General features: G+C 40.6%; 8 protein-coding genes, 1 long non-coding RNA gene and 2 pseudogenes across 18 annotated transcripts in view; 6 read left to right on the top strand and 5 right to left on the bottom strand.

Moving 5' to 3' along the window:
- The window catches only part of LOC105896594 (DAB adaptor protein 2), a 25,122-nt gene extending 13,598 nt beyond the window's left edge, over window positions 1-11,524 (bottom strand). The window contains exons 1-4 of the mRNA XM_012823366.3: window positions 10,668-11,524; window positions 3,498-4,130; window positions 3,050-3,237; window positions 2,816-2,912 (exon numbers count right to left, since the gene is read on the bottom strand). Coding sequence (XP_012678820.2) covers window positions 2,841-2,912; window positions 3,050-3,237; window positions 3,498-4,125 — 888 coding nt within the window. The 5' untranslated portion in view covers window positions 4,126-4,130; window positions 10,668-11,524 and the 3' untranslated portion in view covers window positions 2,816-2,840. The remainder of the gene's footprint in view (window positions 1-2,815; window positions 2,913-3,049; window positions 3,238-3,497; window positions 4,131-10,667) is intronic.
- A 6,913-nt stretch (window positions 11,525-18,437) lies between these two features.
- LOC105896583 (disabled homolog 2-like) lies at window positions 18,438-40,936 on the bottom strand. Its single transcript, XM_031578345.1, has 8 exons — window positions 40,778-40,936; window positions 38,396-38,592; window positions 38,060-38,193; window positions 32,530-32,628; window positions 32,292-32,423; window positions 19,409-19,492; window positions 18,665-18,691; window positions 18,438-18,470 (listed from the first exon to the last, which is right to left on the bottom strand). The coding sequence occupies exons 2-8, from the start codon at window positions 38,517-38,519 to the stop codon at window positions 18,438-18,440; spliced, it is 633 nt and encodes a 210-aa protein (XP_031434205.1). The 5' UTR covers window positions 38,520-38,592; window positions 40,778-40,936.
- Window positions 40,937-55,154: 14,218 nt separating this feature from the next.
- Window positions 55,155-78,016, top strand: c9 (complement component 9). Its single transcript, XM_012823363.3, has 11 exons — window positions 55,155-55,315; window positions 55,470-55,560; window positions 61,718-61,868; window positions 67,255-67,402; window positions 72,709-72,847; window positions 74,773-75,168; window positions 75,277-75,517; window positions 75,653-75,784; window positions 75,884-76,059; window positions 76,815-77,043; window positions 77,601-78,016. Exons 1-11 carry the CDS (start codon window positions 55,239-55,241, stop codon window positions 77,732-77,734), a joined length of 1,914 nt encoding a protein of 637 aa, XP_012678817.2. The 5' UTR covers window positions 55,155-55,238; the 3' UTR covers window positions 77,735-78,016.
- Window positions 78,017-87,146: 9,130 nt separating this feature from the next.
- LOC105896584 (LIM domain only protein 7-like) lies at window positions 87,147-115,397 on the bottom strand. Of its 3 annotated transcripts, none has more exons than XM_031561478.2 (14): window positions 115,167-115,396; window positions 103,801-104,098; window positions 103,479-103,572; window positions 102,365-102,507; window positions 99,044-99,671; window positions 97,677-97,981; window positions 97,265-97,314; window positions 96,934-97,089; window positions 95,757-95,922; window positions 91,257-91,369; window positions 91,079-91,160; window positions 90,114-90,222; window positions 89,431-89,533; window positions 87,147-87,679 (listed from the first exon to the last, which is right to left on the bottom strand). In XM_031561478.2, exons 2-14 carry the CDS (start codon window positions 104,001-104,003, stop codon window positions 87,657-87,659), a joined length of 2,175 nt encoding a protein of 724 aa, XP_031417338.1. In that variant the 5' UTR covers window positions 104,004-104,098; window positions 115,167-115,396; the 3' UTR covers window positions 87,147-87,656. The 3 variants fall into 3 exon arrangements, with proteins under 3 accessions (XP_031417338.1, XP_031417334.1, XP_031417348.1); XM_031561474.2 differs by having other exon boundaries at window positions 97,677-97,984; window positions 115,167-115,395; XM_031561488.2 differs by lacking the exon at window positions 96,934-97,089 and having other exon boundaries at window positions 97,677-97,984; window positions 115,167-115,397.
- An 8,143-nt stretch (window positions 115,398-123,540) lies between these two features.
- On the bottom strand, window positions 123,541-186,966 carry epb41l5 (erythrocyte membrane protein band 4.1 like 5). Of its 6 annotated transcripts, none has more exons than XM_031561430.2 (25): window positions 186,742-186,964; window positions 182,343-182,402; window positions 180,370-180,566; window positions 178,187-178,291; window positions 160,387-160,429; window positions 160,085-160,163; window positions 158,439-158,483; window positions 148,484-148,536; window positions 147,216-147,336; window positions 146,970-147,057; window positions 140,014-140,102; window positions 138,788-138,857; window positions 138,295-138,464; window positions 137,246-137,352; window positions 137,032-137,050; window positions 135,674-135,758; window positions 135,387-135,478; window positions 133,963-134,105; window positions 133,641-133,741; window positions 131,262-131,320; window positions 130,265-130,346; window positions 130,077-130,154; window positions 128,488-128,538; window positions 126,445-126,569; window positions 123,541-124,227 (listed from the first exon to the last, which is right to left on the bottom strand). In XM_031561430.2, the coding sequence occupies exons 3-25, from the start codon at window positions 180,547-180,549 to the stop codon at window positions 124,161-124,163; spliced, it is 2,052 nt and encodes a 683-aa protein (XP_031417290.1). In that variant the 5' UTR covers window positions 180,550-180,566; window positions 182,343-182,402; window positions 186,742-186,964; the 3' UTR covers window positions 123,541-124,160. The 6 variants fall into 6 exon arrangements, 5 of the variants coding, with proteins under 5 accessions (XP_031417290.1, XP_031417312.1, XP_031417296.1 ...); XM_031561452.2 differs by having other exon boundaries at window positions 135,674-135,713; window positions 186,742-186,962; XM_031561436.2 differs by lacking the exon at window positions 186,742-186,964 and adding an exon at window positions 186,546-186,616.
- A 64-nt stretch (window positions 186,967-187,030) lies between these two features.
- Window positions 187,031-190,843, top strand: LOC116218750. The gene is made up of 5 exons (XR_004163020.2): window positions 187,031-187,193; window positions 187,754-187,860; window positions 189,871-189,928; window positions 190,036-190,135; window positions 190,299-190,843. It is a non-coding gene; the product is annotated as an uncharacterized LOC116218750 (long non-coding RNA).
- A 1,347-nt stretch (window positions 190,844-192,190) lies between these two features.
- rfc2 (replication factor C (activator 1) 2) lies at window positions 192,191-208,204 on the top strand. Of its 2 annotated transcripts, none has more exons than XM_012823361.3 (11): window positions 192,191-192,381; window positions 195,388-195,457; window positions 199,012-199,053; window positions 199,159-199,265; window positions 199,362-199,463; window positions 204,489-204,589; window positions 204,705-204,862; window positions 207,103-207,168; window positions 207,257-207,337; window positions 207,432-207,545; window positions 207,667-208,204. In XM_012823361.3, exons 1-11 carry the CDS (start codon window positions 192,272-192,274, stop codon window positions 207,766-207,768), a joined length of 1,053 nt encoding a protein of 350 aa, XP_012678815.1. In that variant the 5' UTR covers window positions 192,191-192,271; the 3' UTR covers window positions 207,769-208,204. The 2 variants fall into 2 exon arrangements, with proteins under 2 accessions (XP_012678815.1, XP_042558899.1); XM_042702965.1 differs by lacking the exon at window positions 192,191-192,381 and adding an exon at window positions 195,033-195,076.
- Window positions 208,205-210,835: 2,631 nt separating this feature from the next.
- On the bottom strand, window positions 210,836-222,052 carry mzt2b (mitotic spindle organizing protein 2B). 2 transcript variants are annotated; one of them, XM_031561416.2, is made up of 5 exons: window positions 222,003-222,052; window positions 215,369-215,427; window positions 213,575-213,767; window positions 212,062-212,210; window positions 210,836-211,180 (listed from the first exon to the last, which is right to left on the bottom strand). In XM_031561416.2, exons 3-5 carry the CDS (start codon window positions 213,757-213,759, stop codon window positions 211,050-211,052), a joined length of 465 nt encoding a protein of 154 aa, XP_031417276.1. In that variant the 5' UTR covers window positions 213,760-213,767; window positions 215,369-215,427; window positions 222,003-222,052; the 3' UTR covers window positions 210,836-211,049. The 2 variants fall into 2 exon arrangements, with proteins under 2 accessions (XP_031417276.1, XP_031417282.1); XM_031561422.2 differs by lacking the exons at window positions 215,369-215,427; window positions 222,003-222,052 and adding an exon at window positions 214,932-214,998.
- Window positions 222,053-232,659: 10,607 nt separating this feature from the next.
- Window positions 232,660-265,247, top strand: tnfrsfa (tumor necrosis factor receptor superfamily, member a). The gene is made up of 10 exons (XM_012823364.3): window positions 232,660-232,978; window positions 251,775-251,919; window positions 253,045-253,176; window positions 254,011-254,122; window positions 254,966-255,105; window positions 258,573-258,653; window positions 259,048-259,091; window positions 259,200-259,535; window positions 260,917-260,953; window positions 263,597-265,247. The coding sequence occupies exons 1-10, from the start codon at window positions 232,943-232,945 to the stop codon at window positions 263,887-263,889; spliced, it is 1,356 nt and encodes a 451-aa protein (XP_012678818.2). The 5' UTR covers window positions 232,660-232,942; the 3' UTR covers window positions 263,890-265,247.
- A 6,262-nt stretch (window positions 265,248-271,509) lies between these two features.
- Window positions 271,510-275,198, top strand: LOC122133356 (annotated as a pseudogene).
- Window positions 275,199-279,435: 4,237 nt separating this feature from the next.
- On the top strand, window positions 279,436-281,590 carry LOC116222959 (annotated as a pseudogene).
- Window positions 281,591-288,358: the final 6,768 nt, after the last annotated feature.

The raw sequence follows: 288,358 nt of genomic DNA, 5'->3' as shown, positions 1-288,358 counted from the left end.
AAAATATAAACGTATATCACTGGGCTACAGACAGCATATGTTGTACCCTGCAACCCTAACAAAGTTTACGACTAAAATCTCCATATGTACCAAACCAAACTAATTGCTAAATGCCAGCATAACTAAACAGAACTAATGCTAAACCAAACTAAATGCTAAATGCCAGCATAGCTAAACACATGCAATACCCCCCTAATCAACAAAACTGGGCTACAGACAGCGTATGTTGTACCGTGAAGGAGTGCGGAAGATCCCGGGTACAGCACACGGCGCGTTTTGCGACTGTCACCAGCCAACTAAATACTAAATAAAATCCCCATACACCCAGCCAGGCAGCCTCTCTCTCTCTCTCTCCCTCTCCCTCTCCTTTCTTATCACATTGCTAATGCCTATAATAACCCACTCACTCTGTTCTTTTTCTTTCTCTCCTAATCTAGACTATCTTCGCTATGGGACGCTGCTGTAATCTCTCCACCCGGTCTACCTGTAGAAACCCTCGGCCAATTGCACCCACCGCCACCGGACTGCCGTAGACTTACTCTACCCTATACCCTATGCTAACATTTATATACAATATATATTATTGCCACCACCAACATGTTTCTCTGTCCCTACCCCCCTTACCCCTGTAACAGTAACCCTAGTGTATAGTGTATACCCACTAAACTGGTTTGTATCATGTATTTACCACCGGATGTCTGTATATATATTATGTACATCTACCAAATGCAGGCTGTGCACAACACCCGGCCAGCCTCAAGCAGATGGGTCCCCCCTTATGTGCCATGGTTCTGCTTAAGATTCCTTCCTGACTAACAGGGAGTTTTTTCTTGCCCCTGTTGCCATTGTGCTTGCACTAAGGGGGTTCAGGCTCTGGGCTCTGTAAAGCGCCTTGAGACAATTGTATTGTTATGGAGCTATATAAATAAAATTGAATTGAATTGAATTGATTGGTGGTTCTGCTCCCACCTACTTAAATGCTCTTGTAAGGGCAAATGTTACCCCCAGGATGCTGTGCTCGTCTAATGAGCATTGTTTAGCACTGCCGTCTGTGCAGGTATGGCAATCTAGACTATTCTCATTCGAAGTTCCACGTTGGTGGAACGAGCCGCCTAGCACTACCAGAGCAGGGGCGTCCCCCTCTACCTTAAAAAAGCTCTTGAAGACCAAACTCTTCAGAGAGCACCTCCCTTCATCATAACTTGCACTTCTACTAGTATTTAACTTGCACTTACAGTAATTACATTCCTGCACTTTTTTTCTATTTCTTATCTAAAATAGTATTTATTGTTAAACTAGGTCTATTGCTCGTAGCTTGATTGTTCTCTCCCTTGTACGTCGCTTTGGATAAAAGCGTCTGCTAAATGACTAAATGTTATGCTAGCAGTCTAACAATTAGAGCAGGGGTAGTCAATTAGAAACCCAAAAGGTCCACCCGCCAAATTTCCCTTCAGTCCAGGGTCCGACACTTTTTTGTGGTTTAAACTTGGGCATAAAATGTGTGAAGGCCAGGCAGGGGGAAACTTATGTAAGTGTTCATTAGTGAGTGTGCTCCTGTATTTGTTTTTCACCATATTCATGGTTGAAAAGGCAGACTCACAACAGTATGTTGAGGTATGCACGCTCTTGTTGTGTGGCTGACTATTACACAGCATGTTGCTTGGTATGATTGCAGATGGTTTATTTTTCTGCCCCTTACCTCAGAGTTCTGTGGGTATTTTTGTTCGAAGTGTGCATGCTTTGTTTCATAGTGACGTTTCACATTACCACTTTTGACAAGGGCAAATTGTTGCAGATTAAACACATCGGTTTTGTGCTCCCCACAGGCAGCACAAATTAATACTTGTCAGTCCACTCTGTCTTAAATTAGCGATTTTTGGAATCAACTTTTCGTTTTTTGTCGGGTTTAAAGCACGCCATGATTTTCGTTTGCTGAGAAAAAGATACTTTTCACAAATCGATCTGCCCACGTTGTTGCCATTGACACACACAACCTGCGTGACCCACAGAGCTCATTGCCAACATTGAGTGAGTGAGTTGTCATAGTGATGTTGTTATTACAGCTCCTGATTGGACCTCTGCATTGGACACGGAAGATAGAAACCACATCAAGTAGGGACAAAATATATAGCGCGAAATCACGCACCAATGAAAACTCGCTTGGATCATGATTAAATTACAATGTTGATTTTGGCTTCGGTCCAAATTTGATTGCGTCTGGGTCCGGATCCAGACCGCGGTCCGCCTATTGAGTACCCCTGAATTAGAGGAATAGTGATGCATCGAGAAACGTTTTATCATTGAATCAAAACCCTTTGTTTTTTAATTGAATCGAATCATGAGGCCAGTGAAGAATGACAGAAACAACAGTAATAACAATAGTTATAATAAACAAGTGGTCTTATTAAGCACAACATTTCACAACAGAAGCATGACATTTTTCATTTAAAACCAGATTGTGTCACTTTGTATTTGAACAATATGTCAGATACCACGTTTGACACATGACAGTATTGCCTCTGTATTATCTTTCCACTCCTGTGATAGAGTTACCCAAGTTCCCATCTTGCCAAAAGTCAGGGGTATATTACTCAGGGAGAAAATGGTAGAATATGGAGATCTTCCATACAGATGGGACAAGAAATATCAAGAAACAATCAAATCTGAGTGGTCAGGTAGGAAGCACCTGTTGATTGGAAATGGAATCACCCGACTTTATGTTTTTCAAGGTACAAGAGCAACTCCAGTAAATGAAATTTAAGCATTAGTTCAACTCTCTTTCTCTCTCTCGGTGTATGCATGCACCCATACTCACAGTTACATCATTATGCTGATGCTTCTCAGCTGAAGAGATCCCCCAGGGGGTCTTCAAAGGGATTTGGCTTCTCTGATGTCTGGGTGACAAATGTGCTCTGTAATATGTTGGATAAGTTTCAAAGGTCATAAAACATTCTGAAATTATATCTTGTAAATATTTTAAAAGGCAGTGATCCTGAAATTCATATTTTGAAAGTAATCTTTTTTTTGGCCTTTTGTCCTAGACACATACCTCAGATGATACACCAAAAGGATCAGTACCAAAGGCATGGTTAAATTGATCTAATGCTGAGGTTGAACCCGGGTTGCAGTTTGGGAGTGGACTGGGGGTGAAAGACACTTCTACAATTCCAGGAGCTGAAACAAGAGCCGTGGTGGAGGATACTGGACTGACCTGCTGAGGAGCTACTTTGAATTGTTCTGGAGACAGGGAATATCAAAGCACAAACATTACTGCACTTCACTCAGACGACAAACAGATTTTAAACTCAATTTTAACATTGTATCATAATTTGCAGTGCAACATTGGTGATGGGGCTGATACATTTAAAAAAAAGCTTTTTTGAATAATCAGAACACCTTTATGAAATATAGTTTTCTGAAAGGAAGTGTAAGGCAATCTTGGGACCACATTGACCATGTATGAACAAGTGAAAAACCCAAAACAAGTGTTTTTTTACCGTTGACGTTTGATGAGATCTGACTGATGTCAAAGTCATCATGGTCTGCCACCTCTTGAAGTACACCTACTCTGTTGGTGAAGTATTGAGCAAATGCTTCGTCTCCATTGGCACTGATCTTAGGGGTGGAAACTTCTGTAGTTTTATCAGTTGGGGTGGAAGGAGGCTTAGCCATCTGGAAATCCTTGAACATCTCTTTTCCTGTCTTTTTCTCCTTCTCGCCAAATGGATCCAGAGTCATGAAGGCATTCTTCATCACTGGAGGTTCCTCTTTAACATGTGGCGGAGGAGGTAAACGTTTTGGGGGCATATAGATTGGCTGCTGCCCTCTTATCATGACCCCTATGCCTGGCAAGGCGCCTTGTTGAAAGTGATTGGCTATGGGGGTAGACTGAGGCCAGGCACCTGCGGACCCTGTGGGAGTAGCCTGGCTCCAGGACTGGGGTCCAGTTGAAGCTCCAAACAGGGGGGGCCCATGCGTCCCCCAAGGGGTGGGCATACCACCAAAGGCAGGGGTCGACTGTGCAGAAAATGGTACACCACCCTGGAAAGGCAATATAGAGGCACCTGCCTGTGGCCACAGGGAAGGGGCAATTTGAGGAACTGTAGGTGGGAGACCAAGGGACATTGAACCTATGTCAGAAAAGAAGAACATTGAACAAGAAAGGGTGTGAGTATTTGATCAGATGCTGGCAAAATTCTGCTGTTGTATTTTCAACCTATCAATTCAAATTGGGATCTTAGTAACAGCAAAGGCTTCACTGGTTAACAAACTGATATCAGAAAATGAAATTGACATACTTTGTCTGACTCAAACATGGTTAAAACCGGAAGAATGTCTAGCCTTGAATGAATATACCCCATCAAATCCATGCTAATAGTCATGTACTTCCCAAAACATACTGCGGAGGTGAAGTAGCAACAATTTACCAACCTACCAAGAACAACCTCCTTACTACCACACTAATCGTTCCTTCCACATTAAGAAGACTGATGGGTTAGAACTGAACTTACACCATACAATTGTGACGTACCGGCTCAAGGTACGCAACATAAATGGGGAGACCACGCACAATTTCAATAATAAGTGAATTTAATAAATAATATGAGTTTTAACACAGACTAGAAATAATGGAATAGTAAAGCAATGAACATTAAATACGTGTGGTGTAAGTCAGTGTAGAGGAATAACCCAAAATGTGGTGTGGATCAGTATAGGAGCAACAAACAAAAACACAACGGAAGCACAAAAGCCGCGAGGAGGAGAGAGAGACCGCCATGTTGGAATTGTAGCCCTTATATCCTCCAGCCAATCACGCGCACCTGAGCAGAGACAAGGACAAAACCAATATTCCCATCTGCCTGTGGGCGGGGTTAGCTGGGTCGTCACACAATGGACATCCTTCATTTTGTAATTTTGTTCAACGAAAGTAGAAGCAGCCTTTGTTCTTGTGGATGAAATGCTTTCAGTATTGAACCAAAGCTATTTCTTGCTCATCATACTTTAAAACAAAACTGTTGAGTAGACAAAATTAACATTTTGTGGCATGTAATTATTATATGGCAGTGCATTCTGCATTTTGTGCCACAAAAGTAAAATTTTAGCCTAGGTGGATTCAGGCTTTTGTCCACAAAATGAAAAGCATGGCATTCATTTTAGTACATGAGTCATCCATTTTGTTTTCTGTGCACAGAAGAATGTGCTCTTTTGAATATTTTGTGGACACAATGCTAATGTATTTGTGTTTTCATTCTGGTGTTACATGGTTTCGTGAAATAAATGAATGCTCTTTGAAGCACATAACGCATTCTTTATACGAAAAAAAGGCCTTACATTCGGTGTCCCATATGCACCAAGACAAATGGTATACTTTTCAACAAGTTGTTTAAACAGAACACATTTCACTCAGAACATTTTTTACTTGGTGTTGTGTTGTCATCTGCATGTGAAATTATTTCTTGTTTATGACTGACATGATTCTGTTTACTAACTTGTCTCTTTTCTCTACCCAGTAAATCCCCAGTATGGCTGTGACAACACAGTTCCTCATTATCATAACCTATAATTACATATACACATATGGGTAACCTGCCTGGATATGTCCACTCCCCTAGTCTAGAGTAAAAGGGGTAAACAACAACAACAACATTCTCGAACATTTTCTGAAGTTTCTTCTGAAATGTTTCTTACGGGCTTCGGAAAAACAACGTAAGCAAAAGACATCCGCCAAATTCATGCACGCTTGAAAATGTGGTCATACGCAGCAGAAGTGTTCTGGGCTGTGATCCCCCGGAAGAGTTTTCTTAAATTGAAAGCGCGTTCTCGTGCTCCTGAATTTGCATACATACACGCCCTGCCAGCTCCTTATAAGGGCACGCAACCGTAGTGACGTGTGCAGTCGGAATCGACCGAATCTACACGAAAGCAACTCGTAAACAAGTCATGTCAAAGCGGAAAGCGATCACCGTCGAGTAAACGCATATCTAACTGCAACTATATATGTCTATGACTTGAACGGTGCAGAGATGGACTGTTGCAGGATGTAGATGTGTCCATTCTATTCCACTATAGCTATATCAACGTGATTGAGTTTAGTGCTTATTTATTTATTCACTTACATTTGCAGTGTTCGTGTACATTACATTTAGTCATTTAGCAGACACTTTTGTCCAAAGCGACGTACAAGGGATAGAACAGTCAAGCTACGAGCAATAGAGACCTAGTGTAACAATAAATACTACTTTACATAAGAAATAGAAAAACGAAATAGGAAATAAAAACGAAGTGCAGGAATGTAACTGCTATAAGTGCAAGTTAAGCACTAGTCGAAGTGCCAGTTAGGAAGGGAGGTGCTCTCTGAAGAGTTGGGTAGAGGATCTGTAGAGTTGATGTGAACGCAATCACCAATGATTTCTCACACATTCATTAACACGGAGAGTTTTCTTAAATGCGATTCCTCAAAAAACCACAAGATGGTCCACGGGGCCATCTTGTGGTTTTTTAAGGAATCGCATTTGAGAAAACTCAGGCCGAGTTACGACTGCTATTTCGAGTTCGGAAAGTCTTCTGAAGTTCAGAGCAAATCCCAGATGAGAAAACTTTCATGAATGCCAAATGTTGTCCTAAATCCAATTCAGAAGAAATTCCTCTTAAATTCTTCTTAACTGCGTTCGAGAATGAGGCCCAATGTCCACTGTGGGATGCTGTTGCAGTTTTTGCACCTGATCCGCTTACAGAAACCCTGAGTGGAGTGCGAGTGGAGAAAGTTTAAGCAACGATTGACGCTTTACCTGCAAGCCCTCGGATGGGATACCAAACCAGATGCGCAGAAGACTGCACTACCTCAAGCTGTGGAGGTATTCAACACATTTGTGTTTGCTAGCGAGGATGACAATGAAAAGTCAGACAAAGTCGTGGAAAAGTTTGATGAACACTGTTCGCCAAAGAAGAACGAGACGTTCAAACGGTATGTGTTTCGCTCGCACACACAAGTGCAAGCAGACAGCTTTGATGCCTTTGTAACAGACTTGAAACTGAAAGCTGGAACGTGTAACTTTGGCCAACTTAAAGATTCGATGATACGTGATCAAATTGTCTTCGGAATTAATGACCAAAAAGTGAGAGAGAGGTTGCTACGAGAAACTGATCTTACTTTAGCTGGAGCTATGAAGATATGCCATGCTAGTGAATTAGCCCAGCAACATGCAAAGACGTTTGGTGAGTGTACAAAGGAAGACAGCGCAGCAGCGGCTGTGGCTACAGTGTCAGGGCGAACACAGAAGCATAAAACATATACAAAACAAAATATAAATAAACTAAATGACACAGAGAACTTTATGTGCAAATGATGTGGCTCCCTGCATGGACCTAAACAATGTCCAGCATATAGAAAAGTCTGTAACAAATGTAAAGGAAAAAAATCACTATGCAAAGTCGCTAGGATCAAGTCGGAGTACATTAAATATCTTCTACAACAGAGAGGATTTATTGCACTTTGGGAGAACATGCCATATTCCGATAGCGAGTGCCTTCCAACACTCGCATGGGATACCACTGGGAATAGACCAGACCAGACCATAGACCAGACCCCCACTGCCCAGTCTTTACGTCGCGAATGCCAGGTCTCTAGGAAACAAGATGGACAAGCTAAATTTGGATATATCGACCCGGTCAACAATACGAGACAGCTCCGTCATCATCATCACGGAAAGCTGGCTACACTTGGGGATCCCAGACGCAGCGGTGGAGCTGGCAGGCCGCTCACTTCATTGCAGCGATAGAACAGAGGTCTCTGGTAAGAGCCGTGGAGGCGGACTGTGTGTATTTTTTCTCCAGCTAAACAGTAGCAAAGCCGATCCCTTCTTGTTGGCACTCCACACCAGGTTCAGTCATCCTCCATAACTCATCTCACCTTCGACGGCCAGGTCATACCCCTCTTCTCCACAGTCACTAATCTCAGAGTTAGGTTTGACCCTCATCTGACCTTTAATGACCATATAAAACACCTGTGCAAAACTTGCTTTTATAATCTAAAAAACCTCCAAACTCCGCCCCACTTTAACCCTGTCAGATGCAGAGAAGCTCGTCCCCGCCTTTATCTCCTCAAGACTGGACTATTGTAATTCGCTTTTCTCTGGGATCACTGGCAAGAACATCCAAAAGCTGCAATACATCCAAAACAGCGCTGCCAGGATCCTGATGAGAGTATAACACCAATATTGCACTCACTACACTGGCTCCCTGTCTCTTTTCCGGATAGACTACAAAGTCCTAATACTCACCCATACCTACCTGCAAGAACTAATTACTCCCGAAACCTCCACCTGCACCCTCAGATCTGCAAGCAGCTCGCTCCTCCGCGTCCCCAACACCAAGCTCCGCACCATGGGCGACCGGGCCTTTTGCTCGGGAGCGCCACGCTTATGGAACAGCCTCCCTGACCACCTAAGAGCAACGCAGACACTGGACAGAGGCAGAGGGACCAGAATGCATTCCAGGAAGAGTGCTCAAAGAATGCGCAAACCAGCTCGCAGATGTCTTTACGGACATTATTAATATGTCTCTAGCCAAAGTGGCCATACCAACCTGTTTTAAAACAGCAATCATCATTCCAGTGCCCAAAAAAAGCAACATCAGGACTTTATACCACTATAGACCTGTGGTGCTCACTCCCATCATCGGCAAGTGCTTTGAGAGGCTGGCGGCGAAGCGTGTTAAGGCTGCCCTCCCTCGCTCCCTGGACCAGCATCCGTATGCTTACAGGGAAAACAGGTGCACTGAGGACGCTATCGTCACAGCCCTCCATACATCGCTGACACATCTGGACAAGAAGGAGACATATGTGAGACTCCTCTTCATAGATTGCAGCTCGGCGTTTAATACCATCGTCCCTAACCGGCTGATCACCAAACTCCTTGATCTGGGCCTCAGCTACAGCTTGTGTGAGTGGATTAAGGATTTCCTAACAAACCGCCCACAGACAGTGAGACTGGGTCCTCACCAATCCTCGAGCCTGTTCCTCAGCACTGGAGCTCCACAAGGCTGTGTTGAGTCCCCTGCTCTACTCCATCTACACATATGACTGCACCCGCACCCTCCATCATAAAGATCACCTCAGCGAGATGTCACCACGCATCAAAAGGTTGATGATGAAGCTACAACGCTATGATTTCGACTTGATCTACACATAGTGTTAGCTGATAGGGGTGGAAATCTCTTGGCACCTCACGATTCGATTCTGATTCAGAGGTCAACCATTCGATTCTAAACCGATTATCGATTCTAAACCGATTATTGATTATCAATTCTTAACCGATAAAATGATTATCGATGCATCTCGATTTTTAAAACATTTGAGTTTGCTACTCAGAGTCTCAAATCTGAGTTTGCTACTCAGAGGTTGCTAATCACTTCCTACTTTGTGTTTGATAATTATGTTTTTTTATTAGAGAAAACGCTTTTCCTTGTCACAATTATGACTTTCTTTGAACCAGGGGTGCAAACTCATCAGGGATGAAAAAGGTGACAACGATGCGAACCCCCTAGGAGGGTCCAGGGCTTACTCGCCGGGGAATATATTTTATATATAGGAACATTTTGCACATTTTAAAGTTCAATGCATCAATGTGGTGCACTTTGACAACAAAATTATGAGGCTAGATCTATGAAAAACTTTGTGCTGTTGTAAACAATTGTGTGCTCTGGTAACAGTTTCATCATAAACATTCCTGTGTTGAATGTTGCACGGGCACAGGCCAACCCAAGAAACGGGTAGAAAACGGGTCAGTGCTTCAGATTACATACACATAGGGACGTGCGGTCAGGGGAGGCAGAGCCCCCTCGCCCCCTCCCCCCCGCACACATATTCTGCTTATAACACTTAAATATGTGGAATTATCAGGGTAGATCACTAACCGCCGCCGCCACGCCCCTCCCCCCACGCACATATTCCGCCTGTAGCACTTGTCAGTGTAATTTCTTCGCTGAATATGGGTCTACATCAGTATATTTCAGGCAATGCGAATTGGCTATTCAGACTATTTAGATTGACATATTTTTCTTATTTTAGATATTTTTCACGATATTCAAGAGCAATTTGGAAATGTGTTGAAATATCAAAGCGAATTTATACAAATAAAAAAAGTCAATGGTGAACTGATCAACATAGGCTCATGTCGCGGATCCCCTGCAATGCCGTCACAGACCACCAGGGGGCCGCGGACCCCGGTTGAAAACCCCTGATATAAATCACTTCATGTCGCTAAGCCTATTATACAGTAAAATACATATCATGCATACATTTGATTTAAATAAACAAATATTTTACTACATTCCTTGTACTCTCATGTTATTATTGCTGAGGTCTTCTACAATATAATCAAAACTGCCACTTTTGCATCAATGTTTTTAGCTCGGTGAAATAAACAAACACATCAAGGCGGACTACCAAAAAGAGTCTAAAATCTATTCACATATTCACAGTCCCAAGAACTGAATAACACACGTGCATTCCAAGAACTGAATAAACCAGAGGGTAATTTGCAGAATTGGATGACTTTCCATCTATCTATACTTTTCTGTATACTTACCTTAGGCATATTATTATTTGGTGGTCTTGGTGCAATAACAACACATCAAAAGAAAAGTTGGACCTTGTACTTTTTTCTTACCGAGAGAACTAGTAGAGGTGGTGGTGCTGCTAAAAATGTCGGCTGGAAACGAAGAGTCCACCTGGGGTTGGGGCGTGTCCTTCTGGTCCTCAGATGTGAACAAGTCAGTTCCGAACTGGTCACTTGCTGGAAACTAGGGTAAAACAGAAATTGTGTTTTTTTTTTTTTTTAAAGATTTATTTTTGGGCTTTTTGTGCCTTTAATCGATAGTGCAGTTAAGAGTGGGACAGGAAAATGAGAGGGAGAAGAGCTGGGGAGTGGACAGGAGAAATGACATCGGGCCGGATTCGAACCCATGTCCTCCATGGGCGTCAAGCCCGAATGTGGTCGGGGCTACTGCTTGCGCCACAGTGCCCCCCATAAATTGTGTTTTTCAAACAAAGTTCACATTATATAGTAGCAAGTAAATGTTATTGATATGGTCTCATGTACAAAGTAACTAGGTGTAGGATGAAACCTAGACCTAAGTTTACCTGCCAGACACAAAAGGCTCTTACCATTCAGAGTGCTAAGGCTGAAAGAAGGAGACCTAGTGTCCTGCTATAATCCTCCTTCACACAAGTTAATACATAGCCTACGAGGGCTGAGCTCTGCGAACTGAAACTTTATTGTGTATAAAAAGATATAAAAAGTAGAACAATTATAAGAAAAGTGCAGTGTGGATGAATTTTACAAAATAGATAACATTATAGCATTAGCAATACAGCTAGCAATATAGTTGGTTCCATGTCCGAAATGTGAAGCAATCTGTGCGATATACCTTAACGCAGAGTGGAAAGCAGAGTTATCTATAATCATACCTGATAACAAAGATGTAAAGAAAATTAAAGTAACACTATGCAACAATTTGACACTTTTTGAGGTAAGGTTTTATAGGCAACTAGTTTTGGTACCATCCTCAAATTCATTTTGATAGCATACGGTAATGTGAAGGACAGATTTCCCTGTGTCTTTCCCACTAGCCATCCGGGATATGCACTATGTAGTTTTGTGTTACGGGCTGGAATACCCTGCAAAAATGGAAGAAAACCTTTCACAGCATGACATTGCCAGATATACTGCCAAAAGACACCAGTTAGTGTGTTGGCAAGCTTCTATCAGTGTCAGCTGAGCTGTTGGTGCTGTTTGCAAGGTTTTTGCATGCCTTTTAGGTAATTAGCTTGCTAGTTTTGGAACATAACTCCTTATTGCTTTAAATAACCAAATCAAAATAGTTTCATTTCATGAGCCGATTGGAAAGCAGATGCCCCTATAGCGTCACCTGCTGTTTTGCGTCTACATTTGCAACTCGTACAAGCGGAAAAAAAAACAGTGCCATTAAATCACCTGATCCACAAATGACATGGTTGCTGTGTTCCAAAAAATGTGTTTCACTTGTAAAACAGATTATACAAACATGCAAAATGTGGTTTGTTTATTTCCATTCTTTGTTTACATTTGTGGAACCTTTTGTTTGCTAGTTGCATTTTTATTTGCAAAACACGTTTTGTTTTGTTAGACGTGTCTTGTATTTGCAAAGCACATTGGGCCTCATTCTCGAACATTTTCTGAAGTTTCTTCTGAAATGTTTCTTATGGGCTTCGGAAAAACAACGTAAGAAAAAGACATCCGACAAATTCATGAACGCTTGAAAATATGTTCCTACGCAGCAGAAGTGTTCTGAGCTGTGCTCCACCGGAAGAGTTTTCTTAAATTGAAAGCGCGTTCTCGTGCTCCTGAATTTGCATACATACACGCCCCGCCAGCTCCTTATAAGGGCACGCAACCGTAGTGACGTGTGCAGTCGGAATCGACCGAATCTACACCAAAGCAACTCGTAAACGAGTCATGTCAAAGCGGAAAGCGAGCACCGTCGAGTAAACGCAGATCTAACTTTAACGGTGCAGAGGTGGACCGTTGCAGGATGTAGATGTGTCCATTCTATTCCACTATAGCTATATCAACGTGGTTGAGTTTGGTGCTTATTTATTTATTCACTTAGGCTACATTTGCAGTGTTCGTGTACATTCACATTTACATTTAGTCATTTAGCAGACGCTTTTGTCCAAAGCGACGTACAAGGGAGAGAACAGTCAAGCTACGAGCAATAGAGACCTAGTGTAACAATAAATACTACTTAACATAAGAAATAGAAAAACGAAATAGAAAATAAAAACGAAGTGCAGGAATGTAACTGCAAGTTAAGCTCTAGTCGAAGTGCCAGTTAGGAAGGGAGGTGCTCTCTAAAGAGTTGGGTCTTCAAAAGCTTCTTAAAGGTAGAGAGGGACGCCCCTGCTCTGGTAGTGCTAGGCAGTTCGTTCCACCAACGTGGAACTACAAATGAATTCTGGATTGCCGTACTTGCACAGACGGCAGTGCCAAACGACGCTCACTAGACGAGCGCAGCATTCTAATGTAGTCCTTTTATTTATTTTATGACATCACGGTGCCTCGTAGAATCATGACTATACATGTGAAACTTAATTGTTAATGATACAAATATTCTCGTAATTATTATTATTATAATTATTTTAATCCGAGGATGTCTGTAGAGTTGATGTGAACGCAATCACCAACGATTTCTCAAAAATTCACTTCTCACACTTCTAACACGGAGAGTTTTTTAAGGAATCGCATTTGAGAAAACTCTGGCCGAGTTACGACTGCTATTTCGAGTGCGGAAAGTCTTCTGAAGTTCAGAACAAATCCCAGATGAGAAAACTTTCATGAATGCCAAATGTTTTCCTAAATCCAATTCAGAAGAAATTCCTTCTTAAATTCTTCTTAACTGCGTTCGAGAATGAGGCCCATTGTGTTTGTTTGAGAGGTGTGTTTAGTAAAGCATGGTGTGCATATTTGCAAATCGTGGAGCATTTATCAATCACATTCTGTTTTTTTTTTGCAAATAATCGGATATTTGTAAATCACATTCTGTTTGTTAGCAAATTGTTGGGTAGTTGTCAATCTTTTTGCATTGGCCCTAAATGACAGTCACACCTCTGAGTAGAGCTACAGCAGGCTTAACTTGAATTCTCCACTAAACTACTTTAAACACTGACATCTAGATAGCCAAAGATTTGCGAAAACTATAATTGCTGGAAATGGAGGATTTTGAAGATACAGTTTGTTGACAATAGACAGCGATGATTGACGCTATTCAGATGGCTATGGAGATGGGTACATCAGATGAACAGCTATGGCTATGAGCTACAAGAAACAGCTGGATTGTGTCCTAGACATGACATGTAAGTGTCTGTATCTGCATTTATGGTTTCAGACACGCATAATACTATTACTAGGCATTTTGGTATGTTTCCACAATATTGGCTTGCCTATGTAGTTGTCTGGGAGAATTTGCAAGCCTGCTAGCAAGCTTGCTAACTTTAGCTACATAGTATTTTTGCTGTGTTGTGTCCTAGTGTACATGTACTTCTTAAAACTATGTAAATACATATCTGCATGTATGGTTTCACACGCAAAATACTATTAGCATACATTTTGGTATGTTTGGTATGTTATATTTCTTCTGTTGTGTACTCTCTATGTCTGCATGTTTCTTATTTTTAGTTGCATATTGTGTTTTGTTATTTTACAATGTCTTGTTCAGTTATGCTTACTCAGTAATCTATAGGTTTTTTTGCTGGATTGCTGGGTTGTTTGTTTAACATTTGCCAATTGATTTATTTTTTCCAGAGATGTCCCTGCAGGAGATACATCTGTCCGCTCCCCACTCATCTCGTCTCATCTCATCTCATCTGAACAGAACTCATCTGAACAGAACTCATTTAATCAGAACAGATCTCATCTCATCTCTTCACACCACCTCCACACCCCTCCACACCCCACCCCACCACACCACCTCCAAGTCCCCCCACACCACCTCTATACCCCACTACACCCCTCCACACCACACCCCACCACCTACACACCCCTCCACACCCCACCCCACCACCCCCACACTTCACCTCACAACCTCCACACCCAACCACACCACACCACCTCCACAACCAACCACACTCCTCTACGCCCCTCCACACCACCTCCACACCACACCACCTCCACACCACACCACCTCTACACCCCTCCACCTCTACACCCCTCCACACCCCTCATTCATCATATGTGTTCTCACAAGAAATTACAATGTATTACACTGAAATTAATTTAGAATGGTTTACTGTAGTACAGAAGGTAAGAAAAAAGTATGAATGCTTGATATACAGTGACAGGTACTTGCTTTTGTAGAGGTTATGAAACACTTGGAGACATCTAGACACCATATGGAAACTGATGTGTAACACTTGTAACCTTTTGTCTATCTGCTTCAAATTCTTTACACACACTGTCAAGATGTTGTTGCACCAGGAAATGTAAATATTAGTTTCCTATGACATTCAAAAAACAGTTCTACACTGAAACATAAAGAAAACAATAGGCGTTTTATGTTTTTTTCTGACAAATGTTTTAGTTTTGCTGCTCTGAAATGTAAACTAAAATGACATAATTAAACTAGGGCTGGGCAACAATTACAAATTGTAATCGCGATTAATCGCATGATATCCCTGATTAATCACGATTAATCGCATTTGTATACGCAAAATCCAATAATTAATTAAAAAGTAGTGTATAGCGCACTTTTATTTGAAATGTTTTGCCATATGAACGAAAGTGCCATAACACAAACACTTTTAACATCAGCATTTTAATACAGTAGCAGTTAAATAAAATATTCAGTTTAAATCTCAACTTAAACAATGTTATCAAAGCAAATACTAAATTAAAGCTCATTGCCACTGCCAGGGCATTAATGTTATCCTGTTTGTTATGAAAAAGAAAAAAACTGGCAAAAAAATCCTGAGCCACAATCATATCATTAAAACAGGCAATTTCTGAGGTAACAGCCGAAACATTTTTACTTTCATCAGGGAGCAGCATAACCAGTCTATGTTCAGTACCAAATGTCCCTGAGTGAGAAACCAGAAAACACTTTCAGTGCAGTTTGTCAATTCCTAGAACTTGACACTGTTATTTTAAATGTACTGCCATATGAACTAAAGTGCCATAACATTTGTTGTGCAAACACTTAACGTCAGCATTTTTATATAGTAGCAGTTAAATAAAATAAATACTTTGTGTAATTCTCAACTTAAACAATGTTATCAAAACAAACACAAAACTAAAGCTTATTGCCACTGCCAAGGCATTAATGTTAGTGTGGTGAAGCACCAAAAAGTTCACTGCTGGCAGTTACTCTGCTGTACGTAGTCTGCCGAAGCCTCCCTCCACTGTCTGTTTCGTTGAATGGTTTGCAATTATCACATGTATGTATATATGTCTTTGGCAAATTTAAGCCTAACTATCGAGATTCTAAGTAACATGGAGACCAAACGTTGTTTAATTAATTGATGCGTTAACGCAATAATAACGCGTTAACGTGCCCAGCCCTAAATTAAACACTTTAACTCTTGGTGAAATGACTCAAGACTCAGTTCAGAAACAATTACCCCATTATACCACATGGGGTGCTGTAATAAGGAAATTGTCATAATTTGGCAATTCCTTGATGTATTGATATCAAACTTGGTAGTTAGACATAATTATATTGAGAAAAAAATCTCCCATTTCACCACTACAGGGGGCATTTGTTCATGAAATTTGGCAAAGATGATCTTCAAACCAAGACTCACTAAAGGTAATTGTTGGATTTTTGAAAAAGCTTTTTTTCCATGAGAGACAATCAAAATTGGAGCCAAAGCTGTCACACAAGAAATGATGCTATATCTCAGCCAATGTTTTTGGTAAATTGTTGGTAGGAAAGCATACAACCATGCCCTTGATGCCATGGCAACCATGCCCTTGATGCCATGGCAACTATGCCCTTGATGCCATGGCAACTATGCCCTGCTGGGCTCCTTGGCCCCCTCATCATTTCCTATTCGCTCTTGATCTGTGTGGTTCTTATGTCTGGTGGTATCTTGGGAGATGTCAAGGACGGGACACAATGATCATGGCAAGCAAAATGATGTGGCCAACATATTGGATTAATCAAAAACCTTCTCTTCTCCTACAGACAGACACTCCATTGGGTTTGTCTTTTGTCTTTTGTTGATGTGTGATGGGGAGAGAGAGAGATGATGGAGGGGGAGAGAGAGAGATGATGGAGGGAGAGAGAGAGATGATGGTGATGGAGGGAGAGAGAGATGATGGAGGGAGGGAGAGAGATGATGGAGGGAGGGAGAGAGATGATGGAGGGAGAGAGAGAGATGATGGAGGGAGAGAGAGATGATGGAGGGAGAGAGAGAGATGATGGAGGGAGAGAGAGATGATGGAGGGAGAGAGAGAGATGACAGAGGGAGAGAGAGAGATGACAGAGGGAGAGAGAGAGATGATGGAGGGAGAGAGAGAGATGACAGAGGGAGAGAGAGATGATGGAGGGAGAGAGAGAGATGACAGAGGGAGAGAGAGAGATGATGGAGGGAGAGAGAGATGACAGAGGGAGAGAGAGAGATGACAGAGGGAGAGAGAGATGATGGAGGGAGAGAGAGAGATGACAGAGGGAGAGAGAGATGATGGAGGGAGAGAGATGATGGAGGGAGAGAGAGATGATGTGTGATGGGGAGGGGTTTGAATAGCCCCCCTCTGCACCTGCATTGGTCAAGGCCATTGTCCCTCCCATTGATACCGTTTGATGCTACAATGACCGGGTCATAAATGTTGGATGACCATTTATTTGTTCATATGAATAGATTGATTATGAGCTGTTATGCTTGTAACACACCTAAGTCCTTAGAGAATTACCTCAAGTGACCTAAATGGTTCATGACTGTGGTTCGGTATATGTTTTTGCACACATTCAAGCACAAGTAAAAGCATGTTGCACTGTTCTCTGCAATAGCTAATTTGAAATCTCATAAATCAGCATATGGGAAATAACTGGTTAGAAGTGTTAGCAACATGTCTAAGCTTCAGTAAAATAAAGTTGAACTTGTTGAACTGAGTAAGCAGTTCTTAATATTGATTATAGTAATCATCTGCTATTGACTTGAAGTGTCATCCGCAATCAATACTGGCTAGATGTTGACTAACGAGCCAGGGATTTCTTACTCCACACTTAAATAATAGGAGGCACCATATCACCATGAAAGTCGGGTTGTCTTTCAAATCAGCCTGGAGTAGTACTGCTCTTGTCGAGAAGTACGTTCAATAGACTTTCTCTGGTTAACCTTATGTGCCTTTCCTAATCCTTTTGAGGCATGGGAACTACAGCTGAGTTCTGATTCTGAGATACCAGGATCTGCTGCATCCTGAAGATTGCAGATCAGACAATGTACTCATCCAAGATGGCTGGATATCGGAGGGAGGTTAAACAGCTGGTGCTTTGCAGTCAAAACAACTTGAAACTGAACGCGCTCAAAACTGTAGAGATGATTCTACAAGTTTCTGGGATCTACCATTTGCCAGGACCTGAAGAGGGACACCAACATCACTTCTATCCCCACCCAAGGCCAGAAGAGTGTGTGGCTGGATGTATTCGGATCTGCAGTCATGGAGTCTGCTCTGTGCTCGTCAATCACAGTTTGGTTTTCAGAAGCCACCAAACAGGAAGAGTACAGATTCCATTTGGCAATAAACACTTAAAAACATCATTGGGATCCCCTGCCCATCTTCTAGGACTTGTCCATGATGTTGATGTTGAAGTCAGTCAGTTATGCAAATTCATGACAAGGACAAAAAGGATAACAACAGAGTGCTTTGGTTTGGAAGTATGATTATATAAAATACAATAGAGTTTTACACAACCTTTAGCAGGGCATCACCACCATTCTGAAGAAACAGAACATTGTATGTAGGATGAAAATCTTCAAACTGCTCGATATCTAAATGTTCTATTGACAATAAGAATTGTTCTAAATGCTGGTAAAAATGACCGCACATGGTCATTATTGCAGTATCTGGTTAGCTAGTCTATATTGATTTTGCCAGGATATGTTAAATCGCTCAGGTTTACAAATACATACCTTCACAACAGCATCTTCTGGTTTATCCTGGAGATGAACGACAATGAAAGTCATGATTACACATTATAAACAGACAAATAAACCTATTCAACTTGTACAATATATAGAAAATACAGAAGGGAAGGCCCGATAATGCTGCTGATAATGATATTAACATTGCAAATTCCAATGTTAGGGGGCCAAGCATCGAAGCTGGGTAAGCAAGTCTACCTTTTCTTCTTCTTATTATTATTATTATTATTATGCATCGTTGGGCCAAGTAGGAAAGCATTTGTCTGTGACAGCCAGTTGCAATTGGTGGTGAAGCTGTCAAACAGGCAAGTAATGCCATATCTTAGTAAGTAAATTGTCACAACACTTGCTAGGCATGCTTACAACCATGCCCCTGACATGCTGACATTAAATTGCCATGGCACTGTATGGAATTACATAAAAAACCTTGTTTTCAGTTTTCAGCCTTTTCAGACCTTCACTAAATCCCTTCCCTAGATCGTTAGAGAAATGTTTATCGGATGAATTTTTTATTTCCCAAACACTCTGTCCATTACAACCTATCAAGTTCAGTAGCAAAGCCACCGAACAGGAAGTGAGCTTATATCTCAGCCAATTTGTGGTCAATTGACATGCTTGCTGTGAGTGCTTATAGCCATGTTCTTCACACAATGACATCAGGTCTCCAAGGCAACTATGCCCTGCTGGACTGATTGGCCCCCTCGTTGCTGCTCACTGTCTAATTGTACGCACATGCTCTGGATCCTGGGAGTCTTTAGTTTTCATATTGAAGATTAACTGGAACAGGTCCTTCAGGTCAATGACTAAAGGTTCTGCCTGAGGAGGGAAAAAAATACAAATGTAAACAACCTATTTGCATTTACTGTTCTGACATGCATAATGTAGTTAAGGCCAACCAAGTTGACCAGTAGTCATAATGTAATGTATACTGGCTGCTTAATAGATAGATAGATAGATAGATAGATAGATGGATACTTTATTAATCCCGAAGGAAATTTAGGTCATCCAGTAGCTTATACACTTAACTTAACTCACAAACATACATACACAAATCACAGTAGAATCACAGTAGAAAAACAATACACATAGGGAGAACATGTTCACAGGGAGTGGGGTGTATACAGATATTATATAGATATTACAGTGTGCAAAAATTGGTTGTGTCAGTGTTGATGTTCACGAGGAAAGTAGTGCAAAGAGTGCAGAGAGATAGTGTTCATGTGCTTGTGTGGATAGTGCAAGGATTGAGTACTTGTGCTTGTGTGTGTGAGGATAGTGCAAAGTGATATAAATAGTACAGTCTGTGCGATGGGCTAGTATAGCCAGTAAAAGAGTAAAAAGATAAAAAGATGGACAGTGGGATGGAAAAATTAAAAGCTGAGAAGAGGAGGGGAGACTGAGGTAGACTCATGCAGAGTAGTCCATCTCCCTCCCCCTCCCCTTCTGCGTGGCGTTGTAGAGTTGTATTGCCCTGGGGACAAAGGACTTTCTCAGCCTGTCCGATGAGCATGACAGTGACAGGAGTCTGCCACTGAAAATGCTCCTCTGTCCGTTAAGAGTACTGTGTAGTGGGTGGTGGTAATAGAATGGTAGCAAATGGTAAAGGTGTGATCAAAAGCAGAGCAGAGCAGAGCCAGGCAGAAGTTAGTGAAAGGTTTGCTTAAAGCTGACCATTGTTGACCCTTGTTGGGCAATCCCTTTAAAATGAATGCGGCAGACGAGATTACAATGTAAGAAGATACTAATATGGCTATGGGTTCTGGACAGTTTGTCAGACCTGTTTTAAAATTGCCCTTCCACATCCCTTAAAGTAAACTGACTGTTATGTTGTTATTTACTGTGTGATTTTGAGCCTGTGAAATAAAACTCACTTAGATTCCATACGATTCCAATTTATTTCATACATTTTATTTTTGTAAATATATTACAATGTAAAATGTCCAAACATATGTAACATATTCAATGTAATAATCTGTTTGTTTAATGGAACACATTAGCAACTTTGGAGTTTTAAATGTTATAATAATATAATAATTATCTGAAGTCTATCTGTCTAGCTTGTTTTATTTGACTGTGTAGGCTGAAGGGACCGACATTTGATAGTTAGTTTAATAAATATATTCCATAGTCAATAATTCAATATATCTGACCTAGTGGTCATTTTAGTGTTCTTTGGATTTCATGAGTTGTAAAAACTTCTCATGTGTATTCTGTTCCTGGCCTACATGAGGTGTGAGAAGCCCTCACAGCTTCCCCCCCTGACTAGAGACATATAATAATTAGCATTTAGGGATCCACCCCCCCTGGCATGCACACAGCTTAAATTCTGTGCTTTCCCAAAAGACACTCAGTGAAGGAGATTTAGGTGGAACACACAGTGAAATCTAACTCTCTTTCCTCCTCTGGTGCGCGCCACTGAAAGAATAAACCTGGATTTGGTTTTTCATCACAATCTGACTGAGTCTCCGATACATTTGGGATATAGAAATAATTCCTATCAATTGGAGGTCCTACTGAGATATTAATTCTTGGAATTTTGCTGAGATTTCAGTTCTGCTGTAAAGATCCTCTGTACCCCGTTTGATACAACACTTTGGTAAGTAAACTTACTTAATCTTGGGAACAATATGTGCCGTAGATCGTAGTAACAGTCTTGAGATTGGAATTCTCAGACGGAATTGAGTCTTTGCACTAGCAAGTTCACCGTGGGCAAGCTAAAGCTTAATTCGAGTGTGTGAGCCTTCAGCTCCATATTCACATCAGAGTGTTGAGTAATTCTCCCTTGGGAGAAACTACACTCTTGAGCCTGCTCTGTTTAGAGAGTAGCAGACATCTGATTCAGCACAGTCTGAGCTGTGGGTTGGATCATTTGTGAAAATCTAGTTTCTGCCACGCTCAGATATTGTTCCCAAGAGGATATAGGCCTAAGTGTTGTGGAAAGGGATCTACAGCATTTTAATATTTGAATTTCGAAATTGTTCTAAGTTAATTTGTAAATTATTTTACATTAAATTGTGCAGATTCAGTCTTTTTGAGATGGAAAACAAAGATTCAAGACGTATGGTCCCTTTGAGTGTTCAGATTGCAATGGCCAGTGTGGGAAATGATATAAAACATGAGAAAGTTAAAATTGAGATGATAAAAGATGGTTTTCAGCTAATTTGGGGAGTCAGGAAAGCCAGTGAATGGGTTTTAGACATTAAGTCTGAAAAGAAAAGACAGCGATATTCGCGCTATCTCATGAGCAGATGGACACAGCGTTCAGAGGGTTTCTTGGTGGAATCAGACGGCCAGCCAGCGACCCTTCCTAGACTGCGTGAAAGTATGAAACAGAATGCTGACAAACTTCAGGACATTTTTAAAAGTTTACTGGGAAAAATCCTACCTACTGATGTAAAAATCCTAGAGGTAAAGCAGATTATGCCAAGCTAAAAACTGAACTAATGGTCAGTGTGGGTAAAGCCATTTCACAGGTTGAGGAAATATCTCTCCAAATTGTTGCTGTAATGAATATTGATGTACCTCCAGTCGTTCCCTCACCATTTGTCGCTCCTGTCCATATCTATACAGACAGTCATTACACATACCATTCAACTCACATCTCAGGTCCCGTATGGAACAGCCCCCACTTCACCATGGCGGCTGAAGCCCCAATGGCCCATCAGGCAGAGATTATCACACTCACTGACACACTGCCACAACTTTGTAAGGGCTCTGTCCGTAAAGTTACAGGACAGAGTGAACAAACTAAAGAATCACTGACTAAACGTAAAGAACAAACACAACACATAGCTGCAGTACAGGACGTACCCTCTCACAATAGTTATCAGCAAAGAAGACAGGATGCACCCACACATTCAAATTGTCACAGATGTGGGAAATCAGGCCATTGGTCTAGACATTGTAGAAATAGACAGAGAAACACAGATAAACCTGTGTCCTCTCAGCAGCGGGGCATGGACTCTGACACAACCTCTGAGATTTTAAATCTTCTCAGAAGTTTGGCTAAATCTAACATCACTGATCAATAGGACCAGTTTGACTCATTGGATGCATCATATTCAGACATTTTTCCCCAATAACTGCATTCTCTGTCAAAGGTAATCAGGTGCAATATTACAAAAGGTTTATCCTACTACTAAATACATATCCTAAATAAAATGATAACTGCAGAATGTTCTTTCTCAAACAGGTCTTAGACTGGATGAATGTCTGACTTCATCAAATGATCCAGGAACGCTGAATTAATTATGAAGAACAAAAATCAAGGGCCACTGGAATCTGGATACAAAAAGGGGCTTTATGACATAATTCTGTAACTTAAACAGCTTGTTTCCTTTTCTCTAGGCATGAACATCTGTCACCGGAGCAAACAAATGAATGTGTGTGTGTGTGTGTCTGTGTGCCGGCCGGCTGTATGAATGATTTTACATGACTTTTCACTGACTTGTTTTCAGGGTAAACTGTTAATTACTTTCCATTTATTTCACAGGATGTTATGTGTTGATTATGCAAACAGAAACATTTGGCTCCCTGTCCTTAGGGAATGGATGACACCGGATGATTCCGGTGGGCTCATCTATCGCAGATTAAACCTTTTGCATAAGATTCATTCTTTTGTTAAGATCTCTTTCAGAAGCGAATCAGCTGACGGTCACCTGGACCCTACCACCGTCCCTCACAGTTGGACCGATAAAGCTCGCCACGGAATCAAAAGGGGGTGGAGTGGCCATTGGAAACCCAGACAGCGTTAATTCAATCAACATCAACTCCATCAACACCTTTCAACTCATAGAACAGCATCTCGCCAAGGTGTCGAAAGGGGGACAACAGAGGGAACAGCAGGACCTTTTGAACAAACATCGCGAACAGCCAACAACTTCAACCTTCACAGACGAGCAACACATCTGAAAGGAACGGCAACCTCCTGATATGCTAAGAGACGCATAGGCTAAATTACCCCATATGGAGCAAAGACCACAGGAGGGAAACAACGGACAATTCAAGCGTCACAGACACACACACATTAACACACACACACACAAACACACACACACGGATACTTGCTCACAGACACACACTTAACTGTATCAAACCGTCAACCCACATTTCAATAAAGTAATGACATGCCATGTACACCTCAGTAACCAGAAAGGAAATGCTTTAAGATGTTGTAACACTGTAATGTATCTCCCATAATCCGTTATCTTCTGTACAATTGTGTAATCCGAGCAATTTCATTTTTGTTTGAGTTCATCTTCATGTATAGTTCATTTTGTTCTGTGTTCCCACTGTTTGTAACTTCATGTTTCCGAATGGCTACCCTGTACTGTACATGTAATTATTTCTCTGCTTACATTTGTCGGCTCTCGCGGCTGGAGAGGGCGGTCATTTTGATTTGACGTCGGTAAGGAATTTCCCCTTAAAAACATCAGGGGGGCCCACCAAAAATTGGCAAACAGGTGTGAGGCACCCTGATGAGAAAAAGGTTTCGCCTTACCTCGCGAGAGAATGCGCACCTTTTGGGAGAAAGAGAGAGAGAGAAGAAAAACTGACTGTGTTCACCCAAAACTTAAGCAAGCGTTTACTCTGATCTTAAAAACAAAGATTTATGTCCAAGACCTTAAGTCTTGAAAAGGGGGAATGAAGGGACCGACATTTGATAGTTAGTTTAATAAATATATTCCATAGTCAATAATTCAATATATCTGACCTAGTGGTCATTTTAGTGTTCTTTGGATTTCATGAGTTGTAAAAACTTCTCATGTGTATTCTGTTCCTGGCCTACATGAGGTGTGAGAAGCCCTCACAGCTTCCCCCCCTGACTAGAGACATATAATAATTAGCATTTAGGGATCCACCCCCCCTGGCATGCACACAGCTTAAATTCTGTGCTTTCCCAAAAGACACTCAGTGAAGGAGATTTAGGTGGAACACACAGTGAAATCTAACTCTCTTTCCTCCTCTGGTGCGCGCCACTGAAAGAATAAACCTGGATTTGGTTTTTCATCACAATCTGACTGAGTCTCCGATACATTTGGGATATAGAAATAATTCCTATCAAGGCTACCTGTCATTTTAATATTAACCTAGATATTGGATATTAGGCTACATATAAATTGAGCTGTTAGGAGAAGGTGGGACTTTTAACTTAACTTAGTGAATATGTTTAGTTTGTACAGATGAAGTATTGTATTCAATATGAACTAGCATATGGATTGAAGTTGCTGGGTGAAATAGCAACCCAAATGGCTGGATTCGGAAAAAGCTGAGGTGGCATTTCTTCTGTTTTACTCAACTTAAGACTACAATATGTGAATAGAAATTATGATGAATGTCATTATTGTATATGTACATCATGGATGACATTCATTAACTGCTTACTGAGCATTCAATTCAGGTCTCAACTCAATTAGACTACCTCTTCCCAGACACTCGAGTCTTTCAAGGGGTTTAACCTTTTAGAACAAACATTTCCTTCTTTCTTTAAAAGCATACCAGGATATATGTTAACTTCGAGGGTATCCGAAAGGCACCAAATAAATGTGCAATTGTGAATAAATACTAATACTTTCCTCACTAGGGCCACCAAGATAATGTAAGTGCAATGGGTTCTATCTAGTGATGGGCAAATGAAGCTTTGGTGAAGCATTGAACCATTAGGCACATTGTTTCAAAAATCGGTTAATTACTTGAAGCTTCAGTAACAGTGACCTCTCCTGGTGATGTGCCAAGGCTGCAACTAAATTAGCCCAGCTAGACAGTGGCACGAATCTTTAAAACAATGACAATCTGGTGTGCACGCACCAAATCCCCCCCCCCCCCTCCCCCCACACACACACACTCACACACACACATGCACCCGTATACAAAGATTGTGATATAATTATTTTTTTTACAAATAAAGATTCATTATTTTTTGTATATTGTGTTAAAGAGAGAGTGCTTGGGGAAAGGATGTGCTGGACAAATATGGCACAAGTTGGGTGTGCTTGTGTAACCATGTTGGATAGGGAACAGTCAAAGATTTTGATTTAAAAACATTATTTGTTCTACACTTTTTGGACTGAGCCTGTTGATATAGTCTACTTTTCCTATAGCCTAAATATTTAACAGCCAGCGCACCTTATCATGAGCGATCAGAATAAAGTGTTCCCACATGTCAGAACGACCTCTCTTCCTAGATGCTTTCATAATGATGATAAAATCAATACGAACGTAATGACTGTCACAGAATGAGATAGGCTACTACGAACCAAACGCAATGTTGTGCGCGGAAGTTTTTTTGCTTTGAAGGTGCTACAATTCAGACTCAAAACGAGGCAACTGACTGTTTCGTGTGTGGCGCTGTGAACCACTCAGCTGGTTCATTCGGAGAAAGAAGCAGTTGCTGTTTCGCACGTAATATGTCACGTGATTTTTCCGTACCAAAGCAACCTTCGAAGCAGTGGTTTTATGGTTGGTGTAGTTTAAGGTATGAAGCACGTTCCGGCGCTTCAGTGTCAGGCTGCCATCACTAGTTCTATCCTCACATGGACAGCACCAGATAATGTAAGAATGTCTGTGTGTGTCCTCACACAGAATACAGTGAGCAGTGTTTCCCCTAGGTTTACAGCTTTGGGGGGGGGGGGGGGTTGCGGCACGGTGTGCGGCGTGGCGTGGCCACCGACACAAACGCTTAAAGGAATCATGGTGTTCATGTGTTTCTATTAATGACAGCCAGCAGTCAATATAACAACTAAACATCGGAACATGTCTTTTTATGACAATTATCCACAAAGTGTGCAGCTTTTGTCGCTGCAGTGGTGTATCTTTCTAGCCTGGATGCCAGACGAATTTAGCCACGCCCACAAATTATTTGGTCGGGAAGTTCGGTCTGGTGTCGCTCCGTTGGGGAGAAATTATCTCCTCACAAAAATCTGTGAGGAGATATAGACCAATCAAATTGTCAGGGCGGGCTTTATACGATGATGGACAGATGATCAACCCTAACGTAATCAACCACGTCACCAAAGAGCTTTTGGGGTGAATTCGTTTTCAACAAACATGGCTGCCGTTGGAGAGCTGAAATGTGGAAATTCGAGTCTGTTTTAGAAGACATTGACAGCACATTCATTTTTAAAGAGGAACAGAGAAACGCGATCAAGGCATTTGTCGATCGAAAAGATGTTTTTGCCGTCCTTCCTACGGGATCCGGTAAAAGTTTAATGTATCAGCTGGCCCCATGGTCTACGTTATGGTCATACTACGTTGCTCTGATTGGTTGTAGGCCTATCCAATTGAGCGAAGAGGCCTTTTTTTTCCTAGTTCGGTTGAAACACGCCCCATAATCACAGCCCAACGGAGCGGTCTCAGACTCATATTCTGACTAGAATTATGAGTATGACATCGTCAGGCTAGTATCTTTCTGGGCTTCTGGAAGAACATTTTTTGAAATATTTGCGGCCTAAAATTCCTGATTTCGCAGGAGCTTTTCCAAAAAGTTGCAATGAAAGTTTTTATTTTTAGGTTTTTGTTGCAATTAAATTGACGAAACAAGTGAAAGTTGCAATAAAAAGTTGTGAATTGTCCTCTTTGTAATTATAATTGAGTTATGTGTTGAAAAATAATTGATTAATAAACAAACATTAATTCATCAAGAACAAAACGATTGAGAAATGGTCCTCTTAATAACCTCACCAATATGCCAAACAAAAGATTACCAGGACTACAAAAATTTAGCAAAATAGGCTTTACTTATCTACAACGAAGTGCACATGTTGGCATTACAAAAGGACCAGTAAGACTGAATAAAATGTTATGAATGTCTCAGCCTTCATATGACGAAAAAAACAAACAGCCTGTGTCCGTCTCGTCATCTGACGTCCTGCCTGTGTTTCTGCCGTTCTCATTGCTTATCAATCTGTTTTGCTGTCCTTGTTTATTTATTTTATCCGTATAGGTGTTGATGTTCAATTTCATATATTAATTTAAAGTCGTCCAATTTCAAGTCATCCATTCTTCAACACTAGCTGCTACCTTGTCTTCAAACAGAAAGTAACGTTAAATCTCCATGGCAACAGGTCTTGAGGGTTTGGCAAATGATCGGATTTATTGCTTCCTTCATTATTCACAGCAAAATACATAATTTTCGTTACATTTCATAGATTCATTACCAGACTCTGTGTAAAAAGGGCCACGCACAACTCGCGGAAAATGATAAAAAATGGAAGCCAGATCTATTTCTGAATTTTCGGTACGTTCTGTTTCCACGTCTGTTGTAGCCATTCTCATTGGGCCTCTTTGTCGACCCTACCTAGGAAAAGATCTCTGCCGGATTCATAAACGCCTGGATATTAGTTTTTTTAAGGCTTAAAAGTGTCCGTAGCTGTGCACTGATTCTTAAGCCCAATTCTGTCTGCTGGTGGGAGCGTGCTCACCTGTGTGTGCGCGCACGTGTCTGTGTGTGTGTGTTTGTGCGCATCGCGGCGGAACTCCGCCATGCGCGATACAGAGAATTGTAAACGCGCAACCATGTAGAGACAGAAATGACATGCCGTCGTGTAAATAAGATAAATAACATGAGGCTATTTATTTTGTTTAATAAAAGAACAAGCTATAGACCTGTTCTATAGGAAAGGTAACCTTAAATTACTTCCGTTGTGATCTGGCGCTTTATAGAAAATAAAATTGAACAAAATTAACTTGACCTTTCAGAGGGGGCGGGGGGTGCCGTTGGGGAAACACTGGTGAGGCACCGTATAATAATAGTAAAAAGTAATGTACTTAATATTTAAAACTTAATATTTAATAAGAAGAGTACTGGAGGAGTGGAGCCCACTGTGCAGACGTGAGGGGGAAGTGAGTTCCAGAGTTTAGCGTGCAGCATAGGAGAAGGCCAATGGTTGAAATATAATATCAGTTCCAAATCAACCCCATCAGTCTCATAAAATATACTGAACTATCAATTTGAAACTCTAATTCGATATATATATATATAATATAATTTATAACTATAACTAGAATGTCCATATCTGCCATAATAGCTGGTAAAATATATAACTATAACTGGAATTACCATATTTACCATAATAGCTAGTAAAGGTTGAAGGTCTGGAGTTCTGAATAGTAGAGGGTGGCAGCATTCATTATTGTGCAACAGACCAGCATATATAATCAAAAGCATTTGTTTACAGGATTATCAAAAGTAAAACACAGAATATGTAATCTAACTAAATGTACCTAACTAATGAACTGAAGAAAAGTGTGTGCATAACAAACTCACTGCTAACCGAGAGTAAGCAAGTTTAGTGTGAGCAGCTACAACTGAAAGCCTGCTGGCTAACTCTACGGTGGGAGCAGGCAAAGCAAGCAAAGCAAGATGACCGCGAACTCTGCAATCTGAACAAAAGGAGCAACTGGTTACTCCGATCTACACTGCACAGCAACATCAACATCAGAGCTACAACCCCCTGAATTTGGCAACGTAATCTCACAGATTACCCATAAATTGGAAGAAAACTCAAATTTAGCGCTTCATATAGACTAGTTTCTTTTGATCTGATGTCATATGACCGTGCACACACATGCATGCGGAACTACAGAGACTGACCACAGAAACACACACATATTCTTTCTGGTGCGCACCGAACACACACTCACACTCCCCTTTAGTACATTAGTACATCTAGTTAGATTACATATTGTGTTTTAATTCTGATCATTTTGTTAATGAATGCTTATGATTGTAAATACTGGTGAATGCTGCCAACTAGGGTTGGGAATCTCTTGGCACCTCACAATTCGATTCGATTCCGATTCAGTGGTCAACGATTCGATTCTAAACCGATTATCGATTCTAAACCGATTATCGATTCTCAAATCTAAACCGATAAAACGATTATCGATGCATGTCGATTTTTAAAACATTTGAGTTTGCTACTCAGTCTCAAATCACTTCCTACTTTGTGTTTGATAATCAACAGATGAATTACCTTCTCTATTTTTTATTAGAGAAAAAGCTTTTCCTTGTCACAATTATGACTTTCAATGAACAATGCAATAATCGATGCAGCTTGCATTTCAACACAAAATGGATGTGTAAAAAAAAAAAAAAATTTTAAATTAAAAAAATTATTTATTTATTTTTATTAAAAAAATCGATTATGAACTTTTCTGAATCGAGACAGAATCGTTCTAGAGAGAATCGAGAGAAATCGAAAAAAATAATTTCCCCACCCCTACTGCCAACCTTTTCTACTCAGAACCCCAAAGATCTTCAACCTTTACTAACTATTGGTGAGGTCATTTTGGTTGTAGTTATTCATTTAATTATTAATCAGAGTTCCAAATTGATAGATAAGTATATTTCATGAGACCCATTTGAAGTAGCCCGGTGTTGCCCGCCGGGTATAAATGGACTCCGTTGCATGTTGCAGCAGAGTGTACTGTGTCTCACGCTGCTCATGCCCACGTCCCAGAACTGGAACTGGGATCAACTTAAGATTCAGTTGTCTGCTTGTTTTAAAAAAACATCTTTTTGTTTGATATTTTTGGGAAGTCATTGATGGCAATTGTTTTATGAGCAGAAATACATTTTAATAACATGTAAGATGATGCATACGAGGACGTGTGCAGGGGGCTTAGCGTTTCTAGGCTACTGCATCGATGTGCTATATTGTTCTTTATATTTTACATTGTGCAAAATGTTATGGCCAGTACGTGCAGATACTTAATGACACTGCGTGAAATAAGTTGTATCCAGGAGTTTTAGGGTGAAGTAAACCTAAAGGGCCTGTCAAACCCTGCAGTTTGGTGGATTTATAGATTTTTCAGGAACCCGCCTGACCACAATCCTTAGTTGATGGTTTGGCCTTTCAAATGCTAATAGCAGTCAATGGTCTGAAGGGGGCTTGGTACTGAAGCCTACCCCTCTTCCCCTCCCTGTCCCTTATTAGTAGTAGGGAAGTAGGGAGGCTAAATACATGTATTGGCTTTAGAACTACTTCTATTCTTACATCTGATTGACACTCTATCTTGAATCAGTACAATTGTGTAAAACACACATCAAGTGCTTTAAAACATACTGTATTTTGTTGGAAAGAAGTCAAGTTTAAGGGAATCTGAATGGCCCTATTAGCACAGACGTGTGAGTGTTCTTTTTTAGAACAAAGGAGAAACACTAATATGATATGAAACAGTTTATTGTAAAATAAATCGGAAATATATCAAATCTAAGAAAGCATACTGTTACTAGGTAATTGGGGCTGTAAAAAAATAAAATTTGAATAGCACTGACATATAGTAAGTAGCAAAAGCTGAACGTTACCTCGGGAGGAATTGAAATTGTGCTTTGTTGGAACTTTTGTTAGGTGTATTTAATTAAATTTTTTTGGGAAGAGAACTTATCTTCACAGACTTAACACTGGGTCTGTCTCAGCAATGCTTATGAATCTTTGGCTGAGCAGTCGGGAGAATGTCAGGGTATCTGTTTGTGAACTGAAGCTCAACATAAGATGGGTCATGCAGCAAACAATGACCCTAAACACAGAAGTGTGTAAGTCTACCAAAGACTGGTTAAAGAAGAAGAAATGTAATGTTTTGGAATGGCCCAGTCAAAGTCCAGACCTTAATCCTACAGAGATGTTGTGGAAAGACCTGAAGAGATCAGTTCATGCACGGAAAGCCCACCAACATCCATGAGTAGCATGAAGCAGTTTTGTAAGGAGGAATGTGTGAAAACTCCTCCAAGCCGATGTATGGGACTGATTCACAGTTACAGAAAACGTTTGGATGAGGTTATTGCTGCTCAGGGAGGTCACACCGGCTACTGAAAGTGAGGGTTTACACACTTTTTCCAACAAGGCATTTAATGTTTGATCATTTTGCTCAATAAATAAATAATAAAAGAAGAATGTTTTCTGTGTTTTTTGTTGAACTGTGTTCACTTTATCAAATGTTCAGACTTAAATGAAGATATGATCACATTTCAGATCAAATTTATGCAGATTAAGTTCACAAACTTTGTAGCACCACAAAAATTCTTGAACCGAGAGTAGTTCAGCAAACCTCTTGCTGAAAAGGCAGCAAAGCAAATGAAAGGAAGGCACTGAACAGGCATGAATGTGTAGTAATCACTATCGAAAGTATTGACAGTATGAACGTATGAAACAAACAAACAAACGCATTGTTGCAGAGCCAAAGGGATTAGAAGATATAAGATCTAAGATCAACCCATTCAAGTCCACTCCTCCCAAATCCATCAGGACTTTCCTGACTGAATTGTCCCTTAACACAAACTAATTCAACTAACCTTTCACAATATATGCCAAGTTTACAAAATTTTAAATAGAAAGAGCAAACATTTTATCTGAGAAAAAAACTGAATTTTTGTTTTGTTTTATTTTCAAGGAATCCCACGGAATCGTATTTTGCTTCAAAAATTCACCGTAAACAGTTAGCATAGAACATAGCATAGCGTTAGATTGATATACACTATTTCTTGCTTACACATCTAATTATAAAATCTCAAATTCAGCTATATGCTATTCTACCATTCCATAAAGACATATTGACAAAGCAGAAGTCATCACTGAAAAAAGCAAGTAAGTTTATGTTAATGCCTTTGGTCTCTTACCTGCTGTGCTGTCTTAATTGCAAAGAATTGGTGCTGTCCTTCGGCACCATACACATAACCAAAAGCACGGTTGTCTGTAACATCTCTGGCAATGAAGGAGATCTTATTCACTGCATGTTCATGTTCAATCACCTGTCACAAGGAATGGATCACAAAGAAGCAATATATTAGAAGGATGGCTGACGCTGACGTCCAGCCATGCTTTTCATGAATACAACTATGGAAAGGTCCCACTTACCCCAGTTTTCTCATCAATGATTTTAATTCCTGATATGGAAATGTTCACCCAGATCCTCTGTTTGTGTTTGCCCTGGGAACGAGCAGCTACCGCCATTCCCTGTGTTACAGAAATAAATTGTATCTTTTTCAATTTCTGTGCCACATGAACAAGCTCTCTTTTTCACAGTGGATACAAATATTATTCATTTTATTTGTAATGAGATACAAACCCTCCAGTTGTTCCTGGTTTCTTCCATATTATAGCCTTCTCTCCCAGTGTCCTCACATTTAAGAATATTTCCGCGAATCTCTTTTCTGCAATTTTTTCTGCGAATTTCAGAATTTTTCTGCGAATCTAATTACTAAATATTTACCCTCTAAATATATGGTATGTTATGTAAGGGATAATGTATAGTCCGGCGGTCATTATCGAAAGATAAATCTCGATGGGATGAACAGGACCCCGATATGCAGCGGGCTATACTCCCACTTATTATACGGTTACTTGCCTCCAAAATACCCCTTTTTAATGATTACTTGCTGACTTCAAGTTACAATGAGTTTCCGGTAAATGGCCGGACTACTTGTGGAATGATATGAAAGATGTGAATCAGAAGCACAAAACCTGTTGCCAATGACAGCGGTCATTCGTTTTTCGCAGCGGTGAATATAAAGAAATATCAGACCTGCAAACTACAGCTACAACTGCAGCTAAAACAAACAAAAAAAAACTCCACTATTACCCACAAACTCAACTAAGTACTGTGCAGTTGTGACCAGTTTAGTGGTAATAACTCAGATATAATTGCATATTTCCTAGGGAACCAATTTCTTAGACATCATCTCCTCTATTACCCATCAAGTTGAGTTACAATTGTAGTTATCCAAGGTTTATGTTGGTAACAGACCAAGTTTACCAGTAATTCAATCAATTATGTACTTTTTCCTATAGTTACTGTTCAAGGCTACACCCATTTGCAAAGGGTTTATTAAATTTACCAGGCTTAAACTAAAACTGTGATAGAAGAAATCTTTGTTGTTGTTGTTGTTGAATCCTGCTGCTCAGGGTCTATGGTTGGGCATGTTGTTATGCCTAGCACTTGTGGGCTACAGACAGCACATCTTGTGGGCTACAGACAGCACATCTTGTGGGCTACAGACAGCACATCTTGCTCTGTGGAGGAGGGCATTTCCAGATCCCCGGTATAAAATACAGCATGTGTTGCAGCTGTTTCCAGCCAGTTGTGCGTTGTTGTATCCTACTGAGCAGGATCTATGGTTGGCAGTTGTTATATTGGTTAGGTTAGGTTGCTGACTACGAGTACTTGCATGTGACAGTGAGAGGATTGGCCACTGTAAGTCACTAACCAATAGCACAAGGAATTTAACATATTTTCCTGTGTAGAACTAAAATACCACACCCAAGACCTTAGAGAATCACCTCAAGTGACCAAAACAGTTTGTCACTGTGCTTCATTATATGTTTTTGCATATATTCCAGCTGGAGTATAATAACAGCCAGCCCTGGACTCATGGAGGTTAAGTAATGTGGTAGGACGTTTAGAAATCGACATTCAAGACAAAATGCATTAACTTTTTCTTGGTATTGCCTGAGTCCCTTGTATTTCTGTTGCATTCCTGTCTGGTATTTGTATTTACAAATTTGACATTGAAGCACGAGGAATATTGAGGCTACATTGAAGAAGGTAAAACTTATTTCCATCAACCTTTCCCTTTTTAGTATGAGGCTACATCCTATATCCTTATTAGAGAATTTGGCACCCATACATGAAAACCCCTTTTGAGACATGTTCTCTTTAAAGGTTTTGATATTCATATAGATTCATATCTCTTCATATAGATTTTTCCCACAAATTCAATATCATCTTTTTCATTTTTGTCCAATTTGTACCACAGACCACATCTGTAGAAAAATATTCACAAATACCTCACCATCCACAAACATGTTATTTTCTTTATTTGTATTGTGTAAAGCCATAAAATACCTACAACATGCTCTGGAAAAACGTTTTTAACTTTCACATGTAAAGTGATATTTCCACATTTCTGGATCCATTACTACAAATGCAACAAGCTTTGCTCATTTGCAACAAGCTTTGCTCATTTGTGGATCACTTCCTGTTAGTTTGTAGGCCAAGTGACTTCCCTTCTATCTATTTGCAGATTGTACCACAGAAATCTGTAGCAAAGAATCCATAAGTATGAGGTGCAGCTACTACCTACACCAGCAGGTGGCGACATTCCCTCACACAAGCTGACGGAACTACCTCTGCAGCTGTACAACAGAAAACAAGGAAAAGAACAGCAGCCTGGCTTCAACCAGGAGGTGAAAGACAAACTGAAGCTTCTTCATTTAACCCAATGGTCATGCTTGGGATTATCACTGTCATCTCCTGGTGTGCTGTGCTGTGCTGTGTTTACTTATTGTACACTATAGGTAAAATCTTTCATTTCAACCATGCCATTACGCTTACATAATCTGGATGGTTATCACAGATATCACAGGCATAACTGGTGAATTAGTTACCAATAGAGGAACGCTAATCCGGCCGCTTCTTGGTTTATCTCACTGGTTATCCGGCTGGTTATCAGAAATGTCCCTGAATCGTATTGGTCAGTACTGCTGACTTCCAAACAAAATTTCAGGCCAAAGCAGATGCTTTTTTAAATCACCATTACGTTTACATATATCTGGTTCCTGAAACTCAAATGAAAGATTATCAAGCTTTCGATCTTTCGTGCTGCCACTGTTTCCTTTATTTCTGGCTGTTATCAGAGATTGATGATGACACACCATGGTAATGGGAGAAATTGTGTATATTCCGGAGCAAGCTGCACCATTAAACACAGCCATCCAAGCATATTACTGCTTATCTGTTTTATTTTTAGTTATGATGGTTCCTTAAGATAGAGATAGTTCTAAATAAAAAAAATCTTCTAATCTTGGAAAATGAATTTGTAGCATTGTCGTGCATTTTACTGTCAATTGACCACCTAATAAAAACCTACAAAAAACAAAAAAAAGAGGACCTTTCAAAAAGACCATACGACTAGAAGAAGACTATAGTCTTCTAAAAGGTCCTTTTTGCAAGACTCAATGACATTGACTTCGCAGATTTCAAAGCAAGTAACCTATCTAACATTCTTTACACTTAAACCATGCAGGATGGGTCAAATGTGGTAACACTTTAGTCTTTCAACACTTTTGACATTGAACTTGAGTGAATGGACAGATGATCAACTTGTTGCCATGATACCCATGATTTGGGTAAGTTATGTAGCCTATTGCACACAATAAATGAAGATTGTCAACTCATTTTGAATCCTGTTTCATTAATCAGAGGCCTACTGTGTGCTGTATGAGGCTGTATAATCTGGCATTTGCTGGGCAACAGTTACCAATCCTCTGTTGCTGTTGAGCAATCACACTTCGCAATTTCTTGCGGAAATGCATCTCTAGTATTGAATGCTAAATGTAGCTTCACCCCCAGCTCTGCATACTCTAACTACTGCAAAGTACTAACTACTGCATCATTTAGAAAAATGCAAAAAAAAGGTTATTTATATTGAAATACATATTTAGCATAGTCATTCTACATTTGTGTTCAGATTTTAATTGTCAACATTGTTTCCTTCATTGAAAATTGTCTTTGTCTTGTTCCCCTTTGTACACTTAACCTATTTGTGCCACATTCTGAGCTCAATACTAGTATATAAAGTAACCGAAATTTGAATCTTGACTTAAAGTAACACTATGGAGTTTCTGGAGCCGCCAGGTGGGGGGCTACTTTCTGCTGGACTATTCAGTAACTTATTTGCGTTCTTGCTTTGTCTTGTGTTGCACTTGCTTGATGTTTGACTGTGTTAGGCTCCAGAAACTCCATAGTGTTACTTTAACTTGGTCAACATTGGTGGTCTTATTGTGTTTTAAATGCTTAAGTGAGGAATAATAATAATAATAGTCATAATCGGCCCTAAACACAAGAACATTTCAAGAACATTGCACGTCTCCGGCCCTCCCTGTCCTTTGCCACCACCCAAATTCTAATCCATGCCCTCATAACCTCCAGACTCGACTACTGCAACAGCATCCTCTATGGCTCTCCCAACACAGTCCTCGATGAACTTCAATATGTTCAGAACTCTGCCGCTCGACTGCTCACCTCCACCCGCCGCTATGAACACATCACCCCGGTCTTACGCAACTGGCTCCCGGTCAAATACAGGATAGACTTCAAAATATTACTCACCACCTACAAAGCCCTACACAGACCTCCTCCCCCTCCACGCCCCAACCCATTGCCTCAGGTCCGCCGGCGCAAACACTCTGAAGACCATCAGGACTAAGCGCCGGACCTGGGGTGACAGGGCCTTCTCTGTTGCTGCACCCTCCCTCTGGAATGCCCTCCCCATCCACATCCGTCAGGCTCCCACCCTAGCATCATTCAAACAAACCCTCAAAACTCACCTCTTCAAACTCGCCTTCACCTGCTAACCCCTGCTCCCTACCCTCCACTACATGACTCATTTCGCACAGCTTTTTACTAAAATGTTCTGTTTGTTTGTTTTGTTTGATCCTCTGTCTTTCAAATTGGTGCTGTTGTATTGTTTTGTTTGTCTCCGCACATGTAAAGCGTCTTTGAGTATTTAGAAAAGCGCTATATAAAAATAAATAATTATTATTATTAGTAGTAGTGATGGCTGTGATCTAGTAGGTGGATTCCATTTTGAACGGGGTGGATAGTATTCACACAAAGCTGAGCCAGTCCTTCTCCAAATCGAATGATCTGTTTTACAGACATGCTGCTATAGGGACATATTGAAAATGAGTCACTTTGTGTCATTCTCACTTGTAATTATTCTTCGTTCGTCTCTACTAGTTATTCAAATCCTCTCTCCATTCTTCTTTGAGTTGTAAGCGCATGGTAACAACAATAGCTTAAGACAATCAAGAGCAAGATAACCATTTATAATATATTTAAAACCTCATATTGGAAAGACATTCAGCAGATTATTCAACAAGCAGCTAGTAATATGTTGTGATGTTACATTTTAAACTTTTACAGCTTTTAAGGTGTACAAAGCCAATCACAATGTAATCAGTGCTCACATAGGACCATGGTATAGGACATCACTACTACATAAAATGTATAGTAGATGTGCTATAGCTAGTCCATATGTAGTTCACACTGGGATATTGAGGTGATGATGTGACAGAAATCAATTGCCTTTTTACAGTGCGTGCAGGAGAGAGGGAGGCAGAGAGAGAATCAGGGAATCAATCCTTATCTTTTGGTTTATCTTGTTGACTAAATCATTCCAGAAATAAATAAAGAATAAAAGAAACACATGAATCCTTTAAGTGTCGGTGTGTCGCCTCCCCCCCCCCCCCCCCCCCCAAAGCTGTAAACCTAGGGGAAACACTGAAATTGGTTTTAATTGAATGAGCCCCCCACAAGAGTGAGGTTTTGAGGGAGACAGAGAGAGGCTAGTACCAGTGCTAGTGCAAGATGAAGACTCAAGCAAACCTTAAGCTTCATCATTGAGTCCTGGCTCATTTTGTCCCCTCTGGGTTCTGGTACATCATCCACACCAATCATCTTAGCTTTGTATCTCACACCATCTCCCTGGAACCTGGCCAACAAGTACTCATCTGTCTTCTCTGTAATTAAAAAATAAAAAAGCAGAGAAATAGAGGAAACACTAAAATGGTTTTGCACTAGAGATTGTACATGCCCTCCTTATTAGCCACTGGCAATCGGGACTTTTTTGTCAAAAGAAGAAATTGAGAAATTATGCTTCAATTAGAATTGTCATCCATCAATGAAGGTTGACATCTATGGAGAAAAAAACACATGCATTACCTTTCTTCTTTTCCTTCTTGAAGGCAGTCTTGCTTTCCACAGTAGCTGCTGTTGTTGTTGTTGTTGTTGTCTTAGAGTCCAAATCATCACTGGTTACAGTAGTGGCTTCCATATCTGTTGACATGCTGAAGTCAGGAGCCTTGACCGGTTTACAATGCGAGGAAGAAGGGGCTCTCAAGACAACTGGCAGCTCTTCACTGTAGGGAAACAGACAGCAGCAAGACACTCAAGAGGAGCACATTACCCAGAGATAAAGGCAGATCAATTTAGAGAGTGCATGTAAAGTACAATACAACAGTACCACAGTGAATACGACAGAAAATAGAATCTGAAAACTCATTTATAAATGGAACAGTGAGGGCAACACATCTTAGCACCTCATAGATCAGTAATACAAAAACAAATAGAAATATTGTTGTCATTGTTTCCTAGTCTATCCTGACAGATGTATTATCATGCCAGATAAGGGGGGAAACTCTCCCAACCTTCTCATCAGCCCCTGGCTAATAATGAGATCAAGGCCCTGACACATCTGGTCGGACATTCATCATCTTTTTGAACTCCTCAGATAGAAATGGACTGATGCAGACTTACCTTATATCCTTCTTTCAGCTACAGCACACAGAACATGTATGAATGAACAGAGGAGATTCTGCTGAGCAAAGTTGTAATAGGCTCAAAGGTTGAGCTATTAAATCCTGTTAGGCTGTTCTTCCTTATTTACCCACGAGGGATCTTGTGATGCTACACCTTGCAATGTAGGCCAATGGCCCTATATCCATGTTCATCCATTGACAGATATGAGCAGTCAGCGTTTGTCTGTCTGTCCACCTGTCTGTCTGTCTGTCTGTCTGTCTGTCTGTCTGTCTGTCTGTCTGTCTGTTCACCTGCTCTGTCTGTCTGTCTGTCTTTCTGTCTGTCTGTCCACCTGTCTGTCTGTCTGTCCACCTGTCTGTCTGTTCACCTGCTCTGTCTGTCTGTCTGTCTGTCTGTCTGCCCATCTGCCTGCCTGTCTGTCTGCCCATCTGCCTGCCTGTCTGTCTGTCTGTCTGTCTTTCTGTCTGTCTGTCCACCTGTCTGTCTGTCTGTCTGTCTGTTCACCTGCTCTGTACTCAGTACATTCTTACTGCTGCCCATTTCTACCAACACGTATTCTTCCTCTACTCTACTTATGATGCATCATATATAAATGTACTGAGTACTAGTCTAGTGAGCCAAAACTGCAGTATACGAGTGGGTGTCGTTTAGTTTAGTACTTTAGTTTAGCACCTCACATTCACTCCTTTTTTAGTAACAAACTTTAGGTCATTTTGTAACATTACTCATTAAAAATGCATATGTGTATTTCTCTCTGTGCAATCTCCTTGCCAATTACACCTCTCGGTGTCTAAATGTTATAATTACACTTTATTTTACTTTACAACATAACACACCAGTTCAGCCCAGGTTGCTCAGTAACTCTGAAAGACATTATGAGCTTCATAAAAACCCATCTGTCAGCAGTTCTGCAGAAAAACACATCTGCTCTTTTTGCTCTGTGTCAGCACACTAAACTGTCTGCAGTCATTTTTCTGTTTTAGTCAGTCTGAACTGAGTAACAGTTGTCCCCCTCAGGGCTATTACCACCACACCAGTTTCCTGGTCACCTGAGCACTGTTAAAGGCACAGTCCGTAATTTGAATTCAATACACTTTTTGTCAATTTCTGTTAATTTCTTCTCACAGCCTTAGCTCTGTAAATGGGAAACAAAGTGGCTTGAACCAGGCAACTCCAACAAATCCAATCAACACGTTGCCTCGGGATCACAGAAGGGAGGACTATAATTTGATTGGCTGTTGAGTTCAAATATCAACAACCTTTCACCAAACTAAACCTTTAACCCACCAAAATATGCAAAGAACAAACATGACATAAATAACATTAATGTTCTGAAGACTCAACAAGGCCTCCCATTAAGGCTAAATTAAAATTCCACGAGAGAAACATATCATTCTATATAAAAACTCAAAATATGTTAACCAAAAATGAATGTGGTCTCTTTGTAGAAATAAGATGAGGCTAGAGGAGGAACACCATCGTGGATGAAATGAATTGCTTTATCTTGAGTTATAGTGAAAGGTCATCGCATAAAATTCTAATTGGTGTCCTGCTAATCCACACGATAGTCCAACAGATATAACAGTAAATCGCTTAATCCCACTCTGAATATAACTGACTCAAATATTTCTTCTCCCCGCTTTAAATATGACAAATATCAACAAGAATAACTTTTCAGATTAGCATTTTTACAGGTATATATATATATGCATAACCCATCGACTACGTCGTCATGAACAAATCGGAGAATTTGCACAACGTAAAATGTAGCCATAACATGCTCACCTAAATGTTAAGCGTCACTCCTGGTGGGTTACTGCATGCTCTACAAAGTTGATCAGCTGACAGGGAAGTCTGTATAATGTTTCAATTGCCTTGCGTTTGAGAGAAATTGAGCGCACCCACCCCGGCAGAAAAAGTTCCCTACTCACAACAGACCCCGTGCTTCCAGTGGTTTCAAGGACGCCACCCACTACTGCCTCATGACACTACAATTAACGAAAAAAATATGGTCAGGAAACAAGTGAAGGTACGCCAATGAGTGAAAAGAGCTACACACCAGAAAGCAACACTACGGAAACTTGTCACTGTAAAACTCTAGTTCTTAGTCTATGCAGGGCAACAAGTGTTACGGAAACAGTAAAACAGCATTTCAATAATTCAAATAAGAGAGAAGAGAAGAAAAGAGACATTTTTCAAATAATTAGTAAACGAAATATGAATCCAGGTATTTACAAACACAACATAAAAACCCTCCGTAAGGAGGCTACATCATTTAATGAATAAATGAATAATGAAATGTCAACACCTACTTGAAAATGCAGTCTAAAAAGAGCAATAAATTGATTCACAAATTAAATTACAAATACATATTTTTATCTGGCATTTAAAAGGGTAATACAAATTTTAAGACACCATTCCACCGTTCATCTTGCAGAGATGACGTTTCAAAATAAAAGTCTTCCAAAAGTTCATGCATAGGACAGGTGATTTGTGCGCTACAAGTACAATATCGTTCGTAAAAGGCCAGGCATTGTCAACACATTTTTTATATTTATATTTTATGTTCAGTTCCCTTTAAACAATAGTAAAAGATTACTCATGATGGCTCTTCTGAATAACAATAATTAACTTTGAAGACACATTTGGGGACCTTTCTGTTCAAAGGTCAGACCTAGTTCTAGCAACCAGTCAGGCACCAAGATATTTTACTTCAAATTAGATTTCAACTACTAGTAGCGATGAAATGACCATAAAACTGTCATTGTGAAATTTCTCAAAAAAATTGTGGATTTAGAATATGATCTAAAATAAGTCTAGATCAACTTCAAAGGTCAGGCCTGCTCCTAGTGAATAACCAAAAGAGGTAGACATTTAATTTTAGCTTTAATATATGTATATAATACCCTAATATTGATAATACACATTCAAATACAGTTGTGCAAGTTGTCAGAAATGTGTCAAATCAGAAAAACATTGAAAAAAGCACTTGTTGGGGTCAACCTCAAAGGTCAGACCTAGTCCTGATGACCAACCAATGAATTTTGACATGTGATTATGTTTATGACATGTATAAATCCAATGCTTGGTCACCAGGACCAGACCTGACCATCGAGGCCAACCCCAAGGGCTTTATTTCACACATAATATGTTTTCATGTTTTCACACATTTCTGACAGCTTTCACAACTCAGTAGGACCTGATCTTTGGAGTTCATCCAGGCTCATTTTAGACACTGAGAAATGTCATCAAATTTCAATCAAACAGTAGAAAGTTACTGAAATCTAAGTTGATATAAAATATCTAGGTGCCTGGGTGATCTCTAGAACTACGTTCAGCCTTTGAACAGAAAGGTCCCCATATGTGTCTTCATAAGTTATTATTCAGAACAATCATGAGTAATCTTTTACTATTGTTTAAAGAAAACTGAACGTAACAACTGAATGCAAGGCAGGATAACATAATGCATACGTTATTTCACTTTTAATAAGATAGAAATCGAGCTATGAGGTTAATGTCAGGCGAATGTCTAATTTCATGTTAACTTCACCACGGTATTAGGAAGCCTGTTATATCCAATGACATCCAGGGCATGGCTTATTTGCATTGTTTTACCTCATATTACCAGCACAAGGCCCAAAGTGTCACGGAAAGGTTAAATGGAGAGGCTAAAAGGAGAAGCTACAAGACTCAGCAAATCGATTATCTAATAGTAAAAGGAAAAGCAGCTGTAAAATGTAAATGCAAATTGAAAGGGAATTCCAGATTCAAATGTACTGTACATATACTAATTGAGTGTTTTATGTTGTTTTTATAAATCACTTTTTAATTTAAACTATGTATTGATGGATTCATATTTCATTTAATAATTCCTCTTTTTATTGCCTATTAAAACAATCAATGAATGTGGTGCTCCGTGGCACCAGTGCTCATCCATAACAATCAGCCTCAACAAAAGTTGGCTCTGTTAGAACTATATACTTCATTGAGGCCCAAGTGAGATATATCAAATCTCTGGTGCTTTTTTTAACTCAGTTTGGGCATATATAAGATAAATATATTTCTTTTGGTTGATTTTGTTTTAAATTTTTCAATGTCCACCAGCAACCAGTTTACCTATAGTAAAATATTTAGCAGACGCTTCTGTTCAAAACGAGGTGGCCGCTAGGTTGTTGCCCGGGTAGTTATGGTGGTTGCTATGGCAATTGAAGTGGTTCCTATGCCGGTTACTAGGACATTCCTAGGTGGATGTTATGGTGGTTACTAGGTTGTCATTATGTTAGTGGTTACTAATACTAGCTATAAGACTCCAGTGCAGTATTTTCTGTATGGACATCATGGCAGAGGCGATGAAGAAACCCGAGGAAAAAGTCGAAGGAAGCGAGGAAGAGAAACAGAGTGAGAAACCGAGCAAATGAGCGTACAAGAGTCAGCCTCTGACTGGCGTGTACTCGTTGGTGTGAGCTAAAAGAGTCAGCCTCTGACTGGCGTGTACTCGTTGGTGTGAGCTAAAAGAGTAAGCCTCTGACTGGCGTGTACTCGTTGGTGTGAGCTAAAAGAGACAAAAAGATGCAAGTCAGATGTTGCCCTTGCGTGATTTTTGACTGTGATAGGAAAAATCATGGCTAGTTTTTCATCATAAATATACCTGCCAATGTTGTTTATGAAAGAATGTGACTAAGGCTGTAATCGTATCGGTGTCATCCCTGTCTCACAGAGATTTGTGGTTTTTCCAGATGCCCAAAGTCATTGACCTCAGTCCTGTCTCAGGCTAGCATCCAAATTAATTCATCTCACGCCAAATAAGCCGTGGGAGTTTGCTACCTTGAACTCAGCTTGTAATAAATTACACTGTCCAGTGTATATTACGCACAATATATACCTTTATCATGTCACCAACAACATTTTATTAGATTACACATACTGTACTCTTACATACACTAGTATTTTCTAAAACTAAAATTTGTCATTCTTTTTTGTTATTCATTTGGTTATGGAGTCATATTTTTGTAAAATCTTAACATTGCCTTGTCAGATGACATGCTTCTTTGGCTTTGCTGGTTCCATATCCTTAGCTTGTCAAAAAATTATACATGTACCACTGTCCATTAGGGGGTCAAAGTGTGATTTGTAATCAGTGGATTAAAAGTGAGCTACACTCCGCAGCTTTAGAGGGAGCTCAGTAGAAAATAATATCAACTCTCACATAATGGGGCTTTAATATCTTCAAAAGTATAAAGTAAAAAAATAAAAATACATAGCTGAAGTGTCCTTTACAAGACCTAAGTGACAAAGTATGAATGAAGTTTCTGCGTTAAGCGGTTTGAGCTAGAAAAAGGTATTGAGAATAATAGAAAGAAGAAGAAGAAGAAGAAAAAGAAGAAGCCGCACAACAGGGCATTGCTTTGCATGAGAGGAGTTCTAAAGAAGTGAGTCTTTAAAGGCTTTGTGATACTCTTTCAATTACCATGAATGTGACATGCTCAGATAGCACTAGATAGGTCATAGATCAGGAGGATCCCAAGGCTAAAGAATAAAAGTGTGTTTTGAGCCTGGACTTGAAAGAGGGGCTGCACCAGCAAAGGCGCTGCCACCCCTGGATTTAAGCTTAGAAACACTCCTCAGCTTTCAAGAATTGACACAGATATCGTATCGGCAGAGATCCTTTTCTACCACACATACAAAAATGCACTAAAAACAAAAATCATATATTTATATAATTATAAATAAATGTGTGTTGGTTTATCTGTCCGGCAGTCAATCAGTCTCTCTTTCTTTCAGTCTTTTTTCTTTTTAGTATGTAATGCTTGGTCTTGTCTTGTCCTGTCCAGAGGTGGATAGCAACGTGCTACATTTTCTTCCTATAAAGTGTACTTATAGGAGTAAGTATATTTACGATAAAAAAGTACTTATGCTCTGTTTCATTAGGCTACACACATCTCACTACTTTTATATATACGTATTTCTATTACCACACACACAGCTTCTAGCCTACAGCGTTGACTGCTTTTGCTACATAAACATACGTAGCTATATGTAGATGTCGCATTGGCCTCTGGTTTGTATGTAAGTGGTGCAGCTATATTGAACCAGGACACTTGACTGTGGATATCTGTGTTAGCCAGTCCCAAAACATTAGTCTCTGAGTGGTAATCGGGTAAATGGGCTGCACATCGTAGCAGTGGATCCAGACATGGGAAGACATTTTAGCCAAAAAAAGTTTAAATAGCTAATCTTAGAAAACTTAAGATCTCATCGGTTAAATTGAATGTTACAAGCCTAGTGTTTGGGGCAAAAAGCTAACGCTAGCAAGCATTTAAGTTTGTGAGTGTGTGGTTTATTCTACGACTGATTAACACATAGGCCAACCGTCCGTTGAATCTCTCCTATTTCAGATGTAACTTTAGCATCTCATCTGATCGGTCATCCCTCAAACCCTTATGACTTGTATCACTCCTAAACTCAAAGACATGGCTCCATTTCATTTAGTGAAATATTTAATGGACATTCTTTTGTAGTATCCTATAGAGAAAATAGATTTCCAGTCATGTCTATGGTTTTACAATCGTGGTTTATTAACTCTCCATGAAAAAAGAACCCCAGGAGAGCTCCCAAGGCTAGCAAATAGTGAGCTAACTTAGCTAGTTAGAAGAGATGTTACTGTAGAACAGCTTTGTGGGTACAGTGTGCTTTTAAGGTTATTAATACAAGGGTAAGTAAAGTAATGGTATAGCATACGGTGTGTTTTGCGGCGGTCATTGGAGGTCTAAGCGAGGTCTTATTAGCAACAGGTGTGTTAGACCAGGCACCTGGAAGAGTCAGTGAGTAACAGAGCATTCACACGCTTCCGTTGGAATGCGTTGATCCAACGGATGGCGGAGGAGGAGTCTGGTGTACGGGGTTGTGTTGATACCAGACACGTTATAGTGAGATTGACAGGTCAACAAACCAATCACGCCACTAGCAAGCTGTTTACCTTGTGAGTAGTAGCATGCTAACATTAGATAGGTGACTCACACACCTCGCAAATCCTATCAGACGTAGTTTTCAGTTACAATAAAGGGGGTTTTACATTGTACAGTGTCTATTTCTCGGTAACTTAAACAAAATCTAAGCAAAAAAAAGTCAAACAAACAACTTTTAGGTACAAATACGACCATCTTTTTTTTTTAGCTTCCCGCTCTTCAGACGTGAGCATAAACGCGATCTGATTGGCTAGCGCCTGTGCTGTCAGTTATGCATGAAAGGCAATTTGATTGGCTGACGCATGCATTGCCTCTCGAAAAGTTGAACATCTTTCAACTGTTGCCGCAAGCAACGCATGAAACGCAACGCAACGGAACCCAACGGAGCCACAATTCAGTTCGGCAAAGGATGACGTCACCCCATTCAAAGTGAATGGGGATGCGTCAACCTTGCCGGATCAACGCATTCCGACGCAACCGTGTGAATGGGCCGTTAAGGGCATGGCAAACCTGAAGCGGGGAGAGAGAGAGAAAGAGGAGAGAACAAGACATGGGGAACATGACAGAGAAAACATGGATCCGGATCAGATCGTGACAGGGACTGCAGAGACTATAGTAGTCTAGACTTGGAGGGGAAGAAAGAGACAAAGTGAGTGGGTAGAATAGAGTTACTGTGTACTATGAGTTACTATGTACTTAATGGATATGGCGATAAGGAACTATGTTTCCAAAGCCATCAACATTTGCGAGCAAAGGTCACACTATAACAGAAAGAAACTTTGCTTAGTAAACATCAATTTGATAAACAGGTAAAGAGTTAGATTTAGGTAAACAATTAACAGTAGGTAATTTAGCCACTTTATCAGTATCCGTATTGGCATAATATGACAGAAGGAGAGGCTGCCTGGTAAGGTGTATGGGAATTTTATTTATGTTTAGTTTGGATGAGTTGTTTAGTTGTGGTTAGCTGACATGGTGCATGCGGTTTAGTTGTGGTTGGCTGACATGGTGCATGCGGTTTAGTTATGGTTGGCTGACATGGTGCATGCGGTTTAGTTGTGGTTGGCTGACATGGTGCATGCGGTTTAGTTGTGGTTGGCTGACATGGTGCATGGGAATTTGAGTTAGGATATGAAAGGTGGCAGGATACACATCAGTGTCTAACTGACTGGCGACAGCTGCAACACGCGCTGCATGCTGTACCCAGGATTCGTAAGTGCCCTCCTTCACAGTACAATATGCGCTGTCTGTAGCCCAGTTTGATTGATATTGGGTATTTTATGTGTGTTTAGTAGTGATGAGTTATTTTTAGTTATGTTGGCTGGCTTGGTGTATTGGGATTTGTAGTTATACTAGCATAGTAAGGGTGGTATGCTATACCTAGGATCTGTAAAGGCTCCTCCTCCTTCAGGGTACAACATGCGCTGTCTGTATCTCACTTGTAGCCCACGTGTTGCTAAACTCAGCAACATGGCCAGCAGAACAAGTGAAGAATGCGGTGCCAGGTGCATTATTCATGACTATGGGATGCACTAAAGAGAAATTAGTCGCAACAACCTAGAGCTGAACACGCTTAAAACCGTGGAGATGACAGTGGACTTCAGGAGGAGCCCCCCAGCACTGCCCCCCCTCACCATACTCAACAACACTGTGTTGGCTGTAGAATCCTTCAGGTTTCTGGGATCCACAATCTCCCGGAACCTGAAGTGGGAACCCAATGTCAACACAATCATCAAGAAGGCCCAGCAGAGGATGTACTTCCTGCGCCAGCTTAGGAAGTACAACCTGCCTCAGGAGCTGCTGATCATGTTCTACACCGCAGTCATAGAGTCTGTTCTGTGCACTTCAATCACTGTCTGGTTTGGATCGGCCACCAAACTGGATAAGAACAGACTCCAACGGACAGTCAGGTCTGCTGAAAAGATCATCAGTGCCAACCTGCCCACCATCCAAGACCTGTACACCTCCAGAGTCAGGAAACGGGCAGGAAAAATCACTGCAGACCCCTCACACCCCGGACACAAACTATTCAAACTCCTCCCCTCTGGTAGATGCTACAGATCACTGTTCGCCAAAACCTCCAGACACAAAAACAGTTTCTTCCCCCTCGCCGTCTCACTACTGAACAGCTAACCCACTGTAGCATATATATTTATATATTTATCCCTGCACTTCTCGCACTCTCCACTTCTTCTTTGCACTACTGTTTCACAGCTACTGTATATAGCCATTCCGCCTTGTGTATATACTTTCTTAAACTTCTTAGACCGTTGCACTGTTGCACTGTTTGTTTTGTATTGTATTGTGTTGTAATGTATATTTTGTGTAAGCACACTGAGAGTCACTTTACCAAGTCAAATTCCTTGTTTGTGCAAACTTACTTGGCCAATAAAACCTGATTCTGACTCTGAAATGTCTCCATTTGAATATGGAAAGGTGTCTGCATCTCGGATGGAAGCAGGAAGATTATTCCACAGGAGGGGGGCTCGATAGCAGAAGGCTCTGCCTCCTATTGTGCTTTTTGATATTCTTGGAACTACAAGGAGACACACATTCTCTCACACGCACATATATTCCCTTTTCTCTTTCTCAAAAATATCATTTCACAATAAAGGATGTCAACCCAAAATACACACCTTTGTTTGCTACATGCAGCTGAACTGGAGATTTTCTTAATATGCAAACATTCTTCAGCAAAAAGGTCTCACACACAGAGACATATTGTTTAGCCTTACATACATATATTTATACACGGGAGAAGAGGTCATTCTCCTCTTAGGTGTGAAACTCCACCAAACCCGGCCGGTGGTTGATTCGACACACATAGTGAACTTTCCTATCTATTGCAGGGTGAGAAAATAAGCTGCAATGAGTGAATAATTGGATTTGTTGTAACTAATGAGCTACATGGGTTTTCCTTTGTTGTGGACATTTTGGTTAGCTAAGGTAGGCTAATTATTGATCAGAGCGCAGCGTTTTAAATTGCCTGGAGGTGAAATTGAAATGCAGTTCAAGCTGACTGAGTGTGGATCTTGGGGGCCCCAAAAGATTTGTGCCAGCGTTTACAAATAGTTTGGTAGAGCAGCAGCATATTGCTTGTGAGCCAGTATTTCCATGTCCAACTTTTTCTCTAAATGCTTGAAAAAAGACCAAGTTTACTACTCTACTATTTCCAAGATGGTATACAGTCTGACCACTGAAATCTAAATGAATAACAGGAGAAAATAGTATACTGTGTAAAGTGAACAAAATCAGAAGCAAGCAACTGGAATTTCTCCTCGCTGCACAAAGCAGGAACAATATGGCTCATGCCCTCTGATGATTCAGGCCAGACCTAGGGAGGGGCACAGGATGCAAGGAGCAGAGGCCATTGAGTCAGAGGCAAAGATATGTGCTGAAGTCACACTTTTCTGTCTCTCAGGAAGCCTTGAGCTCTTTTTTGCAACTGTGTGTAACAAAAAATGTTTCCTGTGTATCGGGACTGCAGAAATATATTGCAGCTTTCTCTATCTGTTCTAAAGTCACCTCTCGGGTAACATGGGTGATCGGCTTCAAACCAAAAATTGGGTTTGCCATCCATCCAAATCAGAATCACCTATGAAAACAGTAGATCTCTTTGCTTCTCAAAGTTCATCATCTGTTCAGCCTCCAGACTTTCATTCTCTCCATCCATGCAAATAGAACCACCCCACAAGAATGTAATAGTTAATAGTCTTTTATCAATTTCACATGTCATGACAAGCAGAAATATTAAGACAACCATGTTAAGAAAGTCATTTTTTTAACCAGCATAGATAGAGTGGTTCTCTGTTTGCACATCTACACGAAGCAGGTTAGCTCCTTCCAACTTCTACCTGAAATGATTAACACATTATTCATGGTAATGTCAATAGGTTTTCTGTATAGTAAATGTCACGGTAGTTTTGACCCCATACTGTACATTATGTAAATATTAAATATACTTAAGTTATTGCACAAATAGGTTCTACCAATACATACAAAATTGATAGGGGATAAGGTGGGGAGAGAGCAATCAAGGATTGTAGAACTGCTTAGTGGGTATACAGTATGCTCATAAGATTACTAGGTGTAAAGTAACAAATAACATTTACTCACGTTACTGTGATTGAGTAGTTTTTTTGTGTACTTTGTCATTTTTAAGTAGTTTTTGAAATTGGTCATTTTACTTTTACTTAAGTAGATTTTGACTGAAGTATTGTACTTCGCTACATTGGAAATGATATCCATTACTGAGTAAAAAAAAAAAGATAGTTCAAGGCCGGAAACTGAAAGGTGGGAATCGCGCACGACAATTCTAACTGCAGAGTGGATGATGGAGTCGATGCGAGCCGCCGGTGCCAAGTCACGAGAGATAGAGATGGAGGAAGATGATAGTGGAGACTACCAACAAGCTGCGGACAACCAACAAGCTGAAGCACCGAACTTTCCGCAAGTTGAAATTAAAGAAGATGAAGAAAACCCGGGGCCACAACTCAGCAAACAGCTATATTATGCTGTGTAACCAGACAGAACTTTCTGCTTACAGACATTCTTCAAATCTGCGCAAGCATGTGTTGGTAAGTACAGTATTTGTCCCTTTCCATTAGTAGTTCAGACAGCGTTTTTGTTGTTAAGTTAGCTTTGCTCCATTAAGCAAAATATGCGTTCCATGGCACTAGTACACTAATTTGGGCTAGCACTTGCAACCGCCCTGAGTATGCTAACGTCGACGTCGACACCCCTCGTGTCCATCCTTCTGTTAACAGCCGTCATCCGTAGACTAATAATAATTCCATTCCTGTCTTCCATTCGTTTCAGATCATAGCATTTTTATGTTCAGTCTCTCATATTGTGTAAAAAAACTGCAGATCAGTCATCAGCAATGAAATACACCACACAAACTGATTTTAGGCAAATCATTTGGCTGCCTCCCATGCCCTGAAACAGGAACGATGTAAATGCGCACACCATCGTTGTCAGACAGTTGGACAAGTCAATGTCAATGTCAATGTGTATGTCGTTATCTGGAATTTATCACGATGTTTACAGATATTGATAACGATAAGTGGTGGCTTTGCAACGTGCACGTCTTTCATGTTCATGCTCAGGGGTCTCGGTTAGCAAGAATTGAGGATTATGAATTGTGATACATGTAGAAATAGAAAATAATGCTATAATTCTGTATATATACTGTAGGTCTGTCATCTCAAGTAGCTATTTATAGCTATTTCTGTGTTATGATGCACTCTTGATGACAGCTCAATACTTATTTGTCAGAAATGTTGTTTGTCATTCTACAGGTCTAGTCTATGTCAGACCACACCTTGACCGGATGGTAGAGGCTGGAGCAAGTTGGACAACATTCATCACATGAAGATGATTTATTTTCCTCAATGAAGTCCAGAAGGTCAGAAGGTACAGGGGAGTTAGAAAGGTACCTAGCCTGTGTCTCAGTCAGTATGGATGTGCTGAACGCCTTTCAGAATATCAAAAAACTGTCCCTGAAACTCAATACTGGCCTACCTGCCTTGGCCGCCTGCGGGCGACTCTTCAGCTGTGCTGGATTGCTGTTCACTGCCAAACGAGCCCGGATGAACTCTAGTCACCCTGAAAATCAGCTGCTGCTCAAATTCAACTAGAAGTTTGTAGACTAATGCTCTAAAGGTGGACACAAGTAAAGTAACTAAAGTTTAAATATTCAGTGTGGCAGCGGCATTTTAACTTTTTATTTTAGCTGTCATGTGGTTCATGTCTTGACATGTCCTCCCAAAAGTTCCAAAATGTTGTGTTGACATGTTTAATGTTTAATGTCATTGCACTTATATTTCTAAAGATTCTCCTTAATAAAAAATAACTAGTTTTTGTATTGGATTTATGACCCCTTGTCCTTTTTTGCACTATATAGGAGCGGCCCTCATCAAGTTGTTGAAAGTAACTTAGTAACTTTTACTTAAAGTACATTTTAAATGAACTACTTTTTACTTTTACTTGAGTAGATTTTGAGATGGGTAATTGTACTTAAGTAAAATTTCATCAAAGTAATTGTACTTTTACTTGAGTACAACATTTCAGTACTTTTTACACCTCTGTATTACAAGGGTAAGAAGAGTAATGGAACAGAAAACTATGTCAATGGTGGCAATTATTTACATTGCAGGAAAATGCTAGCACAGAGTATGGGGTAGAGTAGGTGCATGACCGTGTGGTGGGGGTGGATAGGTGTAGGCCAAGGGTTTCTGCAAGTAGATCAGGTGGAGAGACTACAGCAGCATCCCACAGGGAAGGGGGAGAAAGGAGAGAAAGTGAGTGAGTAGAGTTCGGCTGCCAATACGAGGACATGTTCTTAATGGATATGGTGATGAGGGACTGAGGTGAGTGATGAGGATGTTTCCACAGCCATCAGCATTAGCAAGAAAAGGTCACGCTATAAGAGAAAATGTGGGAAGTAAACATCAATTTGATAAACAGATAAAGAGATACATTTGTGTAAATGGTAATAGGACCACTTTATCAATATCCGTATTAGCTACCTGACAGTAATTTGCTGTTGTCATGCAAAGTGGAAATGCAAAAGACAGCCTACTGTTATGCGGAATAACCCATACTTACTTAACAGACCATAATAGAAATCGCTCTTCGAGACATCCTAATGGACAGTGTACACGTGTATTTGTTGACAAGCTGAAGGATATGGAGCTGTCATGGCAAAAAGTGACCGGGTGCCAAAAAGAGCCCGGGTGATGTAATATTGGCTTTCGAACGACTCTTGAGTGACAGTTGCTATACCAACGTTAGCATTACATCACCCGGGCTCTTTTTGGGAGTCAGACTACCTCAATAACGCGATTTACCCCAGAGCATCTCGCATTATACTTCGCTACCTGAGACCAGCTTGCCTGTATTTTACCTGCAATAAACCAAGCAAAACAACCATGTGCTTGATGTTTGACTGTGTTAGGAAAGTTGTTGACTCACAAGTTTGTTATAGTGTCAAAGTAAGTAAATTTCAACCGGTTTCGCCGCTAACATCTCGTTAGCGATTAGCAATTCCTCCGTTAGCTGGGGCACATTATTTTGCTTAGTGTATAGCTAGCAAGCTAGTATGAACTCTCCCAAGTCTTTCTAAATAGGCCTATATCAACAAATAATGGTAGATCTTAAATTATTTAAGATGTTAGCAAATTAACTGGCTGGCTTGCTAAAAAGGTAGATGTTCTTCTTGTTGGTATGTAAAAATAAACGAGACACACTTGTGTACTCAACTTGAGGAATTGCCTTTTGCGTTTAAATGCAACTTCCACAACACTTTATTTACCAGGTACAAATTTGTTTAGCCACAATATATAGCAATTCAAAAAGTAGTATTGACTGCAAATGTTGATGTACAGGATACCGGCAGGTGTAGCTAAAACGGAATACTTAATAGTTTTAGGCACAATATTAAGTGACTAACAAGTAGCTGATGGCTTTCGAACGACTCTTGAGACTGACCAAAAAGTGCCCGGGTTACGTAGCTAATATAATTTTTTTTCGCTTAACCTACAGTCTGCTCTGACCACTGATTTTATAAACCACCATAATGTGTTACTGTGCAGATTAAATGTAGGCTATGCGGCTAGGCTAAACGTTGCTAGTTGGAGCTCGACTACTGTCATATGTCACTTTATTAGCATGCTCCTGTCTTCTTCTCTGTTTTCTTCAGTTGTCTGTAGCACTGTTAAAGCGCCACCAACAGGCGTGGGGGATGTACTACAGCGGATTCAATCAGATTCGCTGGGTTCATGTGCACGCGATTAAAAAGTGGATATGTGTGAAAAATGAATCCAGGTTCAGGCAAACTAGACTCCATGTGCACGGGGCCTCAGTGTGCATATGTTCAAGCCTTCAAGGAAAGGTTGTAGCACCCCATACAACTTGTTTAGGGCTAGTAGCGTTCGCACCACAACTACATGGCATTTAGTTTTACGTGACAGGATGTAATGTAACATTGAATAAACTGCAATACAGTTACGATGCAAGGTCAATACATGAGAGGAACTATTTGGCAGTTCATGAACCACGTGACCATTAAGCACATTTGACTTCTGCACAAAGCTCTGTCTATGCATCTTGGATTTGATCATCTCAATTGCCTCTCACTGGAGCATACGACTTGTCAATAACATCGTCCCTCTGCTAAACCCAACCCAATGGAGAGTTACTCAGCTGCAGTGCCATATCATATAACAACTACATGTGTAGCAGTTAGTGAATGGTTTGATGTGCTTACGCCACTTTCAGTGCCAGGGGTAAGAGCTCTGGCAAGCGCGGCTGGTAGTTTTGATATGAATTCTGCTGTACTCTAGTCAGATAGACAATGGCTGTAGAAGGGTTCATTCTGATGTTGCACGGAATTGTAATTGCATGTTTGAATGTAATTACGTGGTGATCTGATAGGGCAGTATTTTGAGGTAGAACTATAGGGTGGTCCATTTCTAAGCCATGTGTTAATACAAGGTCAATGATGTGGTTGTGGTAATGAGTTGGTGTGTTTACATGTTGGGAGAAACCGATGGAGTCTATTAATGATTGGAAGTGATGAGGATTATCATTAATTATCGATTGAATAATTGTATCATGACCATGTCCAAAAATACTAAACAATAGATGGTTTCATAAACCGGGCAAAGGGTCAAAGTTGGATTTTTGGACAACAGTCACATGAGTCAAATGAACTCACTGCAGGATGCACGCTGATTCAATACAAGATCTGCTCTTAGTCTGTAATCATTATCCAGCTCCTTCACGGTGCTCTGTTTCAGTCTTGGTGTCAAGCATCCACAAGTAAAAGAAAGTTGATTCAGTGCAGAACTTAACTGCAGTGTGTGGAAGACAAAACACACATTGAATGAAATCAGTCAGACTTTGGTCCAATCAATAATGTTTCAACATTTCCAGGCTCTGTTTCATTTTATTGGAATGTATTCCATTTTTATTATGAATACATGATTCCATGATTGTATTTTTGTTGTTTGTCATCTCCTAAAATGTACATCCTTCATTTTGATTATGATCATGTGAAAATCGATGTTTAAAGACCTTTCCATACAATTTACATAAATATGTTGCAACACTTCAATTCAGGATATATCCTCTATTTGCATTGGCATTAAACATTAACTTTGGAAATTGCTGAATTTCCCGTCAGCTCAAACTAACAACAACAAGGCATTGAGAGTTTAAATAGAGAAGGAGTGAGGAGAGAGCACAGTTCAGTTTTAGTGGTGTTCCACAGTCTTAACATGCAGAGAATTGTTGTTCCTTGTGTGCTAATACTTGCCATTCAACAAGCTGTATCTAATCATGCAGGAGAGTCTAGGTAAGTACACAGTGTATCTTCCTTACTTTCATATACATCGTGTCTAATGTTCTGCGCTTATGTTTTCAATATTGAAATATTTAACTTGATGCTGATGGGATGTTTGACATTTTTCTTTGGATCAGTTAATTAGTAAATTGCACATTTCCTGCAGGGTCAGAAGAAGTCTCTCTCCCCATCCCACGGACTGCAAGATGAGTGCCTGGTCCGACTGGGGACCCTGTGACCCCTGTTCCAAGACTATGGTGAGGGGCATACACACACACACACACACAAATATCACAAACCCAAGTATTTCACTGGAAATTTCTGCAATTCAGAGGATGGAAACACTGATACACACTCTCAGTCACAGAGACCGCACTTGTTACAGTCTCTGTCTTGGCTCAAACTCCTTACAGTCACCAACCGGCAGTGCACGATACTCTAAAACACTTTGAGGTCCGTGGTACTAAGAGTATGAATAGGCCAACCAAAAGACCACAGTATCAGAAGATCAATACATCCAGCTTTGTTCACTGAGAGATCACAGATACAAAATGTGCTAAATAAAGAACTGACTGCAATCAGCAAAAGTACTATCAAAAGAAGGCAGTCTAGTATTGATCTCAGAGAACAAGTAGCAGCCTCTAAACCGCTTCTCAGGAAGGGAACAAGGCCAGGCATTTGAGGAAGGCTAAAACGTACCAGCATTTCACAGTTCACTTATACTTGGACTGATCAGTAAAAAGGTATTTTTCTAGGGAGGCAACTGGAAGAAAAAACCCAATATATTGATGAATCCATGTGTACGTTTTATAGACATAACAGAAGTGTCAGGCTTTACAAAGAGAAGGACCCACTCACTCACTAGCGCAGCTCAGAGGGGTAATTGCTCTGTCATTTGCTTAGCTGCATTTTAAAGTTTAACATGTTTTTTTAACACTTTTTCTGGAAGAAGTCACGTGGCTTCTTAAACCCCATTCTTATATAGTCTATACCAGGGGTACTCAATTAGAAACCCAAAAGGTCCACTCGCCAAATTTCCATTCAGTCCAGGGTCCGGAACAGTGACGGTCAAAATCCAAAAACATAACTCCAAACAAAAACATTAAAACTATGCACAAAAGGTGATGTGGTCTGGCCTTATTTGTGTGAAAGGTGACACTTTTTTTGTGGTTTAAACTTGGGCATAAAAAGTGTGAAGGCCAGGCGGAGGCACTGATGTAAGTGTTCATTAGTGAGTGTGCTCCTGTATTTGTTTTTCACCATATTCATGGTTGAAAAGGCAGACTCACAACAGTATGTTGAGGTATGCACGCTCTTGTTGTGTGGCTGATCTAACTATTACACTGCATGTTGCTTGGTATGATTGCAGATGGTTTATTTTTCTGCCCCTTACCTCAGAGTCCTGCGGGTATTTTTGTTCGAAGTGTGCATGCTTTGTTTCATAGTGACGTTTCACGTTACCACTTTTGACAAGGGCAACCGTCTCGTTGCAGATTAAACACATCGGTTTGTGCTCCCCACAGGCAGCACAAATGCATACTTGTCAGTCCACTCTTTCTTAAATTCGTGATTTTTGGAATCAACTTTTCGTTTTTTGTCGGGTTTAAAGCACGCCATGATTTTCGTTTGCTAAGAAAAAGATACCGTTCACAAATCTATCTGCCCGCGTTGTTGCCACTGACACACACAACCTGCGTGACCCACAGAGCTCTCGGTCAACATTGACTGAGTGAGTTGTTATAGTGACTGTTATTACAGCTCCTGATTGGACCTCTGGATTAGACACGGAAGATAGAAACCACATCGAGTAGGAAAAAAATATATAGCGCGAAATCACGCACTAATGAAAACTTGATTGGATCATGATTCAATTAGAATGTTGATTTTGGCTTCGGTCCACATTTGATTGCGTCTGGGTCCGGATCCGTCTATTGAGTACCCCTGGTCTATACTCTTTATTTAACAATTTGAAGTCCAAAGCCTGTTAGACTCTTTTAGGTTTGATGTTTTTGTATATTTCCCCTGACTAAAAACATTGATGTGTTTGGGTCTGTGTGAGTGCCTGAATCTGAGTCATATACCACAGGGCCTTCTCTGTTTCCTTATCTTCTATTTAAGCAGTGCAATTGCATGCAGGGTTGAGTGTTGTCCATTTCTGACACTGTTAGTAGGTCAATGTGAGTTGGGCTCGTGGGGGGGGGGCTTCTACTGCATCTGAAGTCTGCTGTAGTTTAAGCACTTTGTCAGTCTTAACTGCCATCCATCTCATACATACAGTACCAGTCAAAAGTTTGGACACACCTTCTCATTTTTGGAGAAGTTTTTTTCTTTACTTTTATTATTTTCTACATGGTAGATACATTTTTTTTGTTAAGTACACTGTAAAAAAACTGCCATCGTTTTTACGGGAAAAAACTGGCAGCTGAGTTGCCAGAACAATCCTGTAAAAAATACATCCACCTGTAAACCTCTTTACAGAGTAGCATGTAAATTTAACATTTTAAACCTGTGTATTCAACATTGTATTTGAGCAATATTTACATCACTGTTATGTTATATTGGACAAGTTTGTTCAGTAAATGTAACATTTTAAACCTGTATATTCAACATTGACCTTTAGCTATATTTACATCACTGCTATGCTACACTGTAAAAAAAATCCTGTTGTTTTTACTGGAAAACACTGGCAGCTGTGGTTGCCAGAACAATCCTGTAAAAAATACATCCACCTGTAAACCTCTTTACAGAGCAGCATGTTAATGTAACATTTTAAACCTGTATATTCAATATTGAACTTTAGCTATATTTACATCACTGCTATGCTACACTGTAAAAAAATCCTGTTGTTTTTACTGGAAAAAACTGGCAGCTGTGGTTGCCAGAACAAACCTGTAAAAAATACATCCAGAACCAGTACATTTAACATTGGATTTATGCTGATGTTGCGTGACCATTATGCTATAAAACCAATTATTTCAGTAAAATATACATCCAGTTGTTGTCTATTGTACATCAAATTCCATTCGATTTCACTGAGAAATACCAAGCAAACAACATTATTTAACTGCTTAAGTCTCATTATAACACTGTTATTCAACTGATTTGTCATGTAGATTCCCCTTAAAAGTTATTTAAAATATAATGTATTTTAATGTATTAATAACAGTTTGGACCAGGGTCGCAGCAGTTGCGGTGCGGTCGCACTTGGGCCTGTGGTTCTTGGGGGCCTGTAGCCGGGGCCAATAGACATATTTATGTACCCCCTTAAACTGCGTCTGACAGAAGTTTCTGACTCCAATTTCCGCCACGCAAACACGGTTGTGTTCAGTGAAGAACTGGTATTTCATTTTGGAGTGTGTCTACATTTACATTTAGTCATTTAGCAGACGCTTTTATCCAAAGCGACTTACATATGTGCGACTTACAATGTATACACATTTTACATTTTTACACTGATGGCACATTGCACATCAGGAGCAATTAGGGGTTCAGTGTCTTGCTCAAGGACGCTTCGACAGGGAATCGAACTAGCAACCTATGCTAGCAACCTACTAGCAACTAGCTGATTATGGATTATTACTCCGTGTGCACTGCCCTGCTATTGTTTCTGAGAGTGGCAACAGCCGAGCGACCCTTTTCCAAATTGAAACTTATTAAGACCTACCTGAGGAGAAGGAGAGGCTGAATGGTCTGGCTATCCTGTCCATTGAAAAAGCAAATCACGCATCACCACCTTTCTGTTTGAAAGGCATTGTTTTGGCTTGCAGGTGTGCTGTGCCTCTGACTGTGCACAGTCAACTTGTCGGTCTTGACGTTCATATTTTGCGCCTAAACTAGCTATATCGTATCGTCACATGATCAAATAGAGACTTTTTCATTGGACAACAACATACATATTACCCAGCAATCATTGCAAATCTGAATATGACAAAAATTCCAAAGAAAATAGAAACTTATTAATTTCATTGAATCGTTTTTTAATAGTTTCTATAGTGTATGTAAGATAAGCATATCATTTTGTTATAGATTGTTACTATTTTTCCGACAAATAATACCTACCATGATGGAGAAAAGTTTACCTTTTCAAGTGCCTAGATACCATTACACTCTCTCCAAAATGTATTACCAGTTCTTTTCTGAACACATCCGTATTTGAGCTGTGTAAATTGGAGTCATGGACTTCTGTCAGATGCAGTTTAAGGGGATGACATCAATTTAGACATAAATATGTCTATTGGCCTCGGCTACGGGCCCCCAAGAACCCCGGGCCCAGGTGCGACTGCGCCTGCTGCACCCCCTATAGTTGAGGCCCTGGCCCAAACTGTTATAAATACATTATACTATAAAGAACTTTTAAGGGGAATCTACATGACAAATCAGTTGAATAACAGTGTTATAATGAGAATTAAGCAGTTAAATAATGTGGTTTGCTTGGTATTTCTCAGTGAAATTGAATGGGATTTGATGTACAATAGACAACAACTGGATGTACATTTTACTGAAATATTTGTTTTCATAGCATAATGGTCATGCAAAATCAGCATAAATCCAATGTTAAATTTACTGGTTTACAATGTAATATTATACATTATAAAGTGTAAAAGGTACATATTGTTCTGTGAAGATGGTTATGGTTTGGCCGTATTTTTTACAGAATTATTCTGGCAACCACAGCTGCCAGTTTTTTCTAGTAAAAACAACAGGATTGGTTTTACAATGTAGTATAGCAGTGATGTAAATATAGCTAAAGTTCAATGTTGAATATACAGGTTTAAAATGTTAAATTGACATGCTGCTCTGTAAAGAGGTTTACAGGTGGATGTATTTTTTACAGGATTGTTCTGGCAACTCAGCTGCCAGTTTTTTCCTGTAAAAACAACAACCTTTTTTTCCCAGTGTATGTCATTTCTACAAAGAAATAAGCATAATCTTACTTTAAAATTAACAGTTGTATTTCGTTTAGTATTTTTACACCACCATGTTGTAATTTAAACAGCATTGAATTGCTTCTTGTATTACAGTTTTTTTTGTGTAAATTACAGCCATATGTCATTTCTACAGAGAAATATGCATACTCTTACTTTAAAATTAACAGTTATATTTTGTTTAGTATTTTACCAAAAAGTGTTGTGAAATAATCAATACTCTATTGTATTTCTATTTAACGTTTTTTTATGTCATGATTTTACGGCATTTCAGTGTGAATTTTATGCACATTTTTTACAGTGTACATCATTCCATATGTGTTCTTTCGTAGTTTAAATGTCTTCAATATTAATCTACAATGTAGAAAATAATAAAAGTAAAGAAACACTTCTCCAAAAAATTAAAGGTGTGTCCAAACTTTTGACTGGTACTGTAGGTGACAGTTGTACATTGATACTACTCCAGCCCCACGGCCTGCGTAGCACAGCATATGATAGTTAGAATGGCAGGGAAGGGTTGATTCATTGAAAGCATCAATGAAGCATTGTAAAGCATCCACGTTTAGCACTAACTAGCACTTTTAGTTTGTCTCACAGTATAATCACTAGGGCTGGGCAAGTTAACGCGTTATTATCGCGTTAACTCATCAATTATTCAACATTAATGCCCTGGCAGTGGCAATGAGCTTTAAGTTTGTATTTGCTTTGATAACATTGTTTAAGTTGAGATTTACACTGAATATTTTATTTAACTGCTACTGTATTAAAATGCTGATGTTAAAAGTGTTTACACAACAAATGTTGAGGCACTTTCGTTCATATGGCAGAACATTTAAAATAAAAGTGCACTATACACTACTTTTGAATTCATTATTGGATTTTGCGTATACAAATGCGATTAATCGTGATTAATCAGGGAAATCATGCGATTAATCCCGATTAAAACTTTGAATCGTTGCCCAGCCCTAACGGTGGAAACCCATGACACCGTTACGAGCGACGCGATATTCTAATCCCATGCATTTCAACGGGAGCCAATCCATTGTGACGTAGACCACCTTTTTGGGCGACGCGACCGATAAAAGTTGGAAAATGTTGAATCCTATGCAAGTGAGGAGCGATTTTTTCCGCAGCGGCCAATCAGAATGTTTGGTGTCGTCTCTGACAGTTTGAAAATGCTATTTCCACACGCTACAACACGCCCACTCAAAGTGATGGAAGCGTATCGCGTCGCTGTCATGGGTTTGCACCGTAATAATCACCAATTACCAGAGTCAGGTTTGCCTTCACTCTCTGCAATATTACAAATATCAGACCCTTAACAAAATATGGCTGTTATATTAAGTTCCTTTGAGTTCAGAATCTGTCAGAATCTGTGGTTGAATCTGGCCCCCAACTCCAGGGGATTTGAGTGTGATTGAGTTAGATCATTACACATACAGACTCTACTCTGACTTATCTTAGCTCTCTGGTTCCTTGGTCCTTACAGCATCGGTCACGGGGTGTGGAGGAGTTTGGGCAGTTTGGTGGATCCGCATGTTCCCATGCCATTGGAGATCGGAGGCCCTGTCGGACAGATGCAGTCTGTAAACGTGAGGCAATGGTGCCCTGCTTGGCAACAGAGTTTCAGTGTGACTCAGGTAATTGCATTTACTGTGAATTCTGCTCTGCTACAAAATGATTTACAGTTTGGACATTATTTACAGTCTGCTACATTACATACTTAGAGTTGGGACATTTAAAATGAACTCAAATTCTCAGAATCTGCTCAGGTAAACATCACAGAATGTCCTTAGTGTACCTACACAGACACATTGAGCACATGCAGAGTTTGTCTCTGAAGGTGTCAGGGACTGAGTGCCTGCTGGCTACTGCTACACTAATGTAGATACACATGTCAGGCTTCCTCTCCTAAACTACTGCTACACTAATGTAGATACACCTGTCAGACTTCCTCTCCTAAACTATAGGAGGAATCATATACATGGTAGATGATGAATTGTCATCTCATTGAATAGATTTATTTTACATTTTTTTTTTAAGAATTAAAATAAATAATTTGTCATTGCAAATTAATAACAATTCATAATAGGCATGAAAACACGATTCTTTTATATTATGTATCAGCCTAAAATGCAGAGGTGTAAAAAGTACTGAAATGTTGTACTCAAGTAAAAGTACAATTACTTTGATGAAATTTTACTTAAGTACAAGTAAAATTACCCATCTAAAAATCTACTCAAGTAAAAGTAAAAAGTAGTTCATTTAAAATGTACTTTAAGTAAAAGTTACTTAGTTACTTTCAACAACTTGATGGGGGCCGCTCCTATATAGTGCAAAAAAGGACAAGGGGTCATAAATCCAATACAAAAACTAGTTATTTTTTATTAAAGGAGAATCTTTAGAAATATAAGTGCAATGACATTAAACATGTCAAACATTAAACATGTCAACACAACATTTAAGAACTTTTGGGAGGACATGTCAAGACATGACAGCTAAAATAAAAAGTTAAAATACCGCTGCCCCACTTAAACTTTGGTTACTTTACTTGTGTCCACCTTTAGAGCATTAGTCTACAAACTTCTTGTTGAGTTTGAGCAGCAGCTGATTTTCAAGATGAGTAGAGTTCATCCGGGCTAGCTTTGCATTGAACAGCAATCCAGCACAGCTGAAGAGTCGCTCGCACGCGGCCGAGGCAGGTAGGCCAGTATTGAGTTTCAGGGACAGTTTTTTGATATTCTGAAAGGCGTTCAGCAGATCCATATTGACTGAGACACAGGCTAGGTACCCTTCTAACTCCCCTGTACCTTCTGGACTTCATTGAGGAAAATAAATCATCTTCATCTGATGAATGTTGTCCAACTTGCTCCAGCCTCCAACATCCGGTCAAGGTGTTGTCTGACATAGACTAGACCTGTAGAATGACAAACAACATTTCTGACAATTAAGTATTGAGCTGCCATCAAGATTCAAGAGTGCATCATAACACAGAAATAGCTATAAATAGCTACTTGAGATGACAGACCTACAGTATACAGAATTATAGCATTATTTTCTATTTCTACATGCATCACAATTCATAATCCTCAATTCTTGCTAACCGGGACCCCTTAGCATGAACATGAAAGACGTGCACGTTGCAAAGCCACCACTTATCGTTATCAATATCTGACTAAACATCGTGATAAATTGCAGATAACGACATACACATTGACTTGTCCAACTGTCTGAAAACGATGGTGTGCGCATTCACATTGTTCTGTTTCAAGGCATGGGAGGCAGCCAAATGATTAGCCTAATATCAGTTTATGTGGTGTATTTCATTGCTGATGACTGATCTGCAGTTTTTAACACAATATGAGAGACTGAACATAATAATTCTATGACCTGAAACGAATGGAAGACAGGAATGGTATTATTAGTCTATTGGATGACCGCTGTCGACGTTAGCATACTCAGGTCGGTTGCAAGTGCTAGCCAAAATTAGGCTACTACCTACTAGTGCCATGAAACGCATATTTTGCTTAATGGAGCAAAGCTAACTAAATGACAAAAACGCTGTCTGAACTACTAATGGAAAGGGACAAATAATGTACTTACCAACACATGCTTGCGCAGATTTGAAGATGAATTTGTATAAGCAGAAAGTTCTGACTGACGGATTAGGCACAGTTTACACAGCATATAGCTGTTGCCTCTTTTACGTTGGAAGGCAAACTGCTTGCTGAGATGTGGCCACGGGTTTTCTTCATCTTCTTTAATTTCAACTGGCGGAAAGTTCGGTGCTTCAGCTTGTTGGTGGTCCGCAGCTTGTTGGTAGTCCGCACTATCATCTTCCTCCATATCTATCTCTCGTGACTCGGCACCGTACTGGTGCCTTGCATCGACTCCATCATCCACTCTATGCAGCATCCACCACTGCAGTGAGCATTGTGGTGCGCGATTCCTGCCTTGAACTATGTTTTTTTTTTACTCAGTAACGGATGTCATTTCCAATGTAGCGAAGTACAATACTTCAGTCAAAATCTACTTAAGTAAAAGTAAAATTACCGATTTAAAAAACTACTTAATAATTACAAAGTACACAAAAAAACTACTCAATTACAGTAACGTGAGTAAAAGTAATTCGTTACTTTACACCTCTGCTAAAATGTATCTTAAATCCATCATGGAACAAATTATTCCAGGTCAAGTGATGTTTCTGTCACGGAAAATTTGTCGTGTGGTCGCAAAGTTAAGCATGAAACGATTTCTAAGTGGACGTGAGAAAAGAAAGAGGAAAAGGGAGGATGAGAAGTTCAGGGAGAAATTACCTAAGGTAACACAATATTTTCAATCAAGGAATTTGTCCGTGGAAGTGGAAGACATTTCTGATAATGTTTCAAGTTCATCTGATAATGTTTCAAGTGCTGCGTAGCCAAGTTTAGCTAGTGCTAGCAGCAGCAGACAAACAGCTACTACAGCACCAACTAGCCCTGCCTGCCTTGCCTCTACAAACGGTGAGCCAAGGGTTAGGATTAGGCTCTGGGCTCTGGTACAAGTTACATTATTTTGATAAAGTAATCAAAAAGTTACACTACTATTACACTGCACTCAAAACCTCATAATTCATAACTGTTTAGTTGTTAAAGTCAACTATTCACAATAAATGTCAGTTTCACATAACATGGCTCATTAAGTGTGTCTGGAAGGGTGTGGGGTTGGGGGCTCAACATTATTCTTTGCCCAGGGCCTCCAATTTGATTAAAAAAAACACCCCTGCATACACCATATAGGAGCTAGTGTGAGCTGGCTAGCTAGTTAGCTTGTGCAAGCTACTGTTATCTAACCCATTCGATTAAGTGTATTTGTTATTTGTGTGCAATCTCGTGATTAAAAACAGGCAATCAGGTATTAACCAATCATGAATTAATAATACTTCCATGTATATGGATCATTCCTCCGTTCTGGTTAGATGACTAAATTAACCAATTATGAATTAGTATTTCTTCCGGGTATATAGATCATTTATCCCTCCACTCATCATCTGCCAAATGCTACTACCACGTGTTTATGTAGGCACTCACTCTACCAGACTAAGTAGACGGATCAGAGATTTTTCCAAACCATTTCAACAGAGACATTAATAGTAGTACATATCTGGCTGACTATCTAAGATGTTCCCGAACCATTTAAAGATTACATTTAAATATATATTCAGATATGCTATTGAAGACTCTAATGCTTGTCTGTCAGTTGGCTGGTATTTGGTCGTTATATATATAAAAAACTTCACTAGACATTATATGCATGTCTTACATTAGGCAATGTGATCAGCTCCAAATCTGGTACACTGAAGTTAGAAAAAAGGGCCTAGACGTGGATCATATTCCATCAGTTTTATCAGTTTTATTGCCCAGTAACATGAATTATAAATGACTAGATTGCTTCACGGCATGTGTGAGTATAGCCTGAAGGAGGATAGGCCCCCTCTCACACTTGCAAACAGCAGAATTGAACGTAAATTTGGAGATCTTGCTCCGTGTCAATCCTTTCTGGTTACACTGTCCACTTATTTATGAATGCTTTATGAATTAAATCCTAGCACATTCAATGGAGTTGCATTAGCGGTAAAAGGGGGAGACAGAATGCCAGTAACAAGTTATTTGACCTTATCGTGGCGTTAAATGTGACAGGAGGTTATATGAATTGATCCCATAATTGTATGCATGGAAAGAAGCTACTTCTCTCCAAGAACAACATTGCTACCTGTTTAAAGTTTCAGGCCACATGGATGAGCTATTGGGTTGGGTTGGTGCCTCATTCCAAGCATTCATTGGGGTGGCTAAAATGTCATAAGTTGAAAGTATTTTGATGCATCGGGTCCAAGACAGCATGTCATCATTGCCATCACTGTGAACTGAAGTTTAAAAGAGGGTGGATCTTTCAGAAAGACAACTCATAAGGCAACGCATAAGTTGAACTAGCAAATGATGGTTGTAGCAGAAACTGAAGCAGCTGGGTCAAAAATCTGTCGTGTGGGATGGATCAACAACTACCGGCAATGTTTGAGTCGTTGTTGACGGGGTTCATACCATTAGTAGAAAGAGGGGTTCATATACTTTTTCACACTCGCATACAAGGTTATTGTTGGATCATTTTGATAGTACCGTAATTTCCGGACTATTGAGCGCACCTGAATATAAGCCTCACCCACTGAAATTAAAAATAATTATTATTTTTAACATAAATAAGCCGCACATGTCTATAAGCCGCAGGTGCCTACCGGTACATTGAAACAAATTAACTTTACACAGGCTAAAATGAAAGTAATAGAATAGTGATGCATATAATTAGTTTTGCCAGTTACGATAAGTGCACTGTTGCTTTAAGAGAGCACAGTTGCAAGAGTCAATCAGAAGCTAGAACGTTAGATTGAAGAAAGATGCTAGTTTGAAACCAGTGAGCTAAAGAACTTGAAAAGACTGGATTTGTATTGTTGTAAACTTTTTTTTTATGGTCTAAAGTGTTTTGAGTTGAGTTCTGTCTACGCCGGTAGACTGTGGTTATTTTGACATTAGTTAAGTTATTGAGAGATACTGAGAAATCGCGTGGAGCTAAGCATCCATGCGGCTGCATCCATGCTAGCATCCTAGCTCCACAAAGCCACCGTAAACACAAAGACACCGTATACAGTCACAGGTATAATAATCCATAAATTAGCCGCGTCATTGTTTAAGCCGCGAGGTTCAAAGCGTGGGAAAAAAGTAGCGGCTTATAGTCCGGAAATTACGGTAAGTGGGAATGGGGAAAAGTACCCCATTTTTGTGACTAAATATTCCATTAGCTTTGCTTCATCAATTTTTATGAATTAGATGCCGATCTGATCGGATTTTAGATCATATTTCTCTCTGGTCTTCATTATATTACCACTTAACACATAGATATATATTGATACTAAACTTCCAGGAGATTCTGAAAAAAATCAATAAGAAGGCTTTAGGTGAATGCACATGGAATGACCCAGGTGTTTTTGCCTTGCAGGAATATGTATTAAAAGACGTTTATTATGTAATGGAGATAACGACTGCGGTGACTGGTCAGACGAAGATGTGTGTGAGAAGATTGTACGTCCTCCATGTGGAAACACAGATCTCAAGTTGTCTGAAATGGGTCGTACTGCAGGTTATGGGTAAGACTCACTTGTCATGCACACAACTGAATAGTACCACATTATTTCCATTTCTTCTCTGTATCACATCTTTTGTAGCAATGGTTCTCTCTCACTTACCTTTATTTAGATATGGGCCTCTTCCTCTTTTCGTTTCACTGAAGCGTGATGGTTATATGGCAGTTTCCCATTTCTTTACACAGTCCTTTGCGTTTTTGTTGAATACTGCAAGGTCTTTTGGGCTGCAAGGGTTAGGTAGTAGAGGGCAGACAAGGCAGTGCTCCATTGTATGGTCTGTGTTACGTGCCAGCTCACGACACGAAACAAGAAGGGGAGGCCACGCAGAATTTAGGATATTTATAGTAATAATAATATATTTATTAATGATTTACAAGTTTATATAGTTATCTAATAATTATAGCAAACGTGTGGTGAAGATCAGTGTTGTGAAGAGAAACAAAAGATGTAATGTAAAGTCAGGTAAATGGTAATATAAACAAACGACGACGATAATCCAAAACCAACGACAACGACAATCCCAAATCCAATTCACTATCCAAATCCAACGATAACCAAAATCCAACGACCAATCCAACGCTCTCCCGACTTCCATCTGAGCAGGGCTTTTGTAGCCCAGCCAATCACTCATACACCTGGATCCAATTGCCTGTTGTAACGACAGATAGAGAACAGGTAGGCAAATCTCATGGGGCGGGGCCTAGACCCGCCAGGGTCGTAACATCTGCTTGTCCACATTCACAGGTGGTTGGGCCAGTCTTGTAGCCCCATCTGACCAGAGCATCTTTGGATCGTCCCGTTCTTGTTCTAAGGCGGTTGAGTGTATGGGCTAAAACTAAACATGAACCGATATGAAACACTCTTGTCACTGACACGAGTGCGGATGTTTCATTAGTAACCATAGTAACCATATGAAACACTCTTGTCACTGACACGAGAGCGGATGTTTCATTAGTACCCATCTGGAACACTCTTGTCACTGACACGAGAGCGGATGTTTCATTAGTACCCATATGAAAACTCTTGTCACTGACACGAGAGCGGATGTTTCATTAGTAACCATAGTACCCATATGAAAACTCTTGTCACTGACACGAGAGCAGATGTTTCATTAGTAACCATAGTACCCATATGAAACACTCTTGTCACTGACACGAGAGCGGATGTTTCATTAGTAACCATAGTACCCATATGAAACACTCTTGTCACTGACACGAGAGCGGATGTTTCATTAGTACCCATAGTAACCATCTGGAACACTCTTGTCACTGACACGAGAGCAGATGTTTCATTAGTACCCATAGTAACCATATGAAACACTCTTGTCACTGACACGAGAGCGGATGTTTCATTAGTAACCATAGTACCCATATGAAACACTCTTGTCACTGACACGAGAGCGGATGTTTCATTAGTAACCATGGTACCCATATGAAATACTCGTCACTGACACGAGAGCAGATGTTTCATTAGTAACCATAGTAACCATGTGAAATACCCACTCCACTTGGACTTTGTATTTAATCATCTTCTTCATGTTCATGATCTTATTTCTAAAAGTACGAATATAATATAATATATAATAACAAATGGTAAGCCTACAATCACCAAAAGTGGCAAGTTTACCCTATAGGTAGAAGAGGTTTTCTAAAATTCAATATACTTTCAAACCTCCAGTAAACACCCATGCGTTTGTTCATTTCCTCCAATCTCTTAACAAACCCAGCCTTTACTGGAGATCCTGGGATAAAAAGAGGCCTGCATCTATTTCACATGAACCCTAGATGCTTTGACCAATCACAGCAGCACTATATTACCAACAACACAATTCAAACACCTGTGCATTAGCTAGCTCGATAGTTAGTACATTCACCTAGCTAATCAAATAAAAATCAATAGCTTTTGGTAATCAGCTTTTGCATAGATGTTCCGCAATAAAGACCGCTCATCTGGCATAAAAGACTACTTGAGATTTATTGAAGCAACGTTCATAGTCAGCATAGATATATATATATATAACTACTATGCTAGATCAAAATATATAGAATACAAATAGAATTTGACATCTGTACAAAATTCTGTACAAACTGAATGTGCATTGTACACCATCACTCAGAAGAGGAGCCTTCTCTGTCGGCACAGAGGGGAGCTGTATCACAGGGTGAAGACACTTTGTTGTGAAGCATCGTCCAATATATTAAACAGTTTGTGCAACATTCTCTCCACAAGCAGCTCCAAAGGCTCCAGGGCCGTCCCTTGCACAGAACCAGCCTTCCTAATCAGTCTCTTCATCTTCTTAGTGTCATTGGCTGCCTTCTTAATCAGTCTCTTTATCTTCTTGCTGTCATTGGCTGCCTTCTTAATCAGTCTCTTCATCTTCTTAGTGTCATTGGCTGCCTTCTTAATCAGTCTCTTCCACTTCTTGGTGTCATTGGCTGCCTTCTTAATCAGTCTCTTCATCTTCTTAGTGTCATTGGCTGCCTTCTTAATCAGTCTCTTCATCTTCTTAGTGTCATTGGCTGCCTTCTTAATCAGTCTCTTCAACTTCTTAGTGTCATTGGCTGCCTTCTTAATCAGTCTCTTCAACTTCTTAGTGTCATTGGCTGCCTTCTTAATCAGTCTCTTCATCTTCTTAGTGTCATTGGCTGCCTTCTTAATCAGTCTCTTCAACTTCTTAGTGTCATTGGCTGCCTTCTTAATCAGTCTCTTCATCTTCTTAGTGTCATTGGCTGCCTTCTTAATCAGTCTCTTCCACTTCTTAGTGTCATTGGCTGCGTTGCTGCTGTCCCCACAGATGGCTGCAAAGAAAATTGCACTTACCACCACAAACTGAAATAAAAAAATAGCATGAAAATAAAAGATATGCGGCATCTTGCTGCACACATTAAAGGACCTAAGTTTCCTCAAGAAGTAGAATCTGTTCTTCCTGAAGAGGTATAGATATACATTGTAGTGTTCAGCGAAATAATTACACTGCCAAAAATAGCTACAGGTAGGTAGGCGGTCCCCACACAATAGTTTTGCATTCCCTCTCAATAGTTTTGCTTTAGTGACCGGACACCAAATAGTACACGCTGTTACCACCAAATGTTCATGAAATTGTTAACTTACCCAAGCTTGGCATTTCACTTTTCATATTTCATATGTTCATATTTTGTCTTCTTGTTTTGTTACAAAGTTTCTATACTAGCACTAGGCAACGTTAAGATTAACAATAGCAAAATAGTGCAAAGAAGATGAGGGAGGCTTTCATTTGATTGTTACTGTAGAGTAGAATGGTCTGTTTTTTGGCTGACGATCTCTTGGTTTGATATGTTTGCTCTGCAAATATGTGATCTGGAGCCAAACACAAATAAATGTCATGCAATTCACGAATGTATTTTGTGATTCACAAATAAATTTCACTCTTCACAAATAAATGTCTGCAGAGGGCACTCTAAACACCTGGATAATCATTAGAGAAGATTAAAATTATTGGAGAAAATCGGGGACGCAGCATTTGTCAATTACGCCCCAGTGCTATGGAACATACTGCCTATAGACATCAGGGAAGCCAGCTTGCTTAACATCTTTAAAAGAAAACTAAAAACGTACCTCTTCACATTAGCCTTTAACTAGCTACCACTTTGCACTATACACATATACGTATATATATAAATACTTAAAAATAAATATATATAAATACTGTATATATATATATATATATATATATATATATATAAATACTTTTAATTTAATTTAATTTAATTTAATTTATTTTAAATACTTTGATTTACTTGTGATATTAAGGGGTTAGATTAAATATATCTCTGCAGTTTTATTTTCTATCTTATGCTATGCATTTTATGTATTCAATTTTATAATTTGAATAATTATTATTATCATATTATTTTATTTTTATTCATTTTTTTGCACTATATCTGAGTTTTTATGTTTCTTTGAAGCACTTTGAGCTGCATTCTTTTGCATGAAAGGTGCTATATAAATAAAGCTTTATTATTATTATTATTATTAGACTAACCCAGCAAAAACAGTTTCTATTTTAACCAAGCCGCTGGGTAATTAGGACCAACCTAATGCTGGGTCAACCGAGACCATCCAAACGGTTTAACATTGGTATATTAACCAAGACGCTGGATGAATTGGACCAACAATGCTGGGTTAACTGAATCTAGACAGCAACTTCTAAACCCCATAGAAAATCTGTGAGATGAGCTGAAGCCGAGTCTACAAACGTTGACCTCAGAATCTGAAGGATCTGGAGAGATACTGCATGTAGGAATGGTCTCAGATCCCGTGCCATGTGTTCACCAACCTCATCACGCATTATAGGAGAAGACTCAGAGCTGTTATCTTGGCAAAGGGAGGCTGCACAAAACATTAAATTAAGGGGTGCCAATAATTGTGGCACACATGTTTTGGGGGAAAATATTTATTTAATGTCAACTGTTTTTTTTTTCTTTCAATAATTGTACTTCAATGAAAAGGTAAGATTTTTGTGAATATTCTGAGTGAAAGACCAAGAGGATAAACAGCAAAGACATATTTTTTCATAGCCTGTTTTGCTCACATTCACTAGGGGTGCCAATAATTGTGGAGGGCACTGTAGCATAACCTCGATCAATATAAGATCATATTAAATTACAGGTAGCCTAAACAGACACATAAAACAAGTCAGACAATAGATTTTTATTTGACATCATAACAGGCCTGGTTTTAAAAAGCAAATGTTACGTTCCATCATAAGGGGGAATTCCACTGTTCCATCCATTTTTGGCGTAACTAGACCACCTGTCAATCAAACACAATGGGCATCAATCACTATTTACGTTGGCCAGAAATGGAGACTATAGAAGTAGAACTAGAGAAGCTCTTTGGGAATGTTTATCTTTGGGAATCTCACTGATTGATTTGGACTAACATGGCACTTTGAAAATTGGCTTTACGTCAGAAAAACACTGGCGTTTAACTAGTTTAAAGCAACATTATGTAACAATTTTACCTTTAAATAACAGCTTCAAAATAATTGTGGTGGTAGACTGACTTGTAATACGTGGAGAATGTCGTCTGTGCCATTGCCACAGCACGCCTGGTACGCCTGGTATTGCGCTATGTAACTTAAGGACAGGGAGGCTCTATGTGAATCTACTACTAAAAGTAGTACGAAAACAATACATTCTAGAGTAGTTTATCATCTGTGTAATTTGTTGTGTAAACTACCAATAAATGAAACTTTCCTTCTCCAGCTTTGTTTTTCTTTGTACCATGACTTGTCATATATATAACTCCCTGTAATCCATTCTTTGCAGCATCAATATTCTTGGTTCAGGCCCCAGGATGAATGCCTTCAATAATGAGTACTTTAATGGCCTGTGCTCTCGGGTCAGAGACACCAGCACGTTGGAGTACGACAGACTCCCATGGAATGTTGGAGTCCTCAACTATGAAGTAGGTCAAATGTACATGATGTCCTATACCCTTAGAAAATGGGCAAATTTTTGTTGACGTCAGTTGATACAATGCAAATCAGACATTAACGCAGACATTAATGAGTAGGTCTTTCAACATTACAACTTTGATAAGTCAAGCTCTATTTACCTGTACAGCAACTGTAATGGGCTTTTTTTTATTATGGCTGAAGCACTCACAGACTACTTGGGGGCATGTGAATGAACCTGAATTACCTGAAGAAGCCCGTTGTTGCGAAATTGCTCTGGAAGTTGGCGTGTTAGCATAGTTTGACATAGTTTGACATACTGACATGGCATCATTGAGAAAAACAGAGGAAAAACTCTCTAAACCAAGGCACTCCTTAGGTTGAAATGTATTTTTTCTAATGACATGTCATAAGGTGGACTGATGAGAATGACATGTCATAAGGTGGACTGATGAGAATGACATGTCATAAGGTGGACTGATGAGAATGACATGTCATAAGGTGGACTGATGAAAATGACGTCATAAGGTGGACTGATGAGAATGACCACGCTTAGCGGCTCATGCCAACATTTTAAGTGCCTTGTTTAAGAGAGTTTTTTCCTCTCTTTTTCTTCAATTGAATTTGTCCCTTGACACCAAAGACCTACCGATTTAGACAACTTTTGAAAGTAAGACTTTTTAACATAGAGCATGCCTATAACCACATTTCCAAACAATACTTCCTCAATGTTCTGTATTTGGCATACTCATCAAAGAGACATAGGTTAAGCTGAAGGTATAGCTGAGAAAGGCACACTTAAAGCCATAAGAAACTGGGCTATAGCTAAGAACCCAGTTCGATTTGGCATTCGTCTCAAGTATTGGAGTATTTTTTAGGTGTATGTGGTGTTGCCTCTGGTCTTAACACATCGTGGGTATGGAAGGGGGTGGGACCACTGTTGAGCCTTCTGGATGTGTTATGGGTAGAATCAACAAAACACTGACTAGGGAGGGGGCCCACTTATAACCCTAGTGCTCATGAAGTCGCCTCTTTGTTGTTGCTGTTAAGTATTGTTAAGTACCAGTAAGGTAGTTGTGGTGCACCCTGATATGATAATATATAGTTGAGGTTGTTGGATATGACTACTTGCATGTGCTATTGAGAAGCTTGGCTGCTATAGAAAGTCACCAGCCAATAGCACAAGACATTTAACATTTTTCTTATGTATAACTGAAATTAGAAATACAAATTATGGCATGCATAAATGTTATTGTAACTTGTGCTGAACATAAAAAAATGCATTTGACTTTGGAACCACTATTTGGAGCTGTTTAAATTTGTCTAAAAATATCAGAGCATGACAATCACTAAAATACCTGCCCTCTGACTTCAGAGGGTCAAGGATCAAGTTTAGGTTTGAAACCTAAAGATTTGAAGAGTGAACATAATCATCTTAAACTTGCAGTCCTTGATTTTAATTTATCACACTTTTCTTTGGAATTCTCCCAACGTTGGCTGTTCAGTGAGTGCGGTGGTCCGTCACAGTCCTGGCTCTGCCAGTAGGAAGCAAAGTAGCTCCGACCGATCCCTACGGTATTCCAGCCCATCAACAACGTTGCTTTGAGGAGCATAGATGGCAGGGGTTTCATTAATTGGCTTTTGAGCTGAAATATCAACAATCCTTTGCCAGGACTGACGACTGGACCTTTAAACCATCCCATATCCCACTCCATTCATTCTGTGCTTGCATGAGCAAAAAGACCATTTGTACTCATCCGCTCTCATTGACGTTGCAGCACCTTGCGCCACAACATGGTGGCACTATAGCTGAATTCCTCAATTGACTGAAAACAATTCTTTCCAGTCCTTGAACATTTTTACAGCGTGTCATATTGTGTTTTGAGTTTCAGCAGGAGGGGAGATGTCTGATCATTATACGTGCTTTCTCACTCAGACTAAAGTGGAAGAAGCTGCCTCAAAGGAGATCTATGAAACGACACACTCCCTGCTAAGGGAAGTAACAGAGGAGAACAAGAACTCACTAAGTATCGGCCTGTCCTTCAAATTCAACCCCACAGAGAAATCAACTGGGGAAAAACCTGCGGAATCACCTGGTGAATCAACTGGGGAATCAACTGGGGAATCACCTGGTGAATCAACTGGGGAATCAACTGGGGAATCACCTGGTGAATCAACTGGGGAATCAACTGGGGAATCAACTGGGGAATCAACTGGTGAATCAACTGGTGAATCACCTGTGAAATCACCTGGGAAGATTGAATTTGGAATCAATTATGCAAAGGAGAAGAATGACATGATTAAAGAGATAACGGGGTACACCACAACAACAGTAGGTCTAGCCATTGTGCTACTTTTGAATGCTTCCATTTTACTTTGACTTTTTTGGCTTGCTCCCTAACCTCTTTGACTATTCTTTCCATCCCTTTTCTGTTCACAGAACAAGAGCTTCATGCGGGTGAAGGGAACAGTGCAGTTGAGTACTTACAGGTTGAGGTCAAACCATCTGATGCTGTCAAAGAGCTTTCTAGAAGATATTGAGACCTTGCCTGTGCAGTATGAAAAGGGACAGTACTTTCGTTTCCTTGAAGACTATGGCACTCACTACACGGCAAATGGAAAATCTGGGGGAGAATATGAACTGATTTATGTTCTTAACATGGAGAGTATAAAGGAAAAGAGTGAGTTTCATGTTTGACCATCCAGAATATCATTCATAGTCAAAACCCAAATACGTGTGAATTGTTTAGCAACATAATTAGGATTATGTCAAACCTGGCACTACAGCCTAAAGTGAGGTGTATTGATGGTTACAGAGATAACAGAACGAATGCTCCAGGAATGCCTTAAGCTTGGTGTGACAGCAGACCTTGGTTTGACAGCAGAGGTTGGTGTGTCAGGTGGCGTAGACAAAAACGACTGCAAAAAAATCAACACTTTAAGCAACAGTGAGTATACAAAAAAACACTGACAAAATATGTGAAGCACTTTATACTACCTTACACATATACATACACAAAATCCTCATCTGTGTAAATCCCCCCCAGATCAGACTGAAGGGAAAGCTCTAATTGATTCCATCATGACATCAGTGAGGGGGGGTACTGTGGACAAAGCTGCAGCCATGAAAACTAAGATAAAGACGGAAGGGGTTCTGGACACCGAAACTTATGAAGCATGGGCTAAGACCATAATTAATGCTCCAGTACTCATCCACAGTGAGGTAAGCATACCTCTACCTCACACTTCATTCCTGATGCACAGTAATATAAGCCACACATAAATACATACCCCATTGTCTTGTTGTCTGTCTTTGAAAGTGCTATATGTAAGACTTTTAGTTAGAAAGGTCGAAACTAAATGTGAAGAAATAACAGTCTTGACATAATGTAAAAAATGCTTGTGTGCTCTGTGCCTAAAGGTAGGTAGTATGCTAACCAGCTAAGGTTGATCTGGCCTCTCTTGTAATACCATTGTGTACCTCAAGGCACTGTGTCAAGGCACTGTGTGAGTCAGCAAATAAGTCTTGGCTATCTTGTAGCTAGTAGCAGGCCCATGGGTTAACATTAATGGTCAGCATACAGGGGTCTATTTGCCTCAGCTACGTTAATGCAACAAATAAATATTACTCGATGTTGATGCAGACACATGGTTGCCAAGATATCTTTCAGTCATATAAATGTCCTCTGCCATCTTGGCCAAACTTTTTTGTTGCTTCTGTGACAGAGATGAGGTAGGGATGGGCAAACGTAGTTAGACACTACCCCCCAATTTGCTTGGAGTATGAAACGATTTAGCTCGCTAGCTGACAGCTACGCAGAACTGCAAATAGCACCTTTAATAGACTTCCTACAACTTTGTCTTATCAAACAATATTAGTAGTTCAGAAAGCCTGTACTCAAACAAAGGTCATTATTATTATAAAATTCATTACTGAATTCCTTACAACATTCAATGAATGATCTTTCTCTCCTCCAGCCTGAACCCATCTACAATCTGATCCCACCGACAATAGCACACAGCCAGGAGAAACGCAGCAATGTGCTTCTTGCGATCGATGAATATGTTGCCGAGTACAGTGTGTGCAAGTGCAAGCCCTGTATGAATGGGGGCACTGTGGTGCAGATGGATGGGAACTGTGTTTGTCTTTGCCTGCCGCAGTACGAGGGCCTCGTCTGCGAGAAGCTCCGTTCTGCGCCGCACAGGGGTGAGAATTACACATGTCTTTTTACAATACTTATATGGAAGACAAAACAGTTGAGGCACAATCATAAAGCTCTTAAGTTTTGCTTCTAGAATTGTGGTGATACTGAATTCTTCTGAAAAGTCCAATTTGTTTGTTCAGGGGTCAAAATAGACAATTTTGATATTATTGTGGTAATTTTTTTCTTAAAGTGTTTTTTTGCCAAGACCTCAAGTCATAAATGCTCCGTCCACTCCATATCACATTCTTTGGATGCACATCTCAAGAACCTCTTATGATAAAAATGTGAACTTTGGTTAGTGCATATTTGGCCACATTTGCTCGCATTTCCTCAAGTGACAAGTGGCTATCTCAACAAACTAGCCACCAACAACCAATCAGCTTTCATCAGTCAATATTTGACAACATGATTTGAGTATTTTGATAAAGGCTCAATCATAATACTACCATTTGGCTTTGCGGGTGCTGCTTGAACTTTGATGATCGCTGCTTGCATTTGTTCAGTAATTCCAACATGTAAAGAATACTCTAGCTCACAGTATACTTCCTTCCTTTTAAAGGGCCAGTCAGTCAAGAAGGTAACTGGGCCTGCTGGGGATCCTGGTCTGGTTGCAAAGAAAGTAAACGTTCACGGACTCGCACATGCAACGGTGGTTCTTGCCGGGGAGAAACAGTCAGTACGGATTACTGCTGAATGCTCATATGCACATAGACACATCTTAATGCACGCAGACAAACACAAAAAGCATTGTTTAAATATTCATTAATTGTGATGGAGGGTAGTGCTTCCAGGATAAACCATTTTATCTTAGTGGTGAGATATGGAGTTTTACTTCTGGCCAGAGAATCACAACACACAGATTAAAAGAGTTCTTTACTATTTGAACATAGGACTGTTATGTGGTGATTAATATATGGTATGTCTGTATGGGTGTCTGTGATTCTGGAAATGAAATAAACAACAATGTTGATTGTATTGGCAATTTCATGACTTATATAAGAGTAACATATAAACATTAGTTCTAGTGAGATAGTGAGATATAACAGATGTCCACTAGATGGCAGCATTGCATTAGAAATCAACAGGCTATAATGGGATAAGTAAACTTACAATTTCATTTTTGCAATGTACTGCTGCAAAATATATACTTGGGGAGATTAACACGTCATAGTCTGTGATTTGACATGTCAAAATCCAGATTTTCTGGAAGGATACACACTTTTAACTGGTTCCAAAGTCAAATGTATTTATATATTTAGCACAAACTCAGGATAGAATCATTTTTAAGTGTTATATTTGTATTCTTCCCTGAAATCATGTTCATTCCCAATTTAGGCAAAGTGTTAATACAGTACATTCAGCAGATCTCGGCGCACAGCAAAAGGTCTCAGCAACATGATTACCACAGACTTCTACAAACTCACACTATAAGCTAATAGAACACTGCAATTATAGAGTTACAGAATTAAAACACTTATACAGCGAAATGGAGACGATCCACAAGCGTCTGTTTGGATGGTCACTTTGAGAGATACAGGGTGTAAACTCGAACCTGAACCACCGGACCTTTTGGCAGGGAGAAATGGCCGTAGTTTCCCAACTAGCGCACCATATATAAACTGCATTACAGTATTGTATGTAATTTTATAAAACAAACCTGTGTATTGACCGCACATGTGTATTAACCACAGTATATTCAATGTTATATCATCCTGTCACGTAAATTGGATGAGTCTTTCAAGCAAATATGCTACACCTCTCCTCACACATACGTATGCACACACACACACACACACACACACACACACACACACACACACACACACATAGGCCACCTCATTCCCACTCAGTGAAAACCATGTATTTATTTAGCATGTATTCAGTGTTATGGCTCTGTGTGGGAATGGACACTAAATGTTTAAGTCTTATTGTTAATAGATCCCATGGCAACCACTGAATTAACATGTTCAAGAGAAATTAAACTTTGCTTCAGGTTATGCAGCAAACGGTGTTACTTGGTTGCTATGGTTGCCTAGTTGCTATGCCAGCTAGCTAGAGGAAACCTTTAAATAACATTAAACGATTGGCAGAGTTCCATTTGCATAACATGATAACTAGTTATCTAGCTGATATTAAAGGCTCCTGAAAAGGAAAAGGTAGAAACACTGCACGATACAACATACGCTGTCTGTAACCTGTTGTATGTAAATGGCAAAACTGCCGTATGTAAATGCATACAAAATCCCCCAAATCAATAAAACTGATCGATTTGGGGGATTTTGTATGCATTTACATACAACAGTTTTTCCGTGTCCATGCAGCAACCTGTCAGTTGTTTTTCTGGCCACATGGCTGTATTTGTTATTGTTATTACTGTTATTAATGTGCAATTTACAAGATATCAGTGCAACTGACATTGGCAGCAAATGCAGAAAAACACTGAATATCAAAAAGAAGTAGACATACATAATACAATATGTGTGGTATAGCATATTACAACGTGTGGGAAAGTCAGTTTGCCGGGGTCCCCAAAACATATATTTTATGATGTTTATATATGAAAGGTATTTTATTCGTTATTTCAATGAAAAGGAGTCTGACATCTATTTCCCTTTCCTGTCAAACTATCCCAAAGTTTGCCACTGTGTATCACACCCTCCTCCTGCATTCAGAGTGCCCTCCACAGCAGCAAGTGACTGCGAAACAGAGTTCCCTCAGAGTGGGATTGGGGAGGGTTCAGTTTGGACAAGACCAAAGCTGTGTGTGGGGAGAAAACTTGCCATGAGTTAAATAGACCCTAAGTCAGCTAGCAGGAGTAACTTTGTTCAGCAAATTCGATGATAATATGAGCTTTTAGCAAATACCATTAACCAAAGAGTGTGCGAAGTAGGCCTACACTACAGTCACTGCTCCTTTTGGGTGCTTACCATTCGGGACCTGACCATCTCCAGAAGACAATAACAGGCACTTCAGAGAGAAAATGCACAGATTAGAAATGTAAATAATTAGAAATACTTGTGTATATTTGGCTGATGGGTCTCTCTTCAATTAATGGGGGTCACTGCAAACGCTAGCTCACAGCCAGTCAGTGTGAGGAAAAAATGGGTATACGCAGACTTTTTACCGGTAAAGAAGTTGAAGCTGAAGCACAAACATCCTTGTGACGCTTGTGACGGTCCAGCTAGAGCCAAATCTGAATGGCTCGCTGAATCGCACGTTTCCTGATCTAGGCAGCCCAAAACAAACTGACTGGGTAGTCTTATTTCAGAGGGTTTGGGTTGGTAGGCACTCTAGATGACCAAATAGCTTTCAGAATACGTCCCCTTTCTAACCATCTTGAGACTATTGACTTTCTTTGATTAGACTCCTGGATCACATAGACTGGTTAACAGGCACAGTTATTTAATGGGGTCCTACATGCCATGCTACATGCTACATGCTACATGCATCCTCCCATCTCTCAAACTCAAGCCTCTCCAGATTTGTTCTGAGTTCTTCAAACTACTCTGACCTATACTGCAGCTATACTTATTAAAAGTGGTAGTGGTAAAGTAATACTATAATCTCATACTTTCATATTGTTAGGCAATTTGTTATGCACAATGCTGAATCTCTTACTATTGTTATTTATCTTTTTTTAAGTTTAATCAAAGGTTTTGTAAGGTGTCTGCCAAATCCTTAAAATTAAACAGAATCAAATGTACAGTACCCTCCATAATTATTGGCACCCTTAGTGAATATAAGCAAACCAGGCTATGAAAATGTCTTTGCTGTTTATCCTCTTGGTATTTTACTCAAAATATTCACAAAAATCTTACCTTTTCATTGAAGTAAAAAAAAAAAACATGTGTGCCGCAATTATTGGCACCCCTAGAACATCTAATAATTAATATCTAACTGAAATATATTTCCAGTCATGTTTTACATTTTTAAGTTCACCTGTTTGATTAGAAACTCTTAAGTGGTCAGCCATGACTCCCTGTTTCACTGGGGTATAAATATGAGTGTCACACAGGCCAAATTCCCTTAGTCACTCATCACTATGGGAAATACCCAAGAACACAGTGACGATGTGCGACGAAAAGTTGTTAAGCTGCACAAATCAGGAAATGGATATAAGAAAATCTCTAAACAGTTGAAAATACCCATTTCCACTATCATGGCAATAATTTAAAAGTTTAAAGCGACAGGTGGACCATGAGGAGACAAAATAATCTCCAAGGATCACAGCTGGAGAATTGCAGAGGTTAGTTTAGTCTTGGGTTTAGAAAGTCTCCAAAACTACCATCAGATGCCACCTACATCAGGGTTGCCAGAAAAAGGCCTCTGCTGTCAATCAACAACAAACTAAAGCGCCTACAGTTTGTCAAATGTTACTGGGACTTTCAATGGGACCCGGTTATATGGTCAGATGAGACCAAAATAGAGCCTTTTGGCAACACACATCAAAGGTGGGTTTGGCGTAGATAGAAAGATACAGAACAGCCATACAGAAAAGCACGGTTTGAAGTATGGTTTGATGTCTTTGATGTTGTGGGGCTGTTTTGCTTCCAAAGGCCCTGGACATCTTGTTAGGATACATGGTATCATGGACTCCTTTAAATACAAGAAGATATTAAATGAAAACATAACAGCCTCTGCCATGAAGCTTAAATTTGGCCGTGGTTGGACCTTCCAGCAGGACAATGATCCAAATCTACACAAAAATGGTTCACCAACCGCAGAATAAATGTTTTGCCATGGCCATCAGTCCCCCAGAGCTGTTATCTTGACAAGGGGAGGCTGCACAACATTTTAAATGAAGGGGTGCCAATAATTGTGGCACACATATTTTTGAGAAAAATATTTGTTTCATGATAATAATTTAATGTTTCTTTCATTTATGTAACTTCAATTAAAGGTTATATTTTTGTGAATATTTAGTATGAAAGATTTTCGCATCATGTTTTGCTAATTTTTACTAAAGGGTGCCAATAATTCTGGAGGGCACTGTATGTTATGATGTTATGATGCAAAATGGAACATTGGTGAGGTCTAGGCAATGATGTCACAATGCATTAGGTAGCTCTATTGTCTGGTTGCCACTTTCAGGTAGCTTTCTGCTTCACCAGCTGACTCTTCTTCCGTGTCCTTTTTGGAGGTATTAAGATGGTTCGCAAGAAGAGAGGAGCCTTTGACCTTAACCACTGCACAATGCGGCAGCTGGTGCAGCTGTCGGGAATATCCCAGGGCAGTGCTTCAAAACTGGTGCGTTTCCGGAGGCGCCAATGGAGAAAGGCGAAGTGCATGGATGCAGCAAGGCAAGCACAGCTCAAGAGACGGCATGATCTTATGGCAGAACTACGTCAAGAGGTCCCCTCCAGATACAGAAAGGCGAGAGCTTCAACTGCCAATTCAGGAAAGAAACTATCATCCGTACAAACAAGATCTAATCAGTGCCAAAATATCACAGCTAGTCCTTTGAAGCAAATGAGCTGGCTATCGGTCTCAGATGACAGAAAGCAAACACGAAGTAGTAATGAGGAACAGAGAGGGGCGGGGATGCAGGTGAAGACCTTAACAAAGAGGACTTCAAACAAACAGACTTCCCATCCTGAGAGTGAGGTTCCAGCCATGAAACACTCTCCTGATACTGCTGAGCCACACATCTCAGACAGCCAAAAACCAAGTGAGGCATCCATGTCTCTGCTCCACAGCCCTGATGTATACAAGAATGGTGGCCAACATGTTTCCCAAGATGGCAGACTCTTCTGTAGGGTATGTGGTGCAGCAGAAAGGTACTGGGTGACATGTGAGCAGCGGAGGCATTTCAGATCAGAGGTGTGGAAGTCAGAGTGCAGGAAGAGGAGAAGAGAGAAGGATAAAAAGGGATGTAGAGGCATAGAAACCAGAAATAGCTCCCAGGGGCAGTGTGTTCTTCTGTAGTTTCACCAAACCAGACTAATCAACCTCTGAAACTGCAAAACACGATCATCAAATGTTAGTTAATAAATGACAACAATCATAGAATTCTCTGATTTGATTATTGTGCTGTAACGTATGGCTAATCTGTTAAGTGCTACAGTAATTATAATAATAATAATTGATCCCCAGAGGTGTAAAGTAACGAATTACTTTTACTCACGTTACTGTAATTGAGTAGTTTTTTTGTGTACTTTGTAATTATTAAGTAGTTTTTTAAATCGGTAATTTTACTTTTACTTAAGTAGATTTTGACTGAAGTATTGTACTTCGCTACATTGGAAATGACATCCGTTACTGAGTAAAAGAAAAACATAGTTCAAGGCAGGAATCGCGCACCACAATGCTCACTGCAGTGGTGGATGCTGCATAGAGTGGATGATGGAGTCGATGCAAGGCACCAGTACGGTGCCGAGTCACGAGAGATAGATATGGAGGAAGATGATAGTGCGGACTACCAACAAGCTGCGGACCACCAACAAGCTGAAGCACCGAACTTTCCGCCAGTTGAAATTAAAGAAGATGAAGAAAACCCGTGGCCACATCTCAGCAAGCAGTTTGCCTTCCAACGTAAAAGAGGCAACAGCTATATGCTGTGTAAACTGTGCCTAATCCGTCAGTCAGAACTTTCTGCTTATACAAATTCATCTTCAAATCTGCGCAAGCATGTGTTGGTAAGTACATTATTTGTCCCTTTCCATTAGTAGTTCAGACAGCGTTTTTGTCATTTAGTTAGCTTTGCTCCATTAAGCAAAATATGCGTTTCATGGCACTAGTAGGTAGTAGCCTAATTTTGGCTAGCACTTGCAACCGACCTGAGTATGCTAACGTCGACAGCGGTCATCCAATAGACTAATAATACCATTCCTGTCTTCCATTCGTTTCAGGTCATAGAATTATTATGTTCAGTCTCTCATATTGTGTTAAAAACTGCAGATCAGTCATCAGCAATGAAATACACCACATAAACTGATATTAGGCTAATCATTTGGCTGCCTCCCATGCCTTGAAACAGAACAATGTGAATGCGCACACCATCGTTTTCAGACAGTTGGACAAGTCAATGTGTATGTCGTTATCTGCAATTTATCACGATGTTTAGTCAGATATTGATAACGATAAGTGGTGGCTTTGCAACGTGCACGTCTTTCATGTTCATGCTAAGGGGTCCCGGTTAGCAAGAATTGAGGATTATGAATTGTGATGCATGTAGAAATAGAAAATAATGCTATAATTCTGTATACTGTAGGTCTGTCATCTCAAGTAGCTATTTATAGCTATTTCTGTGTTATGATGCACTCTTGAATCTTGATGGCAGCTCAATACTTAATTGTCAGAAATGTTGTTTGTCATTCTACAGGTCTAGTCTATGTCAGACAACACCTTGACCGGATGTTGGAGGCTGGAGCAAGTTGGACAACATTCATCAGATGAAGATGATTTATTTTCCTCAATGAAGTCCAGAAGGTACAGGGGAGTTAGAAGGGTACCTAGCCTGTGTCTCAGTCAATATGGATCTGCTGAACGCCTTTCAGAATATCAAAAAACTGTCCCTGAAACTCAATACTGGCCTACCTGCCTCGGCCGCGTGCGAGCGACTCTTCAGCTGTGCTGGATTGCTGTTCAATGCAAAGCTAGCCCGGATGAACTCTACTCATCTTGAAAATCAGCTGCTGCTCAAACTCAACAAGAAGTTTGTAGACTAATGCTCTAAAGGTGGACACAAGTAAAGTAACCAAAGTTTAAGTGGGGCAGCGGTATTTTAACTTTTTATTTTAGCTGTCATGTCTTGACATGTCCTCCCAAAAGTTCTTAAATGTTGTGTTGACATGTTTAATGTTTGACATGTTTAATGTCATTGCACTTATATTTCTAAAGATTCTCCTTTAATAAAAAATAACTAGTTTTTGTATTGGATTTATGACCCCTTGTCCTTTTTTGCACTATATAGGAGCGGCCCCCATCAAGTTGTTGAAAGTAACTAAGTAACTTTTACTTAAAGTACATTTTAAATGAACTACTTTTTACTTTTACTTGAGTAGATTTTTAGATGGGTAATTTTACTTGTACTTAAGTAAAATTTCATCAAAGTAATTGTACTTTTACTTGAGTACAACATTTCAGTACTTTTTACACCTCTGTTGATCCCACACATTACTTGAAAGGGTCCCATTTGTTTCTAAACAATAAGAAAGGCCTGTGGATTCTGTGTGCACACGGCTCTATAGTTACATGCCCTTATAAGGAGAACGTGCGTGCATTTTAGGAATCAGTGCACAGCTAAGAACACTTTGGAGGTTTAAGAACACATTTCCACATGTTCATGAATCCGGCGGGGATCTTTCTTAGAGTTGATCTTACGAAGTTCGTAAGAAAATATTTGGGTTGGTAGGAAAATGTTCCTGAATATGTTCAGAGAATAAGGCCCATTAATATTCAGCTAGCGGAACTATTCTCAAGCGGGCAAAGCCAGCAGCACCTGCTGTTAGCTGAGGTAGAGAATGAAGACGGGATTGATGAACTTCTCCTCTCATCTCAAGTCAACAATCTGCTATGGTAAGCGATTGATTTGATAATTATAAGAAACAAACAGTTGCATTTGCTAATGGGCTACAGATAGCTTTGATTAGAGGGTGGTGTAACCTCTGGGCCGCTGACCCTCAACATAGGTTCCCCCCAGGGGTGCGTTTTGAGCCCGCTGTTGTATTTACAAACGTGATTGGAGAGATCTATGCTGTGACCATGTGACTTTGACCATTACAGCATGCGCACATTACGCACATACGCATTCGTTTTTTGATCACTTGTGGACATTTTTTTTTTTATTTAAAATTATTAGTAGAGTGCAAAGTGCAAATATAAATAAGCAAACAGAGACAATGCAGACAATAACGGTGTTAAATAAATGTTTAAGTTTTTTAAGCAATTTTGTGTGTCATTTGTTATTACTAAATTGTTGTATTATATCAGAGGCACCGAAACCAACCCTCTCTCTTTCTAACAAGACAAAAATGGTCTTACCTTCATTTTTGGGCCCAGAGGCTGCTCCCTCGCTCAAACTTCTCCTCTGCTTTTTCTGAATATTTTCATCCTTTTCCGTATCCTGCCTGTAGACGCCAGTGATTATGTCGTAGAAAACCTCTAGACAAAGAGTCAGGAGTCCTGAAGTTTGAGGTGTACTCTTTATTTACAGCATACTAACAGAGGGGAGCCAGTTCATGAAGTGTCTGAAACAATAATTTAATAATTTTATATCTTCAAGTGTCCTCCTAGTTTTACTTCATCACTTGTCACAGTGGCCAGCCTATCAGTATGACAAAACCTTTAGGCATTTTGCTACCATTATGTAGACCTCCGCTTAATAACTGGTTAACCCTTCGATTTCTGGTATACTTTCCAGATAGTGGTGGCAGAGCCGTTAGGCACCATATGGTAGTGATAATACTGTAAGCTGGCAGGAGCTATTACCAGGGTTAGTATGGGAAAATGAACCCTTCATTATGAACAGAATTTTGTATTTTCATTGAACACCCCAGAATTAGTAATTTCAGAAATCCATATTTTTTGTATACTTAATTTCTGAGTTGTTTAATGTGTTTTGTTTATTTATTTTGTCTGTTTTGTTTTGTTATGGTTTGTTTATTTATTGTTCTTCTGTATTATGTAGCCTCAATCAGGGCATTGCTGCAAAAGAGCCCTGTGCTCAGTCAATTATCCCTGAATAAATAATGATGATGATGATGATGATGATATTTCAGATTCAGATTTCAAGTCACTCCATGACTGCTCCGTTGTTATACTGTGCTCTCTGTTTTACAGACGACACTTTTGTTTAACACAAGCACTTAAAACAAATAATGTTACAAATCATTTCAGTGTATACAGAAATTCTTCCTATACGATTCTTGACCAAACTTTTCAGTCTATGACATCTTTTATATTATTTTATAATCCCTCTTTTGAAGCATAGACAAATATTCTAAGAACAGACATTTCATCCCAACTAGACTGTTTGGATGGCATTCCAACACTGACAACTGCTCCATGTACCCGTCGGCTGTTAGCCAAGTTGAAAGACAGTCTGAAATGAGCAAGGAGAGAAGTGAACCCTAGCACATGGAAGGGAAAACTGGAGTCATCAAACTGAAGTCATCAAAATCATTTATTTACGCAGTAACAGGAAATACCACTGCAGATTCATATTTTATTGAAACAACACCTGCACAATACACTTCTCAAATATTTTGTACAAGCAATTTTAACACTTTCATACAAGCATTTATTAATTTATCTGATTCTCATTTAGTAAGTGGTCAACTGCATAAGTTATGAAAATACAATCAAATATCCAAACATCACATGACTGTCCTGGCACGAAATCTATTGAAAGTCTAGAATCTAGTGAATTAAACTCTAACTTAATGACACTGATAAATCCTTTGAAGGACAATCCAATGGTATTATTTTACCCTAAAGCTGATCAACAACCAAGTGCAGTATTTTACCATCACCACAGTGTTATTGTACCGCCATCTGGTCCAATAGCCATTATTAACTACAACATCAGAATTTACTAAGCAGGTGTTGCCGCCAAGGTTCAGGGTTCTTTTTTCTTTTGGCTGGTTCCTCCTCAAACTGCTTTCTGTGAAGAACATCACATGACAGTGGGAGGCCCGGCTGTGTAGGGGATCCAGAATGACCATTGTGTAAAAGAAGAATGGTTTCATCAGTTACCAGGAAACAATGATGGCATTTTTTTTTTCAGATTTGAAATATGGCACTTTGCTCCATGCAGGAAACATGAGCAGAATGTGTAAATAGTTGGTCAAATAGATTTTGTGTACTATTCACACAATTGTTTGCATTCATGATTTGAGTATGATTGCACCGCATGAGCTGTCAACCCTTTAACAGTTATATTTTTTATATTCCGAGCTATTTGCATTTGCCAGAGTAACAGCTTACTACCAAACAAGATTATTGTAAAAGGAATGTGAAAGGAATGAAAAAATTCATCTTTAAAATGTTTAGGTGTTCACAAGGTGCTCTTGGAGAAAAAAGTGGCAGCCAGTGGCACAGGACACATCATACGAATAAAGAATAAAGGGAAGAATGGATTCCAGTAAATATCAGCACATTCAGGCTGTAGACGTCAAGCAGGGAGCTGAAGCCTACAAGATGCTGGTTTCTACAGCGGGACAATGATTCAAAGCATACCTCAAAATACAATATGAAGTACTTCAAGTAACAAAAATGATATAATGCCATGTAGCCCCCACAGTTAAACATGATCGGAAATCTGTGTGTAAATCAAACAGGATGTGCAAGCAAGACACCCTAAACATACTCAGAACTTGAAGTGATCTGCCAGGAAGAGTGGGTGAAAATTCATAAATCAAGAATAGACAAAAATCATTTTCAAACTGTGATATCTACCAAAGGAGTGTCACTACATTCTGTCTAAGTAGGGTCCCAAACCTTTGCACATGCCACAATTACTGTAAATATGTTATATGCTATTTGTAAGTTTGTGATCTAAAAAGTAATACAGCGTTAACATTTTAAGAAAGCCTCATTGTTTAATGTTTATTTGCTACAGGGGTTGTATTTAATTGTTGTCAGTCATTTTCAAAGGGGTGCCCAAACTTTTGCATATAACTGTATGTCATATAAGGGTGTCTATAGTGTATACAAGCTACACAGCTGTCAGCGCCAGGCACACACGAGTAGGTTAATATATATATATATTATATATATATATAGATTATGTTTGATGACTTCAGTAGGCCTACTCTTAGTGCATAGAGTGTTATGGGTTACATTAGAAAACTGCTGCTGCCGCGCAATCACAGTGCATAGAGTGTTAGTATCCATGGGTTACATTAGAAAACTGCTGCTGCCGCCCAATCACAGTGCATAGAGTGTTAGTATCCATGGGTTACATTAGAAAACTGCTGCTGACGCCCAATCACACTTCGATTTTCTTGAGGAAATGCATCTCCAGTTACTGATGTTCTTCTTAATTCAAAATGTATATTATTATTATTATTATTATTATTATTATTATTATTATTATCAGAAGCTTCTCTGTTCATCTGCTCCAGAAAGCCTTGCTTGGCCCAAGGATCATTGGTGGCCAAAAGGCCCTGGCCACAAGCCCAGAGGAAGCCCCAAGGGGGCACGATCAAGCCCCGGAACTTACAACTGACCTTGGCATGCACTAGCTCACTCCCCCGGAATTGGAAAGACGGCTAATGAATCTGTGCCCAATCACTATGGTCTCTTTATCGTGCGGTAGACACACTGAGGGGGAACATTGTACACAACTGCTTGGATATTGATTAATGGTTAATGAGTGGGGACAATTGACTTTCAAAAATAAAGTCACCTTGTGAGAGATATTTTCAAATAATCAACAAGAGACTTACTTTTTAGCTGTATGTAGCATGAGTTACAGTAGAGCTGTCCATTTTTGATTCTGACCTCAGTCCCAGCTTCTGATCCACCAAGTTCGGACTTGCATTGGTTGCACTATGGTAGAAACAGTGTGTGAAACAGTCAGTGGGGCATTAAGAAGAGCAGGGTTGGCATCCAACCAGTGATAAAAGGCAAAACCACCTCTGTGTACGACTAGATCTGCACTGAAACAACACGGCAGAAGAACGTACGTTTAAATAGTGTCATATTGAGTGAACTCCTAAAATCACTGTATCAGGACACCCATCATTGGGAATGAACTGAAAATGTGTTTAGTTATCAAGGCACATTGTCCCTTGGTACACACTGCCTGTGTCTTTCACTTTCAGTACGGTTTGTTGTTTTGTAAACAGTAAAAACATTGATTTGCGCCATGAAAGCTATGGATAAACATACCATCTGGCACACATGGCGGTAACAGTGCATTGGTCCATACTTAATGGCACACGTGAATGTGAATCAAAGAAGAAAAGATGTGTTTCTGTACACTACACTACAAAACACTAAAACACATCTGATTCACATACGGAATTCAACTTAACTTCAGACTATGGATTATAGTCATTTCTGCATATTAGTTAGTAAAGTCCAGCTAGATTTAAATTCCACATATGAAAGCAGTTTGACCTCTTACCTTGAAACAAGTCAAATGATAACACAGCGCCAGGGACTCGATGATCATGGCTGCTCCTTTGCCTAATGGTTTGTCACAGAATGTGCAGATTTTCTTGGCACTGACTGACCTATGTCACAAAAGTGAAGAAATGACAAGAATGCTGATAAGAGGAGGATAAACATTTAAGTGGAACTTCACCTTAAAATGTCTTTTTGAGCTGTGAGCTAAATGACATGACTGAACTGAGATGACACACATTAATGCAGGTGTTAATATTATGGTAACAAAATTCCCATGTTTGGTTGAAAATGGCTCAACACGCTATCTACTGTTAAAGTCAATGGGCGGCCTATCTCCCCCAGCCCTTGCCTTCATTTGCTAATGGAGACTCATCATTCACAGGAGTTTACCACATTCCCCCTTTAAAGTCAATGCAACTTTGGGCTGCATAAACACTTCCCTACGCTCCTGGAGCACTGGGAGTGTGTCATGAGTTAGGAGATAGGTGTCCAATCTGGAGACTTGGTAACCCCAAGATGCTACTTTGGTCTGTGATCCTTGGGGGTTTTCTGCCTCTTACCATCCTAATCACTGCATGGGGGCCAAATAAACTTGGATCCTCTTCCAAGCAAGTTTGTACCAGTTCCAGTTGATGTGAACTTTTAAATGATTACCCTAATGGTAGATATGGCGAGTAGCTATTTTTAAAAATTATTCCCTGACTTATGAAGGTCAGCACACTTTTCCCATGACTTGTGCATTTTTACTTGTCTTTTACCCGGGGTGCCAATCATTGTGGAGGGGACTGTATGCAGATTTAAAGAAAAGAAGATAGCAAATATTTTTGGTAGTGAAGTTTTACCAAGCAGTTCAAGCAATGTAGCTGCAAACAAATTGAGACCCTTTATGCGGAGCATATAAGTGGTTCAGTACAGTTCAAAGTCAGTACATTTTGAAAGAGTGTATGATTGATAACCATGTACCTGCTCTGCTGCTGCTGCTGCTGCTGCTGCTGCAAGGAAGGGCTACATGCAGGGGCGTGGTCCTCAATATGGCTTGAAGTACCTTTTGTGGACCACAGATAGTTCAGTGAGATCATGGATCAGGAAGAGTGTAGGGTGATGGATATTGGACAGCTGCAGCATCTCTATACAGTGGTACCTGAGAGGGTGGAGTGTGGAGGCCTGGAGACAGAGCTGAAAGGGTTGCTGTCAGGTGTTAGTGATGACTTCCAAGATGATTTTGGCTTGTCAAGGTTGTTGGCTGATTCATCTCTAAAAGAAGAGGAAAATTAGCATACAAATTGGAGAATTTAGAACGTTAGCCAGCCAGTCAGGATCACTTCACCGGCTGGGTATCTCAAATACTCGCTGCCCTGATAACTCAGTTGCACACAGACCAGAGTATGAATTAGAGTCCTTGAATGTTGAAATTACTTTAAATGCCCATCCCTACTAGTAGCCATGACAAATTAGGTAAGCTTAGCTAACCTTAGCCGAAGCTCAGTGCTTACCTCTTCAGGGGAAAATTAGCCAACTTGGCTTAAAATCCTCCTGGGCTCTAAACCGTCTTCAGCTTTCAATTGCTTTTTAAATGGATGCCAAGCGTTTTAAGGTCGGGTAGAATCTAAAGTTATCTCAGTAATCAGATCCAGTTTGTTTGCTTGCTGCTGCAGCACACCGTGTTCGCCTGCCAACTTTGTTTCATATTTGGCTATCTGGGTGTTGAAGTGGCATTGGGAGATGGGCAGTGGTTGGGATGACACTGAGTACATTCGCAAATCCAGAAACATTCTGTAATTCCTTTCCACATTCGAAATGACCGTGCTAACACAACATTAACCCATCCAATTCACCTTGCAACATTTCGTTCCAACAAACCTGTTGCACGTTCTCCAAATCGATGTTTGCAGCTCACTCTTTTTCCATAAAAACAAGCAAGTTGTGCCATGGTGGCATGCAAGTACGTTTTTAAGAGTTTAAAGCGACCAAAAGACGGTTCTGCCTGTTCACAATTCACAGGAACTGTGAGATATATTTCCCACCACACCTGCGGCCGTACGTTAACTAATTAGGAATACACAAACCTACAGAATCACAATACTCAAATAAATCAAATACAATAAGACCGTGGCATACCTGATTTAAAAGGAAAGAAAGAAAACTCAAATCAGGCATGCAGCAAGCTGGGCGCGTCACAGCTCCTGCCACACAAACTAGGTAAACCACATTTAGAACTAACGGAAAGATAATATTCACCATGCATACCAGAATGAGGCTGATTACTTAGCCTGAGCTAAAGGCTAGCCTGCAACAACATGCTCCACTTCATAATCAAATTTCAGTTACAAATTGAATAGAATTAAACTTGGCATCAGTTGAACTTTGTAGTGATTTATGGTTGTTATGGACGTTTTTCTTTAATTAATAAAATCAGTGCACGAGACAATGTACCTATATCAATTGTTTCACTCTAAGTATTTATACCTGGTCTTTCACTGAGTCTGTGTTATGTGAAGTCATTCACTAGTCATTTAGCATGCTGGAGTTACCTTTTGGTCTTGCCTGCGACTTTTTGGGCACTCTTGGTGCTTGAGCTGCTTGAGACGTTTTTCTTGACTTGTTTTGTGTTTAGAATTCCCTGGAATTATCTGCCCTGTTTTTTCCCCCTGCGATATCTTCCTTTTTGGCTGGATCTTCTGAGTTATTTTTCACAATATCTGCACGTGGGTCCAACATTGCTCAGAGCACTATGAATTAGCAATCCAGTGGCCTGGGTTCCGCCCCCGACTCTGGCCCGACAGAAATAGGATGGTTCAATTGTTCCAGAGAGGACAATGTGTTAGTTAAATGTCTTTGAAATAAAATGTACTATTATTATTATTACTGTCTTTCTCTTTCTCCAAGTATCAGCTAATTCTTTGTCCCTGAACAGGCATTTTTTTTTTTTTGCTATTTTTCTGTCTTCTGGAAATTAAGTCCTTCATAAATGTTGCATCTGCCGTTTTTGACCAGGAAACAACAAATTACCTATTTGTCCCAGTTTCATTTGTGGATTTTTTTAAATTAAAATAAAATCACCATTCTTTCTTCAAAACAAAATATGATAACTAAAAAATACACAGACCCAAAAGACATGGATTAATTAATTAAAGTTAAATTTAAACTTATTTTGTATGTATGTAGTTATTTATGATTGATATAGCATGTGGATTTGATGGCTACTGTCAAGGCTTTGGAGATGCTTCCAGGTGGACTTATTTTTCACACGCTTAATCCACAGTATAGTTTCTGTTGCACAGGTTCTCACTAATAGTGGAAGTGCAGCAACTGTCAACTTATAAACTATATAAAAAAAGAGTGGATGCATCTAAAGGCTAACATGGATTTCCAAATAGTCAATAAAAAGCAACTTTAGTTCAAACCAGAAGAGATACTAGAGCAAAAAACAATGGGCCTCATTCTCGAACAGTTTCTTCTGAAATGTTTCTTACCAGCTTCGGAAAAACAACGTAAGAAAAAGACATCCGCCAAATTCATGAACGCTTGAAAATGTGTTCCTACGCAGCAGAAGTGTTCTGAGCTGTGCTCCACCGGAAGAGTTTTCTTAAGTTGAAAGCGCGTTCTCGTGCTCCTGAATTTGCATACATACACGCCCCGTCAGCTCCTTATAAGGGCATCGTAGTGACGTGTGCTGTCGGAATCTACCAAGTCCACACGAAAGCAACTCGTAAGCGAGTCATGTCAAAGCGGAAAGCGAACACAAGTAAACGCAGATCTAACTTAACCGGTGCAGAGGTGGAGGTACTGATGTAGATGTGTCCATTCTATTCCACTATGGCTATTTTAACGCGATTGAGTTTAGTGCTTATTTATTTATTCACTTACATTTGCAGTGTTCGTGTACATTCACGTTTACATTTAGTCATTTAGCAGACGCTTTTGTCCAAAGCGACCTAGGTACAAGGGAGAGAACAGTCAAGCTACGAGCAATAGAGACCTAGTGTAACAATAAATACTACTTTACATAAGAAATAGAAAAACGAAATAGAAAATAAAAAAGAAGTGCAGGAATGTAACTGCTGTAAGTGCAAGTTAAGCACTAGTCGAAGTGCCAGTTAGGAAGGGAGATGCTCTCTGAAGAGTTGGGTCTTCAAAAGCTTCTTAAAGGTAGAGAGGGACGCCCCTGCTCTGGTAGCGCGGCCATCTTGTGGTTTTTTAGGGAATCGCATTTGAGAAAACTCTGGCCGATTTACGACTGCTATTTCGTGTTCGGAAAGTCTTCTGAAGTTCAGAACAAATCCCAGATGAGAAAACTTTCATGAATGCCAAATGTTTTCCTAAATCCAGTTCAGAAGAAATTCCTTCTTAAATTCTTCTCAACTGCGTTCGAGAATGAGGCCCAATGTTGTTTGCCAAAGTCTGTATCCTAAACCAGCTTCTTTTCCCCACACAATTGCTGTTTTTTTTATGAATTATGTCCTTTTTATAGGCTACCCAAAAAACTGAAGGGAGGGCAGAAGAAGTAAAGGGCAAAGAAATAAGAGGATGCTTGGCATGTTAAATAGTGGCAGGCAACCCCTAGGCTAACAGAAATGGTCTAACCCTACTGCTCAAGTAACGGGAGTGTGCTCTCCCTCTTTGAGTCGTGTAGTTTTGATGGAAAAGAGACAACGCCTCAACTGGACTGGGTCTGCGGTGCTTTATTTCTCTCATTATTAGCTGGCCAGCCAACTAAGCTCCTTTTTACAGTTTGTGATCGAGTCTGTGTGTCGTTTTCGCTCCATTAGATGGGGCCCTTTCAACACCCTTTCTCAGTCCCAGCCATGCAGACAAGCTGTCTTGGAGAACAAACTAGCCAAGCTTAATTCTAACATTCATTTTGGTAAATTGGCTGCCTACACAAATCAAATAAGTTTATGTATTTTGATGTTAGAATGTCAACACCTCGACTGAGCTGCTCACGTTTTTAAGAGCAAGTGTAAGTGAACATAGGTTACGGGTATGTGTGAAATCAATTGTGAAAAACTGTAAAGTATTTTTCACAGGACACATAACACATTTGTTTCTTCATTAAAGAATATTATTGAGTTGTAGAGCCCCATTTGATAAAGAGGACCTATTACATTTCTCAGTTTTTTCCATTTTCATTAGTGTGTTATATAGCTTGTTGTGCATGGTCTGCAAAGTTACAAAGCACAAAGTGCACACCAAGGGAGTAACTCTCTCCTACAGAAACCATTTTTCTCAGCTGTCTAAAACGCTTCATTGGAATTCCAGCCGCTTTCCTTTGTCACAAGATGATGCAATCCCGTAACACAAGCCTTATTGCCCGCCTAGCTGACCAATCAGAGCACACTGAGCTCATCAGAGGGAGGCGCATAAAGACACAGGAGCTCTAAACAGAGCTTTTCAGACAGAGGGTGAATAGAGATGTACAGTATGAGACGAATAATGTGTTTTTTGAAGCATGTAAATCTATTCCAGTAGACCCCAAAAGTAACATTATGACCACTGAAAATGAGCCCAATAGGTCCTTTTTAAGAAGCCCATGGGGAGGTGCCAAAAGGCTTGTTTTTATTTCTTGCTCATGTCCAATTGTTAAAATATATTCTATTCTAATAATGCATTATTAAAATACAGAAATACAGAACAAACCAACCTCCTAATAGCGTCCTTGCTGGCACTGCTGGCTTGTTGCCACGTCCAACTGTTGTCTGCTGGCAAGTTGGCCTTCCTCTTCATGTCCTGCAGGATTTGCTGGCTTTGGGATGAAACCGTTTTTGGATCCTCATTCCAAGAGTTCTTGCCATGGTCACTGTTCACCACTGGAATTGAAAAGAGTGAAAGGGGACTCAGCTGATGGGTGCCAGCATCAATGCAACAGAGAAGAAATCTTTCCAGAAAGGACCAATCATGACATGGGAACATAAAGACACGGAAATAAGGTAAGGATATATGAAAAGAAGGTATTTGGACAGTTGATTGAGTGGCATTTTAGGTGATAAACAAATGGGATGCGATCAGACACATAGAACACTTGGACACCTGGGGCCATATTACAGAAACATCCTATTTGATATGGCTAGTGACCGTGGAGATTTCACTTATGTCCTGATTTAAGACAATACTTATTTAAATAGGACAGGTCCTGTATTCAAAAATCATATCTAAACAGGAAAATGGTATTACAGAAGCAGTTGCGGTTCCACGTCAAATCCTTCAATAGTAATTACCGGCTACTGAGGACACTAAAACTATGATTTCATCAGGTTTGAAATTAAAAGCTTTTATAGTGGCTCTTATAGTTTTTGTTGTTGCTAGCTGGCTAGCTCAGTTTAGAAAGTGTACAGTGCAACAATTGTTGCTAGGTAAGACACTATCAAACAATTAGTGAGCTCAATTGAGTAGTTCAGGATGTCCTAACATGAAATAAGATGTTGGAAGACAAGCTAGGCAGCCGAAAACGAGACAAGATTTGCCTCAGAAATATGGATTGGTGGGGGGAAAAGTATGTTTATCTTAAGGACCTATCATAGAATGCTTTCTATAATAAGACCCCTGAAGAATTAAAGATGAGGCAACATTTTAAAATGGCAATCATTTCAAATAAGAAATTCTTTGATTCATTTCAGATTAATTAAGAAATGCACAACCAAATGATTTGCAGCTCATGTGAAACCAAAAATGGTTTCTCCCTACAGACAATCAAACTTTTGATAAGAACATTTTGAGAAAATGTATTTTAATCGGTTCAAGTATATAGAAAGTTTTGATTGGAGTTCAAGCTGCTAGAAAGGACTGATTGCTTCTGATGGTAGGGATGGCCAGTGGCCCACCTCTCTCTGGCTCTCTATATCTCATGGCGTTAACAATGTTTCTCCTTTCAGTCTCCAGCTCTGCAGCAGCAAGTGTTCTCCGCACCTCAGCACTCCTCTTTCGTTTCATTTCCTCCCCAAGAAACCATTCAGTCATTCCCCTATTTTTAACCTGATCTAAGTATAGGCACAAACAGAAGGCACATTACAGCAGCACACACAGTACAAACTTGAAAGTCTGACAAATAAATGATCGGACTATAAAATATTCTGCATCGTTATGAGATCATTATTTCATTTGCATACGAGAACGCAATCAAAATGGAAGACAGACAATACATCTCAAACCAACCTTTGGGTCTTTCAACTTCATTGAGCGCAGACATGGATCGGGACTTTGCCCTGAAAATCAAAGGATAACTTTAGATTAAAATTTTGATTCCTTGATTCCCTCATGCTTAGCTTGGTCGGCTATAAGAGTCCACCTCACAAGGGATGGATCACCAGAGTGACAACCAGAGACAGAAATGTTAAGATATGTTATATAAGTAAACTCTGTAGACATAATGCATGGACTTTTTAAACAGAACAAGCCACATCATTATGGCTAGTGTGGGTAAACCTGGTTACTGTATATCAATATTCACTCTTAGATCTAGACACAAACCAGTACTAAGAATACATAGATAGAAAGCTTTAAGACGATATTGTAATGACATATTAGATGTTTGATAGCTCATGAATAAATAATACAGCAGTCTAACCACTGTTGCTGAGGTTGAAGCCTTTCTTTCACGTCTTGATGTGTTTCCTCCTCATCTTGGTCCTTGATCAGCCAACCTTTCTCCTTCTCTTCCACATGCTTTGTCTGCATAGAGCTCTCCTCTTCCTCTTCCTCTCCCATTCTCATCAAATCATCTTTACCCCCCCTGCTCCACTTCTCCTTTAGACTCTCCTTCTGCTCTGTCCTCTCTCCTCCCCTGTCTCCTGTTTGATGCTGATTATTCTCTTCTTCTGTCATCCTCTTCTCCTTCTCCTCCTGTTGTTTCCCCTCCAGAGTTTTGTCCTCCTGCTGACCACATAAAAAAACATGTTTGCAGTTAACTCTACGGGCACTTTCCAGCTTGACCGCACACATCAGGAGTTTTCTTACTGCTTGTGCCCCACCATTTTGTGTCTACTGTTGCCTGTCTGACGCAATCACATCTATAGACACCTATTGTGTGATTGCAAAGATAATGATAACTTTTTCAATATTTCTTTTCTTGTGTAGTTTGTTGAAGTCAATACTGAAAAAAATTCTATTATAAATATTATTAGAGGTCGATTCTCCAATCCAACTAAACACAGTTTGCCTTCTGTGGCATCGTGAGCATCGTTTCACTCATTTTCCTTTCTAAATTAGGGAGAGTGTTAAAGTGTTAGAGAAATGTTAACAAACTAAAAGTAATGCATGATGCAAAATACTCAAAATGTGAAAAACTATATTGACTACAAGTGCCCTATGTCGCAATGTTAAAGAAAAGTGAAACAGATGTAATGGCTTCTTCCTTGGCCCATGCTACATCCCTTCACCAAGTTAAATCAGTCTGTTCATTTCTGTGTAATCCTTCTGACAGACCAAAAAACGGCAGTGGAAACTTAACCTCCTTGGTGGAGGGAAATATTGGATTATATTAAACAACACACATCAGCATACATGTAGGCAGACCCGCTAGAAGAGCATCAGATTACTCTACTCTAGAAATGATTACAACACACCTGGGTGTGTGTGTGTGTAAGCAGTGCTCCAGCTTTGTGTGCAGTTTTAGTCTTTGTACAGAGAATAAAGATGAATAAAGATTTTATGCACCTTTTCTTTGTATGAAAAAACGAGCACACATGCATAAGCACCACACTCCACCCTTCTTCCTCAATTACACCCATTCCAATATGCTAATGATTATAAATAGCCTTTAGCTACACCCTTCAGATTGACAAAAGTAAGCCACAAATCACAAACATGATAAACATTTTAAAAGTTCTCTAACTAAACTCTATTGGAAAACCATCATGCTCTTTCACGACTGCATATGAGGTTATTCGAGTTTAAGACGTTTAAGAATTCCACAGAGCAGAAAAGACTACTTACAGTAAATGTCCTTGGTAAGGAAGTGAGTCCTGTAGACTGAGATCCATAGGGGCGGGGAGTGACCACCGAGGTCAGCCGCCGTGCACTCTCTGTTCTCTGAAACTTGGTGGGAAGAGAGGTTAATGTCGCAGTCGTCTTCAAATTGGCTAAGTTGGGATCATCTGCTGCCCTCCTAAAAAGGTAACTGGACTGTTCTGGCAAGGTGTTGCTACTAGAACTGTTGTTCCGCCCCGGCTCCTCCAGACCACTTTGGACTGCCACATTTGGGGGGTTGCTGAGAATAGGTGTAATGCTTGTATTGGGTCTGTTACTGCTGAGACTGTAGTGGTCTTGTTCTTTGGGACTGGTGCCACTGGGTACGGTTGGAATACAGGTCTGTGTCTGTGGGTTCCTGTCGCTTTGAGAGGACAGTGAGGAGAAGGTAGCTGGGTCTGAAGCCAGTGTGCAAGAGCTGGAGAAATCCTTTGTTATGGTTGGCTCAGAGTGGGAACCTGGTGTGTCCTGGGTAGAAGCATCATGGACTGTGTTTTTGTAGACTGGCACAGTCCTGCCCCTTGCCACTGGCTTTATATCATCATATGAGAAGGCTCGGAAACCTTTGTTGAAAGGGCCCTTCAGTTTCTTCTCTCTGTAACAAAACAGTGGACCAATCAATCAATCAATCAATCAATCAATTCAATCTTATATAGCGCTTCTCTAAATACCCGAAGTCGCTTTACAGAGTCCAGAGTCCAGTAGTCATTCATACACAGTCATACCGGTGGTGGTAAGCTACATCAGTAGCCACAGCTGCCCTGGGGGCAGACTGACAGAAGCGTGGCTGCCAATCAGCGCCTACGGCCCCTCCGACCACCACCAACATTCATTCATATTCACACGATGCAATGCATGTCTTTATGATGGTGGCGGAAACCGGAGTACCCGGAGTAAACCCACGCAGGCACGAGGAGAACATGCAAACTCCACACAGAAAGGACCTGGAACTACCTGGAACGACCGGATTCGAACCCCTATGAGGCGACAGTGCTAACCACTGAGCCACCGACGAAATCACAGTGCCATGATTAAAGATGTGACTGTGTTATGGGCTCATGCTGAGGAAAAATAAGGACAGGTTTACTGAGAGGCATTCATTACTTCCAGTCGGGGGCCTTCAATGAGGGCCAGTAGGCAAATAAGCCCAATCGCCACTCACCTCATCCTGAGAACTCCACTGCATAAACGTGTCTCCTTCATGGAACTCAGCGGAACAAAGCAAAGGCCACACAACAAAAGGTTTTAACTTGTTGTTGCTGACTTTAAGATTGTAATGACACAAGACACAAATGACAAAATGGCCAGAAAATGTTTCCAGTGGTATGATGTATTTAAGAAACTTTTTGAGTGTGTTATTGATTGGCCCTTTGTTGTAACATGCTCTGACCTCCCATAACTTTCTAGAAGACAAGACATCTTGTTCCATCCAAAACAGCAAGAAACCTCGGGGTCATTATTGATGACCAACTGACCTTCACGGCCCACATCGCCTCTGTCTCCAGGTCGTGCCGCTTTGCGCTATACAACATCCGCAAAATCAGGCCGTACCTAACCCAGTATGCCACCCAGCTGCTGGTGCAAACCTTGGTGAGTTCCCGCCTTGACTACTGCAACGCCCTCCTAACGGGCCTGCCGGCTTGCGTAGTGAAACCACTACAGATGATCCAGAACGCGGCGGCGCGTCTGGTGTTCAACTAACCGAAAAGGGCACACGTCACCCCGCTACTCATTGACCTCCACTGGCTGCCGGTAGCTGCTCGCATTAAGTTTAAGTCACTTATGCTTGCCTACAGAGTGCTTGCTGGTTCTGCTCCCACCTACCTAAATGCTCTTGTAAGGGCAAATGTTACACCCAGGATGCTGCGCTCGTCTAGTGAGCGTCGTTTGGCACTGCCGTCTCTGCAAAAGCACGGCAATCCAGACTATTCTCATTTGTAGTTCCACGTTGGTGGAACGAACTGCCTAGTACTACCAGAGCAGGGGCGTCCCTCTCTACCTTCAAGAAGCTTTTGAAGACCCAACTCTTCAGAGAGCACCTCCCTTCCTAATTGGCACCTGACTAGCGCTTAACCTGCACTTCTTTTTCCTTTCTAGGTCGTTTTTTTCTAATTCTCATTTAAAGTAGTATTTATTGTTACACCATGTTAATTGCTCTTAGCTTGACTGTTCTCTCCCTTGTACGTTGCTTTGGACAAAAGCGTCTGCTAAATGACTAAATGTAAATGTAAATGTCTCATATATGCTGAAGGCCTAATGCTCTGACCTCCGATAACTTTCTAGAAGACAAGACCTCATAATGCCAATGTGCAAGAGACATCAATTGAAAGTCGAAAAATCCCCTAGTTAATGTGACAGACTACTGAAAATAAATATATGACAAACAATTCAAAATATATCATATCTGCCGTTACCATCATAACAATTGTTTCATGTCCATTTCGCATAAACTGGCTTACATTGTGTGTTGGCCTTTTGTTAATCCAGAAGTGGACACCCTTTCCAGGTCTAGACAAACGTATTCCTCTTTAGTGCATCCTATAGTTAGGAATAGTGCATCAAGATCTGTCCTAAAATACTTCCCATATACCATGCCAGGCATCCTCTCCCTCCATCTCTTTTTCTCGGTCCCTTTGTCATGTTATGTTGATGAAGTGGTCAGATTACTTGATGTTCTCTTTGGGTGCCTAAGGTGACCAGGGTTTGTATTCAGCTTTCTTCCTTTACCCTAACCCGGGTTCATGACCCCGAGAGACTATCCCACCCCCAACCCCTTCCTTTACCTGACGTGGGTTCATATCCAGTTACTAACCCTAACCCTTACCCTAGCCCGGGTTCATATTCCCGTATTCCCCTCTGCTTTTTTCTACTCTGCTTTTGATAAATATTACATACATATTGCGTGCATATGTATGTAATACATGGTAAAAACAAAGGCCACTATTCAATCACTATTAAGCAATAGAACTATATTCACTATCACCTCATTATTTGATTCATTGCATACATACATTTATATAGCTATGCTCATTGAGTCATGTAAGATCAGTCAAATCAATTAGCTTCTGCAGCCACTGAAGCTTAAAAAACTAAAACTACAAATTAAATGATCTCAATGCCGGACAACTTGGTTACAGCTAATAGTAACGCTTCACAATAACTAAATGTACATGACACAAGCATGAAAAGTACAGTTATAATGCAATTACAATATTACATATCCCATATCAAAATGTTTGTTAATTGCATTTACTACAGACACTTCTGGAACAACTTCTGCAACCACACCTCTCCTCCTGCTTCTCTTGTTGTGTTGTGGATGTCTTGGTTCCTTTCCCACTGGTGACCAGGTCAATCTTCTCTCTTTCCTCTTTCTTCCTCACAATGTCAGAATTCACACTCTTCCGTCGATTCTTCCACTTGGTAAGATCCTGCGCATAGGTGCAAAAACTGTCAGAGCCAAAGACATATAGAACAAAAAGAATGACAACAGAGATGTGTTTGGGGGTCTATTATCTGTATCCCAATGGTGTGTTTGGCTCCATCAACTTGAGTCCCCTGTGAAAAATACTCATATATATGACTGACATAGTGTTACAAATTATTACATTTTTGCAGCAACACTCTGAAGTTGTGTCTGCTGTTCATTTGCAATGTTCTGTTGCAATTCTATAGCGCCATTAACACAGGCAGGCAGGTTGTGATACACAATCCCTTTATTTTCCATTCAAATGTGTTTATATGGCCATATATAATACAACTGTTTTAATCTTTGGCACTCTTCCTAAGATATTTTAGGGACTGTCAAAGCATCAGGTTGCTTGCAGGAACATTTGAAGAAGATGAAAATTCAGGATTTCAACATCAAATATCTTCACCATTCTGAAGTCTCCCTCAACATCTAAGAGTAATAAATTTAAGGCCCAGAGACTTATGAAACATATGAATTCTTACATTTACATTTAGTCAACGCTTTTTGGATTTAGATCCAAAGCGACGTACAAAGGAGAGAACAATCAAGCTACGAGCAATAGATACCTAGTGTAACAATAAATACTATTTCACATAAGAAATAAAAAAAGTGCAGGAATGTAACTACTGTAAGTGCGAGTTAAGTACTAGAAAGAGGAGATAGTAGTGGGGTGTTTCTGGGACGCCACTGTTGAGGCTTCTAGAGGTAATTCAACTGTTGTTGTAGTGGTTATTGCTGTTGTTAAGTATTGGTATGATGGTTGTTGCCCCCCACTTAGGCCATACTTAGGCTAGGTTGTTGAGTATGACTACTTGCATGTGTCAGTGAGAGGATTGGCTGCTGTGGAAAGTCCCCAACCAATAGCACATGGAATTTAACACTGTTTCCTGTGGATAACTTTTTTTTTTAAAAAGCTTACGATATACTTACATCTTGCCACTGATCATCAGTCTCCTGGACTCGCGCACGGATCTTCTGCAGCTCCTCGCTCCGGTCCACTTGGATGTCGGTCATAGATTTACTCCTATAGTTCCAGTGGTGCAAAGCAAAAGGGATTTACAGCTGAAAGGTTTTACCTTGAAATGATACAAGGACATATTATACTGGTTGATAATTAGTATAATCACCTTATACTACAGAACTGCTTTGCTAATTAATGTGTATTATTTCAGTCAGGTGTCTATGAACCTATAAATACATATACAATAAGACCAAATCACAAATTGAATATAGCATAATAAGGTGTGTCTACCTGATCATCACATGCTCTTCTGTAGACTCAGGGTTGGCCCAGCTTCGTCTGTTGTCTTCATTTGCCTCAGCACGTTTTTTTCGCAGAGGAGCAGGAACATACCCTGATGATTTGTTTTTGGAAGGCAGGAACTGATTGAACTGGGTGGTTATCCTTGGTTTGATGACCGAGGAACGATGATAACTTGTGTCTTTATTTTCCATAATCCTTGAGCCAGAATCAGCCTACGGCACTGCCAAAACCTGAATCAGCCTACGTCACGGCCAAAACCTGAATCAGCCTACGGCACTGCCAAAACCTGGAGAAGACAAAGCAGGAGGTAGAAGTGCGCTGGTCAACATGGTGGAGGATAGTGTTCTCTTAAAGTGACTTCATATGAGTCTTTTGGGAAACATGAAAGAATCATGAAAGTGGAAGTGGTATTTGTATTATTTATATTGTAAATATGTAAAAACAGAGGGCAATATGAAATTATTTTTTACATTTACAGTCATTTCATGAAAGTTCAGATAGACTACATTCAGAAAAACATTCACAATGACAGATCCAGAATCTTAGTCTGACAAAAAGCTGTATAAACATCAAACTTTGATACCTTGAAAAGAATTTTCTGGCAGATAATAATCTTACGAATTATTGGTGGAATAATTAGATTTCTCAAACTAGGGGTGACAAGTACTAGTATTGGGTACTCAGCTAATACCATGTGTCTGTACTCTTACTTGATACTGGAAAAGTTACTAATACCATGATATGAAAATGCAACAGAAAAAAAATCTGATTTCTGTTATGTCAATCAGCAACCTAACTACAACAACAGAGAATGATCTTAGACTAGAGAACAACTGGCTGAAGAATTAGCTTGCCTACTGGTTTACAGAAACAAAACATTACAGATCTGTCAAGACATCGTTGGGAAATCCTTCAGATAGTCTGAAAGAGAAATGTGATGATGGCTAATAATCATCCAAGAGCACTGAAGATTATGGAGGCTCTAGCTGAATGCATCGCTTTAGACGACCAGCCACTGCACTTTTAGTTGAATGGGAATGAATACATTTGTTGATACGAGTTGTATACTTCAAATAGAACTCCTTTATTTTATTCAAATTAAACCTGTTGGTGATGGTGATTACAGCAGTTCATGGCAGGCTATGTAAAGTACTTGTATGGGTACATAATAAGTATGGTACTCAGTACTTGTACATGATCAGAAAAAGGTGGTATCAGTGTGGCATCCCTACTTCAAACACAAGTCAAAGTTGAACTAAGTAGTCCAAATGAGTTGTTTGAGGTAACTGCAAGCTCCTATATGAAATGGACATGCCCAGTGGCAGGCAAAGGTTTGGACACCCCCCAGGTCAAAATGTCTGTTACTGTGAGTAGCTAAGTGAGTAGAAGATGAGCTTATCTCATGAAGTTAAACATTAAACATTTGTTTCAACATGTTAAGCAAGCTAACACACACACAGACCTATCTGGAGTTTCTGTAGAGTAGTCCCACATGGGGGAATGATGCTATGGGCCCAGCATGGGCTAACCTGTAGTGGGCCTGTTGTGGACTTTTAGGGATTGTCTTTGTGTGAACGGGAGGGGACGGGTGCCTTTTCCCCCTTGACTACTGACCCTTAAGGAAAAGTGTCTCAGCATTAAGGCATGAAAACACTGTGCAGCTCAGTGTAATAGCTGGGAGAAATATAACAGCCAAACATGCCTTAACCTCCAAGAATGTTCCGTTAAAAAAAAAAGTCAGTCCGAGAAAAGTCTTAATGTTCCTGCACTTCATGTGACTTAAGGCTGCTGGGAAACGGTTGAAAGTTTTCATTTCTGAAGATACTGGTTCTGACAAAGATACAGTTCTGTCAACACAGACACTGGATTACCCTGCTAACCCTACTGCGAATCTTTGTCAAGTCTTTTAAACGTGTAGCCAAAGTGCAATAATGTGTTAACAGGAAATACTCCTCATCCGTAATCTGGGTTTTATGAGACCAATAAAAGGGAGGGGAAAGTAATCATTATTTTTCAGAGCAAAGTCCATATGTATGTTTATGATATTCAGGGAGTTTAGGAACCATAGATCACTGGTTATATAAGACTGACTAATGAGGGTTCTGCTCAAGGTTATAATGGGCCAGAAACAACATGGAGGAGGAATATAATGTTGTTTAGTCAGTCCATGGATGGGATTAAAACACTAAGAAATGCTTATGTTGCTTTCTGGCAAGTTTTGGGAATGCCCTTTCCTGTTTAACTATGGGAATGCTGAATAATCCTGTTAACTATGGGAATGCTGAATGCAGCAAAGTGGCCCTCAGGTCCATATATACATATAGTGCAATGCTTTACTTTACACAACAATCCTGTAAAACAATCAAATTAATTAGGCTGAGGCCAAGTTTTGGCTACAGTTTAGAATTATAATAAATTATAATTAAACCAACAGTAAGCAGAAATGTGTGACATTTGTGCTGTGCTAAGTTTGGTCTCATTTTCAAATTCATTTTGAGGGTATACTGTCATATGAGGACGGAGAGGAACAGATAGATATGCACTATGTAGCTCTGTGAACATGTAACAAAAGCTTTCGTAGTACAACATTGCCATGAGACACTACGCCTTTAAAAACACCAGTTTTTTTTATCAGAGCAAATGATGCTGTTGTTTGTTTGTAAGGGTTCTGCATGCCTTTGCCTTGCTGGTTTTAGATCAAAATACTGCTACTTTGATCAAAGTCATGAATCTCATCCAGAATCAGCAACTTTCACCTCAGGGTACTCATGGAGAGGATTACGTTCCTCTTTGTCAAATTCCAAAATCCCAGTTAACACCCTACAGTTCAAATTCCAACTTGTGAATGGAGGGCAATTAAGAAATTGTTCATTTTACACAACCCTGATGACAATAATATACGGAAAACCTCTCTGTTAGCACAGCAGAGTAGGCTGCAATGGACTGCTCACTGCAACAAAGTCGGTTTAATGTTTTATTTTATTTTATTAAGGTTTCTTTAGATCTATGGCTAGGCACACCTCATAATGGAAATTGACAACAATAATAAAATGGACAATGGATAACATAGAAAGAGGAAACTAAATTGGACAGAAGATGAAAATGTGTTCTGTTTGAGGAGTATGCGTAAAGAAAAACACATATTGGAAAGCAAATTCAATCCAGCTGTAATGGGACAAAGAAAACGCAGATGTGGGAGAAAAAAATGATCTTGTGTAGAACAACGTAGCCAGATATGCCTTTACTGCTGTGTCTTAAAGGTTCCTAACTGAGGAGTGAAAAGACCCGGAAGTATCCAAGTGGGAAAGGTTCAATGCCTCCTTTTCATCGTTTACGAAAGGAAAGTACCGCCCCACAATTCCTTGCGGCAGCAGCAACAACATACCAATCAACAACCGATCAAAGTGACCCATGTCCAAGTCCTTGAAATGAAATTAAATGAATTCTACTTCACATATTTTTTTGACCTCGATGGAAAACGTCATAAGGTCAAGGAAAGTGATTAGGAAAAGACCATAGGACGGACTATCTGACCACAGCCCTAGTTCATGTGTTTCAACTGCAACATAAAGTTATCTTGTCAGCATACAGTCAGTATTTATATATAACGTTACTTCATTTATTCGGTTGTTGCTGCAAGTTCAATGAAAGCAGTTAGCATTACCTTTGTGTTCACACACAGGCTACTTCGACTACATATAATATGCCAAAAATGCAAACACAGGGTAAGGACCTAGACATTGTTACAGTTCAGTTGCAACAACAGTAGTTTAGTACATTTGTGTGAATGAAATTTCCTTTTCCATACCTTAATAAAATGGCATGATATTATCCATGTGTGTTTAGGCCAACAGTGCAACAGTTCACTCAAAAACATTTTTATTAGCAAACGTACAAGTTTGCGGCAGTATGACATTTTCTGTACTGTACTGATGACTGTACATCTGAAAAAAATGACAGTTTACAGTTCCTTGTTATGTAGCCTGTCTATCAAGCAGAAAATCACATTCATTCTCCGTGAAGCTCTGCTCTTCAAAGCACTTTGAGCTGCATTCTTTTGCATGAAAGGTGCTATATAAATAAAGTTTTATTATTATTATTTACTGTGTCCTCAGTAGTATCAATGAGGAGAACATCTTACCTAATTAAAATAAATCTGGTTTGGTTTAATGACAAAACACAAAACACCCTAGACACTGAAAATCCATTCCCTTCCCACTGGTCCTGCTCTCCAGCGCCAGCGGCAGTGTCTGTGTTGTGTTGTGTTTTGTGTGGAATAACGTGACGCCACAACTAGCCTCACTCAAGGACAACAGAGAGGGAGGGAGGGCGAGCGGGGCAACACCCCCAGTTAAAGTCCTTCTGTGTGGAAACAAACCCACACTCGACCCACGCCAAACTCCCTGCTCCCTACAAACCAATGGGAACATTTTAATAAAAACATGACCCTACAGTGGGGAAATTCAGGGAAACACTCTGCTATATAAGTTGCATAGCATTTCCTATGAAATCCTGGTAACACTACAGCCTTTGGGTTTTCCATTTCTGTCTGAAACTAAATAATGCATTTAGCTGCCAGAATTAATAAAAATGTCCATGAGAGAGGATGACCCGGATCCCCCATCTCTGAAACTTGTTCCTGCACTGCTAGATAGCGGCAAGAAGGCATGAGCGGCTGTTCCAGCCATTTAACCACATCAAGAAGTTGGGCTAAGCAATATTGTGCATATTATACACATTATTCTGCCAAACATGATGCATTTATTCAATGAAAGCATCATTTTTCATAACAGGGAAGGGTCTGGGGCTGCAGTCATTTTCATTTTCAGAATTCATAAGGAAAAGACAATCGCGATGCTAAGAGAATATGACTGCACTTACACTTTAACCTACATAATTATGCAACAATGAATGTTATTGACGTGGGTCTTTAAACATTGCTGCTGCAAGGAATTGTGGGATGGCATTATGACTTTTACTTTAGTAAAGGATGATTCAGTGTACCCTGTGCTAAAGGAGACAAGAATCGAAGCGTTGAAGCACCTCTTATCATGGCTGCCACTTAAATACTTCTGGGTCATTCCGTTCCGTTAGGAACCCACTGGGGGCAGAGCAGGCAATCCACTGGCCTTCTGGGCGGTCCACTGGGGAGTTACATACAAACTGCCCACCATTTTGCCACTTGTTTAAAAAGTTAATCACCAGTGAATGACAAGTCTTTAATTGACCAAGTCATTCTTCACCTTCAGAGCCTTCTAGTGCCAAGAACTGTATATGATTTTTCAAAATAGACTATGCAAAGGATATGATTGAGGAATTGTGTTACAAACCTGGCTAATTTAGTTGTATGTTTTATATACAGCACCAGAGAACACTTTAACCAAGTAGAAAATGAAATACCCATAAGTGGGAAAACTGAAATAGTAAACGAAACGCCCATAAGCAGCGGAACGAGGTAAGGTGAATCGGGCAAAATTGCGGCGCAACAGTGGACATAAGCTGGTACGACCAGGTGGGTGGTGACAGGCCCGTGCTGGAGGAGGGCCCCCTGGGGACAGCTGGTTATGTTAGTCCACAGCAACCATAGATCCATTGGAACCTTGAGATCTAGGATTTCATGATGGGGACTACAATGTCCAGAAACTCCCTAGACCATTAGTCTACTAGGAGCTTCGTAATTAGGCAACATAGTGAAACTCAACTTTCTGTCATACTATTCTAAACGAAAGCACAGGCAATAGGATGGGAAGAAGAAAAAACAAAACAGTGGTTATTGAGAAGCTGTTGCGTTGACTGAAGTATGTATGGCAATGACTTGAACTTGTCCCAGCAGATTACTGGATTGTCAATTTGAACAACTAACTAAACATTCACTTAATAATAGTGTATGGCAGTGAATGAACACACACTCCACACACTCCACCTGGACACACACTCCACACACACTCCACACACTCCATCTGGACACACTCCACACACTCCACTCCACACACACACACTCCACACACTCCATCTGGACACACTCCACACACTCCACACACTCCATCTGGACACACTCCACACACACTCCATCTGGACACACTCCACACACTCCACACACTCCTCACACTCCACACACTCTCAAGTCCAACACAGTTAGTCAAGCTCATTCCATTTCACCTCATCAAGATATTCATTTCACTTGTTAAATTAGGCTCATTGTTTTAGATCATTTCCTATCATCTCAAGGCCCCCCCATCAGCTCCCTGAGGCCCTCCTGTGAAGCTTTTAAAGTGTCCTTGAGCAAGACACTGAACCCCCAAGCGCTCCCGATGTGCAGGTAGAGTAGAGAGTAGCCTCTGTCACCTGTGTATGAATGGGTAGATGTCTGAGGCATTCATCTGTAAGTCGCTTTGAGTGCTGTATGAGTAGAAAAGCACTATATAAATGCAGTCCATTTACCGCCACAGCATATTAGGTTCGTCTTAGGTAGCTATGGTATTTCACATTAGTTGGATTGAAATTATATCCTTTACTTTTTACTTAAAATTCTTCTGGGAGCAAACTGCAGGCTATTATTTAGTACAGTTGATTGATCCAGAACCGCAGCAGAAGCCAATAGGTGAGTGAAAGCCTGTTTAGCTGACCACTGGATCAACGGGAGAGCGTGAACATGAAGATAGCCTGTTTATGTGAGTAACACGAGACTACTGGTGACTATATGTTTAGTTAGGCGGCACGGCGGCTCAGGTGCTTGCACTGCTGCCTCACAGCAAAAAGGTCATGGGTTCGTTTCCCGCATGGGGCGCTGGTGGCTCTGGGGGACAGATCCTCCCCAGACCTTCAGTGCTCTTTTCTGTGTGGAGTTTGCATGTTCTCCCTGTGCTCACAAGGGGTTTCATCCACTAAGAACCCCAACAGAAAAAACATGCAAAAGAACTTTGTCCGTCCCTGACCAAGACAGACGGTTCATCTCACTTGGTTGCCGGGCGCATAAAAGGTGCCCACTGCTCCTGGGGTCCTGGAGGAAGGACAGTCCGGGATGGGAAAAAGCAGAGACTAAATTCACAAACGACCTCAGGTGTGTGTGTGTGTCCTGTGTCGCTTCCATATCCACGTGTGTTGCAGTGTGTGTCGCTTGTGCGAATAAAGTCTGACAATTATATACTAATAATATGGGATATCCCAGAGACAGGGAAATAACCTGATGCGCAAAACGCAAGAGCAGCAGGGTCCAGTAGCCTACACAAATGGGGTGCAATCAATTGCTTGTCAAACTGTCAATGTCAAGTTCTATAACGGTCTGAAGGAGAACATTCAGTGTAAATGGCTGGAACTGTGGCACACTGACATTTGGGTGACTACCTCAAAGGAGAGTTTTTGATCACACCTTGTATGTTTATGTTGATGAATTTGAACACTGGACCAACCTGAATGCAATCTCTGCGTTCCGTCTCGGCCAAGAAAATAGGTATTTAGCAGAAAATGCGCTGGTGGTTGCACGGCATTGCTTCTTCTGCCTTTGTCTAATTAGACTACAGTATGTGGGTAGAAATAGATTCATTTTTTATTATTCTGTTGAACCACAATTCAAAAGCAATGTCTGATTTTCATTAGTTCATTTTCAGTAAATTTGTATTTATTATTACTTTTGTCAGTTTCAAGTTATTTCAGTGACCATTGTGGCTTTTTCGTCCTTTAACGGAAGGGTACCGACAATTTTGTCCACCTCTGTATGTGGGTAGAAATAGCAAGATCATTAGCTATTTCGTATCTACTTCATGGATGACATTCGTTGACTGAGCATTTAATTCAAGTTGGACAAATTAGATTAGACTCTCGGGTCTTTCAAGGGGTTGTAAAACCCTTGGGGGTCGGCGTGGACCCATGGAGAATATTGTGGTATTGTGGGGATTTGTTGTCAATGCTTTTAAAGCTCGAAACTAAAAAGGAAATTAGCAATTTGTAAGGAGAATAAATCTAAAATCTTGCAGCGGCTGCTAATGACACACCTATTAGCAAATGAGGGCTATTCATAAGGTAAGGGAATGGTAAAAATGGTGAAGACAACCTGAGAAAACCCCAATTTCACCAGTATAAACAAGTCTACATGTTGTTTTCATACCGACTGAGGAGCTAAAAGATACTATTGTATAGATCATTTAATGGGCGCTAGCTTTGGAAGCTACATGAACGGTTAGCAGTATGGTAACATGGCTAATGTGTGCTAACATGAGCTTATTAGCTGGCAATTAACTATATTAGTTTGGCATTAGTTATAGACGTATTAGTTTGTTGAAGGTAAACTTCATGAGCTACAAACGTCTGTTTTATAAACCACCAGTTATATTAGCTAGCTAGTTATTTCATAGAAACATCATTCCGGCATTTAAAAAGTTACCTCATCAAGTTTAGTTAGCTAGCAACCAGGTTGCAAGTACAGACAGGTAGATGCATGGACTGAAATCAATAAAATTTTCTCTCAAATCAATTAATTGACATCTGACTGTCTTAGGCTCATTATGGATGGATCCACAAGACCCTTAACCACTCCAGAGAGAAATAATGGGCAATTTTAGGTGAAATTCCATGAACTCTCACTGGTCTGCATAAAAGGGGATAATGCCCCCTCCTCCCTCTTGCAAACAGAAATGGTTGCACATTTGAAGCTCTCGCTCTGCCACAATTCACTCTGGTTTAACTGGAGACCCTGCTGTAACTGTAAGTTAACAGTTTCCCTTACCCAAGAAAAAACATTTGCAGGAAAACTTCGGGACTTTTCAACCTGGGCCTTATTTTCATATCTTTTTGGTTTCAAACATTTATTATCCAGTATTGAATTAGAACACTAAAACCAGCAACTACAAAACTGCTATACAATGGCTATGAGGCAAGCCAGCACATCAAAGTAAACCACTTGTTTTCGCCACTGACAGGCTCAGGTTTGGACCAAAACTAAACAGCTATGCTATACCCTGCCTCACAACAAGCAGGGATAACTTTTGAACTTGAATTTCCTGATTCAATAGTTATCTGGCTTGCTCCTCTCTGGCTCTTCCTTGCTGTCGCTTACTTGAAGTAAGCCAGCCGTTAAATAGGGCAAAACCATTACAGAGAGGGTGGCCAAACCCCCCAACATTATAAAGCAGCTAAAAACATTACTAGAATGAGATATATTCTTTTGAAAAACATTGATCACAGAGTAAGTATTTCATTTAACATAACATAACACATGAAACAGACATAAACAAAAAACACACACAACATTATAAAAATAAAACACCCCTCAATAGAAAATACAGAGGGTGAGCGCATGTATGTATGTATGTGTTTGTCTGGGTGCAAAGTCCTTTCAGTGTGTGATCAGGCAGTCTTTCAACAGTTCTGGAAAACAGGGAGTGTTGAGCTGGTGAAAAGGAGAGATCACCTTTTTCCACAGTATGATAAACACCTTTGTAAGATATCTTAAGTGTCTTGACGGTTTATTGCATGGAATAGCCTTCATTTATCATGTCTACACTACATGATGTCTATAATATATTTCTGATGAATTTCAGGTTATTGAATGGAAAATAAATCAATTTCAGGTTACTGAATGGAAAAATATGTGATTTCTTGTGAGCAAGGAACTCTCTCAGTGTTCTCCGCTCTTAAATCAAATGTCAAATGGGGTGGTTGAATCGTACTGCTCACTGAAAGTGTGTGTGACAAATAGACAACTGAAGTTACATTAAAAATGTTTAAATCCTAGTGTAAATAAAAGAATTGTAGAAATACACTCATCATGTTTGTCAAGTGGTTCTCTAAGCTACAGGTTGGTAAACACACCCAGACAGAAAAAATGTTTTGCCAAACCATTCCATTCAGTCCTGTGTCAAAAATGTTACCTGCCTGTTCTAATAAATAGATCAGCAGAGCACTCTCCACACCTCTCTGTGCAAGAACCATTGGGAACACAATGAAAGGACATAGAACACAAACAGACACCTTCACACAAGTGCTTATACACAGCAGGAGTAAAGGCTCAAGATGAGCACAAGGTATTCAGCTCAAGGCCTATTACAACAGAGCCTATTCGTTGTTGCTAGGGGGTTGGTGGGGAGTGGTGTAGCAACGATCAAACAATGGAGTTAGCTTTGTTTAACCTAAGCCCCATATCTGAGTATATATGGCCATCTGATCTGGCTGCTAATGCAGAATCATCCCGATATTCCACTAGCTAGTCACAGCAGCTAATATCTCATTGCCCACATGTCTGAACTAGGTAAACATAGAACCCCCACCCTCTCACCCAATGAGCTACACAACCTGTGTAGGCCCTGGTCATGTCTAGCCTACACTATCAATGCTATTTTAGAGGTTCTGTCTGCATGTGTGGCGAGACCTTGGCAGACGATACAGAGCGCCAAAGAGGACACCATGCTGCGTGTTTTCATCCTGTCATTCCGATCTACTCCCCCTCTCTACCACTGTGTCCCTCCCATGAATGTTGGTTGCCTTTCTCTTAACAACACCTCGTCATGTAAAACACTAAGAGAAACTAAGTCATCAATCATAAGAATTAAGTTTCTTGCAGCTTAAGTTGGGGTCAATGATGAGCCAACCTGAACGTAACAGTTTGTGGGATAGCCAGATTGGCCTATTATCATAGGTGATATATTTAATCATATAACAAAAGCAACAATCATCACTATCATGAATATTTTGTGTGCTTTTTGAAAATCTTTTGTAAGTACTTTGGACAAAAGCCGGTATACACATTTCACAATGCTGAAGTGATTAATAGGGCCAGGTGTGGCTGCTGGTATGTTCACCTTAATGAATGCGTGATGTCATTTTGACATAATGTCAGAGCCATTGTGGTTTGGATTCAACTCACTACCTCCCAAAGACACACCTGTGAGAACACTAAACAGGTTATTCAAGATGCCATGTCAGTTTCACCTGCTCACACAGAACACGCACATACACACACACACCCCTACATATTTGGATGAGGGAAACACCAAAGACATACCACATAAGACAAGACTAGACCTCAGACCCATTTTGTCTCCAAAAATTGAAACTTTCTGAACACAGATCAGAGCATTTCAACAATACAATACAGGCATGGATTTGAGCCATATTGGTGGTTGTTCTGTCATCTGCCCTGGTAATGTAATAGTAATCAGCAATAGTAATCAGAATGGAACAGGAACAGGAATAGCTCTGTGTACACAGCTCACGGCAAAGCTGCTGAGATTAGTGGTCTTCCAGTTCCATTTACACCAAGTGACTGTTAGCCTTATCCACAATCGGGTGCTACCAGTAGAGCAGACATGGAAGAGATAATATGAAAGTTCTTGTGAACAATAAGGTTCATTCATAGTCACCTGTGTGCACGAATCCCAGGTATTTGAAAAGAAGAGTTGGCCGTCTGTTAGTCCCTTTATTAACAAACCTTTAGGAAGTCATTCACGTTGTCCTGCCGGTAGGAGAAATCCGCCCTCTATGAAGTACAGTTTAGACACTGGATCCAAAGTTCAATCCTCCTCTGAAGGGATGGGTGGGGAGAAATGGATGAGTGTATGCATGGGTGTGTGTAGTTGACTGACACAAAACTGTGTGTAGGTAGACCTGTTCTGAGGACTGCACTGATTCAGTCCCTTCCACCTATGACAATTAATTTCTTTCTGGATAAAGGGAGTGGGGCCAGAACTATGGTGAATGACAGGAAATATGGGCCCTGCCTTAAAATGATATCCAGAATCCAGAATCTGTAGGTAGGTGTACGTGTACGTAGGGGAAAGGGGGTTTAGTTGTCACACTGTTAATTCCAAAGCTAGGGGCACAAACCTGAAATAGCCATATTGTGTGACCCCCCCCCCCCCCCCCCCCCGAGTCAACATATTGTTTACCATTAATCATGGTCAGCCCAAACTGAGGTGAGCATAATCTTCCCAATATTTCTCCCGTCCAAAGTAAAACTATAGCATACAACATTTAATGTAATCAAACTTTTTTGACTATGAGTATTTATATTTTGTACAAACTTCTATGATGAGGTGTTGGTAGTGTGTGATGTGATGCTTTAACCACAGTCTTAGGTTGTACTAGAACGTTGTCACAGCGGCCATGCAGCAAGTTGTCACGTGTGTGTGTTGACTATTCTATGACTATGCTGACTATGTAAACATTACATTGCAAAAGACTCCTCAGATGAATGAATGAATGTTTCCGCCATGTCTAAAGAACACCTCATTCTCATCTGAGGATATCGGATGAATCATCATGAGCTGCCTGTTGGGGAAAGAGATGGAATACTACAGCAGCTCCACAGCGCAGGACCAGGGGGAACCAGTTCTCTCCCTTATATGCCCTGTCGGATGTATGTGTGACACACTGTCTTTTTAATGTTTGCCATGAGGATCTCATTGAGAGCAGAGAGCAGATAAGGATCTTAAAAAGTTGCTTACATTAGTGGTTTCAGAGGGAGGTAGTGAGGTTGAGACTTCATGTCACTTCTTCCAAGATGGGTTGTTTTAATGGATTGTTCATGTGGTGTTGGGCACTGCTATCTTTTAAGCACAATGTGGTGGTCCACTCGATACCCTTCTGCGCACGGACTCTCACTTGAACTTGATGTCCCCCTTTGGAATCCCACAGGTTATACAATCACACTAAGGGCCAATGCTTGGTGCTGACCACCCACACAATCTTTGTCTCCTGAAAGATTGAATCAGATCCTAAAATCACTGTTAAGGTCACAGTGTGTCAAACTTGCCGGTGATTAGGAAGAGGGTCTCCCCTGTTGACACATGGCTACTGTTAGCAATACGGTTGCCCAGGAGTTCCAACGAACTGGTGTTTGACCTTCTGTTCGCTGTTCGAGGGCCTACAGCCGTCTCGGCTGATGAATGGAGCACCAAGCAGCACGCTGATAATGTACTGGACTATGTCAGTGGTTTCAGGTATCACCTCCACCAGCACAATCACAGCGTAGGATGCAGCGCCTGCTTGATCGTAAAGCGGCAGCTTGGTATTTTGAAATGGGAGACTATCATTAATAGTCCAATTCAGGTCCATACACCATTGTTCTGCTTCTCTCCTCCGACCACGGCTATCTAATAAATACACTTGTCTGTCGGGCTGGTAACTCCTGTGTCTCCTCCACGGCTATCTAATAAATACACTTGTCTGTCGGGCTGGTAACTCCTGTGTCTCCTCCACGGCTATCTAATAAATACACTCGTCTGTCGGGCTGGTACGTCCTGTGTCTCCTCCACGACTATCTAATAAATACACTCGTCTGTCGGGCTGGTAACTCCTGTGTCTCCTCCACGACTATCTAATAAATACACTCGTCTGTCGGGCTGGTACCTCCTGTGTCTCCGACCACGACTATCTAATAAATACACTTGTCTGGTACCTCCTGTGTCTGCTCCTTTTACTCAGGACTCTTGAGTTGTAACTCTTAGTGAAGGATGATTGTGTCGAGGCTGACGAGGATGTGAATACACCATCTTGTGAAGTCACTGAGGGACAGGAGCTGATGTTATTGAGCTGGTTGAAACGTTCCCATTTCTTTTTCCAGATGTTCCAGTCGTACTAGTTACTGAACATGCCATGGCTCCACACGCCCCATTAAACAGGATGCCTGTTGGGTGAGTCCCACGAAACAGACTATATTGGGACAAGAGCTTGTGACTACCTGTTTATGCATCTTTTGGTAAACCGGACAAGACTTAACCAGTTTTTGTTGCGGATGACCTAAAGTAAAATGTGGAGCGTGTACATTTGTTAATAAGTTTGATATTTTGAAGGGATATTAGCAAGTCCCTTTGACCAAGCGTGCTGGGAAGCCGTCAGCATTTATCACACCTGAGAAATCAGCCATTCTGATGTTTTGATCCTCCTGCATAGTTGAACACTGGGGCCTCCCACTTCTCTTTATATGGTGGTGAGAGCCAGTTTGCACTGTTATGTGAAGAGTGTGTGTGTGTGTGTGTGTGTGTGTGTGTGTGTGTGTCCCAAATATCTTCACTAAACAACAATAGATGGCTGAGTTTCTGAAGAAAGCTTTTTTTCCTGACAATTTTTAGACCACAATCAAATCAAGTGCTAAGGCTTCAGATACTCAAAGGGTGTACAAAGCCAGATTTATTGCTTCCTTGAATAGCACAACAGTTTTCAATTTCACAAACATAATTGCAAAGAGCTTTCTAATGATGATTTAGCTTTTTTAACATTATTACCTAGGATTAACTAACATTGTATGCTAATGAAATACATAGTGAGGCAACAAATGGCCCTTTTACACCAAGGTAGATATTCCATCATCACTTCACAGCTGCGGTAGTAAATGACCTTATTAACAATATATTTACATTACACTATATTTACATTAACACTACGTCTACACTATATTTACATCAACACTACGTCTACACTATATTTACATTACACTATATTTCTATTCAATTGTTATTTTAATAGTTCAAAAACAAGGGAATTCCAAATTCCAAACTTTTAATGTAATTTCAAATGTCATTTAAATTGGATGTAGTAGTTTCTATGTCTGAATATATAGAATCACTTGGATTTTAAGTGTGCAGGTACAGTTGAAAGATGATCAAACTCAGACAAATAAAAAAAAGCTTCCAGGAAATAAATTTACAAGGTTAATTCTATTTGTAGATTTGTACAATTGTGTTACATAGAGATGTAATTATTCACCTCCCAGTGTATTTGTGCACACTAATGTATTTGCATTGCGTTTGGGAACCATAGCCTTGTGACCCCTGTTTGTTCATAAACTTTCATGAAGACCACTACAATATGGTGCAATATACTTTACTTGTCAAGCCAATACATTTCTATCCAGTGTAAAATACTACAAGTACATACAGAATATATGTAAGTAATTATCAGTACATTTGTATGCTATTACATCCCCCCCCCCCTCCACACACACACACAAAGGTACTTGCATTCTGATCTAGGTGTAACTCCACTCACTCAAAAAAAATGTACAAAAACTGCCTTTACAAGGATGTTCAACACTCTACAAATGATATATGTCAATGATGTAATACTTTTTTTTTTTTTTTTAAAGATGGTGTTATTAAGTATGTCAAACACCCAAAATAATCTCACTTATATTAACATAATTAACATGACAACATCAACTGAATCAACTGCAGTATGTGTAGTAACAAAAGCATACGTATAGAACATGACATTACAATACAGCAATGGGGCAAATGTAATTTCATGACATTAACCTGAAATACTAATGATCTGACTTTTGAAATCAGAAGAATGGACCAAGAAATGAATAATGCCTGTGTATAAGTAACTACAAATCCTCTGCTAAAGACTGAGGCTACGGGTAAGCCAACCTTTCGCCTACTGAAGCCATGTCTGTAGGGTATTCTTGCTAAAGTTGACCGAGTTATTAAAAAAACAAAAAAACAAATTGATCATCCAAAAAACCCATTCCAGCTTTGAATACAAAGTTTATGCTTATACTATAAAGATACAAGGAACTCTGTGTATGAGAAGGTTTGATGGTAATTCAGTTTTGATATACATACATACATACATACATACATACATACATTTTATAATATAAGAGATATTAGAATAGAAAGATATTTGATGTATTTGCAGAGAGATTTGGGGACGGCAATAAAGACAAAGATCGATGAAGATAGAGACAGTAAATGAATGTAGGTGGATAGATAGAAAGACAAAGATCGATGAAGATAGAGAGAACACATCTAGAGTTGGGGAAGGTAAAGACCGAAAGGTAGAGAGAAAGAAATAAAGAAATATAGGTTGATAGAGAGATAGATAGAAAAACAGGGAAAGCTTGAGTGAAGACCGAGGATACACAGTGTGTAAATACAAAGACATTAAGAAAGAGATGGAGAAATTGATAAAGATAATAAGAGAGAGAAAGAGATTGATTGGCTTTTTATCTTAAATGTTTTAAGTTTACAAACTCTAAAAATACATTGCATTAGTCAGGCTGAAGATTTATTAAACGAAATGTAAATGAAGTGTGTGAGTTAAGCTGTTCAAGCTCAATTAAGTGCAAACATCAGTCTGAGGAATACGAATAATAACTAGGTATACATTGAGAGGGAGTGAGACAGAGAGGATAGTGTGTTGATACAAAGACATTGAGAAAAAGATGGGGATGATGCTAAAGATAGTAAGATCAAGAAGATAGAAAGATAAGGAAGATGATGAAGACAGAGACAGACAGATAGATAGATAGATTTATAGAGAGGGAGAGAGCGAGAGAGGGAGAGAGAGCGAGAGAGCTGCACCGAATATAGCAGTGACAGTTGACTGTTAACAATTGAGTTCTAGAATGTTAAAGTTGCCAAGAGTCCAACATTCATTTGAATGGGAAGGTTTTAATTGTTTTATCTTAAATATCTTATTAAGTTTAAAGCTTACTAAATCCAAATTTAGATTGCCTATGTCCAGGCTGTGAAGATCAGACAAGTTTGAATGAAGTCTGTATGTGAAGTGGATCAAGCTGATTTAAGTCTGTATGTGAAGTGGATCAAGCTGAATTAAGTGCAAACATTGGTTAAAATAACCAGGGATGCATTTCGAGACGCAAGTGCGATTGCTCAGCAGTAGAAGAGGATCACATAGAGGAACCGCACGGATCTGACATGGGAATAAAAGCAGCGCACATGAAATTCTGACAAAATGTTGTCAAACAAACTATACAAGAACACAATATATTGATGAAGAGAGACTTCTCTATTGTCATCGTTCCATTACTATAGTCACTCAACATCTCCTCTGTAGGGACAGGGTGTACATGGTCTGTGTCTTCAAAACACAGCTGATCTTTGTTCATCAATACATATACATTATGAAAGCAATATGCTGGTGTATTCTTGTATATTCTGTTAAACAAAGTATGTGTGCATATGTGTGGTTTAAAGATAGATGAGTGATGAACGCAGTATTATTACAGGGAAACTGTTCCGGTTAACCAGAGTTGGTCGTGAGCTTATACCTGACTTGGCTTTCTTAATGTTTCTGTTAGAGTACTATCACATCATCATTCTTGCAAACTGATGATTATCAGCAGATGCATGCTTTTGCATTTACAGGTCACAGCTTGTTCTCATCCATAACAGATAACAGCACCCCCACAGAGCAAATTAAGGTTTGTCCTTTCCTACATTTGAAAGAGGGTGGTTGAACGTTTCTGCACTTTTTTTCTTTCTTTCTTTTCTCTCTCTCCCATACGAAACTAATTAATGTATCAGGTAAAAACAACATGGGATAGAGAACACATTTTTCATTCACCCACAGTCTTCCATAACTATAAAGTAACGGGTGTCGGTGTATTCCCACCGACTGTAGCCTATTCAATGGGTGCTGCAAGAGGTGTGTAAAACATGCAAGGTCTAGTTAACCTAGATATGAACTATCCTTGCTATCTCTAGCTCTAGGAAGCCATCTTAAGAGTTCACAGCTGCTAGCGTGTGTTAATAACTCATGTATCATGTTAATATGGCGCTGCACAGGCACCCTGAGGGTTTCTACCTTACCTTACAAAGATTATAGAGTGTTTACACACTTAGGAAAAATCTGATAAAAGTTACCTTCAAGCAGAGACATAAGGCTCACTTTAAAACTGTTAAACTAACATCAGGTAGCAACATCTAGGTATGTGTTGACTGGCATTGCACAAAGCAACAGCTATCTACCTTGTTTACAGAGTTGGTTTGTTTGCGTTAAGAGGCTAGCTACTTAAACGGGCCGTTTGCTTTTTAGAAACCAAAACGACGGTGACAAATGTTTGTGATTTATTAACTGAAGTGTGCTGTAATATCCCAATGGCTAAAATGTAGCTAATGTTAGTTAACAGGTGGTCGTAGTAGTCGTTTGCTACATGACTATTTATGGACAGTTGATGAATACAAAGCCAAACGACAGTGACATACATGTTTCATTTCATTACTGACGTGGGCAGTAGTGTTTAAAAGGCTGTATACGGGCAGATATTTAGGACACAAGCTAATGCTGGTGCCAGATCAAACATCAGCTGAAATAGCATAAACATGGAGTCGGTTGTTAAAAGGTTTGGAGTAACACCCTATATCTTCCATCAGTCTCCCTAAACACTAGTTTGGTTGCTTACTCAATCACATAGCACTGATTGAGCAATCACACTAATAATCTGCAACAGTCGTTCTTCTTAGGCACTGGGTGACATCACAAAGGCTGGAACTTTCTACCAGTCATTTCAATGGGAAAAAAGAGGGATGAAAAAAACCGACACCAAATGAACAACAGGGTGTTCTGATAACACGAATACGGCATCAGGACGGAGATTTCAGCATCGGAGCGGTGTCAATATCTCTAAACGGCTAGGAGGAGGAAATGGCACCAAAAAAATCGGGTGGAATACTAATAAAACTGAAGACGAACAGTAGTGTGCCTACGTGATTGAGCAATCCCAATAATAAACTAGATTAGCATTTTCTGAAGGAAATTAAAAAAAAAGAAATAAAAAAAAAGTATAAAGTAAAAGTTTGATGATTGCTTGCAAAGTATCAAACTCGCACTGACAGTAGTTACATTCCTGTACTTTTTATTCCATTTGTTAAGTAGTATTTATTGTTACAATAGGTCTCTATTGCTCGTAGCTTGATTGTTTTCTCCTTTGTATGTCGCTTTGGATAAAAGAGTCTGCTATATGACAATGTAAATGTGCAAAGAGAGAGACAGAGGAGAAACGCTAAAAGGAAGGCGCGAGAGAGAGATATGAGGAAGACAATGAAAGAGAAAGATTGACGATAAAGAAAGATGGATAGATAAATAGATAGGGAGGGAGAGACAGAGAGGGCTGCAGAGAATGTACAAATGTAGTATACAAATCTCAAAATGACGGAGCCTGGACGAAGTCAAGTTGGAATGAAGTTTCTACATGAACTGGTTCTTGAGGAACTATTTGAATGAAGTTTCTACATGAACTGGTGCTTGAGGAACTATTTGAATGAAGTTTCTACATGAACTGGTTCTTGAGGAACTATTTGCAGAAGATGGCTTATACAGATAAGAAGGCCATGGTTCCTAACAAGCACTATCATAAAAAGCAATCTGATAATATAGTGCTTTGCAAGCATCATAAAATAGCACATCCCAACTTTTTTTGAGTTTGGTAACCTTAACAAGAATACCCAGGCCATACGCTACTGTATAGACAGTGCAGAAAACTAGAACAGCAACTGGTCCTCTCTCTGCAACAGTCAACTCTGCTTGAAGAACATCCCAGATTGTGCAAAGAGAATAGAATCTCAAAAATAAATAAGGTTGATCCAAGAAGGCCACCTTTCTAGCACTGTTTCGGGTAAATCATTTCATACAAATCTGGTTAAAAAAAAACACCTGTATGACAAGTAGGAAAACAGAAAATCACACCATTCTGGAAGAAGTTCAGTGTGGTCACTGTGTCATCATGTTTTCACTACTCAATTCTTATTGGAATCTGCTGCACATCAGAAGGGAATCTATTATCGAAACATTTGCTAGATCAACTGTTCCACAGTGTTTTTACAAGCCTAGCATGTTCCACAGTGTTTTTACAAGCCTAGCGTGTTCTTCACTTACTGCTGCCACAGATTACAGTCAAATCCAGTTTTTTTAACCAGCCTCTAGATGTGACATTTCAGTAGTTAAATCGTTTTGATAGATCCAGTTGTCACCATTATTTAAAAGCCTATAGGTCATGCAAATACTTTATTTAAAATTGAATTAGGTGGAATAATACACAGACTTATTTTGGTGCCGTTTGTTTCAGAAGACAATGTAATCAGTGTAAGAGGACAATCTTTTAAGGTCAATGAAAATGGCTGATTCTTGTGAGGTGCCTCTAACAGTACATTTCTGCCGTATGATGATTAGTATTAAATTCAAGACCAGTGCAGCATTTTGCATTTTGTATGCATGACACCTTGCAAGTTAATCAGAATTCCAGCAAATACAACTACATAAGGAAAATTAAAAAAATGACATAAAATTGATATGATTGATGATTGATATGATTGATATTTTTTTCACTCATACCTTGTCAGTTAACTAAACATTCTGGGCAACGGGATTCAGAAGATACAGGACAAATGAGATTACACATAGCATCACCAGTGTTAATGACAGTGGAAGAAGTGGTCTGAGGTAAATACTTGCACATATATAAAAGGACCAGTGAAGACAATAGTAATAATATAGTGGAATAGCCAAACGCAGACTACATGTACAAATAGTCTGTGAATGGTCTGAGACATTGTCCAAAAACAAAATGCTGTGAAAAAATAATTGTCAATTTATGAGTGATTGGTCTGATCTTAGAGGTCCGTTGTTAGTAGTCCCTTGGGCTTGTGGTCATCATCCTTGGGTTGGGGGGCTAGGATGCTGTGAAAGGACAAAATGTTTTTAGTCAGTTGGGATTAGAATTGGGACGTGCTACGCTCCCTCACCTCAACCATTGGAGGTAGAGGTCTGCACTCCAAAGGCCAAACGTGTGGCACAGGACACGTTTGGATTGCGAGTGAGTGTGGATGCGGGTGGGGAAAAAAACTAATTTGTGTGCAGGAGCAGGACAAAGAAAGGGACACTGTCAACATATATGTATAAAATCAAAAAAGTTACTAAAATGTATATTATCTCCTTAAAGTACAGAATGTTATTCTTGTTCCTGGGTTGAACTAGGAAGAACTATTTTTACTTGAGCGAGCAAAATTTTAAAACAGATAGTGTTAGTTTGGGTTACCTAGCAACAGAAATAACTTTGCTAGTATTTGAAAATACAAACTATGCATCACAAATAAAAAAAATGCAAAACAATCAAGGGCATTGATCGTTTTAATTAGCGGTGAAGGGGTAATATTTTTGGTTGTGATGCCCATTCCTACAACTTTTAAATGGCTAGCAGCGCTCGCACCACAACTACAAAGCATTTCGTTTTCGGTGACATAACGTTGTAGGTACGTTGTTGTCCAATGACAAGTCTCTATTTGATCATGTGACGATACAATACGCTATAGTTAAACCAATTCGAAGGTCACGACAACCTACTTAATTAAGCACGGCACAACTTTACTCGTAACAATGCCTTTTAAGCATAAGAGTGGAAGTACTGTAGAAAAAGGCAAGAGAGAAAAGAACAGGAGGAGAAGGTGGCAAAGCTGCCTAACTTAGATTATTTTGGCTTTTTAACTAGCCCGTCAACTAGTCGCCAGCCCACGGAGTCCGCCACGGACGACTCCCCTGCTAGCAGCAGTGCAGCAATTCAGCTGGGATCAGCATCGCTGCCCTCAGTGGTGTCAGCAACCATGCAACAGGTAACCTACATTGTGTACACACCCGTCGCTCTTTGAAATATGTAAGGTTGAATAATTAAACACTATTTATATCGATAACAAACATCTTTGTTTAGCGTTTTTTTTTAGACGCGGGTGCGGAAGTAGGGAACGCTACGATAGTAACTAGCGCTCACTAGGGGGGCCCGTCATAATATCTTGCACCTGGGCCCGTCGTGACTACGTTACGCCACTGCTTCACAATCAGTTGCAACATGCTCTTTCTGTGTTTCCTGTAAGAGTTTTTTCAGCAGCAGTTAACGTGACTCCACCTCCCAGGCTACTGTTCCATTTCCACCTTGCAGATAATGGTTGGGGAGGGAGGAAGCCTCTCTATTGAAGACCTGCTCAGACCAGCTTGCACTGTGCCCCAGTGATTGTTTTGAGCTGTACCACACAAAGCTTGTCCCTCTTCCTCTACCTCTCTATCATATTGTGCTATGTTGATGCTGATGAAGTGACTATGGTTGGCTAGTTATTACCTTGGTTAGGCTGCTGACTGAGTACATGCATTTGTCAGTGAGAGGATTGCCCACTGTGGGAAGTCCCCAACCAATAGCACAGGGAATTTAACATCTTTTCCTGTGTAACTAAAATGACTACCATCAGTGAGTGCATCAGCTCTGCTATTTATAGTCATTAGAATGACATAGTACTGTGAATGTAGCTATCAAATAGTGTAAGCCTAGAATGATCTTTTATTTAAGGTAGCTATCAAATCGTGTCAATCTAGAATGATCTTTTATTTAAGGTAGGTCAGCCATATTTGTCTGGCAGTGGTACAGTATTGTAAAATTCCATGGCAATTAGAGTCCATGACAACTTTCTCTGAATAAACAGCACACCCCCAACTTACCTACTGGTTAGTGTTATTTATTTGCCCCGTAGATAAGGCCTGTAACATTAAACTACAAACTACTGTAACTTGCTAACATATGGAGCACTTTATTATTCAGAAGACTTTCATTAGGGATAATAAAGCAGTTGAATTCTAAGTCACTGTCAGCTGTGCACTGCTGTTGAATGCATATAGGGGAAACACTGCTGCTGATGCACATCCTGCACTTGTTCCCAACAAACAGTTTTCATTCTCAATAAACCGATGCGGTCATCATCTCCTACAGGGACACACTTAACACATGAAATCTACTTGCATAAGGGATTCTATATGGAGCATCTTCCATTGTGGCAGGACCAAAGAATCATAATGTACATTGATGCACAAAACAAACTCTGAATGAAAGCTGAATGAGATAACAAACAATTTTACCTGCTGGATTGGACATGGGTATAAGACAGATTTGTTTGCGTGGTCAACGGAAACCCAGCCTCAGGCAAGACTGTTGTCTTCTCTGTACAATCGAGGCCAATCAGCCCGTTAGTGAACGTGCCAGGCTAGAAGAGCAGAGTGGAAGAAGCAAGAGGCACATGAGAGTGGTGACCAAGCAACATTTAGAAGAAAAATAGAAATGGAATGGTCATCAAAAATGAATTTTTAACACTGAATGATCTTTTCACAATCTTGCTACAAAGTATGACCTTGTGTATCATCACTGTAAATGTACAGCAAACTCAAATGTACTTGTTAACATTCAGCTAAAATAATATCGAAGTGCGATGCGTGAGATATTTGATGACTTTTTACAGTATGTTTACCCTATTAGTAGTATTTTACTTTGACAAGCAATTCCAATACGGTCAAAACTTGTAACAACTTTGGTATTTCTGTCAGGCTGTGATATTTTGAAAAGTGTTTTGATAAGCTTGCCAACATGTGGGTTTTGGCAATACGGTTGGTGTTGTGCTGTGAAAGCATTTCTTCCTTTTTAGCATGGTTCCTGCCCCGGACCATCGAAGTGCAGAGTGCATTGCCTGGGTGGCCAGCGGGATTAACAGCGTGTTCATCTGGCCTTCACATGACCATATACCATCAAAATAAATTGATATCAAAACTAGTTTCCAATTAAATCATCTCTCTCTCTGCCGTTCTGCTGGGTAGAATTTATACAGACCATTTAGGCTGGTGGGATGGCGCTTCTGGTTGAAGTGCCACAGCTTCTCCGTAGGATTTTTGATCAGTAGGATTTTTGACAGGCAACTAGTTTTGGCATCATTGTCAAATATATTTTGATGGTAGATGGTCATGTGAAGGACAGATAAACACACCTGTTAATCCCATTTGCCATCCAGGTAATGCACTAGTTCTGTGGTCCAGGATGAAACAACCTGCCAAAAAGTTGCTGAAGAGAAGGAAAGATGACCAGAACCTATAGTACAGTTAGATAGGTAGATGTCCTTGTTGTTATACAGTGCTAAACATCCCAAATGGATGCTGCATGCTCTGTGAAGGTCAGTCGATCAAAGTCTTTGCTTCTATGATGAAATCTTTTCCGAGACACAGAGTCTACATATAGGAGCACATCACAGAACTGGATATCATCTGTATGCAGTAGTTTGGTTAGATAATCTTCCCCAAATATAAATCATGCTGACTGAAAAAAGGAACACACCAAGCACCTTGAGATACCCCAGTGAAAAGGTAAAGATTTGGAAAACACTCCCTTTCATGAGCATCACCCTGTGACAGGACTCAAACCAATAAAGGGCATCACTAGAGGGTTACCAGAGTAGAGATAGGAAGATCTGGGTGGCACACGCTCAAAGGCTACCAGCACATCTAGTCAGATTACAACACATTTCAAGAGTGGTCAATCCCTTCCCTGCCATCTGCTTATTGACAGCTAGAAGTATTTCTTTATAAAGCTAGCAGCTTTTCACCCAGTGAACCTCCACTCTCTCCCCATTCTAATGCCAGCATCCATCAAACAAATCTCCATAGGTTGACTGGACCCCACTCCCTCAACCTATAAAAGGTGGCAACCAGCTAGATCTCATCATCGTCCATAACGGAGGTTTCCGTTTCAGCTTCCTATTGCTTAAGGCTTTGGTGTACACAACATTTGTAACTGGTATGTTCCTGCCCCTTTGTGTTTAAAAGGAAGCAGGTATTCCTTGAGTGATCAAGTCATTAAAAAACTAAGGATTTCTATTGAACATTTCACATGAGGTACATTTTTACCATACAAGCTGCTATTGCGCAGTATCTCTTTAGTATATTGTTTAGTATCTGTATCCCAAAACTGCTTTTTATAATATGTTTATGCACTAGTGATTTTATGACAAAAAAATACAAAAGCATACTACTGACATGTAATTGGAGCATGTAGCATCCTAAAAACACGCTTTGAGAAACATAAGCCTAAGGATCCATCTTTGATTGTTCTGTACACAGATGGATTAAATGAATACTCACAGCAGGTGTTGGGATGATCCATCGTGGAGAGATCACAGGCTTAGGCTGCACCTGGAAGAAACCCAGATTTTAGCTTCCTTTTGTAGAATCAGCCCAATCACTGCAATAAGCAATCACTACAAACTTAATTTATCCAGTAACACCAACAGCTTACAGCTCCTTCCTAACTGGCACCTTGACTAGCGCTTAACTTGCACTTCAGCAGTTACATTCCTGCACTTCTTCTTCCTTTCTAGGACGTTTTTTTCCAATTCTTATGTAAAGTAGTATTTATTGTTACACCATGTTTTTTATTGCTCTTAGCTTGACTGTTCTCTCCCTTGTACGTCGCTTTGGACAAAAGCGTCTGCTAAATGACTAAATGTAAATTAAATGTAAATGTAAATAACAAATCAACTTGTAGTTCTTGCTTCGCTATGCTAGTTACCTATGTCTTTCAGAGCATATACTCTTCAGAGCATATACTCCTCTCTAGTGACAGCACTCCGTCACACTGCCCTCCCCTTCGGGAAGCAAACCCTTGTACTTCACACACACACACAGGCATCCCTCACGCAACCTCCAACCATACTTCTCCCATCCTAGGGCGCCCCACACACTAGTGCTTCACCCGTCTCTGGGGTCCCTCACACAGGGGTCAACAACCTGGGGGTCCCTCATACGGTTTACATACTGGGCACGCCTCCGATGACCTCACGGCGAGCCATCCCACTTCTGATATGAAACACTCGGCCTAGCTTACAGCTCCTTGGCTGTTTCTCCTTCCATGATAGCCATGGAACGCAATCTGTGGTGATACGCCTCCGAGTCAATTTCAAATTTGTCAAGGATTGCCAGTTTAACCTTTATGTAATCTCTGGCATCCTATATATCCACTGCCACCTAGGCAGCACGGCCTTCCCCGACAACAAGGGAACTAGATACAAGGCCCAGTTATCCAGTGGCCACTGGTTCGCGTATGCGATCTCTTCAAAACGTGGTCAAGTAATGTTTTATGTCATCATCCTCAACACACTGCAGCCTTAGGAACCTCTTCTTCCCTTCTTAACTTATTAAAATAGGAAGTCAAGGAAAGATCCTCTTTCTGCATCACTCCGAAGTCTGTGACATCCACCACACTGCCATCTAGTGGTGGAAGGGGCAACTCTTGCCCCTTCGCTTCACTGACTTTAGCTTTCTTAACAACTGCAGGGGACAACATGTGGGTGATTCTATTATGTTTTGGGATTTTCTAGCAGCGAGTGGGAAGAATGTAGTGTGTTTTAAATATCAGCAAATTCGGGTTGAGGTTTGAATAAATAAAAAAAATCATACATATTTAGAAAAAAGAGCACGTTTAAACAACATGTTATTGTGAATATTTTAACATGTTGACAATATTCTACAGATTAAAAGTGCTGCTGAAGATCGCAGTGAGGGACAGACAAAAATCTGCATAATTTGAATTATTCTAAATTACATTTTATACTGAGGATTGAAGATATAGTAATAAAATGTATTTTCTTTCTTTTCTATAGAAATATATACGTATATATAAAAGACGCCAATTTTGTGTAATGATAGAAATATGACAGACAGCCAAAACTTACAACAGGAGTGGAGTCTGTAAAATCTATCAAGTTCTCAGTCTGGGTGGCTTCCTGCATGTCCCATTCATCCGATTTCTCCTACACAAATAAACCATTAAGGTTAGTGGAAGTATACGTCCAGTAGAAAGCCACATTTGATTTGCAGTACACTGTATGCACAGAATAGAACAGGATTTACAAGGTTTTACCTTCACGAAGAGGGCAGAGTTTACAGATTCTAAAGGCATCTGTATGTCAGATAAAATGAGACTGTCTGTCTCAAGTTCAACCCTGGAGAAATAGAATGAGAGAGTTACTGAGCCACCACTACTTTACTTCCTATTTACTTTTCACACTTGCCTTAAAGTTTCCTGCTACTTGCCTCAAGCCACATCTAATATGGCCAAACACTGAATGTACTGTATTCGTAACGACAGAAGCCCCCACCACTGTCAAACTTCTTCCATTTGTGTCTTGGAAGTCAGACAACTACAATATAGTTGTATTGTATGTAACAATTATTATGTGGAGTTATATAGTACACCAAAAGTCTCTTAAGCTTCCCTCTCTAATCACAGATCGAAATAATAGGCTTCATTTTAATTAACAGAAGAACAGACATAACCCCATTCCCCATGACTTCCGTACTGTATAAGCATGTACATAAACCCATTCATACTGTATAAGCATGTACATAAACCCATTCATACTGTATAAGCATGTACATAACCCCATTCCCCATGACTTCCGTACTGTATAAGCATGTACATAAACCCATTCATACTGTATAAGCATGTACATAACCCCATTCCCCATGACTTCCATACTGTATAAGCATGTACATAAACCCCAAGGGACACGTAGGGATCTACTCACTCCTATCCTGCTAAGAGTATTTAATTGGGTAATGAACAAGACCGAGAAAATCTTCCTAGCAAAAGCTGTTAATTCCGCAATTTCAAAAAGGGCAAGATATAGAGAAAATATATAAGAAACCCTCCATATACACTAATAAACATATGTAAGAGTCCATGCTGTAAACAGGATAAGAAACGTAATGATGTTTGGGTAGCAGAAACAAATTACCTCTGAGGTGTAACAACCAGCTTTGGGACAGGACCGTATCACTAGTTTGGCAAGCATTTATCTCCCTATTGTCAAATGTGCATTACAATCTGTCCAGAATGGACACAAATAGAAGCTCACCTGGACAAAACCTCTCTCTGGCTCGTCTTTTTTTCAGTTCCTGTATTGACACGTTCCTCCTGCAAACACAAAAAGCAATTAGGGGTGGGGAGAGTAGAGTATTTGGCAAGTATTATTGTTGTCAACTGAATCAAGTATTATTCCTGTCAACTGAATCAAGTATTATTGCGGTCAACTGAATCGATTCTTCATCACACGACACTAACAATCTCATTCATTTTTCAAATGTTAGTCATTTCAAAGGGTTGCTCTGAAGTTCTTTTGCAATACTAGACTCTTGGTATTAAAAGGCAAGTGAGTGTTTTATCCACTTCCAATGCAAGATATTTGAACTAACTAGTTACATTTTAGTGCAGTTGCTTATACTTGCAGTTATTTTTTTTTTAACTATGATTGATTCCATCCAGTGAGAAATAATACATCTTCCATTTGTGAGTGGACGCTGCACTGGCAGAGCAAAAGAAGTCGCCAAAAGGAAGAGATCTGCCAGTTACCTTCAAGGTTGCCTCAGCCTGTGCTTTCAGACAGAAACTCTTGTGGCCTGATCATTGGGGGCCTGATCATTGGGCTGCTATTTACAGAATTCCGACATTTATCAGGCCTTTTTGCTATGTCCTCCTGAAATGTAAGTATGCAAGTAAATCTATTATATTTATAATGGACATTTAACCCTTTCAGTCAGCCACGCTGAGAACATTTTGATCATTTTGGTCAAAAATTTGTGGGCACTACAAAATCCAAAATTGGGGAAAATCTAAGATGGTGGAAGTTGACGTCATTGTGTGTTTTGAACTTGCATGATTAAGGTACCTTATTTTTGAATTTGACAGTTTTAAAGCCACACGGAAACATACTTCCAAATGTAACCCACTGGTGGCACTAGACTGTAGCCATCTTAGCATACTCACTACCTGGCTAAGCACACCACTGTTTTACCTTTGCCATTGTTCATGTACTTGATCTGTTTTGTTCACTGAACATGGTTATTTGGTAGTTGGCTTTGCCGCACCCTACAAGAGTTAATGTTAGTATTGCTTCTCAGAGACATAGGGTGTTGCATGCATCACTAACCATTTCCCTCTTCTAACTTGGCACCGTAATCACACACACACACACACACACTTCACATTAATTGGCCTTAACATAGCCACACATGCGAAGGGTCTGCTCATATGCATGCGGAACTACGCTGACTAAACAAAGGAACACACGTACACATTCTTTCTGGCATGCACCCAACAGCACTCGAGCACACAAGCTCAGACACACACACACACACACCCTCTCTTTCACACACACACACACACACACACACACTGTGGCGTGTATCATGGAGCCTTCACCATGCACGCCCAGTTTTCTAAAGCCTCTCACTATTTTTCCTCCATGATGGACTAATGAAAGTATTTTCCCTATTAGTTTTAGTAATGCTACAGGATACCAAAGCCATCATACAGCCTCTCTCGTCCACTCTGCTGCAGGTTCAAACTGAGGTCGCTGCTTGTTCAAGAATGGTGGACTCTTTTAACATTGAGATCCCGTCTTTAAGACAACACATGCTCCACACTGGGTCTTCCAAACACATGTGCAGGCAGACAGTAACTGACCCTCCTGGCCGACTCTCACCCTCTGTAAGCCGATCATTGCCACGCTTTTATTCTACCCTGCAGCCTGACAGTCAGGAAGCTGCTCTTGCTTCCTCTTCTCCTTCCCCTCACTCAGGAAAGGTCAGAGGCATGTTTTTGGGGAAACCACCTATTAAAATACAGTTTCCTTGCTTTGGTAGGAAAGATGATGATGCTGATCCATTGCGATATGTGTAGAAGTGTCACGACTACCTTGCCCTGAGCCCTCTGCTAGATGAGGATATCATCGCCACCCTGCGTAATGTTCTCTATGGCACTGCCCGTGACTGGTGGGATGTGGCACGTGGAACCATTACCACATGGACTGAGTTTGAGAAACGTTTTCTTTCTGCTTTCTTATCGGAAGATTATGATGAGTTGGCTGAGAGAGTGCGGACCCGCGTACAAGGAGAGATGGACACACACACACACACACACTGCTCTTTAGCTCTTTAGCCAGATACATTTAGTTAGATTATATATTGTGTGTTTTATTTCTGATCATTACGTTAATAAATGCTTTGATTTATATACGCTGGTCTATTTAATGTTACGCAAGAATGATTGTCGTCAACCTCTTCTATTCAGACCTTCAACCTTGCTATTAATAGGGTAACTTTGGTTGGACCAACTGTACCTACAAAAGGAAACGAAAGGAAATGGAACCCAGCTCAAATATCTTTGTATTCATGCATGCAAGTTGTCACCAACCCATAAGCCCATCCATTCCATAAGACTGTGGCCATGTACTGACCTGGGTGCTCATAGTCTTACTCATGGTTGCCATGGCAACCTGAGCGGGAGCAGAGTGTGGAACTCTTTCTATGTCCGATTGCTTCAGGCATGCACTTGTGTCTGAGGGCAAAAAGAACATCATAGAATGCAACTATGTTTCTAACTACTCTGCTCATTAAACAAATGTTGGTTTTTTAAATCACTTTTCTCATAGTTAAGTGAATCATTTTGTCAAATTATTTGCAGTGAGGAATTTCACACTTCCAACATTAAAAAGTAGAGGTACACTTTATAGTTAAGGAACAGTTTGAAAGTAAAAGTGTGTATTTGATCGTGCTTACCTGTAAAGGAAAGACACTCCTCCATGACCATACTTGAACCTGCCTCCTCTGTTTGGCTGGCCGTGCCCATGGGCTCCTTGGCCTCATTAAGGTGTGTTTCCACCAGGTCAATTGACTGTAGCTTGTTGATTGTTGGCAGTGGGCTGAAGGAGGTTGGTATGAAACATTAAAGGGGGCCAAAATACTATCAACCGTCGGCCTCAGCTAAGATATTATTTATGATGTATTTCATGAGCAGAAAAAGGCTTGCACATTGCTATGGTACACAAAATATTCCAAAACACATCATTTAAAATAGTGACCAGTACTACTGAACTCTTCACAACAGTATCTGCTCAGAAGACTACATCATGTTGCAGAACACAGGAATCTCCATAAAAGGGAAGATCTAAAGGAGAAAATCTTTATCAAAATACAATCCAAAAAAAGAGTTTAATACTTGATCAAACTTTGTGGCGTATGTCGGGTAAAGGACATTTCAGCTATGTGTTTTTTAAGATATTAAAGAAAAACGAATAACATTTCTCCCATAGACTTACATTGGGCCATTGTGACATCATCATAGGGTCATTAAACTGGCTTGCACCTGTGCTTCACTGACACCAAGGTTCCAAGGTTCCCCTTTTCTCCGTCCCTCTCCATTCAACTCTTTTTTCACCTTTTTTTATGTTAGCTTTCTCTGACTCCTCTATCCTTCCTTCCATCTTATTTTCTCCATGCCGTATCTATATCTTCCACTCTATCCATCGATCATTCTAACATCTCCTTCCTCCCCTCTGTCCATTCTCTTTCTTACTTTCACTCATTCTCTCTCTCTGTAGAACCTCCATCCACTTGTTTTTTCTATCCCTCTCCAACTCCTCTCTCACTCTATCTCTCTGAAAGGAGAGAAAATGGACTGAAGCAATCTTTTCCCTCTTCACTCTTTCTTGTCACTCTGTGTTCATCCATAGCCACTCTTGTTCACCCTCCTTTCCTTTTTTTTCTTATAATTACTCTGTACATCAATTCCCACAATTTTTTAACCTTTTTATGTTAGCTTTCTCTGACATACTTTCAACCAATATGACTACCCTAGCACCCAGCATAGCAACCACTTAAATTATCATAGCAACCACCATGACTACCCTACTAACAGCATAGCGACCACCTCAATTACCCTAGCGACCACAACTATAATGACAACCACCATGGCTACCCTAGCAACACCCTAGCGACCACTACTATAACGACAACCTGGCAACAACCATCGCAACCACTATGACTACCTAGCAACGCCCTAGCAACAAGCACCCTGTCACTACAGAAAATGTTGTTCCAGTCATTCAAACAATCACTTTGCCTTAAATCTGCCAAATCTTACAGGAGGTATAGGTAGTGGAACAATAGATTGCCCATCATTGCTCTGCATTACAGTAACTCACCTCTTCTTGTCTGATTGATCATCACATGGAAGTTTGGGGAGGGTTTCAGGTGAGCCTGTCACAACTGGTATGGCCATCCAGGAAGGACCGGACTGATGGTGAACAGATGTACATAAGATAGGTTGAGACCTTATCCAGTAAAATCATGACAATGCTTTTTCACTGAACTTATATTTGATCTGTCGGCAGTGAGTGCAAATCTACAACACATACAGGTTCTTAAGGAGGTATTGAATGAGATCTACAAGACATATAGGTTCTTAAGGAGGAATTGAATGAGTTCTTACCTTTCTGTCTTTGCTTGGGCTTAAGCCATTATTGAATGGGCTAGGGACACATGGGTGAGAGTAAGAGTAGCCATTATTGAATGGGCTAGGGATACATGGATGAGAGGATAGGAAGAGTAGGCAGAAGCAACATTTCCAACACATATTATGAGAGGGGTATTTTTAACAGGAGGCAAGCTCTTATGCCACTATAACTGGTTCTGCCACAGTACTATTGAAGAATATTGGTGGTTTTAGTTCATGACATTATTTTATCTAATAACATTATATATCATATCTGTCCCTGTACATTTCCCTATCAAATCAAGAACCCTTTGTCTGTAACCATGCCAAATGGCTAGTGCTATTATACATTATACAATTTAGATCAGCCAATGGCATTCAATATTGACCCACAGTGATAACTTGTTCAGCAAACCAGCGTTTTACTTAGTTGCTACATGACAGGTGCTTTCAAGCTAGATACAAAACACAATGTGTATGTTGTGAAAGATGTGTACGATATCCAAGTTAATGTTGACTAAAATAGCCCACTGCTGCTGTCATCTCAAGCCATCACTATGCCCTTCTGCTGTTATGACGTTGCATGAAAGCCATGACTAGTCTCTCTTCTCTTTCTATTCCCCACATCCAGTGTCAAATCCAGTGGTGCAGATTTGGGAACAAAGGTACCATCTCTCAGTACTGAGATGGAGAGCCCGTCAGAGACTGGATATCTTGTTTTCAGGGGTTAACGTTTGGATTAATCATCGCTAATCCCTGTAATCCATGTTGTCATTTGTCGTACTGATTTGTTCATGTATTATTTCTGATCAATATCATTTTGGTATTACTCTGTAGATTGGAAACAGAAATGGAAACAAAAATGGAATATGCTGACAAATAATGTAATTTCAAAACTGTATTAATCCCTGATCAATTTGTTGTAAACCTAGCGTCTATTAGTGATCATGAAAACTGCAATATGCAACACTATTGTTCTAACACTAACACAACACTAGTGTGATGACTGATGACTGTATTATGGCACATGTTATGATACATTTCTGACATGGTTTTGTCAATGTTGTAACAGAGGGTTCATATTAAGTGTTACCGACTAACCACAAGTGCTCTATAAAGCACAGAGTATGTCTGTCCCCACTTCTAGACGTAGAACATGTAGGATCATAGTGGGAAACATTTATATAACATGTAGGAACATTTATATAACATGTAGGATCATAGTGGGAAACATTTATATAACATGTAGGGACATTTATATAACATGTAGGATCATAGTGGGAAACATTTATATAACATGTAGGGACATTTATATAACATGTAGGATCATAGTGGGAAACATTTATGGTACTCACTTTAGCATTTTCCTAGGAGCTGCAAGACAATGAAATACATCATTAGTGGACTACACAAGTAAATGTGCTAAACTAATATCAACAAATAACTATTTGTAAAATGATACCAGTTTTCCTGACAGATATATGTTTTGTGGTAATCTGGGCAAGCCCATCCCCAACAGAAAACAAGCTGGACCTGAGCCATGACCTTGCCCATGACCTTGCCACTCACCCAGATTCTGCATGGTCCTCCGTGAGTAGCGTCGGCTTGGTCTACGCTCAAAAGAGGCTGATCTCCGAGCTTTATTGCCCTTAGTAGTCTGGTATTCTGTCTTTCCGCTACAAAAAAGTACCAAATACAACAGTCATACAAAACTTGAAATACTATCTGACAGCATTTCAACTCTATGTGTTTCTTGTGCTTTTTTTTTTGTTCACCCCTCTTTTGTACTTCTCAGCCAAAGATTTAAATTTCATTTTGCGTTGCTTTTACCTTAACTTAAAAAGCGTTGTTTGTTATTAACACTGAAAGATGCACACAAAAAGAAAAATATCACCCAGGTCATTCAGAGATTGTTACTGTTACTAGGAAGATGTCACCTATCAATCATCAATTGAGGCAATAGTGGTTCAGGAAGTAGAGATTCAGGCTGTTGAGCAATCAGAAGGTTGCTAGTTCGATCTCGACTCCTCCTCACAAAGACATATGCTTTTTCTCCTTCAACCGACTGACAATGTGGTAGACGTTGCTTAAATCTCTACCACTGTGGAAGAACCACACATACTCTCTCCTAAGTATGACATAATATAGTATGACATAATAGTTTTGTTACTGAGTAGGCAAACGGAGTTTTTTTCTCTTCGCAACTAGAATGCCGAAGCAGTGTCAACCGGTTATCAACGTGATGTAACGTATAGAAATTCTGATCATAATTTTCATTCAGATTTGTAGGCTTAAATCATTTGTAGCCTAGGCATATATTGTATGTTGATAACTATACAAACGTGTTTAGTGATTCATGCATGTTTTAATAAAAAAATATCAGCTATGCTTTAGTCCCTGCAGAGGAAATGCTGACTGATTGTATCTGTATGCTAATGTAATAAGGACTACAATCTCTATTCACCCTTACATGTGGTTCTTCTATCATTTGTACCATTTCCTAGGACAAAACACTTGGTTAGCTACAAAAAAAATGTGTTAATGTGTGGATATCTCCGGATACCTCCAATAAATGTATCTCTTTATTACTTCCTCGTTAAAAATGGCATTCCACCCACCTGTAGCGAAATCGAGAACCCATCCGAATAAAGCCTGAGCGGGCGGACCCCTTCTGCACAGGCCCTCTCAGGCGGAAGAACGCGTGGTGTTCAACCGCACACTTCCACAGGTGCTTACAAGCCTTGGGGTGATCCATACGGAACACAAATGTATGTTCCTGTTCTTTTCCCTACACACAAAAGCAATATTTCAAATCAGCAAAACTGAAATGGAGCTTGTCTCCTTAACCTAAATAACACCAAATGATTCTTTTTTTGTATTAAGTTATAACATTAATACATAAAATTCACAGTCACAAGTATTTCTAAAGTATATAGCCTTTTTGTAAGTGTATGTGTGCTAGGCAAGTATGAGTCACCTTAGTGAGAGATTATTATTATGATTATTATTATTAGAGATTATTATGGTGCCGATGTGCTTGGCTTCTTCACTGCTACCGCAGATGGATCTTATTTTTGAATCTATTTATTATAAAATGATACCCTGCATTACCTGTTCATCATCTTCTACAACCACAAGAGTTAACTTGTTTTTCTTGAAGTCCAGCCGAGTTATCTTCGGCCTAACATCATGCGTGCACACACACACACACGCACACGCACACACGCACGCACGCACGCACACAAAGGAAAAAGAAAATAGTTGTACATACATGCAGTGAAGGTGAGACAAAATAAATAATTTATGCTGCTTACCATTTCAATTTTATTTGAAAGTGTATACAAATGGGAAAGAAAAGTTTTCCTGACTGAACTTAAAAATATTCCCAGTGGTGTTTTGTGGTTTTTAAACCAAATCATCTGTTTGGCCCCAGTCTATACATTTCCTGCTTCACCTACATCAATTCTACAGACATCCTTGGACTTAAATAATTATAATTATAAATAAATATGAGAATATTTGTATCATTAACAATTACGTTTCACATTTATAATCATGATGCTAAAATAAATAAAAGCACTACACGAACCCTGCAAATGGCAGTGAATACATAAATAAGCACTAAACTCAAATTGCGTAGATATGGCCATAGTGGAATAGAATGGACACATCTACATTCTGTAAATAAACATGTGAATATCCATAACTAAAATATATCATTATAAGGCCTAATAAGGAGCTGGCGGGGCGTTTATGTATGCAAATTCAGGTGTACGAGAACGATTTAAGAATCAATGGCATTCGGGTGAGCACAGATTAGAACACTTTGGCGGTTTAAGAACACATTTTCACGCGTTCATGAATCTGGCAGGGATCTTTCTGTTTGAGAATGAGCACCATTGTCTTTGGCGGTTCTGCATCCTTCAGCTTGTCAACAAAGGCATGTGTACCGCTGTCCATGAGGGAGGAGCTCAAAGCGTGGTTTGTGTTTATGACAGTGGTGTAAAACCTGCAATTACACTCTGCAATGGTAGGGGGAGCCCAATACCAATTCTCCCAGAATGGGGCTTTAAGACTGTAAATGTGAGGAAAGCAAGTACTCTACAGTAGATGGAATTCCAATATGCCTGTAACATGTTTGCACTGACCAGCTGGCTCCAACCTTCACCATAATATTCAACTGCTTGATACAATCAACAGTAATACCAGACTCCCTGCCCTGAATCATTAAATGACTATTCAGTGATTTAGAGCACATGATGACATGCACATGGGTACACAAAAACAGTCCACTCAGTGTACCTTTCTCATTCAGTGTGCTTTCAATACGTACTCACCAAAAAAAAAGGCCTATCTTGGCTTCACCTTCAAACACCAAAACCCCAGTGGGGGTAAGCCCTAAACTGTATTCATTGCCATCTCGAGCCTGAAATGAAAAGAATAAGCAATTGTTAGCATACAAAAGATTTTAATATTTACAAAATACGTACACTAGTGTACAAGAAAGTGAAGATTGCAAAGAAAAATACAAACTACCGCTGATGGCACTTTACAGCGCGGTAATAAGTTGGTAGAATCATCTAAAATCATCGTAACATCTCATGACCATCCACAAATTACGTAAAAATTTTAATTACGCCAAGTTGTTTCTAGTATCTTGTAGTTTATATGTAAATAGTGGTAGTATCTTTCAGTTAATTTCAGTTTATTTTAATCTTTTTTTAATATAGTAGAAATAGTGAGATTTACTGATGGGTAAAATGACTGACAATTTCATTACTCCATCTAAAATCTCATCATTACTAAGGAACAAATTATTTTTTTTTCAATGAAAATTAGATGGTATCAGGGCTGCAAAATGCTGAACTTCCTGTTTCTATTTCTCTGAAATGCCTATGTCTAGCCATTGGACTGAATGATGGTCCAAATAGACTGATGCTTCATACAAACTTCATTTTCAATACGTTTATTGTGATAACAACATGGTAAGAGCTAATGACAAAATAAAAAAACAATACATAAACAAGACAACACCCAGGGCATGCTAATTTTCAGTTCATTTTAGTTGAATCCATGTTATTAAAAGCTAAACTCTTTAACCCATAAAACAGAAATATATATAAAATGACTAAAATAGCTAAAAGAACAAAGCACTTGTATATTTGATGTTCCTCACCCGTAGCTACTAGCCATTTACTCCTTGAATACAACACTACTGCAGCTTTACCTTTACATTGGATCTATGTGAACCTTTTCACAGGCGCTTCTCCTCACTAACATCCTATTAATGTTCATATTCAGATATTAACCCAAAATACAAAATGAACCAATATTCTTGTAAATGACCCTGTTCAACAAGGGTTTCCTTCATTACATTTATTCTAAAACCTTTTTTGTATTATCTGAGTGAACATTGAGGACATATATTTGTCAAGCGCTTCTTTTCCTTGCACACACAGAGGTAAAGCACACAGAGGAAGTAGCTTAGCCAACAGAAGTGAAGTTCAAGGTTCAAGGATGTAGCAGTTAGCATCTGACTGAGAGGGTGAACAAAGAGAGCTTTGCACAATACAACAACAAAAAATCAGGCCCTACCTGACTTAGTATGCCACCCAACCTTAGTATGCCACCCAACCTGGTTATCTCTGGCCCCTTCCAGTGGTAGGGCCAATGATTTTCCGCGATAACGGAAAACGGACAGGATTCGCAGAATGAACACTTTGAAACGGAATTGCAACTTTCAGACGGAAACATCATTTTGTGCATACAAATCGCCCAAATTCCCCTGTATTTTGGGCTGCAAGGCTATATTTCTTTCAAATAAACACAACAACGATTGCAACGATGAACAAACATTAATTAAAGAACAAAACCACTGAGAAAATGTCACGTCTGCGCTGAACTCTGCTCCAGCCACGATTGACCCACACACCTCCGCTAAAGCCACATTCAGTCACATTCACTCGCTCATCTTCCCAATCGCATTTAAAACAAAAAATGTTTAGTCTTCTGTTCTGTTGATGGCTGGCAAACAACAATCTAAGAAGGGCACATATTATTCACTCATTTTAAGCCATTAATCTACCTCAGGGTGAACAAAATGAGCTGAAAACGGGAAAAAAAACGGAATTCACCAAATGTGAAACGCAAAATGCATTTTTTTTAAACGGAAAGTCACTGGCCCTACAGTGGGTCTCCCGGCATGCACAGTAAATACCTTACAGACGGTCCAGACTGTGGCGGTGTGTCTGGCTTTCGATCAACCCAAAAGGGCACATCACTTTGCTACCCATGGCTGCCTGCACTAATGCTTGCCTACAGAGTGACTGGGTCTGCACCCATCTACCTGAACTCATTCATACAGGCTTATGCTCAATCTCACCACTCATCTCTTCCAACAGCACCTCCAACAGCTTAACATGCCTCACACGTACTGTGAACTTCTTTATCTGGGGCCTCATATACAAAGCCTTGCGTAGAATTCCTACTAAAACATAGCGTACACACAAAGCTGGAAAGCTGCATATGCACAAAACAATTCAGATGCATGAAACCTTGCCCACACGGCATTCCACACACTTTTTCTCTGCACATCCCAATCAAGGAGAAATTGAGCGCACATGCACGAGTACCACACTCCACCCTCTCTCCTCCCTCAATTCCACTCATTTTAGTATGAGAATGAATAGAAATAGTTCCTAGGCATCCCGTGTTCCCATTGAGACAAAATGGCAAAAGCAAGCAGCAGATCAACCAAAAAGGACCTTTCAGCAAATGCGAGGTGGAAGTGCTCTTATCTGATGTAAAGGCAAGAAATGTCATGTGGCATTAATGACAAAGAGTAACAGCTGGAATGGGCATAGTGTGGCAATGGACAACACATAGGTGGGGTCCAAGAGCTGCACAATATAATCCTTTTATAATCCTGTCTCCTTAGGAGAAATGAATCATGAGCTGATCCAAGCCACCGGGCCTCTATATTAGTCAGTTGCATTTCACACTTATTTTGCACCTTGATCGAATGAGTATGGTTTCAATCAATCACTCCGGCTCTGGCTGCACCTTGATAGAATGAGTATACCGTAAATCCTCAAATAAAGATTGGGATTCAATTAGAGGCCGGGCTTCAGATAGTAGCCGGGGGCGTGGTCGATACGGACAAATAAAGGCCGGGCCCCGTATACAAGCCGGGGGTAAAAAAAAGGTACCAGTAGCCTATTTTACTGTAGCCTACCAGCATCAGTCCATCAGCACAAAGCAGACATCACAATTTAATTGAATGCATTTCATAAATACATGTTCTCCTCATGTTTAATGTTGTTGGCTAAATTTTAATGGCTGTTTGCAATAAAAAAAGAAATGTTTCAGCCTACAAGGCGAATTTGTTATTATACAGTTACTTGCCTAAACGATACCTCTTTTTAATGATTTTGTTGCCGTTTCGTGATTGTTCTTCAGGCTAATAGAACTTTAACGTCCCAGATGTTGCGTAGCAACCCATTACTTGCTGACTTCAAGTAACAATGACTTTCCGATACGTTAAATGACGGACTTCTTGCGGATTGATATGAAAGATGTGAATTAGAAGCACAAAACCCGTTGCCAATGACAGCGGTCATTAACTTTTCGAGGTGGTGAATATCAAGAAATTACAGACCTGCTAACGTTGGGGTGCCCCATTCAAATCAACGAAACTTTTTTTTAACATTCTGAAGAGCCGTAAGAAATAAAGGCCTGCCCCTAATACAAGCCTGCCCCAAATACAGGCCGGTGCGCTGTGCAGCCTAAGTAAATAAAAGCCCCGGCCACTATTTGAGGATTTACGGTAGTTTCAATCAATCGCTCCGACTCTGGCTGCAAATTGTGCTATAATGTTAAATTGGTCAAACACATCCTATCAGAACTGTATACACCTGTCCCATCCTGACCGGTCTGCCAGTTCCCTCTGTTGCCAAGGAGCCCACTGTGGTAAGCACTTCTAAGGGAGCGGGCAAATGCGTGTCCTCAGAGCATTCCACTCTTTAGCCAACCCCAATTCAGCACACAATTCCAAGAGGATAGCTCTTGGAAATCTGAAACGGTTGATAAGCCAGATATCATCATGGGACAAAAAAATAAGTAAATAAATCAAATTGGCCATCTGCAATATCCTCTTAGAAGGCCAAAACTGCCATTATTAGGACACTTTCTATACTCACATGTCCATTACTCACTGCATGTATCAGTACTGTACAGTCAAGCCAGAGTCTGCACACCCCTTTCACCTTCTCCATGTTCTATTACGTAACAGACATATTCTACAATAGATTTCATTTTTTGTCTGCCAAAGTGAAAACAGGTTTAGACATGTGTGCTAATTTATTAGAAATCTAAATGTAAAATATCATGTGTGCACACCCTTTGATATGACACCCAAAAGGGAGCTGAGGTGCATTTTGTTTCCACTCATACTGCTTGAGATGTTTCCACAACTAAACTGGAGTCCACCTGTGATAAATTCAATTGATTGGACATGAATGGGGATTGCCAACACCTGCCTTATTAAGGTCCCACTGTTGACAGTGCATGTCAGAGCAAACTCCAAGCCATTGGGTCAAAGGAATTATCTGCAGACCTCAGAAACAGGATTGTGTCAAGGCCTGGATCTGCAGCTTTAAAGGTCCCAAAGAGCACAGTGGCCACCATCATTCGTAAATGGAAGAAGTTTGGAACCACCAAGAATCTTCCTAGAACTGGCCGCCCAGCCAAACTTAACCAAACTTAAACTCCAGCGTATCCTTGTGGAGATGGGAGAACCTTTCAGAAGATCAACCATCCAGGCCTTTATGGTAGAGTGGCCAGATGGAAGCCCATATCACAGCCTGCTTGGAGTTTGCCAATAGGCACCTAGAGGACTCTCAAACCATGCCAATCAAGATGCTCTGGTCTGATTAAACCAAAATTGAACTTTTTTGCCTGAATACCAAGCTTCATGTCTGGAGGAAACCAGGCACCGCTCATCACCTGGCCAATACCATCCCTACAGTGAAGCATGGCGGTGGCAGCATCATGATGTGGGGATGTTTTTCAGCAGCGGGAACGGGGCGACTAGTCCTGATAGAGGGAAAGATGAATGCAGCTAAGTAAACTGAGATCCTTGAAGAAAACCTGCTCCAGAGCGCTCTGGACCTCAGACTGGGGTGAAGGTTTAACTTCCAACATGACAACGACCCGAAGCACACAGCCAAGAGCCTTGAGTGGTCCAGCCAGAGCTGTATTAGCCGCCAAAGGTGCAGCAACCAAGTATTAGGCTAAGGGTGTGTACAGATATGTAACCCCTACATAACCTATTTTTGTCAGTAAAATAAAATAGCATATTTTCATGTTTTCAGTTTTCACTTCGTCATTATTGGCTATTGTGTGTAGATGTTTGAGGCAAAAAATGAACTCAATCTATTGTAGTAGAAAGTGAAAGGGGTGTGCAGACTTTCCCGCTTGACTGTATACACTGTTTTCACAGGGCCTACAGACTCATAAACAAACTGGTAAAGTTAGAAGTTGTGCTAAATAGCCTCTAAGTGTGGCCAATTGACTAAAACCATTAGAAGTACGCCAGATATACTGTAAAGTTGGTGTGGAGGAACGCACACCCTCACGCACACACATGAGCGTTTAAGATGGCGTACACCACGTTTTTGTACATACGCAATTGTACATAAGGCTCCTAATATCTTTGCACTTTGTCATATTGAGTAGAATTAGTACTTAGTGCTTACTCCAAGGTCACCTAATTACTGAAGATTGATTGTTGTTCCTCACTTGTAAGTCGCTTTGGATAAAAGCCAAATGAATAAATGAAATGTAAATGTAAGCTCTCTAGCACCACCAATGGACCAAGTGTGGTGGTACATCTATTCACATAACTTTTGAACTTCCTGGAGGAAGTAAAAAATTGGCTTGGCATTGGATTCCATGGATCAAAGCACCCAGTCAGCAATATTTGCCATATTGAATTTTCTACCATATTGGATTTTAACAAAATGTTCATCAAAAATGTCAAATTTTCACAATTGTCAAATTTTGTCCAATCTTCACCAGATTTGCCACAGATAATCTTTTTCCCATCAGGGAAACACAAGCATCGGAATTTTAGAACATTTCAGTGCGATCAGGAGATGTGATGATACATCACCTGATTCCCAGCATTTTCAAATCAGCCAATCATGCAATTTCTGATATACAATTCCTCGACATTGGGCGCGCTCCTCCCCATAGGAGAGGTGGTGATCCTGATAAGAAATTACTAAAGAGAGGCTTTTTCGATCTTTGAGCTCAAATCTTTGTTTCTTAGTGGTATGAATAAAAATATGAACTATACCTGTTTTCTGTGAAGACTTGATTACGTGTGTTCTGTGATGTGGTTAAAATCTTAACTCTATATATAAAAACTAAACTTTTAGGAGTTTCCGTTACATACAGTATAACCCCTCCACTACCACCTGTCTCTTGTTCTCTGGCTACCATCCACAATCAGTGACTTGTTTAAACTTCGTGTCTAGTTGCTACATTAGGAGCACTGATAATAGCAGCATGATGAAACATTTACTCCAAAGTCCGTAGTTTTAAATAAATAAGGGGGAAAGAATTTGACAGACTAAATGACTATTCAATTCATTTCAGTTCTATACAAAGTTGGTTTGTTGTTCTCTTTGAGTGCCTAAAAGGTGATCAGGGTTGGTATCCCAGTTTCTTCCCTTTCCTTAATCCGGGTTGGTATCCAAATTCCAACCCTTACCCTAACCCGGTTTCGTATTCCTGATGGGGGTTACCCTTACCTGGGGAGCCCACTGCTTAGCCTACACATAACTGTGCTGTGCTCTCCCACCCAAGAGCAGACGAAGCAGATTGATCACAATATACTTGGCTTACAGACAGGGGCGAATCTAGGTTCCCACTTTTGGGGGGGCTAAGCCCCTGGTTAAAACCTATTCTTTTTCCTGTGTCCCAGCAAAACTAGGGGGGTCTGGGGGCATGCTCCCCAATGAGACATTTTTGAAAATATCCTTTTGAAATAGTGTCCTTTAGTGGGTTTTAGGAAGATAAATGAACAAATTCAGATTTAGAATATGGCGGAGATAGGTGCTAATTATACTGTAGCATGGTAGGGAATAGGGCTAGATACGCCCCTGCTTACAGACAAAGCAGTTGCAACAAGGACTAGTGTGGAGTGGCTCAGGAATTAGTACAGAAAATCACAGCACCACTGCAGAACATTAGAACAGATGTAGCCACTGCTGACTGATGGCCTTCTCACCTTAACTCTGTGCATATCCACACCATACATCTCCAGCCATTTGGCTTTGTTCAGATAGTTAATCTCAGCTTGCGCTGGCATCTGCCCCCTGTTGGACAATGTAGAAAATGCAAATGACTGGTGTTGCATAATAATAATGAATTCTGAACAGCAAAAGAGTGATGTTCTTGGTTTGCAAAAGACCATTCAGAAAATGCTTAGTACAATTCACTTCAAATGTATTTAGCAGTGTGACTTGTGTTTTACCTGCAGTCCTTCCAGTGATTGTAAATAGCCAGCTCCATGTCTTCGGTCTGCTCCGGGGCAAAACGGAATTCTGACACCAAGTCCAAAGGGTGGTCTGCTGGGTCACAGTCACCCAACTCAGCTGAGAGGTAGATGAACAAATGTGAATATACAGGGGAAATGAAATATACTGAATTGTAATAATTAGGGCTGTCAACGTTAACGCGTTAATCTATGCGATTAATGCGGCCACGATTAACGCGATCAAATATTTTAGAGGTAGATGAACAAATGTGAATATACAGGGGAAATGAAATATACTGAATTGTAATAATAGTATTAGTAATAATAATAATAATAATAATAATAATAATAATAGTTTTGTTATGATCAGGTCTAGATCTACACCCCCGCTTAGTTCTTTTCCAGTGTTTCCCACACATGGATTTTACTTGGGCGGTCCACCATAGTATATTAACAGCATCCATGATTGATTAACTAGCACAGAGCTATGGCAGCTATGACACAGACAGGGACAGTAGAAGGGCAGTGGACACCAGGCAGGCACGTACAAACAGCACAAGCAAACGGAGCAAAGCGCGAGATTAGAAATTGCTGGCTGATGTCAGAAGACAACTTCAAGTTCCACAGTGTACCGTTGTGAGTCTGGTCTATGAGAGCAGATATGGTGTTGCATTCTGAGTGTGAGCACACGGTTTACTTTATTTGAAGATGCGATTGAGGAAGCATTTGAAAGGAAGACTCTTAAGTATCCGGAACTGGTAGTGGCAAGCACACACACAAGACAAGTGGAGATAGGTGTTAGAGGCTTTACAGAGAGAGTGGTATGAAATATGTGAGTCTTCAAGCTTTTAGCCCTGCATCCCCTAGTCTTCTATGAATGGTTCAAGCTAATGTTTCAATGGCATGGCATTCTTTCAGCTACGCTTTGATTTCTTTCTCTATTAAAACACAAACTGGTGACCCTTCAGACTTTTCTTGTGCCTTAGAGGTGGATCGAGGCCCACCAATCAACACTGCACTGAATTAATGAACAAGCGGTCAGTGGGACATCTTTTTTTTTTAATTGAGGCACATAAAAATGACCCTGCTATCATGAGGGAATTGCAGCGTAGCAGTTTGGTGACAACCAGATTTAACCGGATGTTGTAAAAACAAAGTCAAATTCTTAAAAAGGATGGGTGTTCCATGGCTGAGAGTTTTCCTCAGTAACTGCTCAACATCTTGTCATCCATGTTGAGGGGCATGTGTCAACTTGTATGTCTCACCTTGCAAAGAGAAAGCAGCTAACTCCACAGCCGTGTCAAAAGGACATTCCAACCTGAAATGGAATTGAGGCAGTGGAGGTAAGTATCCACAACACACAAAACAGTCAACAATCTGAACATTGTCAACCCACCACAACAAACGATCACATAAAGATTGTTGATAATTCTGATTATGTTGATTCTCATATGACTGGTGTTGTGGGAAGTGAGATCAAGCCTCTCCCAAGAGAGGTTTGTTGGGTCCTGGGCCTACAGTTACAGATTTATAGGTTCCTAACAATACACTCATTAAAAGCCTGCTAAAACAACATAACATACAATAACATCACATCAAACAAGCTTTAAAATACATTTAGATAAAAGAAGCATGACACTTTCCTGGCGTAACTCCCTACCCATACTGGACATCTGTACACATGCATTGGTTAATATTCCCTAGGCTTCTTATTAGGGCCCGAGCACCGATGGTGCGGGGCCTCCAGAGGTCACCTGCTGTTTCCATAAAGATTATTAGTGTGATCATCTGAGCTCAGAAGAAATACGTGTATTGAACTGTCTTATGTTGAAAACATGTACATTACCAACCAAATTCACCTGCAATATTCCGATGTTGAGGACAAATTCAAATTCGTTAGTCCACTGGAAACCGCAAAAAAACTATACATTTCATGTATGAAACTTGAACATTAACAAATGGACAGATAATCATATTCTTTGCCTTGATCTTATTGCATACAACAAGTGAACACTGTCGACTCATTTTGAATGTTGTTTTATTAATCATAAATATAATCCACTACTGTTGAGCAATCACACTTCCCATTTTCTTGCAGAAATGCATCTGTAATTATTATTATTATTATTATTATTATTATTATTCTGTGGGTGTTCCCATGGGCGTACACACATCAGTGTTGAGTTGCTGATGTAGTGCCACCCTATCGGTCTCGTCTATGGTGCCCCTAGACACTTTATCAAATTAATTTCAGATTTGGTGTACACGAAGTGACAGGTGTCCTGATGTTATGTTGGGAAGGGACTTGATATGCTGAACAGTGTAGCCACATGGAAAGGGTGAATTTTGGGCTGCCTAACCATTCTGTCGGGTGAAAGGATGTTCAACCAAGGAAATGAATGAGTTGTGGCGTGGGGGTTGGTCTTGAGGTACCTACATCATGACGTAGCCCTTGAGACACATCCAAGGGTCACGACCATGTTTGCTTCCTGAGATCTGTGAATTAGCAACATTGCTAATGTGCTTAACAGAAAAACATTCACAGGCTTAGAAGGACAAACTGTCCCAATACGAAATATCGGATGAGGCAGGAAAACTCTGTCGTGGAATAGGCATCAAGTCATGATGTAGGCTGTGTCAGTTAACCCAGCTCTGCCAATGCATTTCACTATTTAAGCCTGGATGCTTGGCTATACTAGCAGTTCGCCCGTTAGCTAGATTTATTAAACCACAGAATTTCTTGCTATCATACCACCTGACAAAACCGAAAAATGTGTTTATTTAATTTTTCTTTCAATTGTTGGCTTGCTTACCTAAAAACTCACTGTGGGCTACTACTACAGAGAACCGGTGAAAAAGTAAGTTTCTGTTCTCACTTGGTTTGCTGAATACAATATAAAAGCAGGGAAATTCGAGTACCAAGGAGTCATACTACTTTCAGTAAGTTGAGGACGAATTGCACAGTAAGATTTGCAGTTGGCAGCCATTTTTATGAGCCACCCAATTGGCACTTTTGATGCACTTAAGATGTCCACCAAATTTCGTGAAAATCGGATGATATAGTGCCCAGCCTACGCTCAACGTCCGTTATACACATTAAGCTACAGTCTGGTACAAGGAAGGGGTTTGGCCTACGAACAAGCAAGCCCACCTGGCAGAAAGTAACACCAGCGGGTCGCTGACAACTTCTGGTGGAGGTGTGCCATCAATAAGCTGCTGCCAGGACAGCATAAGCCATATTTCAAGCCAAGCAGGGCCACTGGACTAGATGGGAGGGCACTGAAGAGGAGAATGACCTGGAAAGACCTGTGGAACATAGAGGCAAATAGAAGGAGTTGCCTCATCTATGCCACATACGATGTCCTTCCTTCTTCCATAACCCTAAATCTCTGGCTGGGAGAGGATGCTGCCTGTCCCCTCAGTTCAGTTCCTGCCAACCTCAAGCACATTGTTGCAACACAAGGCAGATACACCTGGCAACACAACCAAGTACTGAGGTGTCTGGCATCTGGAATCGAGGATAAAAAGAACAACCAAAGCTATGCCAAAGAATGCACAGTCAACCCTACCATTACATTTACATTTACATTTAGTCCTTTAGCAGACGGTTTTATCCAAAGCGACTTACAAGGATGTATACACATTTTTACATTTACACTGATGGCACACTGCACATCAGGAGCAATTAGGGGTTCCATGTCTTGCTCAAGGACGCTTCGACAGGGAATCGAACTAGCAACCTTTTGATTACTAAACGACTTCTCTACCTCCTGTACCACTGTCGCCCCATGTCCAAATACCTTTCAAAAGAAAATTGTTTGCGTGCCAAAAATCAGGCCTACTAAACACAACCAGGGACTGGAAGACGCTCATCTTGTCCCCCAGAAAATCACCAGCACCAGTCTGGAAGAAATCCCATTCCAGCTGGACAGGGGTGATTCTCAATGCAACCATTACTTCTGTTTCAATGACACACTGTGTTATCTATCTAATCCTAGGTTATCATGTCAATTTTGCATTTATTTTTGTGCAGGTGAAAATATTGGGCTGTTTATGGAAGCAATAAAACTGGCAAGCTTTGGGCTACTTTGGGCTACTTTGAGCATCTGCCGTTTATTGTTGTTCTGAGAAATTAAGGCCATTACATGCAAAAATATATATCAGACAAGGATGTGCACCACACTGTTTCCAGAAGAGTGCAAACTGACCATCAGGAACGAAAGAAAAGCGGGCGGCCCCACTGTGCAGAAGGATCAAAAAACATCTACAGTCTACAGAATCTAGTTTGAGAAACAGATGCTTCACAGCACTCCGGCTCACAGCTTTATCAAACGGTATCAACAAACCACCGGTCTTATCTTCAACAGTAAAGAGGCTCTGGAATGCTGGCTTTCTACACAAGCCATATCCAAGCCTAAAATGGGCAAAAGAAAACAGATGCTTGTGGTCAAAACAAAGTCTATGTACCGAGCAATCTATCAGCTGAGCCTCAAAATAGAGTAGATGAGTAGTATTTTGCAAATATATTTGTAAAAGTGAACATTTTTGTTTGGTTGTAAACAAACAAACCTACGTCATTGTACTTTATTAAATATTCGCTTCATGAATGAAGACTTTAAACCCCTTAAGTCGGCTGCATTGTCGCCAAAACAGAGCAACATTTGATTTCAATCTTTGCACCACATTACCACACCAACATGATAATAATGTTGCCATAAACCTTAAAGGCTTTTCCTTCCTATTAATACACCGACAAATAAAATGACTGTTTAAAAAGTACCTAAAATAAGTTTCAATCTCTTCGTCACAGCACCCGTGGGACAGCGTAAACACCCACCCCGTTATTAGTTGTTCTATTCACACTGTGGCACCAAATCCAAGTACAGGAGCCGGCTTACTGACAGACACCTCACAGACTGCCTCAGACTGGCTGTCTCTGCTTATGAGCCAAACTACAAGGCACTCACAGACAGTGTTCAGTCACAGCCATCACACTGACTTGTCACATGAGTGTTGTGTTGTAACTTCAGTTTATAAATAAAACCGTTCATATCCAGCCTGCTCATTGCAAAAGTGTTTTTTCTTGTTCATATTGTTCACAAAGTGTTTGATTTCATTCAATTACAATAAGGCCAAATATAAAGTTAAGTTGTAAGTACAGTCTGGAGTCCGGACAGTCTTTTTCTCTCAACGCCTCAATAGGTAGATCTTCGGGTCACCAAGGCAGAGGTCGGTGATCTTTGGCCTAAAAAGGTTGGTGACCACTGTTCTAGACCATAGTGCTGCCTTCAACAATATAGATCATCATATGAACTTGAAACTTGAAACATATTTTGCTACAGAGACTTGAACATCATGTTAGCATCAAAGGCTGTACCCTATCGCATATACACGGGTTCGTGGCTAGGATTTTCCACCATGCACGCTGGTTGATTCTGAAGATGGCAGCGCGCACGGGTGCAGCAGCTCCTTGCTCTCCAGTTTGGTGTTTTGTTTATGTGGTTTTGTACTCGTTTATGTGTTTGTTTATGTGGTTTTGTACTCGTTTATGTGTTTGTTAGTCAAGATTTGCAAAGCAAACTACGACCACAGCCGCCAGGAATTAATTCACTACGGATTGCAGCACGAGCTATCTGTAACAAGGACATTTCAGAGGAGCCACAACATACCGGAGGACAAAGCAAGAACCCCCGGGGTCTCTGTGGATTATTGTCGGGTCCATCAAGAGACACAGACGGCGGAGGGAGAGGAAGCAAAAGCGAGGATGCCGGGCAGGCCTGCTTACGTGACTTCTGAGCATTGCTCACCAACGCAGATCAATCACCCACAACATGGATGAGCTGGAGCTACAGGCCACAGGAAATCATCTCATTTGGAATTGCTGCGCGATTACCTAAATTTCCCTCGGGATTATTAAAGTATCCATCTATCTATCATCTATCTGATAATTAGAGATGCTCCGATCAGGTTTTTTGGTGCCGATCACCGATCACCGATGACTGAAATCAGTATCTGCCGATCCGATAATACCGATCACCGATCACGGTGTCGATTGAAGCTTTCTATTTATTGTGTAGCATTATTTATGAAGTTAATTATTCTTAACAACATAGGTATTGTATTTTAAGCATTTAAATTACGAGACGAGAAAGTATCATGAATTGACAACCATCTGTTTTATTGCAGGGAACGTGCAACATTCCAGTGTAGAAGCTCTCTCGCTTACTATAAAATGTGTAAATAATAATAAATATTAAAATAATAATAAAAATATATCTTTAAATGAAAATCACAACAATAGAATCACATGTGCAACATTCCACTATCTAGAGGCTCTCAAGAGAACTTGGAGCTTATACAGTAGCTTTCCTGTGGAAAAATAATAATACAAACTTAACTGCAACATAAACAGGCTATAGGCAAATATCCAATATGAGGATAGCAACGACATCACGTACACAAGACTTCACAACCTCTCCCTCACTATATTACTTTTTTGCTCAAGCAATATCCCACCTGATACAATGCCAACGTGACCGTTTCAGAGTACTTTGTGACTTTTCGAAAAGTGGAGTCTGTTTATCTGACTGATGTTTTTAAAGTATTTACCTTGTGCTAGCTCTGTGCCTTTAGCAGACCTGCCAACCTTGAAGAAAGTTTTTGAGTACCAGGGGAGTTTCAGTTTGGCAGGGGCTTTGCATACGGTCAATTCCCCACTCACCGCCATATCATCCAGTTATTCAACATTATAAATCAGCGGCGAAATAAACAATACAATCATATTTTCTTGACAAGAATTCCATAAATGAAAAGAGATCTTTACATTGTGCATCATTTAGCACTTCTAAAGAATATATATATATATATTATATATATAAATGCCTATCTCACAGTATATATATATATATATTTTAAAGCTCCAATAAAGTATCCATCTATCTACTTCCAGTGGCACTTGCTCTTGACTGCTTTGCCTCATAGCTTGGCGACTTGGCCTTTTTGAGCAGAGCATCACTGAAGCCTTCCATGTGACAGACAGTCCACCTTTCTTGTCACCAAAGCGCTTATCATGTCAGTGCTCAGGGTTGCTCTGTATTGGGTCTTGTTTTTGGTAACGAGACTGAAAATCGTCATGATTATTTTATACCTGCCAGGCTGGTCGGTTGACTGGCTGCAATAGTAGGAATTATTTACTACGTTAGCAGTCTGTAGTCAAACACCTTTGCAATGGTCACTTTGCCCCCAACAGAGCGATTCAAAGTTAGAACAGTCTCCGTGGCGTTTGAGTTAACGTTACTGCAGCTAAATTAGCCTACTCCATCAGTTTTTCACACCGTAGCCGTCTCGTAACCAGGCGAATCACATCAGATGCTAGCTACTACGGCTAACCTTTTATACAAATTTATCTGAAGGATATACCCCTTGAAATGCATCATCTCGTTAAGTTACCGAACACATGTTTTAACGTTTTATATGCTAACATTAGGGTCACATTTACTGTATGTGCTTGATTATTACTCCCCCACTTCCCATTGTACCTCAGCAATGCATTACGCCTCGGTGGATAATAAAGTAGCACTAGTATCAGTATTGCGGGTCAGGGAGGATAGTGCTACTTTATTATCCACCGAGGCGTAATGCATTGCTGAGGTACAATACAACTTACAGTAACTTACAGAACCACAGGCACAAGGTCGTAGCATCTTGTCCAATCTGAGGGATGTAGTTTAAATAAATGTACAGTATAGGTTTGTATTGATTGATTTTTTTTTTGCGTAGTTTCAGCTGGCATTTCGTACCTGCGTATTTTGACTAGGAATTGCGTGGTTGGTACACAAAATGCGTGCAGGTTGGCAGGTCTGCTTTAGGAAACTCCTGGGCTAGGTTAGCAAGGTGTGTGGAGAATGGCACTCCAAGTTTGAGGATTTAAAATGTGACAGTGACAACCGGCATATTACGCAGGGGGGGTTTCCCATTTCGCTCCACATCGCGCACCTCGCCATAACCCTGGTTTGTGTAAGTTACCGTTTGGAAACTTCCGTCTATAATAAAAATCTTTTCACGTCAGATTTGCTCATTGCTGACACTTTCAAAAACCGGTTTTGTAAAATGGTCTGATGCAAATACATTAAACAGTGATAGATTAAAGTGTGGCTTGTTAATGTCATCCCTTTCCTAACAACATCGATTTAGATAGATAGATAGATACACTTGTATTAATCCTGTTAGGGAAATTCACGTGTAATAGCAACAAGGTAATAGGAAGAATTTTGTATTATTTTTGTTTTAAGCTGGAGAGCTGCTATAACACACTCGCTGCGCCATGGCAACCATTCCATTCATTAAATAATGCCGGTCGTGTGCGTTGTTCTGGCTGGTCTAAAATATTACGTCCAACTGGCTAAGTAAGACCACGAAAAACTATCCACATGTAGTTAGAGCAGCACACTATCCCAATACAAACAACTAAGAACAGTAGAAAATTGTAAGTCACGAAAAAGGAGCCACGTCATACATTTAGTTTATGTTGTTGCTGTTATGAAGTGAAACAGTGGGGTTAATAAAGGTTCAGCCTGAGGTTGCGAGGCGACCACGAGAATCATTTCTTACCATTGGCGGCCTGAAATGCCTATCTCTAACGTTTTATTGAAACGTCTCTGATAGTAGTTCTCGCAGATTTTATGTCATCTGATCGGCCATGTTTGATCGGCCGTTTTGAGGACGCCGATCAAAACCGATAATGGGAATATCGGCCGATATTGATCGGCGCCGATCAGATCGGAGCATCCCTACTGATAATAACCGAAACCTGGCTTCACATGCTAATACCGGATGCTACCGTACGGCTAGCAGGCTGAACAATCCATCGGCAGGAAAGGAAACAAAAAAGTACACAAGGATTCAATCAGCTCTCAATCAGCTGCACACTACCGTAAGCAAACATCAACGGACTCATCCAGACGGTCATCATAGCGGGTGATTTTATTCAAGCGTGCTTATTCCAACTTAAAGCATGCCTTCGGAGCCGCACCCCTCCCCCACTTAGGACAGTCAGATCACCTTTCACTGCTCCTCATCCCGGCATACACACCGCTCAGGAGGAAGACAAAACGAGACACAAAGACCATACAAATCAGGGAGCTCTCTCTCAACTGCAGGACTGTTTTGAACAAACAATGTGGGACATATTTGAACAACAGGACTTGCAGGAATACACAGGAACTGTACTGTCCTACATCAAACATTGTACACAGTGTCACTGCAGACAAAAGGATTTGGGTGTTTCTTATCCATAAACCTTGGACGACAAGCGAGGTCAAGACTCTACTCAAAGAGCGCAACTCCGCCTTCAGGTCAGGTGACAAGGCCCTGTATAGCACTGCCAGAACCAATCTGAAGAGAGGCATCAAAGACGCCAAGGAGGCTAAGAGAAAAATCGAGGACCATCTCTCGGACAATAACCCAAGGAGGGTGTGGCAGGGAATTCAAAGCATCACTAATTACAAGAACAGCAACCCAAGCACTGTCCATGCTGATTCCTCACTGGCAGAGGAACTAAACCACTTCTTTTCCCGTTTCGAGGTTAACAGGCCCAGCACAAACGCACTCCACCAACTCCCAGCACCAACACTCTCACCCTACAAGAAAACGAGGTGAGATGTGTGCTTAAATCAGTAAACACAAGTAAAGCCGCTGGTCCTGACGGAGTATCTTAATCACAGAATTGCGTATGGTTTAATTCGGAACCTATGTAAAACTTCAGCCCACTGTAAAACTGTAACCTGATGCAACTTTAACCAAGCCCCTTGAGCTTGGACAAAAGCCACGTATCTACAGATGTTGCGTTCTCTCTCACCTCAGGCAACGCCTGGAGCAAACCGTGTCTCCCTCCACCGTCAACCGGTGAAGACCTACCTTTTGACCAAAGCATGTCACAGAAATGTCATTGAGACCCAAGGAAACTTTGTCAACGTGTGAAAAGGGGGTATAATATGTCACCTTTAACACATGACTTTGTAGCTTAGATTTTGGATTTCCGTGTGTTGCTATGGCAGGTCACATATTTACTTGTTAAAAAATTAAAATGTTACAGAATATCTATAATTATGCAAATTCTGGAAGGACAGAGAAAACTTTGTTTTAACAATAGCTAATGAATCCTGTGATTCAGAAAACAGAGAAACACAATGCAGAGGAACACTGGAAATGCTGTATTTGTAGTTTATGTATGAAGAGGAAAAACTACACATTGCATCTGGACGTCCTTTGGTACTCATCATCATCATCATCATCATCATCAAATGTGCACTGGGGTAGACAAATCCCTTTTGCTTGCCCAGAAGAGTATCTATAGGTTTGAATGGGGGCGCTCCAGTGGAACAACCGCAGGATATGCAGTAACACATGAAACATGAAAGCGTACGCCAATGGTATGAGATAAAGAAATGAAGTCATTCTTGCTTTAAAGTAGCATTTTTACTGCTGCTCCTTAATTATCAGCATCGCTGCTGAAATGTCACACAATCTATTTTCATGACAAAATGTGATGCTTACCTAACATTAGCAAGCTATCCTACATTTTAATGTTATAGGTTAAATCCACAGGGCAAATAACCAACCCAAGCCAGTAGTGAGGATAGTAAGTGCTGTATATTAGCCCCAGTCAATCCCCCTGATTAAGATCTCATTGGATCAGTCATCCGATCAAGTTAGTTGTTTAGTATAGTACATGTTGTCAGGTTTATTAGTCATGTGTTGCCATCCTAATAACTTCAACAACACCTCAGTTTTGTTTAGTTTAAATGTGTTATATGCAACACTGCTTGTTTACCACACATTGGATTCCTTTTATCAGTTAGCTGGGTAGCTAGCTGGCTGGTGAGATTAAATTATAGGTTTATTAGAGTAAAATGTCAAACTAGCTAACTAACTAGCTAGGCCTATTTAGTCATTTTACCCTAATAAACCTATAATTTAAATCAACAAAATGACTATGTTGGAACTAAAAGCTAGCTAGGCCTACTTTTTAGTTTCAACATGGTAATTTTGTTGATTTGACAACACAAATGACATTAGGTGAAACATGGGTTGAGGTATTTTTGTTGTTACATAATCCTTCTGAGCTGTGGCTCCTCAAAGACTAGCCGCACTGCTAAGCAGCTGACCACATGGTGTCTAATACTTAAAGAATTGTTAAAAGACAAAAGTACATAAACTCACCTGCCACCAAGTACATCTTGCTTCAGCTGCAGAACAAAGAGGTATCTAGTGGAGCGAAGGAAAAGCACAATAGAACACATTTTCACAAGGTTTTGCAGCATCTAATACCCAATCTCATTCACACCAAAGAAATATCATACAGAACCCAAATGCATACACCTGTGCACATAGTGGTTTAAAGAAATATTTTTTCTCGTGTATCAACCCCAAATTAAAGGTTTAGTAATTGATGCTGACAAAATCTTCTTGAGATTTGAGCTCAAAAGAGAAGTAAATACACTCGGAGACATTAGGAGGCTCGAGTGCCCCGTTATTGATTTCCTGAAATAGTGTATTGCTCAGACCGAGCCCCTTTTTGAGCTGAGTTTTGAGCGCGCAAATCGGACGTAGAATTCACCACCGCTGTTTTGCCATCATAAATGGAGAGAGGCTTACAATTATGTTGCGTAATCACACTAAACACCTAAGGGCTGAAATACGACTCCAGCCATAATCAGGTCAATAAATACACTATCTAATAACACTATCTATGACTTACTGCTGTAAGTAATTAAGTTATTAGGGTAAGCTGTTTAAAGTATAATAATATCAGCAAAGACTTATTAGTTCAAAGTTTCAATTATGGCACAACCCAAACACTACCAAGATCAGGGTGTCCTAGAAGCCAGAGACGCTGCTTCTCTCAAAAATAAAGGTCAGGTATTTAGCAGACACTTTTACCCAAAGCAACTTACAGATAACCTCCAGCGATCGGGAATCAAACCCGGGTCTACTGCTTACATAGCGGTGACGCTAACCACTGTACCACCACGCCCACTAACGTAAGCTTTGAAAAGGGGTAGGAATGGCCAAGCCAAAATCCTGACTTGAATCATATAAAAGGCCTAGTATGAAAATTATTATCAGTCAATACAGTTAAATGATGTTCAGATGTAAACTACTAACTTCTGACTTTGGGGAGCAAGTACTTAGGTAAATTAAAAATGTAAGTATTTCATTCCTGGGAAAATTATGGTCTTGGATGGAGAATTTGTCATAGCCTCAAAAAGAAGTTATTTCTTGTGTTGGTGTAGGGAGTGCTAGGGTAAGAAGTATTTCAGAATGTACTCTGGTTATTAAGGCACACATCACTATCAGTAGTGATATATTTCAGAATGTACTCTGGTTATTAAGACACACATCAATCTATCAGTAGTGATATATTTCAGAATGTACTCTGGTTATTAAGGCACACATCACTATCAGTAGTGATATATTTCAGAATGTACTCTGGTTATTAAGACACACATCAATCTATCAGTAGTGATATATTTCAGAATGTACTCTGGTTATTAAGACACACATCAATCTATCAGTAGTGATATATTTCAGAATGTACTCTGGTTATTAAGACACACATCAATCTATCAGTAGTGATATATTTCAGAATGTACTCTGGTTATTAAGACACACATCAATCTATCAGTAGTGATATATTTCAGAATGTACTCTGGTTATTAAGGCACACATCACTCTATCAGTAGTGATAGCAGCCAGTCTTTTTAGGTGCTCATGCACAAGCATTCCTTTCAAGCATTTCTATATTGAAACAAAAGCATTCATTTCTTGCTACTTTGAACAGTGTAAAAAAAAAATGGGTGGCTTACCGAGTTAATTCCTCGTGTAGGTTGTTGGGCTCCGAAGAGTAGAACTTCACTCTCATGTGCAAACAGTACGGTGGTCCAACTATTGCAAAACAGGCAAAGGCAATTGTAACTGCACAGAACTCACAGGTGTATAAACAACATTATACCCACATGTTTAGGTGTATAATACATGTAATCCAAGCTAAAGTGGAAGAGGTAACATCTTAAAACTACAACATTTAAAGTAACATCAACACAGTTTAAAATGTACTGCAAATACTTTTGTAACCACTGAGAAAAATAAAAAAAAGGGAGCAACTTACTTTTGACTTGTTTTTTAATGCCTTTTGTGACATCCAGCCAGTGCTGAAAAGAGGAGAAAAAGGCCTTTACAAAAACTGACAACATGTTTTGTTATTTCATGTATCCAAGTATCAAGGGCATACTGGATCCTAACAATTGTTCATGGAATTTAAAAGTTATTGTCATGAATAACAGTGATAATTGCCTTGAAATAAAACAATTTATTAACGAGGCTTTATTTGTCACTAGAGATGTACTAATCACTCTTTTTTGATGTCCAGTCTTTTCATAAAAGGCTGAAAGATAAGACAAGTTTCACCAAAGACACAATAAAGTAGAGAAGATAAAAGGATTAAATAGAGAATGCAGTTGGACGCAAAAGTTTGGGCACCCCTCTGTATCCGTATTTAGTTGATTTTGAAGTGAATACAACCTTAATTTCTTCAAATGTTTCTGCACTGTTACTTATTATTTAATGAAGCTAAAAATAGAAGAAACATTTTACCTTCCAAAACAGTCTGCTCTCAGCATCCCAATACATGTCTATTCTGTCTGTCTTTTCTTGCTTTGTGCAGCAGTGCAAGCAGTGAACTTGGCTTGGAACTTGAGTTTTGGCAGTACTTTCTCTGCCGTTCCTGTGCAACCAAGCTCTCTAGCTTAAGCAATATGCCAGGGATGCATAGCATTGTGGCACGCTCAGGTCACGCACAGTGAGTGCACCGACTGAATGTGCGCAGGTAGGGAGGTAGACAGGCAGGTAGGCTATCCAATGATTGCATGGGGTTTTTACGGCTCTGCGACTGTTGAGATTGAAGGTGCAACTCAAGTGAATACTTCTCCCCACAAGAATATATCACATTTATATTCAGTAAACTGGCACCAAGAGCCTTCACATATTGAGGCACCAAGTTCATTAAGCCAAACCTTTCTGTCTGCAGTCCTTCATACCTTTCACACCTAGGCATACCCCATACTGTCCCCTTCCTATGAACCCGCCCCCCCAGACAAACCCCACAATGTTGTGTATTCCATCCTCCTATATCTGAACATGATTTTTATGCTGTTAGGGATTTTGCTGTGGAGTCGCCATGAGGAGACACTGACTGCTACATGTGGTGAGAGAACAGAGCAAAGAGTTAGGAGTTGCCAGGAGGTTTGGAGTTTGAAGGAACATCGCTGCCTTTGGAGGACAGAGGGATGCAAGGGTAACACAGAAGAGACCTACACTACACCACACCACACCACACCACACCACGGACCATCTGACCTAATCATGGCTTCTTCCTCCTCTCTACCGTAACGCATTGTGTGCGATCGGTCACATGGAATACTTAGAATAAACACCCTACCCACCAGATCAGCATTCGAGTCCTCTGCTAAAATAGAGTTCTGTTATAATATAGTATAACAGTCGCCATTTCATCTGAAATTCACCATTAAAACAACAATCTTTCAGGATGTAAATTTAAAGAAATATAAAAATATTTCTAAAATAAGTTGTCTACCCAGCTTTAAGCTTTAAGGCAGCATTTGATTGTGAAGAAAGTCTTGGCGTTAAATGTTTCTTTGCTATAGGGGTTCTTTTTACTTCTTTCACTTGTAAAATCTAAATCGGTCATTTCCACAGCGGTGCCCAAAGTTTGTACTGTAGATAGATGGTGGGTTTGCTCACACACAAAAATACAAATATTTGGCTTTACAATACCTAATGATATCCCAAATGAATACAACCATGTTAATTCAAAATGGCCTACTTTTTATGACCAAAAACACAAGAAAAGCGCTTGATTTATTACCACAGACCACCTGCTGTTAATCTAGCTAAATTAAAAACATACATCCTGCATCTTTCTTATGCAGTCTTTTGGAATATTCTCTGATACATGTGCATTTACATTTAGTCATTTAGCAGACGCTTTTGTCCAAAGCGACGTACAAGGGAGAGAACAGTCAAGCTAAGAGCAATACAAAACCTTGTGTAACAATAAATATTACTTTACATAAGAAATAGAAAAACAACCTAGAAAGGAAAAAGAAGTGCAGGAATGTAACTGCTGAAGTGCAAGTTAAGCGCTAGTCAAGGAGCCAGTTAGGAATGGAGGTGCTCTCTGAAGAGTTGGGTCTTCAAAAGCTTCTTGAAGGTAGAGAGGGACGCCCCTGCTCTGGTAGTACTAGGCAGTTTGTTCCACCAACGTGGAACTACAAATGAGAATAGTCTGGTTTGCTCTGCTTGCACAGACGGCAGTGCCAAACGGCGCTCACTAGACGAGCGCAGCGTACTGGGTGTAAAATTTGCCCTTACAAGAGCATTTAGGTAGGAGGGAGCAAAACCAGCAAGCACTCTGTAGGCAACCATAAGTGACTTGAACTTAATGCGAGCAGCTACCGGCAGCCAGTGGAGCTCAATGAGTAGCGGGGTGACGTGTGCCGCATGTGATACATTTTTACATAATTCAAACTAGTATAACAAGATAACGGTCCATTTAGCCATTCCCAAACATAAGTTGACAATCTCTAACCTCAAACATGTGAAATGTGAATAACCTTTCATCCATTATTCAAAACAGGCTTGGGTTGCTCCTGAACTTCAGAGAGTTTGACTTAAGCCACCCGACTCGTCTCCCTTCTTCCCTTTTTGTCAAAGATTCTTCTTGTCTTCAAACTCATTTCTGATTTTTTGTCTCAGAACAATTGGCTAAACCCTAAGTAAGTAGTCTGGTATCAAAAGCAGTCATTCTACTGAAACTACTTTTTCACCTGTGACTGAGCAGAGGCTTTTGCCATTCTCATTGTTTCAGTCATCAGTTCTGATTTTACTAGACTAGTCAGCAGCATTTGACGGAGTGAAGCATGACATCCTCTCTATTCTGTCCGAACTGGGAATTTCAGGGAAAGCACACAGTTAGTTGGAGTCATGCCTCATTGGGCGTTCATTCAGTGTGTCTTGGCAGGGACGAGTGCCAAATCCTTATAACCTCTACACTCGTGTACCACAGGCAATGAGTGCACTGGTGGAGTAAGTAGGTAAGTAAGCCATCTGCTCATCTCATCAGAGACAAATGAAATGACTGGACAGGATCTTTACATCCCTACGGCTGCCACAGATGACAGATTATTTTCTTTTTGTTGTCAGAGCATTTCATTAATGTATCGTTATCAGGATGTACAGAGAATATTCCCACTGCATATTGCCAGTAAAAAATGTATTTATTCACTTACATTTGTAGTGATCATGTAGTGCTCATATTTATTTTACGACATCACGGTGCCTCGTAGAATCATGACTATAAATGTGAAACGTTATTGTTAATGATACAAATATTCTCGTATTTATTATTATTATTATTATTTAAATCCAAGGATGTTTGTACAGCAGATGTGATCGCAATCCAGAATAGAGCCTGTGTGTTCTCTTCAGTTGCTCGTGCATAACGCTAGTGCTGCAGTGGTATGCCATAGAAACTTTGCACAGTGTACAAACCACCTTTTTGTTTTGTGATAATTTGAAGTACTCCCATACTTTCGAAGCCTTGGGTCTTTTGAAACGTTTACACTGAACCTCTTTTCGGAATAAAGTTAGACTCTGCGGCAGCCGCCATGATTTTTTTAAACTGGAGCGTTTACTGGAGCCGACCAATGACTCAACCAAAAACGACTGACGTCATGCACGCAGCAATTACGTAGTGATATTGAAGAAGAACATTTGTTATAATGAATAGAAGCGTTTTAGAAATCGAAAAGGTAAAAAATAAAAGATGCGTCGATTTAAAATATTAATGTCGACGCATTTTCAGCAGTGACGTCATCGATGACTTCGACTAATCGCGGCAGCCCTAGTAAGGAGACTTTGTTGTGGTCACCTAATGGCTCGTGCAACATTGTGCATGACCTGGCATTTCTGCTGGCGTTTCACCCTCAAAATAGGGCCCTGTCATGGAAAAAGGTGTCCGGGTGCCAAAAGGGGTCCGGGTGATGTAATATTGGCTTCGAACGACTCTTGAGTGACAGTTGCTATACCAACGCTTGCATTACGTCATTGTTGGTATAGCAACTGTCACTCAAGAGTCGTTCGAAAGCCATTGTGACATCGCCCGAACCATAGACATAGTATACATAGACCCCTCCTCCTCTGTTGCCTCGCGAGTTACGTCGCCGCCATATTGCAGTGAGAGTCGTTTTCATCAGTTTCGTCATTTGCGTCAAGATGCCTCAATCGTTTTCAGTTTGGGGATGCACGGCCCTCCGAACACCAGAAGCAAGATCGCGTGGAATTACCTTTCACAAGTAAGACTGAACAATTGTTTCTATTCGTATTTTGCCATTATAAAATGATCTATGTTGAGAGCTAACTGACAGTTAGGTGACAACACAATCAGGCTATTAATAGCTAACGTGAAATGGGAGCAAAGCCTAACGTTACGTTTTTCTATCATTTGTCAAAAGAAGATCATATTGGCGAGAAATATAGGGTATATGTATAATCTACCGTTATTTGCTTGTCAGTAATTACAATGTATGTATAATGTAATTATATAGCATTTATGTTTGCGACGGGAAAACTGTGATAATACCTGCATTTCGGCTGAACGACTGTCCACAGGTGCATCTCAAAAGAATAGAATATCGTGGCACAGACAAAAGCCAACAATCAGAGTCCAATAGCTCTAGCTTAAAGACACACACTGACTAAACATAGAGAGCTATCAGCCATGATTCCTGGCTTTTGTGTGTCTTGAAGCTAGAGCTATTAGACTCTGATTGTTGGCTTCAGCCACGACAAGATGGTTATACATTAGCATTCATATGGCCCTACCTGGCTAGACCTCCCCTTTGTGTCAGAATAAACATATTATTGGCGTTTTCATAAGGCAATTGATCGAAGAACAGCATACAGGCAGTTACTAATTAGTCTGTGCTATCTGAATTTCAGATATTCCGATAGGCCTCCTGTCAAAACAGGGCCATGAGCACACCAAAGACCAGAGGGAGTTTGCCCTCACTCTCCACCTACATGGTCCAAAAGCATACAACTATCTGAGAGAGTCTCTCCACCTTCACCTACCACATCCACTGCAAAGGTATTTATCATGTCATTTAATTGCATTTTTTAGAATTACTGGTTCAAATACATTATATAACTACTTTTTCATTTGATAAAGGTGGATGACTTCTGTGGATGCCAAGCCTGGCCTCAACATGATGATGTTGGACATGGTCAAATATGGACGTGTGGCTCTCATGTTGGATGCCATGGCCATCAAAAAGCATATCCAGTATAATCCGAATACCCAAAGAATGTCTGGATTTGTGGATATGGGGGATGGCATTAATGTTTATGGTCAATTGCACTGTTGCTAAGATGATTTTAAGAGAATGATTGTATATATTTCAGTGTGTATACGTACAAATATATATATATATATATATATATATATATATATATATATATTTTAAATAATATTACATTGTATCAAATATTATATATATTAGTAAATTATACATTATATTGAATTATTATATTATATATTGTTATATTTATATTAGAATTAAAATATTTACATATATTGCAATGTGTATATTTCACTGCTGTAAAAATATAGAAAGCAGCAGATGTTTTGATGTATGGTTACCCTTGTCTTCTGTATCAGAAGTGTTTGTTTGTGTAATTACATTTTATTGTCAATTGCACTGTTCAAGGTTATGTTTCTCTTTGCGCATATTTGAGACCAACTATTAAAAAACGGACTGACTGCCAGTGTCTCACTATTTGATTTGTAGGCTATTTTTATACCGAAAAACCGGAGATCCACCGTTATTGCGTTTGTTTTACGGGACAGCTGGTCCCAGTCCAATATGGCGGCGACGTAACTCGTCACGGCAACGGGCTGAAGCAGTCAAGGAGGGGTCTATGTATACTATGTCTATGGCCCGGACCCCTTTTCGCAGCCGGACACCTTTTTCCATGACAGCCCATTAGTTTAATGATTCTAGAAAAAAAACTACAGAAAGAGAGTCTTGGAACGCCACAAGGTGAAATAAAGTAATTAAAAACACAGAAATATACAGCAACATCTTTTGGCCACTTGTTGGTGCTAAAAAAAACATTGAAGTTGACGACATGTATGAAGTGGCCAGTGGCGTAACGTAGTAACGACGGGCCCAGGTGCAAGATATTATGACGGGCCCCCCTAGTGAACGCTAAAAAAAAAAAAATCGTAGCGTTCCCTACTTCCACAACCGCGTCTAAAAAAAACGTTAATCAAAGGTGTTTGTTACCGATATAAATAGTGTTTAATTAATCAACCTTACATATTTCAGAAGTGATTGGTGTGTACACAATGAACTAAGTCTTGTTTGACTCTCAGCAGGAACATTTCTTACCGTAACAATTGTTAACTGTTGCATGGTTGCTGACACACCACTGAGGGCAGAAACAGCGATTCTGATCCCAGCTGAACTGCTGCACTGCTGACTCCGTGGGCTGGCGACTAGTTGACGGCAATTCAAAAGCCAAAATAATCTAATTTAGGCAGCTTTGCCGCCTTCTCCTCCTGTTCTTTTTTTCTCTTGCCCTTTTCTACTTCCACTCTTGTGCTTAAAAGGCATTGTTACGAGTAAAGTTGTGCTGTGCAGTGCTCAATGAGCTAGGTTATCAGACCTTCAGACCTAACCAGAATTGGTTTAACTATAGCGTATTGTATTGTCACATGATCAAATAGAGACTTGACATGGGACAACAACATACATATTACCCAGCAATCATCATTGCTAATCACAAAAATACCAAAGAAAATAAGAACTTATTCATTTAATTGAATAGTGTTTTGATAGTTTCTATAGTGTATGTAGGATAAGCATATGATTTTGTTATAAATTGCTACTTTTTCCCAAAAAATAATCACAACCATGACTGAGATAAGTTTGCCCTTTCAGGTGTATATATAGCATTTGACACTACTAGCATTCTTAAAATAGCGTGCATTTGAACATAAGCACACCCGAGACAATTTGACGCTTTGCAGGGATCGAGGGTGGGCCCGCTATGCAACCTTCGCTGATAGGGGGCCTGTTAGTTTACGCGTGTATATCTTTGGGCTCGGCTACGGGCCCCGACACCTCACAGGCCCAGGTGCAGCCGCACCTGCTGCACCCCCTATAGCTACGCCCCTGGAAGTGGCGATTCAACTATGATCATTTTGGAGGATGTAGTTTGTGGTAGAGGTCGACCGATATGGGTTTTTCAAAAGCCGATGCTGATATTTAGAGAACAGGTCGGCCGATATATAATGCCGATATCATGTTGGTTTTATTTTTTTTGGGGGGGGGGGGGGGGGGGGGGGGGGGGGATGCATCTGATAAAATACAACAATTTAGATCTGCACTCTGTACTCTACTTATTATTTTATATTTTAAAAAAATGTCCTATGCGTAATGTGCGCCTGCTCCAATTATCAAAGTGTAGGTAGGAACATGTCTTTACGTAGCTCAATAAACTTCAGATAACGTTAACGCTAGCTTTCGGACTGCTGTTATCGTAAGCCCACTTGTTGAATCAAAGCCCATTAGCATATGCAACCGTTTGTAACTAACGTTGGGTTTCTTATAACCATCAAATAAATCGCTTACGATAGCAGATTGTTGAGTTGAGATGAGATGAGAGGAGAGGTTCATCAATCCTGTCTTCATTCTCTGCCTCAGCTGACAGCAGGTGCTGCTGGCTTTGCCCACTTGATTAGCCAGCTAGCAGAACTATTCTCATTTGACTCTACTGCGGGCAAACTTTGCACTGGTATGCGCATGTATATGAGCGCCATCCATGAAAAAAAATATGTTTATGTTATATTACATGCTTAACAGTGGCAGACCACATGATAATTAACCTTGTGAGTGCAGGCATCAGGCAATGCCGATTAACTAAAAATGCCGGATATCGGCCCGATTTATCGGGCGACCACTAGTTTGTGGTGCAGTTAAACTGTATTGAATTAAACATAAAGTTTCATATGGGGGGGGGGGGGGGGGTCTAAATAATACATGTACAATAGTACAACCACAAACTGCAACTTTAGAAATGTAAAATCTTTTCTATAATTATATGCCTTTGTGTGCTTGGCTTTTCTGTCTCTGCATGTCTTTGATTCTTAGGTGCTGACATTTCTGTCTCTGCACGTGTGCTTAAAAGTGTACATTCTGTGTGTGTAGGCGAGAGGTGAAAAGAAGAACTGATTGTTCTTCTTTTCTACATCTGGAGCATTATGTACCTAAACGTTTTCAAAAAGCATAGTTGTTATCTCTGCCAGATAGGATGTTGGCATCAGTCACGCCAACTTCAGCCGTGTGTGATGCGTTTGACTTTGCTTCTCTCTCGTCTGCTATGTGAATGAGCCCCATATTGAATAAAAGTACTTATACACTTTAGTCCACGAGTCCCAAGTGGGAATTTTCACCTAACAGCAACCTCCAAAATGAAACAGCTCTCTAAATTAGTTTAAACAAATACTGAATATTATAACCTTCATGAAGCAAACCTTTATTGCACCACTAGTGCATTAATGTTCCTATGGCAACCGAGTGTATGATGACACACAAGTGTTACCGTCACCTGTGGTCTTTTGCCTAAAGGACAGATGTACTGAGATGAAAGGAATCAACTCAACGTAATCAAACAATCTTTCCAACATAATCTTACTCTTTGCCAAAAGTAGTAGGCCTACCACGAATTATTCTAAACAGTAACATTTCCTTCGCACACACGCAGACATTAGGGATGGTAAGATTGTGAATTATTTATATATTTAATTGGTAAAGTCCTGCATTCTTTTTTTGATCATGTAAACAATACAAACCCATTTGGCTTCCTCACCTTCTGAGCATTTGATGTCAGACTAACTGTGATGCATAGAGACTAATATTACTGATATGTCACAGGGCTTCTTTTCTCGAAAGACCATTACCATCATTTTATATAGATTTTTTTAACAAATAATCAAATAAATCTATTTGTTCACCTGACCCTTTGAGGTAAAAACACACTTCTGCGGAGATCATACGTCAAAAGCTTTGTCACAATGTATGTCATAATGTATACGGTGTGAAAATCTGTACAAAAAAAATGCATTCATACTGTGTGAAGAAGGTTCGGCTGACAAGGGCACTCCGTATTAAAGAGTGCATCACAGGTGTTTTGACCTCAAAAGGTAAAAAGGTCAGGTGGCCAAACAGATTAATTTTTTTAAATCTATATAAAATCATGGAGATGGTGTTTTCCAAAAAGAAACTGTGGCATATCAGGAATATTAGTCTGTATCAGTAAGTCTGACATATAATTCTCAAAAGGTGAGGAAGCCAAAAGGATTTGTATTGTTTAAATTATCAAAAAGATAAAGATTAAAAAAATTATTTAAAAGGCCTTGTGACATATGACCAGTGCTTTATGAATACACCACAGCTGGTTTGACATATATACGTCAATCAGTGCAAGTGTGAAATACCTTTTTTTCTATAGCTTTCTTTTTTTCAAATTTTGATATTGAATACAAAACTTTGGATAAACTCCAGATACATGGTTTCCAACATTTTTGCATCTTTTACAACGTATGCCCTGAAAAACTGACTAATAATTTGTGACCACATCATTTGTGATTTTGATTGTGATTCCTCCTGTCTTAACGGAGATGTGAGGGGGCGTGTTGAAACAGTTGTCAAATTACACAGAACGTCGTCAGGGACCTAAATTCTTCCTCGAGGTTGGAAAATGTATATCACATGGTGAAAATCAAGCTTCTTGATTGAAGCGTAAACAAACTCTTCAGCCAACGGGATCATGAAATCATAGCAATATAGATGAGAAAAGTATCTATAGCCTAAGGCCCATTTCACAGTGCCTGCCTGGTGTGTACATGGTGGCTGCAATACCTGTTGACTTTCATTTGGGAGCCCATGTTAACAGATTACAGTATGCACCCTGCCTGCGTGAGACGCACGCTGCAGCCATAAGTCATCTAGATTTGAGGCATGGGGCCTATTTGTTTACACACGAGGTAAACAGATGAGACCAGAGTGATTCTGCATCGAGTTTGCCTTTGATAATGTCCGTCTGTACACAAAGATAGGGCTGACGGTAGCAGCACATCAAAAATGTCGGTGGTGTGAATAAACATTGAGCAGTTCCAAAACGCAGCAGCCGCCACAATGGCGTAACATTTTCAGCACTCATACCATCTCACTGTTTTTTTATGCATCTCAGCCACCTATTACACATTTATTAGTCATTTATTAGACCTGCGCATCACGTTGAACCATAAGGTGTTGAATCAAATCACGTAGAATCGCACTGCATCGCAATAGGGGTGAATCATATCGTATCCATGAGTAGTTGCTTCTTATGTATCTTTACTGTATCGGATCATTGACAATACATGGAGAGGTGTATGGCATCATCAGCCTCAGTGGTGGAGATGCACATCTCTAGCAGGCATATATGACTCAGCAAGTCGACCATTACCAGACTTAAACACAAAATTAACACAACATCACAACGCCACAAGATCCTTTTTAATGCATGCGAAAAATTCCAACATAATTGGTGAATTAATAACGCTCTTGTCCTAACGTAGACACCTCTAGACCAACCCCCACGCAACAACTCATTCATTTGACTAGTTAAACATTCTGTCACTCACCAGACTAATGCAGGGGCCCAAAAATCTGATCAGGCCAATGACTTCACATATACCAAATATGAAAAGAATCCGATGGGACTTCCGGGCCAAGACACAGACAAGATGGCAGCATAGAGGAACAGCTCCCGAGTATTCGACATTTTACCACGCTCCCTAAACATTGAATTACGTTTACGAACTGAAAATATTGAGTAAGAGGGGCAAGGATGTCAGCTAGGGGTAAAAAAGAAGGAAAAGAAATAAAAAAAAACAGGGCAAACAGGGACTCAAACTGGAAATTCTTACGCGGCTAGCCCTGACAGAGAACCAACGGCTAATCTAGCTTTGATCCTCCAAGAATTAAGAGACTTTCGACAGGACAATAAATCTCAACTGGCGGAAATCAAAGGAGAAATAACAAAAACAAACAATAGACTGGAGGAGGCCGAAGACCGAATCGAAAAGGCTGAAGAAAGATTACAAAATGTCGAGGGTGTTTTGTCAGAAATGCTAAAACTTCATGCTCAAATGGAGACAAAGTTAACCGAGCAGGAGAGCCGCTCACGACGAGTAAACATCCGCTTATATGGGATTCCAGAAGGGGCCGAAAAGGATAGTGCATCAGTGACTGAGTTGGTAGAACAACTGCTGGGTGATAACCTCGACATTGCTGATACAACAACTCTACAAATCGAGAGAGCCCATCGCTCACTAGGACCTAAGCCACCGCCAAATGCACAGCCAAGATCTATCATTGTCAAATTCGCCAGCTTCCGAACCAAAGAGATGGTACTTAGCAAAGCATGGCAAAAGAAGGGCTTGATGTGGGAAGAAACACGAATTAATGTTGACAATGACTACCCGCCGCGCATTCTGCAAAGGCGAAAAGAATATGCTGAAGTAAGAAAAGCTCTCAAGGAGCGAGACATCAAGTTTCAAACGCTGTTCCCTGCCCGGCTAAAAGTGAGATACCGGGAAGGAGACAAGATCTACGACACCGTGGAAGAGGCAACGAAGGACTTGGCTAAGAGGGGATTTAACGTCGTGCCTGTCAAGCAACCTGAGACAATGATGGAGCGCCTTCAAAAACTAAGCTGGCAGAGAAGCGGACGAGCCCTACAAGTTGAAAGTTCTGGAACCCCTCACTACAAAGAGCGGTTGCAAGCCTTTCGAAGAGATGATCCACCCCATAACGTGGACAGTGGATAATAGCCTGATGCCAACAGATTATCCAACTGATTCAATCTCCCGTCCTGGAATGGTGAGTTTGATTATGTGACTGTTTAGCCCATAATAGAGCAATGTGACTTTTTATGACCTAGCGACTAAGCTATATTTCTAAGAATCGGGACAATGGACATGGAACTTTGCTACGCGGTCACCTCTGAGGGCCCTCCCACTTATCGAGAGGGAGGCTTTCCCTCAAAGCCACCTTTTATCATCTGGTGGAGGGTCACAAGTATGACCCATATCGTGGAAGACGTTTTTATGTTTTTATTTTTTCTCTACTTTGTTAAATGTTCACGGTTTGTTTGTTTACAGTTGTTCTTTACTGTAAAGGGGAAGTTTTTCACGCAAATGCAGGACATGACTATTGAAGTAAGCCTTAATGCAAAGCATAAGATTAGTCACATATAATGTTAATGGGTTAAATAACCCAGTCAAAAGAGGGAACATTTTGTCAAAACTCAAAAAAGACAAGGTCCAAATAGCCTATCTCCAAGAAACTCATCTAAATGCCACTGAACATGCCAAACTAAACAGAATGGGTATTAAATATGTATTTTCATCATCTGACAAATCAGGACATAAAAGAGGGGTAGCTATATTGCTAGCAAGAGGAGTGAATTATGAACATATGTCAGAACTCACCGATACAGAAGGCAGGTATGTGATGATAATAGGTAAACTAGAAGGGACAATTGTAAGTTTTCTAAATGTTTATGCACGTCCAGGCAGTGGATGGATGTTTTATAGGAAAATATTTGACCTGATGGCAACAAAAGCACAAGGGGTTGTAATCTGCGGTGGAGACTTTAACATACATCTAAATCCAAAACTAGATGTTTCAACTGTTAAGTCTGAGACTAAACTTATAAGTAGGAGAATGACTGCCTTAATGAAAGAATTGGGCATTGTAGATATATGGAGAGAATTAAATTATATCCCAATAGCCGAGATTATACGTATTACTCCTCACCACATGCAGTATACACTAGAATAGACTACTTTTTCACCTTCAGCAGAGACCTACACAAAATTGAGAGGTGTGACATAGGCCCAATCACTCTTTCAGACCATAGCCCTGTATTTATTTCTCTGTCCTTGAACAGAGAAGAACGATCTACACTATGGAGACTGAATTCAGATATATTGAACAACCCAGACACCAAGGAGTATTTAACAGCAGAAATTAACACATTCTTTGACCTAAATGATAATGGGGAGGTGACACCAGGTATCCTCTGGGATACACTCAAAGCAGTTATGAGGGGTAGAATCATTGCCATTACTTCTTCGCTGAAAAAACTTAGAAGACAAAAGCTACAAGACCTTGAGACCAAATTAAAGCACTTACAAAGGGTTCACAGTGTTACTTTAGATGAAAGGGATAAACAAGAAATAAAAGAGATAAGGAATGAGATAGAGGAAATGAGCACACAGGAAATACAAAAGAAATTTATATTTCTAAAACAACGTTACTATGAGGTTGGAGGTAAGGCAATGAAGCTTCTGGCATACAAACTAAAAAAGCACCAAGCAGAAAATACCATTTCTAAGATACGAAACCCAGAATCTGGGGAAATTGAACACAGACTGGGAAAAATCCAGCAAAGCTTTGAAAAGTTTTACAAAACACTCTATTCTCAGCAACATATTGATAATACTCCTCACATTGATGCATTTTTGGCCTCACTTAACTTACCCTCTATTTCTGAAGAACAAAATGAACGATTAGCATCAGAAATAACAACTGAGGAACTAAACGCAGCCATCTCTAGGTTGAAAGCGAATAAATCGGCTGGCCCAGACGGCTTTAATGCCGAATGGTACAAATCCCTGCGAGAGCAGTTAGTCCCAAGATTACTGGAAACATATAACTGGGTCCTAAAGGAAAATAAAATTCCACCCTCCTCGAAAGAAGCAATAATTTCACTAATCCCGAAGGAAGGAAAGACAAGCTTGAGTGTGGTCATTTTCGCCCTATCAGCGTACTAAATGTAGACTATAAATGATTTACATCCATACTGGCACATAGAATAGACAAGATTCTACCTAATTTAATACACACAGACCAGACTGGTTTTATAAGGCAAAGGCAAACACAAGACAATTTGGGAAGAACCCTTCACATTATTAATCACATCATACAAAATGGCACAGAGGCAATGCTTATAAGTCTGGATGCAGAAAAGGCCTTCGACTCTGTCAGGTGGTCTTTTCTTTATAAAGTATTAGCAAAGTTTGGCTTTCATAAATCGATCAGACACATTCCAAGCCCTATATGACAGTCCTTCTGCCAGGATTAAAGTCAATGGTGCTCTTTCAAAAGCATTCACCCTGGAACGTGGAACAAGACAGGGGTGTCCAGCTTCACCCCTGCTTTTTGCATTATTTATTGAACCACTCAGTCAATGGATACGACAGAATTGTAAAATTAAAGGGATAAATATACATTTTGAGGAACATAAACTAGCATTATTTGCCGATGATGTATTAGTCTACCTAACAAAGCCTACTCTGACATTCCCTAAGCTAATGACTGTTTTAGAAAAATATGGTGCTCTCTCAGGATATAAACTAAATGTTCAAAAGACACAAGTGCTTACTTTTAAATATGATCCACCTAGTTCCTTGGTAGAGAAGTACCAACTGACATGGGAGGCAGACCATATACGATACCTTGGTGTTAATCTCCCAAAAGACATTTCAAAACTGTCCACCTTGAATTATGGGCCGCTTAATAATAACATTAAATCTGACATACAGAGATGGAGCCTCATTCCATTCTTAAGCCTTAATTCCAGAGTAGAATCTATAAGAATGAATGTGCTGCCGAGATTGTTATACCTCTTCCAAAGTCTCCCAGTGGAAATACCTATGAAACAGTTTATGGAATGGGATAAAATGATATCAAGATTCCTGTGGCAAAGTAAAAAACCTAGGATTAGGTATAGAACTCTCCAGTTACACAAAGATTGTGGAGGACTAGGCCTTCCTTGTCTCCGTGACTATAACTATGCAGCCCAATTAAGACCTCTAGTGTGCTGGAGCAACCCATCATATTCTGCGAGATGGAAAGATATAGAGAGCAATATGACCCATCAGATTCCTTTAGCAGCTGTAATGGCAGACAATAGACTAATGAACAACATTATAGATAAAAACAACCCTTGGATTAATACCACTTTGAAAACATGGCAGAAGACAATAAAACTCTGTGATTTGGAACATACTCTAAACATATTAAGATGGTGTGCTTTTGACATAGATTTCTCTCCTAATAGTCTGGACTCCAGATTTAAGACTTGGATCAAAGGGGGGCTTACTACTTACTACACATTTGTAAAAAAAGGAACCCTTAAGAGCTTTGAATTGTTGCAACAAGAGCATGGACTACAACGCCAAGATTTCTATAGGTATCTCCAGGTTAGACACTACTTTCAGGAAAATATAGCCAGAGCAATAGAAGGGCAAAAGACAGGTATTTTGGAAGTGTTCAAAGGTGCAAACAATTCATCAATATGCAAGAAGGTTGTGTCTAGATTATATCATGGGTTGCGCCAAGCCAGTCCAGACAACACTCTATATATTAAGGAGAAATGGGAAAAGGAAGGTGGTCTTCCAATATCTGAAGAAGATTGGGAATGCTTGTGTAGATTACAATGGGGAACAACATGCTCAAATACTTGGCGAGAATATAGCTGGAAAAATTTGTCCAGATTTTTTATAACACCAGTACAGATTTTGTTTGAATTTTAGTTTTTTTGTTTGGCTGTATTTGTATATGTATATGCTTGTCCATTTTTTCTTTTTCTTTCTTTATTCTCTCTCAGAGAGGTATAGTGAAACTCCCCCTATGTTTGAACTGTTCTTATTGTAAAAATACAAAAATGTAAAAAAAAAAAAAATAATAATAAAAAAAAAAAAATGGGCCTGGAAAGAAAACTGATACTGATATGAGGAAAATCCCTGTAGTTATATTTCCGATTTGGTTTGCTTTCCTTTTTATTTTGTTTTTCCTATATATCAGGCACCTGTAAATCATAAGAGAAATTATGTAAAAGGAAAAGTATCCTACAATGTTTGAAACCTGTTGGCCTCAATAAAGATAAAATATAAAAAAAATAAATAAAAAAAAAAGAATCCGATGAATGTTCGGGAGCACTGCAGCATAGAGCAGTGAAAAAGCCACTCTTTCTTTTGCCAGATGGTGATGATGATGTAGACAAGTCACTTTGAGCATGAGGATATCATAACCCATAACATTCTGTTCCTATAACCTGTAAGCAGTAACGATTCCATGACCTTTTTCAATAACATTTTAACAATGAGAGCAATCACCATGACTACCTCTGAAACACCCCCACAACCTGGTGCACTCCTAGAATCTCCATGACTACCTCTGAGACACCCCCACAACCTGGTGCACTCCTAGAATCACCATGACTACCGCTGTAACACCCCCACAACCTGGTGCACTCCTGGAATCACCATGACTACCGCTGAAACACTCCTAGAATCCTTCACACCCACCGACCTCCCCATACTAACTTCCCTGATCTCCTCATCTAAATCATCAACGTGCCTACTGGACCCCATCCTCACAAAACTATTTCAACACGCACCACCCTTATTAAATGAAACACTACTTAACGTAACGCACAATTCACTCATTTCAGGATACGTTCCACAATCCTTCAAAAAGGCAGTGATCAAACCATCTCTCCAAAAACCTAACCTTGATCCTGATCATCTGGTCCCTTTCTTGTCGTTGGCCAGTTGTGCACTGTAATTGCATCCTGCCATCCTTACTATGATTGTATGACTAAACATTCCCATACACCAAGCCAGCCAACATAACTTATCACAACTAAACACATATTAAAAATATCCAATATCAATCAAACATTTTGTACTGTGAAGGAGGACCTTTACGGATCCTGGGCACAGCATGCAACGTGTGTTTGGGGTTGTTGCCAGCCAGTTGGGTACTGTTGTGTGTCCTGCCACCCTTACTATGCATATGCACAAATCTCCATACGCCAAGCCAGCCAACAACTGAACACATTCAATTCCCAATATCAACCAAGCTGGGCGACAGACTGCACATGTTGTACTGTGAACCTTTACAGATCCCCGGGTACAGCATGTGGCACGTGTTGGCAGCCGTCACCAGCCAGTTGCGCTATCCTGCCACCCTTGCCATCCTAACTCAAATTCACACGCACCATGTCAGCCAAACTACACACAACTCAAATTCCCATACACCTTGCCAGGCAGCCTCTCCCCCTGCCTCTCCTTCGAGATCGGATTTATTCCCTCATGTTCCTGATTGTTTCCCCTCCCATTCTGCCACAATAAGTAATAGTTATCAAGTAAGTCATAAAGAAGCATGATATAAACATTCATTGCTAACTATACTTGGCCATGAAACCAGATCAAATCATACAACTACCTATGATAGAAGCCTGTCTTCAATCATGTAAACGTTTGGATAACTAACAATCTCCTGCTCCCGAGTAGAAATTCAACTGAGGTTGTGATTGTAGCCCCCTACAAATTTGAGAATGACATGACCTTGCCATTGACTTCTACTTGATGGCATCTCGCTGCCATCCAACCCAAGGATCCTTGTGTAATCCTATGGAGGATCCTATCTTCCAAGACCACACATTTGATCTCAATATTTTTTCATCTATGCAGTAGGCCTACTTCCAAAATCTGAAAAGCCCTATTCAAGATGCATGAAAACTATGCATTTATGATTTAAAAACTACACTACTACAATACTCTAAAGCCCAATAGTCTCCAACTGATAGAAACTGCTGCTGCCGACATACTACAACTACAAAACATGAACATATCTTGCCTCTATATATGTAGCAAACACCACAATGTTCAGTTGTTTCACAATTCAGTTATTTCTTGGTCTTACCGCCACTTGTGCAGAGTCCATGAACCGCAGCCCAAAGTAATCCTTTTCCACGATGTCCAGATGATACATGATTTGGTCAAACAGCTCCTCACCGGTTGCTTTTTTCTATCAGGACAAAAGAGAAAAAAAAAGTTTCAAAAGAGGCAGATTATTTATGATGATGCATCTCTGGAAGGCCTCCATCGTGGCTAGGCTTGGGATTTTGGAAAGTCTGATGCTGTACATGTCCAGGCCTCATACATGTTGCAGTATGACATCATCAAGTAAAGTCTGATGCTGTACATGTCCAGGCCTCATACATGTTGCAGTATGACACCATCAAGTAAAGTCTGATGCTGTACATGTCCAGGCCTCATACATGTTGCAGTATGACATCATCAAGTCTGATGCTGTCCATGTCCAGGCCTCATACATTTACATTTACATTTAGTCATTTAGCAGACGCTTTTATCCAAAGCGACTTACAATGTATACACATTTTACATTTACACTGATGGCACACTGCACATCAGGAGCAATTAGGGGTTCAGTGTCTTGCTCAAGGACGCTTCGACAGGGAATCGAACTAGCAACCTTCTGATTACTAGACGACTTCTCTACCTACTGTACCACTGTCTCCCCAGTATAACATCAAGTAAAGTCTGATGCTGTACATGTCCAGGCCTCAGACATGTTGCAGTATGCCGTCATAATTTTCTCACTGACAACTGACTTAGGCTCTAAATGATCACTTGTGGATTGTGGATCATCATGAATAGCTCCAAAAGACCCATAAATCACTCCGAAGAGAAATAATGGTTTCGGTGAAATCAACGAGTCTCCCATACACTTCTATGGGGCATGGGCTATATCTGTTCTGCATAAAAGGGGATAAACCCCCTGTAGGAGCCGCATTTAAGATTCTTTTTATTTTCCTAATCTATTCATTTTTTGTATATTTGTGTTGCGCATGGCGGGGGGAGAAGACAGGTGATCGAGCCATACAGTCATTGACCTCAGAGCCAGTTCAGTCAACTCAGCCAGTGTCTACGGCCTACTCCACTGGGAGCCGTGGCCTAACCATAGTGTCTACGGCCTACTCCACTGGGAGCCGTGGCCAAACCATAGTGTCTACGGCCTACTCCACTGGGAGCCGTGGCCTAACCATAGTGTCTACGGCCTACTCCACTGGGAGCCGTGGCCAAACCATAGTGTCTACGGCCTACTCCACTGGGAGCCGTGGCCTAACCATAGTGTCTACGGCCTACTCCACTGGGAGCCATGGCCAAACCATAGTCCTGACTGAATGGATCTAGGTTTCATGTACACTATTTGTTGCACTTAATAGTTCAGAAAACACCACGGGAATGTGACTTTTTGGATGAATTCAAGGGAACTGGCTATGAGTGAGACAGATCTGCACCCCAGCACTCTCCAGGTGGTAACAAGAGTAGGGTTATAGGAAAACCCTGAGTTTAGCCACTACACCCCCTTCCCTCGGGATTAATAAAGTATCCATCTATCTATCTATCTATCTATCTTTGCCAACAGTGAAAACAAAGTGGTTGTACGTTTGTGGCTCTTGCACCATCTCAATCTTCTCTGGTTACCCATTTATTAACATATCGCTTTTGAAGAAATATCTGTATCTGTCTGGTGTTGAAAATACGTACATTACCAACCAAATTCGCCTGCAATATTCCAATGTTGAAACCAAATTCTAATTTGTTAAATACAAATTTCATGTTCATCTACATCCCTCTGACACAGATAGAACTCACTCCAATCGTATCTTTTGCTTTTTATTCAGTTTTAAAAGGCTTTTTCTCTACCTGTAGGTGCACCACTACTCGTCACAAATCAGCTCTCTCACAGACAGACAAAATTAATGTTATTATTCATTAATTTTCTACAATTCCAATGTAAAGTACCACAGATAAGAATAACGCCGTTTGACATGGAATAGACTTAGTGTTTACTCAAAGGTCTACTTATTTACTCAAGCTTGATCGTTCTTCCTCGTAATTAGCTTACGTAATTAGCGTAACACTTTTTCATTCTGTACTTAGTCTATATTGTTTGAAGGTCATATTTCTTTATCATTTTAATAGGCTTGTCATCAAAGGACAAACAACAAAATCAAAAGATCAAAGCCAATGACCAAACGCTCAAGTGCTCAAATTGGCAAGGGCAAGCATACTCACCGGCAGATCAACACTGACATCTGTTCCGTCCAGTAATGACACTCGGCAGGTGATAACGGACTTAGCTTCGCCTGCTGCTGGAATGTGAGTGGTGGCCCGCTGGGCTTCCCTGAATCTGCTCTTTTCAGTATGCTTGCGGATGGACCGCCGGCCCAGGGTCCGGCGGAGGAAACTCAACATTGTAACGGCACCGAGTCCTAGAAAACACAGAGCAAAGAATCATCTGTTTTGATGAAACACTCACTGATGTATGGCTTTGGCTTCAAAACAATACAGCTGAAAGCAGCCAAGTGGGGGCAAAACAGCTCAGCTGGGCATAGTTGTCATTGTCATACCAGGGACATGGCTGTAAGCACTCAGGACAAGTTTTACGACATTTTACAAAAGATTGGCTGAGATCTGGCATTACTTCCTATTCGGCAGCTTGGACACCAGGATTGTTCCGGAGTGGTCAAACGGGGCTTTCACTAGGGGAAATGTGTTTTTGCTCCAGAGTGGTCAAACGGTAGCCTGACGATGTCATACTCATAATTCTAGTCAGAATATGAGTCTGATATCGCTCCATTGGGCTGTGATTATGGGGCGTGTTTCAACCGAACCAGGAGAAAAAATGCCTCTTCGCCCAATTGGTTACCTACAACCAATCAGAACAACCTAGTATGTGACCAGGGGCAGCTGATACATTACACTTTTACCGGATCCCGTAGGAAGGAAGGCAAAAACATCTTTTCGATTGACAAATGCCTTAATCGCGTTTCTCTGTTCCTCTTTCAAAATAAATGCACTGTCAATGTCTAAATAGACTCGAATCTATATATTTCAGCTCTCCAGCGGTAGCCATGTTTGTTGAAAACGAATTCAACTCGTGTGTTGGTGACGTGGTTGGTTACGTTACTGTTGATCATCTGTCCATCATCGTATAAAGCCCGCCTTAACAATTTGATTGGTACGGCCGATATCGAGCCGCAGATAATTTCTCCTCAATGGAGTAATGCCAGACCGAACTTCCCAACCAAAAAATGTGTGGGCGGGGCTAAGTTCGGTCTGGTATCCAGGCTAGTCAAACGGGGCTTTCACTAGGGAAAATGTGTTTTTGATAAACGCAGTGCCAAAAGTTGCTAAAAGTTGGGGCATGTTAGGAAGGGGAACAGTATAGGGTCTGCCTAAGTATGAAAGGTGTGAAGGTCTGCAGACAGGAAAGGTCTGGCTGACCATTTGAATATTAATGAATGCGGTGCCTCATTGGCAAAGATTTACATGAGTTGAAAGTAAATGAAAAACACAAATATTATTTAAATACAAAGGCATTTCTGTTATTTAATCTAGCCCCACTGATTCAAACAGGGTGGTCAAAGCAATAGAAAACACGTGTAATAGGCCAATTTAATATAGATCAACAGCACATCAAACTGCAGCCTCCAAAATGAACACACAGAAACAACAGCTCTCCAAATTAGTTCAAACAAATACTGAATCCTGTAACCTTCATGAAGCTCAGATTTATAGCAGGACTGGTGCATAGCTTAAGCTCAGTGTTCTGAACAACATGGCAACCGCATGTACGAGAACGTTTTAAGTGTTAACAGCACCTGTGGTCTTTGGCCTGGAAGAAGCACATAGGCCGACTGAGATACGGGGGAATCACCTAAATGTAGGTTATGTTTTTATCAGCCAAAAGCCATATTACAGTGTCTATATATAGTTATAATAGTGCAAAAGAGACATAATTGCACCCCATTACATTTTTCATTTTTCATTTAATCCTACCTTTTATAAACAGCATGTTAAGGAGAAGCTTCAGTTACTTTAAACAAACAAGCAGCCACAAGCAGTACACCTAACAATACCACAAACAGGTGGGCTGTTTTACATTAACTGGAACATTACCTTTGCACACACACAGGTACAAATGCATATGCTTAACAAGACAACGTAAATGCTTAAGTTAGCCTAGTGAAATGAAGTAACGTTACCTTAGCTTTTTGCCTGTGTCTCATCCAATATGTTTGTATCGGGACAGTCAACCTTCTTCCCTGATGATCAACAAAATAATATCACCACAATTATTGAAATTTTGCTGTTCTCATGACATAAGAAAAATATAAGCTATTTCTTAAACACGATCCAGTAGGCAACACAACACATATTTAATAATAATTCAAGTATATGAAATAGATTTCTTGGTTTGTACGATCATTTGTTTTCATTCATAAACCGTGACCTAAATTGTAGGTTGACGTGGGGTATTCCAATTGAAACCACTTCCACTGAAGATGCTCCTGTTTCCTCACTAATAGGTCATATATTTGAACTTTGTATTTGAACTTTGTGCTGCTTTGGATTAGCCACGCTAGTAACAGACACCCAGGCAGGGCAGCAGAAATGGATTCATCTGGTCATGGTCTGGTTAAAGACCATCATGTTAAAATGTTATGCAATCGTCCCATGTTATGAAGCCATCTACAAATAAACAAAAAAGTCATTGCCGGTCAACGCACATACGAGATAATGGAGACTGGCCCAGACAGGGCACTAACCCTCAATCTGGGCCACATAGACATTACACACACTTGAAAATGAGCTCAACCTTAAACAGCTAGGGCAGTAAAATGCAACATGCACATTAATGTAGCTGAAATATTAATCCAAAACCTTAAGTACTTTATGGATCTGAATAGTTCTTAGACCATTGTAGAGATAGGAAGGTAGGCATTTCAGACATCATCCCAGTAATGGCTGTGCCAGCCCTGTGTGTACAGCCCTCAGGTGGCATGTTCTGGCAGGCTTGAAACTCTGCACTAGCATACTGTGGACATGGTCAGATATGACATGGTCTGCAATACCATAACTTCCCAAAATGGATTTCATGGCATTAATGTGAAGAATACTGGTGTTTTTCATATACTTTGTCATGTGAATCCCTCCCCCACAATAATGCATCACATTTACACCGCGCTCGTTAACATTCAACTGGTCAGCCAGACCTTTCCTGTCTGAAGACCTTCACATCTTTCATATCCCCATACTGTTCCACTTCCTAACACACCCCACCTTACACCTTAAACCAGACCCCCAGTGAAGACATATATTTTGCTGTAGGTTTGCCGTGTGGAGACACCGCCCGCTATGTGTGATGAGAGAATGGAGCAAGGAGTGATGCTGGGACATTGAGGAAACATCACAGCCTTTGAATATAAGGGACGCAAGGCCAACGCAGAGGAGACACTACACTATGGGCAATACCTCCTAATCATCCCTCCTTCTCTCTCTCCATCGTAGCGTGTTGTGTGTGCCTCAGATCTGTTGCATAGATGCCGAATAAACAGACACCCTACCCTAAATCTTCTCTTTTAAAGTAACGCTATGCAACAATGACACAACAATGGTTTTATGGGAAACTAGTTTTGGTACCATCCTCAAATTCATTTTAATAGCATATGGTCAGATAAACACTTGTGTCTTTCCCACTAGCCAATCAGGATATGCCGTAAGTAGTTCTTTGTTCCAGGCTGGAACACCCTGCTGCAAAAATGGAAGAAAAGCTTTCACAGCATGACATTGCCAGCTATACTGCCAAAAGACACCAGTTAGTGTGTTGGCAAGCTGGGCTGTTGGTGGCGTTTGCAAGGTTTTTACATACCTTTTAGGTAGTTAGCTTGCTAGTTTTGGAACAGAACTCCTTATTGCTGCGTTAAGTCTTTTTAAATGTCTCCGTCTTTTCCATCATCATACAGCATCTTTACCAGGCCTAGCTTCTGACATGGTGTCCTTCCTAATATTGCTGGAACATCTTGCTGTATGATTTCAAACTCAATCTTGTATTTTTTTTATGTGCATTTTGTGTTCACATGAGACATTTCTTGCCCAATTACACAATTTTATGTCCTGAGGATGTCACTAACTTGCATTCAGATGTGAGTTTTCCATCAATATCGAGTGAGCTGAAAGTTTTCTCTGACATTTATTTTTAAGGTATGACTTGCATGCCTGACCGAAGGCTGGACTCCTCTTCGTTTCATGTTTATGGCCACACCTAATGCAGTTTGCTCCTTTTTCTTCCTCCTCTTCAGTCTTTGTTGTCCTTCCTTGACTTGGAAAGTCCAGATTTTGTGCACCTCCACTTGATTGTTTAAAGCTTTAACCTGGCTGGTTGTTAAATGCTTTAACCTGGCTGGATGTGACTTGCTTTCCAAGTACCAACCACCTTCTGCAGCGTGAGCTCTGCCTCCCCGAGCAACTTGCCCACGAATCTTGAATTTCTAAAAAAAAAAAACTCAGACCCATGCTTTGCTTTTCAGATCCGTAACATATGCATCTATTGTATGCTGGTCCTTGTGCCCGTGTGAATAACACGGGGTGTGTGTATAGAACGTTTTTAAGTTTGGAATATTCTTAAAACTTCTGCTTTAGCACCACACTTGTATCCCTCTCTTCTTCTTGGAATTCAATCTCTCTTTTATTGCCTCTACACCAGCAACATGCAAAAATGACACTAACTTCTCCGCTATTCTGATCATTAGCAGTGCAAAAAGTTGAATCCAGCAACGTTAAGGCCTTTACACACCAGATACGACACGAAATTGCGATGGGAAAAATGAATGTGCAAAAGTTTTGCACAAACAGCATGCACACAGAGTCCAATGTGATTTCTGTATGTTTTGCATACTATTTGGTGCTGGTTTCGCGCACGACTGTCTGTAGTGTCCGGACTCCTGAGTGAATGATAGGAGTAGTCTAGTGGTCATGCAGACATAACGGCCTCATTATAGACATGGTCTCAAGAAAGACAGAGTTTACGGTATACCTACTGTTGGAACAGAGACAACAGGGACTTTTCCATAATCTCGCTCAGACTGGCCATCCTACCAGTCACTGGCCTATTGTCTACCTCTTCGAACACGATAATCGCAGTCTGAATACAAATGGTTACTGAGAATGTACAGGGCTTTTGATGTTGAAACATGCTAAATTGTTAAAACATGCTAAAACAAAGGGATGTATCTCTTGATTAGTGGCCCGCAAATACAGAACTCTTCAGTTCAAAAACCTCATTCCCTGACACTACAAGAGACGTCCTAGCAACATGTCATAACACCAAGGGGTGTTAGCCTCCTTATTAGCATCCCCACTTTCTAGTGTCCGAAGGTTTGAGTCAGGTGCAGGACACAGAAATCTATAAGCCTAATAAAATAACACAACTGCTGCAACAAGTGTTAAACAAAGTTTGCTGTAACTAGCTTGCTGTGCACACTTCGCGCCAGTGACCAACTAAACAGTTAAACTAGATGATGGTAAACCACCTTACCTTTATGGACCACTGAAAGTTATCCACGTATCACAAAGTTAAGTCCACTCTTATTTCGTTTATGGAGCACAACGTAGGCCTATTGTAGACATGACGAACTAGAAAATTAGATTGCTAGAGTTGCTAGTGTTATTTACTTTTTTAGACTTTTTCTATTACAGCAACACGTCCTTACATTGCGCTTGGCCAACCGAGACAAAACTGCGATGGTAGAAATAATAAGAAACTTTGCTTGGGCGTTTTGCAACAACACAACGTCAGCATTATCACGTCTAACATTCGATTGAAACGCATGCATGCCCTTTGTGATATGATGCAGGGTTGTGAGAAACACAAACAATCAACAGGTCCGCCATTGTTGTTGTGACGTGAGGTCCGTTATGCACAACGTGATTGGTTGATGCGTTTTATTAAGCTCGGGAAAAAATCCAACTCGTTCCAAAGAAAATATGTGCATCGACTTTTCGCTGTGTTATAATCGCAGTATGAGTGAAAGTACTCGCGACAAAAGAAAAACTGTTCGAAAAATCATACCGACCTGCGAATTAATCGAACGAAAAAACGCCCCCGGTCTGTTAAGGCCTATAGACAATTGGTTGCTGGCATCCTATTCTAGTTAATGAGTGGCACCACTATACGCTCTCCATTAAAGTTCACTTTTACAGTTAGTCTAACTTTAAGTAAATTAACTTATTCTGTAAGTGGCCAACTGATCTAACAAAATTAAATTCTTTATCAAATGTTTCTACTGGTTATACTTTAGTTGCACATTACGTGAAGGCAAGTTCAATCGCCAAATGAGAGCCAAGATCAATAAGCGACATAATGTAAGTTACTGTGAGTAAGCTGTGCAAACGCTGCATAACGTTACCTGTTGCTAGCTCGCCAACGTCGGCTAGTCAAGTTGCCCCAGAAATGTTTTACTCAATTTTGACTTTACCATTTAGATCCAATTGTTTTGTCAGTACTGAAATTATAGAATAACGTTTCAGGAAAACGTATACTAAACGAATAATAATTAATTAAATACAACTGCTGACTTGCTAAATTAGTTAGATCGAAATTACCTCGCCTGGAGATGATGCTGAAGCAACAAGTTGGAGACACCCGACGTTGTCCCACAAACAGCAGTGGATTCCTCGGTAACGTTCGTTGGATATCCTTGAAAAGTGTTCCTCACGTCAGCGATTGCATAACAGTCTTACATTACAGAGAAACACATCGAAAGCCGTTATTTGCCATTTAGTATGTTAACTGTATTTTTAACTGATTTTCGGTCATTAAGGGATGGATTTCAACAGGTTGACAAACGGAAATGACGCAAGATAAATCCTTGAGGAATGTGTTTGCATTTAAAGGGCCAGCATTTCGTCTGGTTTTTTATTTCGATTTTGCTGTTTGTTTGTTTTGTTTTACAAGAGATGTAAAGGGGGAGATTTCAATCTTCGAGTGAAAACACACCCGGGGCACGTTCAACCTGAAGACGGTGTGCAGCGTTTTGCTAAAATTGCAATACCAGGTAGGCTACATTTTCTCAAATTTGGTGGGTGTGTCAGAGGTGTTAAACCGATTTCACCAGGCTCTAGGCGGGTGACCAAATGCAAACAGACCAAATGTGGGACAATTAGTAAGTTTGTGTGGGACAACCTAAAACATTTATATAATGTCTATCTTACTGAATAAGAAACATTTGTATTGTGACTTTTGGCTCTTAAACACCTATGTAAGTTTGTTTTTTGTGTGACGTTGCAGAAGAGTTTACTGGCCCCACCAGTAGTGGAGTGGTAATCGGGAGAATTCCCGGTGGGCCGTTAACGTTTCAGGCTGATTACAGTGGGCTAACAATTTTGCGTTTGAGCCACCCGACCAGCCTGAGTTGTTTGCAACCCCTCACTCACGGTCTCCCACATCCAAAAACGCAAGCACTCCCAAACTGTTCAAAATAAATCAAGTCTATGTTTGCAGTAACTTAGGGGAGTAAATGAGCAGCCCCTCCCCAAGTGGCACAGCCCCAGTGTGCCTTGAATTGCAGTTGCTCAGCTAATGACGTAATAACAGCTTTGATGACCTCTCATCCAGGGCTGCAGGTTCCTAGAGTGGGTAGAGACAGATTATCTTGGGTATCTTCGCTGTATTTTCACATTGTGTTGGAAGTGATGGACAGCGACTGCAGCAAAAAGAGAAAGGTAAGATTTAAAAATAAATTGACTGGATGATGCAGCAAAATGATTGAAAATAACAAATATATTCCGATTCAGAGCATTGAGTAAAGACACTGCAGGTGGAATACTAAGCAGGGGCCTAGAGGCACATACATTCATCACTTTGGCTGGTGGAGAGACTCAATGGCTTCTTCACCTAAAGCATTAAAGGATGAGGTCCTTGATTCTGTAACAACTTAAAGGAATGTTCTTTATTAGTACTGAATGGTAATAATTGATAGATAAATTAATACTAGCTGGTGGTATTTGTTAGATAAAAGGTCTAGAAAAAAGTAAAATTGGTAGAATGATGAAGAAAGGGTCAAAATGCAAAGTGAGACACCTGGTCACCCTATCAGGCTATGAAAATTCTTCAAAAAGAACGCAAAGAATGGCCTTCTCAAGTGCACTTGCGTAACCCAGCCGGGTGTTCAATGCACTACCATTCCTGTTTAGATGAATGTTTTGCCAGGGCCAGCCATGCCTGTGGTATCACCATTCACTTATAGGTGGGGTCATGTTCAACTTCGGCTGACTTCAGCTGTGGTTGGATAGTCTGTTTTGCTTAGGAAGGTACAGTGGGTAGAGTGCTGTGCAGTGAGTAAACTTCGACCCCCAACACCATAAGAGACATGCTTGAGACAGACACCCACGGGTTTTAGCCTCCTTGCTAGTACGCCTGCTTCCCATGCTCGAGGTTGCAAGTTTAAATAGGACATATTATGAAACTTTCACTTTTTTAGTGCTTCTACTCGTAAATGTGGGTATCTGGCACGTCTACCCCCAGGCTAGCCATTTTGATCTATGCTTACTTGTACAGTATTCATTTGGATGTATATGGAGTGTATTTTGTGTCAGAATTTACGCTTGCATATATAGGTATACCGCAAACAGCATGAAGATTCCTGTGAAATAGTTCTCTTATCCAAAAAACATTACCTTGTGAAAAGGCTTTGTTGAATGCATTCTGTAGTGAGAACACATTCAAGCCCACAGGTTTGAGGCCAGTAGATCTTTCTCTGACTGGAAGGCACTGTGTCAGCAGAGATAACCACATAGTGGGTTTCCCACGTCCAAGGTCATCTTGCTACGCTTTTTGCAACGTAATGTAGGAAAGAAGGACTACTAGTTTTTTCTTATCAGCTCTCACACATACAGAGACAGAAACGTCAGCACCTAAGAATCAATGGCACACAAAGGCATATGATTAACACACACACACACTTGATTATAGTCAGGGTTTTAGTGCACTGTCCTACAATGAAATTACATGGACTCTTGAATCAAGCATACAAAAACAAATAACCTTGTAAAACTTAATGAAAATTAAAACTCAAAGACTCCCCTAATCATGGGTCAACTAGACTACATATTCTGATGGATATGCTATTGACCTTAACTTGAGGTGAAACAACCATAAAAGTTTGGCCACGGTAGTCTGCTCTGATTGTGAAAGACGCACCCCCATTTTTGAAACCACCCACTCAGATCTAAGAGGCTATACTCCAATCAAACTTGTGTGCTTACATGACGTAGTGTGAAAGTAGCCAATAGCCTACCATTAAGTGCCACAGCAGCGTGAAATTAGAGTTGGGGAAGGAAAACTACATACATGTGTAAAAAGGATTTTAAATGAACTGTTGCCCTATCATACTCTGCCTATTTTAGTTTTATATTCTTCTACCAACTCATTTGATGATGGCTCACGAAATTCAGAGTGGGAATGCTACTCTGACATGCTGGGAATATTCAATTATTAATATATAATTCAAAATAAAACAAACAGCTGATAGCCCTGCTAAATGCATTTTTAAATGAACAGCATATTATGGCAATTGGACAGGATCGGATCGGATCGAATCAGTCATTTATTGCAGTTTATTTCTGTGGCTTGCTGTGCTTTGCATGACTGCAACACATTCCAGTGTCATTTATTGACTTGCTCTATGCCTTAAGGTGGTTGAATTTTACCCCTAATAAATGTACTTTTTACAGGAAGCCTTGTGGAGATTTAACACTGAAACAACACACACAAATATGATCAACTGACAAGGTACTGTATGCTTGGCTTATGTAAGCATATCATCATGGTTGTTTCATAACAGTAACTTGAATTCTAAATCTAAATGAATTGAATCAATCTTCCTTTCTTCTCCCCAGTGTGTCTTCCTCACACAACAAGGCTGTAATGGTGTGTTGATGGCTTTCACACATATGGATGCTGAAGTTATGAAAGGCAAGCTCAGCTATATCCTTGTTGGTGAATATGTCTAATGTCCTAAACTTGATCCATACATTTGTTTGATGTACTGTTTCAGGTTGCAAGACCTACTATGAAAGCATTGGGATATTTTCCTCAGTAATTCTTGGGATTTTTTCAGTGGTCTAATTTCTCTTTGCCATGTGTTTTGAATATGCATAAGGCCAGAGCTGGTGTTCTACAATCAAAGGAAGAGGCTACCCTATGGAGGACAGCAACAGCAGATGTGATGTGGAATGAGGAGGACTCCATCTTGGATTGAAGGCCAATAAGGGTCGTCTGGCCTCCAGCCCATAGTACAGAATCGTCTGAAATGTGTGAGGGAGCCACAGAAAATACTGGATGCAGACCAGAAGTACCTTGTGAATTACCATGAATGTGTTAATGTGGATAGATGTGCAATGGAGACCATAGCGTGAGGAGCTGGGTCCTTCTAGAGAATTCTAGAGAAAGTGATTACTTTACACTCTCTAAAAGCCCTTTTTTATGTTATATTAAATTAGATTGTATTACACTTCGTCATGTTTTATCATATGTCATGTGTAATTGTACATGGATTTATAATGCAAATTTTTCTATGTCTAATGTCTAATAATTGCTATTTAAATGTATTTCATTAATTTCTGATAAAAGCATTTGTGTAATTCATTTCTGTTTGTCAGGCAATCAATATAACCTACCTAAGAACACAACACCAACAGCAATAATGATGATAAATCAATAATAAACGAATCATGTCTGAGGAGGGTTTTGGGGAGGGGCAAGACATAGTGCCACCAATCCAAGGTCAGCCATGAAGGTTAATGTCCAATCCAAGGTCAGCCATGAAGGTTAATGTCCACCAATCCAAGCTAAGGGGGGCCGGGGGGACTGGCTGTCTGTCCATCCTCTATAAACCATGACAAACATTGAGAACAGTGATCTGTAGGCTTTTGTTTTGTGCTTTTTTCCAGGGCATAGGGAGCACATTGTCACCGTGTAAGCCATTGAGCAGGATGGACTTTTAAACAGTTATTTTGCTACATTTCTGTGTGTTTATCTAGTTATTTTGTTGTGTATACACGGTTCTTGTGCATTATTTTATAATAAGAATGAAATACTGTAAACATTATTCTTTATATTTCAGTGAGGAAAGAAATTGCCTAGTAGTGTATTATAATAGTGAAATGGTGCAGGGATTATTCCAACGACGTGCGTAAGAGCAGTTGCGCAAAGAACTGCAAATAAAGTGAATGGAAGTCAACGGACACCGTAAACATAAGAAGAGCGGGGACCAAAGAAAAAAGTATCAGATAGCTTGACGCCTGTTGGCCACCTGGGGTGTCGAAATGGTACTGCAGAAATAGGCAGTGGGCGTAATCACACAAGCCAAAACACAAACATTCTGCTACGGAAAGGACATTTTAAAAGGAGAGTGTTGTAGTCAGAGAAGCCAATATTTCAGTTTAACATGTTTCCTTAACTGACATATCATTTTTGTTTTATTATTTAGTACAGTAAATGTATTACATGTTGATCCTTTAACTTTGCTCTTCTATTACACTTCTTGGTATATTTTCTTTTGTATTTCTTTCTATTTTTTTCACTTCTTACTTGTTTTAATTGTTCCTTAAATTCTTTATTATTCATGTATTTACACATAGGGTTTACTTGACTTGACAATTTGAAGTTCATTAGTGGGGTCTGAATGTGACCCAGCTGGGGCTGACCATGCCCTGGTACCTACAAAGACGACCCAGGGCTCATTATCTATATATTTGGAAAAGTGCCCCCCCCCCCCCCCCCCCCCCCCCCCATTTCATTCATGCACAAGCCTCACCCACACAGATGAAGTGGAGTGACACATGGAGAGAAGTTCAAACGCCTCTCTTGTAGGTACAAATTTGACCTTTTTTTTTTAGCTGAACAACACTAATAGGTTGTTTGTATTTTGAAAAGGGCATTTCAAGCTCTTTTTCTGGTTCAACATCTACGTTAAAGTGTTTACACTATGATTCAAAACAAATGAATAAAGTTTCGACTTTTATTTTGAAAACTTGACGAACGTCGGCCATATTGAAAATACGCAGCTACTTCAGGAAGCACGCAGCGAGGGGAACGGCGGGAATTATCTATCGTTAGTGAAAAACTTTCCAAATGGACGTGGAGGAAAATGATAATCTCAAACCAGAAAAGGATGCAGGCTCATCCGCAAAGAAGGACGATATCGTATCCAAGGGAGTGGTTGAAGCATACGAGTTACCATGGTAATATACAACTAACTCCAACAGTAGTTTACCAAGATCTCTCGTTCATTAATTTACATCACCCTACTGTGCAGGTGGAAGTGGTTGTGGGAGATTTTTTCCCCCTTTACCTATAACATTAATCCTCCATCCTCTACATTCTGTTAAAATATGTGTGCAAATAAAAATGCAGTTTTAATGTGATTTTGCGAGATGAACTCTATAAGGTAATGTTTACTATGCGTGAGGTAGGAAATGTTTGCGGGGCAATTGTTTAGTGACTATAATACAGTTCGTTAACCTAACAAGTTTGCATACGGCTTTCCATGTCGTTTTGTATCACAGACCCATACGAGTCCGTAATGTTTGCTTGGAGTACTAGATATTTCTTTCAATTCTACTTTCTGTTCATCTCACGAAAAACGGAAGATGGCGCACGCGGAGTGAATGAGGCTAAAATCGTTCATAGATCTCACGGTACTGATACATGTCACTGAAGTGAAACGCTCGCTTCGCTTTGAGTGGTCGTGTGGAAGTAGTGTAAGTTAGCAAGCTAGCCAGCTAGTAGGCTATCCAGTCACTTGTCAAAAGCAGTGCTCAGTCAATTCTCCCTGAATAAACAATGATGATGATGAAAAGCGAGTGAAGTGAAATTCTGTATTCCGTTCATTTCTGTTGGAGGCAGGCGATTGTGACGTAGACGAGCGAAAAAAGGTTGGGGAAAGTTTAATCATAGGATCTCTCATTCATTAATTCACATCACCCTGCAAATAATGAGCGAATTTAACTAGCAACAGCCAATCAGATTGTTTTGTGTTGTCTCTGACTGTTTGAAAATCTCAGACTATGGCCTCATTCGGTTGTTTAATTATATATATATATAAAATAATAATAATAAAAATAAATAAATAAATATACACTCACCGGCCACTTCATTAGGAACACCTTGCTAGTACCAGGTTGGACCTCCTTTTGCCTTCAGAACTGCCTTCATTATTTGTGGCATAGATTCAACAAGGCGCTGGAAACATTCCTCAGAGATTTTCCAAATGTTTCCATATTGTCATGAGAGCATCAAGCAGTTGCTGCAGATTTGTCGGCTGCACATCCATGATGCGAATCTCCCATTCCACCAAATCCCAAAGGTGTTCTATTGGATTGAGATCTGGTGACTGTGGAAGTCACCGGAGTACAGTGAACTCATTGTCATGTTCAAGAAATCAGTTTGAGATGATTTGAGCTTTGTGACATGGCACGTTATCCTGCTGGAAGTAGCCATCAGAAGATGGGTACAATCAGGGATGGATTACCGAACGAGCCTACCAGGCCCAGGGGCCCATGAGCTCAGGTGGGCCCTAAGCCAGAGCTTCTGCGTGACGTCGCTGTTATGTATCTCTTATTTGTGGTTGAAAAAGATATATTTTGTTTATTTGCTGTTGGCTTTATTTGAGTGTACCTGCGCTGTCAGGGGCATAACTATCGACAGTGCAGTCGCACTGGGGCCCTTGGGCGAAGCGGGCCCACCCACGATGCATTTCTCGGAAGTGACTTTTTGCCTTGTCATATAGCTCATCATCGCTTACATTTTACATTTACATTTACATTTAGTCATTTAGCAGACGCTTTTATCCAAAGCGACTTACAAGGATGTATACACATTTTACATTTACACTGATGGCACACTGCACATCAGGAGCAATTAGGGGTTTTTCTTGCTCAAGGACGCTTCGACAGGGAATCGAACTAGCAACCTTCTGATTACTAAACGACTTCTCTACCTCCTGTACCACTGTCGCCCGCTTACGAGCTGATGACCACTACAACAGGGACATAGCAATAACGTCTCCTGCACAGCTGCTGTCATTCAAGCTGAGTTGTCAGCCCACTAGCTGGTTAGCTTGCTAGCTATAAAGTCATAGTATATAACTATACATTAAAATCATCTCAAGACACTACAGAACAGACAAATTATCTAGGCAATATGAGTAAATCACAAGTTCTATTCAGAACAATAATCATGAGTAATCCAGTAGTATTGTTTAAGGAAAACTGAACAGAAAACATGATTATTCTAAATTTGACGACCATTACTGATTTTACTTAGCCAATCCTTTACCTACCAACTCAACCTTCAATATGCATGAATTTAGGAAAGGCCTTTTCTATTGAAATTCCATCTCCATACAAGACAAAAGGCCTTTTATTCTGAAATACCATCTCCATACAAGACACAGGGCTGAATAAACCGTTGGACGCAACAATATGCATTCAGTCTAATATGTTGGATATTTAGTATAAGATCATGTTTGAACACTATTCCCAATTTCACAACTGAATACAAGGTGAAATAAGATAATGTGTAGTACTTAATTTAACTTTTAATGAGGTAACAGTTATATATCCAGCTATGTCGTAAACGTCAAGTGAATGTCTACCAAGTGAACTTCACTGCAGTCATCAATCCATCACACACCTTCCACCAAATGAGTGGGAGATAAAGCAGTAGCAGTGGCAATCTGCAAAGTGGCGATTTGCCAAAAAACTGGAGAGACTTTAAAATGTATACCTGCTTATGTATTTGCCTACAGGAAAAAAAAATTCCAGGCAACAAAGTTGTCCTCTGTTTATTTTCAGCCTGGTATGGTGGTAACTATTAGGATCTACATGGTGTGTGCATTACTGTGAAAATGACCTGTGGATTGGCTCTCTACCTACAGTAGGCTCAAATAGTGTGGTGCTGCTGCCCATAAAGAATGCGCCTACATACTTGTATACTTACATTTTGTTGAATAATTTGAAATGATACTTTGACTTCTCACAGAGTTTTTCCTTTGACAATTACTTGTACTTCTATTTGAGTATGGAGAGTGTGTATGGTCCTCACACGACCATACACCATCCAAATTAATCTGAAGATGATGCCAAAACTAGTTGCCTATAAAACATACCTTCAAATATGGCACATTTTTGCATGGTGTTGCTTTAAGGAGGCTTTCTGACTGGGTTAATGTTTATGCTGTGTTGCAGGGTAGAGAAATATCGACCCCTTAAATTGGAGGACATTGTAGGCAACGAAGAAACTGTTAACAGACTAGAGGTAAGTAAATGTTGGAGTTATTTAAACTATTAACAGACTAGAGGTAAGTAAATGTTGGAGTTATTTAACTGGGGGCATGCACTACTTCCATAACTGCTGGATGATTCTGTATAAGGAACCCCTACAGTGATGAGCCAATATAACAACAAATAATTGAATCACTTCATTCAGACTAAGTTTAAAAAAACTGAAGCTTTTCCTTCTTAACAGCTATTTGTTTATATAGGTCCATTAACAACTGACATTGTGTCAAGGTGCTTAAGAGACCCTGAACCTCCTAGCGCAAGCACATAGGTGACAATAGCAAGGAAAAACTCCCTTTTAAAGTAACACTATGCAAAAATGTAACACTTTGAAAATTTGAATTGCGCTTTAATTGACTATTAGGTCTTGGTATAATTTTTCAGGATATACACTAGCGAAGCTATGTCAGTTATCGGACAGTGTCAAACATCGGCCATTCTGTTAAACAATCAAAATGCTAAGTTTAATAATGGATTAACAATCTATAACTTCAGTTTAATAATGGATTCACATGACAACGCGAACGTTTGCCGATAACACAGGCCGTCCGAATATTAACACCGTTACGATATGTAGTTTGGCGTTCTGGGACTGAACATCCTGCGAAAAAAGAAGAAAAGCTTTCACAGCACAACCATGTCAGTGTCTATATTGCCAAAGGACACCAGCTAGCTTTTATTAGTGCCAAATGGACAGAGGACCTATGAGCATGTCTTTGTCTTTTTAGAGCTGAATGCTGGAATTGCATCTGTGGTTACAAAGCATGATGTGTCCTTTTGGCCTATAGGCAAAGATTTCAGAATGCGTAAGGTCAAAATTCCCTTCTACTTTTAGAAAGCCTAATTCAGACAAAGTTTAAAATAACTAAAGCTTTTCCTTCTTAACATGCTGTCTGTTTAAATGTATAATAGTTGCTTGTGTGCAATCGTGTCTTTCTTTTGCACTATAAAAGCTTGTATACAGCTGCACCCTTTAGGTTGGAATTCATGTACCTGTTGGTTAAACTGACTGACCTTTCCTCAAGTTAGCAGTTGAAAACACTGTGCGCATGTTCAATGCGCTTTCAACAATGAGTTGTGAGGCACGATAATGATGACCCCACAGCCAATACAAAATAACGATGACATATGTCAAGACCGTAAGTAAATGTTGTTTACAGTATCAGCGTTGCTACACAGCCATTGTTGCCATCGCAGTTATGTTAGCCACTACTAATAGCGAGGCAATATAATGAATCAAGTCGACAACAAAAGTTACATTTAGTTTCTTGCTAATAGCCAGAGGATATATATATAGATTTATCAAAATAAACCAAACATTCGTTGCAGTACAAAAGTAAAGTTTTAGCTGATTCAGCTATCTAATGTTATACAGCTAGCTAGCGACTGTGCGCTACTTGCCTTTTACACTTGTAAATGTTAAAACCATATGGTTGAAATACAACTGTTTCTGATATTCTCTGTCAACACTCGACAAATAAATCAATACACAGGTTAATAAAAATGCGATTAACCTGTTTTTAAGTAAATATTAATATGCTTGGATAACAATTCGTTTTCAATGCCAAAATGCCACTGGCAATACACCGCCAAAGTCGCTTTTCCACTGTGATAAGGAAAAATTAATACATTCACAGCCTAACTTTCCATGTTGTCAGACACGGATGATAACATTATGAGCCTGTCAGTGGCAAAGAAGCAGTTTACTTTGACCCAGGTGCTTACCCCATATAACATTGTATACAGTGGGTACGGAAAGTATTCAGACCCCTTTACATTTTTCACTTTGTTTCATTGCAGCCATTTGCTAAAATCAAAAAAGTTATTTTTTTTCTTCACATTAATGTACACTCAGCGACCCATCTTGACAGAAAAAAACAGAAATGTAGAATTTTTTGCAAATTTATTAAAAAATAAAAACTGATATCACATGGTCATAAGTATTCAGACCCTTTGCTCAGTATTGAGTAGAAACACCCTTTTGAGCTAGTACAGCCATGAGTCTTCTTGGGAATGATGCAACAAGTTTCTCACACCTGAATTTGGGGATCCTCTGCCATTCTTCCTTGCAGATCCTCTCCAGTTCTGTCAGGTTGAATGGTGAACGTTGGTGGACAGCCATTTTCAGGTCTCTCCAGAGATGCTCAATTGGGTTTAGGTCAGGGCTCTGGCTGGGCCAGTCAAGAATGGTCACAGACTTGTTCCGAAGCCACTCCTTTGTTATTTTAGCTGTGTGCTTCGGGTCATTGTCTTGTTGGAAGGTGAACCTTCAGCCCAGTCTGAGGTCCTGAGCACTCTGGAGGAGGTTTTCTTCCAGGATATCTCTGTACATGGCCGCATTCATCTTTCCTTCAATTGCAACCAGTCGTCCTGTCCCTGCAGCTGAAAAACACCCCCATAGCCTGATGCTGCCACCACCATGTTTTACTGTTGGGATGGTATTAGGCAGGTGATGAGCAGTGCCTGGTTTTCTCCACACATACCGCTTAGAATTAACGCCAAAAAGTTCAATCTTGGTCTCATCAGACCAGATAATCTTATTTCTCATAGTTTGGGAGTCCTCCATGTGTTTTTTGGCAAACTCTATGCGGGCTTTCATTTGTCTTGCACTGAGGAGAGGCTTCCGTCGGGCCACTCTGCCATAAAGCCCCGACTGGTGGAGGGCTTCAGTGATAGTTGACTTTGTGGAACTTTCTCCCATCTCCCTACTGCATCTCTGGAGCTCAGCCACAGTGATCTTTGGGTTCTTCTTTACCTCTCTCACCAAGGCTCTTCTCCCACGATTGCTCAGTTTGGTTGGACGGCCAGGTCTAGGAAGAGTTCTGGTCATCCCATACTTCTTCCATTTAAGGAATATGGAGGCCACTCTGCTCTTAGGAACCTTGAGTGCTGCAGAAATTCTTTTGTAACCTTGGCCAGATCTGTGCCTTGCCACAATTATGTCTCTGAGCTCCTTGGGCAGTTCCTTCGACCTCATGATTCTCATTTGTTCTGACATGCACTCTGAGCTGTAAGGTCTTATATAGACAGGCGTGTGCCTTTCCTAATCAAGTCCAATCAGTTTAATTTTTTTAATCTGGACTCCAATGAAGGAGTAGAAACATCTCAAGGAGGATCAGAAGAAATGGACAGCATGTGAGTTAAATATGAGTGTCACAGCAAAGGGTCTGAATACTTATGACCATGTGATATTTCAGTTTTAATTTTTTAATACATTTGCAAACATTTCTACATTTCTGTTTTTTTCTGTCAAGATGGGTTGCTGAGTGTACATTAATGCGAAAAAAAAATGAACTTGTTCGATTTTAGCAAATGGCTGCAATGAAACAAAGAGTGAAAAATGTAAAGGGGTCTGAATACTTTCCGTACCCACTGTAGCTGTTTTGCTGTTGCCAGATGTAGTGTTCTAACTTTATACTGGATCGATTTTGATAGTTAATTGTGCTTAGTAATAGTTTGGACCCACAAAGATCTAAAAATAAGGCTGAAGGTTCCCTTGAAGTATTAACCTGACTGTTTTATTTTTTCCAGGTTTTTTCCAGACAAGGCAACGTTCCAAACATTATAATTGCTGTGAGTTCAGTTGGGTTTAGTCCATTTTATTTTTCTTAATGAAACGAATAATGTCTGTGTGTTGGTGGTGAAGGTCTCAATCTGAATGGCATGTCATTGTAACAGGGGCCTCCTGGTACTGGAAAAACAACCAGCATTTTATGCTTAGCCAGAGCACTGCTAGGTCCTGCTATGAAGGATGCTGTTCTTGAGCTGAATGCGTCAAATGATAGGTAATGGGATCTCTGGGCCTCAATTCATCATTAATAAACTGCTGGAGAAAAACTTTGTGTGAAATGTCTGATTTGTAATTGCTTAAATCTTTGTAGAGGTATTGATGTGGTGAGAAACAAGATCAAGATGTTTGCCCAGCAGAAAGTCACTCTCCCCAAAGGACGGCACAAGATTATTATCCTTGATGAAGCAGACAGGTAAGACTTGGAAAGGAATCATCAAGTAGGTGTGTTGTAATAAATGCAAAACTTGTCATGATCAGATGCTAACGGTTCAGGTCTAAGTGAGACAGACAGAGTACACATCCAGGGGTATGGTTTACAGAATCAGATGATGCAAAATTATGCGATGCTTAATTCGTGTCTGACACAACAGGAGAATAGCAATATTCGGTTAATTGAATCATTGTTTTATATCAATACTCTGGAAACCATATCAATGGTAACTAGATCAGCCGTAAATTAGGCTTAATAAACGGCCCATCAGTGAGTGAGTGAGTTTGGAGTTTAGTGAATGAACAACATTCAATTCAAACAAATTCTCATTTTCTCAAGTGACATAAGCTAAAGACAGTCGTACTAAAAACCAAACAGGTTGTCTCATTTTAAACACTACAATTATTTCCTTTGGACAAAGTTTGTGAACCCCTTGGAGATTCCTGAAAATCTGCATAAATCTAAAACCTAAAATGTGATCAAAAGCAGCTGGAGTATTTATTAACAAGTAAAATGGTGTACCTATTTATTTACTGACCAAATGAGCCAACATTAAATGACCATAGTGGAAAAAAGTATGTGCACCCCTCCTTCCAATAACTGGCGTGAACAAATGTAACATTGACTTTATTCAAACATGTCCATTAGTTGTTTTGGCCCGTTCCTCCATATTGAAGTACTTCAACTCACTGATGTTAGTGGGATTTCTTGCATGACCCCCCTGTTTCATATTCTGCCATATTGTATACCGTATTGTCTGGACTATGTCACACAGTATTAGTCACACATCAAGATATGTGTCGTTAAGAGGAAACGAAAAAGTTGCTTTTATAAGTCACATTTATTTTTTCATATATTTCAAGAATCCAAGAAAACTGTTTTTTAATTGGCTGAAACACTGTTTGTTTACAAATTAAAGGTAGGTTAGGAGATTTCTTTCAGAAGAATTTCTTGAAATTCTCTACATCCTGATGGCATTGTTGTCCTGGTCCTGGGGTACCACAAACGGACTATCAATTCATCAGTCCAGCAGTTCATTTGTTTTCCCCAAGGTTATACACAGGAGATGTTAAAGATGTTAAATTCCTTGTGCTAATGGTTGGGCACTCAGCAGGATATAGTAATAACGCACAACTGGGTGGTGACAGCACGCATTGTGCCTTCCTTCACAGTACAACATGTGCTGTCTGTAGCTCACAACCGCTAAACACAACATGACTGCCCAACCAAAGAACCTGAGGAGCAGTATACATCAACAAAGCTGCCTTTGTGAGCATTTCACGGGGGTTTTCAAGCAGGCCCCTTCTTTCATCAGTGTTTCGCTGAATTAAGCCCATGACGCCTCAAAAAGGTTTTGTAGGGTTAGGGTAAAAAACAACCATTTAGTTCAAATAAGAAGCATTGTGTTTGGTGAGAACCACAAGCTACCAGCAACAGTACCTCATCCCAACTACGAAACAAGGTGGTGATAAAATGACAACCAAGAGCGCATATTACCAATAACAGAACTATGAAGTCCACTTTGTGCCAGGAAATTCCAGCTAATTAGTGGGGTATTCATCTGCAAAGTGATGGGAGAGACTTGTGGAAATCTTTGATTGTAATCATTGGGCCTCATTCTCCAACGCAGTTAAGAACAATTTAGAGAGACATTTCTTCTTAACTCCACTTACGACGTTCCCAGGACAATTCTGGCATTCTTGAAAGTTTTCTCATCTGGGATTCGTGCTTAACTTAGACCAGAATTTAAGAACACTAAATAGCAGTCGTAAATTGGCCAGATTGTTCTTAAGGGCTGAATTTGTGAGAAATCGTTGGTGATTACGTTCACATCAATTCTACAGACATCCTCGGATTTAAATAATTATAATAATAATAATAAATACGAGAATATTTGTATCATTAACAATTACGTTTCACATGTATAGTCATGATTCTACAAGGCATCGTGATGTCCTAAAATAAATAAAAGCACTTTACGAACACTGCAAATACAAGTGAATAAATAAATAAGCACTAAACTCAATCGCGTAGATATAGCCATAGTGGCTTAGAATGGACACATCTACATTCTGCAACAGTACCTCCACCTCTGCACCGGTGAAGTTAGGTTTTAATTTACTGACCTGTGCACCACCAGTGTTTGCTTTCCGCTTTGACATGACTGTCGATTGTGTTGCTTTCAAGTTGCTTTGGCGTGGATTCTGTTGATTCTGACTGCACACGTCACTACGGTTGCGTGCCCTTATAAGGAGCTGGCGGGGCATGTATGTATGCAAATCCAGGTGTACAAGAATGCGCGTTCAATTTAAGAATCCTCATTCGGGGGAGCACAGCTGAGAACACTTCGGCTGCGTAAGAACCCATTTCCAGGAGTTAATGAATCTGCCGGAGATCTTTTCTTATGTTGGTCTTTCGAAGTTCGGAAGAAGATATTTAAGAAGACACTTAAGAAAATGTTCGAGAATGAGGCCCATTTTTATTGGAGGAAAGGCTCACACACATTTTCACACTATGGTCACTCAATGCTGGATTATTTAGTTAATAAATAAAGAACACAATTGGTTTGTGGATACATAATCCATTGGACATTCTCTATTTATTTGATTGACTTAGATGAACAGCTGATCACATTTTAGGTCATACTTATGCATATTTTCAGCTATTTCTAAGGGATTTACACACTTTCTGGCACCTCTGTACATGCGCTGGCCATTATCCCTTATTTATGTGTAATTTCTGTTGTTAATGTAACGGCACCGCACTGCTTTGAAGTTGTACCTTTTAAAAAGGTGGTTGATTTGAAACCAGGCAGTGTGTTTGTGTTGTAATATAATAGGTTGATTGAAACCAGGCAGTGTGTTTGTGTTGTAATATAATCGGCAGTGTGTTTGTGTTGTAATGTAATAGGTTGATTGAAACAAGGCAGTGTGTTTGTGTTGTAATATAATAGGTTGATTGAAACAAGGCAGTGTGTTTGTGTTGTAATATAATAGGTTGATTGAAACAAGGCAGTGTGTTTGTGTTGTAATATAATCGGCAGTGTGTTTGTGTTGTAATGTAATGGGTTGTTTTGTGTTGTAGTGTAATAGCCAGTGTGTTTGTGTTGTAATGTAATAGGCAGTGTGTTTGTGTTGTAATATAATAGGTTGATTGAAACAAGGCAGTGTGTTTGTGTTGTAATATAATCGGCAGTGTGTTTGTGTTGTAATGTAATGGGTTGTTTTGTGTTGTAGTGTAATAGCCAGTGTGTTTGTGTTGTAATGTAATCGGCAGTGTGTTTGTGTTGTAATGTAATAGGTTGTTTTGTGTTGTAATTTAATAGGCAGTGTGTTTGTGTTGTAATATAATAGGCAGTGTGTTTGTGTTGTAATATAATAGGTTGATTGAAACCAGGCAGTGTGTTTGTGTTGTAATGTAATCGGCAGTGTGTTTGTGTTGTAATATAATAGGCAGTGTGTTTGTGTTGTAATGTAATGGGGTGTTTTGTGTTGTAATATAATAGGCAGTGTTTTGTGTTGTAATGTAATGGGGTGTTTTGTGTTGTAATATAATAGGCAGTGTGTTTGTGTTGTAATATAATCGGCAGTGTGTTTGTGTTGTAATGTAATGGGGTGTTTTGTGTTGTAATATAATAGACAGTGTGTTTGTGTTGTAATGTAATCTGCAGTGTGTTTGTGTTGTAATATACAGTAATAGGTTGATTGAAACCAGGCAGTGTGTTTGTGTTGTAATGTAATAGGCAGTGTGTTTGTGTTGTAATGTAATAGGCAGTGTGTTTTGTGTTGTAATATAATGGGGTGTTTTGTGTTTGTGTTGTAATGTAATGGGGTGTTTTGTGTTGTAATGTAATCGGCAGTGTGTTTGTGTTGTAATATAATAGGCAGTGTGTTTGTGTTGTAATATAATGGGGTGTTTTGTGTTGTAATATAATGGGGTGTTTTGTGTTGTAATATAATGGGGTGTTTTGTGTTTGTGTTGTAATGTAATGGGGTGTTTTGTGTTGTAATGTAATCGGCAGTGTGTTTTGTGTGGTAATATAATGGGGTGTTTTGTGTTGTAATATAACAGGTTGTTTTGTGTTGTAATATAATGGGGTGTTTTGTGTTGTAATGTACTGGGCAGTGTGTTTGTGTTGTAATGTAATAGGCAGTGTGTTTGTGTTGTAATGTAATAGGCAGTGTGTTTGTGTTGTAATCGGCAGTGTGTTTGTGTTGTAATGTAATGGGGTGTTTGTGTTGTAATGTAATCGGCAGTGTGTTTGTGTTGTAATCGGCAGTGTGTTTGTGTTTGTAATGTAATCGGCAGTGTGTTTGTGTTGTAATATAATGGGTTGTTTTGTGTTGTAATGTAATCGGCAGTGTGTTTGTGTTGTAATATAATGGGGTGTTTGTGTTGTAATGTAATCGGCAGTGTGATTGTGTTGTAATCGGCAGTGTGTTTGTGTTTGTAATGTAATCGGCAGTGTGTTTGTGTTGTAATATAATGGGTTGTTTTGTGTTGTAATGTAATCGGCAGTGTGTTTGTGTTGTAATATAATGGGGTGTTTGTGTTGTAATGTAATCGGCAGTGTGATTGTGTTGTAATCGGCAGTGTGTTTGTGTTGTAATATAATCGGCAATGTGTTTGTGTTGTAATGTAATGGGGTGTTTTGTGTTGTAATATAATAGGCAGTGTGTTTGTGTTGTAATATACAGTAATAGGTTGATTGAAACCAGGCAGTGTGTTTGTGTTGTAATGTAATAGGCAGTGTGTTTGTGTTGTAATATAATAGGCAGTGTGTTTGTGTTGTAATGTAATAGGCGGTGTGTTTGTGTTGTAATGTAATCGGCAGTGTGTTTGTGTTGTAATGTAATGGGGTGTTTTGTGTTGTAATGTAATCGGCAGTGTGTTTGTGTTGTAATGTAATCGGCAGTGTGTTTGTGTTGTAATGTAATGGGGTGTTTTGTGTTGTAATGTAATGGGGTGTTTTGTGTTGTAATGTAATGGGGTGTTTTGTGTCGGCAGCATGACTGATGGAGCTCAGCAGGCTCTGAGACGCACTATGGAGATCTACTCCAAAACCACACGCTTCGCTCTGGCCTGCAACGCCTCGGACAAGATTATAGGTTAGCGTCTGCTCTTTGTTTGGACGTTACTTTTGTAGTGCTGAATTATGTAGTTCACTGTGCCCATAAATACTTGACCTAATTGTGCAAGTCTAACTGATATTACTTTCACCAGAGCCGATTCAGTCACGTTGTGCAGTGCTTCGCTACACAAAGCTACGGGATGATCAGATCATGATGCGATTGCTGGAGGTGGCGGAGAAGGAAAGACTTACTTCCACCAATGATGGTCTTGAGGCTATTATCTTCACCGCGCAGGGAGACATGAGACAGGTTTGGATTCTTACACAACTAACAAAACATTTCTCCCATTTTCTGAGTATACGCTTAGGCAAATGTGGCTACCAATATTCTGAACATTACTGTGTCTGAACATTACATCTGTAATAGATTTAGGACTTATGCATGAAGCTCAAGTTTGGTATGGACAACATTTTCCACTCAGACATGGTTTTGTTATTATTTAGTAGACCATTTTATGCGAAGTAACTTCCATAATGACATGGGTTTGCCTGGGTTTCAGGGGCTTGGGTAACGTTAGTGGGTGGGGAAGAATTCCATAAGAAGAACTACGCAAGAATCCATTGTCTAATATAACGTAAATACACAGGCATGCTGCTGTGTCCAAGAAAAGGAGTTTCCGTGAGATTAAGAGCCTGTGTGTGTGGCACATGTAGGCCATGGGTCCTGCAGGGTCTTCAGTCCTTGGCTCACTTTACAAACACATTCTGGGGGATGGACATTTTTGACTTGAATGAATTTAATTTGATGAATGTGTTGATGGTTTACTGTAAGGTAGATGTACATAATAGATACAAACATCATATGGTAGATACACGATGCATACAAAACAGCTCAGTGAGAATACAGTGTGTTCAAAGGTTGCTATTACAAGTGGAAGGAGAGTAGGAACAGGAAAACATGTCAATTATTTACATTGCAGGAAAATGCTAGCACAGAGTATGGGGTAGAAAAAAACAATATGTATGACCGTATGGTGGGGATGGGTATGTGTGGGCCGAGATTAGGTGGAGAGTCTACAGCAGCATCCCACAGCGAAGATAGATCGTCTAGACTAGGAGGGGAAGAAAGAAACAAAGTTGGTCTGCCAATATGAACCTGATGGATATGGTGATGAGGAACGATGTTTTCACATCCATCAGCATTTGTGAGCAAGGGTCACCCTATAATTTTGTTAGTAGACATCAATTTGATAAGCAGAAACATTTTGGTTAGGAATAAACAATAGATAATATGGCCACTTTCTATCCTATTGCTAATGCTTATATTGATAGAAGGATATGGAAAGAGAGACACTGCCTGGCCAGATGTATGGGAATTGTATTTGTTTAGTTTTGATAAGTTACGTTTAGTTGTGGTTGGCTGACATGGTGCATGTTGTTTAGTTGTGGTTGGCTGACATGGTGCATGCGGACTTGAGTTCCAATAGCAAGGATGGAGGGGTGTACAGCATTGTCAAACTGACTGGCGACAGCTGCAACACGTGCTGTATGCTGCACCCAGGATCCGTAAAGGCCCTCCTTCACAGTACAACATGCACTGTCTGTAGCCCACTCCTGTTAACCACTACAACATGGCCAGCAAGAAGAGGTGGAGAATGTTGCAGCAGGTGACGGGTTTTGTTGCGCCAGGTGGCGGCCTAGTTGTGCTTCTTTCTTGGCATGGCAAATGGCACGGGCCTAGCCTTACAAAAGCAAGAGTTTATCAATATGGAAATGCACTTCCATCCCTTTTAAAGTCCCAAGCTTGAAAAGTTCTTCCCAGTTGAGTGTAACACACCCATCCCATCCCGTCCCAGCAGCTTCAGCTGTGATGACTGCTCCTTATAGTGCACACGACTGAATGTCAAACTCCATTGGTACACTGGAATTACAAAGGGGATTTTTCACATGGGACAGTATTGGAGAGCACAGTTTTATATTTGCACTGCTGAAGATAAATGTCAATAAACTGATAAGGAATATTTTTATATAAAGATTGAAACACTGGACACTAAAAGGATTGAAAGTGTTACCTGAAACCAATAGCCATGGGTAACATCACTTGCTGTGTGTGTGTGTGTGTGTGTGTGTGTGTGTGTGTGTGTATATGTATATGTATATATATATATATATATATATATATATATATATATATATATATATATATAATACAAATAGGATGCAGATGTTAATATTAATGGTGGGTGGCATTTAAAACCAGAGATATATAACAGCAACATTTTTGCCCAGAATTATGAAATTGTTTGAGAGTGTCTTAAAGCTATTTTACAGATACATTTTTTCCGTTTATGGAATCATGCTATTATTCAGACAAAGTATTTCATGTTGGTTGAACTGTTTTGTAATTATTGTTTTTTGTTTTTAAATGACATGAAATGGTCATGCATAACAACCTTTTTCCTTTCTGGATATAAAATATAGATAGATATAAATATCTATAGTTGTGTTTCAATAGTTGTCAAATGTCTATTCTGATCTTCTTTTCAACAGGCACTTAACAATCTGCAGTCAACAAATTCAGGATTTGGGTTTATCAACAGTGAAAATGTTTTCAAGGTAATGTCCATATTTGTATTGATGTTCGAAAACAATCTTTCCTGCCACTAAAGGTGAATTTTAAACCAATTGTAATGGCTTTGTACAGGTCTGCGATGAGCCTCACCCTCTGCTTGTTAAAAGTATGCTGGAGCACTGTGTCGATGCAAACATCGATGGGGCTTACAAGGTATTTAGTTGGAAGCTGTAAGTGGAGACCATTTTATCGAGCGTAACTTTTGTCTGTTCCGTTTATCACAACTTGCCTTGTCTGCTCTCTGTAGATCATAGAGCAGCTTTGGTCTCTGGGTTACTCTCCAGAAGACATTATTGGAAACATCTTCAGAGTGTGTAAGGCTTTCCCGATGCCTGAGTATCTGAAACTGGAGTTTATAAAGGTGGATATAATCCAGGTTTCTTTTAATAGTTCTCAACAGCCAAATGAATGTGCTTTATCTCTCCAACTGTGAATATGAAGGTGATTAGTCATGAACAAATGAATGTTTTCCCTTATTGCAGGAGATTGGCTACACACATATGAAGGTGGCAGAGGGAGTCAATTCTCTGCTGCAGATGGCTGGACTGTTGGGGAGACTCTGTTGTAAGACTACTGCCCCCTAGGCTTGCTAAACGTCCATTTGACTGGTTCCTTTCCCCTTGGACATTGTTCTTAGGAGGCCCAGAGAGGTCATCCTTTCTCTTCTCTTCTCTTTTCCAATTCTTCTCCTTTTTAGGAAATAAGGACAATCTGTGTTGACATCATATCCAACAGAAATATTTTAAATAAATAAATAAACAAACAGACATCATTTGTTTGCTTTTCTTATGAGCTACCCCTTTGTCTGTGCAATGGTTGGGGCGGTAACACCAGATCATTGTATTTAAAGGTTTGAATTAATCTTTTATTAAAACAAAACCTTGCATTTTCAGAGGTGAACGCAAGTTGTGGTACCAATGAGTAAAGACTGGACATTGAACTTAATAAAGTTATTGCATTCTTAGAAGTGTTTATAAATGGGTAACTATGGGGAAATGGGGGGAAAAGCTGTGAAAAAGTTGTTGAAAGTAGAAAAAAAGGTGCAGGTCTTACATGGGGAACGCTGTTTGTTGCGTACATATATAGACATTTTTTGTTGTTTTCATCAACCTCAATCACTAACGTCTTTTGAGGTAAAGGGGTTGAATATTTCCTATTGCAACTGTAATATATCTTAGTTACTTCCCTACTTTCAGTCTTTTTGGTAAATCTATTTTAGTGCGTTCCGTAGTTTGGCTTTTTTCTAATGGTAATACATCCCAATGACTGCCACTGCCCCACAAAAAATGACTACATACATTACTACTCCTTTGTGTCCTTCAGACACAGAACTTTTTTAAATGTTCAAAACACTACACAGCGAAAAGAGCACAATGTACTCACTTATGCAGCAAAGCCAACATCTATCCTCATTTTAATCATCATGTGCATTCCGATATATGCTAAGTGCTAATGCATTCCCATTACACTATATGCTAAGTGCTAATGCATTCCCATTGCATAGCTTACTGTCTCACTAGGGCGCTCCTAGAGGAGCTCACAGGCAATGATTCCATAGCCACTGGGGCACTCCCAGATGGGCAGATTCACACAAATCACAGGTACAAAAGTACATAAGGTGCGATTGGCAAAAACATTTGGTGAGGTATACGATCAGACAGGAACAGAAGGTAGCAGAGGTATAATCAGAAGAGTGTGGACTGCAGGTGAACTTTAACAAGGCACCGTACGTCTCCCAGAGAGATGATATGATATTTTTGGCCAGAATCTTAAAACCTCCACTGACTAGGCTAATTCTGAGGGAGGGTCCACTTGCATGTTAGAGCAAATCCTCTATTTCCCCTCAGTTACCTACTATTGGATTGCACTGATCAACATTCAGAGTAGTTCAGAATCAAACAGTGCAAACAGGTTTAGTCAGTGTAGTTCAGAATCAAACAGGTTTAGTCAGTGTAGTTCAGAATCAAACAGTGCAAACAGTCACAGTCAGTGTAGTTCAAAGTAAAACAGTGCAAACCACACAGTGTTCAAAGGCAGTGCTTAAGTAATTCAGTTGGATACGCCCTCTTGTACGGCAGTTGTAAGGCATGCATATGTGGGTTATCTTCATGTGTGAGTGCAAGTATGTAGCAAAAAGTAGGTGACGCATCAACATTGCCGATGTCTTCAACTCTCCATGAGCCTGACGGAGGGGCAGAGATTGCATCTGCGGTTTCCTGCACCGCCGCCCTGCTGGCAGAGTGGGCTAGTACCTGACCCTCGCATGTTTTCTTCAATCCTAGACACCCGTGACCTGGTCATCCAGATAACCACATGTCCCTGATGGAGTCCGGTTCGCCTCCTAACCTGTCTTCACTACACTGCGATTGCTGTGTGTCTATCTGTTTCTTCCTTCTCTTCCCCCAAGGGTAGGAAACATCCATCAACTGCAGCATTTCCAAGACCTCACCCAGCCTCTCGTCCAGGTTGAGCTGCTGCATCAGAATACTCTCCATTCTACCCTAAGTCGGCTCATTGAGCTGCAGCTGTCCCTCCACCTTGTGGCACTGATGCTCCAAGTTCAAATAATACCACACACTTGAACCTTGACCTCTCACTCCTTTTGGCTGGAGGCTCTTCCGTTTGAACACCTTCAGCTACACTCAGTCCCCACTGCACCAGCCCGTATGCGTCCACCTGTGGGTCGCTTCATGATTCTCATCTCCTCACCTGTGTATGATTAATCTTATGGATTAAACACAACTGCTGCACATAGCTTCTTATTTGGACCCTTGTCATCCCTTGGAATGCGGGGTGTGGGCATATGTAGGGCAGATATGTAGTGCAGTTTCTTTGTGACCACGTGTATCAATACAATGAATACAGCATTCAACCAGTTAAGGTTTAATGATACACATATTTTCAGTAGTTTGGCTTTGAAATCTCTTTTGCACATTTAACCAGTCCCTGGCTCTGATAGACACACCCTAACCTTCTCTCTATCCCCAGAGCTTGCATTATTTTACCCCATGTTTTCCACAAATGTCTTACCATGGTCACTGAAAACCATTTCCGGAATGCTGAATCAAGACAGAATTTCCCGTGTAAAAATGTCATCATAATTTCTGAGTTTGGTCCCGAACTCGGGCGTGCCATTTGATAGCCCATCATAAAAACATGTCCACTACTACCAGCACATACCTGTGTTTAGTGATTGTTCATCACATACCTGTGTTTAGTGATTGTCCAGCACATACCTGTGTTTAGTGATTGTCCAACACATACCTGTGTTTAGTGATTGTCCAACACATACCTGTGTTTAGTGATTGTCCAGCACATACCTGTGTTTAGTGATTGTTCATCCTATATCTGTGTAGTTTATCACCACATGCTTCAATGGGCCCTCAGCCATTGGAATGTGCCCCCGGAGGCTTTGCTGTTATTCCCTGCCTCACTTCTAGACACTACAAGTCTGATTTCTTATAAATAAGGTAACCAGAATCCCTCATCCAAAACTGTGCCACAGGTCCAACAGGTTGGCAGCTCATTTCCATTCTATATCCTTCTAGTCTAGTCTAGTCTAGGCAACATGACATTAGGGTATTAGTGTAAATAGAATGTGAATGAAATGTCTGGTGGGAACCTGAATGAAACATATCTGATCATCATGAATGCAATCAAAATGCAACTTTATTATCATCAATATTAACGAATACAGAAAACCAAAAAGCTCTCACATTATAAAAAATCTTAACATAAGTAGACAAATGCAATAAAGCACAATTCAGACCAAAGTCAGTCTGCACTCTTCTGCTGCTCTGGACTTCTGTGTGAAGTGCCAATCTTAGACTGACTGTGCAGAAAGCAGGCTCATATTTGGAGTGTATTAAGAGGAAGTGCTTCCAGGGCTCTTGGTATTCTTCAGCCCTCTACTAGTGCTGGCCTGCCGAGGCACCCGCTGACTGGAGCCGTCTCTCCCTGCCTTCTCCGTGTGAGTCGGGGCCATTTTGGTGCGCACTGCAACAAAGAAACACAATTATATCAGCACATGAATAACCACATAGGGAAAACTGTAGCATAAACCAAGTCAAATGTGTAGCATGGTATCATGAAATGTATGAAGCATATCAGTTGTATCAGTTTAATTTTGAAGGGGTAACTTCTGCACCCATTTCCCTTCCAGGCACAGTTTTCCTGAGATAGACTAATGATAGGTTAGACTATTAGTCAGACGTGAAAATGAGAACATTCATATGAATATGCAAATGACACAGTACATGAGGAGCAACAAAGACAACTGGTTATTTGAATGGAGCAGCAAGACAACACTGTCAATGTGACATATTTCCTGTTACTCCATGCGAACAATCTGAATGCATGTAGGCTCCGTAGTTTCAGGAGAAAGTTATTAACACTGAAAATCATTCATTGTACATTACTGCCACACATGATAAGACATACAGTATATGCTGACTGGATGGAGTCAAATGAAGTGATTCTTTACCTATAACTCTCGTGTCATGAAACATGTCAGCATTACAACAGAGTACCACACGAGTGAGGAGACATGCACAGATCAGTTGCTGAATAGTGGTATAAAAATGTAACGTTTTCATTGCTAGGATGTTACTAGGGTAGTCATGGTGGTTGCTATAGTGGTTGTTAGGGTTGTCATTATTGTCGTGGTTACTAGGATGTTTCGAGGGTAACCAAGTTGGTTGGGAACCTACCTTCACCTGTCTGTCTATCTAGATAATAATCATAATAATAATAATAATAATAATAATTCATATAATAGACTGACAAGTCTCTGAAGAAAGCCCTTTCTTTCTGACCATTTTAGAGCACGATTAAATCCACAAGTGCTGGTGCTCCAGAAACCCTGTTTAGGAGCTGACCTCTGGGCTCAGGGTGGCTGGTGGAGAGGGAGGCTGAAGAGCTGTCTCCAGTGGATGTGTCAGTGATCCGTTGGCCTACACACATGGCTTTTAAAGTCTGGAAGACAGCCAGAGGAGCCACGTTCATCTTTAGCAGATCCAAAATGATCCTGAGGAGCAAGAAAGCAGAACTACATCAGGAGGCTCTTGGAGTTGTCTTTCAGGTGTGTTATTCACCAAATCAGTGCCAGAACAAAACAGAACCCATCCCATTTATCGGACCTGTGTTCTAGAACCTATTCACATTAGGCCTTTTCATCTCTCTTCTCCATAACGAATAATGAAGCAGCCACAGAAATCATAATGTGCTAATGTCTCAATTTGTGCCAATTTGACCTCACATAACCCCAAACAAAATATGTTCAGTTTGTCACTAAGTTGTTTAATGTTTCTACTGATGGTTGTTTTTAAAAATTCTTAAAACAGAAACCAGCGGATTTAGTGGCATGAAAAGTGAAACCCATTCCCACATAGGCAGAACTGTACGTAGTGTAGTTCATGTTGCTATGAGGTCTAAGCACAGGTGTCCCTGGGAGTATGTAGTGTAGTTTATGTTGCTATGAAGTCTAAGCACACGTGTCCCTGGGTGTGTGTAGTGTAGTTCATGTTGCTATGAAGTCTAAGCACACGTGTCCCTGGGTGTGTGTAGTGTAGTTCATGTTGCTATGAAGTCTAAGCACACGTGTCCCTGGGTGTGTGTAGTGTAGTTCATGTTGCTATGAAGTCTAAGCACACGTGTCCCTGGGTGTGTGTAGTGTAGTTCATGTTGCTATGAAGTCTAAGCACACGTGTCCCTGGGTGTGTGTTTCCCTTGGTGCTAGTGCCCCCTGAAGTGGGCGCGGGTAAAAGTTTTTTTTGGGCAATACCTCGAAAACTCGTTCTGCCAAAAGTTAATATAATAAAAGCGGTCATATTACCCGCTGTTAATTGTTTATCTAAATGTATCTCTTTATCGGTTTATTAAATGAATATTTACGAACCAAATTTCTCTTTGTTGTAGTGTGGCCTTTGCCCGCAAGTGCTAATGGTTGTGAAATCATTGTTCCTCATCACCATAACCATTTAGTGCATATACACATATTAGGCAACCAACCTCTACCCACTCACTTTGTCTCTTTTCTTCCCCTCCTACTCTAGACTGTCTCCGCTGTGGGATGCTGCTGTAGTCTATCCACCTGATCTACTTACACGAACCCTCTGTCTACACCTACCCATCCTCACCACACTCCCATTCATGATACATCTACATACTCTGAACTAGCCTATTTACCCGTGATGTAAATAATTGTCATAATTGTCATGTCATGTTATGACATGTTACACACAACATCCACCCTTTTCTCATAATTAACTGAGATGGTTCATGTATATACTTTTCCTCCTAGGGTGGGGATAGGAGAGGGGTACAATGTTATGTCACTGGGACTGTATATGTAATGTAGCAACTTTTACCACAGACTGAAAATGTACTTACTTAAAGACCTCCTGGTCTAAAATAATCCCAGAAGCCTGAGTAAGCTCAAATAGTTCACACTCTTCTGCACTGAAAATCTTCTTCTTTTTGTTGCTATATTTCTGCACATTCCCACTGACGGTGACACCCAAGACAGAAGAGTCTGGGGCCGTGAGCCCTGTGGTAGGCTGCATTGCGAATGACATGCCACAATCTGAGAAGAGAGGAAAAAGGTTAAGAAAACATAACCTTCAAGGCTAGCATAATAACAGGTGTTTTCTTTTTTTATCCATGATCATGATGCTGCACATTTGACTGCTTTTTATCTAATATTTTTCTAAGGTTTTGTAAATTGCTTTGGACAAAGCGTCTGCTAAATACCGTAACTATAACTCTGAAATATGCTGTAATGGAGACATTTCACAGTTTGCATCTCCATATTGTGCCTATACAAAATTACATTAACACAAGAACATGCAACCAAGTTGGCTAGCATCACCCAGAGTAAGTAACATGGTTGCTTATCGGAGATGTAGTTAGCTAACTATCTAATCTGCATGAGCTCTGGGCTTCCAGGACCTATAGCTGTCAATCAAGGTTCAAGGCGGGTCTGTGTGGGTGTAAAGGCCGAAATATGCTTCTACGACTGGCCACGCAGTTGCTCCGACGGACTCGTGAACCTTTATAGTTCTCCGTCAGTTGGTGGGTGTCGCAAAGCAATTCAAAAAAAGAGCTGGCGGACCAAACTCCGTAGATGGTCGTATTTGTACATAAAAGTTGTTTGTTTTTTGCTTCGATTTGTTACCGAGAAATAGACACTGCAATGTAAAAACCCCGTTATTGTAACTGAAAAATACGTCTGAGGGGATTTGCGAGGTGTCTGAGCCAGCTATCTAATGTTAGCATGCTACTACCCACAAGGGTTGGACCAATCACAGCCTTGGGGTCTCCGTGGGCTCGTCGTCATTTCGACAAAATTGATGACTAGTTGGGACTAAAATCAAAGCAAAAACACCTGGAGAAACTGAATAGAGAGGGGGAAAAGAAAACCCAGGCTCCAGTGCTTGAGGAACCAGTGATACAAGCCCCTCAGGTAATGGCTCCACAACCCCTCAACAACCAACCCCAAATACCCAGTGGCAGGCCAGCCCATGGTCACAGGACCAACCCGTGAATGTGTATGTACAAGGCCCCCATGCCCCCTTAACACAGGGGAAGGGTAGAGGCAATGCTAGAGGCCCCAGTGCAAAAAGACAGGGGCCAGGACAAATACAAGGTTACTGGTATGCTAGGCTTGCAACGTAGAAGAGAGGGCCACACTACTAGGGGTGCCTAGAGAATCCTAAAGAGGAGGATCAGATGGTTTTCAATATCTCACCAAGCTGATGAGGAGCCAATGTTACAGGTCCAGTTACAGGGTAAAACCATGAGCATGATGGTGGACACTGGAGCCATGTGTGTAAAAGCAAGTGAAGGGTGCCACCTCCCCAAGTTTGTAGCAAAACCAAAAAACAATGGTTACATGGATACAATAGCTGTCTTAATTGACAAGCAGCTGGCTCAGAAAGGCGCAACGTATCTTATATCTTATATATATCAATATATCTCAAATATTGTCATTGAAAAAGCACATCAGAATAAACAAAACCACAATTAAAAATGTGTTGCTAATGTTTCTTAGTTATACTGAGGATAACTGTAGCGGTACTGACAATTAAAACGTGACAAACATCATACGATATCATTGTAAACTGTTAGTTATCGCTACCAAAACAATGACGAGATGTGGTAACGTAGCTCTTTACGTTAACATACCTGACGTAGCTTTTATTCGGGGCTAAATCAGCTTCGAGGCAGCAGGATGTTTACAGTATCTTATCAGCAGCGTTCAGTGAGCAACTATAGGCAAATGAGCTCGAGCGACTTCCGGTTACGATTTTTCAAAATAAAAGTCCCTTATTAGCCCCGTGTTTTCTTAAACTATCAGAGATATTAATTTCATAGTAACATCAAAATGGGTTAAAAACGATTCACTGATGTTACAAAAGTATGGTTTTCTTGTTTTAATATAATGAACAATGACTAAACAGACAATATTGTATTAAGAAAAAGTAAAACACACCCCATTATGCTGATAAAAGGATTATGCCTTCATTAAAGTTGGTTGAACTTGTTCAGAACTGTAAAGAAAGGGTAAAATATGTTTAGCAGTCATTATTCTGGCCATTCACTGTGAAAAAAACACTTGACACACAGATCACACAGGTGAAAAGGGATTATCTCCAATGCCAGGGTATTGCCATGTGACACGTATCACTCTTTGCTGAAAAAACTAAAGATTGTGTCTCAATGAAAGGGGGGTGGAATATGTTCAGGACACTCCAAACATTAAATAAAATGTGTGAAGTAGTTCAGATTTGCGTCCCTGAAGGCTCCACAATACTTTAAACATAGGTGATCAGACAGGCGAAAATGCATTATCTTCAATGGCAGGGCCATGTGACATGTATCGCTCTTTGCTGAAAAAACTAAAGATTGTGTCTCAATGAAAGGGGGGTGGAATATGTTCAGGACACTCCAAACATTAAATAAAATGTGTGAAGTAGTTCAGATTTGCGTCCCTGAAGGCTCCACAATACTTTAAACATAGGTGTTCAGACAGGCGAAAATGCATTATCTTCAATGGCAGGGCCATGTGACATGTATCACTCTTTGCTGAAAAAACTAAAGATTGTGTCTCAATGAAAGGGGGGTGGAATATGTTCAGGACACTCCAAACATTAAATAAAATGTGTGAAGTAGTTCAGATTTGCGTCCCTGAAGGCTCCACAATACTTTAAACATAGGTGATCAGACAGGCGAAAATGCATTATCGTCAATGGTAGGGCCATGTGACATGTATCGCTCTTTGCTGAAAAAACTAAAGATTGTGTCTCAATGAAAGGGGGGTGGAATATGTTCAGGACACTCCAAACATTAAATAAAATGTGTGAAGTAGTTCAGATTTGCGTCCCTGAAGGCTCCACAATACTTTAAACATAGGTGATCAGACAGGCGAAAATGCATTATCTTCAATGGCAGGGCCATGTGACATGTATCGCTCTTTGCTGAAAAAACTAAAGATTGTGTCTCAATGAAAGGGGGGTGGAATATGTTCAGGACACTCCAAACATTAAATAAAATGTGTGAAGTAGTTCAGATTTGCGTCCCTGAAGGCTCCACAATACTTTAAACATAGGTGTTCAGACAGGCGAAAATGCATTATCTTCAATGGCAGGGCCATGTGACATGTATCACTCTTTGCTGAAAAAACTAAAGATTGTGTCTCAATGAAAGGGGGGTGGAATATGTTCAGGACACTCCAAACATTAAATAAAATGTGTGAAGTAGTTCAGATTTGCGTCCCTGAAGGCTCCACAATACTTTAAACATAGGTGATCAGACAGGCGAAAATGCATTATCGTCAATGGTAGGGGCATGTGACATGTATCGCTCTTTGCTGAAAAAACTAAAGATTGTGTCTCAATGAAAGGGGGGTGGAATATGTTCAGGACACTCCAAACATTAAATAAAATGTGTGAAGTAGTTCAGATTTGCGTCCCTGAAGGCTCCACAATACTTTAAACATAGGTGATCAGACAGGCGAAAATGCATTATCTTCAATGGCAGGGCCATGTGACATGTATCGCTCTTTGCTGAAAAAACTAAAGATTGTGTCTCAATGAAAGGGGGGTGGAATATGTTCAGGACACTCCAAACATTAAATAAAATGTGTGAAGTAGTTCAGATTTGCGTCCCTGAAGGCTCCACAATACTTTAAACATAGGTGATCAGACAGGCGAAAATGCATTATCGTCAATGGTAGGGGCATGTGACATGTATCGCTCTTTGCTGAAAAAACTAAAGATTGTGTCTCAATGAAAGGGGGGTGGAATATGTTCAGGACACTCCAAACATTAAATAAAATGTGTGAAGTAGTTCAGATTTGCGTCCCTGAAGGCTCCACAATACTTTAAACATAGGTGATCAGACAGGCGAAAATGCATTATCTTCAATGGCAGGGCCATGTGACATGTATCACTCTTTGCTGAAAAAACTAAAGATTGTGTCTCAATGAAAGGGGGGTGGAATATGTTCAGGACACTCCAAACATTAAATAAAATGTGTGAAGTAGTTCAGATTTGCGTCCCTGAAGGCTCCACAATACTTTAAACATAGGTGATCAGACAGGCGAAAATGCATTATCGTCAATGGTAGGGGCATGTGACATGTATCGCTCTTTGCTGAAAAAACTAAAGATTGTGTCTCAATGAAAGGGGGGTGGAATATGTTCAGGACACTCCAAACATTAAATAAAATGTGTGAAGTAGTTCAGATTTGCGTCCCTGAAGGCTCCACAATACTTTAAACATAGGTGATCAGACAGGCGAAAATGCATTATCTTCAATGGCAGGGCCATGTGACATGTATCGCTCTTTGCTGAAAAACTAAAGATTGTGTCTCAATGAAAGGGGGGTGGAATATGTTCAGGACACTCCAAACATTAAATAAAATGTGTGAAGTAGTTGAGATTTACGTCCCTGAATGCTCCACAATACTTTAAACGTACGTGTCACATGGCCCTGCCATTGAACATAATGCATTTTCGCCTGTCTGATCACCTATGTTTAAAGTATTGTGGAGCATTCAGGGACGTAAATCTCAACTACTTCACACATTTTATTTAATGTTTGGAGTGTCCTGAACATATTCCACCCCCTTTCATTGAGACACAATCTTTAGTTTTTTCAGCAAAGAGTGATACATGTCACATGGCCCTGCCATTGAAGTTAATGCATTTTCGCCTGTGTGTAGGCCTATGTTTAAAGTATTGTGGAGCCTTCAGGGACGTAAATCTCAACTACTTCACACATTTTATTTAATGTGTGAAGTGTCCTGAACATATTCCACCCCCTTTCATTGAGACACAATCTTTAGTTTTTTCAGCAAAGAGTGATACATGTCACATGGCCCTGCCATTGAAGTTAATGCATTTTCGCCTGTGTGTAGGCCTATGTTTAAAGTATTGTGGAGCCTTCAGGGACGTAAATCTCAACTACTTCACACATTTTATTTAATGTGTGAAGTGTCCTGAACATATTCCACCCCCTTTCATTGAGACACAATCTTTAGTTTTTTCAGCAAAGAGTGATACATGTCACATGGCCCTGCCATTGAAGATAATGCATTTTCGCCTGTGTGTAGGCCTATGTTTAAAGTATTGTGGAGCCTTCAGGGACGTAAATCTCAACTACTTCACACATTTTATTTAATGTTTGAAGTGTCCTGAACATATTCCACCCCCCTTTCATTGAGACACAATCTTTAGTTTTTTCAGCAAAGAGTGATACATGTCACATGGCCCTGCCATTGAAGATAATGCATTTTTGCCTGTGTGTAGGCCTATGTTTAAAGTATTGTGGAGCCTTCAGGGACGTAAATCTCAACTACTTCACACATTTTATTTAATGTTTGGAGTGTCCTGAACATATTCCACCCCCCTTTCATTGAGACACAATCTTTAGTTTTTTCAGCAAAGAGTGATACATGTCACATGGCCCTGCCATTGAAGATAATGCATTTTCGCCTGTGTGTAGGCCTATGTTTAAAGTATTGTGGAGCATTCAGGGACGTAAATCTCAACTACTTCACACATTTTATTTAATGTTTGGAGTGTCCTGAACATATTCCACCCCCCTTTCATTGAGACACAATCTTTAGTTTTTTCAGCAAAGAGTGATACATGTCACATGGCCCTGCCATTGAAGACAATGCATTTTCGCCTGTGTGTAGGCCTATGTTTAAAGTATTGTGGAGCCTTCAGGGACGTAAATCTCAACTACTTCACACATTTTATTTAATGTTTGGAGTGTCCTGAACATATTCCACCCCCCTTTCATTGAGACACAATCTTTAGTTTTTTCAGCAAAGAGTGATACATGTCACATGGCCCTGCCATTGAAGACAATGCATTTTCGCCTATGTTTAAAGTATTGTGGAGCATTCAGGGACGTAAATCTCAACTACTTCACACATTTTATTTAATGTTTGGAGTGTCCTGAACATATTCCACCCCCCTTTCATTGAGACACAATCTTTAGTTTTTTCAGCAAAGAGTGATACATGTCACATGGCCCTGCCATTGAAGATAATGCATTTTCGCCTGTGTGTAGGCCTATGTTTAAAGTATTGTGGAGCATTCAGGGACGTAAATCTCAACTACTTCACACATTTTATTTAATGTTTGGAGTGTCCTGAACATATTCCACCCCCCTTTCATTGAGACACAATCTTTAGTTTTTTCAGCAAAGAGTGATACATGTCACATGGCCCTGCCATTGAAGACAATGCATTTTCGCCTATGTTTAAAGTATTGTGGAGCATTCAGGGACGTAAATCTCAACTACTTCACACATTTTATTTAATGTTTGGAGTGTCCTGAACATATTCCACCCCCCTTTCATTGAGACACAATCTTTAGTTTTTTCAGCAAAGAGCGATACATGTCACATGCCCCTACCATTGACGATAATGCATTTTCGCCTGTCTGATCACCTATGTTTAAAGTATTGTGGAGCCTTCAGGGACGCAAATCTGAACTACTTCACACATTTTATTTAATGTTTGGAGTGTCCTGAACATATTCCACCCCCCTTTCATTGAGACACAATCTTTAGTTTTTTCAGCAAAGAGTGATACATGTCACATGGCCCTGCCATTGAAGTTAATGCATTTTCGCCTGTGTGTAGGCCTATGTTTAAAGTATTGTGGAGCCTTCAGGGACGTAAATCTCAACTACTTCACACATTTTATTTAATGTTTGAAGTGTCCTGAACATATTCCACCCCCTTTCATTGAGACACAATCTTTAGTTTTTTCAGCAAAGAGTGATACATGTCACATGGCCCTGCCATTGAAGATAATGCATTTTTGCCTGTGTGTAGGCCTATGTTTAAAGTATTGTGGAGCCTTCAGGGACGTAAATCTCAACTACTTTACAGATTTTATTTAATGTTTGGAGTGTCCTGAACATATTCCACCCCCTTTCATTGAGACACAATCTTTAGTTTTTTCAGCAAAGAATGATACATGTCACATGGCCCTGCCATTGAAGTTAATGCATTTTTGCCTGTGTGTAGGCCTATGTTTAAAGTATTGTGGAGCCTTCAGGGACGTAAATCTCAACTACTTTACAGATTTTATTTAATGTTTGGAGTGTCCTGAACATATTCCACCCCCCTTTCATTGAGACACAATCTTTAGTTTTTTCAGCAAAGAGCGATACATGTCACATGGCCCTGCCATTGAAGTTAATGCATTTTCGCCTGTCTGATCACCTATGTTTAAAGTATTGTGGAGCCTTCAGGGACGCAAATCTGAACTACTTCACACATTTTATTTAATGTTTGGAGTGTCCTGAACATATTCCACCCCCCTTTCATTGAGACACAATCTTTAGTTTTTTCAGCAAAGAGTGATACATGTCACATGGCCCTACCATTGAAGATAATGCATTTTCGCCTGTCTGATCACCTATGTTTAAAGTATTGTGGAGCATTCAGGGACGTAAATCTCAACTACTTCACACATTTTATTTAATGTTTGGAATGTCCTAAACATATTCCACCCCCTTTCATTGAGACACAATCTTTAGTTTCATCAGCAAAGAGTGATACATGTCACATGGCAATACCCTGCCATTGAAGATAATGCATTTTCGCCTGTGTGATCTGTGTGTCAAGTGTTTTTTCACAGTGAATGACCAGAATAATGACTGCTAAACATATTTTACCCTTTCTTTACAGTGTTCTGAACATGTTCAACCAACTTTATTGAAGACATAATCCTTTTATCAGCAGATTGTTGTGTGTTTTACTGTTTCTTACTACAATATTTACAATGATGCCTGTTTAGTCAGTGTTCCCTATATTTAAACAAGAAAATCATACTTTTGTAACATCAGTGAATCGTTTTTAACCCATTTTGATGTTACTATGAAAGTAATATTAATTGTCAATTTTCAGCTACATCTTAGTCATTATCAAAGTATCCTGTACGCTTAAAATTAACTCACTATATCTTACCTTGTTTTAAAGCAAGTTAATATAATGCACAGTTAACAAAATACCATTATAAAGTCTGATCTAGCGAGTAGACAGATTAGGACTTTATAATGACAAATAGGCTACTATAACTTTCAAACACGCTTTTAACTATTTTCCCGATCATTAGGACAAATGGAACAATAAAACTCGTTGCATATAAAAGGTTTTTATATTACCCAGTCGATTAACAGGGTTGTTTGTTGTAAAAACCTTTCATTTGATACAACAAACTCATTTTACTTCCTCGTTTCGTTTTACTTCCTGGGGTTATTGTGGGTTATCGTTGCTAGCAGAACGGAACTTATCTTATCCATTTGGGTCTAGCAGCGTGTTCGCTTCCGGTCAAGATTTCTGGCTGTCAATGGCGGCCGAAAACTGTTAACAACATGTCAAAATAAAAGTCAGGTCTAAAAACTGTACAAGACATTCGTTACGAGCGATGAGTGTTTAAAATAAACGTAATTAAAAAGCCAATTATAATTTGCATGTCTGACTGTCGTATTTATGGTGACGTAGATTCTAATGTTAGACAGTCAAATAGGCCTATATATTTTACTGTTATTTTGGTTATCATCTGCTTTGCTAAAGTGTTAAAAACTTAAATAGCCAAGAAAAATTATTCTATTTCCAAATCTGAATTTTTTCCATAATAATAGGCCATGTCCATGTGGCATATGCTGCCTTTCAAGCGTGTAGCCTATTTACCGAATTGACATACACTGACACTGCAAAAGTTGTTAGGCTGGGAAAACTACAAGGTTTACCCCCTCAATATAGGGGTCAAATCTCTTTATTGAAGAGTGTAGAACATGATTCTGGATAAAAAGTGGGGAATTGTTGTCCGCATGGCGGACGCAGGCTTTCAAGCATGGGGCCTAATCACCTCTATAGGACTTTGATTGAATTAATGATAGAATGACAAATGAGGTTAACATACATTTGTCTACAAAGGGCAACAACTGTAAAGTTCTTGGTGTCAAGGTGGTCCAAAACACACCTGTTTTGCCATTTCAGACCATGGTTGGATGGAGAAGATTGTGTTTTTAGACTATTTTACAAACCTGTTAAGTCCTGTCCTGTCTCCTAAGTTATGTTTTCTTTATTTTATTATATATTCTGTCTAACAATATGTCTACCTGTGTACCGAACTCTGTGTACCTATGTACCGATTGAGTTCTGCTGTCTGTCACAACACCGTTTGTTACATAGCTATCCAGGGACTGATATGTCAGCAAACTTTTCAATCATTATTCATTAGAGATATGCTAGCGGCAGACACTAGCACCCATGGATTTTAGCCTCCTTGCTAGCACACCCACTTCCCATGCCTGAGGTTGCGAGTTCGAGCCCGGGGCACAATCTCCCTAATGACAAGTACTTACTGTACTACTGTGAATGATGTAGTCCTGGGGGCACGCTCAATAACATCATGATAGCCTGCATTTGAGCCTGCCCCAGTTGCATGTTGTCTTAAATGTTGAATACAGGGAATTTGGAGTGACCTGGGGTTGTTGTCTGTGTTGAGAAATGAGATATCTGATCTAGTCTCTGCAAGCCGAACCATGACATTTTTAGTTTATTTTTCTTTTTTTTAACATTAATTGATTCAGTCCCATACAAACTTAAAATGAACTAGTGTGGAAAGAAAAGAAAGAAAGACAAGAGGCCGAATTGGTTGTTTAGTTTTAGGGACAGAGAACAAACCATGCCAGTCCTTGTTTTTCCTTGTTGATGTGAAAGTTGGTGTTATTTATTTTTTACAACCTAGAGAATGTGTGGTTAAGAGCATTCAAAGAATGCTGATGCTCTCTCTGCCTATGACAGAGCATGTACGCACACTCTCTCTCCCCCCAACACTTACACGTCGCACAGGGAGACTGCTAAAGATCCGTTATTTTAGACAGTCCCCTTGGCCGATATGGTTCTCAAATGTTTTCCTGAGAGCCGAAATTGTTTTTTTGTAGTTACAAATTACAGAGAGACCCTACTGACTACTGAGATTCCAACGGCGGGTAAGACTCTCTAGCGGCCGCAGAGGGGGCAATCTAAGGCAGGACATCACTGCCATGTGGTGCTGTCTACGGCCTGATGGCATCGAAGGAGGGTTGGTTAGGCTGAAAGCAACTCTGCTGAACACTGCTGTCTGGTAAGACATGATTGGAACATGATCTCCATAAATTTGCCAAATGATATGACAAAAGACACACGGGGGCGTTGCCATGACACCTGAGGTCAGGCAGAAGCAGTCAGGTGTGCTGATGGGCAACAGCCGTCACTTGGGAGCAGGATAGGAACAAAGGGAGGATATTGAGAACCATCATGAACAAAGGGGCCCAGAGGCTATTTTGGGCCAAATCTTATCACACATACACTCAGACTTGTACATCTCTCTCTCGCTCTCTCTCTCTCTCTCTCTCTCTCTCTCTCTCTCTCTCGCTCTCTCTCTCTCTCTCTCTCTCTCTCTCTCTCTTTCTCCATCTATTTTTGCACAGCCCAGAGGTTGAGTGATTTTGTGTAAGAGGTGGTTTTTGTGAAGTTCTTTTGTAGCGTTGTAAACTTTTAGCTGTCGTATTATTATATTTTGAAAAGTTACATACTCTATAGCAAATCATATTTAATTTGTATCCAGATTGAAATGTCAAGTTCATCAGTTTTGTGAGTTGCAGTCATTTTGTCTGTGGATTTTAGTGTGTTTTCTGCATTATGCCAACACCTAGGAGGTGATTAGAATGCTTCACCTCCAGTTTGCACAGTTAAGCACGTGACTCTCTACATGCTCTACATGCGAATGATCCAGGTTTGATTCCAGAACGCTGCAAGTTTTAATACAGTGCTTTAGATGAAAATATCTGCTAGTTATCTTTACAGTCACCTGTGTGCCATTCAGACACTGTAGAATAGAGGGCAGTTAAAGTGCTTTTGGATATCTGGTCTGTGCTTTTGTAAAACAGGGCAGTGAGTGCTTTTGGACAACTGGTCAGCAGGGCAGTGAGAAGGCAGGGCAGTGATGGGGTTTTTCAGACTGGAGAAAAGGGGGTGAAAGTGATTTGTTGAACTGGACAGAGGGTAGTGGATGTGCTTTTGGGACATGAAGGGGAAACCCTATTTGTTTTTATTTAAAAATAATATCTGCTCCACAATGTTGGTGCTTAAATGCTTCCTTTACTTTTATACAATCTCTCCTGCCTTAGAAAACACCCGCTCACAAAAGAACGGATGATGGTAGGGTGCAAGCACATACAGGTTTAGGTACAGATTTTGATGTGTTCCCAGTATTGGAGTGGATTTTCAGATCTTGGAATGTTCAGCTCATGTTCAGCTCAGCCAAGTACTGCTGGACCTCCACCAAGGCACCTGCAATGGAATTCTGTGTTGTTTTGGTCTGCTGAAAACTCTGTCCAAATTATGCCACAGTTTACCGAAGAAAAATGTGTTTAAATGTAAATATTTGTATTAATTATAAATGTAATAATTCAATATCAATACAGCATGGAGAACATACCTGAGTGAGGAGGTTGAAGGTCCCTCAGCTTGACTTGACTGACAGTTTTTGCTGGCTGTGGTGGTGGCCTTGGTCTGGCTGAGGAAGCCTAGTGACTTAAACTGTGGATCCAGAAGCGTTGGCGGTGTCATAATGCTCATTGTAATTGATGCAGTTTCTCTCTTAATTGTCTGAACATATTGTCTGCCAGCTGCTGGGCCATCATAGATGATTTCTGTAGGAATTTCCTCAGCTAATGCATGGTCCAGTATTTTCAGAACTGGAATTATCTTTAAAGCAGGCACCTGCTTCCCCTCTGGTAGTTCAACTGTGGCATCATTGAAAGAGGACAGGACACTTCCCAATGAACAAGTACTCCTCTGCTGTCTGTCTGTCAGAGGAGGAGTATCTGTCTGGAGTGATGCCACTGCTGCAGCCTTCAAAGCATAGCCTGAATCTGACGTTGCAGTAACCCCACAATTTCGGAAAAAGTTGGGACGGTATGGAAATTGCAAATAAAAAAAGAAAGCAGTGATTTATAAATTTACCTTGACTTGTATTGTAAGAACACAAGATATTTCATGCTTTGTCTGGTCAACTTTAATTTGTAAATATACATCCATTCCTGCCATTCAGGCCTGCAACACATTCCAAAAAACTGGGGGCAATTTAGGGGTAGAATAATGAAATAATGTGATTTGAAACAGGTGATGTCAACAGGTGATTGTAATCATGATTTGGTACAAAAGCAGCATCCAGGTCTAGTCCTTTAGGCGCACCGATGGGCAGAGGATTGCCAGTTTGCCAACAAATGCGTGAGAAAATTATTAAAAATGTTTAAAAACAATGGACCCCATTCTCGAACATTTTCTTAAGTGTCTTCTTAAATATCTTCTTACGAAATTCGTAAGACCAAACCTAAGAAAGATCCGGATTCATGAAGGCGTGGAAATGTGTTCTTAAAACGCCAAAGTGTTCTTAGCTCTGCACTGATTCTTAAATTGAACGTGCGTTCTCGTACACCTGAATTTGCATACATAAACGCCCCGCCAGCTCCTTTTAAGGGCATGCAACTATTGAGACGTGTGCAGAATACACAGAATACACAGGCAATGCGAAAGCAACTTGAGACTGATCAAAATCATGTCAAAACGGAAAGCAAACACAGGTAGTGCACTGGCCAGTAAACGCAGACCTATCTTCACCGGTGCAGAGGTCGAGGTACTGTTGCAGAATGTAGATGTGTCCATTCTATTCCACTATGGCTATATCCACGCGTTTGACTTTAGTGCTTATTTATTCACTGCCATTTGCAGTGTTCGTGTAGTGCTTTTATTTATTTTAGGAAATCACGATGCCTCGTAAAATCATGACTATAAATGTGAAACGTAATTGTTAACAAATATGCTCGTATTTATTTTTTATTATAATTATTTAAATCGGAGGATGTCAGTAGAATTGATGTGAACGCAATCACCAACGATTTCTCACAAATTCAGCCCTTAAGAACATGGGCGCACTCCAATCTGGCCTATCTATGACTGCTTTTCCGCGTTCTTAAATGCTGTTCGAATCCCAGATAAGAAAACTTTTATGAATGCCAGATTGTGCCGGGAACTTCATAAGTGGAGTTAAGAAGAAATGTCTTAACTTTTTCTTAACTGCGTTCGAGAATGAGAACCCATGTTTTCATAAACATCTGCAGTAGAGGACAAATGTCATGTAAGAAGAGAGAAAAAATTTGGTTAGTAAACATCAATTTTACAAACAGATAAAGAGACCAATTTAGGTAACTGGCTGGCAACAGCCGCAACATGCACTGCATGCTGTACCCGGGATCCGTAAAGGCCCTCTTACACACACACACACACACACACACACACACACACACACACACACACACACACACACACACACACACACACACACACACACACACACACACTGCATGCTGTACCCGGGATCCATAAAGGCCCTCCTACACCGTACAACGTGCTCTGTCTGTAGCCCAGTTTGATTTCTATTGGGAATTCTCTATATATTTAGTTTTGATGAGTTACGTGTAGCTAAGTTGGCTGACAGGTGCATGGGAATTTTAGTTATACAGGATACAGGTGGCAGGATACAACAACAGTTGGCTTGTGAACTTCTTCGTCAACTGAGAATTCCAAGTGCACCTCTAAAAAAAACCTGATTGAAAATCCAGAATTTAATAACCACCATTCTAAGAAATGAATTTGCATATTATTTTATTTTATATTATTTGGTGCCAGAAAACTCAAATTCGTGGACACCAGCAACAAAGAGAGAGGAGTTCATCTTGTCAGAATTTAGTTAGATAGACAATTAAACTCTGGAAGAAATACTACAGAATCTCAACTCATTCACATTCACATCTAAACATAATGGCCCATATCCAATCTAGCACTAGTTAGCAAAATCATTGAAAAAGTAGTCTTTCAATCAACTAACAGCACTAATCACAGCACTAAAACAGCTCTCATCAAGGCTTTAAATGACATGCACCTTTATACCAACACAAGCAAAACATCAGTCTTAGTGGTATTGGACTTTAGTGCAGCCTTTGACACTGTTCATAAGATATTACTACCCAGGCTGGAACTTTGGGTTGGATTTTCAGGTACGGTTGTCAACTGGCTGTCATGAATTGAGGATTTTCCTCCTCTTAACCTGTAGATGTCCTCAGTCACTGATGGTTTCATGTTGTCCAGTAGATGTTTGATTTATTTCACCTGTGTCTTGTTTGGTTATGTGTATTTAAGTTGCAACTTTTTTGCCCTGTTCTTTGCTCAGTTGTAGTTCTTATCTGCATATTGACCAAGCCGGTGCTGTTTGGGACGACTGCTTTCTTGACTACTGCTTTCTTGACTACTGCTTTAAGGATTTATGCTTTTACTGTGCCTTTGGATTTTTTTTTTGTCTGTTTCTGGATTATTTAAGGTATAGCACTTGCCTGCCTAGCTTCTTGATTTTAATTGGATTTGGCTGTGTTTGCCTTCTTGAATGTCTTGTCAGAGTTCACAATAAACGTGAACTCAAGGATACATTTCTGGCTGCTGGGGAATTCTCTGCAAGTGGGTTCACTAACACCATCCTAGTTGCTCAGGGGTAGCTCACCTGGATCTCATGCCAAGCCCGTATGTCAAGACTGAGTTTAACCTCGTCTCCTGGCTGCTCTGGTCATACTTGTAAGACAGGAGTGTCTTTGTTGGCACTGGGAATTATACCTCAATACCAAAACCCTTGACTTGTGGTTTCCCTCAGGGGTTGATCTTGGCTTATTTAACCTTTTTACATGCTACCACTTGGACAAATCACTAAAGACAATGCCATTTCTTATAGCTATGCTGATGACACTGAAATATAATGAACCCTCTCATTTAACTACTTTGGTCCTCCAATGCATTGACCAGATTAAAAGCTTGTGCCTCCACTTCCTGGTCCATCTGTTGCCATGTGAGTTCTGTCAAGCCCCTGGTTACCTTTGCCTGTTTTTTTTGTTCCCCTTCCTCTCTGTGCTTCAATCTCTGCCTAGTTTTGACTACTGCCTGGCCTGTGTGTCTGTGTGCGTGCGTGCGGGCGAAATATTCAACTGTACTGTATTTTGCCTTTTTGTTTTGGGACATTGTCTGCAGTGACCTATTTTTCATTAAAATCCTCAGTTCCCCTTTGTCAACAGTCTGCTTTTGGATCCTTTATCTCTAACTTGCTTTACCGGTCCTGATGGATGTATCAATATCCTTCTGCTGACCAAGCTGAAATGATTGTATTTGGGAAAAATGAGAGATGAGCTTGCTACTCATCTTGACACAAAAGGACCTAAAGCTGAGGACACTGTTGAAAACCTTGGTGTCTTCAACTGATATTGCAATCAGTTTAACAAACGTGAAGACAATAACTAAGTCAGCTTTTTACCATCTCAAAAAACATAGCTAAACGTTCTGGCCTTATGTCAACATGAATTAGGTGGTGTGTGGTTGCAGTAATGTGTGGGTATGTTTACATGTTGGGGAAAACCTGATAGTCTATTAGGGAATGGAATGTGATTTTTTTCACTGTCCATGTGGATGTTAATCTTCCACTAGAACTTTTATCAGAGTTCATAACCAAGGTGAATAGAAAGTCCAAACTGAGAGGCGTTCAGTGTAGGTACCAGGGGTTCTGCATAGTGTCACTGAGTGTAGGTAGTACCAGGGGCTCTGCATAGTGTCACTGAGTGGAGGAGGTACCAGGGGTTCTGCATAGTGTCACTGAGTGTAGGTAGTACCAGGGGCTCTGCATAGTGTCACTGAGTGGAGGAGGTACCAGGGGGTCTGCATAGTGTCACTGAGTGAGTGGAGGTACCAGGGGTTCTGCATAGTGTCACTGAGTGAGTGGAGGTACCAGGGGGTCTGCATAGTGTCACTGAGTGGAGGAGGTACCAGGGGGTCTGCATAGTGTCACTGAGTGTAGGTACCAGGGGTTCTGCATAGTGTCACTGAGTGAGTGGAGGTACCAGGGGTTCTGCATAGTGTCACTGAGTGTAGGTAGTACCAGGGGTTCTGCATAGTGTCACTGAGTGAGTGGAGGTACCAGGGGTTCTGCATAGTGTCACTGAGTGAGTGGAGGTACCAGGGGTTCTGCATAGTGTCACTGAGTGGAGGTACCAGGGGTTCTGCATAGTGTCACTGAGTGGAGGTAGTACCAGGGGTTCTGCATAGTGTCACTGAGTGAGTGGAGGTACCAGGGGTTCTGCATAGTGTCACTGAGTGAGTGGAGGTACCAGGGGTTCTGCATAGTGTCACTGAGTGGAGGTACCAGGGGTTCTGCATAGTGTCACTGAGTGTAGGTACCAGGGGTTCTGCATAGTGTCACTGAGTGAGTGGAGGTACCAGGGGTTCTGCATAGTGTCACTGAGTGAGTGGAGGTACCAGGGGTTCTGCATAGTGTCACTGAGTGTAGGTACCAGGGGTTCTGCATAGTGTCACTGAGTGGAGGAGGTACCAGGGGTTCTGCATAGTGTCACTGAGTGAGTGGAGGTACCAGGGGTTCTGCATAGTGTCACTGAGTGTAGGTACCAGGGGTTCTGCATAGTGTCACTGAGTGGAGGTAGTACCAGGGGTTCTGCATAGTGTCACTGAGTGGAGGTAGTACCAGGGGTTCTGCATAGTGTCACTGAGTGAGTGGAGGTACCAGGGGGTCTGCATAGTGTCACTGAGTGGAGGAGGTACCAGGGGTTCTGCATAGTGTCACTGAGTGAGTGGAGGTACCAGGGGTTCTGCATAGTGTCACTGAGTGAGTGGAGGTACCAGGGGTTCTGCATAGTGTCACTGAGTGAGTGGAGGTACCAGGGGTTCTGCATAGTGTCACTGAGTGAGTGGAGGTACCAGGGGTTTTGCATAGTGTCACTGAGTGAGTGGAGGTACCAGGGGTTCTGCATAGTGTCACTGAGTGGAGGTACCAGGGGTTCTGCATAGTGTCACTGAGTGTAGGTACCAGGGGTTCTGCATAGTGTCACCACGGTGATTGGTACCAGAGGTTCTGCATAGTGTCACCACGGTGATTGGTACCAGGGGTTCTGCATAGTGTCACCACGGTGATTGGCTGTGTGCTTTTCCTGTTTTAGTACATAAGACTAAAGATGAGAAAATAAAACGATTACAATTAAAATTCTGGTTTTTGGGAAATATCTCGGTTAGGTGGCGGTACTCCACTTCCGTGGCTTGTATCGCGAGGTATATGGCAGTTAGCATAGCTTGGAGGTGTAGATTCATTCAACCTTAATATGTCTGATTTTTAGCCATGTTTCAGTTAGACAAAGTATGTCAATTTGGTTACCCGTTTAACTCATTAAGTGCAGCTTTTGATGTTAAAATACCTTAGTACCTTAATTAGACCCCACTTTAAATTTGTATTGATGGTTTTGTTTTGGTAAATGTATTCGATTTTCCTGTCTGATATCTCTATTAGTGTGATTTGCTAACCATTTAACATTTTTGTTAATGTCCTGACTGTCCTGTGTTGTAAAACAGACTTTGTCCCCTTTAAGGAGTACAATCACAAATATGCAGGGGCGGACTTGGGGCCCCCTCTGTCAAAGGGCCCTGCCGGTCAAATTCACATATATTAACTTATAGTTTAGTTTCATACAGTTTTCAACCAAAACCCCTGTCCCATGGAATATGAAATATTCCTTATTTCATGAGTGGGTCATTTCTGCTATAATGGACTTTTCAAAGTTCACAAATCCCCCTGTATGTTTTGATGCATAGCCGATACTTAAAGAGCAAAGTGAGAGCAGCAGTATTGTAGTGATATCACGTTAGATTTAGTGATGGAACTGTGTCAAAATGAAAGAAGTTACCCATGAAGAGTTGATGAGAGATAAAGAACTATTGTAAAGAGTTTGTGACACACTTAACTTGTTCAGATGCTGGCCACTGATGAAGCTACGTCAACGGGGGAGATCATGTGAGCTAACACATACAGAGATATCACATCTTGCGTACTTCATAAAAATAGTGGTCAGCGAAAACTGTTCAGGTGAAGACTGATGTTGAAGCCATATTACAATTACAACCCTCAAAATACAGTTGACCTCAGAGACTATGGCTCAGTTTTCTAAAAAGAAAATTCAAACAGAGCTGCTTAGCAGTAGAAAGGATTTGAACATTTCTTCCCAAAATAGGCTATTGAAGGTTGTAGATTTGCAAGGTAGGCATACATAGTCAAAACAGTGTTTTTAAAACGGTTTCCAATCATTCAAATCAACATTCCCTTTCACTATTAGAGCAGATCATGCAGTCCATTTATTATAGTCTAAATGATTTGCTAGTTTTGGAGTCACAGAGGTGCTGTCAGTTAGAGTAGGTATCATGCAACCCGTCAAAATGTCCAAACCAATTGACCAGATAACGTTGCCAAGCTAAAGGTTTTTGAGGTAAGTTTCTTTAGTTACATAATTGGAACATGATAAACTGTTTTATCTCGTAACCAAGCAAGTTGTAGCTACTATCTTTTTTTAATGCTGCATTGTCAAAATGTCTTAAATTGGGATTTCATATTCTAATTTTACAGTCTTTAAATGTACTGTTGAGTTGGTGAAAAATGAGTAAGACTAATACAAACAGAACTGTATTTATAGATGTTAAGGTAGGCCCCCAAATCACTAAATCTGACTGTGCAAATATGTGATTAAAATGTTGCTAACTGAAAAGGCTATGGTTTGAAGAGGCAATAATGAACTCAAACAATAATTTTAAATCAATGGAAATTCTAAATTCAAACTCTGTCATCCTGGAATGGCATACAAACTCACTCAAATAGACTGATTTAACTTTAGGCCATTATAAGTTAACGCAGACGCTGGACATGGAAAGTAATAGATATGTTGACTCAGGTCACGGGCTACAGGCTACTTCGGTTGGGTCTACATTAGGTCATCTGTGGGCTCAAATCAGAGGCTGGGTTGGGCTGTCTTCACCGAGACAATGCGACCCCCTCAGTCTGTGCTTCTGCTCGCCTGTAATTGGTTTCCACTCGCTGACGTCAAACTCGTAAAATTGTCCAAGAGACTAGGCTAGTTAGTCCTTCTCCATGGACATACTTCGTCCAAGAAATCCTCAAGAAAATAATCACGGGATGGCGTAGATTATGTGAAACTGTACACAGGATTTCGGTGATTTTGGAATAATCCCCCGAATTTATTTTAAGGAAGAGCTTCAACGACCTTCAGATATAAAGTCTGGATTCGTTCGCAACCGAATGATGAACAGCAAATTGTTTTGCTTAGGGCACACGGTAAGAGAAAAATGCTTCAATGTTGAATCGGCACTGACATAAGGCTAGCTAATACGGACATTTAGACAACTCTTAACGGCGAATATACGCCGACTAACTTTAGCTCACACGCTTTAGGTTCATTTGAACTTTGATTTATTTAGAATTAAGTTCGTTGCCTACACTTTCTGAAGTATTGCAACAGGTTGTCTTCTACAGCTAAGTTAAGTAACGTTAGCATATTTGGCTAACTACGCGAACATTATTTCAAAAGTTAGGGTTGCTTCTTGCATACTACTGGGAAGATATCATCGGTCGGGGCCTTAGTATGGTATTCCATGTTTCCTCGCTTAGCCCAACAACTGCTATTGATGTCCTCTGAGCGGAAATATCAAGACTTTTTTTTTTTTTTTTTTTTTACTTTTGGAAGCCATTCATCATGGTGCACTGCCGTGGTCTGACCCTAAGAGGGAAATTTAGATACAAAAAAAATGTAATGTAGCTTTGCTCAATCTGCTTTTTTTTTTCCACACAAGTCTCAATTTGAGCCTTGTTATATAGTAGTAATAGTTTATATTAGTTGTGAATTAGGTTATAATGATGAGGAAGGAAAACCCGTTTGCACATGTTCTATTTAATGCTATAATTCTGTGTGCACAGTCTCAACATAATCTAGCATATTCATTTGATTTAGCCTATATTTGATGCCAAAACAATATAGTTTTTCAATTGAAAGAGTGTGTGGGGTACTCTGTGTGTCCGAGACTTGCTTTTAAAAATGGTCTGTGATTCAAAGAATCAAGATACTTAATTTTTCCTAGCTGTCTGACTTACATTTGTCTAACATATTGAGGGTGGGTGTAAACGCAACCTGTACAATGTGATCGCATATTTGTATTGCTTATTTAATCTTCCAGCTCAGACAGAGTGCAGACCGTCAGCATGCATACTAATATTATGCCGAAATGCATGGACAACATAAGGGCCCATAGTTTGAGAGCAAGACGGCTGCCGGAAACACTGCACACTGGCAGAAGTCAATCAGTGATGGGTTTGGTTGAAAATGACCAATAACCTTGCCTAGCAATCTCTTTAAGCTAGTGCTATTAAAATGAACACATTCATTTTTATGATTCATTTAAAATATTTAACACATACAAAAATAAAGAAAGAATGCACGTATGCAAGAATTACGAGGCTACCAGCTGTTAATTCTGTTAGTGCAAATGTAATGGTTAAAATATCCAACGTATGCCTGACACGGAGCTTAGTTGAATTCATAAGTTTGCAAGTTTATTGAGCACTTCAACTCCCAACTTACCCAGCGGGTAACGTTTGAACTAGCGACCTGCTGACTTGGGGTGAATCTCATTTCCTTCATTTGTCCATCCTCCCTTCCTTCCTTCCTTCATTCCATCCTTCATTTCTTACATCCTAGCCCCTCCCTCTAATAAAACGTGAAGGAAACAACAATGGCTGCCTAAGATGCGTATATGTACTTAATGGATATGGTGATGAGGAACAATGTTTCCACAGCCATGGGCATTTGCGAGCAAAGGTCACGCTATAAGAAAGAGAAAATTTGGTTAGTAAACATCAATTTGATGAACTGATGAAGAGATACATTTCGGTGAACAACCAACAGTATGTAATATTGCCACTTAATCATATCAGTATTAGCATAATGTGATATAGAAGGAGAGGGAGAGGCTGCCCGGCATGGTGTATGGGAATTTAGTTTATGTTTAGTTTTGATTAGTTATGTTGGCTGCCTTGATGCATGGGGATTCTAGTTATACAAGCAGGATACAACAACCGTTCACAACTGGCTGGCGACAACAACACGCGCCACATGCCAAACCCAGGATCCGTAAAGCCCCCCCTCTTAACCTTAAACCTTTTCTTGACCTTTTAAAAACAGTGTGTTAAGAAGGAAAAGCTTCAATTATTTAAACAAATTCTGAATTGAATTAGACCTGCTTCATGTTGAATTGTATGGAAATGGCAGACAATATTGACCTCGATAGAAGGCCCATCATACTACAGCTGTGTGAAATCCACTAGAATTCTCCATTAACAAATCCTCTTAATGAGGTGTGATCATTTGCTGTTTTCATGATATGAATGCATTGTTGTTTAAACGCGATCCTGTAGGCTTTAAATTAAAGTTGGTAGATTTGATGACAATTCAAGAAAATGTCTTGGTTTCATTTATGGTTTGATTTATTTTCGTCCATAAACCGCTATTTTATTTTTCGATTTTAGGTTGACAGAAAGCAAGGAAAGAAAGAAAGAAAGAAAGCATAGAAAGAAAGAAAGAAAGAAAGAAAGAAAGAAAGCAAGCATAGAAAGAAAGAAAGCATAGGAAGAAATGTGTGCTCCTCTGGTAGCAGTTAGAGAAATGAGACATTCTTCGTGCTGTCACACTCTGTAAGATTTAAACTGGAGGACCGAGGAACCAGGACAGAGGAAGCATGCAAATAACATTATGAGATGTGCCTCTTGTCTGAAGTATCCTCTCCTTCTGAAGTCTCTCTTTGCTTCTCTGCGTCTTTATCTCACTGCCTGTTTCAAAATAAAAGTCCATTCACATTTTACGTGCTATTTATAACAAAAAGCCCATGCCTTTCAAGCTGACAGTCGATTTTGAGTTCCTTGGTGTGTTTTAATGGAAATCTGTAGTTCACAGGAGGTGTGCAGAGTTAAAAAGATACAATAGTATTTGAATTAAAATATATTTCCTTTGTGTTGGTTCTGCACTAATTCAGTGATTTTACGTTTAAATATCCATTAGCTCTAACAATGTCCAGTCTTAAGGAAAAAAAGTGATTAAGCGTGATTAATCACAGCAAATTCAATTAGTTTTGAATCGATTGGCAGGAATACTTTGATCTAAATGTGTCAGATGAGATGTAAGAACGATTTCGACAGTGGTGCAGATGTTGCATGGTGTTTGCTAATAGCCCTTCTCTTAGTAATAAACCATAACCACCTATTTTACTGGGTGTTGCATTATCAGGTTTGAGGTGGATATCCGGGTTAACTTTTTAATATATTTGTTTGTCTTTTGCTTAGCCTCGAATAACCATGGTAGCTATTAGACGGTAGGCTTATTATATCGAAATAATTTTTTGACTTACAATTTTTCTGGGAACAAGCTGTATTTGGTGTAGTCTATGCATACAAAATCCCAGCAAAACAGTGACTGAAACCGTGTTGATCTGAGCATGGGGTAGGCTGTTTGGGAGTAGACATTTGCATGACACTCGGCTACTGGTGACTACAGTTAGATATCCTAGCATCCTATCCTATGTCCTTAAAACGTACGCAGTGACCATGGCATTCAAGGTGATATGTGTGAGGTTGTGAGTTACACTACCTTTCAAAAGTGAGAAAATTCCTTGTTTTTTAAAGAAAATCACATTGTTTTCGATTCAAAGAGCCTAAAATAATAAAAAAAATATGGTGTACACATTGTTAATGTTAATAACTATTATGACTGGAAACAGCTGATTTTGAATGTCATGCCTGCCTTAAAGGTCAATTTTTGCATCAGTATGTTTCAATGGCACCTTATGTTAGTGAATGCTAAATTATCATGTTTAAAAGGTTAATTCATCATTAGAAAACCCTTTTGCAATAATGTCTTTGTGGCTGAACTTGTTGTGCTGTTTAAGGAAACCATAAAACCAGCTTTCTATAGGCTAATTGGGGCTTCTGGATTTAATCATGGTCTAAAAATGAGTGGAAAGAAGTCAGTCTATTTTTTTATTCTCAGACATTTCTATTCAAGAAATTGCAAAGAAACTTAAGATATCTGACAAAGGTGTGCACCACATTCTGCACAGCCTAGTGCAAATGAGCTTTAAGCAGGGTAGAAGGAGAAGTTGAAGGCAACTGTGCAGGTGGATAAAAGCATCAGAATGTCTGAAACAGGTTGTCACAGGCAGGGTTCTTAAATAGAGCCCCAAAAACAGCAGTCTTATCTTCAACAGTGAAAAGGCTCTGGAATGCTCTGGAATGCAGAGTTTCAGAGAAAAAGCTCTCTCGTCTTAATTGCTTAAGTGTGGATGGGCTGTTGTGAGCACTGTGAAGGAGCAGGGCATCGACCCTAAGCTCTGGGCGGAAAGTGGCAAGAGATGGCAATCCAGTGAGGACATGGCAGTTTTTGGTCTATAGTCCAGAATGACAATTTCATTCCCTCAGGCAGCTAGAATGCTGGCTGATCCATGCATTTAGACAGCTTTCTTTTGGGGAAAAACTATGTAAACGTATGTATAGATTAGAAACATGGTAAGGTTGAGAAAATCCTAAATTTTGTGTGCAAGTCTATGGGAGATGGGGTATGACTATGAGGTGGGGTATCACTATGAGGTGTCATGCATTGTTTCTATTGCAGTTTTGACACCCAACCGCACATTTGGCTACCAATTTTCATAATTTATCTAAAAAATGGAGTTGTCCACCAGTTCTAAAGGTGTCTTCCATTGTAGCACGAAGGACTTTCAGCCACTGTGTCGCGTAGACTTTCACAAGCATTTAGCCAACGTGTTCTATACCAACTTTGCAGCACAGATGTTTTACATTTGGCTGAATAATGAAAGTTTTGGAAAAATGAATTACGTTAATTAATGCACTTTTCCAATTAATATTTAGTTGTGTGAACGTCTGCGGCGTGACACGTTTTCCACATGAATTGACATGCCAAACTAGCCCGTTAGAAAAGGCATGGAAAAGGCTGTTGTTTAATTGTCACTCAATAATTAGGCCCAACCTGTGGTGTAAAGTACGTCATTTTGTGTATTGTGGACTTTGAACAAATTGAATTAAAGGTCCTTGAATGGTCATGTAAAAGTTTTGCTCATAGATCTCAATAGTTACAATGACTGTTTAAAAGAGCACTGTAGAATGTTCTTTAAGTGGGCTACTCTGGCATTCGCACCTAGATCCCATGTGGTGCTCAAACCTTTATTTTTTAGTTATGGTTTAGTTGAAATCATTTTAATTTGGCTCATGACACTTTTCAATTAAGTGTGCTGTAACTATGCCCAATAACTGCATTAGAGTTGTAATTCTGCCAGACTACACAAGCCCCCTTTGCCCCTATGAAGCAACATCCACGTTTCCCTGACCTGCTTTCATTGGTGACAGCCAGGTAACAACACTCTGCCCTAAGCGCTGTTTGTCACTCTTCAACTGTGTCAACTTTTCAAACATCTTAGAACAGCCTGGAAAAGACCCAGTTGCATAACTGAGGCAATAGCCCATTGCTAAGGTTAGCAACTAGCCAGTCTGTCTGGCCAAAAAATAGCCTTGTCAATGAAAACATCTGAACCCCACTAGTTCTGTTGTCAGGAACTTCAAAAAAGAAATATGGATACCACAGTTAATTGTCATTCTATTTAGATTTCAGAAACTTTAGCAGACCTTTCACCTCTTTTTGTGGCGCCCTAATAGAGCAGTTGGCATGGGCTCAGACATCTCAGTCAAAGGATCCGCTTGATCCACATCTTCATTTATAGGCAATGGGTTATTATTAAAGGCATGTAAGGTTATAGCCCATAGGCCTACTTCAAACAAACAGACAAATAAATAAAGGCATAAATAAATATATAACTTTATTTTGTTTTAAATTCCGGTCGGTGAGTGGGGAGACTGCTATGTTGAGAGATTTTTAAGTAGGGCTGGGCCATAAACACAATCACAACAATTTTCTTTTTTGTATCAGTCAAGAGCGATAGTTATTGTTCAAGACCTATTTCAAGGCTCTATATATATATATATATATATATATATTAGGGATGGGCATTCGATTAAATTGTCTTAATCGATCGTCGGGAGAATTAACGATCGATTTTCGATTAATCATTAATATTTTTATATTAAAATTCACTATTTATAGGCTATATTAAAATGCAGTGAAAATAGAAAAAACACAGCGTGTTTCCTCATTGAGATCTTTATTACCAGATGAACAACTCTTGTGGCAGTTAAACTTACAAGATGGACAACTCTTGTGGCAGTTGAACGGGATCCGTTCAATGGTTACACTTGAAAATATGCGCTGCTGTACTCTTAAGCAGCGGAGCCGACAGCTAGAAGCCGGTGCTCATAAACACAACTGACCTTCGTTTTTTTTTTCTCTCTAACTAATTAATCTCATATTTTGAAATTCATTCATCTAGATTCATCGTGATTAAAAGTTTGTTTTCTTCTAAAGACTAAATCTTATAAATTAACGAGTAATCACTTCAGACAGCGTGTATTTTAGACACTGTTGTTTAATTGTATTTTTTTCGTGCTCTCTCGCCATCAGCCAAGGAATGTATGCGAGACACAATGGTGCCCCTCGACGGTAAATCGTAAGAATTGTCCCCTAAAGCAATTCGAATCACCTCAGTCAGCCCACCGTCTTCAACTATGTTGATGGGCCGACAGTCACCGGCAACCTAAACTGCTACAGCGTTGGTAACCTTTTCACGGACTGGTCTAGTTAATTTCCTAGAGAAGTCGTGGAGTGTGGGTTGGCGACCATCTAACCTGGGACTGCTTTCTGTCGGGTGCTTTGCATTAAGGTGATAACTTAAACACGAGCTGCTTCTGTGATAGCTACATTCAGCTTGACAAATGCTACATACAACTTTAGTTTTGTCGATTGTTCTGTCATTTTGCCTCTTAAACAGAAACTTTCCGCCCAACAATCCCTCAGCTCTCTCCATCTTCAACTACCGTCTCGGTCTCTTCTATCTAACTGACTGCAGACAAGGGGCGGTTTCGTGCCATGGGTCAACGCGCACCGGAAGTAAACAAAGTTGCGTTAACTGCGTTCAAATATTTGATTGCATTAATCTCCGCCACAATAATCTCATAGAATAACGCGTTAACTTTGACAACCCTAAAATAAATAAATTACACGCACACTACGCAGGAGAACATGTTTTAATCGATGAAAAAATAATTTCATCAAGGAAATTCTTAATGATCAATTAATCGATCGTCGATGAATTATGCCCATCCCTAATATATATATATATATATATATATATATATATATATATATATAATTATATCCCGGTGCAATACTCTTTTCTGATTGGCTGGCACGTATCCAGATTTTTCTACATAACGGGACACCATTAAGTACACCCAGTAAAAAAAGTTTTGATCACTGTTTCTATAGCAATGCTCTGGAAACTCTGGAATGGTAACTATAGCAACCACAGTTAATAACAGTTGATTGAAAAGCTGCCCATCGATGGAGGCTACGACAGTGAGTGGGTAGTCTGGTAAGCTAATGAATGAACAAAATAAATGTATTCTCTCTTCTGGAGAACTTGCAACAAGCTACCAAGCATATAATCGGGACACAGCTAGCAAGCTAAAATGATCCTTACCATTGCGATAAAAAACAGTGTTTGGAACTTTTGAGCGGCTTCATGCTCTGCCATACTGGGAAAAAAAGTCCAATTCCCTTAAAGCTACATATCCTAATTCAGGGGGAGGCACGTCCAACTCTGGAGACTTTACTGTATTCATGGAGAGAGCAACAGAGTTAGACTTAGCCTACTTGTAATGTGCCTTAGCACTTTAAGGGCTCTTTCACTGTGCTAGCCGATGCAAAGTGCCACTAGAAATAGACAACTCTTTACCTGAGAGTTATGTAATGTAATGCCAGGCTAACAGAGGACTGTCTGTTCTTCTATCTTTCTCTGCAGACTACTAGAGCTACAGGGCTTTTTAGATCACGGGTTACTTGTGACTTCTTATCTTGTAATCTACTGAGAAAGATGTGATTGGAGTTGTGCAATTAAGGTGTGTTTTATGTTTTTCAGTTTGATCATCATATTGCTTATCTCTGTTATGAATTGCTTTGCAACGTGCTGAATGTTTGTATTGCATAGTGAAGTGATATGTGAAAAACTGCTTTCATGAATATGGCAAATTATAACCACATGATCCAATTAGTTGTTTCTACCTTCTGTGCTCTCTGAGAGGTGAACACATGTTGAACAGGAATCATGTTTGAAGTTATCTCTGAAAAAGGATTGTATATCTGCATAGAGTCCAGGGTATGTCTCCAGCAATTCCTGTCAGGAAACCTCAAGGAAGCGAGGAAGTCTATTTTTAGCACGGGGTGTGTGAAGGACTTTTCCTTCAACAATGTGTCTGTGACATTCAAATGATTAAGACTTTTCTCTGACTTGTCTAGCCTTAAAAAAAGGCTAGGCTGCTGACATCCTCAGTTATGTGTGCTAACAATTGAGCCATGGTACTTTCATCCAAGTACGGATCTACTTGTACGCCAAACCAGTACTTGTTTTAAGAGAAAAAATAGATCAATCTTTAGGGACGTAAGTGGCATTATTGGTCATTGTTCATACAATATTACATTGAAAAACATTGAATAGCATGATGTGGTGTAATGCTGAATACTGACCATGATCAGTGTGGTAGACCCATATAAGGTGACCTTTGAGAATGAGTAACGTTAAAAAACTCTCTCACATCGCAAATATTGTATCACACAAATAAAAAAATAAGTAAATCTTGTGGTAGCTACCACTTACGTTACATACTTTAGACCCAGAAAGCATTTCTCATTTGTTACCTTCCTTATCGACATCAGGCATGTTTATTTTCTTGAAGAAATTATTTAACAAACTCATCTGAAAAAATCAGGAATATTTTAATACATCTTCTCCACTTCCTGTATCCAACATTTCAACTGAGTTTTAGTTTAATTGACCAGGAAATTAGCCAGGAAACAAGCTCTTTTCCTGGTTTTGAATTCGATAGGCTGGACAAAAATAAGAAATCCATGGGATACATTTTGTGAGGCTTGGTCTGAAGATCATCTGTAGCAAACTTGGTATATTCATGAATGTATTGTATTGCTGACCATTTCATTGTTTCATGGTTTATTTTTGACGCTGGTGAAAGATTATAAGTATTTTTTGCGTGCTTTGCTAATGCTTATAATTAGATCAAAGATTGATTGTCTCGGCCTCGGGTCTTCCCACAGTATTCCCAGAAATTGACGTCCTATGGTGCGCTGAACTCGGCTTGATCCAGGCAATCCAACGATACCTCAGTTTTCAAAATCGGACATATAGTTCAAAATCTCACATGCGTAATGCACCTCCAAATTTGACTGGTGGCGCAAGAGTGGTTGAGGCGCAGGCATGAAAAGAACCAGGGGACTGTCCACAATCAGGCAGGGATCACACTGACCAGCGGTCTGTCCACAATCAGGCAGGGATCACACTGACCAGCGGTCTGTCCACAATCAGGCAGGGATCACACTGACCAGCGGTCTGTCCACAATCAGGCAGGGATCACACTGACCAGCGGTCTGTCCACAATCAGGCAGGGATCACACTGACCAGCGGTCTGTCCACAATCAGGCAGGGATCACACTGACCAGCGCTAGTACTGCAGAAGCGGCAGACTTTCTGTTGTTTGGTAGCGGAACAGCTGACATCACTACTGTTGCAAGTAATGTATATTGACTAAAGATGGGTCGAGATATGAGCTGGTTTCCTGTTTGGCAGCTTTGCCACTGATTTTTGAAGAAGAAGAATATTAGAAAGTTAAGCGCCTGAGAGACAATTGTATTGTTATGGCGCTATATAAATAAAATTGAATTGAATTGAAAGTTAGAAACTCTCTTCGCTACTTGGTCCCAATAAGAAAAGGGCCAAACACTCAGGTTGCCTGTGCAGCTTCACTGCTTGGCCTCCAATAAATAGGGAATTAATTGAAATGAAAATGACAAAAGTATGAGCACAAGGGTGATTAGGCTTGTCCTTTATCCGATGACCCAGTCTGATATTGTAGCTCCTCTGGCTTTTCTTTAAGGGATCATATGTTTTTTTTTTTCCTCAACTTTCACGGAGAGGAAAAAGGCACATATCATATACCACAGCCTCTTTAAGGAGTTCTATGCTTACTACTATGACTTTGCAGACTAATAAAGGTCTGAAACTTCACTTTTCCTCCTTCCTTTTCACTTCCACACAATGCTGCTATTTCCATCAGGACCCACTTCACATTAGGAAGAGGAATGTGAACTCTTTTGGCTCTCCATTGTAGGGTGTGAAGGCACACAGGCTGAGCAGACCATTATCAGCACAGGAAGGGACAGAGAAGACTGATCATGTCCAGGTGATGTCACGGCCTGAGCCCTGACAGGTGCACCTGATGCATTTACCATCACTTCCATGTGCCACTTGTTAGTCCTACATGAATCGTGACATCACAAGATTGTAAAGCAAAGCCAAGTACCCCATTGGACCCCTCCCAGACTATATTTCAAGAGCCAACCACAACTCGGCAGCCTTTCTCTCCATGTCCCAGATGGACACTAGAAATGTGGACTATGTCAACATACCGTGTTTCATAGGCACGTCTTCACCGCATCTTAATGGCAGACGCAACAGACTTTTGCGGTATTTTTTACCGCCAACAGCGACCCCTATATCCCTCATTGTGTACAACATTTACAAGCCACGGAATTGTGTCTCCCTGCTGCCTTTTTGTGCCTGCCCTAAAAGTCTCTTGACACTTTACCCTTTGTCAGGAACTTTTATTGTGTTTTATGGTGTGATGGTGAATATGTATTAGAAGTTTTGGTATTAGGTGCATAGAGAGTTTTATTTTCACTTTCAGTTTTTGGATGTATGTTTTTGATGCTGGTTGGTTACTTTTAGTAGCAGTCATTGCTTGACTGAGTTCACTCAAAGATTCCAGAAGATTCCAGAAATACATGCAGTAGGTAAGAGAGGGAGGGAGGGAGGGAGCAGTCACTCCACCCGGCCTTGAACCCAGGTCTACAGAGTACCAAACTGTACCCTGACCGCAATGCCAGGCTGGTAGGTTGGTATGACGACCAGAGGGCATACTCCACCATAGAGACGGCACTGGGCACACTGTCTTCCCCTTCAGGAAGCGCTCCCACACAGGCATTCCTCCCACACAGGCATTCCTCACACAGGGGTCAACCTGACCTGGGGCTCCCTCATACGGCTAATGCACTGGGCACACCTCCGATAGTTCCACGGCAAGCCGTCCCACTTCTGACACCATATGTAGCCAAGGGAGAGAGTAGTCACCCCACCCGGCCTCGAACCCAGGTCTACGGGGTGCCAAACCCAGAGCACACCTCCAAAGGGCCAGGCTCATTGATATGGCAGTGAGAGTGCATACTCAAGGGTAGATTGATATGGCAGTGAGAGTGCATACTCAAGGGTAGATTGATATGGCAGTGAGAGTGCATACTCAAGGGTAGATTGATATGGCAGTGAGAGTGCATACTCAAGCGTAGATGGCAGTGAGTGCATACTCAAGCATAGATGGCAGTGAGTGCATACTCAAGCGTAGATGGCAGTGAGTGCATACTCAAGCGTAGATTGATATGGCAGTGAGAGTGCATACTCAAGCGTAGTGAAGGCACTCTCTCACACTAACATTACAGTAGCCAAACTCTATTTCTCTCTCTGATTGTCTCTGTGATTGTCTCTTCTCCTTCTCTCTTCCCTTCCCTTCTGCCTTCCCCCTCCTTTCCCCTCCTTTCATTTCTCTATTATTTTACGCCAGTGTGTTGGCTGATCATCACACTTCATGTATGTGGCACATGACTAGGGGGGCCACCAGTGCTCTATCTGGGGGGTACTACTTTTAGGTGTGGAAAGGATGAAGTTGCAGACAGGAAGGCCTAGCCGTTCACTCCAAATGCTAATGGACCTGATGTCCATTTGGCGTGGGTACAAAGGGGAAGAGACTGGGATGGAAAACATTTGTCATGAATTTCAATAACGATTTCAACAATGTCATGAAATAAAACCCCACGGAAATCTTCTGACCTACACTTTAGGTGTCTTTTCACACACACTGTAGTCTTTACACACACACACTGTGTCTTTACACACACACTGTGTCTTTGCACACACACTGTCCTTACACACACACTGTGTCTTTACACACACACACTGTGTCTTTACACACACACACTGTGTCTTTACACACACACACTGTAGTCTTTCCACACACACACACTGTAGTCTTTCCACACACACACACTGTGTCTGCACACACACTGTGTCTTTACACACACACACTGTAGTCTTTCCACACACACACACTGTGTCTGCACACACACTGTGTCTGCACACACACACACTGTAGTCTTTACACACACACTGTGTCTTTACACACACACTGTCTTTTCACACACACACTGTGTCTTTACACACACACACACTGTGTCTTTACACACACACACACTGTAGTCTTTACACACACACTGTGTCTTTACACACACACACACACTGTGTCTTTACACACACACACACACTGTGTCTTTACACACACACACACACTGTAGTCTTTACACACACACTGTGTCTTTACACACACACTGTGTCTTTACACACACACACACACTGTAGTCTTTACACACACACTGTGTCTTTACACACACTAAACTACTTTAGTCAGTAGTAAGTCAGTTCTACTCCGTTATGGGTGGAAGGCCAGGCCGTATTCACATTCAGAATCATTGTGCACAATATCACAAGCTACCTAAATCTTGCCCCATTACAGCCACCATAAACTGGTGTAGATCTGTCTGTGCCTGTGTGGGGTTACATACATACCCACTTATTTGTAGAATTTGCATTGCAGTACTATCTGTCACAGGTCTACAATGAAGAAGTCAATTTTATATTGATAATCAGGTTTATAATCAGTGGCATAGATAGTAGCATGCAACTGGTATGACTCCTAAAGCTTAACATGGTTGAAATGACAAAACTCTGGCCAGACTGCACTGTTGGTCTATGTGGCAGTGAGCCTCTTAGTCCTTGGAAGTGAACTGTCTTAAGATTGACCCCAAGCAGTATAGCTATAGAAGAACATCAGATGGAGCTTTGGGAATGTTTCTTGTTTGCTTTTTCCCTCGCTAATGTCAGCCCTCCCTCTCTCCACACACCTCTACCATTCTGTCCTTTTCTCTCTCTCTCTCTCTCTCTCGTGCGCTCGCTCTCTCTCTCTCTCTCTCTCTCTCTCTCTCTCTCTCTCTCTCTCTCTCTCTCTCTCTGTGATAATTGAAGGCACATGAGTGGTGTTCTGCAGTGATTGGGGTAATGACCAGCAGAGTGTCTCTCCTTATGAGACAGCTGAACATTGAAATAATCTGCAGAACTCTTGGCCAGAATGCCTTAGAAGGGTAACATTGAAGGATCTCTCATACTTTTGCATACATGCATGCATAGCTACAGATATTTCCCACCAAGATGACAATCTATCCCAGTAACACTGATTTGATGCACATTCTGGGTTTGAATTAGACTTTTTCCAGCATCAGTTATTTTCTTGTAGACATTAAAGAGCTGACATGGACATCCAATACCACATCAAAGAATAAACTTAGTTGTGTAACATGTACACATTTGATCAGTTTTATCTTCTCAAAGCTGACTCTCAGTGACATCATTGAGCATATGAAACCCTGTGGGAAAAGTTTCAGGTACATGATTGAACACACATTAACTGCTGGTACATTTTGTTTCATTGGCAACAGCTAAGTTGTTTGCTTCCTCATGTAATACGCTTTGTGACATCAACATTCAATAAATATTGTCCGTGATGTCACCACTCTAAATAAGGTTGTATGCCTTAAGGCCTTTGACCTAATGCAGAAATAGCGTTGACATTATCAGCAACCAAATGAAAATAATGAGCTATGGTGGACCTGTTCCTATCCAAGTTTCTCATGTCAAAATGGTTTCACTGTATGGAAAATGTCTTAGGATTTCTTATTTTCTCAGTGGCAAGTTCTATAGAGCTGATTTGTTATTGCCCCCTCCCACTTCCACAAGAAAGGCTACTCCATCCATTCTACAGAAGTCAAATAAAGAGGAATGGTCCAGGTGGTTAAAATGCTGAAAGGAAAGTCTTACTGTCAGTAGGCTGGTTTCCATTGTAGTTCTGAGCAAGTTGGGCAAAGCACAATTGTGAATGGTCCATGTTTCCATGGAGTGCTGTTATGCTACGGCGTGACACTTTCATTTTGATCGCATCCACTGCAATAGACGTGGTAGTGATTTAATGGAATGTGACGGAAGGCATGTGATAATAATGATTTCACAGAGGTCCTGTGGACGCCAACCAACTGTAAGAAGAATTCTCCCCAACAGACCACACGAAAAACGGCATGTTTTCGAACATGTAGTGTCATGTGTCTCACTTAAATGTGAAACATGTTTTCATTTCAGTTTTATGAAATATTACTATGTCTACTTATAAGAAATAACACCTCATTCTTTGCAATATTTGAATTTTTTTTGTTTCCATTACTTAGTTAATGGACAGCCGCCTAGTGTTGCCATCACTGCGGCTGCACAGGACCATGGCCTAAACGGCCTCAGTTCAGATGCAACAGGAAAACAGGAGCTTTTTTCTGTTGTTGTAAAAAATATACATAGTTTTCCAGCTTTGAAGAGCTAACTTAACAAGTCCTTCTTTCTGGTGTTGTCTACTGACCACCCAAGACTAATGAGTTTACTGATTTAGTTGTATCCTCGACAGTCTTACTTACTGAGGCCTATTGTCCCTCATGGGAAAAAGACGCCCCTGACAAAGGTCCTCCACTGCTCCCTGTCCTGTGCTAGTTGCTCCACCTGTCTCCTTGGTGTCTGCTGTAGGTCCCTGTGCAAGGTGTAACCTGTCTCCTTGGTGTCTGCCTGTAGGTCCCTGTTCAAGGTGTAACCTGTCTCCTTGGTGTCTGCCTGTAGGTCCCTGTTCAAGGTGTAACCTGTCTCCTTGGTGTCTGCCTGTAGGTCCCTGTTCAAGGTGTAACCTGTCTCCTTGGTGTCTGCCTGTAGGTCCCTGTTCAAGGTGTAACCTGTCTCCTTGGTGTCTGCCTGTAGGTCCCTGTTCAAGGTGTAACCTGTCTGCTGTAGGTCCCTGTTCAAGGTGTTTCTTGAATGGCCTCTCTTCTGTTTACCTTAGGGATTCTATGTGGGGGGTGTCTGGTGACGCTCAATGCTGTGTTATGGAGCGTCCGCCCAATCCACCGTCACCGCCTTTTATACAAGTCTATTATAGACTGTCTATAGTGGGTTTTCTGCCAGAGATCAGTGTTGGCTTGGGACCGGGAAAGGCGGAGTCTTAGACTATGATAAAGTCATTATTGCCTGAGAGTTGTGGTCAAGATGTGCACCAAATATTGACCATATATTTCAAATCAGTACATCTTGCATCTTGTCCACAAGTGAATCGATTGATTTCCGCCTGTAGGAGGCGCTTTAATAAGCATATTTCAATGTTTGCTCATATCTCAGGAACCGCAAGGGTTAGAACAAAGGATTTTTCCTCTCATTCCTTGAAAGCTCCCGAGTCTTAACACACCCATTCCCGCCAAAGTTCTGCCAGCCAAATTTTCCAATCATTTTCGAAACAATCAAAATGTAAAGTCAAATTAACTCCTCCAAGGCCATTCCTCTTTGGGCTGCAGTGGGATAGTCCGTCGTATTGTCTCTTCCCAACCACTTCTGACAGCACTTCCACTAGGCTACTAATTATGTGCAGGCGGATGTTATTGACATGGGTCACTTTGATCTGTTGTTGATTGGTATGCTGTTGCTGCTGCAAGGAATTGTGGGGCGTTACTATCTCCTTTCCTTTCAGAAATGATGCTCCAGTGTACCCTATGCTAAAGGAGGTACGAAAGGAGGGGTTGAGGCATTTAGAGAATTCAACCAGCTCTTATCATGATTGCCACTTAGATACTTCCGGATCATTTCCCTCAGCTCAGGAACTTTCCTAAGCAAAAAAAGACTACCTAACGGGGCTGTGGTGTACTTCATCTACAGACCGATGACTCTTTCGGATATTTGATTTTTCAAACTATGAAACTATGATGACTTGGCTTAACTGCCAATTTAAAGACAAACAACATTGTAATGAGTGAGGCTTGATCTAAACATCATATATGCCACATTTTTGGTGAGGATTGGACAACATACGGTGTGTTGAACTTCTTCTTGACCCAATTTCTGCCTACACTAGCCTTGAAACTATTTCAGATGTTCCCCTCCTGAGGTCCACTGCTTCGAGATGAAATTAAATACATTTTGTCTGGAATCTCAAATCCAATCTTTGCATCACATTATCCAGGCAATGCGATAATGGCGTCGCCATAAACCTTAAAGGCTTTAACCTTTACATTTTTTCTTTTAATCCTTCGGATCCACTGATAAGTACCTAAAATAGGTGAACTGTTCAGGTATGCTCATCTGTCACAGGACCAGTAGGACAGCGTGTGTGACCCTGCATCTTCACTGATTCGTCGGGTGTGTGCATTGTCATGATTTAAAAAATGACTCGTTATGTCTGTGGTCATGTTTTTTAAATTGATTAAAGATTTGAAAATCTTCAAGGGTGCATCAGGCATGTGTCATTCAGAATTGTTGGATTTAGATAATATAGATTATATTATATTTAGATAATATCTGAGATAACACATTTAATATTTAGATCATAACAAATCTAAACAGTTAGATCCTAAACTACTAGACACTAAAGCTCATTAACCATTGTGTAACCTGGTGCCTTTTCTTTATTTTTAGGATAATTTTGTCATGGATGAAATTATTTTTTCACCCGACATGCAAAGTCTGAAATGTTATACCATTGTCCCTTATACACTGAATGGAAAGCTAGGTATACACTATGTAAGAGGGCTAAAGCCAGCCAACACTGGAGTGAACAGGCTAGCGGAACACAGTTTTGTGATCACCAAAAGATTACGGCGACAAGTCGGCTAAAGATGAACCTTTGTAACGTTGTGTGATGTTAACTTACTGTTGTTGTTGTTTCCTTGTTGTGTAGTTTTAAAGTAATGGTTTGCAACTCCGGCTCTTTTGTTTTTTGTTCAGCGACAGTTAGACAACTTGCTAGACAACCTTCAGCACCTCGAGAAAGCCCATTCCAAAAAGCATAGCGAATGATGAAATGTACATCGGTAGAAAATACAGATTGGGTTCGATTGATATATCAGCCACTTTTTCTCTGTTTTTCTTGCAGAACAATTTATATTTTATTCCTTCTTTTCTATATATCCTGTGTGTGATTTGGAAGCCAACGTAGCTCATAGGGGCGGGAGTAATCAAAATTATCGAAACAAGATGGCGGTCTCTGGACTCTGTTACTGGGAAATATTTTATGTGAATAAAGGTTATCTACACGACTTTTTATATGTCTAATCGACTCGGTTTGTTGTTTATATGCTACATGAATGTTTATTTGAGCTGTTTGGAAAACATGGAGCATGGAGCTTCAAATGAAAGCATTTATTTCTATCACATAAACCCAACAATCAAGAAATGAGATCAAACAGCCGGCATGTTTAAGATGTGTTGGAGGTGTAGGGATTCATGATTTTAAAAGCACTGTTGAAGAAAGGTTGTCACAAAATGTATTTTCCAATGTCCCAGCTTAAGATAATGTTGTTTCCTGTAAAGCCCTGTCCTGCTGTGCTCCTCTGTCCTTGCTGCTGCCATACCTAGACTAGTCCACTTCCTCTTCTTGTGTGTTCTGTATCCTCTCCCCTACCTCACCCTGCCCATGTTTCTATTCATTACTCCTGTACACTACTCTCATCTGCTTTTCTACACAGATGTTCACATCAGATGGTTCAAATTAACTCCCAGATTGCTAACACAAGGCTGCTCATGAGAACTGTGACTGCCTCACTGTGTGTGTACTTGTGCATGTGTGTACTTGTGCATGTGTGTGCTCTCGTGTGTGTGTGTGTGTGTGTGTGTGTGTGTGTGTGTGTGTGTGGTGTGCGCGTGTGTGCGTGTGTGTGTGTGTGTGTGTGTGTGTGTGTGTGTGTGTGTGTGTGTGTGTGTGTGTGTGCTCTCATGTGAGTGCTCTCATGTGAGTGTCAAGGGTGTGTTGACTATGTATGTATGTATGTATGTATGTATGTGTGTGTTTGTGTGTACTGGTGTGTGTGTGTGTGTGTGAATGTGTACTGGTGCATGTGTGTGCTCTCGTGTGAGTGTCAAGGGTGTGTTGACTGTATGTATGTGTGTGTTTGTGTGTACTGGTGTGTGTGTGTGTGTGTGTGTGTGTGTGTGTGTGTGTGTGTGTGTGTGTTTTTGTGTGTACTGGTGCATGTGTGTGCTCTCGTGTGAGTGTCAAGGGTGTGTTGACTGTATGTATGTGTGTGTTTGTGTGTACTGGTGTGTGTGTGTGTGTGTGTGTGTGTGTGTGTGTTTTTGTGTGTACTGGTGCATGTGTGTGCTCTCGTGTGAGTGTCAAGGGTGTGTTGACTGTATGTATGTGTGTGTTTGTGTGTACTGGTGTGTGTGTGTTTTTGTGTGTACTGGTGCATGTGTGTGCTCTCGTGTGAGTGTCAAGGGTGTGTTGACTGTATGTGTGTGTGAGCTTGATCTTGCTGTTACTTGTAGTTTGCGCACCACTGGAAAGTGTTTAATTTATGGTATGAGTATGTAATCTGAACAAGGTCTCCTTCGCTCTTTCCTCCTCTCTCCTTCGCTCTTTCCTCTCCTCTCCTCTCTCTTTCCTCCTCTCCCCTCTCCTTCTCTCTTTACTCCCCTCTCCTTCTCTCCTTCTCTCTCCTCCCCTCTCTCTCTCCTCCCCTCTCTCCTTCTCTCTTTCCTCCCCTCTCCCCTTCTCTCTTTACTCCTCTCCTTCTCTCTTTACTCCTCTCCTTCTCTCTTTCTTCCCCTCTCCTTCTCTCTTTCCTCCCCTCTCCTCCTCTCTTTCCTCCTCTCTCCCTCTCTCTTAGGCCCTTCCTCTTGTCCTGCTCCTCCTTCTTGGCATTGCCAGTGGCAGCCCTGAGCTGCCCCAGAACCTGACGGTGAAGCAGAGTAACTGTCTGGAGGACCAACAGTACCCTGCAGCGGGCTTGTGCTGTCTCAACTGTGCAGCAGGTGAGTGCTCTGCTCTGGGCTGGGCTGGGCTGGGCTGGGCCTCGGGGTCGGGGGGGAGGGGGTCGGAGGGGTCGGAGGGGGGTCTGGGCTGGGCCTCGGGGTCGGGGGGGTGCACTGCACAGATACACTAGAGATCTGAGCAAAGCCTGCTCACTGTCGAGAGTTGCAGAGATGCAATGGTGCACCATTTATTTAATTGATTTCCGTTATGTTTATCTTAATTATGTGTCCTTTATTTGCTTTAGTTTTGACTTATTTTAGTGTCACTGTTAAGGTGCACATTGGCTCTGTTAAGTTAGTGTGTCTGTGTATTATATTGCATGGTTGGTTACATGTACTTTTTTCCTATATCTTCTGAGAATGATGCGTGGGGGGCCGAGTTACCTGTTTGAGTACCCTGGCTGGCTGGCTGTCATCAGCCTGGTTGAGCCTGATGATTGGTGCTGGCTGTGTCCCTGCTGTAATCACCTGGTCTATTTAAATCCCCATGGCGGGAGTATGCATTGATGCGTTGAGCGTTTGGTTGTTGTGCTGTTTTTCTTTTGATTAAATCCAGGACGTGACTCACCGCTCTTGTCTTTTTTTTTTTTTTTTTTTTCAAGTTTACCTTTCCTTCTCATTTTCATTGTTGTTTCTCCTCTAGTTTTGCACAGGGTTTTGGGACTTATTAGTGAAATGAACCATTTGTCTCCCCCCCTGCTTGTTTTTTGTCACTGCCATGCATCCGGCTCCCCTGGCTAGCTAGCAAGGCTAGCCTTACAACAGCAACTCTGAACATTGAGAAATGAAAAACTTCCAGATGAAAAAGGAACCTGTCCAATGACTGTAGAAAGCATGGGAAAAAGTATGCTGAGTGAAAAGTGAAGCCACCATAAAGAACTTAAGAATCTAGTCCACTCTGAGCAGACCTAAGTGATTTCCTGTTTACTAGGCATGTTCTGGCTGCATGCAGCACTTACTGCGCTGCGCTGACTGGCCTCATTATTTCATTACATAAGTGCGTGATGCCATACTCTCCATGCTTTTTACAGTCATTGGACCTGACTAATGCCGAGGTTCAATACAAGTATGCATACTAAGATACTTTGATTCTAATTCAGCTGGATTGTGACTGCTTCCCTACAGGGACATTTGTGAGTAAGCCCTGCACTCAAAACCTCCAGCAGGGAACCTGCTCCAGCTGTGAACATGGCCGCTCCTACACGGAGCACCCCAATGGCATGGACCGCTGCTTACAGTGCACTCAGTGCCGCATGGGTAATGTAGTCCTCTGTTAAGAGACTTATTCAAACCAAACATTCTCCATTTCCATTCTCCATGTGCTATTAAGCTGCTTAAATGCATTCCTGCCTTCAGTCCTGCAGTCTGAAATGTTAGACATTTTAATTTGCTATTATATTGATTTGTATGATCTGATTTGTCATGTGAAGCTGTTCTACTCTAACAGGCCATTGCCATCAGTGTTATTAGGGTGTATTGTCTCAAAGATATTCATAGTGTGTATGAGGCAGATTCTCCCAAGTGCAAGTAGTCTCAGCCCAGCCCAGTGGCCGGATCATCATCAATCTTCTGTGTTGTACACAGTGATGATCCTCAGGTTCCATGACACATCTCTCCCAGAGAAAACTTCTGTTTCAGAGATGTTGAAGAAAGCCTGAATAGACCAAAGTTTCGAGTTTCCTGTCCTAGTTGTCTTTGACCTGTGGGAATGTGAGCTGCTCGTGTTTCTATTGCCAGGGTGTGGTTATCTTGTGTTCGTTTTGTTTCATGTGTTCTCTCTCCCTCTCTCTCTGTCTGTCTGTCTGTGTGTGTAAAAGACACAGTGAGTGGAGGGTGTGTCCTGGTCCCTGTGAATGTGAAGACCTTAATTCCACAGAGAGAGGGTTCCATTTCCCATACTGTCACATGAGTCTGCTGAGTCATTCAGGTTCTTGTGTGAAGGAAAGGATCTGGCCTTTCTCTGGCCCCACTTTGTCCTTCTGTCTGTCTCATTCTCTCTTTCCCTCTCTCTTTCCCTCTCTCTTTATTTCTCTCTCTCTCTCCCTCTCTCTCTCCCTCTCTCTCTCTCTCTCTCTTTATGCACATACATAGATCAGACAGTGACTGAGCCATGCTCCAGTAAGAGAGATACGCTGTGTCAGTGCAGGAGCGGCTTCTTCTGTGTGCCAGACCAGGCCTGTGAGGTGTGCAAAAAATGCACTAGGTGAGCTGTTTGCCCTTTTCTACACCCTGTTTATGATATGTGGAGGTTTCTGATTGGTTGGGGTTGGTGCTACCAGAATAGAGTGTCCTTGAATCCCGTTTTTTTTCCCATTTTGTATCTCTTTACTGTCAAGATGGTAATTGGACAACATCTCCAGGAGTGTTATTTGCTGGTATCCAAAAATTAGAACATTATAATCAATAACTCACAAGGAGAATATGTATATATTATATATATATATTAGGGGTGGGAATCTCTTGGCACCTCACGATTCGATTCGATTCCGATTCAGAGATCTTCGATTCTAAACCGATTCTAAAAATAAATTAGAACATTATAATCCAGTAGTCATAGAACTTTAAAAAGCACTGCTGCTGTTTGTCAATCACTCAATGGAGCAGGACCCAAATACCAGAGTTCAGGAGCGGTCTAGCACCTGGGACACACCTGCTAGACCTCTCCGATCACTAGAGAGAAATGTGTTTGTAATACCTACTCTCCAAACTAAACCCAGTTAGGTGACTTTGAGCTGCTGTGCTGCTCAGCTCAGCTCTGGAGCCAACTTCTTGATGATAAAAGGTGCCCCAACCGTAGCCAGTTTCAAATGTATATTGAAGAACCAAGTGTTCCCAGATGCTTTCTGTCAACAGTTTTTCTGCACTCTTCTGTGTCCATTTAACTGATTTGAATGCACCTATTTTAATCTTTAATTTGTATATGTTCTTTAATCTACTGATTTTGTAAAGAGCTTTGAATTACCACTGTGTATGAATCGTGAATTCAAATAAACTTGCCTTGCCTAGATTTCAGAGCAGCTTGTCTCTTTGTTCCTTCTGCAAGCAGGTGTAAAGTAGAAGAGGAAGAGGTGAAGAAGTGCACCCCAACCTCCAACACTGTGTGTGAGAAGATCAGCCCTCCCTTGGACTCAGCAACAGACTCTCCTGCAACCACTCCTTTCACCAGCCACATTGCCACAGTAGCAGGTAAGATGGACTACTGTCCCACATCACTGGCACCGCTAGCAACCTCACATGGAATCCCACCTCCGTTTACAGTTTAATTTTTCACTTGTTATATATGAGGGTTCAGGAAATTGAACGCAGCCCATGTCCACACTGAAGATTCAGAAATAGATCTGGCTTCAATTTTTTATAATTTTCCGCAAGGTGTGCGTGGCCCTTTTTACATAGAGTTTGGTAATAGATCTATGAAATGTAATGAACATTATTTATTTTGCTGTGAATAATGAAGGAAGCAATAAATCCGATTATTTCCCAAACCCTCGAGAGCTGTTGCCATGGAGATTTAACATTACTTTCGGATTGAATATAAGGTAGCAGCTAGTGTAGAAGAATGGATTACTTGAAATTGGACGACTTTAAATTAATATATGAAATTGAACAACATAAACACCTATACGGATAAAATAAATCAACAAGGATAGCAAAACAGATTGATAAGCATAGAACGAGAACGGCAGAAACGCAGGCAGGACGTCAGACGACAAAACAGATCACAGTGACACAGGCTGTTTTTTTTTTTCGTTTTATGTGAAGGCTGAGATATTCATAACATTTTATTCAGTCTTACTTGTGGTCCCTTTGTAATACCAACTTTGTTGTGGATAAGTAAATCCTATGTACTGTTCCCGCTACGTATTTAGCATAACATAGCATAACTAGCTATGTTTCTAGATAACTGTTTAACAGCTGTTGCCATTCCCACGAGACGAACATTTGAATGATGTCAAAGTAAAAGTCCTATACTATACTGTGTTCGTTTCCATAACAAAAATACAAGCAATATACATTTTCTGACCTAAATAAGCAGAGGGCAGAACAGCCTATTTTGCTACATTTTTGTAGTCCTGGTAATCTTTTGTTTGGCATGTTGGTAAGGTTATTTAGAGGACCATTTCTCAATGGTTTTGTTCTTTAAAGAATGTTTGTTTATTAATTATTTATTTTTCAACAAATAACTCAATTATAATTACAAAGAGGGAAAAAAATGTATCGCAAATTTCACTTGCTCCCGCAATTTAATCGCAACAAACACCTAAAAAACACAGCAACTTTTTGGAAAAGCCCCCGCGAAATCAGTAATTTTAGGCCGCAACGATCACAAAAAAGGCCCGCGAAATCCAGGGGGGACTGGTCTATGGCGATTATAGCCTAACTATCAAGATTCTAAGTAACATGGAGACAAAACTTTGTTTGGTACTCCACGTAGATCACAAACCCTTCAATATATAAACGACTCAATGAAATCGGTTGAGAAATGTAAACGCTATAGTGCTTTTTATCCAGAAAAGCTGCAGCTCCACCGTTCACTTGCGTTTGTTTACAGGCCAGTCTTCACCTCCCCAAGATGGCGGCGAGTTGACACGCGATCCAAAGGCCAATGGGGCGTCTATGTATATATGTCTATGGCTATATCCACGCGATTGAGTTTAGTGCTTATTTATTTATTCACTGCCATTTGCAGTGTTCGTATAGTGCTTTTATTTATGTTAGGACATCACGATGGCTCGGTCTCAGAATCATGACTATAAATGTTAAACATAATTGTTAATGATACAAATATTCTCCTATTTATTATTATTATAATTATTTAAATCTGAGGATGTCTGTAGAATCACACAATCAACAACGATTTATCTTCCTTGGCTGAAGTAGCATAGCATTGGCCATCGAAATGAATAGCGTAGCTAGCATAGCATTGGCCATCGAAATGAATAGCATGGCCATTGGCCATTGAAATGAATGTAATCTGTCATTCTCTCCAGGTCTATATAATACCTCCATGTACCTCGGGGCGTTATTTGTGAGAATACAGCCTGATTAGCCAAAGCCCGCATAGCATAAGCCAATGACAGGCTGTCATTGTTCTGACTGAGATCAAATGCAACAGGTCAGCGAGTGAGAGTTTTGAGTAGCAATTTAACGGAGAGACAAACGCTTGTGAACCGGTTCATAACTTCTAAATCAGGCAAAGACCGGTTCATGTCATTTTAATACCAATACGGGACTTCACGCATCGATGTAGTCGTATCTTAAACGCTAAAAACGGATATCGATACGTATCGGTTATTATTTACACCCCTAATAGGTTCCCTGTAGTCTATGAAGAGCATGCTTACATAGGTTCCCTGGAGTTCCAGGTAGCTCAGTGCCTTGTAAAGGGCTGGCTCGTGAAGTGGTGATGATGTCTTTCTTGGACCTGTTTGCTCTGTATGCAAAGGGTCAATGATGGAGGAAAGGGTGGATTTGATGGGCTGCGACACCAGTCTGTCAAAGCACTTCATCATTACTGCTGTAAGTGCAACCGATCTTTTGTCGTTCAGGCTGTCGGTGACTGGCTTTTGAGAAACAGGGATGATGGTAGCTGATTTTAGGCAGGGTGGGATGGTGGCTAGTGTCAGAGAGATGTTGAAGATCTTCGTGAAGACCCCGATAAGTTGATTGGCACAGGCTTTGAGTACCTTGCCAGATACTCCGTCAGGGCCAGCGGGTTTCCTTTAGCTCACTGATTTGAGCACACATCTCACCTCGTGTTCTTGTAGGGTGAGAGTGCAGGTGCTGGGGGTTGGTGGAGTGCATTTGTATTGGGCCTATTCACCTCCCAACGGGCCAAGAAAAGGTTTATCTCCTCTCCTCTCCTCTCCTCTCCTCTCTCTTAACATCAGCGTGGACAGTCCTGTAATTAGTGATGCTCTGAATCCCCTGCCACCCTCCTTGGGTTATCGTCTGTGAGACGGTCCTTGAGTTTCCACTTGTAGGCCTCCTTGGCCTCTTTGATGCCTCTCTTCAGGTTGGCTCTAGCAGTGCTGTATAGGGCCTTGACCTGTAGGCAGAGTTGCGCTCTTTAAGTAAGGTCTGGACCTCACTTGTCATCCAGAGTTTTTGTTTAGGAAACACCCAAATCCTCTGTACAACTTTGAATGTAGGACAGTACTGTTCCTGTGTATTCCTCCCAAGTCCTGCTGTTCAAATACATCCCATGCTGTTCATTTGAAGCAGTCCTGCGGTTGAGTGGGAGTTCCCTCAGGCCACACCTGAGCGGTGTGTATGCTGGGATGAGGAGCAGTGAACGGTGATCTGACTGTCCTAAGTGGGGCAGGCGTGCGGCTCTCTAGGCATGCTTTAGGTTGGAATGGTCGAGCTTATTGTGCCCACTGGTAGTACACGTGAATTTAGGGAGCACTGTCTTCAAGCACACTTCATTGAAAACAAACATTGCAAAATTTCTCACCACCTTAAAATCTGTCATGTTGATCACAATCACAGAAATCCTGATGGGACTGATATATATGTATATACAGTACAAGATGAGTGTATAAATAAATACACATATATATATATATATATATATATATACTTCTCCTGGACTTTGAGTGTAGAACACATATTTCTCCGAGTTGCTGAGTATTGGCCTTGTTCTCCCCATGCAGGGGCAGTCGTACTCCTCCTCCTCTGCTTGAGTGGGTGTGCCATCGGAGGCTTCTGTTGGCGCAAGAGGAGGTCACATCTGGGTGAGTCTTACCCTCTTCATCTCTCTCTCTTCATCTCTCTTCATCCCTCTCTCCTCTCTCTCCTCTCTCTCTCCTCTCTCTGCCACCCCAACTGAACCTCTTCATCTCTCTCTCTCTCTCTGCCACCTCAACTGAACCTCTTCATCTCTCTCTCTCCTCTCTCTGCCACCCCAACTGAACCTCTTCATCTCTCTCTCTCCTCTCTCTCCTCTCTCTGCCACCCCAACTGAACCTCTTCATCTCTCTCCCCTCTCCACATCCTAATTCAATCTATCAAAAGGTGTATTTTCCTCTTGGCTCATGTTTTTAAACCAAGTGGATTGACAGAAATGTAAATATAAATGACAAAAAAATGCTGAAATGAGACTAACGTGATCCTAAACTATTCTTTTAGCATCAGCCAGTGAATGTGCAATTGAGGGGGTGAAGATTCCAATTGTAAGTGTTCTTCAATCATCTACACATATCATGCCTGAGTACTGTTATTTATTGGCGTTGATCACTACTCTGTGGTTTTGATTGGTTGTGATTGGTTGCTTCCCTCAGGAGGTTTGCCCCCAGTCAGCAGAGGAGAAGCAGAACAGCCAGAACGCTGGTTTGGAAGAGGGTGAGGGTGAGGGTGAGGGTGAGGACGCTGGTCCTGAGTCCAGCCCCCTGCTCCAGGAGACACAGGAGACGCAGGGAGTTGGCACCAAGGGCTCCGCCCTGGAGGACGAGGACCGGGGATTGGGTGACAGTCTGCCCAACACCACCAGCTCCTCACAGACCAGCCTATCTGCAGTGCCTCCAGCCGTGCCCAGTGGAGGCCACACTCCAGGCCACAGCCCCCCCACCACCAGGCCCAGTTGCTCGACAGATTGGGAGCCAGAAAACTGGTGTAGGGTGGGTACCCCCCTCCGTCCCCCTTACCTTCCCTCTCCATCCTCAATATGTCTCTCTCTCTCCATCCTCAATATGTCTCTCTCTCTCCATCCTCAATATGTCTCTCTCTCTCTCTCTATCCTCAATATGTCTCTCTCTCTCTCCATCCTCAATATGTCTCTCTCTCTCTCTCTCTATCCTCAATATATCTCTCTCTCTCTCATCCTCAATATGTCTCTCTCTCTCCATCCTCAATATGTCTCTCTCTCTCTCCATCCTCAATATGTCTCTCTCTCTCCATCCTCAATATGTCTCTCTCTCTCCATCCTCAATATGTCTCTCTCTCTCTCTTAGTGCACAGCTCTCTCCATCCTCAATATGTCTGTTCCTCTCTCTCTCATCCTCAAAATGTCTCTCTCTCTCTCTCTCCATCCTCAATATGTCTCTCTCTCTCTCTCCATCCTCAATATGTCTCTCTCTCTCTCTCTCTCTCCATCCTCAATATGTCTCTCTCTCTCTCTCTCCATCCTCAATATGTCTCTCTCTCTCTCCCCATCCTCAATATGTCTCTCTCTCTCTCTTAGTGCACAGCTCTCTCCATCCTCAATATGTCTGTTCCTCTCTCTCTCCATCCTCAATATGTCTCTCTCTCTCCATCCTCAATATGTCTCTCTCTCTCTCTCCATCCTCAATATGTCTCTCTCTCTCCATCCTCAATATGTCTCTCTCTCTCCATCCTCAATATGTCTGTCTCTCTCTCCATCCTCAATATGTCTCTCTCTCTCTCTCTCCATCCTCAATATGTCTCTCTCTCTCTCTCTCTCTCCATCCTCAATATGTCTGTCTCTCTCTCCATCCTCAATATGTCTCTCTCTCTCTCCATCCTCAATATGTCTCTCTCTCTCTCCATCCTCAATATGTCTCTCTCTCTCTCCATCCTCAATATGTCTCTCTCTCGCCATCCTCAATATGTCTCTCTCTCTCCATCCTCAATATGTCTCTCTCTCTCCATCCTCAATATGTCTCTCTCTCTCTATCCTCAATATGTCTCTCTCTCTCCATCCTCAATATGTCTCTCTCTCTCCATCCTCAATATGTCTGTTCCTCTCTCAGAGTGCACAGCTCTCTCTCCATCCTCAATATGTCTCTCTCTCTCCATCCTCAATATGTCTCTCTCTCTCCATCCTCAATATGTCTCTCTCTCCATCCTCAATATGTCTCTCTCTCTCTCCATCCTCAATATGTCTGTGAGTGCACAGCTGCAGACATTTATAACCACTATTTATACAGCGGGTAAAATAAGTATTGAACACGCCACAAAAATGGTGAGGTGTTCACCTCATAGCCTCATTTAAATAAGACTAACACTGCAGGTCTGATTGTGTGTGTGTGTGTTTTACAGGACGAAGTGCTGATCAAGCGTCTTGAGCCTCTGCTTGGTAAGAAACACTTATAATATTATAATATGACAGGCAGGTAAAAAACTGCTTTTTAGAACAGAGCACACTGTAAAGTTAACTTCATTGATGGCTTTTCAGAGTGCACACTGTACAGTCAACATCAGTGATGGTTAATCACAAACTGTTTTGATCATTTATAGATATTTGTTTTGGTTAAGTATAACCTGGAATTATAATGGAAGTGTAAGCATCACCATGCCTGGATTACAATTGTCTGGATAAACAAAATTCACTTTTCACTCTTTGGCATTTCAATGATCTCTGATTTTGTACTTGATAAAGAAATTCAAGATGTATTATGTACAGTATATTCACTCAAGGTCCTCATAGTACCGGCCCTGTTGAAATATACATAATGTTTCAATCAGAAGAACCAGTTCTATACAATTCTGCAACATGTGTATTTGAATTATAATCCAGTAATAAAACAAACAATCTGAATAGGAACACTAGCGTAAGGTTTGGAATCGCCCGGAAAATTACACATTTCCAAGGAAAACTCTCATTTTGATTTATGGACTAAAGTGCCATATGAATAGAAAACAGTTAAAACATTTTCAAGGTCAGAAGTAAAGTTTGCGGCATTTTCTTTTGAATTCTGACCTTGAAAATGTGCTTTCATTTAGGAGTCCTCCTTTTGCTGCAATCCCAAACTGAGCAGCATTACAGCTTGACTGCTTCCTCCTGCATAATATGGAGCAATGATTTGGGTCACTGTCTTGTTGTAGGCTCCAGTCAAGATCGGAAATCTGGGTGTGTCCATTTTGTAGATTTGATCATTTTCAGAATGCGTTGTGCCTTTCAGATTGGTCCTCTTGACAAATGGATGAGAACGTTAGAACTCCATGTTGTCTTCTCTGCACTCTTGTTCGTTGCATGAAAGGAGATTTCTGCTCCAGCCAGCAGTTGGCATCAGTGGACCAGGTTCCTTCCTCTCGAGGCTTTTCCATCGTCCTTAGGGCTCTGCCACGTCCTCCTGGATCTGGATCTGTCTCCATGGTTACCCATGGTGGCACATCCTCCTGGATCTGGATCTGTCTCCATGGTTACCCATGGTGGCACATCCTCCTGGATCTGGATGTGTCTCCATGGTTACCCATGGTGGCACATCCTCCTGGATCTGGATCTGTCTCTGCATGGTTACCCATGGTGGCACTTTAGCAGAAGCAGCATGGAGTCTGGGGAAGCATTGGGATTGTGGGAAGAAATGTACAAGGTAGACAGATGATTCTGGGAATTGCCTTAACAGTCTGCCAATGTCAGCTGCTCTTTTTTAGAAGGGTTAGAAGTCTGTCTTTCGGGCTGTTTTCTGAGTCTGAATATTTATGGGTCTGCTGGAATTCGTTAACAAAGATGGAAAACACCAAACACGTGTCTGATTTTAGATGTCAGTAACAAAAATTGACGTAGTCGATGACCAAATTAGTTGCCAACGATTGTGGGATGTTCTATATAGACATTTGTCAAGAAAACTGGAACATGACTGTGTTCAAATGTGCCACTCGAAAGCAGTAGACAACTTCACATGACGTTTCTTTTGATTAAATTGTCTTCCCATCAAAGTGTGCAGGTCCCGCAATATAGTTGTTTAAAACTGATGATGGCATTGCGGTATAAGTGAATAGGATTTAGGTCTAAAGTGAGCTTGATTAGCAGGTTATATAAGGAATTGACCAATCTACAGATTGTCACATCTGTAGAAGAAAAGGGTGAATCAAACTAAAACATCAGCAATCCATACCACTGGCATTATACATCCTTAAACTTCAGCTGGTGGTCGTGAACCTTTTATGCCGCTGTCTGTATGAGCCTTAGTCGTGTTTCTACCGATTTGTTATGTTGAACTTTACAAAGTAACGCAACAAACTCTAACGTTAGAAACTATAATTTGTCAGACTCTTGTTGTCTTGACTGTCTGCTTTCCAGGTTAACCTAGAATAGCATATGTTAGCTTGATATCTTGCCGGGGCAGCTATCTAGAATGTAAAGGCGCTAACTTGCTGTTGACAGTCAGACTAACTTACCACGTTCAGTGAACGCAAGGAAAACATCAGCTGAAATACAGGCTTTAGTTAGTCAGGAGGTGTGCTGATATTTTGTACGATTTTTCACTGCTCTGGATAAGGAATATGACCTGTGTTTCATGGATTTCGTTGCTGTTTCCTGAAAAGGATTAATTAATTGTGATTCACTGCCTTTAAAGAATTGTCTTTGTGGGATCATTACCTTTGTTTTCCCGGGACTGTTTTTCTCCAATAAACAGTGGGTATTTTGTATTTTTGTGTGAGAAGACTGAAGAACCTAATCATTTGGGCGTATTTATTTACTTATTAGCCACATTGTGACATTTTGTAAAGGTTCTGGCATAGCCTTGTAAAGAATGAGTGTAGTTTTGTTGTTTTAGAACCCTTTGACCAAAAACCAAAATGGAGATGTGAATTTTGTTAATTGCCAGTTGTACTAAACACGAACAAATCAGGGTCTTAAGATCCTATTGCAGATCTCCAACAGGTTGCTTTTCAAAGTGCCAGTTGTCACAGGAATTGACATTTCGGGTTGACTACCCTCTGTTATCAAGTCCTATAACTCCATGTTCTTTGTGTCTCCATGTTCTTCCACCAGGAGAGGAGATGTCCCTCAGCAAGACCTTTGACCTGTTCGACACTTTTCTGGACGTGCGCTTCCACAACAAGTTCTTCCGCAGCATTGGAGTGAGTGATAATGCCATTAAGATAGCGGAGAATAGTCCACCTGGAGACAAGGTGTACGAGCTGCTCCGCGTGTGGATGCAGAGGGAAGGGCTCCGGGCCAACATCAACGATCTGATCCAGGCACTGCTGCAGCTGGACCAACGCTACTCGGCTGAGAACATTGCTACCAAGGCCATAGAGAGGGGATTCTACCGCTTGGCATGACCCATACCTGCTTTCACCCAGGAAAGGAGAATGAAGAAAGTCAAATTAGGACTGAAAAGAAGATCAGAGGTCTAGATGTTTGATAATTGGGGTGTTTGCGAACATTGGAGCCCTTTTGGTTTGTCCCTGGTCGCCAGTGGGGGAACTAGCTGGTTGGAATGATCCAGAACATTTTGAGAGTGGAGCTCTCTGCCCTGTATGTAGCATATTATTAGCTTTGTAAAGCCAACACTGTTCTGGATTGTGCAGTCCCTATCCACACAGGCCTATGCACTGCCCTCAGGCACATTTCTGACTGTAAGAAAGCAATAAGTAAGAACTCTGTGAAGACGATGTGATGCCAGTGGCATGCACTGCTTAATACAGACATGTTAGCTTTTACTTTATTGTGTCTCCATGGCCAGTTGAAGTTACCACAAGGACTTAGCTAAACATGTAGTGTGCCCCATCCTACTGGTAAGCACTGGTAAGCACCCTTACTACTTGGAAGTGTCACTATAGAGTGGTGTTACTGCCACATATTACCAATGGTGCATCACTGCTCCGCCTGCAGGCACTGACCAGAAAGGTTCATCTAGTATCTAAACAACACACAGTTCCTCTTCCTAGGACTCCTTTGGAAGCGGTGCTGTAGCTCAGGTGTTGATGCACTGTAAATGCACTACATAAACTATTCAGAAGCACAGGAATAGAGAACACCTTCAAGAGAACAACGGTCACAGTTTAAAACGGTCAATACTGATTGTGCCTATGTGTAATATCTGCCAATACCTGTGTTTTTATACACTAAAACATAATGTTGAGAAATGTTTTTTTTTTTTTTGGTTTTGTTTTTGGAAAGCTTTTTTCAAGTCTCTAAGTCGCCAAAGCTTTCCATGCTTAATTTATTTTGTGGAAACATTTATTTATTTTCTAGTGTCTAATATGTTAATATTTATACAGTTTATACAAATTCCACCAGTAGTACTTGGGACTCAACTGGCATAGTCTAACACCATGTTATTCAGTGGCCCTCACATCGCCCTGGTATCTGATTATATATTATATTTGATATATATATATATATTAGGGGTTGCACAGAGTACTCCACCATTGGGGTAGTCGAACAGTTAAATCAATTCTCGAGTTTCGACATTAACATTGAGTACTCGTTAATCAGGTCATGCTAGAGTAAGAACTGAAAATGGGTCAGTTTCTAGATATTGTTCATTGTTAGATTTGACTACATTTCCCATACTGCTTTATCTGGAGTCGGTGGTGAGGCAGGGTTTTGGAGGGAGTTGAGAGCAGAGAAGAGGAGTTGATAAGTGGAAGAGTGTTTTGGATGGCGCTGGACAAGTAAAGCATTTAACTTGGAACTGGTCTGTCTCCGTGAAATGATTGCCTACACCATGTAGTAACCCGCCCCGCACACGCAGTTTCCAGTCAGAGCCCCTTAAACAAACAGGCAAATTTTCTTTCCCAAATGTCCTTCAGATCAAATAAACATGCAGCGACTGTGAGTTGTGAACGCGTTTCTCAAGGATGGCTCTACCATCGAGTCTGTCATATAATAGAGACTAAGCTACTACATTAATGCAGTTTTTCATTAACATTGTAAACCTGGAATGTGGCTCAAAGAGTTCCTCTAAATGAACAATTACATTAAAACAATAATCATGACCAGTCCCCTAATTACTAGCATCATTTACTCAGTATGACTGAAAGAAAATAACGGGAAACTAAAACTTCAATGAAAAGTCATCAACATAGCCATTACCTTCAACGTTCTTAGCCAAACACCAGCCTGTTGACATTTTTCGTCTTGAGGGACATATACTTCTGGAAACATAATTTGCAGACAATTTGGAAGACATAGTTAAACTACTGTGTAGAGGTGTGTCACCTATTGTCATTTGCTTGGCCTTTTGTCCAGTTTTCCATTGTTTACCCTGACAAACTCAGAGCAGTACCAACAATGTCCACCGGTGGCAAAAAATATATTACATCCGTTCCATTTCAAAACTGGATATTGTTCTTCAGGTTATTAAAGAGGTAATGCACAATGAAATGAAGTTACGCTTCAAAATATTTTGAATAGTTTGCTGCCATCTAGCCATCTCATTGGGTAACTGTAGGCAGGAGATTTAGGCTACCGGTAACCGATGGAGAATTCTCTTACATTGGGAAATTCATATGCTTTCTTCATGCTTTAAAAAAATATCCAGGTATTAACTGTATTGCAAAATTAATGCGGTGGATTTCGTAAGCCGAAATACCACCTACCCCTAGCTATAAGTAAACATAATAAGAACACTTACAAAATACTTTGTTGACTGAATTATATATCTTACAGCTACCATAGAATGTTGGTAACGATAATGTTAAAATATTGTCTATCATCCATACTTTACCTGGCGTAAAGTAAGACCACTTGCTTTCTTGTGTACAACGAGTACTCGATTTGTAAAGGTATGCACTCTTGCAACCCCTAGTGTACATATGTATGTCTCATTGTTTGCTAAAGTACTTTACCGAGTATATACAGAATCATTCATATTGCCCTTTTACAGTTGAGTCTATAGATACAAACACACACATTTGTACACGTACACACAACATAGCCTTCATGGGGCACACTGAGAAGGTCTTTATGTATCTCCTCTTTGGTGCCTGAGGCAGGAAAATGTAGGATGAATTTTATTTTTAGTTATCTAGTTCTGTGTTGTTGAAATCTGATTTAAGACGGCACTTGTGTGTTATACTGATCTTTACAGTCAAACCAGAAACCTCCAAGTAGAAGAAACAGAAAAAGTTTTTGAATCCTTTTCTTAGTGGTTCATGAACTCTCACGCACGATGAGGCTCTTAGTGGTTCATGAACTCTGACCGAAGTTGAGGCTCTTAGTGGTTCATGAACTCTGACCCAAGTTGAGGCTCTTAGTGGTTCATGAACTCTCACCCACGATGAGGCTCTTGGAATCATTCATTGTGGAAATAATCCTGTTGCCCCCTAGCTCAACATATCCATTGGAAAATGAGTATATTTAAAGATTTATGTTAGGCATGACGCTAACACAGTACAAACACTAAAACCTGGTGGACCACATGAAGTGCTCAGTTTCAAGGGGTCATTATTACCTTACTATTACTCTAAACTATTGTTATAGTTTTATTGTTATAGTTTCTATTAAGTTCAGCTGTTTTCCACATTTTCCTCTATACACAGAAAATACTTCAACTGTCAGAATGACCAGCAACTACTGATATGTTGTTGTTGTTGACTTGTGCCATTGTTTTATGAAGGAGTGAATGGCTGTCCAACAATCACCGTATCACGTTTTACATTCCCCTCTTGTTGGCTTGTTTGTATTTTTATATATTTGATGTTGCAAAAGTGTATGTAGGATGTTTAAATTTTTAATAAAAGCTTCAAGTGTTGATTTACTGTACTAAGTGTATTTTGTTGTGTCCAACTTTTAGAATAAACAATGATATTCCTTAACAATCCATCCCATTTCAGTCCAAAAAAAAGATGAGGAATGGACACAAAAGAAGAGAAGATACAGGCTACCCAGGGTAAGGGGTGGGGAAGACCCCCTTGGGAGTACAGACCCGGGCTAGGGTGGAGATTGGGTACAAACCCTGGTGAAGGGAAGGGAAGGGAAGGGGTTGGTGGTTTAGGGTTAAGAGGAGAACCTGGGAGACGAACCCTGGTCACCTTATAGCAACTAAAAGGTAACAAACAACTAGAGTTTCATTCCAACAAGAAAATGCTACGTGTGATTGCTTAGCAGGCCTGGCTAGCAGCTTTTATTTTTGGAGTTGGACAAAAAAAATCGAGATGGCAGTGTACCAATATTTCTGCTTGTGATAAGAAATGGATACACGGAAACCAAATATCAGTTTAAAAAAATGTTAAACGCAGGACGGTTCAAAATGAATTTATCCCGTTCTGGTTTTCCAGAGCTTCACTAACCTCTGTCTCTGTGTGGGGGTGACAGTCATTAAACAGTTTTAGTTAGACAGGAAAAGATGTGAAATTCCTTGTGCAATTGGTTGGGGACTTCCCACAGCAGCCCAACCTCTCACTGTCACATGCAAGCACTCATACCCAACAACCTCGCCTGAGAATCCCTAGAGAAGAATGCCACTGTGTGAAGCCTTTCTGACAGACTTGTGGCTGTTCAGGGGAGCACACAACAGGGTGTTCTCTGGCTGCTTTTGTTACGAAGGAGAAACATTAACTAATATGATATGAAATGGTATATTGTAAAGTGAACTTATGAAAATATACACAGTAAAGCATATGTCAAACCAAATCGAGTTAATAGGGAACGTTGAGTAGACTGCTTGAATCTCTGTGCACAGATTCTCTCTCCTTAGTGTGACAGAACCGCATAGCTTTGGTGCTGAGTATGCTAACAGTGCTGAGTATGCTAACAGTGCTGAGTATGCTAACGGTGCTGAGTATGCTAACAGTGCTGAGTATGCTAACGGCAGCTTTTCTCTTTGTTCAGCATCTGCTATGAGTTCTTAGCTGAGCAGACAGGAGAGATCATGAAGAGTTAAGGTGCTTTGTTGTTCCAACGATGATTGGACCGTTACACTTGAGCATATATTTCCTGTTGTGCATTTGGTGGATTTCGTCCTCTTCGCTATTGAGAAGAATCATGGTGAACCAATGCTTGGTCTATATGATGAATACAATAATCAATACACCTTCATGTTTAAACTGCGTTGAGATATGAATGATTGCAACGATGTGGTAGCACGGTGGCTCAGTTGCTTGCACTGCTTACACTTCCGCCTCACAGCAAGAAGGTCATGGGTTCGATTCCCGCATGGGGCGCTGTTGGCTCTGGGGGGCAGGTCCTCCCCAGAGTGCACAGTGCTCAGGTGGGCTATCTCCCGAGCCTTTCTGTGTGGAGTTTGCATGTTCTCCCCGTTTCCTCCACTAAGGACCCCAACAGAAAAAACATGCAAAATAACAGAACACATGTTACAAGCTGCCCACTGCTCCTGGGCGGTCCTTGAGGAAGGACGGTCCAGGATGGGAAAAAAGCAGAAAATAAATTCACCTCAGGCCTGTGTGTGTGTGTTGCCTCCATGTATGCACGTGTGTTTTCCAGTGTGTCGTGTGTGCCATTAAAAACCTGACAAAGGTCTAAAAAAAATAAAAATGTACAGTGCATTTTCTGAGCTGAGGCATGATAAATGAACATGATAAAGTAGGCTGATGTTTATGTAGTGTGTTTTATGCAAGCGTTTCATTATTGCTTCATGTTAATGCTAAAGCCCTGTATTCCGTACAGCGTATTCAAATCATTTAACGCATACAAATTCTGATTGCTGTCATTTTCATTCAGATGTATATTTATGTAGGCCATTTATAGCCTATATTTTGTCCTATTTTGTGGACTTTTCAAATGGACTCATAGCCTTTTAAAAATAATAATGAAAATGGGCTAAATCAAAGACTTCCCAAACAATTATGAGTAAACTAGGCTAACTATTCTGATACTATTTACTTAGGGTCATAGAACCATAAAAGTTAATAGACTTCAGCATAGGCTATAGGCTACAGGATTCTTGCTCGTTTCTTGCCCAGATAGCCTCCTTCCTGCTATGGACAACCCCCCCACCCCCACCTTTTGTCCTCTGTTCTCACTGCCAAATTCACGGTTATTTGGATTCTGTTGTCTGCCCGTTTTTGCCAAAAGTTTGTCATGTCCTAAAGCCTTAGACTGGGACATGACAATTGCCACACGTGTTATTTAAGGGAAACTTGCATGGCCGCTTTGTCTTTCGGTAGCGACCCCGCATGAACAAAAAGCATTATCTGGGCCCGTGATGGGTAGGGATGCCACTTTTGAAACATCCCATGCTGATTGTTTAAGTGACCGGCTGCTGTCTGATGGTCAAATTATGCCATGAACAGTAAGGAGGCAGATCTTTCCTAAAACGATATGTTATGTGTTGTGTGCGTGTATGGTGTGATGTTAAAGTAGCCTATTATGTGCAACAGCAGCGCAAAATTTGTATTGGGGAAGGGGGATGTATGTAAAAGAAGGATTTCAAAAGAACTTGTAAGCCTATATCATAACTGTTGACAGTGCACTTTTCAGCTATATTTTACTACTAGCTTATCTGACGATATCATGACTGTGGCACATTCTTTAGATTAGATTCGATTAGATTCAACTTTATTGTCATTGCACAGAGTACAAGAGTACAATTACACTGAGACAACGAAATGCAGTTTAGCATCCAACCAGAAGTGCAAAATAGCAAAAAAAGTGCAGAGTATGTGCATATGTAAAGTGGAATAAGTGAATAAATAAATATATATGTACAGTAAGAAATAGATATGTAATATGAACAGAATTGGGACTAGCAGCAGTTGAGGTAAGAAGTGTAGATATGATAAGTATATAAAAAGTGCAGGTGTAAGTATTAGTGGTGGTAATGTGAAATGAAAGGAAGTGAATGAGGTATTAGTAATACAATGTTTAAGAAGTATTGTAAGGTGTAAGTACGATTAATACAGTTATTACAGTAATAAGTGGGATGTACAGTAGTAAAAAAGAAATTCTGGTGCAAAAGTTCAGTGGCTGGAGGGGGGTGTGTGGCAGTCAAGCCAGGGGGAGGTACAGTCACAGGGGGAGGTGTGTGTGGGGGTGGGGGGGGGCTATCGGCCTGGTGCAGAGTTCAGTAGGGTGACAGCCGCAGGGATGAAGCTGTTTCTGAACCTGCTGGTCCGGGAACGGAGGACCCTGTAGCGCCTCCCAGAGGGGAGGAGGGCAAACAGTCTGTGGCTGAGGTGAGAGCTGTCCTTGACGATGCTGCACGCCCTCCGCAGACATCTCTTGCTCTGGACAGCCTCAATGGTGGGGAGTGAGGAACCTGTGATGCGTTGGGCAGTTTTCACCACCCTCTGCAGTCTTTTTCGGTCGGCAACAGAGCAGCTGCCATACCATACTCAGATGCAGTCGGTGAGGATGCTCTCGATGGTGCAGCGGTAGAAATTCTCCAGAATCTGAGGAGACAGATGGGCCTTCTTCAATCTCCTCAGGAAAAAGAGACGCTGGTGAGCCTTCTTGACTAGGGATGAGGTGTTGAGGGTCAAAGAGAGGTCCTCAGAGATGTGGACACCCCGGAACTTGAAGCTGGTGACACGCTCAACCTCCATCCCGTTGATATGGATGGGGATGTGTGTGCCAGCTTTCTTCCTGAAGTCCACAATTAGCTCTTTGGTCTTCTTGGTGTTGAGAGCCAGGTTGTTGTCGGCGCACCACACCGCCAGGTGCTGGACCTCTTCTCTGTAGGCCGACTCATCGTTGTCACTAGGGGTGGGCGATATGGCCAAAATCTTCTATCACGGTATTTGTAATTGTATATCACGGTTACGGTATATATCACGGTTTATTATACGTAGGGTGACCAGATTTGAGTTTGTGAAAAAGAGGACACTTCAGCTGTGGTGAAATGTGTCCACAGACATAGGCTATACAATATGATCTGCTTTATTTATTGACCCTTAAGAACACTAAGGTGCAGAAACAATACTGCCTCAATAGGATATTGGCCTAAGCAATAGTGGTCAATATATGCCTACTTTGTACTGAAGGTTCCTGTGATGTACTGATTGGATCATATCACTTTAGTGATTGATGCGCACTGCGCAAGCTCATGTATACGTTAGTTGAACGTTACCTGCCTTAATGGATGCTGTGTTGAGTTACAGTTCTCAGTAAATATCAACGTGTGTAATACGACCGTCTCGTTATTAATACACCACATAATTGGCGACGAGGTAAAGTGGAAGACGTGAAGTGAAGATGGCAAACTATGCAAGACCGGACGAGTTCAAGCCTGAAGTTGAACAGTGGTCAGCATACGTCGAGCGAATGGAGCTCTTCATCGATGCACATGATGTTCACGCGGATAAAAAGGTAGCGACCTTGTTAAGTGCTATGGGTGCTTCAACATACGGTGTTTTACGTAATTTAGTCCAACCACAGAAGCCAAAAGACAAAACTTTTGATGATATCGTGAAAATTCTGATGGAACATTATGAACCCAAGCCCTTGGTCGTTGCCGAACGTTTTAGGTTTCGAAAATGTGCTCAGAAGAAAAATGAAAGTGTTAGCAAGTTTGCTGCAGAGTTAAAGCAGTTGGCTGCACGGTGTGATTTCGGAGACAAGCTTAATGAAGCTCTGCGCGATGGCTTTGTCAGTGGGGTTTATGACGAGGCTTGCCAACGCAAACTGCTTGCTATGGATGGACTGACTTTTGCGAGGGCCCTTGAGGTCGCGCTCAACATGGAGACAGCCCACCGAGATGTGCGACAGTTGAGACACACCGATGATGCAGCCGTTTCTGTTCACAAGGTAAACCAGAAGCACAAACCTCAACCAGCACAGGCAGAGTGCTACAGATGTAAAGGCAAAAATCATAGCGCAAATGAATGCTACTTTAGGAATTCTAAATGCCATAAATGTGATAAGCTTGGACATATCCAGAAAGCGTGTAGGGCTAGTGAGCCAGCACGTGAAAAAAGGGGGAAGCAGAGACCAAGCAAGCACCAAGGCACTAGCTATGTTCATGCTGAAGATGAGACAGGGACTGAAACAGTGCTTAGTGTAAATGAGGCAGAGAAACATGCATTTAAAGTGAAATTTGAAGTGAACAAGGAAGATGTTCTAATGGAAATAGACACAGGAGCAGCTGTCAGCATTATTTCAGAGACCGTGTACAAAAAGTCATTTGCACGTGTACCATTAAAGAGCAGCAATGTTGCACTGAAAACTTATACAGGCCAGGCTATTCCAGTGAAAGGACAGTTCTTAGTCAGAGTGGCTTATGGAGACCAGTCTGCTGACTTGCCACTAATCGTAGTAAAAGGAAATGGCCCTTCACTCTGTGGTAGGAACTGGCTCGAAAAAATTAAATTGGACTGGAAAACGATTAAAATGGTCAGTGAAAACACAAAGACACCCAAGTCAATTCCTGACGTGCTAGCAAAATACAGTCAGGTGTTCAAGGACGAGCTTGGAACATTAAAAGACATTAAAGCAACAATTTCAGTGAAGGCTGACGCCACTCCAAGATTTCATAAAGCCCGTCCCCTGCCATTTGCTATGAAGGCGCGAGTGGAAGAAGAGCTAGGACGACTTGAGAGAGAGAATGTCATCTCCCCATTAAAGCACAGTGAGTGGGCGGCTCCAGTAGTTCCTGTGGTCAAGCGGGATGGCACAATCCGCTTGTGCGGCGACTACAAGGTAACTGTGAACCAGGCTACCAACACTGACACATACCCACTGCCACGTATCGAAGAAGTTCTGGCAACACTCAGTGGTGGGAAGTTGTTTTTTAAAAATAGACTTAGCCTCAGCCTACCAGCAGGTACTGCTTGATGAAGATTCAAAGAAATACACAGCAATAAACACTCACAAGGGACTATTCGTCTACAACCGCCTTTGTTTTGGCGTGAACTCTGCTGTCAGTATTTTCCAGAGGATTATGGAGAACATCATGAAGGACCTCAATGTTGTTGTTTACCTTGATGATCTCCTAGTGATGGGAAAAGACGACGCCCAGCATCTTCGGAACCTGGACAGAGTTCTGCAGCGGTTGCAAGAAAATGGACTGAGAGTGAAAAAGTCAAAATGTGAGTTTGGCCGGACTCGGATCGAGTACCTGGGCCACGTGCTGGATGAAAAAGGTGTGTATCCATCTAAAGACAAGGTCAGAGCTATACATGAGGCACCAGCACCCACAAATGTTAAAGAACTTCGAGCCTTCTTAGGGCTTGTGAACTACTATGGACGTTTCGTGCCACAGCAGAGCACTGTGCTGGCACCCCTCTACAGACTCTTGAAAGAGCAAACCACCTGGAAATGGAGTAAAGCTGAACAGGACTCATTCAACAAATGTAAGGAACTTTTGACAAGTGATAAAGTGTTAGTGCATTATGACCAAGACTTGCCACTTACCCTTGCATGTGATGCGTCAGCTTACGAAATAGGAGCCGTGATTCAGCACACAACACCCAATGGAGAAGAACATCCAATCGCCTATGCCTCTCGAACACTCTCTCCAGCAGAGAAGAAATATTCACAGATAGAGAAGGAGGCGTTGAGCCTAGTGTATGGTGTGAAAAAGTGTCACCAATACCTGTGGGGGCGACAGTTCAATTTGATCACCGACCACAGACCTCTATTGACACTGTTCGGGGAGCATAAGGGGCTTCCAACAATGGCGGCGGCGCGTATCCAGAGGTGGGCTATCGTGTTGTCAGCGTATGACTACCACATAGTCTACTGCCAGTCAGAAAAGCACGGTAACGCTGATGGGCTGTCCCGTGTCCCTCTCTCAGAGACCAAGGATTCTGGAACCGAAGCGATGTCAGCGTACATTGATGCCCTGATGTGTGAACATCTGGAGGAAGCACCACTGAACGCAAGACAGATTGCCACAGCAACAAGAAAAGACAGAGAGCTTTCACAGGAAGTGTACAAAATGATGCAGACAACTTCCACAGCCACAATCACAAGATTGAAAAGATTATTTGCATCCTATGGAGTCCCAGAGCAAATCGTCACAGACAATGCAGCAACTTTCATGTCTGATGAATTTCAGCAGTTTACGAAGAGAAACGGAATTCTACACACAACAGGTGCTCCGAGACACCCTGCCACGAATGGCTTAGCAGAGAGATATGTCTCCACCTTCAAAGCTGGAATGAAAAAGCTGGCAAAGGATGATCTCAGTATCAAGGACAAAGTTTCTCACTTTTTGCTGTGGTATCGTACTACCCCCAACAGCACAACGGGTGAGTCACCAGCAGATTTGTTCTTAAAGAGACATATCAGAACCAGACTGGACTTCCTGAAGCCAAGCATCAGAGAAAGGGTGAGAAGAAAGCAGTATCGTCAGAAGGAAGAACATGACCAGCATGCTGCGGAGAGACAGTTTGATATGGATGAACAGGTATATCTGCGTAACACAGCAGGAGAAAAGCCTAGATGGATTCCAGGAGTGATAAGACAACAAACTGGACCTGTGTCATACAGGGTACAAGGTGAGAGTACTGAACAAGTGTACCGGCGTCACGGAGACCAGCTCAGACCACGCAGCACTCCAGAGACTTCAGAGCTACAGCCTGATGAAGACACAAGTCCACCAGCGGAGCAGGTAAAGGAGTGTGCCAGAACAGCGCCCACAACATCAGAGCAGGTACAGCTGCTTGAACCACCTGACCCTGTTCCAGTGGCTTTGCGGCGCTCAGAGCGGACTACTAGGCGTCCAGAGCGTTACCAGGACTGAATGTGGTAATAAGAAGCTCTAAAGACTGATTGAAACTTGAGTTGTTTGTTTTGATAACTTGATTACTGATGCTAGTTTATTTTGTTAGCAATGTTTAAGTTGAAATAAGAAGTCAACAGCAGTCAGTGAGTTAAAAGACCAAAGTTAAGTTAGGTTAAATTGATACTCATAGCAATAATGACTAAGGTACTTTTGTGGTGGAATGTGTTAAGTTACCTTTAATCTAAAAGGGGAGGTAATGTGATGTACTGATTGGATCATATCACTTTAGTGATTGATGCGCACTGCGCAAGCTCATGTATACGTTAGTTGAACGTTACCTGCCTTAATGGATGCTGTGTTGAGTTACAGTTCTCAGTAAATATCAATGTGTGTAATACGACCGTCTCGTTATTAATACACCACAGTTCCATTGAATCTTTAAATAGTAAGATTAAAACAAAGTGCATGTAGTGGCATTTAGTCCAGTGCTTGTGTGGCTTTCAGTGGTTCTTTAATGTACTTTCAGAAGAGAAATCAAGTGTTAACTTTCTTTTCAATGTTTGTTCATATGTTAACGCAATAATGATGGGAAAAACATTTTCTTATATGGCCACATATTAAAATAAGAAATTAAGAAGTTGGCAATTACACATGACCGCTTCAGCCCGTTGCTCCGACGTGCGAACGTCGCCGCAACATTGGTGAGGTGAAGCCTGTAAACAAACGCAAGTAAACGATGGAGCTGCGGGTTTTTTTGCATAAAAAGCACGTTTACATTTCTCAACCGATTTCACTGAGTCGTTTTTTTATTCAAGGGTTTATGATCTAGGTGGAGTACCAAAACAAGTTGTCTCCATGTTACTTAGAATCTCGACAGTTATAATCGCCATAGACATATACATACGTCTATGATAATCGCCATAGACGCTCACTGTTCTTGTGCTCCCACTTTAACTGGAAAAATGGAACAGAATCTGCACATAAATGGCTACGCTAGACACTTCAGTCCATATTTTTCAGTAGATCTGTCAGTAGAATCTTTCGAGGAACAGTCGAGGATTACTCAACAAGTAGGCATGATAGTCCTTGCAGGTCATGTGCTTAAAAATTGTACTAGGTATCGTATTATACGGCTCTTCAGAATGTTCAAAAAAGTTCAGTTGATTTGAATGGGCCACCCCAACGTTCGCAGGTCTGTAATTTCTTTATATTCACTGCTGCGAAAAAGTAATGACCATCGTTGGCAACGGGTTTTGTGCTTTAATTCACGTCTTTCATATCATATCATTCCGCAAGTAGTCCGGTCATTTAACGTAACTTGAAGTCAGCAAGTAATGGGTTGCTACGCAACACCTGAAACTTGAAAGTTCTATTTGCCTGAAGAACTATTTTTTCTAAACGGAAATCACTAAACGGCAACATAATCGTTAAAGAGGTATTTTGGAGGAACGTCTTCTATCATTTTGGCGAGTAACTGTAAAATAAGCGGGATGATGTATAGTTTGGAAGTCATTATCTAAAAATAAATCGATTGGATTTCAAAATAAGAGTATACCGCGGTTGAAACGGTATAGCCAAATCTCTCCCGGTAGACACATTTCTACCGTTGCACGGTATATACCGTCATACCGCCCAGCCCTACCTTGTAATAATCTGAAATACTTTAAATTCTAGACACTGGTCTTTGTGTATTTGCTACTTTCGGATATTCAAACTTCAAAAGTGAGTTTTATATGTACAAATTAGTGCCCACTTTCGTCTTTTTAATGCACATGCCTATCTGATTATAAGAGAAGTGCTTGTCAATTTTTTCTGAAAGCAGAGATGAAAAGAGAAAGGAAAGAGCGGATTTGTGCGCACTGAGAATTTTAGTTCATAGTGTAAATCATATCTTTATTTAACATACGTTTATTCCTTCATCAGAGTCTGTCACATATTCTGTTGCCTCTGGAACCGCAGACATCAGCAGGCCCCTCGTCACCCCCATGACACCTAGTGGCTCTGTAGCTCACGTATCGACCGAGCGATAGCGAGGTCAACAGACTCTTCAGGAGACAGAACCCCCGCAAAGCAACCGGGCTAGACTGCCTCTACATCCATCCTGAAGCACTGTGCTGATCAGCTGTCTCCGGTGTTCACAGACATTTTTAACTCCTCACTGAAGTCATGCCACGTACCAGCCTGCTTCAAAACCTCGACCATCATCCCCGTCCCCAAAAAAAACAAAGATCACAAGACTTAATGACTACAGACCCGTTGCTGGTGATGATGGTGAAAACAGTGGAGATGGTTGTAGATTTTAGAAAGAACCCAGCCCCACCACCCCCATCACCCTGAGTGACTCCCTAGTCGACAGTGTGGAGTCCATCCGCTTCCTGGGCACCATCATCTCCCAGGACCTCAAGTGGGAGCTGAACATCATCTCCCTCACCAAAAAGACACATCAGAGGATGTACTTCCTGCGGCAGCTGAAGAAATTCAACCTGCCAAAGGCAATGATGGTGAACTTTCACACCTCCATCATTGAGTCCATCCTCACCTCCTCCATCACCGTCTGGTACGCTGCTGCCACTGCCAAGGACAAAAGCAGACTGCAGCGTGTCATACGTTCTGCTGAGAAGGTGATTGGCTGCAATCTGCCATCTCTCCAGGACCTGTATGCATCCAGAACCCTGAGGCGTGCAGGGAAGATGATGGCCGACCCCTCCCACCCTGGACACAAACTCCTTGTGACACTCCCCTCCGGCAGAAGGCTGCGGTCCATCAGGATTAAAACCTCACGCCACCAGAGCAGCTTCTTCCCGTCTGCGGTTGGCCTCATCAACAAGGCCCGGGACCCCCCCGCCCCCCAACACGGACTCTAATCCCGATTTCTTATTTTTACACTCCTGCTGTAACTTATTATGTGTATTGTTTATTGTTTATGTTTATTGTTTGCACCAACGTACCACAAAAAATTCCTCGTAGGTGAAAACCTACTTGGCAGTAAAAACCATTCTGATAGCAGTAGTGTGAATATTGTCGTCCTGGAAGGGTTTTTTCATGCCAGTAGTATATCACCTGTTTTCCTGTATGGTTTATTCCCAATAGCATTAGGGAACATGGTGTTTGTCCGTGGAGAGGGTCAAAAGAACAGTTGCCTCCTAGCCTGGATACCAGACCGAATTTAGCCCCGCCCACACATTTTTTGGTTGGGAAGTTCGGTCTGGCATTACTCCATTGAGGAGAAATTATCTGCGGCTCGATATCGGCCGTACCAATCAAATTGTTAAGGCGGGCTTTATACGATGATGGACAGATGATCAACAGTAACGTAACCAACCACGTCACCAACACACGAGTTGAATTTGTTTTCAACAAACATGGCTGCCGCTGGAGAGCTGAAATGTATAGATTCGAGTCCATTTAGACATTGACAGTGCATTCATTTTGAAAGAGGAACAGAGAAACGCGATTAAGGCATTTGTCAATCGAAAATATGTTTTTGCCTTCCTTCCTACGGGATCCGGTAAAAGTGTAATGTATCAGCTGCCCCTGGTCACATACTACGTTGTTCTGATTGGTTGTAGGTAACCAATTGAGCGAAGAGGCATTTTTTCTCCTGGTTCGGTTGAAACACGCCCCATAATCACAGCCCAATGGAGCGATATCAGACTCATATTCTGACTAGAATTATGAGTATGACATCGTCAGGCTAGTTGCCTCCCCCACTGAGGTGAATCCTAGTGGGGCACTTAGTTGATGCAGGGGCAATAGAACACTGCTCGGTGCAATCACCTCCGGTCACTAGCGCTCCCTGTGTGGGAATTGCTTAATAAGACAACATAATTTCAAAGCATCCCTAACATACTCACATAATGCAGATTAAGCTATGAGGAATACCTAAACTGTGTCACTTCATTAACGACGTCCAATGTGTTAGTGATGATTAAGGATAAATGGCTAAAACAAACATTTGTTAAGAGCATGGAATGCAAACATTGATATTAAGTACATCCTGAACCCTTACTTCTGTATAATTTACATATTATCATATAGGGCCTATTTCTAAAGCTGAACATGAGATCTGAAATGGTTGTGACTGACACTTCTCAATCCAAAACATCTGATTGTGCTGAAACAGATCATGCAGGCATATTCCCAAAAATAGAGAGGTCGGTGTTCAAGAGGCTGTTGCATGAGTATGAAAATGAGCCTCTCTTTAAGGTACCCAAATGTCAGAATTCCTATGTCAGAGAATGTTTGGATGTCCGGAATGGCAGACAAATGCAAAAACAGACCCGATACACCAGAGTCTGCAGCAATGTGCATGGCAGAGTTTGCTTTCACCTACAGAATGGGGTATGGGAGACAGAGAGAAGGCAGCAGAGTTTTACCACTTCAGAATAAAATCATATGAGCGCAACAGGCATGTCTCATATTCAACTCATTCTCATCTGTCCAATAGAAATGATGGAGGATTTGCTGTGTTTGAAAAAGCCATGTTCAAGCCCATCACATGCAATACATACAAGGGTGTGACTGACCTCGAATTCTTTAAAGTTGTGGCCCCAGTTCAGGTACTAATTGCAGTGATTAGCCGACCACCAGATTACAACACAAATCTATTTTTGCCAAAACTCTGTCACCTGTTGGACTCTACTACATGTCACTGCTGATAGTGCAATTGTTGTATGTGGGGATTTCAATGAGGACCCAAAATGAGGACCCACTTTTAATGAGGAAACTAATCTTTGAGTTGCTCCAGTCTAGAGGTTGCCACTTCCACCACAGAGAAGAATATGTTGTTGGACAATATCTTCATTTCTGATCTGCAGCACTGTGCACATTCAGGTGTTCTACAAACAAATTATATTTATCATGACCCTGTGTTTTGTATTCTAACTTAATTTACTCAATTTGTCACCTGATTTACACTGCTGTGGCCCATTGTATCAACTTCGAATGAGAAAAAAAAGTCTTAATAAAACCTGCTGTTTATTTTATGTGGAGAAGTATATTACAAATGTGATATGTAATAATTCAGTCTATGGATCTGTAACAGACATAGAAAAACATCAAACATTTGATGACAAATATTAATATTCAGTACACTTTTCTGAAGTTGGGTAAAGTTATGTGAAATGATCACAAAAACGGATCTAATGTCAGAAAGAAACAGATTGTTAGACATTAACGTTAATGCTGGGGTTCATAACTTTGCAAAAGTCTTCTGGCAGAAGAAATGCAATGCATATACTGTATGTAAGTGATGATATGAAATTTCCCCACTAGATGGCAGTGAATAACCACCAATCGCTAACATTCGCAAGCCGGTGCCTCCATTGCCGTGTTCAGCAATATCAGAGTATCCAACTATAGGTGCAGTACAAAGTACACGTGGAAAGGAGAAGCTAATATTGTACTCAGTGGGTAAATATACAATATGTATTGTATAAACTGGTTAACTGTATCAACTGCTAATTTATTATAAAAATAGTGACAGTGCGCCCAGCAAAAATATATATATATATATTATTATTTATTATAGTTTTTTGCGCCCCCTTCTATATCTCCAACCAATATTTTTCCATTAAAAAGATAAATCTAACAACAGGGGAAAATGAGCTAAAAAAATCGAAAGAGGTAGGGGTACCACCTTGGTGTTGTGATACACATTGATGGGTATTGGTTGAGTGTGTGTATCCAAGCGAGCGTCGAAGAGTCTGAAGAGGCAAAAGCCATCTGGGGCGCAATACAAAAACAAAAGAAAGGAAGAGGAGAAAAGTACCAAGGAGAAAGGTTTACCTGTGACCTACTACGTCTTTACGGACGTCCCATAGAAGGTTCCGGCCCTAAACCTGGCAGTGGAACGCTACTCCCGGTGGCAGGACATCTCAATGATGCGTATGAAATCCATCAGGGAATTCATCGACACCCACATTCGCCACCCCAATCAGTACGTCTTCTGCATGGATGTGGACCAGGTCTTTGGGGGCCGAATTGGTGCAGAGGCTTTGGGGGACTCCGCGGCCCTCCTCCACGCATACTACTACCATCGCTTCAGGTACATGTGGACGTACGACCAGAACCCCAAATCCCAGGCCTACATGGCAGAGTCACAGGGGGACTTCTACTACCACGCAGCGGTGTTTGGTGGCTCCTGGCAGAGGGTGAGACAGATGACAGAGGCGTGCTACCGCGGCATCATAAAGGACAAGGATAATGGGGTGGAGGCTCTCTGGCACGACGAGAGCCACCTGAACAAATACCTGTGGCAGCACAAGCCCAGCAGGGTGCTGTCTCCCGAGTACTGCTGGGACCCCTCCATCGGGTATCGCAGTGATATCCATGTTACACGACTCCTCTGGCAAGAAAAGAACTATGGCAAGCTTAGGGTCCAAGGTCAATGTTTGATGTGTGCTGTGTGAGACGTTCTTTGTGATGTTGGAGATGTTGTGAGGAAGAGGTTAATGGAGTTAATGGTTGTTGGGTTAACCCCATGAGTTCAAGCGTTTAATCTTGTGATGTGTGAGATGTTACTTTTTAAGTTTGGATGTTTGTTCTGGGAGGCTGGTCCTCTGGCTTGTTGTTGAAAGAGAGTGTGTGGTTGAAAAAGTAGGGAAAAAGCAGAATACCAAATAGATAGATAGATAGATAGATGGATACTTTATTAATCCCGAGGGATGGATGATGATGATGGATCCTGAAGCAGGGTATGTGTCCTGAGCCGTGTCTCTTTGATGGAGGTGTGCGGGAATGAAGTCCCCCTAGAACAGGATGTGAATCCTTCCGGACCCTCAGTGAGAATGCCGAACAGGTGTGTGCCGGTGTCCGAGCTGTACAGGGACGCATAGGTGTGTATCAGGTAGCCCATCTCAGAGGTGTGTGTGCGTGTGCGTGTCAGGGGCTCACGTCTTCAGACTTCATTGCTGTGCGTGCCTTCTGGATGATCACTCATGGTGGGTCACTCATGGTGTAGCCTTTGAGCAAAGCACTGTGGGCCAAACAAGCGGGGTGGCAAGGTCCATATGGATGGAGGTGACATGTTACTAGTATTATATTGTGTTATCACTATTAGTGTAAAATTGGCATGTAATTCATAGTGTCTTAGTGACAGGATCCCCCAAAATTGTATAGTGATTGTTCACACAATTCAGTCTATGGATCACACACGCAAAAATGAAAGTTTCCCACATTTTACTTAAAGGGAAAAGAGTAAAAACTTGCCTGTAGTCCGTTGCAGATGGTGTCTTCCCAGACACTAGGTGCATAGATGGACGTCTGGTTACCTTTGAAAAGAAAATGGTTCATACATCATACGTGATGAACATATATTTCTCATTCACCTTCTCCAGATTCTCAATCCTATTTAAAACAACTCAAAATGTCATAATTATATATTATACATTAACGAGCAAAAACAACAACAACAAAACAAACAAACAGAAATGATTTATTTTTTAAATCAACACACGAAAATAGAAGTGGCATTGTGTAGCATTGTGATTAGACGTCACAGGAGATTAAAGAACAGCAGACGTCTTTCAACCTAGTGCCTTCTCTATACAAACATCCACAGAGATCCTTTTCAAATAAAAAAATAGTATCAATAATGGTAGTTTAAAAGGGAAGGGGTCCAATTGTGCTTTTATGGGACTGTTCTAACAAAAGCTTGTAAGGAGGGTGAGTCCAGAACACATATGTTTCCCCTCCAGTGACAGTACCTGAGTTTGTATGTCCTGAGGATGTCCAGGGTCTTGCATTGGGCTTCCTGCTCATCAAGAAGTTGGCACTGAAACTGGCCGTTCTCTTTCAGCAGATTGGTGTTGATCTTATCCATGCTCTTTGTCAGCCTTGTCACCTTGGATGCACATGAGGATTCCACTATTACCATCCTTTTGAAGCCGTGTGTTTTGGTATTTGTATTTGTTTTTGATTAATGTTCTTGTTTTCAAACTCTCTGCGATTAGCATTTTATTGTTAAATTATTACATCCTTTAGAATACATCATACATTTCAGTTCATCACAATGCACCACCATGACTGATGTACTATAACACTCACTATCATCATCATCAATGACCTTGTATTCAAGCATGTTTTTTTTTATTATTATTTTCATTAATTCTTTTCTCACCTCTATGCGATTAGCATTTTATTGTTCAATTTCTAGACCCTTTAGATAGATATATTTCAATTCATTACTATACAGTATGATGACTGACATACTGTAACACTCACCTTGTCCACTTTTTTGTTAAGGAAATCACATTGCCTCTGAAGGTCTTTGATTCGGTCATCACTCAAAACCACCTCTTTTATGTGGAATTGTTTGGCACGACTAAGCCTGTCCTTGTAGTTGCATGTTCTCTCTGTGTACTTGCTATTGGAGAATGATGAAAAATAGTATCAGTGATGGGTAGTAATACACACAGGACAACTAACGCAACCATATCTTAAGGTAATCTTACTGTAAATACTTACTCAAGCTTACCAGTAGCAGACTAAATTAAAAGAACCCTCAAATCAGGAACATAGTCTCACTCACCTCTTCTGGTTATCCAGAGCAGGTAGGGTGTTTTTCAGTTCCTCCTGCAGGGCCAGCACAGCATTTGGACTAGTGAGCAACTGGTTCTTCATGTCTAGGCTACTAGTCTGCAGCTGTGAGGAGAAAAGACAGAGACAGTCATCAGGGATTGAACTGTGAGACACAGTGCATCCAACCCAATGTACATATACTATTACTATGGGAGAGGTGTAACACAGAGGTCTATGGGAGAGGCGTAATACAGAGGTCATGTCAGGTTAAATTGTCGCTATTTAGGTATTTAATGACCTCTGTGTTACGCCTCTCCCATAGTTATCATAAGATAAGATAGATAGGCTACATAAGTGTAGACTATGCCACCATAGATAATTCAGTTCCTGGTTTAAACTGTCAAAGCACAGATTAGCCACAGATTAGTTGTACTAATGTAACTCGATTTGAAACTTAATGGAACTTCTGTTAAGCGCACTTACAAACATAGTCTATTCTCAGTTAAGTCTTATTGGTAGATGTTGCCGCTTATGGCCCATTTGAGCCTCTCTTGTGTTGCTTTGTTAAATGTTTTAACGGGGTTTAGGCCCGTTGGTTCTGTAAAGCACCTTGAAACAATGCTTACTTATAATGGTGTTGTAAATAAATGAACACTGAACAAAACAGAAAACCCAAACAAAGCTCAGATTGCGACAGGGGGCTGCATTGTTTCATCGCGGCACAGCCACAACTGTCTGAGTCAGAACAGGAAATGATGTCAAAGACAGCACATGAATCTCTCACTTGGTGTCAGTGAGACCACGACCACACTCACAGGAGAGGAAGTGTCAAAAGTCAGCTTGGATTTCAAATGAATTCCCTTTTACATGGTCAGCTTCTGGTTTTATATATCTGGGAGTTAAGATCTCCTCTGCCTTGAGGGAGCTGTGGAAATAAAAAGTTTCCCCAGTCTGTGATGCAGTGAAAGGAGACTTGAAACGTTGGCATAATCTTCCTCCCTCATTATTTGGGCGAATTAGTCTCATCAAAATGAATGTGCTTGAAAATGAAAAATACTACAGCTACCTACAGATATGGGAGGCCGGTCTTTACCCAACTTTACCCAAAATTTTGTATAATTGGGCCTGCCATGCTCGCCACCTTTGGTCATGGTTACATTCTTTTGTCAAGCGGGAGGTGGGAGTTGATTCTTGGGCTTGCTACCCACACTCCCCATGGAGTCTGGTTACCTGTTACCCTGTTATTTACAGCAGCATCAGAGTATGGCGTGATATTTCTAAATATCTAGGGAGGGAAAAGAGGAAATCCCTATTGTCCTCTATTATCCAAAACCCTGACTTCCCTGCAGTCGTCAGCTCATCTGTGTTCTTTGCATGGCGAGATAAGGGAGTTCATGTACTTGATCATTTATTTAAAGACAATGCCCTCATGTCTTTTCAATAACTACAGGAGATGTTTGAAATTCCCAAGTCAGATTTCTTTGGGTATTTACAAAAAAGACACTTTATATCCTCCCTTGCTAACTTCTCTCCCACTGCTTCTCATCTTGATGATCCAGAAACATTTCTCCTGAACCGCAAAAGTTTAAAACAGTTAATTTCCGCTTTTTATTCCCTACTACTTTCCTTTGACACATATGAGCTACCCAATATCTCCCGCAAATGGGAAGGTGACTTGGGTACTGAATTTATTGAGGATGATTGGAAAGAGGCAATAGATTTGATCAGATCGGCATCTTCCTGTAAAACGTATGCAGCCAAGGCACATGCATGACGTTAAGATTAATAAACATTTTCATAGCAAGCAGCATAAATAAAACCGAACTGCTGCCATCTTTAACTCACATCAAGTCAAAAACTCACAGCTCGTATGATTGACAGCTCACGTTGGATAACGTTTCCTAAAGTCTGTGTTGTGGTATGTCTGTGTAAATCTCTGTATCCTTGCTGCCCTGGCTGTGGACGGCTAAACGAAGACACAAGCTCTTGAGCCTCCTGGGGAGACAATAGTCGTTTCTTGCCTTCTTTATCAAGCATGACAAACAGTTTAGCTGGGTAGTGCAGAGTAGGTTTGAGGCCTAGGTTGTAGAGCTCTTTCATGATATCTCGGTATTCAGACCGCTGATTCAAAACATCCGGACTGTGAATTTCAAAGAGGTGAATTGGATCGCCACGATACTGGAGTTTACCTCTCAACTTGCGGGATTCCCGTATCACCCGATCGCGAACTTGGAACTTGTGAAAGCAAATAACGACTGATCGAGGTTTCTCTTCCAGTTTTGGCTAAGTGGTGAGGGCCAGGGGCGGCTCGTCCATAAGGGCGATTGGGGCGACGCACTGCCTAGGGAAAAAAAAAAAAACTCCTTATATATAAACGCAATATTCTTGTAAGTCGCGTAAATGACATGTACATTTAAATGTAATAATTTTTTTTCTGTCGGATTCTACTACTAGACCGTCTGATCTGCCTCTGTATGTCATTGTCGAATCAGGTAACAGTCGTTCAGTCAGCCTAAAGTCGTGCTTCAAATGGCCCCACCCCTTCTGGGGCGATTTGGGGCGAAATGAAAATCGCCCCAGACCTCTCCCATTGACTCCCATGTTAAATCCATTTTTTTCACAAAACAGAGCTCTCAATGCATTCTCTATGGCTTCCGGGAGGGCTCGCCCCTCCTGGTCTTGTCATAAGTAGTGGACGTAAAAGCCTATACGAACGTCATACAGCTTCGACGGAGGCATATTCTGTCAAGATGGCTGCCCTGTCCAGTGCAAGAACTCGATTCGCTCTTTGACAGAAACTCCTTTTTAGTCGGCGTACTAATGAAGATAAATTGACAACAAAACAATTAGGACTTCCTAGACCAAATGTATCCATTCAACAGGTTTCTACAAAGGGAGGGAAATCCTACATCCAAGAATTGTAAGGAAAGAAAATCGCGGTCGTGAAGTGGCTAATGCGGTCTGTATTTCATATACCACTGTCACTTTTCATAGGTTTTACAGTGTGTTTCACAGTTCGCTTCTTGCACTAACACTGAATCATTTTTTATGTGATGACTTATTTTGCTTTTGTAAGCCAATACTTTCAAGATCAGTCAATAAATATTGTTGGTTTTGACTTATGTTACCCCTTCTTTATGATGTTACTGGACATATCATGTGTCCTGTTAAGCTATGTTACATCATACAACATTTGAGACACGTGGATAATGAAAAAGTGGGATAATTTAATGTGGAGCCACATCATGTTTGCTTATGAAGGCTCCTGGATGCAACTTTCTTCCATAGCTTTCCACCTGTAACTTGCTACTCTAGCTATGTAGCAAGAGGGGACATATTACTGTTGTGTGCATGCCAATAGTGGACAAAAAGGTAGTGCTGTATGAGTTAATCAGCTAACTTAATGTACCTACTGAATGGGTCGCCTTATCAAAAAAATTGCCCCCCCTGAGAATTTTTTCAGGAGCCGCCACTGGTGGTCACCCGTGCTCAAGCACGTAGTTTGGGTGAAGCAGTTGATTTGTCGGATACTCTGTTCGCGACTGAGTTGACTGGCCAAACTATTTCCCCACCTGTGTTTCCTCAGTCTACTGCTGAGCCGAGTGTCCAGCCTAAAGTTCAGTGCGATGCCTCCACCTTAGAGACAACTAGGTTGCCTATGGTTCGAAGTAATCTTATTGCTGCTCAGAATGAGGACGTTACTTTAGCCAAATGTTTTGCTGCAGCTCTTGCTCCAGAGAGCGCTAAGAATAAAGAAATGGATAATTTTATGGAAAATGATCTCCTGATGCGGAGATGGAAATCTCGCGCTGATTTTGATAACGAGTGGAGTAATGTCTTTCAAATTGTTGTGCCTACACCGTACCGACAGTCCGTTTTATCTCTGGCTCATGAACATCTCTGGTCTGGTCATCTAGGTATTACGAAGACCTATGACCGAGTGCTGCGACAGTTTTTCTAGCCAGGTTTGAAGCGAGATGTGTCTTTGTTTTGCCGTCACGGGTAAGCCTAATCAATTCAACTTTATTCGCCATGTATACAGATACTAGGAATTGTTTTTGGTTTTCTCCATGCAGGCTATAGTATCACAGATAGAACAACAAGACAACACAGAACAACAATACAAGGACAGATAGTACCAGACAGTATGAGCAAAATAATAAATAAGAATGGAGGTAGTGCAACAATAATAATGTTAAATAAAGTTAAATAAAGTGCGATAAAGTTCGTGTGTGAGAGCTATTTAGGAGGGCTATTGCTTGGGGGAAAAAACTGTTGAGGTGACGTGATGTTTTGGTCATGATGGCCCTGTATCGCTGTCCAGAGGGGAGACGGTTAAAGAGACTGTTAGCAGGATGTGAGGGGTCTGCCGTGATCTTCATTACTTTCCTGAGGGATCTGGAGCTGTGAAGGTCCTTGATGGAGGGAAGGGGGCAGCCGATGATGCGCTCTGCTGCCCGTACGACTCTTTGGAGCCTGGCCTTAGAGCGGGCAGAGGCAGAGTCATACCAGACCGAGTGAGAGGATGTAAGCACACTCTCAATGATAGCCCTGTAAAACTGCACCATGATGGGGGGGCTGACCTGTAGTCCTCTCAGCTGCCGGAGGAAGAACAGGCGCTGCTGACCTTTCTTCACTAATTGAGTGATGTTATTGTC

The sequence above is a fragment of the Clupea harengus genome, chromosome 2, assembly GCF_900700415.2.
Source record: "Clupea harengus chromosome 2, Ch_v2.0.2, whole genome shotgun sequence".
Lineage (NCBI taxonomy): Eukaryota > Metazoa > Chordata > Actinopteri > Clupeiformes > Clupeidae > Clupea > Clupea harengus.
Note: the sequence above shows the minus strand (reverse complement) of the source record. Positions and strands in the feature narration are given on the sequence as shown.

What these genes read in the sequence shown, in the direction of transcription:
- LOC105896583 (XM_031578345.1), bottom strand. Translation starts at nt 38,519, where the DNA reads ATGTCAACAGATATGGAAGCCACTACTGTAACCAGTGATGATTTGGAC. An exon ending in CAATTAAGACAGCACAGCAG is followed by an intron (nt 19,493 to 32,291) that starts GTAAGAGACCAA and finishes TTCCCTCCTCAG; the next exon opens with GCAGAACCTTTAGTCATTGA. An exon ending in CAGAAGATGCTGTTGTGAAG is followed by an intron (nt 18,471 to 18,664) that starts GTATGTATTTGT and finishes CTGTTTCTTCAG; the next exon opens with AATGGTGGTGATGCCCTGCT.
- c9 (XM_012823363.3), top strand. Translation starts at nt 55,239, where the DNA reads ATGCAGAGAATTGTTGTTCCTTGTGTGCTAATACTTGCCATTCAACAA. An exon ending in AGAGTTTCAGTGTGACTCAG is followed by an intron (nt 61,869 to 67,254) that starts GTAATTGCATTT and finishes TTTGCCTTGCAG; the next exon opens with GAATATGTATTAAAAGACGT. An exon ending in CCGTTCTGCGCCGCACAGGG is followed by an intron (nt 77,044 to 77,600) that starts GTGAGAATTACA and finishes TTCCTTTTAAAG; the next exon opens with GGCCAGTCAGTCAAGAAGGT.
- LOC105896584 (XM_031561474.2), bottom strand. Translation starts at nt 104,003, where the DNA reads ATGGAAAATAAAGACACAAGTTATCATCGTTCCTCGGTCATCAAACCA. An exon ending in CAGCAGCAGCAGCAGAGCAG is followed by an intron (nt 90,223 to 91,078) that starts GTACATGGTTAT and finishes TTTGTGACATAG; the next exon opens with GTCAGTCAGTGCCAAGAAAA. An exon ending in ATGCTACATACAGCTAAAAA is followed by an intron (nt 87,680 to 89,430) that starts GTAAGTCTCTTG and finishes TCCCCTACACAG; the next exon opens with CCGGGCCTCCCACTGTCATG.
- epb41l5 (XM_031561446.2), bottom strand. Translation starts at nt 180,549, where the DNA reads ATGTTGAGTTTCCTCCGCCGGACCCTGGGCCGGCGGTCCATCCGCAAG. An exon ending in CATTAAAAAACAAGTCAAAA is followed by an intron (nt 160,164 to 160,386) that starts GTAAGTTGCTCC and finishes GTTTTGCAATAG; the next exon opens with TTGGACCACCGTACTGTTTG. An exon ending in TTGTAGAAGATGATGAACAG is followed by an intron (nt 138,465 to 138,787) that starts GTAATGCAGGGT and finishes TTTTGTGTGTAG; the next exon opens with GGAAAAGAACAGGAACATAC.
- rfc2 (XM_012823361.3), top strand. Translation starts at nt 192,272, where the DNA reads ATGGACGTGGAGGAAAATGATAATCTCAAACCAGAAAAGGATGCAGGC. An exon ending in CGCAGGGAGACATGAGACAG is followed by an intron (nt 204,863 to 207,102) that starts GTTTGGATTCTT and finishes TCTTTTCAACAG; the next exon opens with GCACTTAACAATCTGCAGTC. An exon ending in ACAGTGAAAATGTTTTCAAG is followed by an intron (nt 207,169 to 207,256) that starts GTAATGTCCATA and finishes GGCTTTGTACAG; the next exon opens with GTCTGCGATGAGCCTCACCC.
- mzt2b (XM_031561416.2), bottom strand. Translation starts at nt 213,759, where the DNA reads ATGTCATTCGCAATGCAGCCTACCACAGGGCTCACGGCCCCAGACTCT. An exon ending in TTAGACCAGGAGGTCTTTAA is followed by an intron (nt 212,211 to 213,574) that starts GTAAGTACATTT and finishes CTTGCTCCTCAG; the next exon opens with GATCATTTTGGATCTGCTAA. An exon ending in CAGCCACCCTGAGCCCAGAG is followed by an intron (nt 211,181 to 212,061) that starts GTCAGCTCCTAA and finishes TCTTTGTTGCAG; the next exon opens with TGCGCACCAAAATGGCCCCG.
- tnfrsfa (XM_012823364.3), top strand. Translation starts at nt 232,943, where the DNA reads ATGATGAACAGCAAATTGTTTTGCTTAGGGCACACG. An exon ending in GTGTGCAAAAAATGCACTAG is followed by an intron (nt 254,123 to 254,965) that starts GTGAGCTGTTTG and finishes TTCTGCAAGCAG; the next exon opens with GTGTAAAGTAGAAGAGGAAG. An exon ending in CCACATTGCCACAGTAGCAG is followed by an intron (nt 255,106 to 258,572) that starts GTAAGATGGACT and finishes CTCCCCATGCAG; the next exon opens with GGGCAGTCGTACTCCTCCTC.